Source organism: Paroedura picta, chromosome 7 (genome assembly GCF_049243985.1).
Source record: "Paroedura picta isolate Pp20150507F chromosome 7, Ppicta_v3.0, whole genome shotgun sequence".
Classification (NCBI taxonomy): domain Eukaryota; kingdom Metazoa; phylum Chordata; class Lepidosauria; order Squamata; family Gekkonidae; genus Paroedura; species Paroedura picta.
In genome coordinates, this window is record NC_135375.1 from 19,807,471 (window position 1) to 20,014,806 (window position 207,336).

The 207,336-nt window shown below is 46.2% G+C and overlaps 3 protein-coding genes and 1 long non-coding RNA gene across 8 annotated transcripts; 2 read left to right on the plus strand and 2 right to left on the minus strand.

The window, feature by feature from the left end:
• Positions 1 to 502: 502 nt before the first annotated feature.
• Positions 503 to 17,587, plus strand: DNAJC21 (DnaJ heat shock protein family (Hsp40) member C21). Its single transcript, XM_077346957.1, has 12 exons — positions 503 to 739; positions 3,362 to 3,455; positions 4,346 to 4,469; positions 6,537 to 6,659; positions 7,178 to 7,482; positions 7,898 to 8,052; positions 9,288 to 9,375; positions 11,499 to 11,654; positions 12,966 to 13,005; positions 13,879 to 14,066; positions 14,888 to 14,966; positions 17,038 to 17,587. Exons 1-12 carry the CDS (start codon positions 643 to 645, stop codon positions 17,200 to 17,202), a joined length of 1,614 nt encoding a protein of 537 aa, XP_077203072.1. The 5' UTR covers positions 503 to 642; the 3' UTR covers positions 17,203 to 17,587.
• Positions 17,588 to 18,345: 758 nt separating this feature from the next.
• AGXT2 (alanine--glyoxylate aminotransferase 2) lies at positions 18,346 to 40,904 on the minus strand. The gene is made up of 14 exons (XM_077346958.1): positions 40,764 to 40,904; positions 36,129 to 36,214; positions 35,436 to 35,620; positions 34,449 to 34,572; positions 34,138 to 34,232; positions 31,910 to 32,003; positions 29,702 to 29,795; positions 27,830 to 27,930; positions 25,892 to 25,984; positions 25,132 to 25,264; positions 23,466 to 23,554; positions 22,466 to 22,615; positions 21,274 to 21,372; positions 18,346 to 19,946 (listed from the first exon to the last, which is right to left on the minus strand). The coding sequence occupies exons 1-14, from the start codon at positions 40,819 to 40,821 to the stop codon at positions 19,833 to 19,835; spliced, it is 1,515 nt and encodes a 504-aa protein (XP_077203073.1). The 5' UTR covers positions 40,822 to 40,904; the 3' UTR covers positions 18,346 to 19,832.
• A 2,853-nt stretch (positions 40,905 to 43,757) lies between these two features.
• PRLR (prolactin receptor) lies at positions 43,758 to 159,419 on the minus strand. Of its 4 annotated transcripts, XM_077346960.1 has the most exons (16): positions 159,229 to 159,419; positions 129,470 to 129,678; positions 88,281 to 88,339; positions 79,147 to 79,437; positions 71,594 to 71,720; positions 70,778 to 70,910; positions 70,145 to 70,314; positions 67,642 to 67,808; positions 64,976 to 65,117; positions 62,589 to 62,718; positions 60,058 to 60,227; positions 58,271 to 58,437; positions 56,318 to 56,459; positions 55,002 to 55,101; positions 54,106 to 54,175; positions 43,758 to 51,940 (listed from the first exon to the last, which is right to left on the minus strand). In XM_077346960.1, the coding sequence occupies exons 5-16, from the start codon at positions 71,658 to 71,660 to the stop codon at positions 50,924 to 50,926; spliced, it is 2,475 nt and encodes an 824-aa protein (XP_077203075.1). In that variant the 5' UTR covers positions 71,661 to 71,720; positions 79,147 to 79,437; positions 88,281 to 88,339; positions 129,470 to 129,678; positions 159,229 to 159,419; the 3' UTR covers positions 43,758 to 50,923. The 4 variants fall into 4 exon arrangements, with proteins under 4 accessions (XP_077203075.1, XP_077203074.1, XP_077203077.1 ...); XM_077346959.1 differs by lacking the exon at positions 79,147 to 79,437; XM_077346962.1 differs by lacking the exons at positions 79,147 to 79,437; positions 88,281 to 88,339; positions 129,470 to 129,678; positions 159,229 to 159,419 and adding an exon at positions 73,468 to 74,335.
• A 35-nt stretch (positions 159,420 to 159,454) lies between these two features.
• Positions 159,455 to 176,950, plus strand: LOC143842162 (uncharacterized). Of its 2 annotated transcripts, XR_013233008.1 has the most exons (4): positions 159,455 to 159,639; positions 166,003 to 166,232; positions 174,621 to 174,841; positions 176,680 to 176,950. It is a non-coding gene; the product is annotated as an uncharacterized LOC143842162 (long non-coding RNA). The 2 variants fall into 2 exon arrangements; XR_013233009.1 differs by lacking the exon at positions 174,621 to 174,841.
• Positions 176,951 to 207,336: the final 30,386 nt, after the last annotated feature.

Sequence of the window (207,336 nt, forward strand, 5' to 3'; positions counted from 1 at the left end):
ATCCAAGATGTCTCTGTCCAGCAGCTGCTGAAGGTCTGCCAGTGAGGGGGAGCTCCCCTACCTCCTTAGGCAGCCGATTTCACTGCTGAACTATGACTGAATTCACCCTCCCCCACTCCCAATATCTAGCCTGTACCTTTCTACACCTAGTTGAAACCCGTTCCTGCGGGTCTATTCCTCTGCTGCCAACAGGAACCGCACCCTGCCCTCGTCCAAGCGACCCCCTTTCAGATCCTTCAAGAGAATCTCCCTGTGCCCCCCCCCCCCCCAGCCTCCATGCTCCAGGCTGAACATGCCGCGGTCCCTCCGCCTCCCCTCCCGGGCCTTGGTTCCGAGGCATCCGTGTGGTCATTCCCGTGCGGGCCGGGCTTCGGGGAAGCCCCCTGCTGAGGGCTCCCCGCCCCCTCCGAACGTTCGCGTCCCCGGCGTTCCAGGCCCTCAAAGGCCGCGGCGGCGCTCTGGAACGTCGGCCCCGCCAGCCTTCTATGACGTCGGCGGGATTCCCCGCGGCCCAACGTCCCGCGCCGCCCCTGCCGGGTGGTGGTGGGCGTGGCCTGGGCGCCTGGCCGGCTCCTTCCGGCCTGGCTGGCCGCCTCCTTCCCCTGCGGACCTCCACGCGGGCGCGGGCGGCGGGCTCCGAGGATGCGGTGCCACTACGAAGTGCTGGGCGTGAAACGCGACGCGGGCGACGAAGAGCTGAAGCGAGCCTACCGGAGGCTGGCCCTGCGCTGGCACCCAGGTAGGAGCCCCGCCGCGCCGCACCCAGGAAGAGCTCCTTTGGTCGGGCTCTGCGGGGGCGAGGGTCGCGGTGCCAACCTCCCGGAGGGTGGGGAGCGGGAGATCGCCTGGAATGACCGCTGACTCCCCGGCTAGAGTTAAATGATTGTTCATTTATCTGAAACGTTTGCTCCGCTGCTCCTGGAGAAAATGGCTGCTTTGGAAGGTGGGCCTATGCGAGGCCCCTCTCCTCAAACCTTCAGGTATTTCCAGACCTGGAGTTGGCAACCCTAGGCGTCGAGGGGAGATGGCGTGGAGGGGGGGGATGTCTTTCTTTTCTCTTTCTGGAGTTGTTTTTGAGTCTCTCTTAATCCTTTTCCTCCTTAATTATAGAGCCTCTCATTCCTTTCTATGGACGCTTCTTAATTTGGGACAACAGAGAGAGATCGTTAACAGCCAATTAGAGGTGCCCCCCCACCCCATTAAATCCCTCAAAGTCTGAGGAAGGGGTCACGGGAATGAATTGCTTGACCCCTCGGAAAGGTGGCTTTTCATGCTTTGGGATGTACATTGGCTTCATCCTGTTCTTTCGCAACCCCAAATGCAGCTGTCACTTTGACTTGAGGACCTGTCAGAGAAGGTCATAGAATCATAGAGTTGGAAGGGGCCATACAGGCCATCTAGTCCAACCCCCTGCTCAATGCAGGATCAGCCCTAAGGTCCATATAGTGTATCCCACAAGGTTACACAAAGTGCCACTAAGCCGTCCAGAACTTTTGATTTCTGCTTAGAGGAACGTGGGGAGGGAGGCTTGTTTTGGAAAGCGGGAGGGCCATAGGCTTCGTAGCTGTGGATTCCTTAAAAAGTTATAAACATTTTAAATGGGGCACAGGATGCTGCGTATTGAACACCCATGGCTTCCTCCAGAGTCAGGAAGGGTGTCCACATACCTGGGGAGTGAATTGCTTCAGTCAGTCATAATAGGTGTTGCTGGCAAGCGAGGGATGTATCGAGATTACTTGGAGCAGGTGCACGGTGGTTCTGATGAGCACATTTGACTGCCATCTAAAGGTGTTCATTGTCAGGTCCGACACAGCAGTTGGTTGCAGTCCCCTGTGAAGCTCTGGTGCTGTTTCTCTTCATGCCTGCTGAGATGGTTTTATCCTGCCCTTGCTCCAGGATATTCCAGGCAACGAGCACAGGGCCAGATCCAGCCAGCTCTTCTGCTGGTTAAAAGTGAGAGAAACGACATTTGACCATCAGAAAGGCTGCGCTGGAAATCAGAGGTTCATGAAGAATGGGAATGGGAGTAAGGAGAAGGATTAAGCAAGATGGAGTGGAAAACCTGGCTGGCTATAAGCCCCTTGTTCTGTCTTCTACGATCACAACAACCCAGTGAGGTAGACTGGGCTGAGAGAGTGCCTGTGCCAAGGCGGATTGAGGTGGGTAGCCCTGTTGACAACAAGTAACAAAAAGGGAAACAAAAACCCAACTTGAAATACAGGTCAGAACCAGAAAGGTTATGGATAAGATAAAAAAAATAAACTGTTTATGATAGGAGCGCAAATATTTACTGAAGTGCTGTAAAATAATGTCCATTTGGCACGCATAAAACATGCAAGTGCATACACCAATAATGTCAAATAATTTTTTTGACCTTCACTTAATGCATTTTGATCTATTAAATGTCCGGCAGAAGTCAATTGTACAGATGTACACAAATACAATATAATTTCAACTGGGAGGGGGGTGAAAAAATTAATATGTTCTGGCTAGTTCTGGTCCTGCTAGGTATTAATAGGATCATAGAATCATAGAGTTGGAAGGGGCCATGCAGGCCATCTAGTCCAACCCCCTGCTCAACGCAGGATCAGCCCTAAGCATCCTAAAGCATCCAAGGAAAGTGTGTATCCAACCTTTGCTTGAAGACTGCCAGTGAGGGGGAGCTCACCACCTCCTTAGGCAGCCTATTCCACTGCTGAACTACTCTGACTGTGAATTTTATTTTCCTGATATCTAGCCTATTTCGTTGTACTTGTAGTTTAAACCCTATAATAGCAGAATCCTCAGCCAGCAAATATTTCTTGTTATTCCCTTGGATACTGGAGAATCCCACGGTGTCCTTCTCTGAGGACAGGTCCAAAGTGATGGTCTGAAGCAGCAGGGCAAAGTTTGAGTCCAGGGGCACCTTTAAGACCAACAAAGTTTTATTCCAGGTATATATGCACACTCCTTCAGATACCAGGCCTGGTGAGTTTTGTGACCGACTGGAGTTTTGAACCTGGGTCTCCTAGGCCCTGGCTGGACACATCTTTGGGCTATGCTGGTGGGTATCACCTTCTCCCCCCCTAGTGGTGCCAAGTCACTCGGTGCCATGCTTACCCAACCTGGTCTTGTCCTATCTTGGAAGCTAAACAGGGTCAGCTCTGGCCAGCATTTGGAAGGGCAACCTCCAAGGAATAGCAGGGTCGTGACATGAGGACAGGCAGTGGCAAAGCACCTTCAAACGTCCCTTGCTGGGCAGCCAGCCAATCTTAGGATCCCCTGGCTGTATTACACGCATGCCTCACGAGACGTGGAAGAAATAAATAAACAGTGTTGCACTGAACCCGGGGTGTGTGTTTCTGTTGTTGTGTCTTTGCAGACAAGAACCTAGAGAATGCGGAGGAGGCAGCAGAGCAGTTCAAGCTGATCCAAGCGGCGTACGACGTCCTGAGCGATCCTCAAGAAAGGGCCTGGTAAGCTTCTAGCGGCCTGCTGTTGAACAGGGTCCCTTGGCCTGCCAGTCATTAAGGCAGAAGCCTCCCAAATGAAACGCAAAGACCCTGGGGAAGCTTGTAGGCACAGCTGCAGGCTGAAATCTGGTTTGGTTTTCTGCAAATGGAAGGCATTTCCCCTCATGGAAAAAGAGAGGGCAGGTTTTGACTGCTCACCCCCCACCCCCCAGTGCTGTTTTGGGGGCAGGCGTCTGCTGAATACTTTGTGAGCTATTTTGTGATGTAGTTTTATATGCTGGTAAAGGATTCGGATTTGGCCCTGTTTCACTTCAGAAGGTGAAGTGCACGTGGATCAGGGCCTCCAGCATCGGTCATAACTATCCGGCTCTAATGATGATCCTTTAGGATTGCATTTCTTGGACTGCATTCATTGGACTGCCTTCAAAGGCAGCCCCGCAAAGAGCACATTGCAGGAGTCTAGCTTGAAGGTGCCCCATTCGTAGATAATTAGATGGCCACTGAGAAATGAATACTGCCTTTCGTTTCCTTTCCTCCCCACTCCTTAACACCAAGGAGGGTAAGGCCTGTGATCTCTAACAGATTCAGACTTCTGGCCTTGAATTTTTTTCTTCCAAAATTCATCTTCATGTTTGTTTGCTGTTTACCCTGAAGTAGCCCCATTGACTTGAGTGGGGATGACAGCGTGACAGAGGCCAATTAACGGGACCTGCTGCGCAGTCCTAAACTGAGTGACACCATTCTAAGACTGTTAACTTTAGAAGGGGGCAACTCTGTTTAGGAATGCATTGCTGATATTTGAGGATTCAGAGACAGCTGGCTGTTTTTCTCTGCTTGCTGAAAAGCCCCCAGAATCCCAGGCTGTGTTGTCTTATTTTTCTGTCCCTTCTTAGGTACGACAATCACAGAGAAGCTCTCTTGAAAGGCGGGGTTGATGGGGAATATCAGGATGACAGCTTGGATATCCTGCGCTTCTTCACTGTCACCTGCTACGCCGGCTATGGGGATGACGAAAAGGTAAATCGGAGCCCCCCTCCGAAAGCAAGAAAAAGGAGCCAAAGTCCTGTGGCAGTAGAGTTCACATAGAAGAAGGCTCTCCTCCCCCATCCCAATCGTCAAGAGCTGTGTTGAGAGTAGCTCACCAGGGGTGAATAAAATATGCCTCCAGGTGACTGTCAGAACTGATTGGGGGGACGACCAGCTAGAGGCTTGATGCAGTCAGCTTGTCCCCAGAAGGCTGCATGTATGGGCAGAGGCTAATGGGAAAGTATTGTGGACTAGTAACTTGTAGAGGCTTGTTTGCAAGTTGCTTCTCACACTGGTCCTTTGTGGATCATCCTGTGCGCTCCTGATTTTTGACGCATAGTACAACTATTTATTTATTGAATGGTGTGTGTGGTGTAGCCAGGAAGTGCAAGGACTGTCTGGCAGCCAGGCAAGGGACATTTATTTTATTTATATACCGCCCTCCCCGAAGGCTCAGAGCGGTTCACATGAAAGAGAAACAATACAAATAGCTCAGTTTAACAATAATACAGTGATAACGGGAAGCAACATAGTAGAACAATAGAATAATACGGAGAACATTAAATGAATGCATACCAATAGCCCAGTGGGTTGGGCGGAACTTTAGTGAGTGCCATAGGAGGGAGGCTCAGGGGGAGGGCCCATGGGAAGTGGTGGTTCAGGTCAACCTCAACCAAATGCCTGATGGAGGAGCTCCCTTTTGCAGGCCCCACAGAAGTGGTTGGACATTGCCTAGCTCCACGTAATCACCTACAAATTCCACCCGAATCCTTGGAGGTCTTCCCTGCCTAGCTTCCAAGATAGCCAGTTTGGTGTAGCGGTTAGGAGTGCGGACTTCTAATCTGGCATGCCAGGTTTGGTTCTGCACTCCCCCACATGCAACCAGCTGGGTGACCTTGGGCTCGCCACGGCACTGATAAAACTGTCCTGACCGGGCAGTGATATCAGAGCTCTCTCAGCCTCACCCACCTCACAGGGTGTCTGTTGTAGGGAGAGGAAAGGGAAGGCGATTGGAAGCCGCTTTGAGACTCCTTTGGGTAGAGAAAAGCGGCATATAAGAACCAACTCTTCTTCTTCAGTAATATCAGGGCTCTCTCAGTCTCACCTCCCTCACAGGGTGTCTGTTGTGGGGAGAGGAAAGGGAAGGCGAATGGGAGCCGCTTTGAGACTCCTTTGGGTAGAGAAAAGTGGCATATAAGAACCAACTCTTCTTCTTCTTCAGTAATATCAGGGCTCTCTCAGCCTCACCCACCTCGCAGGGTGTCTGTTGTGGGGAGAGGAAAGGGAAGGCGATTGGAAGCCGCTTTGAGACTCCTTTGGGTAGAGAAAAGTGGCATATAAGAACCAACTCTTCTTCTTCTAATGGGAGTGGGCTTGCCTGGGCTATCGAGGTTGGGATGTATTACAACTGAAGAGCCAGGAGGATTGCAGAGGAATTGACTGCAGGTATTTCAAGCAAACAAGCCACTTTCTATGTGGCATGCCCAGGGAAGCTCTGTGGGGCCTCCAGGTGACTTGGATCTGGAGGAAACCTTGTTCCTGGACTCCCCTTTGCCCTCCCCTTGGCCCAGGCATGAGCAAAACTCAATTGTCATTCCTTCCGTTGAGACCCAAGGCACTTATTACTCAGAACTGGCTACCAATTCTCATCCCTGCCTGTAGAGGAGACCAGAGACTCCCACATAAGCCCTTTGGGGATCTCTTGTGAAAGAAAGGCACGATTTGAATGCAGCAAAGTACAAATTAGTATTTCCCACTGCAGTATCCATAGATGTGCCACGGAGTCACACATTCTGTGCATTGCTGAATAGGAGCCTTTAGTGCAGTGGTTCTCAACCTTGGGGTCGCAACGCCATTTGGGGTCGCTTGGCCCCTTCTCTGGGGTTGCCAGGTTGCCTGCGGCGGCCCAAGATCACCCGGCAAGCTTCCATGGCTGGATATCAACCTGGATCTTCCAGATCCATTTCCGTCCACTGTAACCACTAAACAGCACTCTCCCTCTCCTTGCGTAATCGGCACCATGTTTTCTCTGTAGGTAAACTAACACTTTGGCTTTAGGGTTTCTATGCAGTGTATCGCCACATCTTTGAAACGATCGCCAAAGAAGAGATGGGATCCATGCCTGAGGAAGACGCGGAAGAATTCCCAAGTTTTGGAGATTCTCAGAGTGACTATGACACAGTAAGTCTCAAATGGAGTTTCTGGACATTTTTCAAGGATTGGGGCGTAGTTCAGTTTCCCAGCGGATTCTGCTAAAGATCTCCTTTCTCCCAGCAGGGCTTATTAGAACATACTCATTTATGTATGTCTTTATTATATTTGTCAGCCGCCCCGGTGGCCCTGCTGTGAGGATGGAAAGGCAGATGTCAGTTTTGGAAAGTAAAAACGAAACTGTTTATGTCCTGAATTCACCCATCCAACTAAAATGGTTATACATTTAATGAAAAGGGTCAGACTGGATAGATTGGTGTGGGATATAGCCAGCTCCTTTGCATGTTTGGCTATGATTCTATGACTACTATTCCCATAAGCCCCTGCCAGCATCATGCTGGCAGGGTATCATGGGAATTGTAGTCCATGGACATCTGGAGAACCACAGTTTGGCCCCTTCTGGCCTAGACAGATGCTGTAACCTCTGCATCGTGCCGCCTCCTTTGTATTGGCTTGTTTCTTTTCATGCTTTTCTTCCTTCTGACCAGGTAGTCCACTGCTTCTACGCTTACTGGCAGAGCTTTTGCACGCGGAAGAATTTTTCCTGGAAGGAAGAATACGACACCCGGCAGGCCTCAAACCGCTGGGAGAAGAGGGCGATGGAGAAGGAGAACAAGAAAACCCGTGACAAAGCCAGGAAGGAAAGGAATGAGCTGGTCCGGGAACTGGTGGCCTTCGTCCGGAAGCGGGACAGGCGGGTCCAAGCCCACCGGAAGCTTCTGGAAGAACAGAATGCAGAGAAGGCTAAGAAAGTGGAGGAGCTGCGCAGGCAGCAGAAGCTCAAGCAAGCCAAGTATGAAAAACATGTGGTAGATTCTCTCCCCTCCCCTCCCCAAGGCAAGGCACACAGAAGCCCTGTCCATGCATTGTTTTGAACTCACATTCTCTTGGTCAGGGAAAGCCAACATGTGCTCTCCAGAAATAACTGGAGAACGGATAAATATGGGGCTTAACGTAATGTGAGAAAAACTCAACTAACATGCCAAATAAACCATGCCCTGTACATCGATTGTATGTACCTTCACTGCAGCTTGTATGGAGCTGTTGTGCTGTTCTGCCACATGGTAGGGACTGTGATGGTTGTTTGCGATTTTGTGCATCCTGGCAGCCAATAGTTGAGTGTCACTGTATGTTGCGGTGCTGAAAGGTTGTAATTTTGTGCTAAAAAAAAACAGGATACTCTTTTCTGTTTGCTCTGCTCTTCAAAGGCTGGCGGAGCAATATAAGGAGCAGAGCTGGATCACCATGTCGGATCTCGAGAGAGAGCTGCAGCAGATGGAAGCCCAGTACGAAAAGGAGTTTGGCGATGGGTCGGACAGCGAGGAGGATGGAGACTCTCAAGAGCTGAAAGAAGGACAAGAAGGTACCCCATCTTCAGCTAAATTTATTATTTAATTTGTTGATACCTCACCTTTGTCCCCTGTGGGGACCCGAAGTAGCTTGCATCATTCTTCTCTCCACCATTTTATCCTCACAACATCCCTGCGAGGTTGACAGTTGGTGATTGGCTTGAAATCACCCAGTGAACTTCCACAGCAGAGTGGGGATTAGAACTTGGGTTTTCCGTTTACTAATCTGAAATTGTAGCTATTACTCTACACTGGCTTTCATGGCGTGGCTATTGAAGAGCAACAAACAGCCAAGCCTGTGTGAGTCATAGAAATGTGGTCAGACGTCACCTAGTGATTGCTGTCAGACTTGGCCCCAATGAGTCCTTCCTCAGTGGCCAAAATAGGCCTAGAAAGGGAGTTTACCCCTCATTGCTGCCTTTTACTGACAGAAACCAAGACCTGAAGGCTAACAGTACTGTTGTGGTTGCCTAGTAACATCACTGAGGGCATTAATTTCTTAAAGCTATAGGCACTACTATTATTTCTAGGAGGTTACCCTCCCTAGTGTATTTCCAACTATGTTCCATATTTTTCTGCAAATCTGGGACTTTTGTTAGATTTGCAGATGGCTCTATCTGGTCTGTCCATGGCCCCAGTCTCTGGATTTAAAGTTTCCACAGATTGGGACCCTGTTGAGAATTAGATATATTAATGATACTTTAGCTTCTGGCACAATTATATGTTTATACAAGCAGTACAGTAACTTTAGGATTAATGGGAAGTATTGCATATTTTTCAGTCCCTTCTCTTTTTTTTTTACACTGCAGCATACAGTACTTTGGGCCAATAAAAATTCTTTCTGGGATTAGCTAACCATAGAATTCCAGGCTGATTCTTGTTAATTCATTGTAGTTTACTCATAAGTAACTCCACAGGTGTGCAGGCTAAGTTTGTAGCTTGTGAGTAAGCCCCCTCTAAGTATAAAATGTTCATCCCTCTCTTCTTCTGAGCAGCTCAGAATGGCTTCCCTTTTACATTCACAACAACCCTGTGAGAAAGAGCTGAGAAAGAGTAACTGGCCCAAGGTCACCTGGTGAGAAGCAGTATTAGAACCTGGTTTTGCAGTGTTTTAATCTGACAGTCTCACCCTCACACTGCCCTCTCTGTCATGCATGATGGGACTTCCTTTTGAGTTAACATGAATTCTATTGGATGCCTGAGAACCTTTCCTGGGTTGCATGAGAACCTTTCCTGGGTTGTTTTCCAGACAAGCAAGCTGACGAGGCAGAGGATGCCGAATATTACGATGATCTGTACTGCGCTGCTTGCGACAAATCCTTCAAGACCGAAAAAGCGTGAGTCTCATCCTCCCCTAAAAAAACTGGCCTTATTATCCGATTGCTTTGCTCCCATTTCTGTCCATGCTTGTTGGCCCTTTGCGTAGCGTGAGTGACCCAAAAATCATGCCAAACTGGGAAACCTTTTAATTAAAAAGGAAAAATTTGCTGCAGCAAAAATAGAAGTCACACGGACTTGTATCACGAAAACCTGTGCCTTCAAGCTTGTACTAAAGAGAACTTATTCCTTTACAACTCTCTACCTCTGGCGCCTGTAGCCCGCATTGTTCCATCAAGGATGTAAAGTGAAAGAGACCCAGCATCTTAGCCTAAATATGCCAGGGCTAGCTGCAGGCTGCTTTGAGCATAATTCTTTAGCTTATTTCTATTGCAGCTGTTCGGTATGCCACTGTAGGTCAAAGATTCTATGTTGTTGTTAGGTGCGAAGTCGTGTCCGACCCATCGCAACCCCATGGACAATGATCCTCCAGGCCTTCCTGCCCTCTACCATTCCCCGGAGTCCATTTAAGCTTGCGCTGACTGCTTCAGTGACTCCATCCAGCCACCTCATTCTCTGTCATCCCCTTCTTCTTTTGCCCTCGATCACTCCCAGCTCTTCTCCAGGGAATCCTTCCTTCTCATGAGGTGGCCAAAGTATTTGCATTTCATCTTCAGGATCTGGCCTTCTAAGGAGCAGGCAGGCCCTGATCTCCTCTAGGACTGACGAAAGATTATATAGCAAGCAGCATTTCTTGATACAGGGAAGAAAGAGAGTTCAGATCTTGGTCTGCAGTATGGAACTAAAGTCAATTTCCGATAAGTGTATGAGCAATTGGAACAGCCTTTCTCAACTTTTTTACCATTGAGAAACCCCAGAAGTGGCATGCTCGTGCAGAAAATGGTTGGGAAGCAGAGCTGTGCAAACGCCTACCTGGGGCCCCTCCCCTTCCCACTCCTCTAGGCCCATCAGTGGCCATTTGGGGGCAGGTCAAGATGACTATATATGGTCATATCACCCAAAAAAGGTTTAACACATTTAAAAATTACATTAAAATTAATTAACTCACACCCATTCAGGAAACCCTTCCAAGGCTGTCAAGAAACCCTGGTTGAGAAAGCCTGAATTAGAAGGTTGTAATCATTTCCTTTATCAAACAGAGAAACAGACCTATCCAATGACAATACAATAAATATATTTATAAAAGAAAGAAAAGTGTCCTTTTTTGTAGTTTTCCTTATTTCTTTATTCTGTGGGACTTCTGTCAAAACGGAATCCAGGTAATATCCGTTTTCAGTGAGATTCTTTCCTCAGTGACAAGTCCTGAGCATTAAATAAGAATCATTATTACAATATCAAAAGAAATTATTACAATAAATCCAATAAGTAAAGAGAGCTCCCTACCTCTGAGTCTTCAGTATATTTACCAATTTTATAAGTATTGAGAATTTAAACCTGCAAGTATAATACAAGTAGTATATTAATCATTATTAACCTTAAGTCTAAAACATATTATACTGCTGATTCATATCATACTTTACCTTATATATATAATAATAAAACTAAAAAGAAGGACACTTTTCTTTCTTTTATGAATATATTTATTGTATTGCCATTGGATAGGTCTGTTTCTCTCTGTTTGGTTTAATTATTAGACTGTCCTTCTTATATAAGAGCCTCTTGTGGCGCAGAGTGGTAAGGCAGCCGCCTGAAAGCTTTGCCCATGAGGCTGGGAGTTCAATCCCAGCAGCCGGCTCAAGGTTGACTCGGCCTTCCATCCTTCCGAGGTCGGTAAAATGAGTCTCCAGCTTGCTGGGGGGTAAACGGTAATGACTGGGGAAGGCACTGGCAAACCACCCCATATTGAGTCTGCCATGAAAACGCTAGAGGGTGTCACCCCAAGGGTCAGACATGAATCGGTGCTTGCACAGGGGATACCTTTACCTTTTACCTTCTTATATAATTTCCTTTATCACCAGCCCATCACGCTTGCTTGGTTCTAAGCACCCTTGATTTCCGTGGGGCTTTCTCCAAGGCAGGTCGATGCAAAACTGCAGCCTGCGTTGGCTCAACTGGGGTGGCTATTCCAGCGCTCAGGCCAGCTTGGCCTCATCGAATGTCTTGTCTTGACCACTCTTTGCAGCTTGAAGAACCACGAAAAATCCAAAAAGCACCGGGAGATGGTGGCCTTGTTGCGGCAGCACCTGGAGGAAGAGGAGGAAGAGTTTTCTCTCACTGCGGCTGACGAGAATGGATTAGAAGCAAAAGAAGAAGAGGAGGAAGAAATACCCATGCAGAAGTACGTGTTACAATAGGCAAAGGTCGGTTACAAAAGGACCTGGAATTCCTATGCAATTCATTACAGAAGGGAGGCGGAACTGGTGAGCGGAATCTGGGCACAGTAAATCCAGTCCAAGATACAAAGATACTCCAAGAAGATTTTGGATCCTCAGGTGGGACCTGGGGACTGGCATCCTTACTCTGTAGGCCGGAGGGAGGTGTCCAACTTGGCCTAGCAGAGGGAATAGGATGTAAGACTTCGATTTTCGTGGGCTCAGAGTAGAACATCTCTGCTGAATCAGACGATGTCCTGGCAGAGTGGATGGTGGTCAATAAGAGCTGATAGCTGGGCAGATAAAAATATGTTAATGGTTGTTTCCCAGCAAACTGGAACAGTTTTAGAAAGAGCTGGTGTAAGTCTCCTTCTGCTGGTCTCTTTTTTTAGAGTTCATTGGGTGTGGCCTGAAGGCAATGGGGTGCAACCTTGAGGAGGCTCAGCAGACCTATTTCTGTTGGGAGACCTCTGGGAAACAAATATTTCTCACCTTGAGTCTCATGATTGTTAAGAGTGAGGCTAGGTTTTTAATGAATTGTATGAGAGAGCAGCGAGGTATGTGAGCCACGTAAGGAAGGGGTGGTGTTTATGTGTAAGCACTAGCATGGGGTAGTGAATAATACCCGTGGCCTCTAATTTGGAGAACCAGGTCTGGTTTCCCACTCCTCCTCCACATGCAGCCAGCTGGGTAATCTTGAGATAGTCACTTAGAGCTCTCAGCCCCACCTACCACACAGGATTTCTATGGTGGGGAGAAGAAGGTAGGGTGAATGGCAAGCCCTTTGAGTGTAAAATCAACTCTTCTTCTGTATGATGGTGTTGTCTCTTAACACTGATATTCAGAGGCTGACTGCCTCTGGGTAGGGAGGCTCTTCTTAGTCATCTTGGCTAATGGCCATTGATGGACCGCCTCTTCGTGAATCTGTCCGATTTTCTTGGAAGGCCATGTGTACTAGCTGCCATCACTGGCAGTGGATTCTGTGGTTGAATGACCCATGGTTTATTTGTCCCGAGTCTCTCGCATGTTGGCTTCACTGGTCATCAATAAATAATTCTCCTTGTCCTCTTCCTCCTTGTCCGCTGTATGAAATTATTCCTGCAGTTCTGTTCTGTAAATGGCCTGAAGTGTTAATGTTCTCAAATATTAAAATGAGCAGTATCAATATCTTAATGCCGTTTTCGGCTTTTTCATTGTAAACAGCCTAGAGCCACAATGGAGGGCACTATATAAGTATAATGAATAAATAAATAAAGTCCACTTTCTTTTGTTTACAGGCTGTCAAAGAAACAGAGAAAGAAACAAAAACCCATGACGGTAGGTCATCGTGCTGATTTTCTGCCCTGTCTTCTAACTTCCCGAAGAGGCAGCTGCATTCAAATGAGGCTTACGCATCCCTTTTTAACTCTGACCCGTTTTCTTTCCCCAGTTGGGTCCCCAAGCAGATTTCTAACTACATTTTATATACTTAAAGGGAAAAAAAGCACTCTTACAGTCCATTAATGCAAGGGTAGTCAACCTGTGGTCCTCCAGATGTCCATGGACTGCAATTCCCATGAGCCCCTGCCAGCATTTGGTGGCAGGGGCTCAAGGGAATTGTAGTCCATGAACATCTGGAGGACCACAGGTTGACTACCCCTGCATTAATGGACTTGCTAATGAACTTCACCCGGATACAGGAACACAACTTCCTAGTCCCAGTCTGTCTCCTGGGAGACTCCCAGCTAAGACAGAAATGTGATGTGTTACACATGTCCCAAAATGAATAGAATGCTCAGAAGCTGCTCACACACTCCATACTGTAGAAATGTCAGGGCTAAAAGTACCAGACCACGGACACACTGTCCAGAAAAGCCACAACAACTGGCTGACTCTGGCTGTGAAATCTTTCAACAGTACTTCAGCAGGTGTTATGGCCTCCATATACACTGCTAAGCTGATGGGTAAAAGCCAAAGACAGCCTTCTAAGGACTGTTTTGGTTTTCTGTGAAACTGAGTTGTACCTGAACCTGGATGTACCAGAATCTGATTGGTCCTGCTGGGTGTCCAATAAGGCTTCAGAACCTGTGAATTGCACCTGTAACAGAGCTTTTACACGTTAGAAAGTTGCCAGTAGCCACTTTGGAGCTCGCTCACTGTGTCATTTGTCCTCCTAGGCTTCTTTCATGTACATTGTATTTCTTCAACCAGGCACAGGAGGTCCCCTTCGAGGACCAAAGCACAGGCGATCAAGCCGAGGAGGCGAGCGAGGACAGAAGTGCCAACCAAAATAACACAGCTAAAGAATCAGAGGATGCCACCAAAAGCCATAGCCCAGAAGAAGCAAGCGGTGGGGAAAATGGAGCTCCCACCGAAGAACCGAAAACAGAGACAAAAGTGTAAGTAGATAACTGCAGCTGCAAATAAAACGATATTCAATTGCCTCCTAAAGATCAAGAGAGAGGAGGCCAGGCACACCTCCTTGGGGAGGTTGTTCCATAATCAGGGGGCTGTCATAGAGAAGGCCCTGTTTTGTTTACCCACCGGGCAATCTTCTTTGATTGATGGAACAGTCAAGAGGGCCTCTCCCTGTGATCTTAATTCTCAGGCATGGAGTAGCATTTGAAGAGCAGTGGCCCCTAATCTGGATGAATGGGTTTGATTCTCCACTCCTCCATGGTATCCATCTGGTTGACTTTGGGCGAGTCACGGTTCTCTTAGAACTGTTCTCACCGAGCAGTTCTGCCAGAGCTCTTTAAGCCCCACCAACCTCACAGGTTGTCTGTCGTGGGGAGAGGAAGAGAACGGTGTTTGTAAGCTGCTTTGGGACTCCTTCAAGCAGTGAAAAGCAGGGTATAAAAAGACCAGCGCTTGTTAGGTTTAAAAGTTCTTGCTAAATTTGTATTGTCAGTGGATGGCCTCAGCGTCGTTGCTTCAAGTGTCTTCTGGGACCAAAAGTGATTGACTGGGCGGGGCGGGGGGGGGCGGACACAAGATCGAAGTTGATCAAATCATGTGAAATGTTGAAGATTTGCTTTCAAGCTAAATAAGCCTCGTGAATAATAAAAGAGCAATCAAAGCAACATCTGGCCAATGTGAACTGCTTTGAGGTCCCATAATTTCCCTTGTTTGAATCCCTCCTTTTGAAACAGTGCTTCCTTCTGTGTGCAGCCCAGGAAGGGCAGATTAATAAAAGGCTTTATCCCCCCCTCCCTTTCAGCAATCCAAAAGCTAAAGGGAAGAAAGCAAAAGAGACGAAGAAAACACCTGCAAGGAATTCTTCAGAGCATCAGATCTTGGTAGGTAGAAAGGCTTGAGAAAGCTCTGTGATTGTTCTGGATGACAGGATGCACTTAACACCCACTGGAGTAGCATTCTTTCCCCAAAATAACTGTGTAGCAGATGCTCAGATGTTTCCCAGGGATCTCTGGATTCTAAAAGCAGGTCTGCCATAACCAGTTTGGAAATTGCATCGTGCTCATCAGCAGAGTGTATACACCTGGGTTTATGCAAACTGTGGCCAGGAGGAATGGGTACGAACCTAAACATTCCAGTTTGCGGTGGCCTTCGAACCGAACAAAGCAGGAATTTTCCCGGGCAGCTCAGACACAAGATGTTCCACATAATATATTTCCAGTAAGGGCTTGGAGGAGGACCTGGTCTCATGGCTTGTGCCACTCAGCGCTTCACCCACTCAGGGCGGCTGTCCCGCCCCTGAGTGCTTCCTCCTCCAACCGGCTTGCCTGTCTGTCCAGCAGCCAGCCAATCACCTTCCATCCCCCACCCCTGACCATGCCCTCCTCCTTCCACTTCCCTCTGAGGCTCGGAGGCTGCAGATTCCTGCTGTGTGAGAGCTGCCCCTGCTGGTGAGTTCCCTAACAGCTGCCTACATCCTTTCCAGGTCCTGGGAGGAGGCTGTCCACAGAGTTCTTCCACCCCTCCCCAATCTAGCACCCATTGTATTCCTGAATGCAACAGGCTTGGCCCCTAGTTTAAATATATGTCAAGTTTTTAACTATGTGCTTGTCTCTCCCCACCAACGTTGAACATTTGCCTATTTGGCGTTCAGCTGGGGTTGAGAGCAAGGCCTCCCCTCTCTTGTCTTGCGCTCTCCTCTGCGTGAGGTGTCAGCGGCTTGGGCAAGAGAGGAAGGGGGCCAAGGTTCCCAGAGGGGAGAGCAATCTGTCTGTGAAGAAAGAGGGGGTAAACGAAGCACCCTGCCCCATTGGGGCTGCTTCCCTCTCTTCTTGGTGGCTGCCCTGGAGGTGGGGTTTTTACCGTGGCCAGAGTGGGGTTAGCTGCTGTCATGGTGCCTTTGGGGGGCCTGCCTGGTCGCTATGGCCAACAGACCGGATAAGCAGCTTTTGCCTAAGTGAACCGTGATGCTGGTGAGAGTATTATAATCATCATCTTTATTTTTGGAAAATGCCCTCCTGGGTAGCTCAGGGTGAGTAACAACATAGTGAAACCAGCATATGATTGATAAAACATATTTGTAATTTACAGTAGAATGCAAATAATTTAAGGGGGGGGGGATTGGAATCCTAGATCTTTGAAGGCCATGCCTACTTTCCCTTTCAGCAGTGAAGCCAGCATGTCTTGATTGATCTATTTGGGCCTTAAACAAAGGACTGGTGGAACAGCTCTGTCATACAAAGACATTTTCCCCCTTAGAACTCTATTCCAGGGGTAGTCAACCTGTGGTCCTCCAGATGTCCATGGACTACAATTCCCATAAGCCCCTGCCAGCAAACGTTGGTAGGGGCTCATGGGAGTTGTAGTCCATGAACATCTGGAGGACCACAAGTTGACTACCCCTGTACTAGGGCATCTGATGAAGCTGATGGGCAGTAGGTTCAGGAGGGCTAAAGGAAATGCTACTTTACACAGAGCATGATTAGAATATGGAATTTTTTTGCCAAAGGATGTAGTGAGTGATGGCCGCAGGTATAGGCAGTTTTAAAAGGGGATTAGATAGATTCAAGGAAGATACATGCCGCAATGGCTACTAGGGACACTAATCCTCTGGATATCAGAGCCAGGAAACAACATCTGGGGAAGGCCTAGCCTATGTACCCTATTGTTGGCCCTCCAGAGGAACTGGTTGGCCACTGTGTGAGGCGGGATGCTGGATCAGATGGATTTTTGGCCTGTTCCTATGTTCAGGGCCAACCGTGCTTCTGAGGAGATCAGGCTAGACGCAGCTTTGCCTAGCTTAACTAATTCTGCTGGGCAGCACCTGAGTTTCAACAAGGGGCTGGGTGAGTGGAAAGTCCTTGGACTGCTCCTGCAAATTAACTATCTGCCCCGTGGTGGTTGTGTGCGAATACTGGCGAAACGGCTTTGTTTTGTTTGCTTTTCCGCGGCCAGAACGAAGCTTCTCTCCGGTGCGTCACCTGCCATTGTGAATTCCAGTCGCGGAACAAGCTGTTTGACCACTTGAAGGCCACCGGCCACGCCAAGGCCGTGCAGGCGCCGGCCACGAATGGAGCCGTGAGCAGCCGAAGCAAAAAAGAAAAGCGGAAAAACAGATAGGGCTCCGCAAAGGTGATGGCGGAGAAGCTGATGTGCAGCTCGACAGAGGTACCTCAGTGGTGCAAAAAGAGACAGGATTGGTCGCCTTGGCGATGAAAGAATTCTCTGGCTCTCCTCAGCAACAGGCACGGCGACAAAGGTTTTACCACATGGATTTGGGCCTAGTATTCGTTTTGGTTCCCCCCCCCCCTTTTTCCAAGTTGACCATTGGCTGCGTTGTACCTGGCTCTTTGCTAGTTCTAAACCCCTTTTTCGCCCCCTCCCCAAAGGCCAGGTACTCCTCAAGTGGGTCTTCCTTATATGTATACAGACTTGTAAAGATGTAACATGTACAGGGATGAAGAAATAAATTATTTTAGGGTACGTCGCGGTCTTATCATGAGAATTGTTGGGTGTTAAGTATTTATGTGAGCTTGTTTCTTTGTTTAAACCATTTCTCTACCCCCTTGCAGCCGCTGGGTTTAAGACTCTTCCTGCTTTCTTTCTGGGCTGCTGGTTCCTTCGTCCCCCTACCCCCCCCTTCTGCTTTGTTTATGGTCCAACAACACCAGCCGTAATTAGGCAGAAGAAAAAACTCTCAAGCTGGCGATAGCGAAATGATTTATTCCAATGTTTTATTATTCATTTATTATTTATTATTATATTTATATACCGGGAACAGGAAAAGATGCAGATAACAATTTCAAAACTGATTCCTTAGTCCATTTTCCTAGGTATAGGCCATTTTTCTTACGGGTCACTGCTGAAGAAATTTGGATATTATATGACCATTTTGGGATTGAACCACATAAACCAAGATATTACCAGAGACTAAGTTATTTTCTATAATTTCATCACCCATAAGAATACAATTAGAGAAGATGGAGTTATTAACACTACTGAGAATATCACTGGTGAAAATATCGGAAAGGGACTATTCCTTAGAATCTGTTTTGAAATTGCTTTGAACATCAGAATAAATCATTTCGCCATCGCCAGCTTGAGACTTTTTTCTTCTGCCTTTGTTTATGGCCCAAGCACAGAGAAAACCAGTAGTCTTCCATCACGGATCCTACAAACACACTTGCTTGTCCGGATCAGTCCAATTGTCCAATTCCATAATCATACCTGAGCCTTCTGTAGCTTAAGCACAACAAAAATATGTTAATCATTTAATTTTTATTTCCAGGCTGCCCCTCTCTAGTAATAGTCCTGAGGTGGCTTCCAGCAGTTAAAATTCAACATACAGATTTCAAATGCCAGTATCAAGTACAAATAAAACCATATACATTTGAAAACAGTCCAGTGAAAAGCAAAAGAAGCCAGGCAGCCTACTTCGTCAGTGGGCCTGGGCACAGGTATAGTTTGTTTCTTCCAGGCTTAGGTGGAAAGGAAGGGGGGTGGGGTTGCTTATTGAGCCGCTGCCCAAGGCTGGTATGACATTGAAAAAATTCTCATCTTCCTACTTAGAAAGCATCAGCTAGGGACAAATATTAAGCCTCTTTTTGATGTGGCTGGTCTTGTGGAATGGTTACGTTGGCATTATGGGTTCATAGGCCTGTGATTTCTCTGCCTCGCCTGTCTTAACAAACTTGTCATGAGAATCAAACAAGACAGAAGTTATACTAAATTCAGTGGAAGAACAGGGACTTCTCAATGCCTATAATTGACAGATCACAGGTAAATGCTTTAGGGCGAGTTCTATGAATTTTTCCCATTTCCTTCCTTTTGAGCATGGGAGCCATAGTTTTTTACCTCAGAGAGAGTGCGTTACAATGCGCAGGCCGAGCCTCTGCCTCATTATTCAGACGCTAAACTCAAGTTCTGCCCTTTGGCATTTGAAAAAAATTAAGGCACGGTAAATGTATGATAATGGCTACAGTATAAGGTAGCCTTACTCAACTCTTCCCATTGGGAAACCCCTGAAACAGAATATGGTTGGGAAGCAGAGCTGTGGACACGCCCACCTGGGGCCCCTCCCCTTCCCACCCCCTCCAGGTCCATCGTTGGCCATTTGCGGGGGAGGGTTCTCGACATGACCATATATGGTCATATCACCTGATAAACGTTCAACAAATTTTAAAAATATATTAAAAGTTAATTAAGTCCCACCAATTTGGGAAACCCTTCCAGGGCCGTCACAACACCCTGGTTGAGGAAGCCTGGTAGAAGGCGAGCTGCCAGCACCAAACGTCAGTCCTGCTTTATTTTGTTCTTTTGGGAAAAAAGGTTTTCTCGGAGCCTTGCTTAACATCAGTGTTGAGGAGAAAAAACAATTCTTAATTTTGGACATGATCGCCCCATGTTCTATCTATTTTTTCCCCAATAGAAGAAGATACAGTAGTAGAAGAATTGTTTGAAAATTGGAAACCCACTAATTCCATTGTTGGAGGGGGTTACAGTTTCATTCCCAGCCGCCAGCCAAATCAGTCATTATCAAGATTTGACAGTCCTCTGCTGGCAGCAGAATGGACAATTCCTGCTGGTTGTGGAATATCTGCTTCTGTCTGTACAGGCACATGTCCAGTGAATGCCTTTTCTGCCTGTTTCATGTATCCCCTGGCACCTGGCTGATGTCTTCCTACCACACCCATGAAAAAGTAGCCACAGTGGTCCGAGGGCAACCGGTGCACGTCACGAACGAGGGAACGTTACTTTGTGGCCGCCCTTCTCTCCTTATGTCTGGTTAAAGCTGCGTGGAAAACGTCCACGGCAAAGTCTGCGTCTTCCCTGGTGATGCACATGGGGGGTTTAATTCGGATTGTCTTTGAACAGAGAGATAAAAGAGTAACGTTAGAAGGTGGGTGGGAGAGAAATAGCTGGGGTAGATCAGAGCGCCATAACTTGCGTGCTCCAAACCAAAATGTCTGTTCAAACAGCTGCAGTTTGGCTGCAGTCGCTCCCCCCATATGCTGAAGTGATGATAAAATATATATAAATACAAGAGAACAGAGATGGATAAGCTGTTTTCTGCCCAACTAAGAAAGACATTTCCTGGAGCCACGTTGTGCAGCTTACCAAATGTTATCATATTTATTTTCTGCTCTCTCTCCAAAGACTCAAGACAGATTACTTACAAGAATAAACTACACAGGTAAAATACAAATAGAACTAAATTAAGTTTTAAAACAGTAAAAGTATCAAATTTGTCTAGCTCTTCTATCATATGGGGAGGGAACTGTACAAAATAACCCAATTATGTAGTTAGTTTGTTTTTGATAGGGTTCTTAATACTAAATGAAAGAGAGGGTGCTTGCATAGTTTCCCATCGAAGAACAAGACCCGCTAAAGGAAAATCAGCATGACTTCTGCAGTGGACAGTTCTGACTCACCAGCCTCTTGGAACTCTTTTAGAAGGTTAACAAGCATATATAGGTCTCACAGGTAGCAATTTTGAAGAGCAAACTTCAAACCCGCTGCCCGAAACACCGAGCAACCCGCTGCCCGAAACACCGAGCAAAAACATTTGGCTGCTATTTCCATGTTTCATGCAGTTCTCTGTCCTTTTGCTTTTCACCTGGCATCTGTTGTGTTATTTCCCTTCTTGTCATCTAGGAAGAGCCTTCTCCATTTGCCCTGGTACACTGTGGGGTTGGGTCCCAAATGTAGTCTGCTCTTAAGACTGTTTCCTTGTGTTGCCCTCTGCCTTGTGCACACCTGCTAATCTAAATATCTTACAAGGATAGGAATTGCTCCTCTTTACATTTCCTTTTGAGCCTCTTGTGGCGCAGAGTGGTAAGGCAGCAGACATGCAGTCTGAAACTCTTCCTATGAGGCTGGGAGTTCAATCCCAACAGCCGGCTCAAGGTTGACTCAGCCTTCCATCCTTCCGAGGTCGGTAAAATGAGTACCCAGCTTGCTGAGGGGTAAATGGTAATGACTGGGGAAGGCACTGGCAAACCACCCCTTATTGAGTCTGCCATGAAAACGCTAGAGGGCGTCACCCCAAGGGTCAGACATGACCGGGTGCTTGCACAGGGGATACCTTTACCTTTACCTTTTACATTTCCTTTAAAGCATTTGCAGCAGCAGAACTATGTTTCTTTGCTCTTTTTCTGCAGCTGAATATGTCTCTCCGAAATGTAATCATACCTGAAAATAGATCCCTCCTTTGCCAAAGAGCACCCCCATGTCTTTGCAGTCTTCAAAGATCTCACTTATCTCCTCGGCTGGGAGGGGCTGGCGACTCTCCTGCGAACAGAGATCAGACTTCACTGGGCTTCTTTCCTTTGTGATTCTTTTTATGTTAAATCCAGGAAAGCAGATCACAGCAAAAGAGACACAAGCAAAACCACTAGATCTCAGAACCCTTATCTTAGGCTGGCCAATTGCCTGCAAAAACTGTACAATGTCTTATTTGTTCCTCCCCTACAGTGCAATGGATCTTAGGTATCTGGGCTTTTGCACGGAGGCAATGGAGAAAGGGCTCATTTGATGTTTCCGAACCAGCAAACCCACTGAGCCCTACAATGTCACCGTAGCAGCTCCCCACTCTGGTGCAAAAGTGCCTGGATAGGCAACAACATCGCTGCTAAAATAAGGTTATCTATTCACAGGTTCCTGGGAAATCATTGTTGAGGAGTGTATGCTGCTGTTCATTTATTTATTTTATGTTTCAGTTTCTATGCCGTCACTCCCAAAAATGGCTCGTCGTGGTTAACAACCTCTCAATGTTGGTTGCCACATGGTGGTGCTGATTAGCTGCAATCCAAAGGTCCGGGTTCCCCCCAGTCTGGAAGCTTCCAAAATTACTTATATCACCTAATGGACTGGGCATAGAACAAGTTTCTGTGCCAACACGAACAGCTCCAGGAGTATATAATCCCAACCCTGAGACTCTCTATGCAATTCAGACTTAGGGTGGCTAGGCTGGGCCTGGAAACCAGTGGGAGGTTTGTGGGCAGGGATGTGGAATAGCTGTGCACCATTAAGGAACTTCTTGTGGAAAACTGGAACTAACATAAGGTAGCTCTAGGAATTGCAGGAAACTCTATTATTAAACCATAGAGTTTCCGGTGATTCCTAGAGCTACCTTCCTTGACATTAAAATGTTCATGGCAAGTGATGTAATGGTGCACACAATGCTGCCTTTCTCTCCGCCCCCCCCCCCCTTCAGCTTGGAGCAGGGGTAAGCAAGAGGATCTGGGCACTTCCTGCCATGATCTGGGGACTGACAAGCCTAAAAGCAGCCCTGAGATGCAAGACTGCAAATCCTAAAGCAGGCATATGCAGAGAAGGTGCAACACAGAGAGAGAGAGAGAGTTCTAGGCAGCCCATTCCTGACCTTGTCCTTGACCATCTGGACGCCAATCATTAGCCCTTTGCCACGAACGTCGCCAACGATTTCAAACTCATCCCGGAGTTTGGCAAGCTTCTGCAGCAGGTGAGTCCCAACCACCTTGCAGTTTTTCTGCAAGCCATCTTCCTCTATTGCCTGGCCACACAGAAATTGGTAGGGAAGAAAGCATCAAATGTAGGGAAGGGGTGTTGACCGGTCAACATGGAACACACTTGCAAAGCTCGCAGACAAGACCCGAGCGCTTGTGAGCACTAGCCCATGCAGTACAGAACAGGAGAGACTTGAAGGCCCATTCTGCACACATAGGATAATGCACTTTCAATGTGCTCTGGCAGCTGGATTTTCCTGTGTGGAACAGGAAAATCTACTTCTAAAGTGCATTGAAAGTGCATTATCTATTGTGTGCAGAATAGGCCGAAGTCCCTGCCCAGAAAGCTGAAATTAACAATACAAAATTGGTGGGAAATGGTCTAGGGTGGGAAGGGGGGCTCAAAGTGTGGCTCTCCAGATATCCATAGACTGCAATTCCCATGAGCCTCTGGCAGGGACTCACAGGAATGGACATCTAGAGAGCCACAGTTTGGCAACCCTTGATCTAGGGGCAGTAATGAGAAGGGTGAGCATAGCAAAGCCAATTCGGATGGGTGATGCAGGCGACCTAGGTGGATTAGGGAAGATTCTGCTAAGGCAGCAGGCCTGAAGCCAACTCCTAGGACCAATCCATGAGTCCTCCATGTCTGCCCAGCCCGGTTAGCCAGAGAGCTGAACACATGAAGCTCCTTCTCCCTCCTCCTGGAATTAATTAGGAAACTGATTGGCAGAGAGTCTGCATGTGCCCCCTCTCCAAATCCCAGGGCTTCCAGCAGAACTCTGGACGAGACCAGACATGTTCGCAGCAAAGTCTTTGGCAGCTGAGGGGAGACATGGAATAATATTCATAGCGGCACCGCGGACAAGCTAATCTAACCAATAGGAATTTTCTTACATCCAGAACCGCAGATCCAACCACACAGGCCACAGGGTTTCCTCCAAACGTGTTAAAGGGCACGCCTTGAGCCAAAGAACCTGCAATCTCTTTTTTTTTAATAAAAAGAAAGTATTTTAGTAATGCACTTCTCCAAGGAATTGTAGTTGTGAATTTCCTGCATTCTGCAGGGGGTTGGACTAGATGACCCCGGAGGTCCCTTCCAACTCTATGATGCTATGGATTAAAAGCTGGCGCTGCTCGAAAGAGGAGTCCAGGATGAAGCCCCAAAACATGCTATCATCCCACCTCTGCATTAGAGCTCTGAGGCCAGATCCGAGGATCTACTCACCGCCCTGCCATGGGGACCAGAAGGATGAAATACTAGAGACTGGGTACCCCATTCTAGCCTCCCACAGCATTCAGTGGGGCTCATTCTAAAGTGGGTTGGCTTTCTACATGACTGGGGTTTTGTGTGTGTTTGCACGCTAAGGCCACACTCCTGTGCAGCTCACAGATGTCATCAGGCTTAAGTTTACAATTGTTCAGGGGATTTGTTATGCAAAAAAGACAAATGAAAGCCATGCCCAACTGGACAGAAAGGTTTGTGACTTAAGCATTACATGTTTGACACTGAGCATGCTGTTTTGCTTGCTCAGAACTGTAAAGATCAAGGGGGGAGCAGCTCTCCAGGGCCAATTGCATGAGAGTGAAATGCACACTAGCCCCGCAAACATCATGGGTGCCAGCCATACTTTCATTGTAAAGGGCTGTCAAGTTCCCAATAAGCAAACTCCTGGCTGGCAAGAAGTTTCTTTATTAAGAGAAATGGTGAACAGGAGCAAGAGTTTTCCTTGCTGAAACTGAAGAGCAAGCTTACAGTGTACCTCTATGCTTCCCCTGCGATCTTTCCCCCAGTTTGAATCTTGGCACACCACACAATGTACCAGGCCCTGCAGTCTCCCAAGCCAAGTTCCCCATGCAAAAGCATGCCTAGGCACCACAAACATTCCATGAAAGGTCAAAATAATACAGCGCTCTCAGGAGATAAGAAAGGGAACCCTAGTCTAAAGAAAGAACTACACAATTAAAACAAGGTAAAAATCTTGTCGAGGAAATATCACATGACAACCATGAAGCCAGATCAAAGAAGCATTACATGGCAAGATCAGGGGAACAGTCAACGTGTGAACAGGGTCTTGACATGGGCATGGGCTGTTCCCATTGGACAAAATGGCCAAATTCATAATGAGGCCCAGGATCTCCCAGGATGCTAAGATTAATGAGGACTTGTATCTAGTAGAGACTGAACCCAACCTCAAGAGCACTATTCATCTTGCAATGCTAGATTTAAAACCATGTTTTCAGTAAGAGTAGGAGCCTCTTTTGGTGCAGAGTGGTAAGGCAGCCGTCTGAAAGCTTTGCCCATGAGGCTGGGAGTTCAATCCCAGCAACCGGCTCAAGGCTGACTCAGCCTTCCATCCTTCCGAGATCGGTAAAATGAGTACCCAGCTTGGTGGGGGGTAAAACGGTATAGACTGGGGAAGGCACTGGCAAACCACCCTGTATTGAGTCTGCCAAGAAAACGCTAGAGGGCGTCACCCCAAGGGTCAGACATGACTCGGTGCTTGCACAGGGGATACCTTTACCTTTTACCTTTTTCAGTAAGAACCCCCCTGCCCCGTACCTGCTGTGGTGATGACAGCTGCCATGGGGAAGCCGTTGCCAATTGCTTTGGCCATGGTTACAATGTCCGGCACCACACCGTGTCCTTCGAATCCCCAGAAATGGCTGCCTGTGCGGCCAAACCCTGTCTGGACCTTCAAAGAACAAGTTCAAACCATCTCTTAATATCTTCAAGACAAGTTCACAGAAGACTGCTTTCCTTTCTCAACAGGAAACTGTGTATGCCCAGAGAGAACATCGTGACCTGTGAAGACCGCTTGTGTCTTTATTTTTATCCCACGCAATTGCTGATCACTGATGCATCTTGTCACGTGAAGCTGCCATCTACTCACCTGGAGTTCGGAAACTAGACCCCAAATAGTCTGATGTCACAAGTCCTTACCAGTCAGAATGCTTTTGGAGCACTTTAGTTTCAAAATGATATTTTAAATGTCTTGGCTTTATTGGTTTAACTATTTACATGAACTGGATTCTCTGTGTTGTTAACCGCCCCAAGACTGCTGGCTGAAAGGGCTGGTCTACAAATAAAATTAATCAAATAAATAATAAAACGAGGAGCAATTTGCAGGGTACATGCAGATTCTATTCCACAAGGCAGCTGAGTTCGAATTGGCACCCCTTGTTTGTTATCATGTCGCTTAAAACTTCATGTTGGAATTTGAGGCAGGGCATGAATTTCTGTGAGTCACTGCTGACTTCTCCAGATACCTGAAGCCAGGTGTGCATGCCCCTGGGTAGAGGAATTATGCTCCAATACTTACCTCATCTGCAATACAGACTCCTCCCCTTTCACGCACTAGTTCAAAAGCCTCCTTTAGGAATCCCACAGGATACTGGACTGCACCGTTGACACCCTGTTAAAAGCAGATTAAGAAACCATTGAAGAAGAAGAAGAAGAGTTGGTTCTTATATGCCGCTTTTCTCTACCTGAAGGAGGCTCAAAGCGGCTTACAGTCGCCTTCCCATTCCTCTCCCCACAACAGACACCCTGTGAGGTGGGTGAGGCTGAGAGAGCCCTGATATCACTGCTCGGTCAGAACAGCTTTATCAGTGCTGTGGAGAGCCCAAGGTCACCCAGCTGGTTGCATGTGGGGGAGCGCAGAATCGAACCTGGCATGCCAGATTAGAAGTCCGCACTCCTCACCACTACACCAAACTGGCCAATGGGTGGAGTTATAACATTTTCTTATACAAGAGGAGTCCTCTTGGATCAGACCAGTGGCCTATCTAGGCCAGCATCCCGGCTGGAACAGATATTGGTTTTTAAGAGGTTAAGGAATTGCATTGCCACCATCTGTTTTTCTGTTTTCTATTTGTATTGTTTAGGGAGGTTTAAGGATTTTTATATTGTATTCTTATTAATTTTATAGTGTAAGCTGCCACGAGTTGGCCTGTCATGAGGGTGGTATAGAAATCCAAATATAACCCCTCCCCCCCCAAAAAAAACCTTTTAGAAGTTTAAGTACATCGTGCCTACTGGATGACTCTTCTTTTACACCTGTTGATCCCCAAAAGATATGTGAGGCAGGATTTCTCTTTGTACTCTGTTGAGTTTCCTTCAGAGGGTTTGTACGCCTCTATGTCTCTATGAATTTACCCAGAACAAGTCTTGCGCTTACTGGCTAGTAATTTCCTGAATCCCCTCTAGATCCCTTTTTAAAAATTGCTGTAACATTTGCAACTTCCCAGTCCTCTAGCACTGATTTTAGCAACATCTGGTTAATAGATAACAACTGGTTAATAGATCAGCTGTTTCACATTGGACTTCCTTAAGAACCCTTGGCCTTGGAGACTTATTATACTTCTCGGCTTGCCTAGCAACCCTGGAACTTCATCTGTCATTGCTTCATTTTGATTCTATCCTTCAGACACCCTTCCTGAAGGCAGGAGCCCCAGCATGGACACATGCCCACATTTCAGACAGTGAAAACAGATTGCAAAGAATTCATCTCTGCCATCTTTCCATCTTCCTTTGTTGTTGTTGTTAGGTGCGAAGTCGTGTCCGACCCATCGCGACCCCATGGACAATGATCCTCCAGGCCTTCCTGTCCTCTACCATTCCCCGGAGTCCATTTAAGTTTGCACCTAACTGCTTCAGTGACTCCATCCAGCCACCTCATTCTCTGTCGTACCCTTCTTCTTTTGCCCTCGATCGCTCCCAGCATTAGGCTCTTCTCCAGGGAGTCCTTCCTTCTCATGAGGTGGCCAAAGTATTTGAGTTTCATCTTCCTTTAGCAATCCTTTAATTCTTTTGTCATCCTTCTAGATACTGGGTTGGATCTAGTCACTTTCTCCACTCTATGATTCCCGGTTCTTCTTCTTATACTACACCCTTATCCTACATGGCTTTTGGATCCAACCCCATGCATTTCACCTTCTCAGTAGCTTTTGTTGCTTTGTACTGTGTTTAAACTGGGGTCAGTTGGGGGGCCTTTGAAATCTACTGCGGAACCTTCACCCGAAGGTGCTTTGGCACTCCCACCCGAACAACAGCATGGACACTCTCAAGAAAGTAGCTCTCAGTTTAAAACAAAACGCAACATTTAGCGTTGCTGTCAAGACTTCTCTTGTGAAGAAAATGGAGCAATGTTGGAAGAGCTTTTCAGACCACACACCAAAGCCAATTTTGTTTTGAAGCCAGGTGAGTTACGTGAAAGAGCTCGGATAAGTTTTGTTCCCGGGGCGGGAAAGTCACGTACTTGAATCGGCTCAGCGATAAATCCTGCGATCTTCTTGGGAACGCAGGTGGCAAGCGTGTCTTTGAACTGCTCGATGTAGCAGTCCTTTGCATGACAAGAGCCTGTTTTGGAGAAACAAAAAAGCATCATTTAAGCAGGATAATTACCGACACATGCTTCTAAACATTACTTTTTTGGGAAATACCAGCTGTGCATCTTGTTAACACCTGAAACATCTATACTATGAGTGGGATCCAACCAGCTTTTCCACTGGTAAGAAGGGAGTGGGGAAGGGGGTCTTCTTCGTCCCTAAAAAAGGCTACTCTGGGGATCAGGGCCCAGGCATGGACATAAGCCATGTTGGCCAGGAGCTGTAGTAAGGAGGGGAATTCAACTAGATTGAGAAAAAAAAGAGAGTTGGATCCAACCCTGTATCTTGCCCGGCACAGAATACAAGGTTCTTGACTGCTTAGGTTGGCCACAACATTTGTGACCTAATCCAGCAGAGAAGAACCACATATATGTGAATTTGCACATCAGTGTCAGTTGCTGGATGAAGAACCTCAGATGAAAATCAAATTGGGCTTTTCTTTTTTTGTTAAAACAGGGGAAAGATCCCAAAATTGGGTCTTACTCTTCTGGTTTCTGCCATCACTTTGTCCTCCTACACAGAAGAACCAAACTTCATTTCTTGAGTGGACCCCGCTTACTTATAAAGGGAGCAAACCTCAGCGGATCTACTAGGAAGTTCCACTTTACTCAGTTGAGGCTTACTCCTTGGGGAGCATCCTCAGGGTGGCAGCCAAGCAGAAAGATGGTGTGGCAATCACATTGTTTTCCTTTAAGCAGCTCATGTTATATTATTAATAATAAACGTTTGATATTTCTTCCCTACCATGTATGAGTTTAAAGTAGCTGACATGCATTAAGCCAGCACTCCTTGCAAGATCCCTGTGATGCACTTAGGAATGTTATACTCATCAGATGGGAGGGGATGGTGCGAGGGCTGCCCTCCACATTCCTAGCTGAGGGTTGGACTTTGCGTTGGCAAGGTCTCAAGTTCAATCTCCAGCCTGTCCAGATGAAAAATCACGTACTGACAGGTTGCTGACAGGTTGGACTGTAAGAGATACAGTCCAAAAAAACTTGAAGAAAGAGTTATACTTTGGCCAGTTTGATTTCGCTTTTTGAAAAATCACATACAGCAGACCTGAGGGAGCCCTTGGCTTGGGGTCCTGTCTGGTGGCAGAGCTTAAATATGCAAGGAGATGCGAAACTCCATAATGCTTAAAAGAGTCATTTTATTAAGAAGAGAAACAAACTTTGTACAGAAATTAGGAGAGAGTAGCCTAAGGGTCTTCTTAAGTGTTCTGTTCTGCATTCATTCAGTTTATTTGTTGTGGAGGCAAGCAGAGAGGAAGTGTGCTCAACTGAACAGGAAGTCTCCTATTCAGCCAATCAGGATGCTGGAGGAGATTATTTGAAAAATTTCAAGAAGTTCCTATTCTAACTATGCTAAATACACATCATCTTGGATGATACTCTTTATATTTTAATTTCATCCAGTTGTAATTTCGGGTGAATCTGTAACCTGCCATGAGTCAGACATGAGGGTGGCGGGCAATAAATCCAACAATAATAATAATAATAATAATAATAATAATAATAATAATAATAATAATAATAATCTGCTCCATCATGCAGCTGCACATCTCACATATTCCAGTACTAAGGGGCAGCTACCACACAGAGACTCCTAGGGCAGACCAACCAGTTGTCTGGCTCATTACAGGATTACGTTATATATTGTGACTTAAAGCTCTTTAATATTAACCCTCCCCTGAAACTTTTATTACTTGTGGGGAAGTAATATCTTCCCTGCAGCAAACCAACCTGAAGAACAGCTGCATTTCCGAATTGTTTGCACCGGAGAATCTCGGCACTGGCTTCCACCCCAGGGGCCATTGAAAACATCTGGCAGCATGGTCTGAAAAACACAGAAAGGGGATCCGGAACTTTGGAACTTGTGCCAGTGTAGTCAACCCTGGAAGACTGTTTTACCAACACTGAAAAATGGAAGGACACTGAAGTACAAATGTTAGTGGAGAAAAAATGGTGTGTCTCCCATCGGGACATTCTTAAAAGTGAGCTGACACCTACACACTGCCATATCTCACGGAATATTTGACAACATTTCCCCACGGTCACATAACAAGCACCCTACTGGCTAGTGCCCCAACCGTTCCTTTTGAATTAAACATAAATGAGAGCCAGTTTGGTGTAGTGGTTAGGAGTGCAAACTTCTAATCTGGCATGCCAGGTTCGATTCTGCACTCCCCCATATGCAGCCAGCTGGGTGACCTTGGGCTCGCCACGGCACTGATAAAACTGTTCTGACCGAGCAGTGATATCAGGGCTCTCTCAGCCTCACCCACCTCACAGGGTGTCTGTTGTGGGGAGAGGAAAGGGAAAGGCGACTGTAAGCCGCTTTGAGCCTCCTTCGGGTAGGAAAAAGCGGCATATAAGAACCAACTCTTCTTCTTCTTCTTCTAAATTATACTTTGAAAAAGTCTTCACTACTGAATAAAGACAAGGACACGGGCGGGTAGTCGGGCTGGTTTGAAGCAGCAGAACGAAGTTGGAGTCCAACGGAGGACAGTCATAAAGAAGAATACACCAAAGAGATGCTGCTATTTCTCCAAAAGTGGGGGAATATGCCACTCAAACTAAATACATTCTCTCCAGAAGTTTCTTTAGTTCTGATCAAAATTTTGGCACAGTTTTTTTTTTTTAATTATGTAACATTGTGGCCCAGCTGCCAAGAGACAGTTCAAAGCCCAGCTGGGCAAACTGCTTGAAGTGACCAAAGTGTTCTGATGTTGTTACCCACCCTGAACATTTGGAAGAGATACAAATTAAATTATTATTATTATTATTATTATTATACACCTCCCTCCCCCTCTGTTTCTTTCTTTTTCTTTCTTTTTCTCCCTCTCTCCCTCCCCTCCCTCTCTTCCCTTTTTCTCCCTCTCTCTCCCTCTCCCTCTTTCTCCCTCCCTTCCCCTTTTTCTCCCTCTCTTCCCCTCTCCCCCTCTCTCCCTCCCTCCTTCCCTCCCTTTCCCCTCTCTCCTTCCTTCTCACTTTCCCTCCCCTCTCCTTTTTCTCCCTCTCTTCCCCTCTCTCTCCCTCCTTCCCTCCCTTTCTCCCCCTCTCTCACTCTCTCTTTCTTCCTCTCCCTTCTTTCTTCCCACCTCTCTCTCTCTCTCTCTCTGGTCACTGCTGAAATCTTTGCTTTTTACATATCCATCTCTGGAGTACTGGGCCCTGCACATTTGCTTCCATGTTACTGAGCATTCATTGGAATTCCATGTTTTACAGAAATGCCATCACATCAGAATTTGTACTGCCCTTTGGAAGCTCTTAGTTGAGTTAATAAGTATCTTGAAGTTACGGGGCTGGGTGGGGGAATCAAACCAACATTAATTTTGTATCCTGAAGAGCTCAGGCCGACTCATCCCTTGCACAGCACCAGTTAGAACCTATATTAGCTGGAATCTTTGGTGCCAGAATATGATCCAGTATAGCATGATACATTTTAGAGATATCTCTTAACCAATTCTTCACTTCACTGAGAAGAAGAAGAAGAAGAAGAGTTGGTTCTTATATGCCACTTTTCCCTACCCGAAGGAGTCTCAAAGCGTCTTACAATTGCCTTCCCATTCCTCTCCCCACAACAGACACCCTGTGAGGGAGTTGAGGCTGAGAGAGCCCTGATATTACTGAAGAAGAAGAAGAGTTGGGTCTTATATGCCGCTTTTCCCTACCCGAAGGAGGCTCAAAGCGGCTTACAGTCGCCTTCCCATTCCTCTCCCCACAACAGACACCCTGTGGGGTGGGTGAGGCTGAGAGAGCCCTGATATTCCTGCCCGGTCAGAACAGTTTTATCAGTGCCGTGGCAAGCCCAAGGTCACCCAGCTGGCTGCATGTGGGGGAGTGCAGAATCGAACCTGGCATGCCAGATTAGAAGTCTGCACTCCTAACCACTACAACAAACTGGCTCTCTTAGGTATTCCCCCAAAAAGGAAGTGACAAAATCCTCACCGTTTGGCAGCCAAAGCCATTATGCAGACCATGCTTGTAATTTCCGATGGCTGTCATGCCCATCGTGTAAGGACTGTTCCCATGGTATCCCCCTCTGTGGAAACAGGAAACAGTTCTCTGCCTTTTCAAGTCACCTTCTTTATGACAAATCAGAATCTTAGGAGTAAATGCTAAAATATCGCCGAGAAAGTGAAATGACATCTTAGCTTGAATCAACTAATTCTCAAACCTTAGAAGCTTCTGAGTCCCACAGAAGTCCTCTTCACATTCAAAGCAAAAAGCAAACAAATACATAAATATTCAAGACATAACTAATGGATGCAGAGCCTCTTGTGGCGCAGGGTGGTAAGGCAGCAGAAATGCTGTCTGAAACTCTGCCCATGAGGCTGGGAGTTCAATCCCAGCAGCCGGCTCAGGGTTGTCTCAGCTAGAGGGCGTCACCCCAAGGGTCAGACATGACTCAGTGCTTGCACAGGGGATACCTTTACCTTTAACTAATGGATAATAAACTAGGAAAGGTGGCGTAGTTAACTTTATTCTCCTATAAAAGACTATTACCAGTCTGCTTGTGTAAATACCCTCTAGCCTGAATTATTTTTTCTCTCTCGCTTTGAACGCCAATGTGTGAAGAGTTCTGTGTAACTCAAAAGTTCACATCCAACAGAAGTTGGTCAAACCTATACCTAAAAAAGAGCAGGACCTCTGGTCTGGAACATGTACCCTCAGCAGGGAGACACACAGCAAGAAGTTCTAGAGAGAAAGAACTTTGCTCACAGGTCACCTAGACATTACTTATCCAAGCCAGGTTCAAAATCTGTTCCCAGCAATGTCTCCAAGGCAGACCTCCCAGGACATGTCTGGTCAACAAGGCTGGATGGGTGTCCAGGACATGCAATGTAATCTGAAGGCAGACTCTCCGCAGCTGCCATTTTATAGTCTTACTGCATCCAGTGCTCTTCACCATGCTTTAGGATGCTTTGGGCCGATCCTGCGTTGAGCAGGGGGTTGGACTAGATGGCCTGCATGGCCCCTTCCAACTCTATGATTCTATGATTCTATTATTCTATGATTCTATGACCAGTGTTCTCCCAGCTGCACAGGCTCCAGATTGAGGACTGAATCAGGTTCAAGGTGCTGGTGTTGACCTTTAAGGCCTAAGGGATCTGGGACCTCTGTACCTGCGGGACCGCCTCCTCTCCTATGCCCCTTAGAGGAGCTTACACTTAGTTATGCAAAATCTGCTCAAAGATCCCTCAGCCCCAGACATGTGACACTGGCCTCAACCAAAGCCAGGGTCTCCTCTGCTCTGGCGGAACACTCCTGAGTAAGACTTGGGCTTAACATAGTTCCGCAGGGCCTGTAAAACAGAGCTGTTCCACCAAGCCAATGGCTGAGGCCCACAGAACTCAACAATGACATCCAGATGCCATATAGCTAATTCCACCTCACCAGGTCATTGCCCCTCCCTCCCAGGGAAGGTGATGAGCCCCTGGGTGTTCAGACAGGTCTGTTTCCATCATCATTTCTCATTGCAACGTGCTTTTAACTGCTCCGTCATCTGGATTAATGTTGGAAGCCACCCTGACTCCTCAGGGGAGGGCGGCATAGAAATGAAACAGTGAATAAAAACAAGAATCCTAGCGTAACATTTTTGCGGAAGACCATAACTGTATATGGAACATATTTACTATTATATTTATTATATTTATATACCGCCCTCCCCTGAGGCTCAGGGCGGTTTAGATAGAACATAGATACTGCACATGGAACTTAGTTTTTCATAAAAGCAACAATAATATTAACATTAATCATTATAACAGGAGTGACTGGCTATAACAATGCAAACAGGTCCAGGGGCAGAATGCATTCGTGGCTTTCTGGGGGAGGAGGGAGCAGGGCCCTCTGGATATTGCTGGTTTCCCTCGGTCTCAACCAAATGCCTGGCGGAAGAGCTCCCTTTTGCAGGCCCTGCAGAACTGTTTTAGTATAAACCACTAACAGTGCAAGCCCAGGCAGGATCACTCCAGGGTATTCCCAATGAATCTGGCCGCATGCTGAATCAGACCTGTGTATCCACCAAAACAGACTGGCAGTGGCTCTCTGAGGCCCCATTATTTGATCCTGTTTACCGGGGGTGCTGGGATTGACCCTGGGGCCTTCTTCATGCCATGCAGTTGTTCGATCCCTGAGCCACAGCCCCCCCCCCTCCCTATGCAACATGGACCTACCTGAAACCAATTATGTCAAAGTTGCTTGTATACAGCCTCGCCAGAATCATTGCTAGGTCATTGGCTTCCGAACCGCTATTGGTCAGGTAAATCACCTAGATCAAAAATGGCAACCAGAATGTTGCAAGACACATTAGATGCACTATTACACATTCAACAATGTGCTAGTTTAAAGTTCTAGGGCACCTTCTGAGATTTTCAGTGTATCCCTCAATCTAAAGCTTGCATTGAAAGGAGATCATGTCAGTCCCAGAGCTCAGGTATGTCCCTACCTCCTGTTTCTAAGTTTCTCAGCATTCAAATTGGCATACCTTTAATTGATCTGGAAGCAGCGACGTCAGTTTTTTGGCGTATTCCTGAAAGGCTGGATGCATGTAGACACTGGCTGTGTGCCACAAGCGACCGAGTTGTTTCTGGGCAGCAGCTGTTACTTTCCTGGGAGGATTTGGGGAATCAATAATTAAAGTCAGGGAGTTTTCTTGGATCTGCTGTATCGTAAAAAAAAAAAATCCTCTGAAATCAATGGCTATATCCGTTCTGGGATCTGCAATTACTGATGCCCACGGCACAGAGGAAGAAGCCAGAGAGATAAAGGTTCATTGCATCCACTGTAATTTCTCACATTTGTCAAAACCAACAAGCGAAAATAGTCCAGAGTGTCACGTCCCTTCCTAAACAAATATCACATACAGAAGTGGCAAATGCCTTCAGCTTTTGCGTTTTAAGGGGAAAGCTCCAAATTGTTCCGCTGACTTTGTTCCTCTGAAGTCCACAGTCGAGAGGCAACAAAAATATGGTTTATTTTAATTATTTAAGTTATGCATTGTCTTTAGGTTTCAAATGCTAGTATTTCCCCAAGGCTCTTTTTGCTGACTGGAAAGAGGCCATCAGTGATGTCACAGCAGCTAAGCCAATGGCAGGCAGAGCAGTTGCATCTTCCCCACCGGCCTGCATCCCTGAAGATTCCCCACTCCCTGTCAGATGCAGGGATGCCAGCCTCCAGGTGGGACCTGGGGACCCCCCGGAATTACAGCTCATCTTCAGACAACACAGAACTGATCCCCTGGAGAAAACAGATGGTTTGGAGAGTCAACCCTACGGAGGTCTCTGTCCTCCCCAGGACCCATCCCCAAATCTCCAGGAGTTCCCCAAACAGGACCTGACAACTCTACCTCCCCATTCCTCACCAGTGGCTGGGGGTGGGACCTGGCTACCCTCGCCATATGGCATTTCCTGCAAATGTTCTGTGATCCCACTAAAGTCTACCCATTAGCCAGTGTGCCTAATCACATACTTACGGGTGGCAATGGCCGACACCAACAGTGGCGATCCCAGAAAAGAGATCGAGGTACCGACGACCTTCATGGTCAAACAGCCATTGCATGTGTCCTTGGTGCAGCAACAGTGGTTTCTTGTAATAAGGTACGAGGGATGGGGAAACATACTGTCTGCGGATCTTCAGCATGTCCTCATAGGGATAAGACTGCAGACAGAAAAGCAGATCGGTATAGTCAGTCAGTTTGTGGGCTTTCATTTTTCTCACTTGCTGCTCCTGTCACTTGGGCAGGGGCAATGGTGTCTGTTCTGTTTGTGTTTTGCACCCTCTAGTGGTTGATTTGATTATGTCTGACAGTAATTTACACTTTAAATTTCTAGGGAGCTATGCTGGATGTAAACTGATGTAATATTGAATCAACCACAAGATGGAGCAAATTATCAAAAAGCATCAATTGAGATGCTTTTTCACTGACCAGGGTAAGTCTTGCAAATGACATATTGTCTTTGCTCAGTATGTGGAGCCGCTGGAGGAATTCGTTGCCCCAAACACAGATCCTCACTGAGGACTAGTGGCACAATGTCAAAACAATCTGACACAGTTACGCCTTTCCGTTAAAGTCAATGGACTTAGAAAGGTTTGTTTCGAGCTGCGCTTTAAAGGCCCAAGAACATCTTGTCCATTAAGAGCCGCAATAAATACATCACGCACTTACCTCGTATTTTTCAGGCACAAAGTCACAAGGTGGCATCGTTGAATGCAGGCAAGCAGAGTTTTTACGTTCTGGCTGCCTATGCAATTCTAATAAAAATGCAATGGGTTAGAATTTGTAACATTCATGAGTGCCATCCATGAGATGCAAAGTTTCATGCGGTCGAACAGTTGAAAAGAACAGCTGTCAGTGTGGGGCTTTTACCCAGCAGGGCTTCTGATCAGCCACTGGCAATCTGAATTTTTATATTTCCTTTGTTAGGAGCTGTTACCCAAGCACAAAGCTCTTCCCTGCATGAGTGAAGGTCAGATGTGTGTCTGCGAGGAAATAGCCATTTTGAAAGGCACACCATTAAACTGAGCTTTTGTCTGAAATGTTGAAGAGTTACTCTAAAAGTTATGCAGGACCTCCCAGCCTGACCTTTTGTGGTTGGCTCTACCTTCTACGACAATAACTTCACGGCTGGACCCACAACTCTGTGTCAGCATTCCAAAGGTGCGCACAAGACCCAAGAGGTTGGGGCCCTTGTGACAGACCACTGTTGTGTTTAACACGAGAGATCTCTCTGGGATACAATCATTTTTTAGAAAACCTATTTGTGTCTTGTGGTCAGGCGAGCTAATCTTTATCAGCCTGTGTATGGCGGCTTGACAAGGCTTAGAGCAGTGGTCCCCAACCTTTTTGAGGCTGGGGACCGGCAGGGCAACTGCCCACCTGCGCATGCTGCGCATGCGTGGCCGCAACCGTGCATTGCGCATGCGCAGCCGGGCCGCGCATGTGCCATGCGCGGCCGAAATCGTACATGTGCAAAAGTGCCATACATGCGCACATGCTCAAAAGTGCCATTCATGCGCGATTTCGGCTGCACATGGCGCATGTGCTCATGCGCGGGCCGGCCACGCATGCGTGATGCGCGGGCACAGCTCTGATTCCCTCTCTCCCCCCTCCCACAGTAAGAAGCTTCCCGGGCCTGGGAAGTTTTTTACTGCAGGGGGGGCGGGGAAAGGGAGCCGCAGCCTGGCGCCATGACCTTCGCAGCCCGGGTTGGGGACCACTGGCTTAGAGAATGTGGACCGCACCCGAATGTCCCATCCACCAGCCCTTCTATGCAGTGGCAACCCTTTGGATAACAGGAAGTTGACTCTTCCACACAGAAGCAGCCTTTAAAAACCATCTGTACTTTGAGCTTGGTTCAAATTCCATCACTGGAGCTCTCTCCCCCCCTTTTTGAAAGCCAGCTTGGTATGGTGGTTGGGAGCAGGGGACTCTACACTCGGGAGCTGGGTTTGATTCCCTGCGCCTCCACATGCAGCCAGCTGGGTGACCTTTGGCCAGTCGCAGTTCCCTTAGAGCTGTTGTCACAGAGCAGTTCTCCCAGAGCTCCCTTAGCCCCACCTCCCTCACAGGGTGTCTGTTGTGAGGAAAGGAAGGGAAGGTGATCGTAAGCCGCTCTGAGACTCCTTCAGGTAGTGAAAATCAGGGTATAAAAAACAAGTCTTCTTTAATCAGTTTCACTACACAAGTTTTCTTAGCATCTCTCCTTCTCTGTCAGGGATGAAGGAAGCAAGCTTAACTCAGAGTCTTTATTTCTTTATTTTTAAAAATCTGCTATTATTATAAGAAGCTCAGAGCGGGATATGACAGAGCCGCCAGCATGCTTGAAGAAAATGTATTATCCTTTAAATAGAAGTTTAACGTGCAGAAATGGGCAGTTTAAGCTTTTCATGGCGAGAAGGTAAATAACATCCCATTAAACCTCTGTTAAAGGGCCAGGAGGGTTTTTTTTCCTCCAGACTTGTTGGCAACTCTAGCTATAACCTTGTCTCCCAAATCTTGCACCCCTACCCTAGGCATGTTTACTTGGAATCAGAATCCAGTGAGCCCATTGGGAATTGGGATTTACTCCCAGATAACTGCATACTGCAACTCTTTAACAAAACAACTTAAAGGAAATCAGCAGAATTGCAAATCTTTTTTCCAAAGGTTTCACACTACACCCCCCACCCTCCTCGCTTTAGGATTCTTCTTAACTGACAATTTTAATGCCCCACCCACGACAGGACACAATTTAACTAACTATTCTAGGATTCTCTCCCAGTTAGTTTTGCAAGGCTGAAGAGTGTGGCACTTTGCAAAGAGCTGACTAAGGGAGAACAAGAGAGAGGTTTATAAAATTATGCATGGAGTGGAAACAGTTGACAAGGAGAACTTTTTCACCCTCTCCCGAAATACTGGAACTCTAGGGCATCCAATGAAGCTGGTGGGCAGTAGGATAAAGATGGATAAATGGAAATACTTGGTGTAGCGGTTTGGAGTGCGGATTTCTAATCTGGCGATCCGGGTTCGATTCTGCACTCCCCCACAAGCAGCCAGCTGGGTGATCTTGGGTTCACCATGGCACTGATAAAGCTGTTCCTACCAAGCAGTGATATCAGTGATATCAGGCAGTGATATCAGGACTCTCTCAGCCTCACCTGCCTCACAGGTGTTGTGGGGAGAGGAAAGGGAAGGCGACTTTAAGCCGCTTTGAGCCTCCTTCGGGTAAAGCGGCATATAAGAACCAACTCTTCTTCTTCTTCTTCTTCTTCTTCTTCTTCTTCTTCTTCTTCTTCTTCTTCTTCTTCTTCTTCTTCTTCTTCTTCTTCTTCTTCTTCTTCTTCTTCTTCATTTGGCTACAACGGGCTAACACGGCATCCCCATAAACCTGCTGTTTAGTTAGGCATCCTTAGCACGTTCCTCCACATAACACAGGGAACAGGACCCCTGAAGATAAATAGTGTTCAGATTTCATGGGCCTACTTGGAGAACTGATGGGAGACTGGGCAGAAATGTACTGCCAAACTACTATCTCCATGGACTGGGCATTTTCGTTTCTAATATCCGTTCCACGTACAGAGAATGTAGTGTATGGTGTCGTGGTCAAGTGTCAGACTAGGATCTGGGAAACCCATGTTCGAATCCCCACTTTGCCTTGAAAGCTTGCTAGGTGGCCTTGAATATGTTCCATACTCTTAAGCTAACCTACCTTGCAGGGTTCTTGTGAGGATTTAAAAAAAGGGGGAGGAGAGGTTCCCATTAAGGTGAAAGGCGGGGTCTAAGTAAAATAAAATAAATGCATTTCTTTAAAGCATGCACTGCAACCAGGTTCAGGTAATTATTCTGGATTGTTCAGTACAAAATAAAGAAAATATAATGCACACCTTAGCCAGGATAAAAATAGATATTAGCTATTCTGGCTTCCTGTTTACAAACTGTTCTTATCCACATCCTGCTTTAAAAACCCCTAATCTCATAATCATGCATTTATTGCTCGCAGTTTAAGACTGTTGATTAAGAATATTTTAAAATCCCAGTTTGCAAAACATTATGTTTTCTGGCATGACTCCAGTGATTTTCCTATCCCATCCTAGAGGGCTCACCCTCATCTGTTGTGCCCTTAGTCGCCTAGCAACAGTGGGGAGTTCTTGGTGTCATTTGGGTTTTGGACTCTGAGCGCGTGCAGAGTTCTTACTTGGCTCGCCTGGTTTTGTTGTTGAAGAGCGACTGCTGGAGCGCTCGAGGCTGATCTGCAGAGTCTCTGGAGCAGGGGTAGTCAAACTGCGGCCCTCCAGATGTCCATGGACTACAATTCCCATGAGCCCCTGTCACCTGGCAGGGGCTCATGGGAATTGTAGTCCATGGACATCTGGGGGGCTGCAGTCGCCTAAATACATACAGCTAGTTTCAAGCCTCCTGCTCCGGAGGAACTGCAACCCATCCTCCACCGAAGGAACCAGCCCTGTTTCAAGACGCTTGAGGAGACTTTCCCACGTAAATATTTCCGTTTAGAAACTGAAAGCCACTTTCACCCCCGCCCAGGCGGCAGAAGAAGTGCTGTTTTTTTGCACCCCGCTTTCCACTAGCCGAACTGAAAGCGGCTTACAATCGCCTTCCCTTCCTCTCCTGGCAACAGACACCCTGTGAGGGAGTTGAGGCTGAGAGAGCTCTGACAGCACTGCGCTGTGAAATCAGCCTTAAGAGAACTGTGATTAGCCCCAGGGCATCCAGATGGCTGCATGTGGAGGAGCGGGGAATCCAAACCGGCTCTCCAGATTACCACCCCACGCTGGCTCCAGGGATCAATGACCCTGGAGAAAAGGTTTCCTTTGGATGGCGGACGCTATAGCGTTACGCCCCCGCTAAGGTCTAGGGTTGCCAACCTTCAGGCGGCACCTAGAGACGTCCTGCTAACGCATCTTCAAAAGACAAAGGTCAGTTCCCCCCCCCCCCCCCAGAGAAAACGGCAACTTTGGAAGGTGGGCTCCGTGGCATTATACCCCGCTAAGGTCCCCCTCCTTAGATCTCCAGCTGTTTCCCAGCCTGGAGCTGGCAACCCTACAGGGGTCTCCCCAGATCCCATGCTCTCCCGGCTCCGCCCCCGCATCTCCAGGAGCTTCCCTAAGCATAATTGGCAACCCGGGCCTGATTCCTCAAGAGAGGGTGTCAAGGCAGCCTCTGCACGGAAACCCCATCCTGTCGGGGAGTGGGGGGTGTATGGCCGGGAGTCTTCGGGACAGGCGCTCTGCACATCCTCAGAGGCGCTCCCCGGCTGCGGCTTCCCCCGAGGCGCATGGGAAAGGCGCCCTGGCCCTCGCTTACCTCCCCCGGCCAAGAGGCGGGCCAGGCGGGAGCCCCCCGCCAGCCGAGCCAGGCTCATGTTCCCCGGCGGAGTGGAGCGCAGCGGCTGGGACTTGAGGAGCTGGACTCTGCCTTCCCCGCCTGCCCAATGGCCGGCCGCCCCGAGACGCCGCCGCCCCCTGGAAGAGCCCGCCCGCCCCCCTCGGCCTCCTCCTCCTCCTCCTCCTTGGCACCCTTCGAGCGCGCTTCCCCAAACCCTCCCGGCAGGGAGGCAGACGGGCCCGCTGGGGGCCCACAAGGGACGCTCGGGCACCAGTCGGGTCTGGGGGCCTCTCGTTGCAAAGCCTGGCGTCCGGAGGGTGGACAGACTGGAGCGAATTTGTTAAAAACGAGCAACAACGACAACACCCACGTCTGGTGCAATTCGGGTTTTGCTTCCCGATGCTGGAGGGGACTTCCCTGCTTCAATAGGTCTGTTTAGAAACTGAAACCCAGTTCACCCCCTGTGTGCGCTTTATGGGAACGCTCTGTTTTGGAAAAGGAGTATGGAGATTTAGGCAGATTGTAAGTGGGTGGGCAAAGCCTCTTGTGGCGCAGAGTGGTAAGGCAGCAGACATGCAGTCTGAAAGCTCTGCCCATGAGGCTGGGAGTTCTATCCCAGAAGCCGGCTCAAGGTTGACTCAGCCTTCCATCCTTCCGAGGTCGGTAAAATGAGTACCCAGCTTGCTGGGGGGTAAAACGGTAATGACTGGGGAAGGCACTGGCAAACCACCCCGTATTGAGTCTGCCATGAAAACGCTGGAGGGCGTCACCCCAAGGGTCAGACATGACTAGGTGATTGCACAGGGGATATCTTTACCTTTAAGTGGGTGGGCAGAAGGGATTTGGGGCTTTCTTGCATGCCCAGGGAGGCGAATTTCCTTCAGGCCACACTGGATGGAAATTCTGGGGTGTTTTTTTTTTGGGGGGGGGAGGCATCATCCGGGTATGGAATTGAGGTCACTGTGGGTGGGCAGGTAGTTGTGAATTTCCTGCATTCTGCAGGGGGTTGGACCAGATGACCCTGGAGGTCCCTTCTGATTCTATGGGTCTCTAATTCCTCTGTATCAATGCTGATTCACTGTCTGCTTGCCTCCTCCTCCTCCTCCTCTTTAATTTCTATATCACCCTTCCCCATATGGGCTTGGGGCGGTTCATATCTACCCTAACCACCAATGGTGTCAAATGGCCATTTAGGGTAAACCCTATTCTGAAAAGCAAGACAAAGGGGACCTGTTTCCGGATTGACTACTTCAGCAAGTGATCGCCATGACAACTCTCAGTTTAAGTGTCTCTGCTATTGAAGCTCTGAGAATTGCTACCAACTCAGAGCATTCCTAACCTTCGAAACCCAGAAGAGGAGATTTTCTTCCATTTTTCAGAAAGATCCCCAAAGAGGACCAACATCAAAAAAAGAGAGGACATGTCCTCTAAAAAACAGCACATGTGGAGCACACAGGTTGTGTTCTTACAAATGCCTAGAGGAATATATATGGAATTCCTGAGAGGCTACTGGGAAACATGGCTTGGAAACTTGCACAGTATCCCGTATTCATTTCCTCCTGCCACTTTTTCCTTGGGCCACACCTGGGCCCATTCTGCACACGTTGGATAATGCACTTTCAATGCACTTTAAAAGTAGATTATCCAGTTCTGCACAGGAAAATCCAGCTGCAAAAGCACCTTTAATGTGCATTATCCAATGTGTTCCGAATAGGCCCTGGCCTTCTGTCCGTAGTCTGCAACCTTCCTTCTCTTCTGTCCTGGCAGCGTGTTGAAATCCAGATGGACAAGTGAGGCACGTAACTGATCTACTCTGACTGGCAGCACAGGGCGCCGGTACAGCTAACATGTTCTGGAAATGGATCATGCATTCTTGGGCATGAATATTATTTAATAACATGGCAGCACTGTTGCTTTGGAACATTTTGCACAAACCTGATGTGTGGGCTGAGAAAGCTGGGTCTCTGGGGCCGTCTGGGAAACAGACTCTATTCCTGGCTGCCTCACAGCCTCAGGGGACTTCTATGCACCACGTGGGTTCTCCCCCACTTGTCCGCAGTCTGTGCTGCAGAGTTTGGGATACAACTGCAGCCAATGGGGATAATACTTGGCTGTAAGGAAAAAAGGCAAATGCAGCGGTAAAAAAGGCAAATGCCATTTGGGGCTGTATCAACAAGGGCATCACATCAAAATCACAAGATGTCATAGTCCCATTGTATACGGCACTGGTCAAACCACACCTGGAGTACTGTGTGCAGTTCTGGAGGCCTCACTTAAAAAAGGACATAGATAAAATTGAAAGGGTACAGAGGAGAGCGACGGAGATGATCTGGGGCCAAGGGACCAAGCCCTATGAAGATAGGTTGAGGGACTTGGGAATGTTCAGCCTGGAGAAAAGGAGACTGAGAGGGGACATGATAGCCCTCTTTAAGTATTTGAAAGGTTGTCACTTGGAGGAGGGCAGGATGCTGTTCCCGTTGGCTGCAGAGCAAAGGATGCGCAGTAATGGGTTTAAACTACAAGTACAACGATATAGGCTAGATATCAGGAAAAATATTTTCACAGTCAGAGTAGTTCAGCAGTGGAATAGGCTGCCTAAGGAGGTGGTGAGCTCCCCCTCACTGGCAGTCTTCAAGCAAAGGTTGGATACACACTTTTCTTGGATGCTTTAGGATGCTTTGGGCTGATCCTGCGTTGAGCAAGGGGTTGGACTAGATGGCCTGTATGGCCCCTTCCAACCCTATGATTCTATGACTCCTGCTTTGGCACTCCCACTACAGGAAGTAGCTATAGGAGGTGCTGTGGCTCAGTGATAGAGCATCTGCTTGGCATGCACAAAATCCCAAGTTCAGTCTTTGGCATCTCCAGCTAGAGAGCAGGTGGCCTTGAAAAGCTGCTGCCAGCCTTAGACAATGCTGACTTTGATGGGCCAAAAGGCCTGATTCAGCATGAAGTAGGTTTCTGTGTGTTTGGATGTGCTTTTGTTTCTTAGGCTGATCCTGCACTGAGAAGGGAGTTGGACTAGATGGCCTGGTTGGCCCCTTCCAACTCTAGGATGCAATGATTCCGCCTTCAGGAATTCGCAGAACAGTCCTCTTACTTACCTCTCTGGATTGTATTGGTTGATTTGGTAGGCCAAGAGGGAGCATACCTGCAAACAGATGGAGTCCCTTGGCAACCTTATAGATCTCTTTTTAGCATGAAAAAAAAAACCCAAATCTTATTTCCACATTTGTTCCAGAAAGTTTATTACATTGAATGGCATGTGTGTCATTGTCCCCCCCCCCCACAAACACACACTCAAAAAACAAACCCCCAAAGTGACAAAGGACGGATGCACATGAGAGAAGGGCACACAACAGTAACAGTATTGATCCTGAACATGAAACCCGCAGTAGACATTTGTTAAAATAACAATAACTTAATTAGAAATAACTTTTCCCTGCTAACTGTCATCTAAACATTCTTCCCCTAAACACACTGAACACACAATAAAGGATTCCTGAGCTTTTATTTTATACCAGTGTTCTCCAAAACAATATATTAAAAGCAGATTATGTTTTTTAAAATCTCTGTCCCTATATCTTGTAGCTTATAAAACAATCGGTTCCGGACCATCTATCGCAGGGGTAGTCAAACTGCAGCCCTCCAGACGTCCATGGACTACAATTCCCAGGAGCCCCTGCCAGCATTCGCTGGCAGGGGGCTCCTGGGAATTGTAGTCCATGGACATCTGGAGGGCCGCAGTTTGACTACCCCTGATCTATCGTAAAGGCAAGAAGCATCCATACTTCTGGAATTATTTTTTCGGATTCCTTTGGCAGCAAGGCATAGTTGTGATGCGAAAAGCAGATACTTGATCCGTTTCCATTTTTTAAAAAGCTTCACTTCCGCTCCCCTTTGTAAAACGCCGTAAATTACCGACGAATTGCCCAAATCCTGTTTTGTACTCTGCCTCTTTCTTCAAGTGAAATGCATCATCGAAGTGTGCGTGATTTAGAACATCTAAACGCTTTCACGGACGTGCCTGTCAGAAGGCACCTTGTTAAGAAATAGTCTGTGTTGAATGAAATCTCAAAAACGGCAACCAACGGGTAGATCTTTAGGTTTTACCCATAACACTTATTGTTCATGTTGTCTGGAAGTAGCATAGTATAATACAGCTGCTATTTAAATGCAAGAAGAGGGGGGGTGAGGCACGCGTTCAAAATCCCCGGAGGCGCATTACCAGACCTTTGTTGGCAATCTAGAACATTAAATGGGCTTTGTACGCATGTGGGAGCCACAGAAGTACACATCACGTTCTGCAATGCTGGAGGGGAGAGACGTTTTTTCAAGATGAAGAAAGGAGAATCATTAACCAGAGAGCAACAACAAAGAATCTCAGTCCAACAATAGGTAGCGTCAGAAGGCATGGCTTTCATTTTCCTACTCCATTCATATAAACGTGAATCCAAAGCTACACGGGGAGAAATATACAGAGTGCTGGGCCTCCAGCGCTTTCCCTGCAACCCAAGAACTGGCTCATGAAAGGCGTGTGGTTCTGCAACAACAGTTGAGTGACACTTGCGTTTCTTTGGGGGTGAAAAGACCCTTTGGATCCCTGGTAAGAAGAATGCAGGAGCACAGCCTGGCCCGGCAAGCCAAGCTCCTCTGCCATGTCAAGGCATCCTACGGAACATTCCTGACTTTGCTATGCTACAGATTGCACCTCCCCACCTCCATGCCCTGGGGCAGGGGTAGTCAAACTGCGGTCCTCCAGATGTCCATGGACTACAATTCCCAGGAGCCCCTGCCAGCGAATGCTGGCAGGGGCTCATGGGAATTGTAGTCCATGGACATCTGGAGGGCCGCAGTTTGACTACCCCTGCCCTGGGGTGTCAAGCACCAAACAGGCCAGTTTGTGAACAGTTCCCGGCTCAGTCCCGAGTCTAGAATGATTGTTTTGAGCATTTTAACATCCGCTCGATGTGTCTTGGGCTTCCAGAGGTGACCACAGTCCATGGGGTTAAATGCAGAAATCAAGTATATGTTCTAGCTTATACACTGTGACTCGCCAAGATCAATGGCACCCATCCGTCATACACTGTGGCTTGCAATGTGCTCTATGACAGGGGTAGTCAACCTGTGGCCCTCCAGATGTCCATGGACTACAGTTCCCTGGCAGGGGCTCATGGGAATTGTAGTCCATGGATAACTGGAGGACCACAGGTTGACTACCCCTGCTCTATGACACACACCCGGCTTACTGCTCCAATCTGGCATCAAATTCATTGACATGGACTGTGTTTTAACTCTGTGGATCATGCCTTTTGCACAGATCTGCTCTAAGGGAAAGAGAGTTGGATCCAGCCAGCTTTAAGGGTGGGGAAAACATGAGGAGCGGGTTCCCTTTGGTCAAGGGCTATGCTCCAGATGGTGGGACCTCCACGTGGGATGGGGGCTGTAATAAGGAGAAGGGTTGGGTGAGATGGAGTAAAATAGATGGCTGCATCCAACCTTTTCTTATTCACATCTTAAACCGACTGAAGCATCCCCTGTGAAAACATCCTTTGAGAACTGTCAAATTAGCAGCATGGGACCACAGAGAGTGGAAACATCCCCTCTTTTAGGAATTACACCATAGGATGTGATGGGGTTATTTTCTGCAGGTTTTTTTTTTCTTTTTCCATTTTTGCTTTTGTGCTTTAAGGCTCTTGTTCTAACTGTCCTGTAGTCCTACGAACAGATCAAGCTGCCTCATGCTGAACCAAACCACTGGTCCATCAGTTACTGCTGCCTATTCAGACTGGCAGCGGCTCTCCAGGGTTTTAGGCAGAAGTTTCTCATATCACTGGCTACCTAGCTCTTTTAACTAGGGAGGCTGGGTATGAATGCTAGGACTTTCAGTAGATGCTCTAGTTGTTAAGAGTGGTGGCTTCTAATCTGGAGAGCCGAGTTTGATTCCCCACTCCTCCAGGTGCAGCCAGCTGGGTGACTTTGGGCTAGTCACAGTCCTATGAGAGCTGTTCTCACAGAGCAGTTCTCTTGGAGCTCTCTCACACAAGGTGCCTATTGCAGGGAGATGAAGGGAAGGTGGTTGTAAGCAGCTTTGAGACTCCTTTGGGTAGTGAAAAGCAGGGTGTAAAAACCAACTCTTCTTCTTCTAAGCCACAGCCCCTCTCTTATGTTGCTAATTTTTTTTTTTAGTTTCAAAATTCTGCTGATTTAATTCAGTGGCAATGGAGCTTCCTCGCAGCAGGTTTCCCAGTTTCACTGCTCAGTCTCCCATTGACCATTTCCCCTGCACCAACAGGGCTTCTCCAGTTAACCGCCACCCCAGCAACTGAATATCACTATCTGCTTGGGGAGTGGTATAAATAATTGGTTAAGGGGGGTGGCGTGTCCAGGATACAGAACCCCAAGGGGCCAATCGGAAGGCGCGTGTAGAGGGACCAATCAGAAGGTGCAAAGCGCCTCCTGATTGGTCCATTACCCCAATGCCTGGAGGTTGCTGCGGCCCCGGGGAGTTGGAAGGTAGGTGGCCGGCCAGGGGCCTGCTCCGAGGCTCACTGGGAAGCTGGGGAATCGCCGGGGAGGGGGGGCGGCCAGGGGAGGCTACCCTTCAGCCCTCGGAGCACTATGATTGTTACAGCATTATAACAGTATAACGATATTCAATGGCTAGTTTTTTTTTTTAAAAAACCACTCCTGATGGTGGGGGACTGTCTACTGCAGGGGATAAAAGCAGGGGAAATGGCTGCTGAGTGCCTGGGTCCAGGAAAATCTAGATTTTACCATCCTCACAGCAGGCATCCGGGCGTCGCCGCAATCTTTCCCAATTTTTTTCAGCAAAGCAGGTGTCGGAAATATTAGATTAAAGCTCAGGAACCCCAGGATGTGTTTAAACGTTTCATAATGCTGTGGGGAAGCAGGAGTAAAATCCCACTGACTAATGGTGTTGAACACGAGGCAAACAACGCAAGGCTGACAAAACATGCCCTCTGACTTTCAACTCTGCCAGTCCCCGACTCACAAGTACAATCTGTCTGTAACCCGCTCTGCAGGTTTACTATGCTAATTTCTTTTTACAAATGTTCGACTACCCAGGCATACAGGTCACCATGTATACAAAATACGCCATTGGTGGTAGTGGTGGTGGGGCTTTCTAGCATCTGGCACTCAGCTCTATTACAACTGTAACATTGGGAGTGTTAAATTTGCATCTTTTGAAATAATTGATAATCTCTCCTCCTCTCTCTCTCTCTCTCTCTGCTTTTAGAAGAAGAAGAGTTGGTTCTTATATGCTGCTTTTCTCTACCCAAATGAGTCTTAAAGCGGCTTACAGTCGCCTTCCCTTTCCTCTCCCCACCATAGACACCCTGTGGGGTGGGTGAGGCTGAGAGAGCCCTGATATTACTGCTCAGTCAGAACAGCTTTATCAGTGCTGTGGCGAGCCCAAGGTCACCCAACCGGCTGCACGTGGGGGAATGGGGAATCAACCCGAGTAAAGCAAATATGAGGTAGTATGATATGTCTGGAGAGAGAAAGGCATTATGTCTTTGTGGCAGACATACATCTATATAGCTGGATTAGATTTGCTTTGGTTTTCCTGTACAACATTCATGGGTCAGCTGAAGTCAACGAAACATGACTCACCACCCAGTCTTAGGCTACATTTACTCAGAAGTAAGTCCCGTGGCAAGCGGCCTAAAGGATCAGAGCATGATTCATGTGAACTCCACAGGCACCGAACTTGTCACTGTGTCAAAGCTGCAGGCCAAATTTGAACAAGCAGCAGTTGCCAATAGGCTAAAAGATGAATGACTTTGCCAAGCGATTGCACATGTGTAGGGTGATGTATCTACACAAAAACACATCAGTGTATGTAGACTAAATTTGTTCCTCCAGCATTGGCTGCTGGGATTGTAGACATTATTTTGAATACGAAATTAAAACGAGACTTCAAAAACTCTGTATTTGAATGTCGTGCTATATTAGAATTCCCCAACATGGTATCCTTCCTTCCTTCCTTCCTTCCTTCCTTCCTTCCTTCCTTCCTTCCTTCCTTCCTTCCTTCCTTCCTTCCTTCCTTCCTTCCTTCCTTCCTTCCTTCCTTCCTTCCTTCCTTCCCTTAGGGATATTCTGATTCACTGTACAGATTAAAAGGCATCCTATTACAGTTCTACATGTTGCTCTAAGCCTGCCTCTCTACGTATTTTTCTGTTACATTCTGTGTGAACCGCCCTGAGCCTTACGGGAGGGCGGTCTACAAATACAATAAATAAAATAAAAATAAATTTATCTTGGCAAGCCAAGCTGCAGAACCTTCCAGTGTAATCTTGGAAGGGTCCATCGCAGGGCTATCCCCTTTACCAATGACAAGAATACGCCCTCCAATCTGGCTTCAAAGGTCAAGGACCTTAAACACGCCCTTTGACACAAGTTCAGTATATAGCTGGCGGCAAGGTGGGTGCATTATACACATCACCCCTTCCTCTTTTCTTATCTGTTCTTCTCGCAGAGGTGCTTCTAGTTAAGTAAACAGCTCTGGGGAATTAGAAAATAGATTCCTTTTTTTTATTCATAGAAAAATAGGCTTCAAAAATACATTGGGCTTGTATTAAAGCAGATTTTTGTATTATGTACAATAAGGCCATAGATGTTAATTGAATCCGGCTATGGGGATTCCAATCAATATAGAAATGAGCTAGATCCCCTCTCCTCCGTATGCTGGAATCCTAAAACCACTGACTTCTAAGTAATCCCACTGCTGCCAATGGGATCCATTTGAAATTTGACGGTCAAGGAGCCTCCCCAGCAAGGAGGATGTGCAACGATTTATCACACTATAATCAAAACAGGAAAACGTGTGTCGAAATTTTACTTCCCAGTAAGGAATACTTTCAATATATTAGTCTTTATCTATCTATCTATATATATTCTGTGTGTATATATATATATATATAAAACCTTTCAACATCCATAAAACTAGGCTTTCTTTTAGGGGAAAAAACCCTAGACAAAATAGAAAAAAGCTAAACAAGCTTTTAAAATACGTTTAGAAATTCATGGCAGAACATGAAAGAAATCTGACATTTCTTCCAGCTGCGCCTTGTCGAAGAAACGGGGTGAATAACAACGGGGAAATCGTTCACTTCATTCCCTTTGTGTTTTCCTGCCAACGGTTCCGTCTATGTCGACCCTTACTATGTTTGGCTACTTCTATTCAAGAAGCGACAGAAATGTGTGGTTCATGCACAGCCAGCCAGCGGCAAAGCTACCACCAAGAGACCTGGGCCGGGATCCTGGCGTTGCTGAGCCAAGTAAGGACACCAAGCAGGAGCTCTGCTTCTGCCTGCTACGACCAGCTCAGTGGTTCCCGGTAGCTCCTTTCGTGTGCCGATTCGGTGATGTGCCTGTTGCCGTCCATATTGCAGTGGTCCCTGTGTTCAAGATTTGCACTGTGGCACACTTGCCAAGTGGGACATCACTGAAGCAGCTCCTGAACCTGACTCCACTTTCTAGAGTGTCTTCTAAGGTCCAGTGCCATCTCTTAACTAGCAACACATTACACAGGGTTTCAAAAAGGTAAAGGTATCCCCTGTGCAAGCACCGGGTCATGTCTGACCCTTGGGGTGCTTTGCCAGTGCCTTCCCCAGTCATTACCGTTTACCCCCCAGCAAGCTGGGTACTCATTTTACCGACCTCGGAAGGATGGAAGGCTGAGTCAACCTTGAGCCAGCTGCTGGGATCGAACTCCCAGCCTCATGGGCAGAGCTTTCAGACTGCATGTCTGCTGCCTTACCACTCTGTGCCACAAGAGGCCCTTTACAATGCACAAATCCTTCTTATCAAGGCATCCATTAAAAATGGGCGTGATTTTTTTAAAAAGGAAACTATACCGTGTGCTTTTTGCTGCTGCAAAGTCCTCTTCCTTTCCCTGAAATCCCTCTATGAAATCTCCACGAGAAAAATAACAACAGTTCAATCTGCAATCAGCTATCGGCAAGTCGCGAACTGACTTGAGCAGAAAGGCGTGTAAAGGAGCAACAGGCTACAACGGAGCAAGATTCAGGTGTTTGGGTGATTCTGTGTCAACAAAGCTTTTTATTTGACTTGTAGTGTTGTTACCTGGAGAAGGACACGCCGCCTCATGCCTAATTAAAGGCACTCATAAAATTATTTGGGTCCATGTAGTCCGCCTCAGCAGTCTGTACTTTGCAAGCGTTGGGTGCTGGGAGACGACAGCTCGGGTTTTTCTCTGCCAGACTTGACTGACAGCTCCAGTAGGGCTCCATGGGCGGCTCTGGAAAGGAAGGCGACGCCTCCGCTACAGGATCCGGCATTAACACTAGAATGTGATTGGCTACGACGGTAGAGACCTTGGTGTATTCCTTGGGGTCTCCAGGGGGCGGGTGCTTTTCAGTTTTGTCAACCTTTGCTTTCTGTTTTGGTATTACCGCCAATGCTCCGTTATGATTGACTTTGTGGACTTCCACGTAATCCATTGCTTTGGTGGGCAAGAACGGCAACCTCTCTGCTGGGAGGGGCCACGGTGACCCCAGGTCCCCCTGAACACTTGAAGGTAATCTTTCTCCCTCCTGCAACGTGGCGCTTTCCCCTTCGCTGATGGCCAGAGGACATTCTGAATGACACCGTTCCTCATTCCCCCGCAGAACGGACGGCCTGTTCAGTTGTATGGCGCCAAGGGCTATTCTGCACGCATCCACAATATCGTGATAGGAACGCTTGGGAAACGGAGTGTCGGCCAGCTGCGACCCGGGCCACGGGGACGCCTTAGGGCCTTCACTGCTCAAAACGGGGAGCTGCCCTTTGGGGTCTATGGCTGGAGCTTCCCTGGTGCATTTCCCAGCCGTGCTTTCTTCCCGCTCGTTGGTATCTGGAGATTTCAGATCCAAGAGTGCATTTCCGTCTTCCTTGCACTTCTCCAGCAGCAGAGAAGGGCTCTCGCAGCTTCCTCTCCCCGAGTCATTGTCAATTTCCTTGTGTACCACCTTTGCATATTTATAGGGGTGACTCTTCTCGTGGCTCGGCATCAGTTGCTGGTCTTCGCTGTCTATCACCAGCCATTTCTCCAACTCGTTGCCAGACTCGGACATCAGGGGGAAAACTGGGCAGCTGAGGGTGCTGAGGACGTCATCCGCTTTCCCTGCCTGGCGAAGAGACAGAGCAAACACATAACGTTGGAAAGATGCAGATGTTTACTGTTTGCACTACATCTTTGATGACATTTGAAAGGGCTGAAGGCATGGGAATTTAGACCCGAAGGTAAGCTCACAATAAACATTTAAAATACAAGAAGAGTTGGTTTCTATATGCTGCTTTTCTCTACCTGAAGGAGTCTCAAAGCGGCTTACGATCACCTTCCTTTCCTCTCCCCACAACAGACACCCTGGGAGGGAGGCGAGGCTGAGAAAGCTTCTTACAGAACTGCCTGGTCGGAACAGCACTGTCAGGCCTGTGACTTGCCCAAGGTCACCCGCAGCTGGCTGCACGTGGAAGGGCAGGGAATCAAACCCGGCTTGCCAGATTACAAGCCGCCAATGTGCCACGCTGGCTCTCTCTCTCTCAGAATTAAATGCAACATCAGAGCAGAACAGGTAGCATATTTCAGAGACAGAACACAGAAAAGTGACAATTAAGAGCCTAGCAGTGCAACCCTAGCTAGAGTTACCACCTTCTAAAGCAGGGGTAGTCAAACTGCGGCCCTCCAGATGTCCATGGACTACAATTCCCAGAAGCCCCTGCCAGCATTCGCTGGCAGGGGCTTCTGGGAATTGTGGTCCATGGACATCTGGAGGACCACAGGTTGACTACTCCTGTTCTAAAGCCTGTTATGCAAGAATGTTACCCCCTCGCTTTCTCTGTGCATGTCTGTTGCACTGTTAACCAGACTGGAAATGGCCACTCACAGGTGGCTTTAGGTAGTGGAAGAGCCAATTGAGATGGCTGTCCTTCTCCTCCCAATGAAAGCAGCTGGGAGGGATTCCCTATTACTGAAACAGGATAAGGGCAATTATTAACTCCTCTGTTTGCAGCCCTGTGGCCCTGATTTATAGTGGATACACAGACAGACCCCCCCAGCTGGGTAACTGCTTTTGCTGCTTAATTACACACCCAGGGATCTGTACCCAGATTGTCAGACACATGTTGCCTCCACCTTCCTAAAACTTTGCTAATAGACAGTACTGAGCCAGATGGTTCCTGTGCAAGCACGTACCTAGCAGAACCAAATGATCCTCCATTTTAATTTGAACTTAGGTGTAATTTGCAGTCGTTGAAGTTGCCTGAGGTTAGAAGTGTGTATGAGGTCCTCTGTGTGTGTGTGTGTGTGTGTGTGAAGTGCTGTCAAGTCACAGCTGATGTGGCAACCCCATAGGGCAATCATAGAATCACACAGTTGGGAGGGACCATGCAGGCCGTCGAGTCCAACTCCCAGCTCAGGTCAGGATCAGCCTCAAGCATCCATGAGAAGTAGCTGTCAAGCCGCTGCTTAAAAACTACCACCTCCTTAGGTAGTTAGTTCCACCGCTGAACTACTCTGACATTGAAATCACCCCCGCCCCCGATATCTAGTCAGTAAAGGTAAAGGTGTCCCCTGTGCAAGCACTGAGTCATGTCTGACCCTTGGGGTGATGCCCTCTAGCGTTTTCTTGGCAGACTCAATACGGGGTGGTTTTGCCATTCCCTTCCCCAGTCATTACCATTCACCCCGCAGAAAGCTGGGTACTCATTTTACCGACCTCGGAAGGATGGAAGGCTGAGTCAACCTTGAGCCGGCTGCTGGTATCGAACTACCAGCCTCATGGCAGAGCTTCAGACTGCATGTCTGCTGGCTTACCATTCTTCGCCACAAGAGGCTCTATCTAGTCAGTACATATACTTTAAAGCTATTATTGTATGTTGTATCCTCTGCTGCCAACAGGACAGCAACCAAGTCCCCTGTCAGCCTCCTCTTCTCCAGGCTGAACTTTCCCAGATCCTTCAGCTTTTCCTCATAGGGCTTGGTCCCCAGGCCCCAGATCATCCTCGTCGCTCTCCTCTAAACCCTATGGATTTTGTCCATGTCCTTTTTGAAGTGGGAGAAACAAGGGTGGTTTGCCGTTGCTTTTCCTCTGCATAGCAACCCTGAGCTTTCTTGGTGGCCTCCCAACCAAGTAGTAACCAGGGCTGATCCTGCTTAGCTTAGACTGGGCTAGCAAGGGCCAGCCAGGCGAGTGCTTAACGTTTCTAATCAGATGGTCATTAAAATGGGATGTCCAAAATGGAAGCCAGTGAATTTTCACATTCCGTCCCAGGTGAGCATCAGAATGCTTACCTTTAATAGATGGACATCAAAGCCAGGTATCTTTGGTCCCGGAACTGGTGGGAAGATACAGGCAACCATGCTGGGGAAAAAAAGAAAGAATTGGAAATCATTACAATCATTACAGGTCCGCCAAACCACTGGGCCTCAGTACGAGTTAGTCAGTTTCCCTAGTATTCTACTGTTCTACAATGTTTATTACTATCACTATCTTGTCATTGTTATTGAATGAATGAATGAATGAATGAATGAATGAATGAATGAATGAATGAATGCCGCCGCCCTGCACTTCCCGCACTTCCCGCCAGCTTCCACAGCCCGTCCACGTCCGGGAGCGCCTGCTGCCGCCGCGCCGCAAAAAGAAGCCTGCCGCGACTCATCCTCCACTGCATGCAACGCCCAACCCGCCCACACGCCGCCCGAACCTCGGCCGCCAGCCCCGGGGCACCTGCGCTGAGGCCACTGCCTGCCTCCGAGCCTCCCACGATGCCTCCAGATGGCCCGCGCCGTCTGCCCCCGGATGTCCCTGCCTCCGGTAGGCCACCACCACTCGCGCCATGTTGCCACACACGCCCCACCTGCCCTCTGAGACCTGCCCGCTGTGCCACGACAAGCCCACACCCCGCTAGTGCCCGCTGTCTGCGTTACAGCGGGCTCTATTTCTAGTTTGGTCATATTATGAGAAAACAAGCCATCGGAAAGGACAATAATACTAGGAAAAGACAAAGGCAGCAAGAAAAGAGGAAGGCCCATTTTGAGATGGACTGACATAGTCAAGGAAGCCCCAGCCTTCCCGAGCAAGGCTGTTAATGAGAGGATGTTAGGGTGGTCATTAATTCGTGGGTCACCATAAGTCGGAAGTGACTTGCTGGCCCTTAACATGCACAAATTCAAAATCAGCCACTTACTTAAATCCTTTCAAGGCCATTGTCCAGATCATGATCAAACATACGAGAAACGATAAAAAGGCCACAAAGATCCACACAATTATGTCCTTCGGCTTGAACTCTAGAAAAGAAAGCAGGGCAGAGTCTGAACTTACTTTCTTTATTCCATTGTCAATCCTATTGAATTCAGATCGCTTTGAACTCGGGTCTTCCTCTCCCCCCCCTCCCCATTGAAACAGGAAAGTCTTCTGCACGTGGTTAGGGTAGTTCAGAAGGGTGGAGGGAGCCAAGCCTCTTTATTTCTTTTCTTGAAGGGGGGGGGGAGAGGAGCCAGGCAGGGAGCCTCTTTCTTTTCTTGGAGGGGTGGGGTAGAAGATCGAAAAAGGCAGAGGAGAGAGGAAAAATCCAGGACCGACAGAAGTTGAGAGAAATTAGGGGCTTCTCCTTTAAGGCAAGCTTGTCACATGACCAGGCGTGGCCTATCAGAGGTTCTCGACCACGGAGCTTGGTTTCCGAATCCGGATTTTAAAATATATTGAGCATTTCATGTGAATTAGCTCAGGAGAACATACAGTAGATTTTCTCCCACTGGTCTGTTTGGACGGTGATGAGTGGCAGCTGCTCATCTAGTCAACAGCAGGACTCAAAGGGGGATCTGATGTGAGGCCTTCATTGGGTTGGCTCAAAAGTCAAGCAAAACCATGGTTCATTTTAATGGTGAAATATTCAAACGAAAGATGGGAATTCCGAGAACGAGGAAACGGATCGTTCTAACTTTGGCGGCAGGGAAGGGGGTGGGCCACTGCAGGGATCCGGGGCAGAAACGGTGGTGTCGTGGGAACTGGGAAGACCCAAAGCTTTACATCCCCTCGGATGCTACCGCAGCTTTGCTGCCACCTTTCCCAAAACATTACAGCAAAGTAGGTTTGGGAAGGATTGCATGAAAGACTGAGAAAATGTGAGAGGTGCATAGAAGCACCACAATGCTATGGGGCCCATGGGAAACACCCCCTACCCCCATTTCCTGATAGCAACTAGGTTGGGTCAGATGGCCAGTGTATGTATAAGTGACTCTTGAGCAAACCCAAGCACCCAAAAGCACATGAATGTTCGTTTTCTCCTGCAAAATATTCTGGCCATTCTATCACCTCTGTGCCTTTCTGCTATGTTTTTCTTCACTCATTTCAAATACAGTTAATGACCAAAACTAGAAGTCTTGACCTGAGCCCAATGGGCTCAGATGAAGAGATGAAGCTCCTCAACAGTGGCTGAATTCAAAGCTGTCAGGAGCCTCTTGGCGATGCTAATTCATAAAGAGCTGATCCAGTGCCACTCACCTTTCGGGATCTGGACGTGACTTTCAGAACTCCACAGGCTCCATTTTCCCTGGTCTGAGCGGCAGCGAACCTGCGCAACGTACTTTATGCCTGGATTTAATTTAAACAGCTGGTATTTGGTGCCCAGCCCAACAAATATATTCTGGAAAGGGACCAAGAATAGAAAATGATGAAAACACGAATGCTTTTCAAAACGGTGAAACAACCGCAGCCAATTCGAATGACTTGAGTGATAAAGGAGGCAAAATCAAAGATCTCTTTGGCTCATTCCGCACACATAGGATAATGCACTTTCTATGTGCTTTGGCAGCTGGATTTTCCTGTGCGGAACAGGAAAATCTACTTCTAAAGTGCATTGAAAGTGCATTATCTATTGTGTGCAGAGTAGGCCTTTGTTTCTGGCCCTTACCTCATTCCCAGACAGAGGAAGGTATTTATTTATTGACTTAATTTTTATCCACCTTGGTCCCCAGGTAGGACCTGTAGGAGTGTATGTCATTCTCCTCCCCTTGGTTATACCATTACAACACCCCTGCGAGTTTGGCTGGGCTGAGAATATGGAACTGGCCCAGCAAGCTTCTAAGGCACAGTCAGAAATCCACCCTGGGTTACCCAAAACCCAGTCCCCATCAACCCACACGCTGTTATATCAATTTTAGTACACTGGGCACCATCCCGAGCCTTATAGAGAAGGGTGGTTTATAATCCAACAGCAACAACAACAATATACCACTAGTGCTTCTGCTGTGAACAGAAGAATACCAATACTCATACAGAAGGTCATGCCCATTTCTACCAATCCCCCCCCCCTCGAAGAGAACCCTGAGAAAAAGATGCTGGTGAGTACTATCACCAAAAAAAGCCCTGTACACCCCAGGGTGTTTCTCTCTCATCCTTCCTGGTAGGGGTGGAAAATGCCATCAAGTCACAGAAAACTTATGGAGACCCCAGAAGGTTTTTAAGGAAAGAGACCAAAGCCACCCGAGTAAACTTAGCAGTCATGGGATAAGATGACAGGTTCTCTTATAGATTAAAAAACTGGAAGCACAGTATACGAATCAATGCAGAGTTCTCACAGTGAAGGAAATTAAGTAGTGGGGTCTCACAAGGGTCAGCATTGGAGGCATTCCAATTTAATTGATTTATAAATGATCTGGAACTAGGGGTGAGTAGTGTAGTGGCCAGGTTTGCAGGTGACCCACTATTCAGGACAGTGAAAACCATGGCTGATGTGAAGAGCTCCAAGAGGACCTCCACAAACTGGGTGAGTGGTTGACAAAGTGGAGAATGAAGTTCAGGGTTGGTAAGTCCAGGGGTGCTACATAGAGGTAGGCAATGATAAACCACCCATGAACCTCACTTGCCCTGAAAATCTTACATGGTTGTTGGAAGTTGGTTGTGACTTGACAATGCTTTCTACCACTATGAAATGTTTCTTAAGTGTATCACCAAAACATGTTTTAAGAGTTCCAATATAGCTCCAGATTTAGCTATGTTGACCAATATAAGCAATAAATGTTTGCCACTTAAGTCTAAAAGGGATATTGTTTTGCGATGCACCATGAGTTGCTGTAAGGTCCCTTCTTCAGATTATGAATGCAGGACATAAATGCAACGATTATGATATGAATATTATATTGCTGAAAATAAAATTCTTTCTCCAGGCCTGATGGGATCTGCTTAATGCTACGGAACTGTTGAAGCTAACCAGCTGTCGGGCCCAATCAGAACCCTGCTCAGGAGACAACCGGAAAGTCCACTTAAAATCAGGCTGCAACAGACAAATGCTTTCCAAAAATCAATGATCTCTTATACAAAACAAAGAAAGACTTGGCAAATGTTATTTTCACAATAGCCAAGTTTTGTGATGCAATTTCTGTTGGAAACAGGGATTGCATCACAAAACTTGGAAACAGAGAACACTGGCCTTCCAAAAACTTGTGTTTTTCTTACTTCCCACTTTGGTGCACTTTCTGCCTTTATACGTAGCTCGTACTCAAGCGTCAACCAGCCAGATTTCACGTCTGCCCGTGGTGGTGCAGCCCACTTCAGCTGCAGATAGTTTGTGTAGGCTTGATCCACCCATTCTAGAGTCAGGTTTACTGGAGGGTTCGGCTCAACTGAAAGTAAGGGAAAGATCAGAGATTCACTCGCCAGTACTTCACACAGAAAAGCAGAGAGGTTTGTGAAATCCTTTGGTTGTTACAGCAAGGACCGTGGGCAAAGTGATTCCCCAGTACGATTGCATATGGCTGAACAGTAGCATGCCAAGCCTATTTGGCACTTTTTTGGCAAGCAGGTGAGTAGAGCTTAATGAGGCAGGAGTCAGGACAGAGAAATCCCCCCTTCCCTGGTGTCTGACATCTGTCTGCCTCCATTGAGGGCAGCAGTGGCCAGCCACCTTGGGCTGTGAGTCCTTCAGCTCAGGCCTGCCATTGAGAAAGTGGGATGGTAAACTGGTGGCTGCTGAGGGGATGGTGAACACCAACTTCTGTTTCAGAGGGAAGGCTGCGGCAGTTTGCACTGGGTGACTATGGGGTATTCACACTGTCACAAGCATCCACCATGTCCAGACTCAGGTGCATAGCATTGGGAAGCATAGGCTGGTCGGGGCACACAGTTCCCATTGCCTGTGGGACCTCAATGGTGCCCAGTGTACCCCCTAAATGTATGGTGTCCAGGGCATGAGCCCTGGTTGCCATATCTTATATATGCCATTGTTCTTTGCCTGTTGTCTGTTGCTCTGTACCTGCTTACATGCAACTCTGGCCTTTTCTTTCCTTAGCTTATTTACAGTCATTGATCAGCATCAAAACATAGGTAAAACCACAGTAACCTTATTAAGTTAACAACCAAGTCACTTAACATCAAGCAAGGATTTCCTCACTCTACTGACAATGTAACAGAACTTCGCTACTCTATAAGAAATAGAATTATCTTTATCTGCAAGGAACTAACAGATCATCAATATAGCTAGAGAACTGCAGTGACAAAGGTGAAATCAAACTATTTCTAATAGGGAAAATCACAATGCAGTAGAATATATGTAATCGATTCAATTGCACCAGCAAAAAACCCCAATCTGCAGGCTTCCCCTCTCCCAGCCATCTCTGCCCTACCACAACAGCCACCACTGCCCCAAGAGGAAGGGGGTTATCTTCTGGTGATGTCCTGTCTATGAGGCCTACACAGAGGCCAATCTTTCAACCGTGGCCTCAGTCAAATGCCTGGTGAGAGAGCTCCATCTTGGAGGCCCTGTGGAATGCTGCCAGCTCCATCAGGGCCCTCAGCTCTTCTGGGAGCTCATTCCATGAGGTCGGGGCCAGGACTGAAAAAGCCCTACCCCTGGTCATGGCCAGGCATGCTTCCTGGGGACAATGGACAACCAGCAGATTCCTACCCACAAAGCAAAGAGCCACACAAGGAGCATAAGGAGACAAGCAGTCCCTCAGATATGTGGGACCCAGGCCACCAATGGCCTTGAAGGTAAGAATCAAAACATTAAACCCAATCCGGAAGCCAACTGGTAACCAATGCAGCTGCCTCAGCATAGGCTGTACATGGGTCCTCCAAGATGACCTCATGAGGAAGTTCCGGACAAGCAAAAATCATAAGCATGAGTGTTATGGAACTCCTGGACCACCATAGATGACAACGGCCAGTGGTATGGAAACCTTCCAGAAGACTCTTAGGAATATATTTTATTACTCTGTCCTGGTTTTATTATACGCACCACTTACCTATATAAGCCACATCCACATAGTAGGGTGCGGAAATATTACTGCCCAATGCATTTGTCGCCTTAACAGTCACGTTATATATGCTCCAGAGTGAAGTATGCTTCTGATCAAAATAACAGGAATTGGGCCCTCCTGTTATGTAGTCTGGGCATTCGTGGTAGGATTCCTTTCTGGAAAACAACAACAACAAAAAGATTGTGGGGGAAATATAAAAGAAACCATGTTGTTCCGCTTACTTTGAAATGAGCAAGCTCAAATCAGATCTGGCTGTGCTAATTACAAAGATTCTTCAGAACTATACAAAGACATTTTTGCAAATTTCTGAGCTGGCTTGTAATATTTTGGTGCACATGCATTCTTGCCACGCTGCTTGGGAACTGTGGGATGGAGTCTGCAGGGGGCAGGGTTTTGCCTAAAGGGCTTGGTACCACTTCCGTGATAATGAGGTAGGGATAAGGGTTGGGGGTAGAGGGGAGTTTTCCACCATGTTGTTGGGTTGTTGGTCCACTGTATTTGTATTTTTTGTCCATTTTAATAGGGTTTTAATAGGGGTTTTAACTGGACACCTGAAACCCATTACGAGCCTACTTGGAAGTGATGGGTAATAAATTAAATAATAACAACAACAACAGTGATAATGATGATAATGATAACAACAACAACAATGAGATTGCTGGATTACTGAGAGAACCAGGACACTGTTCTCTAAATTAAATCTATAAACATTGTAAAATAAAGACCTCAAGACAATTTCACTATCCGCAAAATAACATGATTTCTCGTTGAGGTTCCAATCTGATGATAGATTTGACATGCGATGGATCGATACATCAAGGTTCCTCCAACCCAACTCGCAGTCATACATGACGTGAGAGAACTAATGGGCCCAAGGTTACCTGGTCCTGATTTGGCTCAGGGATTGGTGTTGTGTATGTAGGCCTACCTGAGACCTGAGTTTGAGATCCAAGGTAGGATCGTAATCCTGGAACAGCAATTGGCAACATGTGGCTGGATCCCAACTTCCAGATCCAATCAGTTCATAGTGGGAGGAATCTCCTATTGTTCTCACTTGTATATATGTTGGTGTTTTTAGGTGGTTCAGTCTCTGTACCATAGAGCTGGGGGTCAATAAAGGGTCAGTAAATGAACTTGCATTGTCTGTACCTCCTTAACCCATGGACTTCACTGTTGGAATGGAAGGAGGAGGGGATTCAGCCTTCCCAGCCATGCCTTTTTCCCAACCTGAAACAGCCTCAGGGGCCCTGCTTGTCCTACTATAGGAGGATTCCATAGGAACCTTAACCTTGTCATACATACTGCCTGGTTTGGCCCTGAGTAAATACAGAGTTACAGTTTTCCGGTTCTGGCCATGTACAAACAGTGGGTTGGATCCAGTCTGCTTTTTTGGCTCAACTGGGATTCCCAACAAAGGTTCCTTGGAATCTCGGGGTTTCCCTGAGAGATCCCTAGGGGTTCCATGGCCTTTCCTGGAAGTTTGAGTGACTGCTGTCATCACTAGATGTCCCTGGAACCCATATCCCCTGTTGCTCTACAGCAGGGGTAGTCAACCTGTGGTCCTCCAGATGTTCATGGACTACAATTCCCATGAGCCCCTGCCAGCAAATGCTGACTACCACTGCTCTACAGGCCATGCACAAAGCAGACCTAAAGCACCCACTCTTGGTTTATCCCATTGGCCTTTCCTAATGCTAGTCATATCCGTTAGGAGTGTATGGGTGATGTCACTCCCAGGGGCGTGGACAGCTGACATCACTCCTGGAGTTTCCTGAAGCCTGAAAAAATATTTCAGGGGTTCCTCCATGGTCAAAAGGTTGAAAAAGGCTGCTATAGCCATTCCACTCGGCCTTTGCCCCATGTTCTCCAGAACAATCTTTTGTAGTGGTCACAGGGATCCTCTCCTCCTCTTCTCAACAGTGGAAAACAGGACTTTTTGAGACCTGGCGTGAGTTTGAGAGCTGGTGGGAGAATGACCTGTCCTCATTGTGTCAACCGGTGATATTCTAGCATCCAGCCAAAAATTATCTGGTTTAACCAACGAGTTTGACTGAATTTTAGAGCGATGTTGGTGACATGGTGAAATCACTCCCACTCATGCTGGAGGTTAGGTCATTGTGTCGAGATGCCACCAATTACCCCCATTTTTCTCCTGCTGCCCAACTGAGCAACAGTGGGAAGGTCTGGCCAGGGCAGGAGATTCCCCAATCTGAAGTAGAAACCAGACAATTCTAGTAGAAACGCTAGAGGAATCCAATCCATTGTCTGCCTGCCTCGGCCACCCAGTCTGATGAATGTTGATCAAGCATGCACAAAAGGGTGACAGTTGCTTAAATATGTCACATCATTAATTATGGTGAATGGTGTAAGCATTTCGGGTGGTGGAAGGAATATTATGAGCATTGAACACTGGTGCAATAACAAGCCCATAATCCGTGAATGCGGTCAGGATCTGGAAGACTATACTAATGGTATGCTTGTTTATATTATTGTTTATATTATTGATAACTCATTACCTTTCTTTGTTATAGAACAGAGTGTAATTGGTGGGCAGGCCTCCGTCAGAACTGGGCTTCCACCAGCAAGTAAAGGTTTCTTTTTCGGGAGACCGACACTTTATTATCTCTGGCTTCCCCGGAGGTTGGCCTGGACACAAAGAGATAGATAAAACCATTAGAATGCATCCTGCTCTGTTACCTGCTTGGAAGTTGTGTTTGGCAGACCGGGAGGTTCTCTCTTGTTGGCTGCTTGAAGAATAAAATAGTCTTATTTATGAACAGAAGCAAATGTGTATAGAAAGAGAGTGACAGAGACCTAACTTTTTAAACTGGTGTCAACCACAGTCATTCTTCTGTTCAACAGCTGTTCTAGACACCAAGCAGGGAGGAAGTGTGTTCAAAAAGCAGGAAATCTCCAGCTGGGCCAATAAGGATTCTGGAGGAGATAATTTGAAAATCATCTGAAAATTCCTGTCCTATCTATGCTAAATATACATCTCCTCTGATGCCCCCTACAGGACACCCTTTATATTCTACTTAGTTATGCACATTTGCAGATCTTTCATATTCCAACACCCCTTCTGAAGATCCAGTGTGCATAGTCCTTGAGGTTCATCTTTTTCTGTAACGTCTTCTGGGATTCTCCTTAAAAAACCCATCTGCAATCTATTGCTCTCTTGCCTGGAGACAGATCTGTGGATGTCCATGTTTGGCCCTCCATCAGATCTCCAATCTCCTTTTCTTTCCGTACCGTTGCTTCTCTTCAAAATAAAAACTATTTTATTCCTTAAGCAGCCTAGTGTTCCACTCTTCTTGCATGCTGAAACTCCTCCAACACCTCTTCTGTAACTGGGGAGTTGTGGGTAGCCAAGTCCTAAATATGCCAGGTGGTTTACTTTTTGAATACCGGACATGTTGAGAGCGGGTTTAAAATCCAAAGTGAGGTGCTTAGAGTCACAACTCTAGAGCAGGGGTAGCCAGCGTTTGCTGGCAGGGGCTCATGGGAATTGTAGTCCATGAACATCTGGAGGACCACAGGTTGACTACCCCTGCTCTAGAGAACCTAACCCTAACTCTTGCATGCAGAAGGCTTCATGTTCAATGTTCAGTTTGTCCAGCTAAAAAATCATGGGCTGGGCAAGTCCCTTCCAGATACACTCAAAGCAATTTTTTTTTAACAAAAGAATGTGTATATTCCTTTAAGAGAGTACAATTTCCTTCCATACCTGTCATATCATTATACTTTATTATAGGTTCGTCAATGAGCACACCAACAAAGAGACCTCAATAGAAGACATACATCTTATAAAAATTCTCCACAAAACGTCTATGCAGCTCAACAAAATATTTTTATATCTGAAAAAAACAGACGTGACCCAAGGTAACCATATCGTGGCATCATTACTCCGGGTCATGCTTATTTATGCAATTGTGAAGAATTCTTCTAGGATGTATGTCTTCTATTGATGTCCCTCCTGGGTATATTTTTGGCCACTCAGAGGGTGGTGCAGTCTCGTTTGTTGGAAGGTTTTTGGAGGAGATTGACTGAACACATTTAAGGAGTGTGTGATTCTGATTCTTGTTGACTGTGCTGCCACCTTCTTGGACTTATTCGTATTTTTACTAGTTGTGGAATGTATTTCTACTGTAGTTGTCAAGCATCCTGAAAGGTTTTTACTCTAATGGTTCTCTCTTTCAGCTTCCTTTTAATGCTGCCTTTTCTCAGTTTTTTTTTACCATTGAAAAACCCCTGAAACCTTCTTCAGGCCTTGAGAACTTCCAGAAATGGGGTGTTCATGCAGAATATGGTTGGGAAGCAGAGCTGTGTACACACCCACTCAGGGCCTGTCCCCTTCCCACCCCTTCCAGGCCCATCATTGGCCATTTTGGGAGGGGAGGGCAGGTCAACATGAACATATATGGTCATTCCCCCTGATAAATGTTTAACGAATTAAAAAAATATTTAAAAATTAATTAACTCCTACCCATTCGGGATACCCTTCCAGGGCTGTCAAGAAACCCCAGGGTTTCTTGAAACCTTCGTTGAGAAAGCCTGTTTTAATGATAAATATGAGTGGTTGATTACTGAAGATTAAAAAAATGTCCTGTCCCTTTAATGGAGGCTTAATTGGGTGCTATTATTTTATGGCAAAAAGAGCTTCAGATGCTGTCTCTATTAAAGGGACAGGGCATTTTTCTCCAGGCCTGTTGGCAACCATACTGACAAATGGGGAAAGGTTTAACCACTCCCCCCACATCTGCTTCTCCACTGCAGGTCTCCTTTCCTGGAAGCCGCTCTGTCTAGGCCGAAGCCATCGGGTGTTTTATTCCTAAGGTTTTAAGTTCCAGGTCTCCCTGTTGCCCACCTATTTTGAAACGTAAAAATAACACAGGAATTAACTCACCGTTAGGGAGTCGAATGTAAGTCTCCGGGCTCCATTCGCTATTCTCGCTGTATCGTGTTATGCTGCGAACCTGAACTGTGTATTTCACTCCCGGGTGTAACTGAAAGATTTTATATTCCGTTTGTTCTCCAGCAAAATTAATCTGGGAGGCAGTGAAGACAAAGGGGAAGGATTTTAGATGATCTGGGTTTTAAAAGCCGGTCATCACAAGGGCCTATCACAGCAGGAGGACTCTTTAGTGGATACACACCTGAGGATCCACAAAGTGGAATGATGTTTACCAGACATGTATAGGGGTCTATAGTGGGTGACCCTCCCACCCCCACTGGGGGCTACAGAGAAGAAGAGCTGTTTTTTTTGCACCCTGCTTTTCACTCCCCAAAGGAGTCTCCAAGCAGCTCACAATTGCCGTCCCTTCCTCTCCCCACAACAGACACTCTGTGAGGTGGGTGAGGCTGAGAGAGCTCTGAGAGAACTGTAACAGGCTCAAGGTCACCCAGCAGGCTGCAGGTGGAGGAGGAGTGGGGAATCAAGCACAGTTCCTTGACTAGAGGACACTGCTCTCTAACCACTACACTAAGGCATCAGAAACAGAGTGTTACCATGGCTGGTGGGCTGTGTTTGGCTTAAACTCTCGGGTTGTACAGGCCTCACTTAAGAATAGGGATGCCAGTCTCCGGGGTGTTTGTAAGCCACTTTGGAACTAATGTGGATGGTGAAAAGCAGGGTATACAAAAGAGTTTGCCTCCTCTCCCCACAACAGACATCCTGTGAGGTAGGTGGGACTGAGAGAGACCTGACAGAACTGCTATGTGAGAACAGATCTAATAGGACTGTGACTAGCCCAAGGTCACCCAGCTGGCTGCATGTGGAGGAGCAGGGAATTTAGCCTGGCTGTTCAAATTAGAGGCCACCAGTCGTAACCACTTAACCACTAGGCCAAGCTGCCTCTTCTACAGAGTTTGAGTCACTTCTCTGGGCTGGCAGGAGTACCTAATTTATTCTCTTTTATCCTTCTGAGACATGAAATTCTTGCCAAGCCTTCAGCTAGAATCTGCATTTCTAATACAACATAGAGCTTGTGCCAGTCCAAGGCATATCCTCTCCCTTATCAGAGGCGATTTTAAAGCATAAACAGCAAACAAAGGCATTTGAGTCAAAAGTAGGACTCGGATCTCAAGAACAACCTGTGCTGAACCAGGGACAAATCTATTTGCCCCAGAGATTCGATGGTAGCATTTCAAGACCCTTCAAGCCCTACGGCAAATGGATGTGACCTCAGTGCTTTGTCTCAAGAGGATCCTTCAAAGAAGAGTGGATTGTTTTTGTACGTGTTTGATCTTCGCTGTCCTTGAAAGCCCTCCAGCAAATGGATATCATTTTAGAGTATTACATGCCGTTGTTGGAGACTTAAGTGTGCTTTGGCCATTATGGCTCCAGACCAGGGGTGGCCAAACTGTGTCTCTCCAGATGTCCTTGATCTATCCCAGTTTGGCTTCTGACCCGGTCATGGGGTGGAAATGGCTTTGGTGGCCCTGATAGATGACCTCCAATGACAGGTGGATCGGGGCAGGTTGCTGCTGCGTGTGTCACTCGATCACACTGCAGCGTTTGATATGTTAGACTAGCAATCCCCAACATGTGGGCCGCGGACCACATGTGGTCCGTCGACTAATTGGAGGTGGGCCGAGAAGGATGCCTCTCCCCCCCCGTACCTTTACTTCATCCCCCCTGGCCCTTTACAACACACTTCGGGTGTCATTGTCTCCCATTACTCCCAGATGGGACTATCTCGTTGCAGAGAAACAAGCTCAGGGTTCATGAGTTAAAATTTCCATGAAAATAAAATGTTCCTTATGTTCATTGTTGTGGCGTGTCTGTATCTTATTTTGAAGGGATGTTTAAACATGTTGACCATAGCAATCAGAGAGCGTTAGGGCAGTGGTTGAGAGTGGAGGAGTAAACTACCCCCCACGCCGGCCCTCAGTAAAACTGTCAAGTGTTGAGTGGTCCCTGGTGATAAAAAGGTTGGGGACCACTGTGTTAGACCACAAGCTACTTGCTCACCATTTCACCAACGCTGGAATACGGGGGAACAGCCCTACAATGGCTGGTCTCTTTTCTCCAGGACCACGGACAGAGGGTTGCTGTGGTAAAGAATCAACCACGTCACTGCTAGCTCTCAAGTGGAGTTCCACAGGGTGTGGTTCTCTCTTCCACTTTATTTAACATATCAATGTGCTCTCTAGCCCAGCGTGTTCAGGGGTTCAGGCCTGGGTGTCATCAATAGGCATCCCCTTGCTCTAGGCTTCCCCTGCTCTAGACTGCACAAACTTTGCCTTCTCTTTTGGTAATAATTATGATAATAACACCACCTAGCCAATCTCATATTTTAAATAGTCATCGTTAGTGACTATTCAGTGTTAGTCACAATTCTCTTAGAGCTGTTCTCACAGATCAGTTCTCTTAGAGCTCTCTCATCCCTACCTACCTCATAGGGTGTCTGTTGTGGGGAGAGGAAGATAAAAGTGTTTGTAAGCTACTCTGAGACTCCTCTGGGCACTGAAAAGCAGGGTGTAAAAAAAAAACAACAGCTCTAAATTTCTTCTTCTAAAGGGCTTCTTAAGTGAAGAGCATCCATTAGCAAGAAGATGCAGCCCACTCACCTCCCATTCTTCTTCTTTTGCAGACTTGAATCGCAATTCATAATTCAGTCCCCACAAGCTTCCTGCACCGGCAACCAATGGGGGTGGCGACCATTTTGCCCAGACGTACGTGATTCCATATTGCTGTCTGACTTCCAGAGACAGATCTGTGGGAGGATCTGGCTTGCCTGAACAAAATGAAAGTCCATAAGTCACTTAAAAAGAAATCGCTGCTACAGATCCTTCCTCTGATGATTCTGTACGTGAAATAACAGAATCAGACCAAAAAAGACAGCCATGTTATACAATGGGTCATCCAGGGTACATCAAGCTCTGGTTCCTTGATTGCTGAAGATGCCTGGAGCCAATCTTGGGACCTTCCATTTTTTTTATTCTTTAGATTTTTAGACCACCCTTCTGGCAAGCTGACTCCGGGTAGTGTACAAAGTAGTATATAATACAGTGGTTGAAACAACAAAATGTAAGGTTAAGTTAGATTTAAAACAACATGGGTTAAAACAGCAACGATTATTCTGTAAAGCATGTAATTTAATTTGCTAAAAACTCTCCCAAATGTCAGGTTGAATTGGGAGTAAGTGGATAAATAACTGGTTTCACAGGTGGTCATTAATAGGGTAGGGTCATTAATAAATAGGTAGGTAGATGTTAACTTTGGCCCCAACCAAAACACTGGTGGGAGAGCTCCATCTTACAGGCCCTGTGGAATTGTGCCAGCTCCAGCAGGGCCCGGATGTGTTCTGGGAGCTTGTTCCACCAGGTAGGGGCCAGTCCAAAATATGTCCTGGCTCTGGTTGAGGCCAGACATGCTTCCTTTGGGCCAGGGACCACCAACTGGATGGACTTTGAAGAACAAAGTGTTATTTGCAGATAGAGAGGCAGTCTAAGCATGTCTTCCACCACTCAACCGTGGTTTCTCCTCCGGAAACTGTTAGGGCCCATACTGTGAGATGACGGGCAGATGGGCAAGGAATGCTGAGACAGTCGTGGGGACAGAAGAATACACTGGAGTCCTTGTGATGGGGACAGTATGGGGAAAGGATGCCATTCTCCAAATAGAGACCAGCTTTTACAACCTAAAGGGATAACAGGCTAGCACTTTGATCTGTTTTCTTACTTGGAGGGTACATTTTTGAACAGGCTTGAGCCCCAGAGCCTGGCACTAAATTGGCTAAGGCCCCCAGAGTATACATAGAGAAGAGCCTGAAAAGTGGAACAGCTCCTTTGGTTGGATTGGTCTTGTTGGATTATGCAAGATCTGTAGTGTGCATAATTCCCCAACATATATGAAGAATATCCTACAGGGGGCACTGGAGGAGATGTATAGTTTGCATATTTAGATTAGGAACTTCCTGGTATTGTCGAATAATCTTCTCCTGTGCTCTGATTGGCTCAATTGCAGACTTCCTGCTCCTTTGAGTGCACTTCCTCCCTGATTGCCTCCAGAAGAATACGGAATTAGGACACTTTCTCCTCTCTTTAAAATGTTGCTTCGGTTCTCAATAAAGCTATTTATCCTTAAAGCTATTTATCCTTTAAGCTACTGGTGCTCGGTTCCTTTGCATATTTAAACTCTCCCAACAGGTTTCTTGGCTCTCACTCATGCATGCCACGGCCATGAGGGATCAAAGATGCTATAAGATGCTTGCTGGTGCACCTGGGGAGAGGGGACAGCATGTCACCAAAAAAAGACCAAATGTTCCATGGATTGTTAGTATTGTTAGTGACTTTTCTTTGTTTGGTTCTATGTACCTAGTGTTCAACTTGTAGCTACTTGTCATAGAAAAACAAAGTTCTTTAACATAAAGGATCTGCAAATTTCCTTACCCAGCCACCTTGCCACATGGCGCATTAAAGAATACACAGCCTGTGGCGTTGACCTCAGCTGGTGCTACAAGAAAGGGTAGCTGGAGTCTTTTAATGTGGTGTGGTGGCATGCTATCAGAACAGGTGGGTTAAAACCAAGAGCCAGTTCTGGGAGTGGTGAGAAATAAATCAAAATCAAAATCAAAATCAAAATCAAAATCAAAATCAAAATCAAAATCAAAATCAAAATCAAAATCAAAATCAAAATCAAAATCAAAATCAAAATCAAAATCAAAATCAAAATCAAAATCAAAATCAAAATCAAAATCAAAATCAAAATCAAAATCAAAATAAAAATAAAAATAAAAATAAAAATAGCTTTCTGCCCAGCTTCCTGATTGGACGGTGAACTGGCTGGGGAAGCCTGGGGAGAAAGTATCCTCATATTTATGGGGCAATAAAGTCACCCCACCGCAGCCCAATATTGTTCTGAGAAGGCTGTGGATAAGTCCATTGAAAAGAATACCGCAGAATGCATTCCTGAGCTCTTTTCAACATATTTAAAACACAACTCAAGCATTTCAGTGAACCAGAGTGAGAAATGCAAGAGCCAATTGTTGGCCGTTCTAGGTCTGCCCCCTTTTGTACTTCCTGGGGGTCATGAGCTGAGGGACGGCTGGTTGCCTGGGAGGAGACTTACCTACAGAGGCTGAATCTACATAATGGGGGTCAGAGGTATTACTTCCCAGGTCGTTGGTGGCCTTGATTTTGATGTTATAGGATGCTGAGAGATTGAGGAACTTTTGATCAAAGTAGCAGGAATTGGGGCCTCCAGTGACGTTGTCAGGACATTCGTGGGCGTGTTCTTCTCTGAAATGCAATAGTTTAAAATAACAGTTAATAAAGATCTGCCCACATTTAGCAAACCTAATCATCACTTACGGGTTACAAGTTCAGCGTCTTTACAATTCAAGGAGCCATACAGAAAGCAGGATGGATGTTCAATGGAAGACCTTGGTTGTCTAACAGAGGACCTCTTTGATAGTGAATCAACTGGTAACCTTGGTAAAATGTATTATTTATTACTATAAATGTATTATTTATTATTATAAAAAAACAGGCTTTGACATGGTTCCCACAGTTCAATGCAAATGGAGATTATTCCCACAGCTGCAATCTCCACATTCACAGGGGTGCATATGAACAGGTTATATAAAAGCAGTGCTCCTTGCTTCCCATTGTAAACAAGGTGGTGTCCTGTCCTTTTGGATCTGCTTCAGCCCAATCTGTAAAAGGAAACAAAGAAAGGACAAAGGACAGAATATTTTCTTACCCATCTGTCTTGTAGAGCAGAGAATAAACAGTAGGAAGTCCCCCGTCTGAACCAGGCTTCCACAAGCAAGCAAATGTTTCATTTCCTGAAGACTGGCAGCTTATTATCATGGGCTTTCCAGGAGTTGATTTGCCTGAGAATTAGAAAAAAAAAGTTTAATATTTCTGGCAGCGGCCCTTCGGTTGTGCAGTTTAAGGCCTGTAGTGCAGCTCGGGGAGGGTGTTGTGGGTTTGTGTCTGTCCCATTCTGCACATGTTGCATAATGCACTTTCAATGTACTTTAGATGTAGATTTTCCTGTTCCGCACAAGGTGGATATCCTGGTTGAGGCAAGGTGGATATCCTGAATGACCCTCCAAGATGTCATTTTGAGGACCCTGGCAGCTGTAATCTGTGCCAGCTGAACTTTATGGGTCAAAGACAAGGGTAGGCCCACGTAGAGTGATGGATGCTGGTGACAGAGATGCCACCAAGATGATTGAGAAGGATAGAGAGTCCTTGCCTGCCAGACGGGAGGGCCATTATGGGGTTAAAACAGGGAAGGATAAGGCTTGACCTGTCAAGCCAATCAGTTCTTGGGGGAAGACCCACCTTCTCACAGGTGGGACCTACCTCCTCTTCTATATAGAGCTGAGGCTTTATAAATCTCAGAGCCAGGAGGTAACATCAGGGGAAGGTCTCGGTGCCTTGTTGTTGGCTACTTTGTGAGACAGGATGCTGGACTAGAAGGACCAGTGGCCTGTTCCACTAGGGTTCTTACATTTTAATGCTCATCAGGATCTTATTTTCCAAATGGCCAATCAATCTGGGTACTCACCATTAATCAACCAGGCGTTCAGAGAAGACAGCAGTAGAAATAACGAAGACAACTCATCAGACTTCATGTTGCTGTCCTCTACCTCCTTGTTTCCACCTCCAGGAAGGACCAAAAGCTCATAGGCTCACTGGGAAGTAAGGCAACAAGCAGCATTCAGTAAACTTCTGTGACGTGCACATGCCAGGTGCTCATGTTTCCAAAGCCTTTGGTTAAGGAATCCTTTTCACGCACACCAGATGGTGCCATAGGATGTATAATCCCCAGTGTTCGAAACAGAGAAGCTGGTGAAAGCACTGAAGTCTAAGGCAGTGGTTCTCAACCTTCCCAATGCCGCAACCCTTTACTACAGTTCCTCATGTTGTGGTGACCCCCAACCATAACATTATGCAAGTGCTCTTTCACAGAAATTAAACTGAAACTGAGCAATGGTGTGAAGATCCATTGTTGATGATTGTATATAAATTGGGTTTTTTCCCAGGGTTTCTCAGTTCAGTTCTGCCTCTTGTCCCACCATGCCGATCTCGCTCTTTTCTGCTGCTCCAGACAGACGAACGCTCTATCTCGATCTACCCCGCAAGGCTGTTGTGTGGATGGTCCCCCCCCCCCCGGCCAAGTTGCTTGTCCTGCTGTGACCCCAGGTTGAGAACCACTGGTCTCAGGTTAGAGCCTGCACATGGTTACATGTAACTGTAGTGTCTCAGCACACAATGAAACTTATCTGTTAATGTATAACCGCTTCTGCTTTAGGAAGGCAGAAGGAAAAGCAATGCAGCAAAACATGGAATGGCTTAATGTTTAGCCAGGTGTCATTTGCATGAATGGAAATCTGTTTGAGCTGCTGGTATTGAACTGGCATATCCATGTAGCTATATTTAACTTATTGTGAACAGATTAACTATTTGAGTGTAAACTCTATCATCATCTACGTACAGATTCTGTAGCCTCAGTGCTTACAGAATGCCCCAGAGGTCTGAGGAAAGACGACTTAATACCGTCGGATACAAAGACCTAAGAAAAATAATTGCTAAATATGCTTGGATAGCTACAAAGATAAGGCAAAGCTGGGTCAACCCTACACAATAATACGTTTTATGCTGGATCCATATCTAATTGTTTTCTTTTAGTTTTTATCCATTCATAATTGATTTCAGATTTGTAGTTTTATGCCTTCTACTGGATGGTCCATGACTGTAAATAAAATTGATGGATTGACTGATTAACTTCAGGAAGGTTAATTTGCTACAGCACCAAGCCCAGGTGAAAGAGAAGGTCCTCTATAACAGGGGTAGTCAACCTGTGGTCCTCCAGATGTACATGGACTACAATACCCATGAGCCCCTGCCAGCATTTGCTGGCAGGGGCTCATGGGAATTGTAGTCCACGAACATCTGGAGGACCACAGGTTGACTACCCCTGCTTTATAAGATGAAGTAGAAGGCCAGCAAGGGTCAAAGGGACTCAGCATCAAACCTACGGGGTTGGCAATCTGCCAGGTATTCCCTTAGAGTGCCCTCTTAACCCTTTCCCTCCCAGATTCTCTTGCATGTAGAGTTACAATATCCAATAAAAAGTGTTATTGAGAGGACAGCCTCCAATCCCCTGGAATTACATTCCCCCAGAATCAACTTCAGGCTACAGAGGTCAGTTCCCTTGGAGAAAATGGCTGCTAAGGAAAGCAGACTCTATGGCGTTGTATCTCAGTGAGGTCGCTGGCCTCCCCAGACTCCACGTCCTAAATCTCCAGGAGATCCCACCATGGAGCGGGCAAACCTACTCCCCCATCTCCCGCTGGTGGCCTTGGGTGACCCGACAACTCTAGTTACTGATTAAATTGCATGTTTATCTTGCCTCACCCACAAGGGTCCCACGCGCACCTTCTGTCCAAGGGCTGCATCACGCTCCCCGCCCCACTGCAGCCGGAGAAAGGCCGTCTCTGCACATCCCTGCCTGATTTTCTTTCTTCTGAGATGCTAATTAATGGCATGGCTTCTCCCCCCCCTTCCAGCACACTCATTAGCTTTAACAAGGCACAGGAGACTCAATGAAAATACCAGAAGCGTCATTACTCATGGTTCTCAAAGCACTTACAAGATCCTATCAAGCTTTGTGCACTGACGATAGCTTTTTCAAAGAGTCTGAGGACCCTACGGTAGAGGCTAGCATTGGCTACAAACTGCTCACATTGGCTTTGACCAAAAGGCACACCAGGGCAAGCGGGAAAACGAATGTGTGGGGCACGCTCACTAGTAACTCATTTGCCTTCAAGTCACTGAAGAACAGCCATGTGAACACATCCTGAACATGTCAGCAGTTTCTAATCTTGGTGGTCAGGAAGTTGTGAAATGTTCCTGTGAAATGCTGGACCTCTGACGCTCCACAGCATGAAGCTTCAGCGGATTCTCAGATGGAGGGGAAGCTAGATGGAACAATGGTGAATGGATCCCCTGCTATTTAACTTTCCCAAGTCAGCTTGGTGTAGTGGTTAGGTGACCTTGGGCTCACCACAGCACTGACTGAGCAGTAATATCAGGGCTCTCTGCTGTGGGGAGAGGAAAGGGAAGGAGATTGTAAGTTGCTTTGAGACTCCTTTGGGTAGAGAAAAGTGGCATATAAGATCCAACTCTTCTTCTTAAACTGTTTGATTGCTGATTCTCAGGTCCTGCCAATTTGGATGACATGTATTTTTCCCACTCTGGGAAACCTCTGTCATTCTACTCAAGGTTTTATCTTAAACTGGGCAAGACTTTCCAGTTTCTTTATTCTACACACACACAATCATTTGAAGGGCTACAGTGCCCAACCTTAGCCTCAAGATACAAAACTTGCTATTTAAGCTACACACCAGAACCCCTTTCTCAATGTGTGTTTCCTGGTGCCAGTATGCACATCCTTTCATGCTTGTAGGTTTCATCTCTTCCAGAGATGCTGGTAGTTTCTCCTGCGAACGTCTCCACCTTGTGACGGTAGCTATACTTTATACTTTCCTCCTTTTAGTCCCCTATCACACCCCCTCAATCCTGTTTTGTTAATCTTGTGTGTGCTATGCTGATTTTGTGTGCAAGTTTGTTGCTTACTTAAATTGTTGTTGTTTTAATTAAAAACACTTTTCAATCATGTCTGGTTAATCTGGAGAGTTTCTAAGGGAAGACCCTTGGTATACACTGTTGTTACCTCTCTTGCTATGCTAAATTCCCCAACAATATCTTTCAGGAGCATTAAAGAATTGAGTCAGCAGCCCTCCTTGTTGACAAGATATGCTTCTCCCCTTATATCTCCACAAAGAAACAGGTCAGAGATTTACTTTAAAAAATAAAGTTGGAAATTCAAATAACTTGAGATACAGTTGATTATATCATTCTAATGTTGTTGACGAACTAAAAATAAAAAGGCTCTCAAATGGGAAGAATAGGTTTTTAAAGTAAGTTGACAAATGATCAAGAGAAGATGGTACTTTTGTGATATCTACTACCAAATGCCTGAAGCGATGGAAAGAATTCTTTAACCATCTCTACAACCATGATGCACCTCAGGGACCACCACCAGAACTACCACATATTGACTTGCCAGAAAATATATTCAACAGCAGTGAGCAAACTCTCGTTGAACTAAAAAATGCAATAAAATCATTGAAGAATGGAAAGGCACCTGGCGCAGAGCAAGTTACTGCTGAAATGAATAAAACCAGGGGAGACATTCTGCTACAACAGCTTCACACCCTCTTAACACTCATATGGCGCTCAGAATGCATTCCGTCAACGCCTAAGAAAGCCATCATAGTGCCAATTCTGAAGAAACGTGATAACTGAGAATGTAAACATTACCGTGGAATCAGCCTCTTGTCAGTTATTAGCAAAGTCTTCATGAAGATCAAACAATCAAGGATACGGAAACATTGTGAACAGACTAGTAGAGAAGAGTAAGCAGGATTTGGGCCACATTGGGGCTGTATTGATCAGATGTTTACCATCCGTCAACTAGCAGAGGAAAGAATCGGGCGCAGAAAGAGAACTGTCATCGTCTTTATTGACTTCAAAGCCGCTTTTGACTGTGTCCACTGGCCTTCTCTATGGAAGGTATTAAAAACTGAAAATGTTCTTCAAATAGCATATGATGGTTCAACAAGCCAAGAGCGAATCTGAAATGAGCTATCAGAGGAGTTCACAATCCAGTCTGGAGTGCGTCAAGGAGATGTGGCCTCTCCCCTAATTTTTAACATCATAGTTGATACCATTATGAGAACAGTATTCAAAGAATTGGTGTGGAGTTCAATATGGCCAAAACAACTTTGTGATAGATCTGATGTTTGCAGATAAGAGTGCCATATTTGCTGATACAGACGCAGAGGCTACTAACATCCTGTATGACATTGCCTGCATCGCCCAATCTTATGGCTTAAAAATAAATGAGGACAAAACCAGTCATAACCACAGATGGATCACCAATATATGTATATCTTAATGAAGCCCAGATTGAGCAAGTTAAAGAATTTAAATACTTAGGTTCATTGGTGCAAGAAAAGGAAGTATCACCTATCACTGAAGCCCACAATAGGATTGGCCAAGCAACATCAGCATTTGCCATACTCAAATGGTGCCTCTGGAAGAAGATGAACATCTCTCTCAAGACCAAAGTTCCTCTCTTCTGGACACTAATCCTGCCAATCCTCCTACATGGATCACAGACAGGGACTTTACTAAAGCCTGACATATACAAACTCGAGACATTCCAAATGTGATTCCTGCAGCAGATTCTGGGTGTTTCTCTGTGTGATCATAACTGAAATGAGACAATTTGGACAAAATGGAACAACCAACCACAAATTAAAGAACAAATCCAAAAGCACAGACTGCAATGGTTTGGCCATGTCTGCAGAATGAACAACAGCAGACTGATTCATGAACTCCTCTGGTGAGAACAACCAACTGAATGAAAGATCCAATGACTGGCACCAAAGAAAACAGGGCCTAAACAGATTGAGGAAGACCTTAGAAACCAGAGATTGACTCTCCATATGGCCAAAACTACTGCCACCAATTGGCAAGAGTGGGAACATATTATAAATAAGGCAAAAAATCCAGCGGCACCTACAGCAGCGTATTGGCTGAGCGGACAACCTGCTCCACCAATCACCAGCTAAAGGATAAAAAGAAGAAAGAAAAAAATTCTATACCTTAAGGAGATGAAGATGAAACTCAAATACTTTGGCCACCTGATGAGAAGGAAGGACGCCCTGGAGAAGAGCCTAATGCTGGGGGTGATTGAGGGCAAAAGAAGAAGGGGACGACAGAGAATGAGGTGGCTGGATGGAGTCACTGAAGCAGTCGGTGCACACTTAAATGGACTCCAGGGAATGGTAGAGGACAGGAAGGCCTGGAGGATCATTGTCCATGGGGTCACGATGAGTCAGACATGACTTCAACAACAACAACCTTAAGGTGTTTCAAAGCAGCTTACAATCTCCTCCTCTTGATCTCCCTACGACCGTTTACACCAGAGGTAGTCAAACTGCGGCCCTCCAGATGTCCATGGACTACAATTCCCATGAGCCCCTGCCAGCATTTGCTGGCAGGGGCTCATAGGAATTGTAGTCCATGGACATCTGGAGGGCCGCAGTTTGACTACCCCTGGTTTACACACTGGAGGTTTCATGCTGGGCTGCAGACTGGAGTTTTAGTCATGGCGGGTTGCCCCACCTCTTCCTGCAACCATACGGGGGAACATTTGGCCCGGAGCACCTCATCCGCCCCCGATTTGTGCTCCTGCAGTGAAGTTCCCACTGCTTAAATGGTCTACAACAGGTACTTTGTGAGATATGTGAGGCTGGGAGAGTTCTGAGAGAACTGTGACCTGTCCAAGATTGCCCAGCAGGTTTCAAGGGGAATCAAATCTGGTTCTTAAGATCGGAGTCTGCTGCTCTTAACCACTACCCCACACTGGCCCCCATAAATGGCTGTTGCTGAGGCTGGAGCAGGGATAATTGTTGCTGCATGGGTAGGTCTGGGAAAATCCCAAGTTTTCTGCCCACACAACAGCCATCCAGACTTTGCTATGATCTTTCCCAAAATGTCATAGCAAAGCAGGTTTAGGAAAGATCAGGGAAGAAACGGGAACCAATATATCTTGATACTATGGGAAAACAATGAGCCTCTTGTGGCGCAGAGTGGTAAGGCAGCAGACATGCAGTCTGAAAGCTCTGCCCATGAGGCTGCGAGTTCGATCCCAGCAGCCGGCTCAAGGTTGACTCAGCCTTCCATCCTTCCGAGGTTGGTAAAATGAGTACCCAGCTTGCTTGCTGGGGGGTAAACGGTAATGACTGGGGAAGGCACTGGCAAACCACCCCGTATTGAGTCTGCCATGAAAACACTAGAGGGCGTCACTCCAAGGGTCAGACATGACTTGGTGCTTGCACAGGGGATACCTTTACCTTTATAGGGAAGCACGCAATGAAACCTGCTTCCCAACAGCAAGAAAACCGAGACAAACAACTGGCGAAGTAAAATTGGGATGTAGATTTCATGCCTCTAATGCAGGGGTAGTCAAACTGCGGCCCTCCAGATGTCCATGAACTACAATTCCCAGAAGCCCCTGCCAGCATTCGCCCCTGCCAGCATTTGCTGGCAGGGGCTTTTGGGAATTGTAGTTCATGGACATCTGGAGGGCCGCAGTTTGACTACCCCTGCTCTAATGCTTGACCAAGGAAAACACTATTTTAGAGCTAGCAACAAGAAGAGTTCTGGGAGAGCAGTGTCTTTGCATACGTGCAGACCTAAAGCCTACATTTTGCCTCCCAAACCCACAATCAAATTTATGACCTCGAGAACATGAGTTTGATTTCTCAAAAATCAGCCAGCCAGGAGGTGGTGGATTCTTTATCTTTGGTGGATTCTCCATCTTTGGAAATTTAAAACAGAGGCTGGGTAGCCATCTGACGGAGAAGCTGATTCTGTGAAGGCTCAAGGGGGTGGCAGGTGACAGTGGATGAGCGAGAGGGATGTGAGTGTCCTGCATAGTGCAGGGGGTTGGACTAGATGACCCAGGAGGTCCCTTCCAACTCTATGATTCTAGGATTCTAAAACCTCCAAAGTGCTTGTCTAGGCCAAAGAGCTTTGCAGGTTTGCTGGCCCCCTCCCCCATAACAATGAAACCCACTTGAGTTTCTCCCACTGATTATTTTGTGCTCTGTGCTCAATCGCTTACATTTCTGAAAGGACAGAGACCATGCCAGAAAGCTCAATAGAAAATGCAGAGAACGTGTATTGAAATCCTGCACGGTGGCAAACGCTGTTTGTGCCAAATCTAACATCTATAAAAACCCATGCTACTTTCACCCAAGAATATGCGGTGCACAGTTCGTCTTTTCCAAACGATTAAAAAATTCACATTCAAAGCTTTTTGTGCATTTCCAACCCTCTCTGCTTGAGCTGTGTGAAACAAAGGCTGTGCACTTCTCTGTCCCGATGAACAGGCAATATCTCAGTAATGCAAGAGAAATAACAACAAACCACAGCCCGTTGTAGCCGATTACCTAGATAAGGATACATGGGATTGCTTACATTTTCCGGGTCTTGCAAGCCCCAGCTAGCGCTGAATTAGCTGCGCTCAGAGTTGTCCTTCAAAGAGTTGCATGTCCTTTCTTGTAAACCTCGACTGTAGCTTCAGGGTGATGTTGTTCCTTCCTCCTCTGTGACCAGCTAAACTTCCTTCTTTATGATCACAAATTTCTTGACACTCGTGCGCCTTTATATACTGAACAGCATGTTCTCCAAATCTCAGTCCCAGGTGTTTCCCAAATAATTTAAGATTTTGCCATAAAGAAGGGAAGAATATAGGTCTCTGTAGCTGATCTACATTAAACCGACAAAACAACCATCCCATTATATCACAGATTTGTAAGTTATGCGTGTGTTATCCTCATAGTACACCTTTCCATATACCCCACATAGAATTGAGAGGTGGAAGCAGAATTCCTTCCCACAACCTTTTAAAAAATACGCTTCAAATATTGCCCAGACTGGTATCTTCTCTTTGGCTCCTCAATAATACCTGTGGCTTTCAAACTGTGGTTTCCCATTTGTTTGCTTGCATTGTGCTTAATTTAGCCTAATACTGGGCAGAGATTCTTCATACTGTAAAGTGTAGGATGTACAAACTTCGTTTGAAAAAGAGTTTATCATGATCCCAGGATGGATTCACAACACACTTTTCGATTATTTCATTTTAAACATTTCTATCCTGCATCTCAGCTGAAAGTGCGTGAGGCAGCTCATATCTGTTCCACATAATATATTTCGGGTAAGGGCTTGGAGGAGGAGCATGTCTCATGGTTTAAGTGCCACTCAGCGCTTAACAGCCAATCAGGGTGGCTGTCCTGCCCAATTGCCTCCTCCTCCTCCAATCAGGGACCTCAGCCCACCCTCCAAAGCATCGGTTTAATCCAGGCGTACTGATCTTTGCAGTCTGGAGATGAGATGTCCCTCCAGCGGATCCCCAGGCCCAGCCTCAATAAAGGAAGCCATAGCTGTTAGTTTGCAAGACATGAGCAAGGCTATTAGATTAGTACCCCACCTCCGCTTTTGGGTGGCAGTTTACAGCCAGCAAAAGCATAAAGACCCTTCCACTACACCCCCAAATATTAATTTGCAACGTGCTGTCTGGCAGAAATGGATACCAGTTAGATACCAGGCTTCCAGGCCTTCCCTGAGCTCTTGAATTGAGCTTAGTGAGATGGCTAGGGGCTGATTAGCTGCTTGCTTTCTCTCCCCCCCCCCAATCCAAATCGATCTGTATTCAGAAGGATCCACTTCAGAAAAAAAAACAAAGTAAGTGCAGAATCAGTCCAGGTGAGAACCAGGTCTTTGGTAGATGATATAATAATAGCATACCCCCCCCCCCCAACTTTCTGGCACAGGTTCACTTGCAAACAGGTGTCAAGATAAGCACCCGGATCTAGCAAGACCTTTCCAGTACTGTTTTCCCCTTGCCACCCCGCAGCGCCTTGCACCATATTAATCTGGGCAGGAGCCTTTTTCCGCGGCTCATAAAAATGTTATTCGTATTGCAGCACTCACTCTGGCTCCAACAAGTCAACAGAGATGCAGCAACACCGTCCACCTACGCAACAAAGGGAAGGCAAGACTTGCTGTAAGAGAGAGGTAGAGAAGAACTTCTGTTTTGTGGTCAAACGCAAGAGCGGGGAATTGCGCAGCTTTTGACCGATTCAACAATAGCAAGCGAGTGTTTTGGAAACGGCACGTTGATGCTGCCAGGGGAGGAGGGGGAGGGCCACGGGTATTCTTTGAGACTTGGCAGTACCTTTCCTCAGGGGTGGTTTAAGGATTCGGGGGCCTGTAGCACCAATGCCAGTTTAAGGGTCTGCTGGGCCCTAGCAGAGCACAATTGTGGTGGGAGCAGCCGGATTGGGGGGTGGAGGGTTCCCCCACAGTGGAAAGGGGGGTTACTCTGAGTGTCCTTAAAGAGGGAAATGGGGGAGGCTATGGCCCTGATCCATGGGGGGAAGGCACCGTGTGGGGCCCCTGGAAGAGTGGGCCCTGGAGCACGTGCCAAGTGTGCTACATGGATAAACCAGTCCAGCCTTTCTTAACCTGGGCCTTTTCTGCACACAATAGATGATGCACTTTCAATGCACTTTAGAAGTAGATTTTCCTGTTCTGCACACAGAAATCCTCCTGCCAAAGCACATTGAAAGTGCATTATCCTGTGTGTGCGGAATGAGGCCTGGGCTAAGCAGCCTATCAGGGCTTCATGTTTCCTAGCAACCGAGAGGATACTGTCCGCTCTACTGAAATCAAATGTGATCGTCCTGAACTTTCAAGCAACAGTCGCTGACACAAGTGTATAGCTGTGTAGTCACTCTTCCCATAAGGTACATCTATGTCCTGCACTCCGTCTCAAACTCCACTCAGAACCCAGTGTGGTGTAGGGGTTAAGAGTGGTGGCTTCTAAACTGGCAAGCTGGGTTTGATTCCCCGCTGCTCCACTTGCAGCCAGCAAGGGTGACCTTGAGCTAGTCCCAGCACTGATAAAGCTGTTGTGACTGAGCAGTCCTATCAGAGCTCTCTCAGCCTCGCCTATCTCACAGGGTGCCTGTTGTGGGGAGAGGAAAGGGAAGGTGACTGTAGGCCACTTGGAGACTCCTTCAGGCAGTCAAAAGTGGGGTATACAAGCCAGCTCTTCTCCTCCTCTTCCTCTTCCTTTCTCCTCCTCCTCATCCTCCTCCTCTTCCTCCTCTTACTTTTCCTTTTCCTTCTCTTCCTCTTCCTTCTCCTTCTCCTTCTCATTTGTGGCAACAAGAAGCCTCATTCCTATGGTATGACTTGAGCAAATGTTTGTCCTATCACTGTGTAGCCACCCCCTATTTTAGTTGCCCAACATTACATTTGCTATTTTAGTCACCTCCCCCATTTCCCTCTCCATCTTGAGATGTGTCTCATGGTTTTGACCAGGGGAGCAATAGGAACCACCATTTTTTGAAGTGACTCTTAAGACTCGCTATTATTTATTTATCTCTCCATCCGTATCTTATTGGCCTCCATGGTCTCTTTCCTAAGAGGGCAAAATTGTCCACAACATGACCCTTCTTGTCCTGTGTGTAAAGTGCATACGCAGAATTAATCCTATCCCATTATGTTTCTGCATTCCACCAGATGTCTGAATTTAACACCAGTCACAGAATTCATAGGATTGGAAGGGGGCATACAGGTCATCTAGTCCAACCCCCCTGCTCAATTCAGGATCAGCCTCAAGCATCCATGGAAAAAATCCATCCAGCTGCTGGTTAAAGACCACCAGTGAGGGGAAGCTCACCACACCCTTAGGTGGCTGTTTTGATTGCTGAAGTATCTTGTGAATCCCCCCCACCTGGTACTAGCTGATAAGCCCATTACCTTGGGTCCTGTCTTCTGCTGCCAAGAGGAACAACTACCTGACCTCCTCCAAATGACAACCTTTCAAATACAAAGAGAGCAATCATGCCCCCTCTTCTGCAGGATGAACATTCCCAAGTCCCTCAGCCTTTCCTCGCAGAGCTTGGTCCCCAGGCCCCAGATCAGCCTCAACACTCTCCTCTCCAACCTCTCAATTTTCTCCACGTCCTTTTTGAAGCGAGGCCTCCAGAACTACACACAGGACTACCGGTAAGGTCTGACCAATGCGGTATACAATGCGGGACTATGACATTCCAGCTCCCACAACTGGGCATATCTTGTGCTTCGTTTCCTGCTCCATTAATCCTTGCTGCACCCAAGGCTTTTGGTCTTCTCCAATGGCTATCAGTTGCCACCCAACTCTTCTTGTGGAGTTTTAACTTTACACCTTGAACCTTTATCACATCATCCCAAACCGGAGGGTCCCCAGCTCCCATCATCTCCCTCCCCATCTGATAGAGGTATCCTGATATGCGTGCGACCACATTCATCCCCAAATTTACAACAGCATCCGATGTTCCAACCCAAGCAACGCTTCCCAAGGGGCAGCTTTTATTGTGATCCGAGTGCCGGGGGGAAAAGAACGATATCGTCACAACACAAACAGCTCCTTGGCAAAACTTCCCTGCCTTCTGTGTCCAACAAATAAGTAAATTAAGGGTAACAGCTGTGCAGTCATTGCATGGGGGGGGGGGATGACGTTTTGGAAAGGCCCTGGGGAAAGAAAGCCAAGAGATTTGGCAGGGGGTATGTGACTCCCCTATTTCCTCTGCTTCTCCTTCTCTTGCCCTCACTCTCCTTTTAGCAAAGTGGGCCAACATAAATGTTTCTGTTGGCGAAGAAGAGAAGATGCCCAATGGTTGTTGGAACAAGTGCTTGCAAACAACATCTGGAAGATGCAGGAGGAGGACAAAGCAGCTTACTTGGTACGTAGCAATAAGATACAGAATTAAGGTTACATTAATATATTAGCTAACATTGAGATCCATTAATGCTTTTGACCTTCTTTAACAATAAATACATGTTTTTCATATATTTTGGTGGAAGCATCATCTGAGCATGGAACTGAGGTCACTGTGGGTGGGCAGGTAGTTGTGAGTTTCCTGCATTCTGCAGCGGGTCGGACTAGATGACCCTGGAGGTCCCTTCCGATTCTACGATTCTATATTATAATATGTCTAATTCTTCTGAGGTGTAGCAGTGGCAACTTCGAATCTGGCGAGCCAGGTTTCATTCCCTGAGCAACCATAGGCAGCCAGCTGAGTGACCTCAGACTAGTTACAGACCTGTTAGAGACTGTTGCAGAGCTGTTCTCTCAGAGCTCTCTCAGCCCCCATCTACCTCACAGGGTGTCTGATGAGGGGAGAGGAAAGGAAGGTGATTGTAAGCTGTTTTTAGACTCCATGCTTTGAGCAGGGTACAAAAACCGACTCTTCTTAACCTTTTGGTTCCTTGACTCAGGCCTTTTTTGGTTACATATTTCCCCCTCCTTTTTCTGGACAATAAGATCGAGGCCATTGAGATGGGTTTCCCTGAGCACTGTTCCCGCCCCCTGCCCCCCAAGCTATGCCTGTGAGCAGACGCTCACTAACACAGGAAGCCAAGCTCAGAAGCAGTCTGGTGATGTGCAGGATCTTGCATGCCCTTTGCACATTTTAAGTTTACTACAGTCATATTCTGCTCAAGATGTGAACTGCTGTACTCAGTGGGATGAGTGTTCTTTCACAGAAATTAAACCAAAACTGACCAATGGCGTGAAGATCCATTGTTCATGACTGTATATAAATTGGGTGTTTTTTTTTCTGGGGTTTCTCGGTTCAGTTCTGCCTCTTGTCCCACCATGCCGATCTCGCTCTCTTCCGCTGCTCCAGACAGACGAACGCTCTGTCTCAATCTACCCTGCAAGGCTGTTGTGTGGATGGCACCTCCCCCCACCCCCGACCAAGCTGCTTGCCCTGCCATGACCCCTGTGAAAAGGTCGTTCGAACCCAAAGGGGTCCCGACCCCCAGGTTGAGAACCACTGCACTGAGCTGGCACAGCTGTGGGTCCCATGGATCGGACTACGGGTTGCTTTGCACACGTGCATTTCAGCTGTACAAAACCTTCTCTTTTATGTTGAAAGGAAAGAACCCCGAGACTCTGGAAAACTTCTTTTTTCATCTAGGCAGAGAGCTCTCGCTTTCTGATTTCCCCCCTTTTCGTGGCAACCAGGCCGCCCGGAGCATCAAAACGTAATGCAATCATGAGATAAACTGTTTTGCAGGAGGCTGCTCTGAATCGCAAACCTATTAGGCCCCGACCCTACAAACAGCTGCTGCCAGGCAATTACTATTCTTTTAGAAGGCACTTACCATATTCCCTTTCTTTTATTTGAGCACTTACTGCCTTCCACTTGGGCTGGCTAATTATCTCCTTGCCGTCCGATTCGCCGGCATGTTCCTGAGCGTTTTAATAGTTACTCTCCTAATCTCTTTGTAGCTCACCTTTAGCTCTCCCTTTTATACCATTTTTACTGGAAATCGGCGGTGGAAAAACAAGCCCGCTCCTGCAATGCTCTGCAAAGAGTTGCTTTGTGTTTGCCTCCCCCCCATTCTCCCTCCCTCGGGTGCCTTTGCACCTTCCCGTCAAGTCCCTATTCAAAAATCCTCTTGAACAAAAAAACCTTCCCACAGAAGCATCTCTTTCCAAGGGGCTGTGATCCACAATCCGCTGCCAAAGGAAGACAAGGACAATTGGGGGACTTGGTCAGCTGAGCGGCATCTCTTTTGTCACTCAGAAGGGTGTGCGTGTGTGTGTGTGTCACAAAACAGAATCCAAATGAAAGGGTACAATCATGCAGATAGTTTTTTTAATATCCCACTTTTCACTACCTGAAGGAGTCCTAATGTGGCTTATAAACACCTTTCCCTTTCCTCTCTCCACCACAGACACCCTGTGAGGTAGGTGGGGTTGAGAGAGCTCTAAGAGAACTGGTTTGCAAGAACAGCTCTATGTGAACTGTGAGGAGCCCAAGGTCACCCAGTTCTACGGACAGTATGGATGTGCAGTCCTTTTAGAGCTGTTCTCACAGAGCAGTTCTGTCAGGGCTCTCTCGTGGTATCTGTTGTGGGGAGAGGACAAGAAGGCGAAAGGAAGATGCTTTCAGACTCTTTTGGATAGCGAAGAGCAGGCTATAAAAATAGTAACGCTCTCTTCTCTCTAATAATGGCTCCTTGTCAACCAAACTGAGCAAGAGAAAAGGGTCTGAACACAGGTCTCGCTTGCCTCTGTCCTCTCACTCGCATGGCCTCTTTTGTTCCTCTGCTAATATCCTCGCCGGAGATTTACTGTCTTCCACCCCAGGGAGGAGTGGTTAAAAAACTGGAAAGGAAGTGCTTGTGGGAAAGATTGCAAGAAAAGATGCTATTCCCTTTCAGAAAGTCAGGAACTGAATGCATGTCATTCCTTCTTGTCGGTGGATTTTCTACATCGCTTTTCAAAAACTTGATTTGCCCTTTGCTATGGGGCATCTCTCTTGCCAGTGCATGCCCCAAAAGGCACTGCTTTATTTAACCTTCTTGTCACTTTGTGGAGCTCAGTCCTGAAGAAACTTCCAGACTTCAACCTTTGGGGATGCTGTGCTGGAAAGATAAGAGCCCGTGGGCCAAGATCTGTCAGGGATGTTTCCTGCTTAACTGACAAAAAGTCAGGATTGGGAGTTGTGCAAGGAGCCAGCTGGCCCTGGCCTTTCGCAAGAGCTGCTCATTTCAACAGAAAGCAGTCCTGCTGCAGGGCCATATCCTAGACTTAAATGGCTTAACCATCATTCCTTCTTGCCAGACAATATTGGACACTGTCGTGAGTTGCACATGAGTCTGCAGGCAACAGTGTTAGGGAACTAACAGTGAATTCTGAGCAATTCATCAGAAGATAATTCCCAGGATTCTTTGGGGGAAAGCCATGACAGAAAGCTTGCCAATCTCCCGATGGGCCCTGGAGATCTCCTGGAATTATAAGGCTACAGAGTTAAGTCTGATTTGACTTCAGTGAACAGAACCGAAGCAAAATTGCACAATAAGAGTCCAAATTCCAGCAAATACAACACAATAGTATAAACCTTAGTCTGTAATTATTTATCCAATGAACTTTGTGAACCATTTTGTACAATGCTACCCTACTGCTTGCATAGAAAAGCCTTCTGGAATAATTCCATTTTGCATTGTTTGCAGAAAGCCAGGAGGCTGGGGGAACTTCCTGACCTCCTCAGGCAGGCCCTTCCACAGGTTGGGGGCCACAACAGAGAAGTCCCGCATATGGGCAGATGTTGATTTTGCCTGTTAGCAGGTTGGCATCTGCTCAGCATCTCCATGAGAATTGCAAGGGCAAGGTCTCTTGTGGTATAAAACAGCAATCCCCAACCTGTGGGCCTCGTACCACATGTGGTCCCTCAACTAATTGTAGGTGGGCCGCGAAGGACGCCTTCTCCCCCCCCCCCGGCCCTTTACTTCATCCCCCGCAACCCTTTACAACACACTTTGGGTGTCATTGTCTCCCATCACTCCCAGATGGGACTATCTCATTGCAGAGAAACAAGTTCCCATTGATTTGTCATTGTCATGAGTTAAAATTTAAATGAAAATAAAATGTTCCTTATGTTCATTGTTGTGGCGTGTCTGTATCTTATTTTGAAGGGATGTTTAAACATTACCATAGCGATCAGAGAGTGTTAGGGCAGTGGTTGAGAGTAGAGGAGTAAACTACCCCCCTCCCACTGGGCCTCAGTAAAATTGTCAAGCATTGAGTGGTCCCCGGTGATAAAAAGGTTGGGGACCACTGGAAAAGATCCCTGCACCACAAATATATTTATAGTACCATTTTCTTTCAAACCACAACAAGAGCAAAATACCGTATTTGCCAGCGTATAAGACGACTGGGCCCCCCAACATTTCCACTCAAAATATAGAGTTTGTTACATTACATTACAGTACTATGGGCCACTATGGGCAGCTCTGTCTATCCCAACTGAAGTGCACCCGGCGTATAGGACGACCCCCCCACTTGGAGGCATGTTTTTCATGGAGAAAAAGTAGTCTTATACACCAGCAAATACTGCAAGTAAACTGATTGGCAATTAATATAACCAAACTGCAAAAAAAAAAAAAAAGTTAATTACAACAACTCAGATCAGTGACAGTAAATGATGGTTGGAAGGGAGGTGGGAGGAAGCTATTAAAGAATAGCCAAAATCAGCATAAAACTATCAATCAGACCCATAAAATAAAGCAATGCAATGACAGAAAGTCAATAAAACGCAAATGAACAATCAAAATGCTATCATCACGCAACTCTGATTTGATTTATTGGACTGACCACTCCCAGCGAACCAGCCTGTGGCAGGTTACAAGTCAAATCCAGTACGTAAAATCCCAGTAAAAACCCATAAAAAAAACACAAGCAGCACAAACAAACATGGCGGTAAAAATAAACCACACCCTATAGCGGTACGCCTGCCAGAAGGGCATCCATAATGCATCGGCTGGCCGCTGATGGGTGTTGAGTGTCTTCCATGGGGGGAGGGCATCCGATCTATACCCTGCACCAGCCTTATCCATAGACCATGCAGAAGAGCTCTGTCTTACAGGCCCTGCAGAATGCCAAAAGGTCCCACAAAGCCCGCTGCTCTTCTGGGAGCTCATTCCACCAGGTAGGGGCCAGGACCAAAAAGGAATACCCATTATTTTACACATAAGCACGGTCTACCTACCTACAGAATTCGTGCGTAAGATCATGTTCTTCACGGATACTTGTCAATCATATGGTTGCCTAGGGACAAGAAAGAAAAGCTTTATGTTAATTTTACTTTCTTTGGATAAGTGGATCGGAAGAAGGAAAGAAATTGCTCCAGCTTCCAAAGACCAACACTAATGCATTCTGAAAAATGGGGGCCAAATGATGTTACCATGTTAAGCAATCCTCTACATGAAAATTTCCCCCCTCCCCTGATATCTAGCCTATATCATTGTACTTTAAACTACAAGTACAATGATATAAGCTAGATATCAGGGGGGAAAATTTCACAGTCAGAGTAGTTTAGCAGTGGAATAGGCTGCCTAAGGGGGTGGTGAGCTCCCCCTCACTAGCAGTCTTCAAGCAAAGGTTGGATACACACTTTTCTTGGATGCTTTAGGATGCTTAGGGCTGATCCTGCGTTGAGCAGGGGGTTGGACTAGATGACCTGTGTGGCCCCTTCCAACTCTATGATTCTATGATTTCCCCCCAATGGCTATTGTATTCACCAAAGGAATTTGAGAGATTTCTAGAGCATCGCTTGACATGGTGACATCTCTTCCAGGGCTTCACTGGGAAATTATTGATGGCCAACCCCGTATTTCTGCCTCCCAGTCTCCTACACAGACCTCTGATTTCTCCAGATTTTGGCTGAGTTGCAGAAAGGTAACTTGGAACCACGAATAAAGGTTTTAAAAATGAATATTCTTGGGGAAAAGAGAGTTCCCAAAGACATCCCGCAATGCAGACATTTCAGGTGAGCTGGTGCAAAAGTTCAACATCTGTGACCACATTTTACTCTTGTTTCATTCTGAAGCAAAAGGGGGGTGGGGAGATTATTATATTATTATTGTTTACATTTCAAAGCTGAGATACCAACAATAATAATATAAGAAGAAAAATGCATTTATTATCTGCCCTTCTCCAAAGGCTCAGAACAGGTAACTATGTATATGACAACCAAATAACAAGAATTATCACAGTAAAATGTATAATTAATCCTAACAACCAAACTTACAACGCAGAGTGTCTCAGCTGCAAGTGTGTAGGCCAGCATTCTAACAGTGAAGTCAGGATATCTTTGGATCAGGGGTAGTCAAACTGCGGCCCTCCAGATGTCCATGGACTACAATTCCCAGGAGCCCCTGCCAGCATTCGCTGGCAGGGGCTCCTGGGAATTGTAGCCCATGGACATCTGGAGGGCCGCAGTTTGACTACCCCTGCTTTGGATAATTAAATATATCTCATTTTTTCTCACTAATCAGAACCCTGTTCCGTGTTAAAGGGCTCATTCTCCCCAAATGAATTTGAAACTCAATGGACTCTGAATCTACCTGATCCTCTGCACATTCCTTCCCTTGAGCCCCAGTTTGTCCCAAGTCACAATCCCTGACCTTCATCTCTCCTTCCATCTGCAGCTTCGTTATTTTACAGCAAAGAGCTCCCGACTTCAACAGCGAGGTCGCAATTCCAATTACGTAACATTTTCAAACCACGTTTTCGAGAGCGTGGCGTTGAAACTCAGTTTTTCTCGGGAACAAAAATCTGCATAATGTCGTTTTAGAAGATTGACTTGCCGCGAACAGTTCCATAGATGGCCATCTATGACTTTTGGATATGAAAAGTCATTTGTACACAATGGCCTTTTACCACATCCGGTCTACTAAACGCCAAATTAGGGCTCTGAAAATGTTGGAAGGAAAAGGAACACAGCCCGGTCGCAGAGTACTGGAGCCTTATATAAGTGCAAACACATTCAAGTTATTAGAAACAGCCACGAGGCAGAACTAATTACGGTCCAAGAATATTGCTTTTTATTCGAACCTTCCAACCCTTAGGAGGATTTCTGTATAAAAGACTCTCTCTACCGTGCCTCTCTGGTTCCAAGTAAACAGCAAGCACCGGGCTTGCAATTTTGGGAACAAAGTCAGTCGTTAAAAGTGCTGAACTAACCCAAATTGCTTTAAAGATAACATCAAGATGTTAAACTCATTTCTAATTTTTCTACTTTTAGAAAAACCCAACTTCCAAGCGCAGATCTTGAAAGGGCTCCAATAGTTTTCAGTTTCCCCCAAAAGAAGAAGTTCAAGAGTTTGCTTCTCTTAGCGTTTCAGTAGCAGCCGCAGAGCCCACCTGGCAAGAGAAACCCACTTGGTGGGGTTGCCAACCTCCAGCTGGTGGCTGGAGATCTCCCACGGTTACAGTTGAACAGGCAACAGAGATCAATTCCCCTGGAGAAAATGGCTCCAATGTTTGGAGGGAGGACTCTAGGGCATTGCATTATGCTGAAGGCCCTTCCTTCCCCACACTCTGCCCTTCCCAGGCTCCCACCAAATACCCAGGTAACTCCCCACCCACAGCTAGCAACCTACCCAGAGTCAGGGGGAGAAAAAACGGCTGTTGGGCCAATGCAGGTACCCAAGTGTGATTTCAATTCTCTCTAGGAGTTATTGGGGAAGCTATGGGGTTGCAACAGTACTGAGGAATAAACTGAAACTACTTAGGAATCAACCTCTTGTTGAGCCTCTTGTGGCGCAGAGTGGTAAGGCAGCCGTCTGAAAGCTTTGCCCATGAGGCTGGGAGTTCGATCCCAGCAGCCGGCTCAAGGTTGACTCAGCCTTCCATCCTTCCGAGGTCGGTAAAATGAGTACCCAGCTTGCTGGGGGGTAAACGGTCATGACTGGGGAAGGCACTGGCAAACCACCCCGTATTGAGTCTGCCATGAAAACGCTGGAGGGCGTCACCCCAAGGGTCAGACATGACTCGGTGCTTGCACAGGGGATACCTTTACCTTTACCTTTACCTTTAAGTGTGATTTCAGTTCTCTCTAGGAGTTATTGGGAAAGCTATGGGGTTGCAACAGTACTGAGGAATAAACTGAAACTACTTAGGAATCAACCTAGGGATGCCAGCCTCTAGGTGGGACCTGGAGATCCCATGGAATCAGGGCATCTCTGGATTATAGAGATCAGTCCCCCTGCAGAAAAGGGATACTTTGGAAGGTGAGCTCTATGGTATTGTACTCCACTGAGGCTTCTGTCCTCCCCAAGCTCTAACCCCAGATCTCGAAGAGTTTCCCAACCTGGATCTGGACATTTTAACCCCCCCGCCCCGCCCATCCCCTGCTGGGGTCTAGGAGGGACCTGGCAACCCGAATTTAATCACAGGATTCAAACAGAGATGCGCATCAGAGAGCTGGCTTGTTAATGCAGGTTCAAAGGCTTGCCTTCTATCCTGCTGAATGGCTTTTGTGGTACTCAGTGTTCTTGTCTTGTTTCATTTCCTGCCCAGGAATCATTACTGGGGCACTGAACTCATCACACACGACCCAGAGACTAGATTAGATGAACTTTGGTCAAGCCAATGTTCAGCGAAGTTTTGTAAACTTTGCCACAATGACAAGTGAGTCGAAAGGTGAAGGAACCTCATGGGAAGGCTCTCCTGTGGAGTTACCAGTTCAATGAGAACTCACAAATGTAATCAAAGGTCACAATAAAAACACAAAGCCAGTTTAACAGGGCATCCTGACATCAAATATTTACATTGTCAGAGATGTCTACCACATCAGTTTTCTCACTGAAAAGAAAAGAAAAAAGGGGTGTTGAGTTATGTGCAGTTCATCCCTAACCTTTTTAATTTTGCAAAGTACTGCTACAGTAAAAGATGTGTGTCTCACTGTGTATAAGAACATGAGAGCATAAGAAGAGGCCTGCTGGATGAGACCAGTGGCACATCTAGTCTAGCATCCTGTCTCCCACAGTGGCCAACCAGTTCCTCTGGACAGTCAACAACAGGGCAAAGAGGCTGAGGCCTTCCCTTGGAAAGAACATAAGAAAAACCCTGCTGGAGGAGACCAGTGGTTCATCTAGTCCAGCATCCTGTCTCACACAGTGGCCAACCAGTTCCTCTGGTGGGCCAACAACAGGGCATAGAGGCTGAGGCCCCAAAGAAATTTGGTTGGCCTTGATCAGAGCCAGAGCCTTTTGTGGAATGTACTCCCAGAAAACATCAGGGCCCTGGGCCGAGTTCACCAAGTTTTGAAGGGCCTGTAAAATGGAGCTCTTCCATGAAACCTACAGTTGAGGCCAGTAATATGTTAATATCTATTTTTTGCCCCCCTCCCGTATTTTTTTTTTGCCTCCTCTAACCAAAGTTCTAGGGTTCTGGCTTTTAGATCTTTAGAATTTTTAGCAAGGGCTTATGAATAAATTGTAATACAATGTACATGCTATCCAACATCCTAAATCCGCATTTGGCAGAGAGGGTGGTTACAAATTCAAAAAAAAATTAAATTAATAAATCCTTCCTCCTCCATCCCCTGGAGCAGGGGTAGTCAACCTGTGATCCTCCAGATGTTCATGGATTACAATTCCCATGAGCCCCAGCCAGCAAATGCTGGCAGGGGCTCATGGCAGTTGTAGTCCATGAACATCTGGAGGACCACAGGTTGACTACCCCTGCCCTGGAGGACCTGTCAACCTTATCTTGGAGGGGGGGGGAGAGAATTCCTACAAAGGAAATGCAGATCCCCCCCCTTCCCCATCTCATGATCTCTTGAGGTTTTAGAGTGCTTATTTTCAGATCTCGCCACATTATGTTTGGGGCTGGTTTTTGTTCACTAGGCTGTATCAACTTAGCAAGCTGCCCGGTTTTCGTCAGGAGCATAAAGAGCAGAAGGTATTCAAACAATACACTCTTTTAAAACAAATGTCTGTTTCACTGCAGTCTTTCTACTGCAAGATATGGGTCCAGTCTGGGCACAGTTCCAGGCAGGTACAAGAACATGTTGCCATAAAAGGCTGCAGTGCAAAGTCATTAAACTAAAAGTAGAGAGGATACGGCCGAGCAGGCAGACTGGAGGTGTGGATTCAGTTTTTACAGTGAAAATGATAGAAGTGAAAAGGTCAAACATTTATATAAACCATGGTTAAGGGGCCTTCATTCTGTCCTCAGATTGTTCCCCCTTTCATGCCATGTGCTCTTTATTGATTAGTGAAATAATTTTATGGACAAACTAAACTTTTCAGTTTGGATAGAGGGAGATCCTTACATTGCTAGACGAAGAAGAAGAAGAAGAAGAAGAAGAAGAAGAAGAAGAAGAAGAAGAAGAAGAGTTCCTGTCTGCCACGTTTCTCTCCCCAAAGGAGTCTCAAAGCTGCTTACATTCGCCTTTCCTTCCCTCTACCCATAACAGACACCCTGTGAGGGAGGTGAGGCTGAAAGAACCCTGAAATTACTGAAGAAGAAAAACAGTTGGTTCTTATATGCCACTTTTCTCTACCCGAAGGAGTCTCAAAGTGGCTTACAATTGGCTTCCCTTTCCTCTCCCCACAACAGACACCCTGTGAGGTAGATGAGGCTGAGAGAGCCCAGATATTACTGCTCAGTCAGAACAGCTCTATCAGTGCTGTGGTGAACCCAAGGTCATCCAGCTGGTGCGGAATCAAACCCGGCTCGCCAGATTAGAAGTCTGTGCTCCTAACCACTACACCAAACTGGCTCTTAAGAAGAACAGTCTGCGGAGTGGGCGGAACAGCCTCAATGTGGGTGGGGGAATGATCATTGAGGGACAGCAAAAGTGTGTGTGTGGGGAATCCAAGGGAATCTGTCTGTTTTTGAATTAACTCTAGCTCGGAAGCAAAACAAGTGTAAAAAGAAAAGCAGCACAAAAACACTCTCCGAAAACCCGAAAAACAGTGACTGGAAAGCAGACTGAGCTCTGAAGGGAGGGGGAAATCAATGCAGAATGAAAAAGAAAACCCAAATGAGATGCACACCAAAAGCAAGGGAAAACACTGGTGCGTAATAGGCTACTGAAGAAGCAAGCAGTGACTCATAAAAGCTTATACCATGCCAGAAATTTTGTTAGTCCTTTATTGTGCTATGAGACTCTTGCTCTTTTGTACTGCTGCAGACAGACTGACGTGTCTACCTATCTTCATCTGAAGATATAGCTTCCCATTAATGACAATTGACATACTAATCGATACTCCATAGTTTCTGCAGCCCAAATGCTGGTTGTGAGTCCCTTATTATCAAGTGACACCCACAAGCTCTCATGGTGACAGAAGCACCCTGCACCATTGTTTTATTGTACTGGCCTAAATCTCGACATGGTTCACACTTGGATTCCTGGCAACTGTTCACTTCTATCACCTCCTCTTCAATAAAGCTTCCCTAAGGTTGCCAGCTTCCAGTTGTTACAAAAAAGAAAAGGGGAGTGATCAGACAGAAGACAGGATACAGAAAGTAATCAAAGGTAACCCCTGTGCACGAAAGAAATGAATGTGAATCAATAAGTTACAAAACTAAATGTATTTGAAACTAAGCATATATGTACATGTATTTTTTTATCATACATATGAATGAATTACAATATAAACATGAGAAACAATTATGTGCTTATGCAAATGTCAGAAATCTACTAATAGTATAGAATGCACACAATGATAGAAAAAAAATTCTAGCAATGAAGACCAAGGTATAAGCAGGCACCATTCTGCATAAAACACATTTTTTGAAAAGGGGAAGGGAACAAATTCCGAAGTCGACACTCTGAAAAAAACAAGTAAGTCACACTAGCAGTAAAGTCATGCTCCAAAACAATTTTTTCTATTATATCACATAAACATCTCAGTCATATTCTGAGCCAACCATAAATATTCACATGTGTATGAAAGCATAAATATCAAATTCCATGGAGCCCACTTTCTGGGTCAAAACCAAAAGGTTAAGTAGAAATACAAGCCTGCAGTAGTGGTACTAAGAGAAAGCAAAAATCACTCTCCGTTGGTATGCAATTCAGGTGTCGCAAGACAAGATATGTGGGAGTAACACGATCAGTAGAGATGGAAAGCTAGCTATCAATGAATCCCTGTTTAACTCACAAGCTGGAGATCTCCTGCTGCTACAACTGATCTGCAGGCGACAAAGATTCGTTCACTTAGAGAAAATGGCTGCTCTGGAAGGGGAAATTTTATGGCACTGATGCCTCTTCCCTCCTCAAACGCTACATTCCTCAGGCTCCACCCCCAACCTGTCCAGGGCCTAGTCTGCACACAAAGGATAATGCACTTTCAATGTGCTTTGGCAGCTGGATTTTCCAGTGCAGAACAGGAAAATCTACTTCTAAAGTGCATTGAAAGTGCATTATCTACTGTGTGCAGACTAGGCCCAGGTATTTACCAACTCAGAGTTGGCAACCCTCTCTAAGAAGCAACCCTCTCTAAGAAGCCCTCTAGTCCCATAAACAAAATCTTTGCCATTCTGTTCAATACCTCCAATATAACTTACCCTAAATATTTCAGATTCCTAGTATGTTGACTGTCATGCAATTCCTGAGGATTGTCCTCCGTCCCACAGGAGCAGCATTTTAGGGAGATTAATGGGCTGCAGAGGTAGGGGAAAGGCAGGGACGTTCTTATCCACTGACAAATATGCATTGTGTGGGCAGAAAATTTACCCAGAATCAACCCACAGGTTGTAGAACCGTGTACTAGACTCCCAATGGGCTACATGCAGGAAGATCAGAATAGACTGGTATACTTTAGCCTCTAGTACCAGGAAATTAGCTGTAATGCCACTGTAAATTATGAGTTTGAACATTTTAGCTCTTTTTTGTTTGCCTGTTTCCTTGCTGTTCCTGCAACGACTGCTATTCTGCCCAGAGTTTGCCCCATTTCACCGGCCCCTGTAATCCTCTGATTGCAGAAGCTGAATGACTCTGCCCCTGTGGAGTGGCGCGGCCCACAGTCTCTCTCTTTCCATGTTCACCAAATGAAAAGTTACCATAAAATGTATGTACTGAGAAAGGAAAGTTAAGCAATTACACAGCTTGGAGCTAAGCAGGTCAAAAGCTCCATCTCCTCAAAAAAGCTCAACTAATAAGGACCGTTTCCGCAAGAGGAATCTGCCTTTGGACAGCCTCCAGTTGCTGGAGGTTTTAGAGCCCCCTCTGCATGATATTGTCTGCATCCTGAAGCTGTCCAGCGGCTGGCTTGAGTTTTGGCCAGACTTGCCTTGGGATGAGGGAAATCGCCAAAACTGGATTTGCCACCTCCTATTGTGCTTCGCATCAGGGAGCAACCAGGGGCAAGCCCATAGGGAGGGGGAAAGGCGCAATATTCTCAGTAACATTGTCCCACCCCTTCCCTTTCCATTTCCTCTGCCACAACGAGGCAGAGGGAAAACGCAGGAGGGGTCTCCCGTGAAGAGAAATGCAACCGTGCATTTGCAAGCAGGAGATAGTCATTTCCTCTTCCACCAGAAAAAGGATAAACCCTAACATTTTAAAGCTTTATAGAACTGAAAAACAATTTTCTGGAGTTCGCAAGAGCATGTATAGTTTCATCATTCTCCGAGGCTTGATCCGTACCGCTTGCACAATGATTATGAATGTAAATACTGTATTTTTACACCTGTAATTTCTATTCAGGAGCTAATATAATTGCCTCTGCATACTTCAGAGTCTTGGCCTGTTCATATGTTTGACCCATAACAATGCTCTTTGGCTGGAAAGCACGCTCATTTGAATCACTATCATTATGTACAATTAGAATTAATATATAATTATGATAAATATATAATATCATGAATGAATGAACAGCTTTAAAGGGGGATTAGATTTACAGGGGATAAGTCCATGAATGACTACTAGCCATGGTGACTGAGGGGAACCTCCACACTCAAAGGCAGTAAACCTTTGAATCCCAGGGCCAGGAGGCAACATCAGGGGAAGGCCTTTGTGCCCTGCTGTTGGCAATCCAGAGGAACTCGTTTTCTTCAATTTTGAGAGAAGTCTGATGCTGACACCGGAAGGAAGCACAGCAACGGCTTCTCCAAGATGACTTCAGATATTATTGGATGGCCTGGGGGAATGAGCTCCTGGAGGAGCTAAAGGCATTGACAGAACTGGATCAGTTCCGCAAGGCTTGTAAGATGGAGCTCTTCCGCCAGGCATTTGGTTGGACACCAATGAACATCGAGATGACTCTGGTCAAACATTGACTGGGCTCCCTCCACGTGGATGCCCACTTTATCTGAGAAGAGATTTAAAAGCTCTGGAACAAATCAAGTGGTGAAACAACTAATACGATTAATTTAGATACTTTTATGGTTTTATTATTACGAATTATTAATTGGTAATTTTACCAGGCATGTTTATTATTTTACACATTGGAAGCTGGCCCGAGCTGGCATGCTGGAAGGGGCAGGGTATATATTGAAAAATAAAATAAATAAAAATGGGAAGGGGCTACCGAGACCTGGATGGTCCAGGCTAGCCTGACCTTGTCAGCTCTTGGTTGCTAAGCAGGGTCAGCACTGCTGCTTAGAACTTGGAGGGGAGACCACCACGGAGGTTCCAGGTCACTATGAGCAGAGGCAGGCAATGGCCAACCACCTCTGACCAACTCTTGCCTTGAAAACTCCCTGTGTTCATGCTGAGTTGGCTGCAACTTGATAGCATTTTGCTCCCATCACCATGGGAAGGCAACAGGTAGTCACAGTTGCTCCCATTCGACTGGTAATGCTGAAAGAAGGTCATAAAGGTAAAGGTAAAGGTATCCCCTGTGCAAGCACCAAGTCATGTCTGACCCTTGGGGTGACGCCCTCCAGCGTTTTCATGGCAGACTCAATACAGGGTGGTTTGCCATTCCCTTCCCCAGTCATTACCATTTTACCACCCAGTAAGCTGTGTACTCATTTTATCAACCTCGGAAGGATGGAAGGTTGAGTCAACCTTGAGCCAGCTGCTGGGATCAAACTCCCAACCTCATGGTCAGAGCTTCAGACAGCATGTCGGCTGCTTTACCACCCTGAGCCACAAGAGGAGTGGTATAAAGAAGACCGGGTAGAATAGCTTATCTCTGGATTCAACCACAGGAAGGATCCCATCTCTGAAACTCTGCAACCATGGATGAAAGATTCAACAATAAACTTTCCTCCCATTTGCAATGATTTCCATCTTTTTTTTAATAAGCAGCACAATGACGAATTCAACTGCCGATCATATCTTGCATTGTGCTTAAGTCTTACAAAGAAAATAACGTTACGAAATGGCTTATAATCATATAACTACAGGCAAATTTTGTACTTGGCCCAAGACCTTGATTGAATAATCTGTAATCTTGTGTAGGTCCAAAAGGCTGAGATCTGATTTTGAATCTGACGCAACTCTCTGGATTTGATTCCAAATTTCAGCACAGAAGGTTTAAAAACTTCCTGATCAAATCATTCTCATTGTCCAGTACTAAAAGTGTCCAATTAGTTTTAGATATACAGGTAGATAAAAATTTGTGTTTGGTAACCATGGCTGCGTCTTGTGAATTGCTTCTTGGAATTTACTCATCTCTTAAACCTAATTCCAGTCTGTGAACAAGCAATAGAACAAGAATCCAACTGGTTCCACACGCAAGTTGACCTGCTCTGTACTATTATTCTGTGCTATAATGATTCTTGCCTCAGGTTCTAAGTTCAAAAAATGTCCCATTTTCAAACTGGCATACGGATGGCTCCAAATTCAATTCCCTATACCTCCAATTAAAAAGATATCACGTAGCAGAGAAGTTCTCTGTCATACACCTTGAAGATCTGTTTCTAACCACAGTGGTTTGTGTGGGTAGAACGAGCTTTTCCCATAAGAACTGTGCTTTGAGGTGCACTAGTTAAAGAGAATATTTATTGAGGAAGTTATTTTGCTAGTGAGACAAGTTCTAAGCTTAGAGCTACATGGCTGACAGGAGGACAAGAGTGAGGGGAATGAAATCAGCCTGAGAATTACATTCGGAGACAAAGAACCAAGCAGAAAATACACACATCCTCGACTTACTGGCTGTGCTGCCACATGTAGGAGCTGACTTCTTATATAGAATTGACACAATATATTCTACCACATCGTACTAGGCTAGCTGGGCCAGTGCTCTGATTCTGTATAATGGCCAAGCCACAAGATAAATCCTCCCCACAGCTACATGACACCTGGCTTCAGCACAATTCCCCAGGCTCCGTGAGGCCTGATGCAGAGTGGGACTGTAGCACCAGGGGAGGAATGGTGTTAGCATAAAAAAGCTAAAGGTATCCCCTGTGCAAGCACCGAGTCATGTCTGACCCTTGGGGTGACGCCCTCCAGCGTTTTCATGGCAGACTCAATACGGGGTGGTTTGCCAGTGCCTTCCCCAGTCATTACCGTTTACCCCCCCAGCAAGCTGGGTACTCATTTTACCGACCTCGGAAGGATGGAAGGCTGAGTCAACCTTGAGCCGGCTGCTGGGACTGAACTCCCATCCTCATGGGCAGAGCTTTCAGACTGCATTTCTGCTGCCTTACCACTCTGTGCCACAAGAGGCTCTGGTGTTAGCATAGGGATGCCATAATAAGAAGAAAAATAACACCATATTTTTAGCCTACCCTTCCATGTTGCTCAGGGCGGATAACAACAATCGAAACAACAACTGAAATGATAGGCTTGAGAAGTGGGCTAAACTGAATAAAATGAAGTTCAATAGGGAGAAATGTTTCTGCATTTAGGTAGGAAAAACCAAATACACCAATATAAGATGTGGGAGACTTGTCTTGGCAGTAGCATGTGCGAAAAGGATCTAGGAGTCTTAGTAAACCATACATTGAACACGAGTCAGCAGTGTGACTCAGTGGCTAAAAAGGCAAATGGGATTTTGGGCTGTATCAAACAGAGTATCGTGTCCAGAGCATGGGAGGTGATGGTACTGCTTTACTCTGCTCTGGTTTGGTCTCACTTGGAGTCCTGTGTTCAGTTCTGGGAACCCCAGTTGAAGAAGGATGTTGACAAACTGGAGCGTGTCCAGAGGAGGTCAACAAGGATGGCGAGGGGTTTGGAGACCAAGACAATATGAAGAAAGGTTGGGGGAGCTCGGTCTGTTTAGCCTGTATAGGAAACGACTGAGAGGGGATCTGATAACCATCTTCAAGTATATAAAAGGGTGCCATATGGAGGATGGAGCAGAATTGTTCTCTCTGGCCCCAGAGGGACAGACCAGAACGAATGGGATGAAATTAATTCAAAAGAAATTCAGTCTAAACATCCGGAAGACGTTCCTGACAGAGCGGTTCCTCAGTGGAACAGGCTTCCTCGGGAGGTGGTAGGTTCTCCATCTTTGGAAATTTTTAAACAGAGGCTGGATAGCCATTGGATGAAGAGGCTGATTCTGTGAAGGTAAAGGGGTGGCAGATTACAGTCGATGAGCGATTGGGATGTGAGTGTCCTGCATAGTGCAGGGGGTTGGACTAGATGACCCATGAGGTCCCTTCCAACTCTATGATTCTATGATTCTATGAAAACATCAAATAACACCATAAAAACGTTAGAATTTTATTAATTCAACAAACGTCCCCAACCAAAATTCCCAACAGGGTTTTTTTGGTGTCAGGAGCTGATTTTTCCATCTCTCCCCTCCTGCTTGTTGCCCTCCTGCATCCCTTGGACACATGCTGGGTTGTAATCCCATTGCAATCCCTTTGAAGTAATCCCATTGTAAATGTTCTTCAGATTTCCACCTTAGTTTAGAAGCATAAATCAGTGCAGTTGGTTCAGGCATAGATTTGCTGATGTATCCTGTAAACAAGGCAAGCCAGTCTCAGGGGGTGTCTTAAAAGACACAGCAAAGTTCAGCGCAGAACACAAACAGCCTGACTGATTAATGAACTCTCAGGAGCCGTAATTCATATGGACATATGACACCTGCAGGGATCTTCCCAGTGAAGGGTTTTAGCAAGCCAGAACCCAATCATAAGCCTTTTTCGGCAAACCGGGTACTGAGAAGAGTAGGTTTGGTGCCTCTTTGGCTAAACACAAGCCACTAAAAGTCTGAGGCCTGGATTTTACCTAAGGCAGAAATGAAAGAATGGAAAAATTAAGACACGATGTAAGGCATTTTTAACAGGCACGTTTTTTCCCTTCTCCTTACGGACTGAGGAATGAGTATGGACAGTTTCCGTCTTTTCCCTACAACTGCCAGTGGATACACTTCTACAAGTTATACAACACTGTGAAGCTACATTATAGTTATGGAACATTAAGCTCCCGCCGTTCACAGTAAACTGTTCTTAATTCGAGTACTCTTAACTCTTTTCCTGTCTTAAACTCAGTTCTTTTGAAAACCACTGTGACAAGCAGAAATGTCGCTTTTTTAGCTTACATCCTTGCTAGCGTTAAAAAAAGAAACACTTTTGAATGTAAGAGAAGAGGTTAATTTTTTTTTTGAAGATGAGCAAGTTGAAATTATAAAACAAGCAGGTCTGTTTGGATTTCACAATGTCTCCTTGCTTACTCAGATGCAAGGAATTAAACCTCAGGCCAAATTACGGAAGATGCCAAGAGATCTGTGTCAAGAGAGCCTACTATTTATTTATCTTTTTAAAATAAGCCGTTTAGATCAGGACTATCAGAGTCGGGATACATGTGCAGACCAAATGGCTGAATTGGGTACCATATTCAGCCATGAATGTCATTGGTTGAATAAGTGGCTTTTAGGAGAAAAAGACAGAGGACTGGTGTGTAAGGGCCTTTCAAATCACATAATTGTATATAATATTTCTCTCAAGACAATTGAAGAAGAAGAGTTGACTTTTATACCCTCCTTTTCACTACCCGAAGGAGTCTCAGAGTGGCTTACAAACACCTTTCCCTTCCTCTCTCCTCAACAGACACCCTGTGAAGTAGATGGGGCTGAGAGAGCTCTGACAGAACTGCTCAGCGAGAACAGCTCTAACAGGACTGTGACTAACTCAAGGTCACAAAGCTGCCTGCACGTGGAGGAGGAATGGGGAATCAAACCCAGCTCTCCAGATTAGAGGCCACTGCTCTTAACCAGGCTAAAAAAAGTGGTTTCGGGAACTCCTTGGAAAGCATCTGGAGGATTTGGGCTGGTAGCTCCTGATTGGGAAATACATGATATTTTGGGAGTGGAGCCTAAGGAGGGTGTGGTTTGGCAAGGGAGGGAAGTCAGTGGGCTATAATGCCATAGAGTTCACCTTCCATAGAGTTCACCTTCCAGAGCAGCCATTTTCTTCAGGCAAACTGATCTGTGGAGCCTGGAGACAAGTTATAATCCTAGGAGATTTCCAGACACCACCAGGAGATTGGCAAACCTATGGAAAGCACCCTTCTAAAAATCACAACAGATTTTATATTTCACGTGTCAAGTTGCAGCCATGCATCTCCTTCCTTAACACAAAAGTGGTGCTTCAAAACAGGGTTGCCAGCCTCCAGGTGGAGCCCGGAGTTCTCCCAGAATTACAAAGGGACAATACTTCTCAACAGGGGCGAGTCCTTGAAACTCACAGGGTGGGATCCCATATCTCCCCCCCCCTCTTCCGGGCCACAGATGAGCCGTTGTGTCCAGGTCTCATCTTGGGGCCTGGCCTTGGTGGAGGCATTGTCTGGGAGTCATACTGAGGCCCCCAAATATGCCGAAAAATCCGTTTAGCCTCCACATGGCCCCAATCTTTGGATTTAGCTATCCACAGATGGGGGCTACCAGTGGCGAATAGTATATCGATTCCAACAGAGAAAATGGCAGCACTGGACTGTAGCATCTATGACACTGCATCCCTACTGAGCTTCTGGCTTCCCAGGCATTGTCCACAATATCTCCAAGAATTTCCCAACTCGGAGTCAGCAGTTATTCTCTCTTTGTGTTCACTGAATCAAAAGTTGCTGTAAGATTTACATACATGTCACCTGTGGATTTACCCAGCTCGGAACAAAAGAAGTCACAAGCTATTTCGTAGGTATAATTTTGCTCATTTTGCTGAAGGAAATATACTGCAGTCTTCATCACCAGCGTCGCCATTATTATATACAAGATATTTTCTTTACCAAAGGGGCTTTTTTTGGTTTGCTACCTACCAAACTGCTTACTCCAGCATTCTAAACTACCCTGAATAAATGTAAAGCTATACTTTGAATTCCCAATGCATTAAAAAAGGACAAAGTCAAACAAGCTCAAGAGCGATTTGGTTGAAATAATTGCTATTTTCTGGTTAATTCCCTCTAATTGAAGGATTGCCAAAAATCATTCAGTCAAAGTAAACTTAAATTTCCTGGAATACCCTGGGTTTTACGGATGTGAACAAGCTCCAAAGACAGAAAGCAGAGACAAAAGTGAAAAGCAAAAGGGGGGGGGGGGCTGGAGGAGAGTGAGAAGACCACATAAAAAATCTTTCTGTCTAATCTCTTTTGTATATCCTGGAAAGATTAAGCGTATACTATGAAAAAAAATATCTGGACCAGAAATTTTAAACAAATTCAGTATTATTATCCTCCCATGTTTGTACATGTCCATGACAGCAGTGTCCAAAAATCAACCAGCAAGGCCCCCACCCCCATGAAATGTCTGAGTCATTTTTCGTTCCTGGACCCTAACTGGTAGAATGAGCTCCTGTAAGAGCTGGGGGCCCTCTCAGAACTATTGCAGGGCCTGCAAGGCTGAATTCTTCTTTTGTTGAGGCCAGGAAAAGGAAGTTCTATACGGCCCCTCCTTCAAACTTCCAAACATCTAACATGTAAACATCTAACCCCTACTTCTAACATGGAGCAAGGTTAACCCCACTGAGCCAAATCGGGTTATCTGGGGAGTGGGGAGGTAAGTTTTTTAAATTACTTTGTGATTTGTGATTCTATGACCAAGAGCAGTGGTCAACAAGTCCAATGATGAATGAATGAATGAATGAATGAATGAATGAATGAGTAAGTAAGTAAATCAATAAATCAATAACATTGGAAAGTACAATTGAGCGTTCCCAGGTCTGGGTTGGGAAATTCCTGGAGATTTTGGGAGTGGAGCCTGCAGAACATGATGTTTGGGGAAGGGAGGGGAGGGGCCTCAGTAGGCCATAATGCTACACAGTTGGGGTCTGACCAATGTCATATACAGCGGGACGATGACCTCATGTGATTTTGATGTGATGCCTCTATTGATACAGCCCATGACTGCATTTGCCTTCTTTAACACTGCATCAAACTGTCCGCTCATGTTTAGCTTACAGTCCACAAGTACTCCAATATCACATTCACACACACTGCTACCCAGAAGTGCATCTCCCATGCAGTATGCATGCGTCTCATGTCTGTGATCCAGATTTAGAACTCTGTACTTCTCCTTACTGAATAGCATCGTATTCTCATTTGCCTACTTTTCTAGCTTGTTCAGACCTTGTTGAACCCTATCTTCTAGGGCAGGGGTAGTCAACCTGTGATCCTCCAGATGTTCATGGACTACAATTCCCATGAGCCCCTGCCAGCAAATGCAAATGCTGGCAGGGGCTCTTGGGAATTGTAGTCCATGAACATCTGGAGGACCACAGGTTGACTATCCCTGTTCTAGGGTGTTCGCCATTCTTCCCAATTTGGTGTCATGTACAAATTTAACGAGGAGTCTCCCTACCCCCTTGTCCAGGTCACTGATAAAAATGTTGGAAAGAACTGGACCCAGTACTGAGTCCTGTGGCACCCCACTGCTCACCCCCCTCCAATCTGATGAAACACCCTTGACAAGCACTCTTTGGGTACAATTTTCTAGCCAGTTCCCTATCTACACAACCATCCGAAAATCCAGCCTGCTGTCCTCCAGTTTACCCATCATGGGGAACCTTGTCAAAAGCCTTATTGAGCTACAAGGATAACGTTGGTGGTGGTGCCACCATCCCATAGATAGTCCTGTAGGGTCCCTTCACATATTATGCTGTGGCAAATCGACATACATTCAGTATGGAGCTGAAGCCAATCAAAATTCCCCAATAGGTCTATCTGCGAAACACTCATTTTCAAGCACATTTGTTGTATTTTATATGTTTAGGCTCACACATTAAGGCATTATACACCTAAAATATATGAAGTAGCTTTACTGGGCAAAAATGAATGTAGTACATATCAGAAGTGTCTTAGAATATCATGACTGCAGCACACCTCACTGGGCTGAGGTCCTCTCCAGTTCCTGACGTCTCCTCCTCTCCACTGCCGATCGTATGGAGACAGAAATCATTATGCTTTTCGATTCGCTCATCTAGTCCTCTGATCCTGATCACTCAGCTTTTGATTATTCCAGGCCTGAAGCAAAGTCAAGCCTCAAGCTCCTGCCAACAGATGCACTCTTTCGGTACAAGGTATTATAATCCTTTACCTGGAAATGGGAGGGGCCAGTCCTATACAGCTGTGTGCATGGGAAGCAATGGATCTACACGAAGACCTGAAATTACACAACCGACTGGCAACAAGTCAAGGGGCCACCAAGGGCAAAACGAAGCAACCGTTTCGGTTGGGAACCAACTTCCAACAGAGCGTGGACTTTTTTTTGTCATGGATCGCTGCCGCTATCCTAATTGTCATCGCAATCACTAAGCCTAGGAAGGTCACAGAAGTCTTGACAGAGGCCACTGCAGCGGAGTCTAGGACTAAATAAATAACTTTTGATATCAGTTTCTGCTGTCTAAGACTGACTGAGATCAGAAGTTATTTAATCCTATTCTCTGCAACAGTGACTCTCAGTGCACCATGCTTTTTTATTAAGCAAATCCTTAAAGGGAAAAGAATCAAACAAAAGCATTCTTCCTAATAGGGGTCTGGAAACAAGGCTTGATGCTAGAGATGTGAAGAGAAAAGGTGGGGCACACCAAGGAGAAGAAACAAACGGTGCAGAAGGACAAGAATTTTGTATTTCACATGCAACTTCATCAGGGAGGATTTTTTCAGATACTTTTTGGTTTTGTTCTCATCCATATTCTGTTCAAGGCAGCCTTTCTCAAACTTTTTACCATTGAGAAACCCCCAGAAACATTCTTCAGGCTTCGAGATTCCCCGGAAGTTATGCTTGTGGGCCACACCTCCCTGCCACGCCCCCAGAAATGACACATCACCAGAAGTGACGTCACCCAGAAACTTCCAACAGCATCCATTTTCATCTGCACAACAACCCTGTGTGGTAGGCCTCAAATCTACAGAGAGTTGCGTCTTCCCTCCAGCAGCGAGGCCGGCCACAGCAGTGTTTTAAGTGCAAAGGGGCTTTTCTGTTGCCTCCCTGTCAGCCAATTGTTAGGCAGAAAGGGAAAGCTTTCCCCCCTCACGTAAGCACCATTTGGTTTTTCCTCAATGCAAGAGATGCCTAGAACAAGGTATCTTGAAATGGGTATGTGGACAGGATATAATAGACTGGTTAAATTATATGATTTTGTTTCCATTTAGTTATGGTCAAATTGTCCACCTCCTCTATTCCTTTCCACACTCCTGTAAATAACTTGATCTATCGTCCATCTGTTTGTGCTAGATGAATAAAGCAGACCAACACATCTTGTGATCACCAAACTAAATGTTCATTTATGGTGGTCTCTGGGGGGGGGGGAGTAAAACAAAACTCTATCAAGATGAAACTCCTGTAACATCTAACATTTCTATACTAAAAACCCCCAACAAGCAAGCATGAAAACAGGAAACAAAAACATGAGCTGGCCAAGGTTAAATCCAACTGTATGCATGGCTCTGCTAATATGGGATGTTTCCTTCATTCTGTTCCATGGACATGTTTCAGAGCAATAACCTGGACTCCTGATCTACCATATGCTGGTCCAGTTTTCAATGGAGCACTACTATGTCAACACAATTTCTCAGATACACACATCACTCCAGTGGAAATGAGTGTGGTATTTATGACAGATCTATTTTGTTTTCATAGACTATGTTCCAGGGTACACTGAGCAATTGAAGGCGATTACAAAAGGGACATTACAGCTGGGCAAAAGAAGAAGGGGAAGACAGAGAATGAAGTGGCTGGATGGAGTCACTGAAGCAGTTGATGTGAACTTAAATGGACTCCGGGGAATGGTAGAGGTCAGGTAGAGGACAGGAAGGCCTGGAGGATCATTGTCCATGGGGTTGCGATGGGTCGGACATGACTTCGCAGCTAACTACAACAACAACAGCTGCGTATGAATGATGGTAGAGGTCTAATGTGACATAATAGACTGGACATGTTAGGTTTTTTGCCCGCAGGTGTTTTTCAAGAAGTTGGGTTGGCGTCATCTACAAATACCCTCCCTTGAGATACAGGATAGTTTATGTGCGTGCCTTCAGGACAGAATGGATACCGTCCTGCCTTGTTCGCTATGACAGCTACAGGCAGTTCCTCAGTTTAATGATGCAAGAGGGCAGCCAGTTGCCGAAAAGGAAGGTGGGTTGTTTGACTACACAACGCACCACTTGAAGAGCAATCTCCTACCAGATGGTGTTAATAAATTGAGAAGGGTCTTACAAATGCCTAAACACATCCTCTGGAGAGACTGGTCGTCCATCTCACATGCATTAATGTTCCGGGGTTGTGGGGATGATTGTTCCCATTGTGTTGAGACAGCAGACTGGGTTGAAGAAGGAGATTGAGGTACCAGCTCATGGGCAAGTGTAAATGTTGGGTGGAGTATGCCTGCCATTCCATCACGGCACAACAATGTACAATTTGCTCTGACCATGGTTATCTTCCTTAGTGAGTATGTGACCAAGAGGTCATCAGGTTTCCCGTATGCCCTGAGGCACCAGTCCAAAGCCTGTGGAGGATGGGGAGGGTTATTGTTGCTGCTATGGGTGGGTTACTTGGTTTATTTTAAGGGATTTGAAGGAGATTTTATTGTGGGTTTTATCTGGATTGTTACCCGCCATGAGCCACTGTGTGGAAATGGCGGGCTATAGAAGTAATGGAATGGAATGGAATGGAATGGAATGGAATGGAATGGAATGGAATGGAATGGAATGGAATGGAATGGAATGAATGAATAAATGACATACCCCTCTTTTCCCCAGCAATGAGGATGAAACATATCGCCCAGAGAGTTCCTTCCTAATCCACTACTATTTTTCTATAAGCATTTTTGTTTGGTTATTTTATGCTATTAATTAATTAATTACCTTCCCTGGGCAATTAATTACCCAGGGAAACAGAGCCATCTGTCCCGAAGCTAACCTCTCTCCTCTCCCTGTATGTTGGCAAGAGTAGCCAGTTGAGGATTAGGGCTAAAGCCCCCATGGCTATGAGTAGGAAGGATTTCTCAGAAAATGTTGCATCTGTACATAGACAAGATAAGAATTTTTACATTTTATGTGTATATTTATTTTCTTCTGTGATTTTATGACGATGTAATCCACCCACATCTCAGGAGAAGGAGTGGAAAATACATATAAATATAAAGAAATAAAAACTTACAGAACTCATCTGGTCAGAGGCCAGAGTGGGACAGGAAAAAAATCATTGTGTCTCACATGCACCAAAGAGTACACTCTTCCACATTAGCTTCAATCATCTGCAAAACCACCACGTGTACAAAGCAGCAGAGCAAAGGAGGTCAGCGGTATACTTGACATGTGAGATGTTAAAACCTCCTATTGCTTTAGATTTTTAAATATCAAGTCCTCAAGTACATAGGGTCACATCAGGATGGCAGTAAACAACTGAACCGAACAAGGCCGGATTTGCTGACTCTAACGTGCAAAAGGCCCTTCCAAATAAACCATGAAAGCCATTTAAAAGAATCACATGGCAACCTAGATTTAACCATCAAACAAGGATACTTGCGGCACTTGGAAGTAACACAGATAACAACGCTTCATGTTTCCCGTGATGGAAGGGTGGTTTGGTGGATCTTAATAACAGTGTATCAGGACACACTGCACATTGCATCATTGCTATCAGGTTGGCATCAGCAGCCTGCCGTGATTTTATTGTAGGCATCATTTGTATTTCTGCGTTCTCTGCAGGAGGGGGATGGAGTAAGCGTTTGGGAATTTTGCATTTGCTTTGATGAAAGGGGTTGTTGAGTTTTACTTTGATGCCTGTAGCAGCTAGGGGAAACGAGAGGAGAGAAAGTTATCCGCAAACCTCTGTCCTTGTGGACAAAGTCAGACGGTTCAATTTTGCACCTGGGTGGTAATGGGCCCAGGAAAGTGACATGTTAGGTTTTTTGCCTCAAGGTGTTTTTCAAGAAGTTGGGTTGACGTCATCTACAAATCCCCGTCCTTGAGATACAGGTTAGTTTATGTGCATGCCTTCAGGACAGAATGGACTCCGTCCTGCCTTGTTCGCTCTGACGGCTACAGGCAGTTCTTCAGTTTAATGATGGCAGCCAGTAGCCGAAAAGGAAGGTGGGTTGTTTAACTACGCAATGCACCACTTAGGATCATAGAATACTAGAGCTGGAAGGGACCTCCTGGGCCATGGAATGGAATGGAATGGAATGGAATGGAATGGATGAATGAATGAATGAATGAATGAATGAATAAAGTGCCCCTATTTCCCCCAGCAATAAGGATGAAACACATCACCCAGAGAGTTCCTTCCTAATCACCTACTATTTTTCTATAAGCATTTTGTTTGGTTATTTTATGTTATTAATTAATTAACTTCCCTGGGTAATTAATTAATTAATTACCTTCCCTGAGGAGGTTACCTTCAAAAGGAGGGGCGGCATGATGTGATCTGAAGGTGGACCCAGCGGGGAATGTATTGATCTGTATGGGATGGAGCCAACCGCCCTGGTTGAACATGCCAAGCCTGTTCATTGAGAAGTCGTCTGGTAACCTGACAATTGCAAGGTTTCAACTCCAGAGAAGAGAGGGGAAAATAATATTTGGCCCTGCCCAGTTCTTTGATGAAACATGGCCCTATCGTTGGTGGCAAGCTGCTTTTTGCTGACAATGTAAAGGCAATTCAATTGTTAGAAGAAGATCAGAGTAGCCTCCTTCTCCCTGTGCGCTCCTTCCAAAGCTAGAGAGCACCGCCTGGAGAGAAGCCGATTGCAAAGAGGCGCCTGTTCTGCCACCTTAATTAGTAGCTATTCCAATAGCACCTGTACAGGACTACTAAGTTTAAAAACGGCAAGTATGTGTGCAAGGCATTTCAATTACGAGTCAAAGGAGGAGAAAGAAAGAAAGAAAGAAAGAAAGAAAGAAAGAAAGAAAGAAAGAAAGAAGGAAGGAAGGAAGGAAGGAAGGAAGGAAGGAAGGAAGGAAGGAAGGAAGGAAGGAAGGAAGGAAGGAAGGAAGGAAGACAGACAGACAGACAGACAGACAGACAGACAGACAGACAGACATGACAATTGTACTGCAAAAGCCTTCCATCCCATTAGCCAGAAGAATGATTTCAAGACTTTCAAGAATCATTCCTCATTTGGCAAGTACGGATATAGCCGTCTCCTGGATGCACTTGATCATAGAAGCCGTAGCCCAAGCGCCTGCTTTTCATAGTCGTTTGTCATTTGCTGTCTCACAACCAGGTGTGACTGTGTAAGGCCCCTCCCAGCCCTATTCATTTGGCTGACAAAGCGGAAAAACACGGGGGGGGGGGTACAGCCCAAGCTTCCCCAGGCTTCCCTTAGCATCACAGCTGCATCTGTGTCTTTGCGGTGAGGTCAATGAAGACAGTTCTCAATTGTCAAATTAAAGCTGAATGACAACTTGGCAGAAAACCACCAGCCTGATCCAGCATGTTCAGGCACACCGCTAGTGCTCCTAGGTGTCCCACCGTCCCATCACACGGACATATCGAGTTCAACGAAGACAGGACGGATATTACGATTTGTCTTATATCACTTGCATATGCACATTGCTCTTGATGGGTGCCAGGGCATCATTATGGGAGGCAAAGCCATTCTAACCTTGCATCGCAGCCCTACAGTTATATGAAAACTCAGCTTTGCATGGTTCACTTCAATGAGAAAGCGAATTCATTTAAAGGGAAACTTTTGGGCCTACCGCATTTGCTGCAAAGGAAGGTAACCCTGAAATGTAAGATGACCACCTTAAAAACGTCAAACACAAACAATAATTGGTACTTCCATGTGATTGTAAGTTGGCTTCCCCCCCCTCCTTTTGATGGCATATCTAGAGTAAATACGGTAGCAATTCCTGGGGGGTGGGCTGTGTAACTATATTAACTATATTAATTTGTTGCAGCCAAAATAACCAAGAGTCTAACTTTAGGGACTCCCTGAAGACAAAACAAAATTATATTCTAGCTTATATTTTTCTGGTCTGCAGCTCTAGTTTTGCAGACATTAGAGGAAGTTTTACAGAGTTATTAGGTTATAAGGTAAAGGTATCCCCTGTGCAAGCACCGGGTCATGTCTGACCCTTGGGGTGATGCCCTCTAGCGTTTTCATGGCAGACTCAATACGGGGTGGTTTGCCAGTGCCTTCCCCAAATTAGGTTATATTAGGTGTAAATAACCTCCATTTCGACTCCAGTGCCAACTCCAGACTGAGACATTTCTGTAAATTTAGGGGTGATCAGAGTGTGGGGAAGGGAGGGATCTCAGGAGGGATGTAATGCTGTAGAGTTGATCATCCAAAGCAGCTATTTTCTCCAGGGAAACAGATCCTTGTCAGCTGGAGATGAGTTGTAATTCTGCGCGGTTTCTAAGTCCCACCTACAGGTTGGCAAACCTAGGCTGCTTTAGAAGCCACCAACAACTGGATGTTGCTTTCAGTTAGAAGGAAAGAAGAGACGTTGGCCAGGTCCATGTGAAGTAGAACATACTAGGAAGAAGCAGGGATGCCAGTCCCTTGGTGGGACCTGGGGATCCCCTGGAGCTCCTCCCCAGACTAAAAAGATCAGTTCCTCTAGAGGGAATGGCTGCTTTGCAGCATTATACTCCACTGAGGTCCCTCATCACGCCAAATCTCACCCATGCCCAGTTCCACCCCCCAGAGTCTTCAAGTATTTCCCAATCCAGGTAAGGATGACTCCCTCCAAAGGGCCCATTTTTCCTAGTGGGACTTATCTTTGTCTCCAGTGGAATTTATCTCTGTAGTCTGCAGATTGGGTATAATTCCTGGAGACCTCCGGGCCCCATCTGGAGGTTGGCAACCTTACTTTTTGAGAGGGTATACCCAGTCCCTGAATGCTGCGGTGTTCCTTTCAGTAGCTTTTCTAGTGCTATGCTATCCTAATGGTGCCAGCCACATAGCCTGCAGTGTTGTAACAGCTCGTGCTTATCAGATTGGGCTGGGTGGGAAAACTGGTACTATCTTTGCTGAGATGGCAGCATTGGAATCAGGAGGTGCTGATGGGATCATGTGTAACATCATAAGGATGGTGTATCCATCTAAAATTAATAAAATAAATAAAGGGGAAGACGTTCTAATTAAAAAGGTTTGACCTGGATTGTGCTGGGACAATCACTAAGGATGTGGATTGTTCAAAAGGGAAACCCAGATTGGAAGAGATTGTGTTTTTCATTAGTTCACCACCAGGTTACACTGGGCTTTAATGCTGGAATTCTAGTTTTTATTGTGGGGTTTTAGTGTTGTAACCTGCTACAAGACGGCTTGCCAATAGGGGTGGGTAAGAAATGAATGAATGAATGAATGAATGAATGAATGAATGAACACACCTGCCCCCAAAAGAAAAACTGCTGTTGTTTCTACTGTCAAGCTGAACTCATCAGCTTGGCTTCTCCCATAAGCAGATTTGCTAGCAGAAGGATCTTGGGCCAAACTGTATCTCATTATTTAGTAGGATTGATTCACCCGTTGGCACAAGCTGGGCCAACACACCCCATTAAAAAGTTTGATTCAGGCAACAATGAAACAATGCAGAATTAGAATTAAAGGCAGAATAGACATGACTTGATTGAGACTTCCTTTGTTTTGTTCTTGTTTTTCAGGCTAAAAGCAGTCACAGGCTGGAAGGGATTCTGTTAGTAGCCAGAACCCCCCCCCCACACACACACACCCTTGAGGGCAGTTTATAGACAAAACATAAATGCCCTTCCATAACATCTCCAAATAGCACTTTGCAACTCACTGTCTAGCAGAAATAAACTTCGGAATGGATGCTAACTGCATCTATACACAAAAGATATACGGTCTGCTCCCAAGCACCCTGTGCTACTTAGCAGGACATGTGCAGTACCCGGGTGTTCCAGGCCAAAGTCAGAAATGCAGTTTATAGTTGGGCAGGGAGCAGGCAGGAGTGTGGTCAGAGACTCAGCTGAATGTGGAGGCAGGCAAACAGTCCAAAGGTCTGGAAACAGTCCAAAGGTCCAACAGAGGAAGGTCAGAGTTTCAGAGCAGGCAAGGTGCAAAGTTGAACCAGCATTCTCACATATTACAGCCTCACTGTTGTGAACCAGTTATATAGGACACGGCAATCTCCAAGTTCTGATCCTGGAATTACTTCCAGAAGCTGGGTTCCTGCATTCAGCCCTCATCCTGAGAAGCTCTCCTTTTTTCTTCCAGTTCCCTGCAATAGCAAGCCTGTAGATGAGCAATACACCTTCTTTCTTTAAATTCTAGGCCTTGATGCCCGGCTCCTTAGTTCTAATGGCATGCATGCTTCGGGTGAGCTGGTTACTTGTTTTTCTGGCAGTGCTGATGGCTCAGGTGTGGGAGGTTTGGTATCAGGAGTTGAACCTTCCATAGACTCTCTCTCCAGAGACTGTGCTTCAGGCTGTTTGGATCCAAACTGATAGAACCGGATTCCTGAGGAGTCCTGTGCCAAGGGCTGACTCATGACATACCCATCATGGATGCTAGCCAGATACCAAGCTTCCAGGTCTTCCCTGGACTCTAGATTAGTGAAATGGCTAGGGACACATTCACTGCTTGCTTGCTTTCCTCATCCAAAGCCTTACGTGTGGTATGGTGCTATTAATTTCACCAACTTCAGATCTCTGTTTTCCGGTCATGCCCACAAAACTCATTTAGTGACCACTAAAAGCATGATCTATCCTAGCTATTTCCTGTCCTGTGATCCAGTGGTTATCAAGACCATTAACATTTCTAGTTCTACCCTGGCAGAACAATCAGGGTTACTGTTTTGATTCCTGGGAAACGTACAAAATTCCACCCCAGCTTTGTCCTTACTCCTGGCAGATCCATCACCTGCCTTCCAGTTGCTTTGTCAAATACCGAAATCACACCAAGCATTATGTTTTAGGCCAGAACTAGTGGGCCAAACCTTAGCCCATGGTTTTGAGAAACCCTGGGGTATCTTGATGACCCCGGAAGGGTTTCCCAAATGGTGGTGGGGGGGGGGGGGGAGAGTTAAATAATTTTGTTTTTATAATGTGTTAATTTTTTTAAGGGTGATATGACCATATATGGTCATGTCAACTTGCTCTCTCTTCCCTCCCCTGCCTAAAATGGCTGATGGGTCTGGAGGGGGTAAGAAGTGGAGAGGTCCCAGGTGGGCTTGTTTCCCAATCATATTCCACATGATCACACCACTTCTGGGGGTTCTCAAAGCCTGAAGAATGTTTCAGGGGGGTTCTCAATGGTACAGTGAGAAAGGCAGCCTTAGTCCAAGGCTACAGTTTTCCTACTTAAGTAAGGTGACCAGATTTTAACATTGGTAAAGCAGGAAGAGCCTCTTGTGGCGCAGAGTGGCAAGGCAGCAGACACATGAGGCTGGGAGTTCGATCCCAGCAGGGGATACCTTTACCTTTAAAGTGGGACACCACTGACCGGGGGGGGGGGTTCTTAATTAAAAATTTGGTCTATATAGAACTCATAGAATGCAAAAATAGTGTTGTAATATATATTTTTTAATTTCAACATAAGTACAATTTGGCAGGTGCCCCCAGATGTCCCTCCAAAAGTGGGACAATCTGGTCACCTTATATTTAAGCCAAACACCAGCACCCATCTCTGTGTTTGTGTGTTCCTTAAACATCCTGCACACACAGCCTGTTTGTATGTAGGCTACTCCATTCCTTCTCCAAGACGTTGGATATTTCCTTGGATTTGCATCAGGTCATGAGGGTAGCTATAATTTCCCTCTACTCCCTCTCTTCCACTCTGCTTATCTTAGGTTAAATTCTTGTGTGCATGCTTCATCTGTTTTGGTGTGCAAGTTTGTAAGTTATCTCAAGTTTCTTCTTCATAAAACCTACCTTGATTTGTTTTAAGATTTGAGAGTTTCTGAAAAGGCAATACCCTGGTATACAGTGTGGTGGAGATCCTGTTGTCACCCTTTTCTCTTCCCTGTTCTAGTATCTAATTTTGGTAACACAACAGGAAGATTTTTCACTCCCTCCCCCTGTGTTATTTCTTGTTGCAGTTTGTGTGTGCTCCAACACCCCCCTCCACTATTATGTTTAATGGCGGCGGCAGGAGGGGGGTGGGGTTCAAGTTACCTGTATATCCTCCTTTTTATATCCTCCTTTGCAGGACAGAGAGAAAATAACTTGAAGTAAGAAAAATAATTAAATTCCTCCCACAAGTCTTATGATCCTGGTGTGAATTCTACCCCACCCATACACACACACACAGATTTGTTTTAACACTTTTAAGAAACCACAGACAAGCTTCACATCTAATTTCAGCCTAAAGTAATTGCTAACCTGAATAGGAGATCGGAAGGGATTCTGCTTTTCATGCTGAAGCAGCCAGGTTCAATCTCTTCCATCTCCAGTCAAATGAGATAGGTAGTAGGTGGTATGAAAGACCTTTGTGGGAGACCCTGGACAACTAGGTGTAAATTGCACGGAGCTTTTATTCCAATCCCAGGTCGATTCAGTCCCTGCCGTCTACACAGAATGCGATTTCCATTTTGATTTGGGGCGATTTAAATTTTCCTTCTGCAGCAAGAAGGATAGATCCGGAGTGACCCTACCTTTATTGTGCGATATCTTAGAGTGCTTTTAATGCTCAATATTTCAAGATTCGGATTACCTCCGTGGTGGAGACGTTCTGATTGGCTAAAGGTGGCCATGTGACAAGCTTGCCTTAAAGGAGAAGCCCCTAATTTCTCTCAACTTCTGTCGGTCTTGGATTTTTTCTCACTCCTCTGCCTTCTTTGATCCTCTCCCCCCGCCTTCAAGAAGAGAAAGAAAGAGCCTTGGCTCCCCCCCCCTTCTGAACTATACTAACCACGTGCAGAACACTTTCCTGTTTCAATGGGGGGGGGGGGAGAGGAAGACCTGAGTTCCAATCGATCTGGATTCAACAGGATTGACAATGGAATAAACAAAGTAAGTGCAGGCTCTGCCATACTGGCAGGGCCAGATTTACATGAAAAGAGGCCCTAGGCTATTCCACTTATGTGACCCTTTCACCTCCCATTTTTAAGTTTGTAAATTACATGAGAGATAATAAAATACATCATAACTGTGATATATATCAATATGTTAAATGAAACATGTTGTGATTGATACTAACCTTTATAAAAATGTGGAATATAGGCCCCTCTTGATCTTGAGGCCCTAGGCTGAAGCCAAGTTAGCCTTTAGGAAAATCTGGCCCTGGCTGCTGGCTAGTCAACACAGACTGTATGAACTTCGACCAGTTGCAACAAATTCCCCCATCAAAACTAGTTAGCAGCTTCTTTGTATTAAGACAGCATGCAACTTGATCCAGCATATTTACTTCCCTCTGACTTCAATAGATTTTATTCACAGGCACATGGGACTGCATCTTCAGTCTTTTTAAAATTATTAATTATTAACTAATTTTTTATTATTAATTATTCTACCAGCTTTCAAAGTAGAATTATCCCCAATCACCATCCCCGTGTATTAAAAGGAAATATATACCTACATTAAGGTGACCAGATTGTCCCACTTTTGGAGGGACATCTGGGGGCACCTGGCAAATTGTACTTATGTTGAAATTATATATATATATATAATTACAATACTATTTTTGTGTTCTATGCATTCTATGAAAATTTTTGTTGCTCCACATAGACCAAATTTTTAATCAAGACCCGCCTCCCCCAGTCAATGGTGACCTGCTTTACCAATGTTAAAATCTGGTCACCTTAACCTACATGCCATCCTAAGTCTTGCATTATGTGTGTTCCTAATGAATGATACATTGACACAAAACAGTGTATTTTTGATGGTAGTGCCATAAAGGAAAAACAACCTGGAGAAAAACCTACTACTCCAATCTTTAGATGTTTAAAATGTTTTTTTTAATTCAAAAGGTTTATTATAAAGCTGCTGATGTACTATTTCAGACACAATTTCACTGTCTACATTATGGATTTAAAAAAAACCCCACAATTGTTTTGTTTTGTTTCAAGCTGGCTGAAGAAAGGAAAGTGGTATTATGGTGACTACTGAAGCAAATGAGATATTTTCAGAAGAAAATCAGCTACTGCTTCATAGATTAAAGCAAAGCTTTCAACAGTGTGGATCATGAAAAGCTATGGTTAGTTTTAAAAGAAATGGGTATACCATGGCAACTGATTGTTTTGATGCACAACCTGTACTTCAAACAGGAGGCTCCTGCTTGGATAGAATATGGAGATGCAGAAGGGTTTCCAGTTGGAAAGGACGTCAGACAAGGATGTATTTTATCTCCCTACCTATAACCTGAATGCAGAACATATAAGCTGAATTAAATTTACATGAAGGTGGAGTGAAAATTGGTGGAAGGAACATTAACCATTTGAGATATACAGATGACTCCACATCACCTGCATAAATTGGGAAGACCTGAGTTCACTATTGATACATATTACACCAGCAAGTGCCAATGCAGGATTTCTTATGAACATCAAGAAAACAAAAGTCGTGACTACTAGGGAAATACACAACTTTGAAGGCTGGTAATGAAAAATGTTAGGATTAATCAGTACTAAAAGGAAACCAGGCCATCAAAGAACAAGGTGGTTAGATATGATCAAAATGGACACTGGCCAGAGCACTGGACTTTGATTTTGTTTTATTGTGCTGCTTCAGACCAACACTTGAGCATTATTCAACTAAAAGAAGTGATGCAAGATTGAAAAATATGGCAACAGTTGAGCCATAGGATCATCACGAATAGCTAACGTCATAATCAATGAGGAAATTGAAATGGTTTAAGATGTTCTATTCCTTGGTTCCACCATCAATCAAAAGGGAGGCTGCAATCAAAAAATCAGGAGGAGACAGAAAGTAGGGAAACAAAATTTGAGTCCAATGGAACCTTTAAGACCAACAAAGATTTATTCAAGGTGTGAGGAAGCTCACGCCTTGAATAAATCTTTGTTGATGTTAAAATTGCCACTGGACTCAAATTTTGTTGTGTTACTTAGACCAACACGGCTATCCACTTGAGTCTATCTTTATAGACAATAGGAAAGACAGTCATGAAGGACCTAGAAAATATCCTGGAGCACAAGGATGTGTTGCAGGTGATCAAGATAATTCATGCCATAGTTTTCGGGACCCGTCCATCCTGACTCTACAGGAGGGGGCCAGGCCCTTTCTCCTGAGGTCAGGAGAGGTGAGAGAGGCAAGTTGGGGGTCTGTGAGGGTTACCACAGCCACCTAGGATCCACAGAAAGGATCAAGCACTGGAGCCACAGCCCAGGTCAAGCCAGGAGGCCCGGACTCCTCAAGAGGAGACCAGATGGGGGAGTGAGGACCAGCATGCAGGCTTCCAGCCACCCCAACCACAGTTACCCAACTCATGCATGCTACTGAGCACCAGCAACAATGTGAACAACAGGAAGGGAGGAGCAGCCAGTCCCAGCCGAGCAATGGCATGAAAGCACATTAGAGCAACAGTAGAGCTAAGCAGGTTAGCTACACCCATCTCAAAAGAGTTTTAAAGATGTAATGCAGCTGTGCCAGGGGGTGGAGCTTAGGAAGACTTATGACTGCAATTGGGAGGGGCAAAGGAAGAAAGTGGTGGAGTATAAAAGAAGACTCCAAGCCAGAAGGCTGGCAGGCAGTGGACAGAGTGGTAGGGTGGTGAGCTGAAACTATTTGCTTGGCTAAACCCCATTCTGAGGCCTCTGAGAACCAAGGAGGACAAGATGGTGGAAGGCAGCATTTTCCTGGGGGCTGCTGTTGGACCTGACAGTGGTATTCTGCATTGCTACATATTGGTGTGAAAGTAGCATAATGGAAAAACCTGTCCGGAAGAAAGTTGATTTCCTTAAATTGTAGTGCTGAATGAGACATTTACAGGTTCCACGGACCACCAAGAAGACAAAGAAGTGGGTTCTAGATCAAATCAAGGCTGAACTCTGCTAAAAGCCAAGGACCAAACTGCAGCTACCGTACATTGATCACACTACTGGAAGACAAGATTCATTGAAAAAGGGAAAGTTGAAAGCAGCTGGAAAAGAGGAATACCCAACATGAGATAGGTTGACCAGATCAAGGAAACCACACCCTTGGTTTGCAAGACTGAGCAGCTGTTAATTATAGGATGCGTTTTGGAGGTCACAGAGTCATCATAGGTCAGAAGAAACTTGATAGCACTTAAAACGCACATAAGAGAGCCAGACTTCAGCTGGTGGCTGGAGATCTCCTGGAAGTACAATTGGTTTCCAGGTTACAGAGTGCAGTTTCCCAGGAGAAAATGGCTGCTTTGGAAGCTGGACTCTATATTCATTCTTCCCCACTGAGGTTACTCCCATCCTCAAAACCCACAATCCCCTGTCTCCACCCCAAAAATCTCCAGATATTCCTCAATCCAGATACAGCAACTCTACACATGCACTTTTCCCATATCATATATCCAGTTCTGATCCTGGTCCCTGTGCTGATCAAATAACCAGAATATGCACTCAGGTACAGGCCGGGATGGGTGGGTTGTTTGTTTTTACAGATTTGGGGCATCCACTTCCAACTCTATGATTCTATGAATGGCTAACAACATCATCATCAGAGGAACGTCCGTGCTTTAAAACTCTGGAGGCTCCTTGGGCACAACCCGGCAAGTATTGTCCCGTCTTTCTTTAACCTGCCGGTTTGGCCACACCTTGACAACTTTTCGGCATCCAGCTGGGTATGGTGGTTAGGAGCGCGGACTTCTAATCTGGCGAGCCGGGTTTGATTCCCTGTTCCTCTACCACATGCAGCCAGCTGGGCGACCTTGGGCTTGCCACAGCACTGATACAGCTGTTCTGACTGAGCAGTAATATCAGGGCTCTCTCAGCCTCACCTCCCTCACAGGGTGTCTGTTGTGGGGAGAGGAAAGAAAAGGCGAATGTAAGCCGCTTTGAGACTCCTTCGGGTAGTGAAAAGCGGATTATAAGAACCAACTCTTCTTCTTCTTAAAAGTGAGTTTTCAGTTGCCTTTTCTAATGTTCAGGAGGAAAAAGACCCCCAGGACATTCTCCTAACAGGTTCTCGGGATTATTAAAGAAACCAGACTGATAATTTCCCTTATTAGATGAGGACAAGGTTGTTCAGCTTATCCGGAACAGACTCATTATCTCTGATGGCTAGGGCACTGGAAGGAATCACAGCCGTTTTCTATGCCCTGCTTGCTCCCATTTCCCTCAAATTATGTTGGGTTGCAGAGGGTCTGAACCTGTTGGTGATTAAATGAGGCACGATGGTGGAGAGCGTTGCCAATTTTCGTCTGTGAAATACCAGACGATATGGAGCAGAGTTCCGGAAAAGTTATATTGCTTCATAAAATCTGGAGCTGACAAGCTGAATGTTCAGGCAGAGAGGAATGTTCCTGAGTGCCAAGGAGCCGGTAGCTCGTTCAGGACTGATAGATGTTTTCCACTGTTGCAGTTAAATGCTCACCTAACAGAGCCAAAGGGCTAAGAAAACTGTAAAACAACGTCTACAAAGGAGATCAGCTACCGAAACCACAGCCACGAACCACCTTTTCTCTTAAATGGGAGTACGAAACACAGGGGTCTTGTGAAATACAAATGCCTCCTTGTTGATAGACACAAAGATCTCACCTGCAAAGTTGCAGGATTTGGCCAGTTGCTTGCCTAACAAGACAGAGAAATGTGTCTTAACATGATTTTAAAGGTGCTATGAAAGGTGGTAAAACAATTCGCTACATTCCGTGTTAAAAGGAAAAGAATGCCAACTCATTTTTACTATGCACAGCCTTGTTTCTGTAGAGACAGTCTAAGCACAGATGCAGTAGAAAAGAACAAGAGTCCAATAGTACATTAGAAACTAACAATATTTGGGGCAGGATAAGAGCTTTTGTCAGTGACTCATGCAAGCACCTAGGTAAAGGTAAAGGTATCCCCTGTGCAAGCACCGGGTCATGTCTGACCCTTGGGGTGACGCCCTCTAGCGTTTTCATCGCAGACTCAATACGAGGTGGTTTGCCAGTGCCTTCCCCAGTCATTACCGTTTACCCCCCAGCAAGCTGGGTACTCATTTTACCGACCTCGGAAGGATGGAAGGCTGAGTCAACCTTGAGCCGGCTGCTGGGATCGAACTCCCAGCCTCATGGTCAGAGCTTTCAGACTGCATGTCTGCTGCCTTACCACTCTGCACCACAAGAGGCTCTCATGCAAGTGCCTACCCTGCCGCAATTGATGTTAGTATTTAAGGTGCATGGGGAAAAAACATATTCCAGCCCTAATTTATAAATAATTCCATGTGAGGTCCAGGACTGGCTTGCTAATAATAGGTCTGCTCTCTTTATTGTATGGTTGAGGCCTATGAATACCTCCAACAGATAGAAACACAAAGGATAACATCTGCACACCCACTCAACACTTCACAGCAAGAAAAAAAAACTGGTTTTTGTTTATACCCCACTTTTCACTCCCCAAAGGAGTCTCAAAGCAGCTTGCAATTGCCTTCCCTTCCTCTCCCCACAACAGACACCCTGGGAGGTAGGTGGCGCCAAGAGAACTACTCTGTGAGAACTACTCTAGCAGGACTGTGACTAGCCCACGGTCCCCCAGCTGGCTGCATGTGTAGGAGAGGGGAATCAAACCTGGCTCCCCAAATGATTTTAACCACTACACCAAGCTGGCTCTCCCTCTTTCCCTTCCTCCTTCACAGTGAGCTCTCCTCCCTCCTTGCTCATTGGAGGGAAGGCAGCGGACTCTAATTGGGTTCAAATGTAAACCTGATTATTTTAAAAGGTTTTAATCATCGTTTTCTTATGTAGTATGTTGTAAGCAACCATGAGCCCTCAGGGAAGGGCAGCCTAGAAATCTGAAAATAAATATAAATCAAATACATACATTGACACATTGGAGTAGCCAGTGCAGTGAAATGGCCACCAACCTTTGCACGTTGTTCCCTGACTGACAGAATGAAGGAGAACGTTTGTCTTGGGGCCGGTCCTTTTCTTCTCCCCCTCCTGACCCCCAGGCCTTGAATGGCTGAACCAGCTGCTCTTCTTCCCCTTTGCAAGGCACCTCAGAGCAAATTTCACGGAAGCCTATGCCCCTGTTTCCAAGCCACCCGGCTTCTGCTTCCTCTTTCGCCATCATAGCTGCCTACAGAAAAACCTGCTCTACAGAGTTTTTAGCAGACAGGGCCTTGCGCGCCTGCTTTGAGCATGATGCACTTGTCAGGCTGTTGCTATAGCGATGGGGACAGCAAGCCACCGCTACAGCCAGGCCAGTCAGGAGATGGATTCAAAAGGTAATAATTAAACTGCAGGAGAATTGCAGCTAGCAGCCTCTGACTTGAGAATTTTGTGGCGGTAGAGGGCATTGTTATTTTTAAGCTACGAGAAAGGGGCTAAAGGAGTATCCCAGGCTTTCTCAACCGGGGTTTCTTGATGGCCCGGGAAGGGTTTCTTGAATGGGTGGGCGATGAATACGTTTTCAATATATTTTTTAAATGTGGTAAATATTTATTGGGTGATATGGCCATATATTGACAGGTCGAGCTGCCCGCCTCCCCCCCTTCCAAAATGGCCAATGATGGGCCTGGAGGGGGTGGGAAGGGGAGGGGCCCTGAGTGGGTGTGTACATAGCTATGCTTCCCAACCATATTCTGCACAATTGTGTCGCTTCTGGGGTGACTTGAAGCCTGGAGAATGCTTTGGGGTTTTCCTCAATGGTAAAAAAGCCAAGAAAGGTTGGAGTAACCTTATGCAGAGCTACTCCTTCTGTCCTTTAACCATCAAATGACAGCTGATGTAAGGTAAAGGTAAAGGTATCCCCTGTGCAAGCACCGAATCATGTCTGACCCTTGGGGTGACGCCCTCTAGCGTTTTCATGGCAGACTCAATACGGGGTGGTTTGCCAGTGCCTTCCCCAGTCATTACCGTTTACCCCCCAGCAGCAAGCTGGGTACTCATTTTACCGACCTCGGGAGGATGGAAGGCTGAGTCAACCTTGAGCCGGCTGCTGGGATTGAACTCCCAGCCTCATGGGCAGAGCTTTCAGACTTCATTTCTGCTGCCTGACCACTCTGCACCACAAGAGGCTCGGCTGATGTAAAGCAAGAGGCTATTTCCACACACATCAGTTAATGCACTTTCAATGCATTTAGAAGCAGATTTCCCTGTCTCAGCTGCAAAAACACATTGAAAGTGCATTATCCAATGAGTGCGGAATGAGCCAAAAAGAATTGGGTTGCCACTGCCTATTTCAGCAAAAACCCTCTTTCTACATAGAGCTATGGCTTGGTTCCTTCCTCTAGCAAGGTCAGGAATCCTCTATCACATCTCTTGGATCCCAGCCTGACTCCTCCCTGTTTGTGAGCCTCAGCCTAGTGGCCAGCTGGTTAGTCAGCTGTTTGCTCCTTTAACACCAAAGCCACTACCCAGTAAAACAAGTGCCAGTTTTACTATGAACTCTTGAAGAGATTAGTTGGGCAAACACTGTGAAAGGTGGGGAAAGCATAAACACACGCTTCATAGAATAGAATCAAAGGTGGGGAGGGGCCATACAGGCCTAGTCCAACCCCCTGCTCAATGCAGGGTCAGCCTAAAGCATCCAGGATAAGGATCTGTCCAGCTGCTGCTTAGAATCATAGAGTTGGAAGGGGCCATACAGGCCTAGTCCAACCCCCTGCTCAATGCAGGGTCAGCCTAAAGCATCCAGGATAAGTCTCTGTCCAGCTGCTGCTTATAGAATCCTAGAGTTGGAAGGGTCCATGCAGGCCATCTAGTCCAACCCCCTGCTCAGTGCAGGATCAGCCTAAAGCATCCAGGATAAGTCTCTGTCCAGCTGCTGCTGAAAGGCTGCCAGTCAGTGCATGGCAACGCTAGGCATATGGCAGCTACTGTTGACCTAAGTAACCCAGCATGCTGAACCTGAGTTGGGAAGAAGGGGCATCTACAGCCCTGTAACTGGGCAAGAAGCGCTTCAGTTTGAACCTTTCCTTCCTCAGTGCAGCAGTTTTGATCCAAACCAGTCCCAGAGGCACTGGGGGAAAGAAGTTCCCTGTAATTGCTGTGCAGCTCCAGGGAAAGCAAATGAAGTCAGGAGAACTTCGACCCAATGCATGGCCAAAGGTCTCATGTAGTTTGGCCCCAAACTGTTCAGCCATGTCTTTATCTCTTCTGCCAAAAAAGTGCAACCAGGATGCCTTTTGCCCCAGAGATTTTGCTAAATGGTTAAAAACGAAAAGTGACGCTCCCACATGATGAGCAGGGCGGAGGTGAGGTGAAGTTTCAGTTGATTGCCACAATAAGCAAACACTGTTTATTAAGACAGTTCTTTTATTGGAAATTAGTGAGCTGCTTCTACAATTTTTTTTGCCAAGGCTAAGGAAAAGACGGGTACAAGGCTGTTTTAACCCCCAATGCCCACTAGCCCCACTTGGTACCGGTTCAGGTGAGTAATGTCCAGCCTGTAGATCAAAGACATAGTATAGAAGAAGAAGAAGAAGAAGAAGAAGAAGAAGAAGAAGAAGAAGAAGGAGGAGGAGGAGGAGGAGGAGGAGGAGGAGGAGGAGGAGGAGGAGGAGGAGGAGGAGGAGGAGGAGGAGGAGCTGGTTCTTATATGCCGCTTTTCCCTACCTGAAGGAGGCTCAAAGCAGCTTACAGTTGCCTTCCCATTCCTCTCCCCACAACAGACACCCTGTGGGGTGGGTGAGGCTGAGAGAGCCCTGATATCACTGCCCGGTCAGAACAGTTTTTATTTGTGTTGTGGCAAGCCCAAGGTCACCCAGCTGGCTGCATGTGGGGGAGCGCAGAATCGAACCTGGCATGCCAGATTAGAAGTCCGCACTCCTAACCACTACACCAGACTGGCTACTGGGGAACAAGGGTGATAAGACAGTGTTGCATAGTGTCGAAACCAGAGGCAAATGGCAAGCACTATATTCCATACCCCACAGCACCCCTAGCCCGAGCTATAGCAAACAAAATCGGCAATAAACATGGCGGAAAACAGAACCACTCAAAATGTTTAAGAAAATATAATGGCAAGACAAGCAGGTATTGGCAGGTGAGAATAAGGCAGATTATGGATCAACACTTCATTTAGTCGGTAAAAAGACTGGATAAATGCATTGAGAGCACCCGGGGGGGGATTTATTTATTTATTTATTTATAATTGGATTTATATACTGCCGTTCGCCAAAGGGCTCACAGCAGTTCACAATAAAATATAAAATTAAAGTAAAATCACATAAAATCCCATAAATACCCCATTATTACAATAAAAGATGGCATTCTATTCTATAACTCTCCCCCACTTTCCCCGCTTGTTCAGAGAGAGGTCGGGTGTTAATCCTGTAAGAGAGAGAGGAGAGGAAGACTGGCCGATGGATTAGCGATCTTGGATGGAACCCGGGCTCTGCCCCTGGCCTCAACCATACGCCTGGCGGAAGAGCTCCGTCTTGCAGGCCCTGCGGAAAGATGGTAGTTCCGACAGGGCCCTTAGCTTCTCCGGGAGCTCATTCTACCAGGTGGAAAAGGCCCTGGCCCTGGTCGAGGCCAGGCGAACGTCCCGGGGGCCCGGGACAGTCAGTAGATTCATACCCGCAGAGCGGAGAGCCCTGCGGGGGGCATAAGCAACCAAACGGTCCCGCAGGTAAGTAGTACCCAAGCCACGTATGGCCTGATCTCAAGATGTGTGTGTGGGGAGGAGAGCCCGATGAATCCTGTTTTGCACATCAGGTTGAAAGCACTCTCGGTGAGACAGGAGTTGGGAAAACATCATTACCTCATGGTTTGAAAGCCATGTTGACACTCTCCGTATTAGCAGCTGGTTATTAGGATTGCTAATTCCTTTGGTCAGATCTGCCGATCGGTGGTGCAACCCTAAACCATTTGCTCAAAGGCGGTCCCACTGAAGTTATTATTAGAATTCAGATACCAGTAATCAAGTTTCAGCCAGGTTGTAATTAGGGCGCCGTGACCAAGAACTAACTCATTTACTCAAATGCTTACATCCTACAGTTCCCTATGGTTCGAACAGGCATACAAATGAAAATATAAAACAAACCCCGCAAATAACTGCATTGCCAGTTCCTCTTTCTGTGCTGTCAAGTCGCGGCAGACTTATGGTCACCCCAAACGCTGGCAGGGGCTCATGGGAATTGTATTCCATGGACTTCTGGAGGACCACAGGTTGACTACCCCTGACCTAAACAACTGGAGACAGAAGAAGAAGAAGAGTTGGTTCTTATATGCCGCTTTTCCCTACCCGAAGGAGGCTCAAAGCGGCTTACAGTCGCCTTCCCTTCCTCTCCCCACAACAGACACCCTGTGAGGTGGGTGAAGCTGAGAGAGCCCTGATATCACTGCTTGGTCAGAACAGCTTTATTAGTGCCGTGGCGAGCCCAAGGTCACCCAGCTTGGCTGCACATGGGGGAGTGCAGAATCGAACCTGGCATGCCAGATTAGAAGTCCACGCGCCTAACCACTACACCAAACTGGCTCTCATCACCTCCCAAGGAAACCTTTTCCACAGGACAGAGCTGTGATTAAAAGTCCAGGCACTGATTGATGACAGGTGGACCACCTGAAGTGAAATAGCAGCTAGCAGGTGGCCACTTGGCTCACAGGTGCATAAGGAAAGGTATAATGTAATAATAATATGTGGGTCAGTATCTGATATAATGCTACGTGGGTCGAAGGCTATGAATGGCTTTATAGCTCATAATGAGCACCTTGGAGTTGGAAACAAATTAGCAGCCAGTACCTGTGCAGGGGTTTGAACCCGTGTACCCTGCCACAAATTTCAATAGCCTTTAAGTTGCTACTGAACTCTTGATCTTTTCTGCTGTTACAGATAGATTAACATAAGCCTTCAGGGAAGGGCGGGATATAAATACAATTTTAGTTTTTATTATTATATTATTTTTATGCCTACCCTTTATTTTTTTTAAGGGTGATTCAGGTCTCTATTAGAGCATTTGGCCCGGAAAACAAAGGACATGGCGTGGCTAAAGATATCTGATTAGGCATTTTTGGTAAGACTTTAAAAAAAATAAAATTTATTTTGCGGTACCAGTTGAAATACGCCAAAGCAATATGGATCAGGTCCTTCCACAGTAAGCGGGAACGGCTGAAATGTCAGCGTAGGCGCATCATAATCCATAATCACAGAATAATGGGGGTGGTAGCAGGAGGAACCAGATACAAGATGCCCATCCCAATCACTTTAACCAAACCAGGGTGTAAACTGCACGGAGCTTTTATTCCAACCCCAGGTCGATTCAGTCCCTGCCCTCTACACAGAATGCGATTTCCGTTTGGATTTGGGGCGATTTAAAATTTCCTTCTGCAGCAAGAAGGATTGATCCGGAGTGACCCTACCTTTATTGTGCGATATCTTGGAGTGCTTTTAACCTTCAATATTTAAAGGCTGTTTTGAATCTGGGCTCTCCTCCATGGTAGAGGACCCGTGATTGGCCACAGGTGGTCATGTGACAAACTTGCCTTAAAGGAGGAGCCCCTAATTTCTCTCAGTTTCTGTTGGTCCTGGAGTTTTTCTCCCTCCTCTGCCTTTTTCGATCCTCTCCCCCCCCCTTCAAGAAAAGAAAGAGGCTTGGCTCCCCCCCCTTCTGAACTACCCTAACCACGTGCAGAACACTTTCCTGTTTCAATGGGGAGAGGTGGGGAAGAGGAAGATCCGAGTTCAAAGCAATCTGAATTCAACAGGATTGACAATGGAATAAACAAAGAAAGTGCAGACTCTGCCCAGGAGACACCACACCTCAATCATTACAGATTTTATCAAGATGTTTTCCACCTGCAACTTAACCATCATGGCCTGAAATAAAAGAAAAACCATACAGTGCAGCAAAGCAAAGCAATCTTGATCCCTCCAAGAGCTAAGGTACGTAGTAACTAACAGGTTCCCTCTTTCAGGACTCATATCACTTTCAAGGCCAAAGTATAGAATGGGCCAATTATCTCTAGGTGAGAACTTGTGAGCTGCAGGATGAGAGGGGGAGAGTCAGGAGTGATGAGGTAATCTCCTAGAGCAGGGGTAGTCAACCTGTGGTCCTCCAGATGTTCATGGACTACAATTGCCATGAGATTCCTAAACATATTGTAGTCCATGAACATCTGGAATTGTAGTCCATGAACATCTGGAGGACCACAGGTTGACTGCCTCTGTCCTAGAGGGTTCTATCTCCCACCCACTTCCTCTTTCTCCAGATCAGTGTGTGCATACGCAAGGAGTAGGTCCTCCATTAAGGTTCTCTGTTGATGTATGGCATGTAGTCTGTCTGCAGACTAGCCACAAGAAGCTTGCAATGTACTACTTTTGTAATTACACTTTACATTTTTGTACTCTGTAAGGAGACTGAAGCAGATGAATATGTTATATTTCTGTAGATAATCTTTCCTAGTAAAGATCCTCTCTTTTAAACCTCGACGCGTTGTGAGTCTGGATCTGTGCCTCATCCACAAAGGTGACTAATAACTGCATTCTTTCAAATGCTCTGTTAGTCTGCAGCTCTGTTTCTCTGGAGGGACGCGGGACCCAGCCAAGACCAAAGGTACAACATATACTTTGTCCTTCCCCAGAGACTCATGGTGGCTTATGCCATGACTAATACCTGCTGATAGACCTATCCTTTATGAATCCAACTAACCCTATTCAGTGTCTTAAAGACATACAAGAAAGAGGATTCCACAACCTTTGTTGGCCACCTCTGACTGCTATATCCACCAGGGGATACCAAACTCTTTCCAATATCTGACAATAATGTGTAGCTGGTACTTGAAAGCCAATGCTGTTACTGTGATCCTGGAGCCCTGGAAACACTTAATTGGGATCTCTCTGCACCTCCTCACCTGCTTCAAATATCCTGCTTCAAAATCATGTCCCTATCTAACCGTATAACCACTTCTCTGGATCCCGCCCTCTAAGTCAAGTCAAAAATTATTTAAAAGACAACATTTAGGGGGGAAAAACCCTATTTCGTGACATAATTTACTATATCATACAGCACGAATAACATAAAGTACTTTAAGTAAAATGTACTATTATAATTCGAAATGACTCGCATATAAACAAATGCTTTCACTCCACAATTGATGCTGTACACATTATGGAACAAGTCTTACCTTTCAGGTAGGCCACTGAATCCTTCCTGTAACCCTGGCTAGTTCTTGATAGCCTGGGACTGCAGTCCTAGATGGATTGTTGACCTTTGTTAGCAGGGGTCACCCAGATCAGTTTTCGAGTCTGGTGGTGGCAGTGGTTGGAGCCTTGTCTCTGCTCTCCATGTGTATGAGGGCTGGACCACAGCACTCCCAGTGGTTGGGAATAGTCACTACAGGAAAGGGAAACCGACATATCGTTAGGCGGCCATTATTCCCGTGTATTTTACCTTAATAAACCTAATATGACAACTGCAAAAATGTGTGGCAGCTGCACCACTGAAGCTTGCAGTACAAATGATAAGCCTAGCTTGCAGTCCAAATGATAAGTTATTGGGTAAAACTTTGTTCCTCTCTATTGTATCTTAATATAGAGAACAAGGGGCCAAGCCCGTTGCATTCAGGAATACAACGGGCGCTAGATTAGGGGAATGGCGTGGAAGAGTGGCTTCCTCAACCCCCCAGGAGCTGGAAAGGCTGCGGGCAGCAGTTAGGGAATTCACCGGCAGGGCAGCTCTCACGCAGCAGGGATATGCAGCCTCCGAGCCTCAGAGGGAAGTGGAAGGAGGGTGGTGGTGGTCAGGGGTGGATGCGAGACCACCAAGGAAGGCTTTGCAGATTAAGGTGACAGCAAACTACCTTCTGCTTCTTGCCTGCCTTGAAAGCCCCTTGCTTTCGGTTATGACTTAACAGTGCGTTAGTATCCGTTTTGGGTTAACAGTTTGGGAAACTCTCACTGCAATCGCAGGCAGATTGACTGCAGTCTAATTGCAGTGATTTCAGTAGCTTTCTTGGAGTAACTCTGCTGCACAGGACTGCACTGCATGTTCCTTCGCCCTAAATGGAAGCCCTCCCACTTATCCTGCTGAAGACGTGACAGCCGCAAAGCGCCTGTCAAAAAGCTCAAGATCGAGCAATTTATCCCTAGGCCACTATATAAACAAGGCCCCTTCATGGTATTTTGCTTGCTCTTGATAATCCTCAGAAGACACAATCACAGCCAATTAAGGATTAACAGAACTATGTTAGCAACCATGAACATGCCCTTGTGAAAAGCTTAGTCAGATAAACACAGGGTCATTTGAAATAATCCCCATTAAATGAATGCGAACTTCAGAGGGGTTTGTAATCCAACAATCTGGTTTTTAAAGCACAAAGGGGTGCCAATTCAGTGTCACCCGAATCTCAGCCTTGGTTTAAGAGAGTGACAAGATACGCATCTTTGGGTGTTCCGCAAGCATTATAGATTTACTGCAGAGTAGGAATTGTAGGTATGCTGTGAGGCTTAAAGATTTAGACTGCAGTCTGTTGAGAAACCCCCTGAAACATTCTTCAAGCTTCAAGAAACCTCAGAAGTGACGCAGTCATGCAGAATATGGTTGGGAAGCAGAGCTGTGGACACGCCCCCCCAGGCCCCCCTCCCTACCCCTTCCAGGCCCGCAGCCATTTTGCAAGGGGAGGGCCGGTTGACATGACCATATACGATCATGTTGTTGTTAGTTGCGAAGTCGTGTCCGACCCCTCGCGACCCCATGGACAATGATCCTCCAGGCCTTCCTGTCCTCTCCCATTCCCCGGAGTCCATTTAAGTTCACACGCACTGCTTCAGTGACTCCATCCAGCCACCTCATTCTCTGTCGCCCCCTTCTTCTTTTGCCCTCAATCGCTCCCAGCATGAGGCTCTTCTCCAGGGAGACCTTCCTTCTCGAGAGGTGGCCAAAGTATTTGAGTTTCAAATATGATCATATGATCATTTCACCCGATAAATGTTTAAAATGTTTAAAATTTAAAAAATATATTAAAAATTAATTCCAGGGCTTCACAAAACCCTGCTTGAGAAAACCTGACCTAAGAAGACTTAAGCCAAGGGTCAAAGTAAGGAAAGTATGTTGTAAAATTAAATATTAATATTTATTCAAATTAAAAAAAAACAAGCCTTAAAATATAACCTCATAAAAATCCAAATATACATTCATGCTAATAACACCACTGACCATTCACATTTTGGCATCCCTGCCTTTATCAATGATCAGGCATAAATAAATAAAGCAGCAGAAATAAAATAGAAGAACAGGCTATGTTAAATATACAGTTGGCTCCTTTACAGTGATTTAATATGTTAACTATGTAGGACACTAAGGACCTTAATTGATTCTATGGATGAGAAGGCCAGATAACATTCTTGGAGGCCTCTTATGTTTCTAAAGCAGGCCCTGCTCCAGATGAGCACTCCCAGTGTCCAGTGAGTATCCGATAGGAGCCAGCCTTTCTCCAAAGTACGCTGAGGTCCTTAAGAAGATCTTTAGCAGTGTCACTCTCATTTGTTACCATGGACTTTTCTTTGGCAGGGATGTCCATGTGGGCTATCCCTGATGGCCACCAGTACCCCATCCCACCTTCCCAATGTTGGGGACGAGCCATGGTTTTGTGGCTCAACACAGCCAGGCCCCCCACTATCACCCCTTGGTGGGGGCTGCAGGATATCAGGCACCAGGGAGGAGGGGCAGTTTACAGATGAGAGACAGTTTGGTGTAGTGGTTAGGAGTGCGGACTTCTAATCTGGCATGCCGGGTTCGATTCTGCACTCCCCCACATGCAGCCAGCTGGGTGACCTTGGCCTCGCCATGGCTCTGATAAAGCTGTTCTGATCGAGCAGTGATATCAGGGCTCTCTCAGCCTCACCCACCTCACAGGGTGTCTGTTGTGGGGAGAGGAAGGGGAAGGCGACTGCAAGTCGCTTTGAGCCTCCATCGGGTAGAGAAATGTGACATATAAGAACCAACTCTTCTTCTTCTTCATGAGAATTTCTCTGCAAAGGCCTTGCCCCAGTCCCTACATCACCAAGCTTCACCCACCTATTTGCTCCAGGCACAAAATGGGGAAGTTTCGTACCTGTCTGAGGGTCACAGTGAACTGTGCTCATTTGTACAAAGTTTGAGACCAGTGGCTTCTTTTTAAGGTCAACTCGCATGTGCATGAGCACAGAAGCTTATATCCAGAATTAAATTTTGCTTGTCTTAAAGCTGCCACTGGACTCTAGCTTTGTTGGATGGCTTCAGACCAACACGGCTACCCACCTCAAGGTATGCACATTGTTAAGTGATTCTGGCTCCGTTTGTTAGTCTCTTAGGGAGATCATAAGAAAGCCTTTTTTGGTTAACCATTCTTAAGGGAAAACGCAATAGCTACAGATGGTGTGCCTCCAGGGCAGGAATTTTTATTCGGGTAGATTGGACTTCGAACATGCTGTACCTTTTCCGCACCTGGGCACTGCCTTGCTTGATGCTGTTTATTCATTTACTATTCTGTCACGGGACTCACCTGTGGTTGAGATTGCGCCATCTTTTAAGTACACAGTCCTTGGTTACTGATAGCTGCAAGATAACTTATGTTTCAACCGTGACTTGAATTGTGAATTTTGATCAATCCTGAGGACAGTTGATGGATATATTTGCAAATATCTCACTTCAGCTGATGGATATATTTGTAAATGTCCTGACCCTCTTCTATTGAGAAACCCCTGAAACATTCTTCAGGCTTCAAGAATCCTCAGAAGTGGAGTGATTGTGTAGAATAGGGTTGGGAAGCAGAGCTGTGGACACACCCATCTGGGGCCCCTCCCCTTCCCACCCCCTCCAGACCCATCATTGGCCATTTTGGGTGGTTTGACATGACCATATACAGTCATATCACCCAATAAACATCTAACAAATTTAACACACACACATACACATACTCAATGAGAACAAAGTTTGAGTCCAATAAAGATACTGAGGAAGTGTGTGCATACATGAAAGCTTATACCTGGAATAAAACTTTTGTGGTCTTAAAGGTACAACTGGACTTAAACTTGCTTGTATTGCTTCAGACCAACACGGCTCCCCCTTGAATCAACACTCTGTGTACCGCGTGCTCAGAACAAATGTTTGGCTTGAGAATTAGCTGTAACAATGAAGATGTAATATCCATGCCCAGATGCAACAGATGCTACGAATAACGACCAGGGAATGGTGATCGCTATGTCCTGCCAGAGACCATAGCAGGAAGCAGAACTGTGAGAGAAGACCAGCATTCATCTGAAATTATAGTGGGAGAGAAGTGATATCACTGTAGGAAATTGTGGAGCTTGGATGGGGTCACCCTCTTTGAGTGCCCCTAGAATTGTACCCCCATGTCCAATCTTTTTGCAACTGGGGGGGGGGCTTTTAAGAAGAGACTCCTATAGCCACATTGTAAGTTTGGAGCCTCTATCTCAACATTCCTCCCACCCCAAGCCCGTGAGAGTGTCTTTTCTGGACTCTGGGGGGTGGGGATTTGAGATAGAGGTACCAAGCTTGCAGCATGGCTGCAGGAAACTCTCCTCAAAAGGACCTCCTAGTGGCAAAAAGATTGGACCAGGGGCTTATACCCCCCCAAAATCTTTTTTGTCTCTATGGTGCTACTGGACTCAGGTCTAGCCATTCTACTGAAAATGGACCCAGTTATCCTCTGAAACTGGTTTCAGGACAGAAAGATTCAGGAGGGGTAACCACATTGGTCTGAAGCAGGAGAACAAAGTCTCAGTCCGGTGACTCCTTTAACCTGCGTTGAGCAGGGGGTTGGACTAGATGGTCTGTATGGCCCCTTCCAACTCTATGATTCTAGGATTCTAGGATTCCAACCCCAACCAAGTTTTATTCTAGGTATAAGCTTTTGTGTGCATATACACTTCTTCAGAAACAAAGAAATAAACTTGCACACAAAAACTTATATCTCGAATTAAACTTTGACAAAGTTTTGACAAAGTTTGACAAAGTCTTAAAGGAGCCACTGGACTCAAACTTTGTTCTGTTTTCAAGAGAGTAAGTCTATGTTCCAACCACCTTCACCTACTTTAATACAGCATATCAGTCTTGCCCCTGATTCTGATCCAGCCTGGCAGTTCTGCTGTTCAGATATTCCTTGGCAATTTAAGATAACCAGAGAATAAGATTTCTCAAGGCAGCACTTGTTCCATCATGAAACTACATATAATTTTGATACTTGTCTTCTGGCATCGAAGGCTGGAAACAAACAACATGTTTTAACAGAGCTGAAAGCATGTCAAGAGTCACTGCTTCCCTTCGCAGAGGTACACAAATATTTCTTTTGACCCGCTATCGTTTCAAGCAGGTTGTGCAGGTTTCTGATATGATATAAAGCCCTGCAAAACCTGTTTGCCAGGACAAATGCAAGAAGAGTGTACACAGTGCAAGTAGTAACCCCTACTTTCAACCCTTTGAAAGAGGAAACTGTTTCTAACCTTTTTCTTCAAGTAATTTGAAAGATACACTTCTAGGCCTAGTCTGCACACAATAGATAATGCACTTTCAATGCACTTTAGAAGTAGATTTTCCTGTTCTGCACAGGAGAATCCAGCTGCCAAAGCACATTGAAAGTGCATTATCCTATGTGTGCAGACTAGGCCCTAGTCTATGACAAATAAGCCTTATCCACACTTTGGGGGGGAAGCAATCCTAAGCAGGTCTTCTGCTAGGATTGTAACCTTGGTTTCCTTGCATAACTGAACAATGAAGAAGAAGAAGAAGAAGAAGAAGAAGAAGAAGAAGAAGAAGAAAACTTGGTTATTATATGCCACTTTTCTCTACCCGAAGGAGGGTCAAAGCGGCTTATAATCGCCTTCCCTTTCCTCTCCCCACCACAGACACCCTGTGAGGGAGGGGAGGCTTATATTACTGCTTGGTCAGAACAGCTTTATCTGTGCTGCGGTGAGCCCAAGGTCACCCAGCTGGTTGCATGTGAGGGAGCGTGGATTCAAACCCGGCTTGCCAGATTAGAAGTCCGCACTCCTAACCACTACACCAAGCTCAGTACAATACTGAGTGAACATGTCTCCAATGGCATTTATGATCTTTGCACTCTGTGCTCTGTTTAAAGATATCCACGTGCCAAGCGGCAATATTTACAATGTATTTGTGAGAACAAGGTATCTTATTTAACGAGGCATATTAAAATAATCTGTGGAGGTGTGGAGGTTTCCAAGGCATAGTTACAGCCAGCTACTGCAGATGAGAAAACACGGCCATGCATGTGGGTAATGGTAGGATGATAATGAAGCCAGTTCCAAAAAAAGTTCTTAGTTCTTTTCAAAGCCGGAGACAGTTCCTAAAGCCGATCACTCTCTCTTGTCCTCTCTTGTCTTTGCTATCAAGTGTCACTCAATGTTAACAGCTAATTTTTAAACATTGCACATCACGGAAGCTTATTGCTTATTGCTGCGGCTATTTACAGAATTTGCAGGCCAGCGGTGCCATCTGCAGAAGCTGTGGCATGGCCTTCCAAGAGAGCTATGTAAGCATGTTCTCAGGCTCTTTCAATCAAGACTTGTCCCAACTCGAAGTCTGACTCCCAAGCGGTGTTATTGCCAATCACAGATGTTTGTGGTTCTGGGAATCCCGCCGTCCGAACGTTCTCCCAGGTAATTGATGAAATATGTTTAGGATTCTCCTACCGCTCCCTTCAACATCTGTTTGCAGCAAAAAACTTTTCACACATGGAAAGTGGGTAGGGTAGGAATCCAGGTGAGATTTGGTGCCAAAGCTGTTTCGATCTGTGAACAGGCTCCCGTTGCTCGGCCCCGCCCCCTTTCCAAACTGGCAAATTAATAATACTACGACTGCTTGTTGGAAGTGAAGACCTTTACGCTGTCTCTTAGCCTCAGACTTCAGAGGAGGACTATAGAGAGCCAGAGAGCTAGATGGGCCAGGACACAGAACACCCTTCCCTTCTACTGCTCCAACACCAGTCCTTTGAGGCGTAGATTGCCTCCTCCTTCTGAATTTGACTCCTTCTCCATCTTGGCACCCCGAAGGCAGGCCATGTCTCCTGCATATCTATCCATTCAGTTACCTAGACTAGATGAGAATCCTGTCTCGACTCTTCCCCATCTAGAATGGAGTTCCTTACAGTAAAGGACTCATAAAGCTGCAGAACTTCATAGTTCTGGCAACTCAGATTCCCGTTGCTCAGCTGCCATGGTATTAAAAAAATAACAACACTGATTAATTCTGGCCAATGCTCTAATCTCTAATCTCCTGTCCAAACAGCATTAATGTTCAGTGGTTGAATATGTCACATTGTCACATTGGTACGTTGCTGCGATGTCACCCTAACTTGCCTCTTACTCTTAGTAACTCTGTAACCCAGGGGTAGTCAACCTGTGGTCCTTCAGATGTCCATGGACTACAGTTCCCATGAGCCCCTGCCAGCAAATGCTGGCAGGGGCTCATGGGAATTGTAGTCCATGGACATCTGGAGGACCACAGGTTGACTACCCCTGCTCTAACCAACTTAGCATCTGGCTGGTTGGCAATCTTCGTGAAAACTTGAGTAATTCTTTCCCAAAGGAAAACATTGTATGATTTGACGTTGCTTAAAAAGGTGTCAGTAAGTCACACACTATGTCCAAAGGGACTGGATGTGGCTAGGGGCAGAGCATCAGCTCAGCATGCAGAAGGTCATAGGTTCAATCCCCAGCATTGGATAGTAGCAGAAGTGAAAGCCCTTTCCTTTGAGACCATGGAGAGCTATTTTAATTCTGATCAGGGAATGCTGACTCAATGGACCAGTGATCTGGTTTGGTACAAGGCATCTTCACACCTTCTTGTTCTCTTTGATGTTTAATCTGGATTCCTGTCCAGACTGCAGTTAGTAATATACAAAAAAGGATACACGGAATTATTGTGTTACAGCCAGTAATACACAGATTGCAGTTAGGACAGGTACCTTTTCATACCACCGTAGCTTTTGCTGTTAAGGGCTGTTTTACTATGTGTAGGGATATAATTTTTTAAAGATGGGAGAGCATGTGAAATTGTGATCCTCCAAGTATTTTGAAGTGTGTGGGGCACCTGAAGAACTTGGGGATTCCTGGGAACTTTAGGAATTGTAGCCCATCATAGAATCATAGGGTTGGAAGGGATCTCCAGGGTCATCTAGTCCAACCCCCTGCACAATGGAGGAACTCACAACTACCTGCCCACCCACAGTGACCCCAGTTTCATGCCCCAGTGATCCCCCCCCCCACACCAAAAATCTCCGGAATCCAGCCTGGCTTGGAGAAAATTCACCCACCATCCCACTGTAGCAATCTGCAATTCCCTGGGTATGCAAGGGTGGGCCACAAGAGACAAACACTGGCACATCCCTTCCTGCCCACCCACTCACAATCTGCCTAAGTTCATGAAATCAGCATTTATGTCAGATGACTACCTAGCGTCTGCTTAAAAACTTCCAAAGAAGGAGAACCCACCACTACTCGAGGAAGCCTGTCCCACTCAGGGACTGCTCTGTCAGGAACTTCTTCCAGATGTTTGCCCAAAAATTCTTTTGAATTAATTTCAACCCATTGGTTCTGGTCCAACCCTCTGGGGCAACAGAAAACAGCTCTGCTCCATCTTCTCTATGACAGCCCTTCAAGTATTTGAAGATGGTTATATCACTTCTCAGTCAGTGTAAACTGAGTCAGGAAAAAGGGGCTTCTGGTTTGTCTCTGGTTGTTTGTTATGTATCCTAGCCCACAGCAGCTACACGGCCTATCTGATAGCCACAAATCTCATATGACTGCTCAGAAGTTTGAATAGATTCCTGCAGCTGGCCATTCGTCTGACGAATCATCATTGCAAACCAAACACCTCTTCCCACCTGAGGGGAGTAACATGTCAAACAGGTGCAAAATAGCAAGGTGGTAACAGAAAACGGAAGGACTGATGCAACATATTTTCTCAGACTTCTGTTTTGCTAATCTAAACATGCCCATCTCTTCAGCATTTTTTTAAATGTCAAATGTTACAAGCGCTCTGAGCCATTCCACACATATTAGATCAGCCTTTCTCAACCTTTTTACTGTCAAGAAACCCCTGAAACATTCTTCAGGCTTTGATAAGCCCCAGAAGTGGAGCAATTGTGCAGAATATGGTTGGGAAGCAGAGTTGTATCCACACCCACCTGGGCCCCCTCCCCTTTCCATCCCTCCAGGCCCCTCACTGGCCATTTGGTAGGGGGCAGGTCAACATGACCACACAAGGCCATATCACCCAATAAATATTTAACAGATTTAAAAAATATATTAAAAATTAATTAATTCTCACCCATTTGGGAAACCCTTCCAGGACCATCAAGAAATCCCAGCATTTCATGAAACCCTGGTTGAGAAAGCCAGATCATGCACTTGCAAAGCACTTTAGAAGCAGATTTTCCTGTTCCACTCAGGAGAATCCAGCTGCAAAAGTATGTTGAAAGCCCATCATCCAATGCATGCAGAATGAGCCCCACAGATTTGAATGGAAGAGGAATGGAGGTTGATCTGCAGGAGGACAGCTAGACTTGAGTCCAGCAGTGCCTTAGGGACCAAAGGAATTTGGGGGCTATTCATTTTTGAGAGACAAAGTTTTTAGTCATTCTCAACGGGGATCATATGGTCCCCTGGGGGACTGTGACACATTTGAAGGGGAGGCATAGGCAGAAATATGTCTGCTTCTCTGGCATTTCCTTCCCAAGGGAGCCTCCCCAGTCCCTCTACACATACAAAGCTGTACCAACTTGAGTTGAACAAGTCACTTAAGAGCCACATTGATACAGTGGTTAAGGGGAACTGGCCCATATTCTGGAGCAGGGGTAGTCAAACTGCGGCCCTCCAGATGTCCATGGACTACAATTCCCAGGAGCCCCTGCCAGCGAATGCTGGCAGGGGCTTCTGGGAATTGTAGTCCATGGACATCTGGAGGGCCGCAGTTTGACTACCCCTGTTCTGGAGAGCTGGGTTTGATTCTCCGCTCTTCCACATGAAGCCAGCTGGGTGATCTTGGGCCTGTCACAGTCCTTTTAGAGCTGTTCTCACAGAGTACTTCTGTCAAAGCACTCTTATCCCCACCTACCTCACAGGGTGTCAGTTGTGGGGAGAGGAGGGGAAGGTGCTTATAAGCTGCTTTGAGACTCCATTGGGTAGTGAAAAGTGGGGTATAAAAAAACCAACTCATCTTCTTCATCTGGGCATGTGGACTCCTACATCAGAGTCAGTGAGGTTTTGGGGGGTTTTGTGTGTTTAATTGTTTTAATACTTAGAACACGATTCTACGTATATATATAGACAGTATACAGGTTTTCCTGAAAGGCTCCCCTTTTTTCTCACATTTTTATAGAAAGTTAACAAGGCTAAACATGTACTGGGATATCAGCAGAAAGGCAAGCACTGTTCCTGCATATTTGGCTCACTGACTGATTGACGACATTCGGGCCTTGGGGTCCTCCAATAAATTTTGAGATGACATATAAATGGGTGGCTCTAAACTTATTTGATTCTAAACATAGACAAGAACAAGATATTCCTAACTTCATGGAGCTGTTCCACCAGGCATTTCATTAAGGCCGGGCTGCCAGGAACATCTAAGAACCCCACCTCCCTTGAAACACTCTCCCGTATCATCTAGTTCTGGGAACTAATGGGGGGAGGGGGAGCAATGCAGGTTGGCTGGGCCAAGAGGGGTGGTCCTATAAATCCAATTAAAAAAAAAAAATCACGAATTCCAGCTGGCACCATGCAAGCCTGCATTTATACTACTTTCTGTTGGAAAACAGCTCTCTGTGCCATGTCTCCTGACTCCTGAGAGCCAGTTTGGTGTAGTGGTTAGGAGTGCGGACTTCTAATCTGGCATGCCGGGTTCGATTCTGCACTCCCCCACATGCAACCAACTGGGTGACCTTGGGCTCGCCACGGCGCTGATAAAACTGTTCTGACCAAGCAGTGATATCAGGGCTCTCTCAGCCTCACCCACCCCACAGGGCGTCTGTTGTGGGGAGAGGAATGGGAAGGCAACTGTAAGCCGCTTTGAGCCTCCTTCGGGTAGGGAAAAGCGGGATATAAGAACCAACTACTACTACTACTACTACTACTACTACTACTACTACTACTACTTCTTCTTCTTCTTCTTCTTCTTCTTCTTCTTCTTCTTCTTCTTCTTCTTCTTCTTCTTGTTGTGGGGTGTAAGCAGGAACTCTCTTGCCATAGAGTTAGATAGATAGAACACTGACCACTCTCACCTTTGATCTCACTGACCTGTCCCTAGAGGGTAATTTCCTGTTTCCACAGTCCCCATTCCCTTTCTCCTCCATCTCTCCATGAAGCAGCATGATGGCAGGGAGATGCCTCAAGCATCTCTCTCCATCCAGCTATTTAGAATAGAATAGGAACCTTATCTTTACCTCTAAGTATGTAGTATTAAGTTCTTTATTAAACAGTTGTTATAATAGTTAAGTACCACGTTTGTGAACGTGTGTTTCTTTGTTTGTTATTTTCACTCCACATGCACTCTGCCAGCCACTGCGTTATATGCTTTACTAATGCACTCTGCTAACTTTAAGGATATTAAGACTTTTTGTTGTTGTTGTTAGGTGTGAAGTCGTGTCAGACCCATCGCGACCCCATGGACAATGATCCTCCAGGCCTTCTTGTCCTCTACCATTCCCCGGAGTCCATTTAAGTTTGCACCGACTGCTTCAGTGACTCCATCCAGCCACCTCATTCTCTGTCGTCCCCTTCTTCTTTTGCCCTCAATCGCTCCCAGCATTAGGCTCTTCTCCAGGGAGTCCTTCCTTCTCATGAGGTGGCCAAAGTATTTGAGTTTCATCTTCAGGATCTGGCCTTTTAAGGAGCAGGCAGGGCTGATCTCCTCTAGGACTGACCGGTTTGTTCGCCTTGCAGTCCAAGGGACTCGCAAGAGTCTTCTCCAGCACCAGAGTTCAAAAGCCTCAATTCTTTGACGCTCGGCCTTCCTTATGGTCCAACTTTCGCAGCCATACATTGCAACTGGGAAGACCATAGCCTTGACTAGACGCACTTTCGTTGGCAGGGTGATGTCTCTGCTTTTTAGGATGCTGTCTAGATTAAGACTTTACCAATTCTTAATATCCAACACTCTCAAACGACTGTATGCTCATATGTTAAAAACTGTTCTCTGGTCTTTTCCACAAAGCTGGTTGATAATATTCAAACAAAATGTTCAAACTCACCAAAAAGGAAAGGCATTAACTATTCCACTGAACAGCTTTCTCTCTCTCCCAGCTTCAAAGGACTCAGCATGTTTTTGAACCAATATTCTATGCTTCAATACCTATTACCAAAATCATGGGAAACGCCATCGGATGTATTTTTATTCACTGTAAGCAACAGGAAGCTAAAGTTCTGATTCACAGGTCTGATTATCCTCACAGAGAGCCAGACTTAATTATCAGCTGTGTGTCATACTTTCGGAAGTACACACTTTGTCAAGGTGAATTTTACCCTTTATAAATTGGTCTTATAAATTGGACTTCACTTTAGAGCCCTATCAGAGTGCCTGGAAGCTTTCACTACTCAATTCTATTCTGGATCAAACTGAAAAGTACCATACAGTAAAATCTATTGTAAACTTCCCTGCTCTTTGAAGGCATATCATAACTGGCCCAAGACCGGGCTCCATGTACATTCAGAAATTAGCCCATTAACTTCAATAGCTCTAGAAGAATGTAGCTCAGTACAGGATACAAGCTCTTTTGTGAAATTTCACTGTGAGCACTCTATTAATAATAATCCTGAAGTCTTTTTTGAAAGACGAGAATTCTAAACATTCTGCAGGCACCTTAATTAACACAGTTTTTAAAAGTGGATATGCTCAGGATTTTATTACTCAGCAAAACCAGCAAAGGAAAAAGCACAGATATGATGCCACCATTCTGTCTGACCTCCTTCCATTAGTAATTCTACACTACTGTCAGCAATAAGGTTTGAACATCATTTAGACAGTGATGCTGTCCACCATTCAAATGAAATTTTAAAATTCCCAATGGTACCTTCACAATAAAAATTTGTCCTGTGGTTTGAGTTCTTCTGTCTTCAGCTGCCAGGCTCCTATTACAGCCTATGCTCAACAAATCATCATCGATATATATAATTATCAATGTGGTTCCACCTGTGGATACTTAAATTCAGAGACTGGAGCCCTGAGCAGATGAGAAAGCTCTTTTTAGAAACCTGAGAAAAGCTCCATGTTTGCAGGGGAAAAAAAATCTAAAACAAAAACAATTTCTCCCCAAAAAACACCCCCAAATGACATATACCTTTAAGATCAAATGACTTCTATTGTGACAGTTCAGGGACATCATTAGGTAATGATAACAATATTGCCAGCAGGTGGTCGAAAAAAATAGTGTCAAAAATCAGGTGGAAAATCACAGCCATTCCTTTACTGGTCAGTGTTTTCAGATAATACACAAACTGACAGGGCAGTAAGTAATGAAGAAGGCCAGTCAAAGTCAGAGTAATCTGGTTATAATGGGTCAGCTGGATTCATTCCAACCAAACCCCTCTAATACGGGCAAAATTTAGTGATCTGCAAACAAGGAACAAAAGTTGCCCTGATAAAAAATGAGGACTTGGAAAGAATAAAAGTTCCGTTAAATAAACAGCAGGCCAAGAGATTAAATGGATGGTATTTTAGTCTGAAAGCTGTTATTTTAAGTTACTTCTTTTGTATAGTCTATGTTTATATTCTATTGCTGGTTTTTTAATGCTAGATTTTAATTCATAACATTGTAACATTTTGGGATTTTTAAAATGTTTATTTTGGAAGACACTTCCAGCAGACTCCTTAAAGAATTGGCATAAATTTCTTCTAAGTAAATAAATCCTGATGGGCACTTTTAATCAAGAATGCAAACATATATCTTGCTAAACAATCAAAAGAATAGGGAAATGTGGATCATTAGGAGGGTACCTGCAAAATCAAGGTATTGCCCGTAGAGTGTCAAATATTTTAACTTTTCGACAAATAAACATACGAAATAATCTGCAAAGAAAAGTCTTGAACTGACAATCATGTACAAATCTCACCAAGAAGATAGAATAGAAAATGTCTCTTTCAGGATGGCGTTTGCTGGCAGGGGCTCATGGGAATTGTAGTCCATGGACATCCGGTGGGCTGCATTTTGACTACCTCTGCATAGCATATTGGCTTAATTTCTAGTAATTTGGTGGGGGAGGACATACTAAGAGCATGCTTATTAACTGATAAGCAACTATGAGGGAAGCATATCAGGTTAAAATTTATCCTTTTAAAATTGATTCCTGGAAACCTTCTCTACGTTAACGGAAGGACAACTGTTTAAACATCTCTTTGTCGATTTCTGATTGTGGAACTACACAATAGCTGGGTATCTGCCTCCGGATCATTTCGGCAGAAACCTTATCTGCTGGATTATATGTTTCTTGCCTTCTCGGAGTTCATCTGACCTTAACATTTTTACTCCCCTGATGTTTTTGTGAACAGCAACGGAACCCAAAGATGAACTCAGTTTGTTATTCTAGCAAGGCATTATTTGTTCTCCATTATGTTGCATATCTGTTGAATATCTTCATGGTGCTGCTGACTCATTTACTGCTCATTTACCCTCTCCTTACTTGGATTATCCCTTTTTAATATCCGAAGAAGTACGCAAGCTCACGAAAGCTCACACCCTGCATAAAGGTGACACGGGACTCATATTTTCTTCTGTAATTTAATAGGTTAGAAAAGAAGAAGAAGAAGAAGAAGAGTTGGTTCTTATATGCTGCTTCTCTCTCCCTGAAGGAGTCTCAAAGCAGCTTACAGTCGCCTTCCCTTTCCTCTCCCCACAACAGACACCCTGTGAGGTGGGTGAGGCTGAGAGAGCCCTGATATCACTGCTCGGTCAGAACAGCTTTATCAGCGCCGCAGCGAGTCCAAGGTCACCCAGCTGGCTGCATGTGGAGGAGTGCAGAATTGAACCCGGCTCGCCATACTAGAAGTCCACACTCTTAAACTGGCACTAAACCTAAATGGCTTTGTAGGCCTTTGAAATCAAACAAATATGCAGATACTTCCACTGCAGCCAGACCTCCCATGGTTGTATATCAGCCTTTTGTTATTGGTCACACAGAACGATCCTTTCATCACTTAAAATCCTTGTCTGATAACAAGGCAGAATCTCCTGATCTGGTAAGCCAGTAGCTGAGCAAACAGGGCACTTTAAAAGTACACAGGAGAAAAAGCTACTGGGGAGAGGGAGGAGGGCCCCCTAACAGTACAACACTGTGGCACTCCTAGAATTGCAGGGACCAGAGCACATGCTACATGTGCTATTAGGATAAACCACTTCAGTCTCAAACCCCCACCCTCCCCAGACTCCAACCTCCAAACCTCCAGGCCCCGTTCTGCCCACATTGGATGAAGCACTTCCAATGCACGTTAGAAGTAGATTTTCCTGTTCCGCACAGGAAAATCCATCTGTAAAAGCATATTGAAAGTGCATTATTCAACCCAGTCTACGGAATGGGTCCAGGGTCTTATCTGCATTGGCCTTTTTATCCTGTCAGATTTAAAGGAGCAATCTGCACTTGATCTGATTGCCAGACTGAAGTCAATCGAGTTTATTATTCCATCTGCAACTTCTTGGCTCCAGTCTAGAGTGACACCCCCTTTTCCCCGGGATATCTGAGAGTGGATATCTTCCTCGTGCAGACGTTTGGCCTTTTGGATTGTCTTGCCCCTCCTCCTCCTAGCCTGGCCGCATCTCCATTGTTGTCTCTGAGGCTGCCGCCTCCATTTGCCCCCCCCCCCTCCACACACCCTCTGGCGTCAGAGCCAGTCAGGAAAACAAAAATCAACAAGCCGCCTCCTGCTCCTCCTTCAGCACTCTGGCTTCTCTCTCCCATCCCACTCTAGAAACAGGCCTTTCTCTTCCAGAAGGGCTGCTGAATTACAGCTGCACAAATAATTGGACATTAAATACTATCATGATCAAAATCACCAATGCATTTTCAAGTACTTTAATGATCACTGGGGAATCCCCCCCCCCCCATTATTTTGCATTACCAACTTCAGTTAGTGTATGTGCGGGGGTTATTTTTTTTAGAAGGGGGATCCAATGAACCAGCCTAGGTGCAACCCCCCCCCCCTCACCATACTTCTTCCCTTCCAGGGAAACTGACAGATAAAAGTCTTGTCCGTTTTACAGAAACCAAGTAGCTAATTTGAAAAGATTTTCTTCCCATCAGTGTAACCATGAGAGAAACGGCTAGGGGTACAAGTGAAAACGGTCTCAGGTGAGCGTAGGTTGCATAGTGCCATACAGGTATGTATTTCTTTTGCAGTGTGGGAGTGATTTCAAAACACCGGTGGTGATTTCAACATGCGGAACAGCACTAGTCATTAAGCATATTCCCACTTCATAATCATAATGAAGCATAAGGGGGGGGGGGGAAACCACGTTACCTTTTACGTGCTAATGCAGAGGTCGCCGATGGGGTTGACCCTTGCGCGCGTATTCAGAATTTTGAGAAAAGGCAGCGGACACATCAGAATTGCTGCTATTAGGGAGGACGGATCACAAAACGGCTGCCGTGCAGGATAAGGCCAATCGCCCAAACCAGACTCCCCCAATTAATTCACAATACGCTATACATGTTGTAAGAACTAGTTTGCAACATCAGGCCTGCGAATCTGCCTCCTGCTCTCTGTTGCCAGCACAGAAGCACAAGAAAAATGTATGAAGGAAGGGAGCAGCAGCTGGGGAAAAGGGCCATGCAGGCAAATGGGAGTAAACTCTGCTTCTGTTCCCCAATCAGCCAAAGCGAGCTGCCAGCCAAGGATTTTCCTTTGAGCAGAGATGCTAATGATTGCATGCAGCGTCTCCATTTCACCAAGTCAGGCATATTACATGTGGAAAGTACCGCTCTCGGTTCTGTTAGAGCTGTCATCAGAGAGCAGTTCTGTCAGAGCTCTCTCAGCCCCACTTACCTCACAGGGTGTCTGTTGTGAAGGGAGGAAGGGAAGGTGATTGTAAGCCACTTTGAGATTCCTTTGGGTAGTGAAAAGTGGGGCATAAAAAACAACTCTTCTTCTTTACCCGCTAGTAGGGTTACCAGCTCTAGGCTGGGACACACCTGGTGACTTTGAGGGTGGGGCTTGTTGTGGGTGGGATTCTGGGCAGGGACACCTCAGTGGAGTATAATGCAATGGAGTCCACCCTCCAAAGCAGTCATTTTCTCCAAGGGAACTGATCTCTTTAGACTGAATATGAGCTATAAATCCAGGGGGATCCTGCATTCTGCAGGGGGTTGGACTAGATGACCCTGGTGGTCCCTTCCAACTCTATGATCCTGTGACTGGCATCCCTACCTGCTAGGCCAGGCTGCCATGTCAGAATATCATGCTTGCAAAATCAACCCAGACATTTACATCCCTACGTTACGCTCAAATGACCAAACAGACCTGTTATCTTATATTTCCTAGCTCCTCATCCTGTAAAGCCACCTGCAGCTTTTAATCCAATCAAAGCGTCCGCCTTCCCTGGCTCTCCTTGTGCTCCGGGATCTGGAAGGCAAGGGCTGCAGCTAATCCTCATATGAACTAGTTTTACAGAGGGTGTGTTCCCTCACTGCTGGGACGCCCCATGGCGCAATGAGGTATCGGTGTGATCAGGCACCACGGCCAAGAGCAAAGGCACTCGCACGAACATACGCATGCCAGACATTGCTCACTGCTGAGACATGCTTGTGTCACATAGCAGTCCACTCATTGGTCCCGGGGCAAGGGCGGGTCTCAGCTTCCTGGGGTACTAGATGTCCCATCTCTTTAACTAACGCAGGCAGAAGCTCGTGGCATTCTGGAAGCGGGAGGCCTGTGTGCTGGGTGAAGAAAAGGAAACGATGGCGCTTCCTATGGGAACAGGTACGGGAGGGAAAAAATAAAGGGCTGGACCGTTCCCTTATCTGCACAGCATCTCGTGCCAGCGTGTGAAGTGCGGCAAGGCGAGGCAGAGGCTGAAATGCAAACCAGGAAAGCCCCAGATCAGATCTTTTCTCAATCACCGACTCATGAGCAGGGCCTCTTAAATATAGCAACACCCTTCTGAACCCAATAGAGGTTACATCCAATGCAATTCTTAAATGGACGCCATTATTATTATTATTATTATTATTATTATTATTATTATTATTATTATTATTGTTGTTGTTGTTGTTGTTGTTGTTGTTGTTGTTGTTGTTGTTGTTGTTGTTGTTGTTATTGTTGTTATTGTTGTTATTGTTATTGTTGTTATTATTATTATTATTCCCCGCCACTCCCGAAGCCGGCTTGTGACAACAATCCATCGTAAAACCCAGATAAAACCCCATTAAAAACAGGACATCCATTAATAAACAAAACACTGCAGATGGCAAAGCCTAACCCGACCCTCTTGCCAATGTCTAATCACATGGGCTAGGAGGGGGCCATCGATGTTCCCTAACTCAGTGCTAGGAACAGTAGCACTAGCACTTAAAAGGGTACCCAAAGGACACCCAACCGGGGGCAGGGGGCGGGGACTGATCTTCCTCACTGCCCTGGCCTCAACCATAGACCCGGCAGAAGAGCTCCATCTTGCAGGCCCTGCGGAACGCAGAAAGTTCCCGCAGGGCCCTTCAAAGCTCAGCCGGGAGCTCATTCCACCAGGTTGGGGCCAGGACCGAAAAAGCCCTGGCCCTGGTTGAGGCCAAGCGTGCTTCTCTAGGGCTGGGAATCACCAACAAGTCAGTACCCACAGAGTGCAAACCATTAACATCAATGGAGGCCATTTCTAATGCAATCTTTAAGCAGATACCCTTCTAGTTTCGTTGAAGTCAGGGGAGGTGACTTCCAGTTCAGTCCTTGAGCCAGGCGTTCCCAACCAGGGATTTATGAAACCCTAGAGTTCTTGACAGTCTCGGAAGGCTTTCCTGAATAGGTGGGAGTTATTTTAAAAATATATTTATTAAAATGTGTTAAACATTTATTGGGTGATGACCATATATGGTCATGTTGACTGAAGGGGGCCCCCTCTGATGTCCACTGATGGGTCAGGAGGGGGCGGGAAGGGAAGGGGCCCGGGGTGGGCATGTATGCTGCTATGCTTCCCAACCATATTCTGCATGATCTTGCCACTTCTGTGGTTTCTCAAAGCCTGTGGAATGCTTCAGGGGTCTCTCAATGGTAAAAAAGTTGAGAAAGGCTGCCTTAAGCAGACACTCTTCTACACCCATTGATGTCAATGGAGACTATTTCTGATGCAGTCCTTAAGCAGACACCCTTCTACATCCATTGAAGTCAATGGAGACAATTCCTGATGCAGCCCTTAAGCAGATACCCTTCTACACCCGTTGAAGTCAATGGAGACAATTCCTGATGCAGTCCTTAAGCAGACACTCTTCTACATCCATTGAAGTCAATGGAGACAATTCCTGATGCAGCCCTTAAGCAGATACCCTTCTACACCCGTTGAAGTCAATGGAGACAATTCCTGATGCAGTCCTTAAGCACTCTTCTACATCCATTGAAGTCAATGGAGACAATTCCTGATGCAGCCCTTAAGCAGATACCCTTCTACACCCGTTGAAGTCAATGGAGACAATTCCTGATGCAGTCCTTAAGCACTCTTCTACATCCATTGAAGTCAATGGAGACAATTCCTGATGCAGTCCTTAAGCAGACACCCTTGTACCTCCATTGAAGTCAATGGAGACAATTCCTGATGCATTCCTTAAGCACTCTTCTACATCCATTGAAGTCAATGGAGACAATTCCTGATGCAGTCCTTAAGCAGACACCCTTGTACCTCCATTGAAGTTAATGGGCTTAGAAGGGGGGTACCTCTGCTTAGGGCTGCATCATGAGAGCTGCCGCTCTCTCCTAGCCTCATCCACCAACCACAGTTCTACAAAACTGACAGCAATATTGACCTTCTAACAAATTATTGTGGGGACTGCTGTGCTTAATGAGTGTGCAATGTCAAGAACTCTCTAAATCAATACAAATCCTAATTATCACTGTTAATGTCTCACCTCTCCATGTTCTGCAGAATGAGAGTCGATTCCCTAAGGGGGGCAGAGGGAGAGGCAAGAGTTCTTCTCGAGGGGTGTTTGACGCATTCTATCCGTTTTTAATCCCACCTTGTTATTTTCTAAGAACGAAGATGCAAAAGTGTCATGTTCACAGGTGTAAAGAAACACTCAGGCTGTATTCAGCTGTCACATTCCGATTCAACTTCAGTTTTGTGCAACATCTAACCCTGGCTGCTCAGCTCCTCCTGCCTAGTTCAAAAGAATCCAAACTGGGATTTGGATCATGAGATATAACCTATCTTGTGATTTGGTTTGTCAAAGTTCTGATTAGTAGCTACACTTCAATGCAGGAGAGTTAAGGCAGAACTCTCAGCTCGTTTGGCTGAAGGCCCCAGGGTACTGAAACACCACTGCAGAACAACAAAATAATTTCACTGCTGCTACAGAAAATTCCCAGGACTGAACATCCAATCAGCTCAGCAATCTTTGCAACAACTGTTAAACAGGGACTTTCAAGCAAACCGTGGTTAGTGCCAGTCATTTGCTGAACTGTGGTTAGTTTCAATAACCCATCATTTCAAACTCATGTTGACTATTCCGTACACGTAGGATAAGGCACTTTCAGTGCACTTTTGTAGGGGAATTCTCCTGGGGCATATGAGAACCAACTCTTTTCCTTCCTCATTTCCTCCCCAGTCATTCTCTCATTTGAAAGAACCATCCCTGAGTTGCTTTTCCCTCCATGGTGTAGGGGGGGGGGTGGCAAGTATGAGAAAGTTCTCCACAGCAGGAATGAAAACTGCTTGGAAATGGCTTTCATAGGATCATAGAGTTCAAAGGGACCTCCAAAAACATCTAGTCCAGCCCCCTGCAGAATGCCTTTTCCCACAAGAAAACAAGAGAAGTTCCCCTCTCCCCACACTGATTTCCTTCTTGGCCAACCAATCCTGGAAAACACTTTATTTACTTGATTTATACCCCACCTTTCTCCCCACTGGGGATCTAAAGTGGCTTCATCATTCTACTCTCCTCAACCAAAACAACCCTGTCAGGCGAGCTAACTTGGGAGTTTGTGTCCTGCTCAAGGCCATCTAGTAAGCTCCAAGGACAGAGTGGGGATTTCGAACCTGCGTCCCCCCATATCCCAGGCCAGCCACTGTACTATGCTGGCTTTCAATTCACTTGCAAGTTAAAAAATAAATCTGTCGTTCAAAATAAAAATGGGAGGGTGAGTAGCATGCAGTTGAGACCTCAGTATCATTATCAACAGGCCTGGAGGAAAATGATCTTTTAATGGAGGCTTAATGGAATGTTATTTGTTGGGTTAATGAAGGGTTACTCAACCAGGATTCTGTGAAATCTGGGGGTTTCTTGACAGCCAGGGAAGGGTTTCTTGAATGGGTGGGAGCTAACTGTTTATATATATGTGTGTGTGTATATATATATATACACACACACATATATATAGAGCCTCTTGTGGCGCAGAGTGGTAAGGCAGCCGACTGAAAGCTTTGCCCATAAGGCTGGGAGTTCAATCCCAGCAGCCGGCTCAAGGTTGACTCAGCCTTCCATCCTTCCGAGGTCGGTAAAATGAGTACCCAGCTTGCTGGGGGGTAAATGGTCATGACTGGGGAAGGCACTGGCAAACCACCCTGTATTGAGTCTGCCAAGAAAACGCTGGAGGGTGTCACCCCAAGGGTCAGACATGACTCGGTGCTTGCACAGGGGATACCTTTACCTTTACCTATATATATATATATTTATATATATAATTTGTTAAATTTTATCAGGCGATATAACATTATATGGTCATGTCAACCTACCCACCCTCCCAAAATGGCCCAGCCCTGGAGAGGGTGGGAAGGGGAGGGGCCCTGAGTGGGCTTGCACTCAGCTCTGCTTCCCAATATTGTGCCACTTCTGGGGTTTCTCAAAGCTTGAATAAATGTTTCAGGGGTTTCCCAATAATTAAAAAAATGAGAAAGGCTGGGTTAATGAAAAGCTTCCCTTGCCCATTTACACACTATAAATCTATGTTAAATTACTTTCCAAACTGGTGGGCACTCCAATTCCTGTTCCATCCAACTCAGTACAATCTACTCTGATTGGCGACAGGTTGTTTCCCAGAGCGGAAAAAGACCTTTTTTAGTAGACCATACATTGAACATAAGTCAGCAGTGTGACTCAGTGGCTAAAAAGGCAAATGGGATTTTGGGCTGTATCAAATGGAGTATCGTGTCCAGATCACAGGAGGTGATGGTACCGCTTTACTCTGCTCTGGTTCGGCCTCACTTGGAGTCCTGTGTTCAGTTTTGGGCACCCCAATTGAAGAGGGATGTAGACTAACTGGAGCATGTCCAGAGGAGGGCAACAAAGATGGTGAGGGGTTTGGAGACCAAGACATATGAAGAAAGGTTGGGGGAGTTTGGTCTGTTTAGCCTAAAGAAGAGACGACTGAGAGGGGATCTGATCACCATCTTCAAGTATTTAAAAGGGTGCCCTAAGGAGGATGGAGCAGAATTGTTCTCTCTTGCCCGAGGGCCAGACCAGAATGAATGGGATGAAATTAACTGAAAAGAAATTCCATCTAAACATCCGGAAGAAGTTCCTGACAGAGCCGTTTCTCAGTGGAACAGGCTTCCTCGGGAGGTGGTCGGTTCTCCATCTTTGGAAATTTTTAAACAGAGGCTGGATAGCCATCTGATGGAGAAGCTGATTCTGTGGAGGCTCAAGGGGGTGGCAGGTTACAGTGGATGAGTGATAGGGTGGTGAGTGACCTGCATAGTGCAGGGGGTTGGACTAGATGACCCATGAGATACCTTCCAACTCTATTATTCTATGATTCTATGATTCAACAACCTCCCTGTCTTCAGCTACAGAAGATTTTCCTTCCAATCATGTCACCCACCACTCATAGAGCAACTGAAGGAATCGAGCTAATTGCATTGGAAATGTTGTATTCTACACCCTCTTTCTGGTGCAACTCATTACATGCAATTAACTTTCAAATTCACAAGTCGAACCGGATTTGGGTGCCAACATCTGACTGGTGGGTATCCTGTGGCTACAGGATCAAAACTCGTGTGACAGTAGCCCTGCAAGAGAGGCTACTGCGAGGACAAGTTTTAAGAAAATAAATTCCTGTGCAGAATTTCCTATTACAGGTCAGCCCACACGTGAAGAGCGAATGTTTCTTCTGCCTCTGGAACAGTGCAGCAAAGACAGCAAACAAGAATCTTGCTGCACAGACCCCACGTCCCTTAGGGAAGTGGTTCTCAGCCTGGGGATCCCTTTGGAGGTCAAATGACCCTTTCACAAGGGGCGCGGCAGGGCGAGCAGCTTGGTGGGGGGGAGGCACTGCCACTGTTGCTGCTCCTCCAGAAGCCACCCACCAATTTATATACAGTTTATAATTTATAACCAATCATGAACCATAGATCTTCACGCCATTGGTCAGTTTCAGTTTAATTTCTGTGAAGGAACACTTGCATAATTTTATGGTTGGGGGTCACCACAACATGAGGAGCTGTATTAAAGGGTCGCGGCCTTAGGAAGGTTGAGAACCACTGCCCTAGGGGCTTCCCAGTCATCCTTCAGAGAGCAGCAAGGCACCACCCCAGGTAGAACCTCCATAGCTTGTGGATTATGGTGGTCCAATATGTTAACCCAGGAATTCCCAACCCAGGTTCTGTGGACTCCCAGGCGTCCGCAGCCTTTCCCCTCCCGCCTGAATGGACTCCGCCACAAGCTAGGGAACCAGCTGCTTCCTTTGCTCCTCCTCCTCAGTAAGTTCTTTCCTGGTTTCTTTCCCTGGGAGGGGGTGGAGCCTGAATGTCTCCTCCCACTTTGAACAGCCACCTGTCTGCCCCCCCCCCAGGCCTCTAAGAGCCTGGCTGGTGATGTCACTTTCAGAGACGTGCCACTTCCAGGGGGCATGACACACCACATCTAATCCACATTTGAAGAGTCTCAAATCCACACCTGCCACTGAGAAGTGTGTGTCACGGAGCTGCATGCAATCCCAGCTCTGTGTCAAATACAACTGCAGGAAACACGTCTTTTCAAGCACCCGTTTTGCTAGGGCAAGAAGAAGAAGAAGAAGAAGAAGAAGAAGAAGAAGAAGAAGAAGAAGAAGAAGAAGAAGAAGAAGAAGGTGATTTAACTTTCCTGCACCATTCACCCTCACCACTGTTGCTCTCAGACAGGGGTAGTCAACCTGTGGTCCTTCAGATGTTCATGGACTACAATTCCCATGAGCCTCTGCCATTTGCTGGCAGGGACTCATGGGAATTGTAGTACATGAACATCTGGAGGACCACAGGTTGACTACCCCTGCTCTCAGGGAGGCTACCAGCTGGCAACTCTGATGGGAATGAGAGAAGTGATTTGTTATGCCTTCCTGATATATTTTTGCCAGCGCATTTTCAGGCAGGTGAGGCTTAAATTGCTTTGTGTGCATATCGGTCTCTAATTTAATTACGAGGCCTACCTAGCCTAGGGCATGCGTCTGGTTTTTATTTATTTATTTTCGGCCTATGACACTGCACCCAGCCCGTACAGCCCCCAGACATGGCAGAGAATACGACGAGAACAAACCGAATGCCCTTTCTAATCTGGGATAAAAGTGCTCTCAGCAGGCTATGTTGCTACTAAATTCCACTGTCGGAATCAGAAGCGCAGGTTTGATATCGACACCCCCCCCCGGCATTACGAACACAGAGAGAGAGAGAGAGAGAGAGAGAGAGAGAGAGAGAGAGAGAGAGAGAGAGAGAGAGAGAGAGTCACGCTTGTTTAATGGTCCTACAGAATAATACATTTTTATTATTGCATTTGTTTTATTAGTAGTAACCAACAATGGCTAAAGAATACAACAATCAAAGTTATAATTAGGATTGAAAAAGTCACAGGTTAGAGCTTGTTTTTCGGCCCAATGCCTCCTTCAAAGAATCATTTGGGGAAACCAAAACTAGCCAGAGCTCCCACGGGCTGCAATGGCTCAAAGCTGGCGCCAAGATATAACAAGGCGACCAAATTTAGGCAGCTATTAAACACGACTGCTTTCTTGCACCTTCTGCTCATAGACCTGCTGGGCTGTTTGACTCGACATTATCTGTGTACTGTGGCTCTTTTGTCCTCTGTTTTATTACTGGCAGCCAGCGACCAGAAAAGGATACAAGGGCACAATTTAATTTGGCTTAGAATGTTCTAAACAAAGGGAAAGCATCCTAAATAACAGAGGGTTTTATCTGGGAGATTGTCCCTGGGTGTCCATTTCCGAGCAGGAATGTCACACCTTTCACCTGGTATGCGCTGCTGTGATTTAAAAAAAAATTCTTCCCAACATCTCGGGCAGGCATTCTCAGCCAGGGTTTTATGAAACCCTGGAGTTTCTTTCTGGAAGGGTTTCCCGAATGGGTGAGAGTAAATAATTTTTTAATATATTTTTAATTAGTTATACATTTATCAGATGATACGACCATATGTAGCCATGTCAACCTGCCCTCCCTCCCAAATGGCTAATGCTGGGCCTGGAGGGGGTGGGAAGGGGAGGGCTCCTGGGTGGGCATGGACCCAGCTCTGCTTCCCAACCATATTCTGCATCATTGCAACACTTCTGGGGGTTCTTGAAGTCTGAAGAATGTTTCAGGGGGTTCTCAATGGTAAAAAGGTTGAGAAAGGCTGGTCTCTAGGGAGTCTCCTCTGTTAGGGATACAAGGGCTATCCCACCCCCAGGAAGAGGGCATTTAATGGAGGCCCCCTCCCCCTGTCACGCTTTTAAATCTCCTGCAGTAGCAGCTTGTGAATTTTGGAACTGGTGGGACTGTATACGTGGGTCGAAGGATGCAAGGGCTCTTTAAGTGTGCGTTACTCACATGCAGGTGGCAGAAGGCCACATCAGCACACTGAAGGCACAGAGAACCAGGCGTCACCGTGCACAGGGGGAAAAAAAGAAAGGTTATTTTCAGCAAGAATCCTACCTAGAATCATAGAATCATAGAGTAGGAAGGGACCTCCTGGGTCATCTAGTCCAACCCCCTGCACTATGCAGGACACTCACAACCCTATCGCTCATCCACTGTAACCTGCCACCCCCTTGAACCTTCACAGAATCAGCCTCTCTGTCAGATGGCTACCTGTTAAGAAACTCCCTGCAAAAAGCATGCTGGAATATACTTCCGTGTTCAACTTTTCCCATACAATTCCATTTAAATGTCACATTTCTATTTTCCAAACTTCCCCTGGATTCCAATCTAAATGGAAGGGTTTTGGGAGAATCGCTGCTTGAATGTCAGGTGTCCAGTTTGCATCCATTGAGTGTTCAGCAGTTAGGACTGAACACACCACTCCTGCTTAAGAATTACCCTGCCAAGGAAACACAGGAAAACTTCAACCACAGAATCGCCCACCTGAACTCTGGAAGCAAAAGAGGGGTTTGGCAGTAAATTTTGAAATCTGAACTACAAGCCAATGAAGTCTGAAGACTTCACATACAACACAATGTGGCACAGGCCCTTTATTTGAGCAACGCATTACTTATCTTTCCTGTGAACAATGTGTCCACAAAATGCTTTAGAAGAAACCCCGGCTACGGCTGGAATGCGGCACCAGAGTCGGCAAAACATAACAAAAGACCTCGGTGCCAACTAATGCCCTTCCAGAGGAAATATATGCGTGAAAACAAACAAGCAAGCCAAATATACAGATCCTGTAGAAGAAAAAAGTCTCAAGCTGGCAGCGGCAAAGTGATTTACTGTTCAAACCAAATTGACACTATTCTAAATAATTTCAAAACGGATTCCCAGGAATATGTCCGTTTTCGATTTCTTCATCAGTGAATTCTAAATCTCAATATTGTAATAACTCAATCCTCTAATGATATTTTTTGATTGTTGAACATAACTTAGTCTCTATAATATCTTGGGTGTCTAATTCAATCCCAAACTGGTCTCATAAAATCAAGTTTGTAGGGGTCTACTCATATTAACTTCACTACATGTAATTCCTCTATAGCAGGGGTAGTCAACCTGTGGTCCTCCAGATATTCATGGACTATAATTTCCATGAGCTCCTGCCAGCAAACACTGGCAGGGGCTCATGGGAATTGTAGTCCATGGACATCTGGAGGACTACGGGCTGACTACCCCTGCTCTATAGCATGACTCACCTTCACCGAGGAGGATCGAAATATACAGATCCTGGCAAAGTTTGGCTGCAGAGAGCCATGCACACCCATGCAAGTAAAAGCAACTTTAACACCGAATGATCTGCGAGATGTAAAAGATCTGCTTAGAACTGTCATCCGTATCGACAGTCTCTTGAAGCCAAATTCCAAACAAACAAGGTTCTTCCTTGACCAAAACATCTTTGAATGCAGAAGGTTTGAGGAATGAGGACCTAATGCTGTGAAAAGCTATGCTGGGGTGCTGTCAAGCAGTTGTGGGTGCAAATTCAGATCAGGCAGGGCGAGTGCCAATTCGGATCGGGGATGTGACACACAGGGAGAAGGGGTACACAAGCAATAGAAGAAGTACACAAGCAATAGAAGATCAGATTTTTATACCCTGATTTCACTGCCCAAATGAGTCCCAAAGTGGCTTACAATTGTCTTCCCTTCCATTCCCCACAACAGACTCCCTGTGAGGTGGGTGAGGCTGAGAGAGCTCTGATATTCCTGCTCGGTCAGAGAACAGCACTATTAGTGCTGTGATGAGCCCAAAGTCGCCCAGCTGGCTGCATGTGGGCGAGCGGGGAATCAAACCCGGCCTGCCAGATTAGAAGTCACCGCTCTTAATCACCACCCTACGTTTAAGAGACTCCTTGGGCATGTTTTAGGTCAGGAAAATGATGCCAGAGAGGAGAGGACCTGCAAGTCCTCTTCTGAATTGGACCCCCCTGCTCACCAGAGAACCATTGACAGACACCTGCCTAATGAGCTGGGTGGACCTGTGAGCCAGGCGTCATGAACATCACAGCAAGCTCCTCCATACTCCCAATATTCACTCTCCTTTGCCTTCCCTTATTTCCTTCTCTTTATTTCCGCATCTTCTACATTCGTTTGCTCCGTTAATACCCTGCCTTTCTCCCGATTGGGGACCCAAAGCTGCTTTTATCGTTCCCCTCGCCTCCAGTTCATCCTCACAACTACCCTGCAAAGTAGGTTAAACGGACGGCATGTGCCCGGCTCCAAATCACCCAGTATGATTCGAAAGCAGATTGTGGATTCGAACCTGGGTCTCCCACTGGGTCTAACCGTTACACCACGCCAGCTCTGCCGAAGAATGTTCCGAAGACTGCAATTTTCAATCACGGTCCCAATACATCATTTCCACTGTGAAGTATGAAACAGGCCATATGCCCGTGTGCTTTTGGGCACCTGTTGTCACCTGCGAGTTCCGCAGGGCCTGCAAGACAGAGCTCTTTCGCCAAACTTTTGGTTGAGGACGATGACTTAACAACATCTATAGCTGTCCCCTACAACAATACCCCCATAGAGAGAGATCTTGTCTGGGGACTTACAGGCAGTGGACATCTGGAAGCTGCTATCACCTGTATGCTGCTAAATGGCTTCTTACGCTTTCATTAGGTTTATTCTGTTAATGTTGATGTTTATTGTGTGGCGTTTGATTTACAGTTCATTTTTAACCGATTACGTACACCGCCCTGAGCCGTTTGGGAGGGCGGGAAAGAAATGTAATATAATAGTAGTAGTAGTAGTAGTAGTAGTAGTAGTAGTAATAATAATAATAATAATAATAATAATAATAATAATAATAATAAACACATGAGTCTGCCTCATACTGAATCAGGCCGTCGGTCCACCAAGGTGAGCGCTGTCCCTCAGACAGGTAGTAGTTCTCCAGGGACTCAGGTAGAAAAACGTCTTCCCCATGACCTACTACCCGATCCTTTAAAACAGGGGTAGTCATAGAATCACAGAAAATAGAGTTGGAAGGGGCCACATAGGCCATCTAGTCCAACCTCCTGCTCAATGCAGGATCAGCCCAAAGCATCCTAAAGCATCCAACCTTTGCTTGGAGACTGCCAGTGAGGGGGAGCTCACCACCTCCTTAGGCAGCCTATTCCACTGCTGAACGACTCTGACTGTGAAATTTTTCTTCCTGATATCTAGCCTATATCGTTGTCCTTGTAGTTTAAACCCATTACTGCATGTCCTCTCCTCTGCAGCCAGTGGGAACAGCATCCTGCCCTCCTCCATCTGCTGGCAGGGGCTCATGGGAATTGTAGTCCATGAACAACTGGAGGGCCACAGGTTGACTACCCCTGCTTTAAAATGGAGATGCCAGAGATGGAATGAGTAACCTTTGGCTTGCCAAGGGGATGCTCCTCCTGTTGACCCACAGCTCCTCAGACACCTCTCTGTCTGAAAGTAAGAAACCGCCGATTGCTTCTCACCTGGCTCTCCCCAGGTGTGCCTTGCTAACACCTACGTTTACCTTCGGAAGAGGATTTTCCCCCACACACCCAGCTCCTTTGCGTCACACAATCAGGTCTGATGCCGACAACACGGCTCTAGCAACCGCGGCCAACTTTGACACTTCGCTTTTCTGAAAAGTGTCTTCTCACCTATCTCTGCAAGTCCTCACAAATATCTCCGGGAACAATACGAGCGACAGGGCTTGGCTTGGGATATTTTTAGCACCCGACCGGAGAGCAACTCCACGAGCAATTGTGTGCTCCTTTGGATGAACATCACAGAGATTTTGGCTCGGCCAGTGAAACAAAATCCCACTCGACGCTACCTTACAGGTATATATTTCACGTCAAGACCACTCAGACCCAAACAGCTGTAAGAATAAGGTGGAACCCCAGCACTCACTTTTCTGGAGTAAGGCAGTCTGGCTGGATCCATGTCAGCTCGGTTCAGCTTCCTGGACAAGGAGAGGAAAATCTAGAGCCGGCAAGGTGGTTCTTAATGAATCCTGTAAATCCAGAGGGGGGTACGGGTCCCCCGGGAAACGAACACAGCCACAAGCTGCACTTTCTGGAGCTCGGCGTCTCAGACGTACAGCTTCTCGGCTGTGTGGGAATCGAGCTCTGTGTATGTCTTCTTGCTGGAGGAGGAGCCAGGATTGCAACACTGGAGTTCCTTGCTCCAGGCACAACAGTGATTTTTCTCTGCCGTGCAAAATGTCCAGAGACTGACAGCTTTACAAGGTTACCAAAGGTACAGATTACATGAAGGGAGCCGTGAAGATGTGTTTTTAAGCCTCAGATTTACATTCTTAAGGTGTGTATGTATACAGTCCGGGGGATAAGAGGGTTGGGTGCGCACTTTTAAAGTCAAACACATTGTACTTTTGTTACAAAAGGATCGCCTTTCAGACCTCCCTTTGCACGCTTAATGTCAAATATATTTTGTTTCAAAGCAGGCTGAAGCGGCATGGATTTTTAAAGCAGAAAAGGGGGACAAGCAGCTTCATCTCCTGTTCGACTCGTGCAAAAAAAAAAGGAAATTTTCCCTGATTTTCCGGGGGCCTGGGGATCAAGCCATATGAGGAGAAACTGAGGGGCTTGGGAATGTTCAGCCTGGAGAAGAGGAGGTTGAGGGGGGACATGATGGCTCTCTAAGTATTTGAAAGGTTGTCACTTAGAGGAGGGCAGGAAAAGATTCCTGTTAGCAGCAGAGTATAAGAACCGCAGTAATGGCTTTAAACTACATGGAGAACAATATCGGCTAGATGTCGGGGGGGGGGGGATTCACAGAGTAGTTCAGCGGTGGAATCGACTGCTTAAGGAAGTGGTGAGTTCTGCCCTCACTGACAGTCTTTAAGCAGCGGGGGGACAGATCCTTATCCTAGATGCTTTAGGTTGATCCTGCATTGGATGGCCCCTTCCAACTCTGTGATTCTATGATTTTAGATAAACGAAAACCTCTCTGCCAGTCAGAATGGCCACAACTGTTGATAACAGGTGCTGAGACTTCCTGGAACAATAATTTGAATCAGCCAATCCAGATCGTATCGCATCTATATGCGCGCCAAAGGTGTTGCTTGTGCTTGGGACACATGCAAACTTGATCTCGATCGGGCACATTGGGAAAAGAGGCTCCGCCCATGCTGTATTGCTTGACCTGAAAGGTCACCGGTCAGCTGCTCTTGGCCCACTGGGGCAACTGACCCATAGCCAATCAGTGATTATGGGAAGTGACGTCAAGTCACAGCTGAGTGATGGCGACACTGCAGAGTTCTCAAGGCAAGAAACAAAACAGAGGTGGATTGAGTTGGCAGAGTTTGAATATGCAGGGAGAGTGGGGCACCAGGATGATTCAAGAACAGAATAGTTTTTGTTCAGAAGAGAGACAACTATGTACAGAAAGAGGAGGGGAGAGACCTAACTAACTCGCTAGCTGCGGTCATTTTTCTGCTGTTCAACTGCTGTCCTGAAGGCAAGCAGGGAGGAAGTATGCTCACAAAGCAGGAAGTGTCCTGTTGAGCCAATCAGGACACTGGAGGAGATCATTTGAAAATCACCAGGATGTCCCTATCCTATCTGTGCTAAATCTACATGTCCTCCGATGCCCCCTGCAGGACACCCTTTATATTCTGCTCAGCTATGCACACTGCAGATCTTGAACATTCCAACAGTTTGCCATTCCCTGCCTCTCCATAACAACCCCCATCTTCTATGGTCGTCTCCCATCCAAGTACTAATCAGGCTGACCCTGCTCAGCTTTCAAGAGCAGAAGAGGTCAGACTAACCTGGGCTACCCAAATCAGTGCAGCCCATCTGCTCCTGGGAAATCTTTCCAGCTGGAAATAAGCAAGTAGCGTTTAGTTTTAGTTTGGTTTATTTTTGATTTATATACTGCCATTCATGTCAATTGGTGTCCCATGGCAGTTTACGATATAAAACAGTACAAAAATCAAAATAAACCCCCAATAACAATTACCAAACAATAAAGAGAACCGCAAATAGTGGTATAAACTGCAAAAAGAATCTCTCAGTCGCAGCTCTACTATTCCAAACTGGGAGTCTGGGCATCACCTAGATAATATAAGCCTGGAGGGTTGATCTCAATGCATAGCCAGGTGGAGTAAGGCCTCATTCCTTCTCCCTGTGCATCAAGGCTGTGGTCTGAATCAGGCCTGCCTGTGCCTGGGAATTAAGTCCCTGCTCTACAGAACAGGAGCAGAGATGGGAAGGCCAGAGGTGGTAGATGAGGACAAAGCAATGTACAGTTAAGCCCCTGAGCCAGTTGCAGGAGTCAAACAAGTCCTATGACCATGCCGACAAAAGCAGAGGTCAATGTGCACCGGAGTTCAAAGAACAATAAAATTGAAGTCAGCAGGAGTGCATTTTCTCCCAGTGTTGTTGTTGTTGTTCTGAATTTATTTTTCCCGAAGGCTCAGGGCGGCTAACAAGGTTTAAAACTACGTAAAATTGTTAAAATCATCAAAATCATTAAATTGCATGGCTACATAAACCTATGCATAGCTGTGCACAAGCCCTTTTCAACCTTTTGACCACAGAGGAACTCCTGAAACATTTTTCAGACTTCAAGGAATCCTGGATATGGTGACCTGCCCCTTCAGAGAAGTGGGCATGGAGGTAAGATGTGGGAGCCAACCAACCAGCAAACTAACCAGCCAACCAGCCAGCCATCCAGCCAACCAACCAACCAACCAGCCAACCAACCAACCAACCAACCAGCCAACCAGCCAGCCATCCAGCCATCCAGCCAACCAACCAACCAACCAACCAGCCAGCCAACCAGCCATCCATCCATCCATCCATCCAACCAACCAGCCAGCCAACCAACCAGCCAACCAGCCAGCCAATCATTTACCACTTCACTTATGGAGAAGCTGGGGTAGAGATGCCAGATCCATTGTGAGGAATGTCTGGAGATTTGAGGGCAGTGTCCGGTGAGGGAGGATATGTCCTAGAGCAGGGGTAGTGAACCTATGGTCCTCCAGATGTCCATGGACTACAATTCCCATGAGCCCCTGCCACAGTTTTCTGGCAGAGGCTCATGGGAATTGTAGTCCATGGACATCTGGAGGACCACAGGTTGACTACCCCTGTTCTAGAGGATAAATCCAATTACTAGCTATGGTGGCTAAGGGGAGCCTCCACATTCAGAATTACTAAACCTCTGAATCCCAAAGCCAGGAAGAAACATAAGGGGAAAGTCTTGCTTTCTCTATGCTCTGTTGTTGATCCTCCAGAGGAACTAACTGGACACTGTGTGAGACAGGATGTTGGACTAGATGGATTGCTGATTTGATCCAGCAGGGCTTGTCTCATGTTCTTCTGAAGGTCTTAGCCCCCATGCCTTGTTGTTGGCCCTCCAGAGGTAATGGTTGGTCACCGTGTAAGACAGGATCCTGGACTAGATGGACCATCGGTCTGATCCAGCAGGGCTCTTTCTTAGGTTCCTCTCAGAACATGTTCCTTTGTGCCCTGTAGTTGGCTATTCAGAGGAATTGGTTTCTCACTAGGTGAGACAGGATGCTAGACTAGATGGACTATTGGTCCGATCCAGCAGGGCTCTTATGTTCTTATGAGGGCAAAGTTTGGAGAAAGGAGGGATTTCATCAAGGATGTAATGCCACTCTTGGACCTCCAGTTCTGTGGTATACCATAAACTTTCCTCACTGAAGCTTCTGCTACCTCAAGGGGAACTGATCTCTAGTTTCAGGAGAACCCCAGGCCACACCTTAAGGCTGGCAACCCTAGGATAGGATCTGGACAGGTCTTCAGTAACTATAACACTTCCTGGAGAAATGTAAAGGAGAAAAAGGCAGCGCACTAAGGCGAAGGTCAGGGGAACTGGTAAGGGAGCAATAGCTGGTACAGTGGGAACTCCAGTTTCAGCTGCCTCCTACCCACTTCCTGGTCACATAAAACAGACTCAGAAGCCAGTCAGTCTCTCAGCAGGCTTTTCTCATGAATAGACCTCACGCTTGTTCTGCTATGACAGGTGGTTCTTGGGGTTTCTATGATGGTGAAATGGCTGAAGTTGCTACATTCAAAGTTTCTGTCGTCAAGAACAGGCTGATGGATTGGGTGACCTTCAACTGAGCCAACAGGGCGATTGCTATGTTCTTATGAGCAGATCATCTCAGCCACCCGATCCTAATTCTCATGTGCTTCACCTATTTTTCCGTCCCCCTTGTTACTTTACTGCATGGTTGGCTGATGATGAAGGTGCTATTTCGTGCTCCCTTAGGCTTAGAACCACCCCCAATGTACCTCTGTATTCAGCGCTCTACCCTTGGTCTTGGTCTGACCCCTGTGGCTCAAGCTAGGCCAATCTGATGGGATCTCTGAAGCTAAGTAGCATTCATAGAATCATAGAATCATAGAATCATAGAGTTGGAAGGGGCCATCTAGTCCAACCCCCTGCTGTACGCAGGATCAGCCCAAAGCATCCTAAAGCATCCAAGAAAATTGTGCATCCAACCTTTGCTTGAAGACTGCCAATGAGGGGGAACTCACCACCTCCTTAGGCAGCCTATTCCACTGCTGAACTACTCTGACTGTGAATTTTTTTTTCCTGATTGGCCCTGATTAGTACATGGATGGAAGACCACCAAAGAAGTCCATGGCTGCTCTGCAAAGGCAGGCAAGAGCCAACCACCTACGTTCATCTCTTGCCTTGAAAAGCCTTTGGGGTCGCCATAAAACAGCTGTAACCCAATAGTCCTTTCCAACACCATTCTGGATTTCTCGAGACACGTTTGCCGAACAAAAATTTCGCTGCCCTGCTGGCTACACTGTTAATCCAGAAAAGTATATGGAAATGTTAAAGAGAAGGTTAAAGAGCTTGGGATCTGAAGGGAAACACTCTAATCAGGGCATTCGGTTTTCAAGCTTGTTAAAAAAGATGTTAATACCTCTGCAAGTGGTCAGATGGTGGATGCAAACCGGGACTGGCCGTGAGCAAATAGGATCTTCCAAAGGAAGAGAAAGACAAAACAGTCACAAAACTGTCTCTAAATGCTCTGGAGGGATACATGGGGGTTCTGTTTTGTTTTTCCTGCATTTAGAAGCCTGTCCTCAGCTGGCAAATATGATCTCAGAAGCGCTGTGAAAATATGTCTTGATCACGGCAGAGATCTCTGCCAAACGGTAAGAAGAGTAGATACAGCAGGCAGCAATATTCAGCTTCGGAGGAACCTCTTGAGAGTTACATTCACAGGGCTCTGACAAACAGAGGTAGCCAACTGAAAAATCCCTTCCTTCAAGCAGCACTTCCCAGAAAACAGCAGCGGACATGGGGAAGTAAGGGAGGGAAATCTAGGGAGCATTGCTGCACGGTGCATCAGAGCCCAGCTGAGATGCTGCTTCCCTTCCTCTTTGCCAACCTGAGCACAGGTGTGGCCAGAAGAAAGAACCAAAGGGCTCCTTTGTGGACAGCCTTGAGTGAGATGGTCCAGCTGAGCCAGGATCAGCTGCTTGGTTGCCAACAGGCCTGAAGAAAAATGTCCTGTCCCTTTCAGAAGAAGAAGAGTTGGTTCTTCTATGCCACCCAAAGCAACCATTTCCTCCAGGGGATCTGATCTCTGCTGTCTGGAGATCCGTTGTAATTCTAGGACCTCCAGACCCCACCTAGAGGTTGGCCATCCTACCTGGGAGCCATGTCAGATGAGAAAACTGGTGCAAAGGCCAAATCCTCTTCGACTTCCTTGCCATTGACCGACATACTTAGGAATTAAGTTCCTACCTGGGAAATCCAGAACATGTCCATTCTTCAGACAGATCAGATTTCTTCAGGCTCTACCAGATGGTGTTCAGGTCTTCACTCTCTATAACCTTGTCCTTCGGGTTGGTGGATCTGCCAAGGGCCTTAGCTTGAAGACTTCGAGGCAGGGCGGTAATACTGTGCCAATGATTGGCTCGCATCTGACTGGTCTCTTCACGGGAGCCAACGGATTCAAAAGTCCTAGCCGCACCACGATTGGGCAGCATGCAGCCAGATCCTCTAGGGATCTAATCAGTTTAAATCATTCTGGACCCAATCGGCTGCAACCGCTGGAAGTTACTATTGTTCTGCCATGTATATTGGGGGGGGGGAGGTATGCAGGGGTTTTCTCGTATGGCTTGTACCATGAGCTGAACTCACAATAAAGAGCTGAATGATTCCAGTGCCTTCATGTTCTTTGACCCATGGATCTAACAGGTACCACTTTTGTAACTGAACTTGGCTATCTTGGGTTGCTATGAACCTCTTGTGGCGCAGAGTGGTAAGGCAGCAAACATGCAGTCTGAAAGCTCTGCCCATGAGGTTGGGAGTTCGATCCCAGCAGCCGGCTCAAGGTTGACTCAGCCTTCCATCCTTCCGAGGTTGGTAAAATGAGTACCCAGCTTGCTTGCTGGGGGGTAAATGGTAATGACTGGGGAAGGCACTGGCAAACCACCCCGTATTGAGTCTGCCATGAAAACGCTGGAGGGCGTCACCCCAAGGGTCAGACATGACTCGGTGCTTGCACAGGGGATACCTTTACCTTTATCTTGGGTTGCTTGGCCATCAGCCAAGCAAGCCTTAAAACTTTCCACATGCCCAGATAGGCATTCCTTCTCCAGTATATCTATATATGTATGCTGAACAAACCTCACTTGCCCAGCACCTTCCATCTGTTTCCAGACAGCAACACCGACTAACAAGACTTGCAATGGGGTCTGTGCAAAAGGATGGCGAACTGTGGTTGCCATAGAAGGAACATCACACTGGACGGAAATATCAGCTCACCCTGATACATGTTCCTGTCAGGAAGAGAAGAACAGCTGGGCTTTTGTATCCCACTTTGAATTACCTGAAGGAGTCTCAGATCTGCTGACTATGGCCTTCCCTTCCTGCAATGGATACCCTGTAAGGTAGGTGAGGCTGAGAGAGTTCTGAAAGAATTGTGGCTGGCCCAAGAGCACCCAGTTAGCTGCATGTAGAGGAGTGGGGAATCAAACCCAGTTCTCCAGGTTAGATGCCACTAGACCAGTGGTTCTCAACCTTCCTAATGATGTGACCCTTTAATACAGTTCATCATGTAGAGGTGACCCCCAGCCATAAAATTATGCAAGGGTTCTTTCCCCAAAATTAAACCGAAATGGACCAATGCTATAAACATCCATGGTTCATGATTGTATATCAATTGGGTTTTTTTTCCGGGGATTCTCAGATCATCTCTGCCTCTTGTCCCACCGTGCCGATCTCGTTCTTTTCCACTGTTCCAGGCAGACGAACACTCTATCTCGATCTACCCTGCAAGGCTGTTCTGTGGTTTAAACGCATTAAACCGTTTTTTTTAACAACAGGGGTTTTTTTTTGGGGGGGGGGGATTTGTTTCTGAACACATAATTCTAATTAGTCACATATCATTTTACAGTACAATCCCCAGCAGCGTTACACTTACTAAATTCAGTGGGCTTAGAACAATTACCTCTTGTGCATGATTGCACTGTTGGAGTCAGATATTAAAACACCTCCAAGGAGACAAACAGCAAAAACAGGCGGGGAGAAAAACACCCCCTTTGTTGTCTCTAGTGATAAATAATCTGCCATATTTTGCTCGAGTGAGACCCATCTCCTGTATATTCTCTCCTGGAGCAAACCCCATGCTGGTAGTGTTACCGCTGACCAGAGTATCAAAGTGGCAGATGTGGATACACCTGTATTGTCGCTGCTCCCACTGCTGAATCAGTTCTAAACCTAAATTTGAGAGAAGTCTCCAAGCCAAAAGGGAGAGAGAGAGAACCAGCTGGAGGGTTGCCAGACTCCCGGTTGCAAACAAAGATATCATAAGACAGCAATTACTGTGTAAGCATGTACTGATTTGCCATGACAAAAATTAAGTCTTTTCCCCCTTTTTTCCTCAAACAACCCTAATTAGTCAATACAAAATACAACTGCTTCTGTCCTACAACCAAAATGGCTAGAAAATACACAGAATTTAGCCATTCATTTTTTAAAAGACACTGGTTCTAGCAATTATTCAGCTGCAGCCTTCTTCAGACATTCCTTTACAGAAATCCAGCAGGTTGATGCTCCAAACAGCAGCCAAGGCACTCTGCTTGCCCTAGAAGCAACAGAATGCACTAATAGCCAGATTCGGTTGCCTTATTAAGTTTGGGGGCCAGTCAAGAACCCTGTGAGGTAGGTGGGGCTGAGAGAACTCTGAGAGAACAGCACTATCAGGACTGTGACTAGCTCAAGGCCACCCAGCTAACTGCATGTGGAGGAGTGGGGAATCAAGCTCAGCTCGCCAGATTAGAAACCATCGCTTTTAACCACTACACCAAGCTGGCTCTCCTGGACATATGAGGGTCAGTCTGAAAGTGCTTGCCACACCCTGCCATGGCCTTTGTTAGGCCAAGAAGCTGGTCCAGAATTCAATGAATTACAGAATGTGACCTCGAAAGCTGAGGGGAGTTTGGGGGAAATCCCAATCTCCCTGGAGTAGGACACGGCAGATCTGGCTATCCCTAGTTCTCTCTGTCTTTGTTTTGTTTTTCGAGTTATACGCCGCCCTTCCTGGCACGTCGGCCCTTCTGCGTGAGAAGTATCGAGAATACATTTCTCAGTGACAAAATCTTCATGGTCTCGGCTTTGTACTTACAGCACTATTCTGCTTTCTGCTGTTTACATATTTTCCATGGCACTACAGATCCTTTTGCAAATAGATGTCATGAAGAAAACAAGTTGTATAATCAGATGGGTATTCCCAGAGGGCTTCCCATAATGACAAAAGCCCCATCTGTTTTGCTTTGTTTTCATTTATTATAAATATAATCGCAAAGAGAGACTGGTTGCTTTATTGGCCCTTTTCCCAGTGTACAAAAAAGCATTTTTGCTTCCCAAATGGAAGAGTTGGTTTTTATACCTCACTTTTCATTGCCCGAAGGAGGCTCAAAGTGTCTTGTAATCGCCTTCCTTTCCCCAAAACAGACACCTTGAGAGGTAGGTGGGGCTGAGAGAGCTCTGACAGGACTGCTCCGTCAGAACAGCTCTATCAGGGCTGTGACTGGCCCAAGGACACTCACCTGGCTGTGTGTGGAGGAATGGGAAATCAAATTTGGCTCACCAGATTAAAAGCTGCTGCTCTCAGTCACTATACCAAGCAGTCTGAACTCTACAAAGACTCTTGGAGACCAGGCCAGCCCTGCCTAGAGCAGTTAATCTAGCACCCCTTTTCCTTTCCTCCAAAATAGAGTACTGCTTCTTAAGTCATTGCTCTCTGACTCAGGAAGCAAGGGTGGGAGCCATCTGCTGCCAGGGGCTGGGGGCTTGTGCCTGTTTGTGGTTAAGGTTCTGAGCTGGTCTCACCAACAGTTCTGGTGCTTCAGAGGCTGTTGTCAGTGCTTGAAGCTCAGGGGCTGGTCCTCTTCTTCAGAGTGAGGCAGGGTCGCCGCTGGCTAGGGCATGACACCTTTTACTATAAACATGTGTGCCCCAAGGCTTCATCCAGGAATGGAGGAGAGACAAGAATGACTGTCCCACCATAAAAGACTGGCCATAAACATGCATGAGAGGCAGCAAGGCAAACAGAAGATTCGGTTTCTGAGGCAAGGCACTCCCTGCTGTGACATTAATTTGCCCGTTCCTGACAAAAGGTAGATCTGGAAAGGACAGAAAGGAACCCAATCCAATTTGTGTAAAGAAGCCAAAGCCTGTTTAAGTATGTATTTTATTCTAAGAGTTTTTGAAACAAACTCTACTCTTGCATTTTGTGGTCCTCCAAGACAGTAGTCCCCAACCTTTTCGTGGCTGGGGACCAGCAGGGCGATGGCCACGCCTGCGCACCGCGCATGCGCACATGCATGCTGTGCAGCCGAAATTGTGCATGTGCGGCACTTTCGTGTATGCATGCACGAAAGTGCCACGCGTGTGCGATTTCGGCCGCGCAGCGCACATGCGCGGCACGGCCCTTATTCCCTCTCCCCCCCCTCCCACAGTAAGAAGCTTCCCGGGCCGCAGGCTTGCGGGGAGAGGGAACCGCGGCCTGGCACCCTGGCCTTCGCGGCCCGCCATCGGGCCGCTGACCGCAGGTTGGAGACCACTGCTCCAAGACATGCCAATCACATGACAAAGACTACGGACTCGCAACCAGGATCCGTAATTTAGGGCTTGTGGTAGGAGTGGGTTGCTTCCTCTCCCTGCCAGATGTGACAACTACTGGATCAGGGCCAGTGTGTTTCCTGCCTATTCCGCCTTCGATAGAAGCTGAAGTTGTATGTGCTACCGTGAATCTCTTGGGTATGGATTGCCACCGATATTTCAGCGGCCGTGAATGACTCATGGTTTCATATAGCTGTGATGTGAAGGACAACGTAAAGTCTTAAAATGAAGGGTTTGTGCATTGGAATTTAAGAAGCCACTCTAACTGTCAGGGACTTCTGGATATGGGGGCGGAATTTCTTTTGGATAAATTTCATTCCATTCGTTCTGGTCCGTCTCTCTGGGGCAAGAGAGAACAACTCTACTCCATTCACTTGAAGATGGCTATCAGATCCCCTCTGAGTCGTCTCCTCTCCAGGCTAAACAGATGAAGCTCCCCCAACTTTTCCTCATACATCTTGGTCTTCAAACCCTTCACCATCTTTGTTGCCCTCCTCTGGACACGCCCCAGTTTGTCTATATCCCTCTTCAAATGGGGTGCCCCAAATTGAACACAGGACACCAAGTGAGGCCAAATTGGAGCAACGTAAACTTTCTATATAAAGCTTAATAAAACTATTTTATTTTTTTAAACAACTTGGGGCTCTGCTCTCTTTGCATAGTGAAACTCTGCCAACAATAAATTGAACTGTGCTTCAACCACATGGGCCAGAGGCAATATCAGGGAAGGCCCATGGCCTAGCCTACCCTGCATGGTTGTTGTGAGGATAAAATGGAGGTAAGAAGAACAATGTGTACTATTTTGGAGAGAAAGGTAGAGTTTAAATAAAATAAAACGAATGAGTAAATGAATAAATGATTGGCCCTCCAGGGCAAATGGTTGGCAGCTGCATGATATAGGACAAGATGAACAACTGCACTGACCTAGAAAGCTCTTACATCAATGGCCCGTGCCAATGCAAATGATGGCATCCTGTGTGAGCTCTTTGCACCATACAAAATTTGACCTGACACTTAAGAGCTATTATTAGCTTCCACTGGAGGGGGAAACGGTGGTAAGTACACCAGTCTTCCCTCCACTCCAGCGGATGCTTACATAAGTATATGAAGTTGGGGAGCCAATGAAAAATGGGTTGCTTAGAATATTGCCAAAGACGACTGAACGGTAATGGGAAGAAAACCCAGTTGAAATGTGTCTCTAGCCCAGCATCCCATTGAGCCAAAACACAACCACTCTGCAAAATAATTCACATAGATCTACGCAGGTTTTAGGGACTACCACATCCTACAGAGCTGTTAAATCATGACACTTCCTGGAGCACTCAGCAGATGTGCTTTAACCCCTTTCCATGTTATAATGTACTTTCAATATTATAATTTAATGAAACGGACACTGCAGTGCAAGAGCATAGCGCTTCCACTAATATATACACACCTAAAACTTTGCATGTCATGTTGTTTTCCACCGTTGATGACAGTGGGCCTTTTCGCACGGGGATCTTTGTTGCAAATTGTTTGCGGAATGAAAAATCGCCATTTAAAATAGTGGAATTCGTCGTTTTGCACACCTGGCTTTGTAGTGGAATCAGTTGCGTTTTTTAGCGTTTCCCACAGGCTTCCGGTCTCGGCAGAAATCGCTAGAAAGGAAGCGCTATTGCCAAGCTCGTCCCGCCCCTGGCCGTCAAGCAGCCAATGGGCAGCCGTTAGCATGCTCCCAAACAGCCCCTTTCCCTTTAAGAAAGGTTTTTTAAAAAAAAAACCAGACCCATAGCAACGAATCTAGGTAGATTCGTTGCTACGGAGAGACCCATCCAGCTGCCTAATGTGAGCTGTCGTTTGATTGTATGATCGTTTGCACGCTGCCTCGAGTGATAAAAAAAAAATTCCCCCCCCCCCTTCTCACGGGCTCGATTTTCGGCTGAATTTATGTGTAAAAAATAAAAGGACTTTATTTCAGCAAACGGGCTTTTCAGTGGTTTGTGCTTAGTGACTAAAGGTGAAGGACTGAAGCCAGGGAAGCCTCTAAACAGAAAGAGGCTCGCCGGTGCGTTTATCCCCGCTCGCTCGGAGAAAAAAAAATGGCGATCGCTTCGCCGGAAGTTTGGAGGAGAGAGCCAGGGGGAGGGACTTTGAAGAACCAGCAACAATGGTAACGCACAGGTCTTTAGCGCTAGTGTTGCAGATTGGTTGCAGGAGTGTATCGCTATCCGGAGGGTGAATCCACTTTTCTGGATTCCCCTGAAAGCGCCACAACGAAGCGCTTTTGGCGGGTCGGTTTCAGGATTGTTGCAGATTGTCTACGACGTCGTGGGTTATGGCAAATTAGTAGCGTTTCCAATTAGCAACCATTGTGCTATTTTGAAGCCGTGCGAAATGGCCCAGTCTATTGCACAATGATTTGTGGATGCGATACACAGAGTTGTCATGCGCTGGGGGGATGGCTGGAAATCTCCTCCTATTACAGGTGACAGAGATCAGTTCCCCTGGAGAAAATGGCCACCTTGTGATGTGTCAGTTACCTTTCAGCCCAAGCACCTTTTTGGGTGATCCTTGTCTTTTTTGTCAGACGTCGTTTTGTTTGTCATCCTTTCCCTGTTCTCTCGTGCTTGGTTTTGTAGGCTGGGAATCGCAAGCACACTGTGTCAGGCCGTTTTGCTGTGCCTGCAGTAATAACAACTTGCAATCTATCCATCAATGTGACATATCTGGGTGATCTATGGACAGCAGTGGAGTTGCGCCTTTCTTTTTAAAGGGAAAGGGTGACATTTGATTCCCATTCTGCTTAGAAGAAAAGGGCTTGGGGTGTTCATTAGAGTAGCAAAGCTTTTAATTGACCCACTAAACCAGGGCTAGTCAAATTGCGGCCCTCCAGATGTCCATGGACTACAATTCCCAGGAGCCCCTGCCAGCAAATGCTGGCCGGGGCTCCTGGGAATTGTAGTCCATGGAATGCTGGCAGGGGCTCCTGGGAATTGTAGTCCATGGAATGCTGGCAGGGGCTCCTGGGAATTGTAGTCCATGGAATGCTGGCAGGGGCTCCTGGGAATTGTAGTTCATGGACATCTGGAGGGCCACAGTTTGACTACCCCTGCACTAGACCTTTCCCATCTGTTCAAATTATAAGTAGAGCTACTGAAAAAGGGGTTGGCAGACATAATTTTCTTGATTCTCTCCCAGCCAGCGCACCTGAGCCTCCATTTCGTAATGAACACATTTTCAGACGACAGTTGTTTTTGATTAATCTAGCCTCTTTGATTTTCCATGAAACGGTTGCTAAAAAAAAAAAAGCGGAAAGAAAAGAAGCAATAAAGATAAAAACATTTCAGAGGAAGATTTAGTTCCTAAGCAGTTTTTTTCCCCCTTAAACAATTGAGCTTCTGCATCTGCATCAGGTGAACACTGGGATCCAGCACAGTTCCCCCCCCCCCAAAAAAAAGCACTAGAAAAGGGAGATAAAATGACTTGTTGTATCAGTTTTAATGTACAGCAGTGTTGGCAAAAGTGCATTTTGCCTCCACCGTTATTTTTGAACATGCCATTTATTATTCCCTGTCACTTTGTACAGTTTCAGTGACATAATGTCTCTGCGTTGCCATCTCTTCACAACAATCTAACGCACTGCCACATAGTAATTCAGTTACAGATAGAAATTATATACTTTCAACTGAATGTCTACATTACCGTCATATTCTTATTCCCCCGTCTAGCAAAGGAGATTTATGGACAAGCAGGTTTCCATGTTTGGAGCACCTGGCTGGATCGGTAGGCCAAACTCAGGTGTCAGGTGCTCATGCAATCACCATTCAAAATGTATGGCTCTGAATCCTATATACCAGTGGTTCTCAACGTGGGGGTCAGGACCCCTTTGGGGGTCGAATGACCCGTTCGCAGGGGTCATGGCAGGGCAAGCAGCTTGGCCGGGGGGGGGGGCACCATCCACACAACAGCCTTGCAGGGTAGATCGAGATAGAGCGTTCGTTTGTCTGGAGCAGTGGAAAAGAGCGAGATCGGCAGGATGGGACAAGAGGCAGAGCTGAACTGAGCAACCCCGGGGGAAAAAAGCAACTTATATACAATCATGAACAATGGATCTTCACGCCATTAGTTAGTTTCGATTTAATTTCTGTGAAAGAACCCTTGCATAATTTTATGGTTGGGAGTCACCACAACATGAATTACTGTATTAAAGGGTCACGGCATTAGGAAGGTTGAGAACCACGGCTACAAACTGTGAGTGGAGGGATTCATGGAAGTGGATCTTTCTGTAGCCCCCAAATGCATCTGAAAAACCAGTGCTGGGGGCCAAAGTAGCCTCATGCTACTCTTGCCTTCGTTTTAACATCAGCAAGGGCAATGTCCATCATTAGAAGAAATTCCCTGGTTGCCCAGTATCCTAGGTGAGGACCAGGTGAGTAGGTGACCATTTTGGTTCCCAGGATCTTTAAGAGGGCATGGCCCCTCTAGAAATTCTAGTGATTCCTAGAGAGGTGTGACATCTCTTGACAGTTGAATAGCACTTCTACATTCACCAGTCAATACTTTTAAAGGTCCTTCATGCTATGCTTGCATGCATTCCTATGCCTGTACTTTCCCCAAGGTTTTATGTTCTCAGACAGGGGTAGTCAAACTGCAGCCCTCCAGATGTCCGTGGACTACAATTCCCAGGAGCCCCTGCCAGCATTCGCTGGCAGGGGCTCCTGGGAATTATAGTCCACGGACATCTGGAGGGCCGCAGTTTGACTACCCCTGGTTTATGTTCTCAGAGGTTTACTCCAGAAAGCAAAACAGAATACTTCCATTCCCCAAAGTACATCATAACTGTACGTCATACCCCTAACAAACAACAGCTCATGTGAGCGAGGTCATCATGTGATATGACACACGTTACAGAAAAACACTGCCTTGATACGCTGATAAAGGTGCGTGGGGCTGTATCTTTTGTGGTTATTTGCTCCGGTCTGGTTTTTCAAAACGATTTTGCAAACCCCTCCGTTTGCCTGGGAAACTAAATGTAAAAACTGTCCCTGTCTTGAGGTCGTAATAATCACTTATTCTTTTGGGGTTATGGTCAGGTTCACCCAATGTACTGCAATTAGTATAGCTTCATTCGGTGTTCCAAAATTAAACTCCCCTGAATCTATGTATTTGCCTAGCAAGCGGAACTCAGGCAAGTTCATGCCTGTGCAGATGAATAACGGTGGCAGAAGGGGTCAAGCCAAAGGGCCAAAGCTGGAATAAGAACAAACTTCAAGGTTGCAAATTCCCACTCCACTGCAAGACTACCATCCTAAGCCAATTGAACCCAACGGCATCAATGGGCTTAGAACGCTCAAATTCTGCCTTGGATGGAACAGTCAGTTCCTATATTAGCAAGGTAAGCAGTAAAAGCAAACAAAATGTAAATACTGATTTTTAAAAACTTCCCTTGCTTTCTCAGGCTCCCCCCAGAATGAAATTAGGATATAAAGGAGGCCAGTAAGACTGACATTGTGGGGTCTGCATCAGGGAGGGAAAAGAACCCAAATCACGGTTCTTTATCTTCCCTTCGTCAATGTATTCAGAATGCTTCTAAGTAGGGTTGCTAGCTCTGGGTTGGGGGATACCTGGAGCCTTTGGGGGTGGGACGGGGAGTGGGTGGGATTTGAGGAGGGCAGGGAGCTCAGTGCAGTATAAAGCTATTGTCTCTCTCCCCCCCCCCCCAAAGCAGCCATTTTCTCTGGGGAACTGATCTCTGTCACCTGGAGATGAGCTGTAAAGCCAGGGGATCTCCAGGTCCCACCTGGGGACTGGCATCCCTGTTTATAAACAACAGCAGGCCTTGTTTGTTAAAAAGACTGTAAAAGCCTTTGAGGTTGCCAATGTGTATTATGAAAGGAGTCATAATTAAAAGTTATTTTCCACTATGGGTATGCCAAGAAAGCTAGCATGTAGCTAGCTCCTAAAAGAAGAATTCCGTGCCCTCTAGGTTGGGGGGGGGGGAAATACCTTAATTAAGCATCACCAATAGAGACCAGGGAGGAAAATTGCACTTAAGCAGCACTAATGACTGCTGGTTTTAAAAGGAATAGATTTGTCAACACCCAAAAGGAGTAGATCTGTCAATAGTTGTTAGCTAAGACAGCTGAATGGAACTGCCTTCAACAGAGATAATAAACTTCTGGATACCAGTGCTGATTCTGCACTTACATTGTTTTTTCCGTTGTGGATCCTGCTGAATTCAGATCAATTTGAACTCGGGTCTTCCTCTATCCCCTCCAACTGAAACAGAAAGTGTTCTGCACTTGATTGGGGGAAGAATGGGGAGGGGGGAGCCAAGTACAGCAGGAGCCTCTTTCTTTCTTTTATTGAACGGGGGGGGGGGGGAGGATTGTAGACAGCAGAGGAGAGGGAAATAACAAGAGGCAAATCTCTGCTGAGAGAAGTTAGGGCTTCTGGAGTGCAGTCACTTTAAGACAAGTCTTTCAATCAGGAAATCTTTGAACTGACACCCTGGCCAATCAGGGAAGACTTTTTGCTGTGAGGCACAGAGAAGGGAGTTAATTAGAAAAAAGCAAATATCCTAACATTTCCTGATGCCAGGTTTTCAAATATCAAGGGTTATATCCACTTCTGGATATTGCAGGGGAAATCGAATTCAGTGTAGACGGGAGGGATTCATTCTAACTGGGACTGGGTAAAAAGCCCTGTGCAGACTACGCACAGGTCCAAGTGATAACCAACAAGGGATGGGCATCACAGAAGATAGAGAAGAGAGAAAGACAAGAGAGAGAAAGACATATCTATTCATCTTCCCTAATCTTAAACTTGGATGTGGCGTGGCTAACTCCCTCCCCCATAATAATTCACAATACAAGCTGCGAGTACTGAAAACTTCACACATCAGAAAGATGTAGCCTGGGAAAAACACCTCTAGGTTTTGAAGAAGTAAACTGTTACAATAATTTCTAAACCATTTTCATTCCCTGCTCTAACAGTTGAATATGTGACAACAATTGCGCCCATCTCCGTGATTTAAATTATGCACAAAAAAACTTCAGATGAGACAAGAGCAAAAGATGCCATTCCATTGTGCAACACAATGCAAGCTTTCCTTTTCTTTAAGGTCTACGAAGACTTCTTGGTATTTGTTAAACAGAATAGAAAAAGGGCCTTGCGGAAAATTGTCATGGAAAATAATAATCACGTTTCAGTCGTGATTTTTTTTTCTTTCAGTTTGGCGGTTTAGGCACAGTGGCAAATCAAATGGCAAAAGTTCTTCTGCACTTTCCACTATTGTGCTGTACGGGTGATGAAGAACACCAATTAACGATGTTTGGAAAACAACAGTCAAGCAACATACCTTCAGTAATTATGCACACACAGCTCTGGAGCCTCTGAAAAAGGTGCGGCTGTGTGTTCAGGGCCCAAAACAACGAGAATTGCTTCAATCTTTTTTAAACAGCTCGTTTAAAAAATGCTGTTTATTTAAAATTATAATGACCCGCTGGAGTAGTGGGGGTGTATGTGTCTCTGTCATTCTATCTTTCTACCTACCTACCACACATATATAATTTACCCAGAGTAATATACACATGTGGGGGGAGAGGAGCAATGCCAATTTATTTAAATAGGTTTTCATGCACAACAGGAAACTGGACATGGTGCATATGTGTAAGCACATGAATGCCAGGAGATCACAATATAAGGATTTATACCAGAAAGCAGGCACATTGGATCACCTGCCCATGTTCTCCATCATTCCCATTTTCTCATCCATATGCAAGAGTAATTCTATGTTCTAATAGCGAACTCGGGATATCTTTGAATATTTAAATCTGGTGACTAGAGCAGTGAATGAGTGAGATGGGTATTTTGACAAATCTGAAAAGAGCCCTAGGTTTGAAGGAAAATGTGGCATCTAAAAAAAATACAATGGGCAGCTTTACAAAGTCAAAAATGATACAAGGGCTGAATCTCCACAGAGCTTTTATTCCAATCCCAGGTTGATTCAATCCCTGCCGTCTACACTGAATGCAATTTCCATTTTGATTTTGGCCGATTTAAATCTTCCCTCTGCAAGAAGCAGGATTGATCTACTCGAAGGAGGCTCAAAGCGGCTTACAGTCTCCTTCCCTTTCCTCTCCCCACAACAGACACCCTGTGGGGTGGGTGAGGCTGAGAGAGCCCTGATATCACTGCCTGGTCAGAACAGTTTTATCAGTGCTGTGGCAAGCCCAAGGTCACCCAGCTGGCTGCATGTGGGGGAGTGCAGAATCGAACTCGGCTCGCCAGATTAGAAGTCCGCGCTCCTAACCACTACACCAAACAATGTCGGAAAAGGGAAAAAGTAATTTTCATGAAGTGTGTGTCCTCATTCAAAGAGTCCTTTATGATTCACGGCAGATGCAGACACCAACCTGGCCACATTCACTCATTTACCTGTACGCTGTATTTCCAAGCATGGTGCTCAGATACGGCAATCTTTAGAACCAATTTTGGACGACCTTTTTGAGTGGCAACTACAAATGCTAATACTATGACAGAGCAACCCTGTGCAGAGCTATGAGCCTGCTGGTTTCAGAATCAAAGTCTTTCTGAATATGATAGGCCCGTAAATCATGAGCTGGCAGTCTCCTAATAGCTCAGTTTCCACCATACTATTCATAATCACATTCTCCATCAAAATGAAAGACCGGAATCTAATTCTTGGTCGATTACCCAGCCCACAGAAGAGAAGGTAATGGACAGTGTCTTCTATCGGGGCTCGTCCAGACACAAAACCACTAATGACTTGGGATCTTTAACAAACAAGCATCAATCCTTCATTTTTGCAGATGATATTATTTGGCAAAGCAGCCTTATGAAAGCTTTCCTAAGAAAGCCCCTTGCAGTTTCCATCCTGTTTAAAACGAGCAATGCCCAATGAAGGACATGTTGTCCCTGCCCCCTTCCATGTCAAAACTGCTTGGGGGGGGATACAACCCCCAAAGTAAAACCCCAAATAGTCTGCTTTTGAGATCAAATAACATATTTAGGGTGTAGTGTCATAATATGTCACAAATGGGGCATTTCTTTTTTGCAAGAAGATGGGATTGCATAGTAACACAATCCCATCTTCCTGCAAATAAACCCCCACACACAGTCCCCCCCCCCACCTCTAAGGCAGAACCTTTCTGCCCCAGTTGCATCCATCAGGAAGCACAAATCTGAGGCAGACCGGATCCATCATGGTAAAAGGACCCCCTGGGGACACAGGAAGCAGCAGAACATGCTTCTCCGCCTTGATGCACCAGCGGCAGCCCGGAACAGCACAGCTGGTGCGGAATCAGGCTTTGCATTCATTTACAAAATGCTATAGTAGATATATACCTTTGTGTCTCCTTTTGTCCTGCTGAAAAGAGGAAAGGAGGGGCCATTGTACATCACGTTTCCTGGGTATCTGGCTTCTAAAGCGCTCAGGCTCCATTGTCTCTTTCAGCACAATAAAATCAGAGTCCAGTAGCACCTTTAAGACCAACAAAGATTTATTCAGGATGTGAGCTTTCGAGGGCAAGCACTCTTCCTCAGACTCACGGCTACCCATTTGAATCTGTCTCTTTCAGCAGATGAACTGTTTTGTTGACACACGGTCCTTTCATATTCTCTAGAAACTCTACTCTCTGTTGCACTTAGAAAAGGGAATAACCGTGCATCCCCATCTCTGTCAGATGCTAATGGTCCATTAACCATCCTTGAATAAGCTGTGGGTTTTAAAAAAAATAGGCAATGCATTTGTTTTCCAAAAGTCACTCCTGCAAATCAGGAGAAGTTCTGTTTCCCTCCTGAATGAATCCTGTCAAATGATAAGGGGAACATCTGAGCACACAATGCCACCTAGTTACTGGATTGGGGCATCTGTTTGTCTCACCCGCTTTGGCCTTCTTAGACTGGCAGCCATTCAGCCTAGCCTTGAGCTGGATTGTCTGCTGGTTTTGCTCTCAAAGCCCAAGCAGATGTAGCCAGAGAAATAAACAGGTGGCCTTGGCTTACTTTCGATGGACTGAGAACAGGGACTGTCATCGTGTCTGTATGTGTCTTTTAAACACACAGGAATAAATTTGGGAACATCTGAATACAAGACATGTGCTCTAATGGAGCGAATACAATTATTATCTAGCTAAAGTCATGTTTCTACTTTAAGGATGTCTTGTGTCGACATGCCTTTCATTTTTAAAGTGTTTTTCTTCCCATCTCCTCTTTTCCCTTTCCAGTTTCTCATACCAAATCATAGAATTTGTTTTCTGTCATTCACGGATGACCTTCTCCTGGAATTAACTCCATGGGTTCGAAGGAAGCCAGGAGCACTGGGAGTTTAACCAGCTCTTTATTGTGATCTCAGCTTGATGTTGCCAGAGGCAAAACTGAACTAAGAAACCTTTGGAAAACGGCAACTTTTATAAAATTGCAACCAATGAATCTTCCCGCCAGGGCACGCTATTGGTCAGTTTTGGTTTAAATTGACTGGATCCTGCAGACGGGATCTAGCCATGCATTGGTCAATTACATTGCTTTGATCCTGCCTCGGACCTTAAGCCCGGTCACTGGCAGAACCACAAACACAACCCCCTCCACCCCACCAGGGCTGTCTTAACTGCATTATAGGTCTCTGGGCAAAGCAGTGTCCACAGGCCCTCCCTACACAACCACTCACAGGAATTAAAATGCAATTGTCAATAAAATTAAACTTATCGTTATTGGTACTTCCAACACAATCAGTATTTCAACATTAAAAAGCATGCAAAGATTCACTTAAAAAAAAAGGCTAACATATTTAGCAGGCAGGTTTTGGGTTATAATAATTTCTGGCACAATACTTTTTATCTTGAGAGGCTGGGAACACAGAGAAAAAATGCACTATGTTCATGGTGTCAAGAGGGTGCTTTTGGCTTTTTGTTCTTCACCACAGGTGACAAATTGCCTGGTACGGTTTCGTGTTTGCAAGCAGAGGCTTTTGTTACAGAGACAATGTCTGCATTAAGACACTGCAATTAAACAGAGATTGGGCCTGAAATGAGCTGGTTACCACGTTTGCATTCTACTTTCTCCTCCTGTATTTTTTCCTTTTAGGTGCACATGCAATTTGATTCCAAAGTTGCCCAATTTGATAAAGCTCCAGTTTGCCTTGATGCCCAAACACAGGTCCCTCAGTTAGCTGAAGTTTGCTTCTGACAAACCAGGACTTTGAACTTCAGGTTAATCCCGATTTTGAATCTCACTCTAACCACAAAGGGAAGCAGATGAAACTCATCAGCAGAGTCACAAGGTGTATTCAAGCCTGATCTCAATTTAACTCCTACATACCTACAATCCTATGAGTTATGAAAGAGAACACACCCAGTAAAGGGTTTCTGATTTTTGATAAACTGATCCACCTCTCTTTTTTTGTCAAATCCTTTTTAAAAGGCCATCCAAGACCCTCAGTTGTTCTTATGCCAGCTGGAAAACCCGGAAAAGCTTCTGACCACGTGGCCAAACAAACCTGCTCCAGGCTGCAGGCCCTGTTCCACCCTGCCCTCCAAGGTAGGAATTGGGAGGGCCAGGTCTCCCAGCATCCCTTCCAAGTTCTGAAGTCTTGCCTCTGTGTCTCCCACTGCCGAGAGCCTGGTCACCATGGGGACAGTTTACTGTCTTGTGAGCCCCTGGAGGAATAGCACTTACCATCTGGCTGCCTTCCCCTGGCATTCCATTAAAAATAGTGTGTCCATGACAGTAGGGGTCTATGTGGTGCAGAGAACAACTACCAGCATCAACAGTTAAAAAGACTGCAAGGGATTTAAAAGAAAACGGCAAAATGCAATTCCTCTGTTCCTTCCTCTACACATGCCCTATATGGAGGCCTCCTCCAGTTAAGAGTTTTGCCTGTTCTGATGGGCTCTGTGCCCCCCCTGCAAGCTTGCTCTTTGCTTCCAGGAATTATTTCTTCTCTGTATTCCGTACCCACTGTCAATATCAACCCATGTTAAAGAAGCTTTTCCTAGAGTCTTCAGATAATTCTTCCTGGAGTCTTTCTAGTCTAAGGTCCTCCAAATCTATATTCCCTGCTTTGTTTGTAGGGGGGTGGGGGGAGACTGGACCCTCCTATTGTCTCTAGATAGATCTATTAACATTTCTTAAAACGTAACTGAGTTAAGACTGGCTTCGGCTGGAAAGCCATTGAACTGACTTCCCTTCTCTTGCCTCTTCTCTGCCCAGAGAGAAAATTTTGTAATACTTCCCAGTAAAGGTTTTTCTTGAGTCAGACTACTACTCCAAAAATGCATTTCTTCATTGCTCAGAGAAGCTGCTGTTCAGCAGTGATGCCATTGACTGCCCTATTAAATTTACAGACTACCCTTCTCTGCAAACAGGCTTGGAGTGGTTTACAATGTATTAAAATTCAATTTAAAATACAATAAATGCAATAAAACAATAAATATCCCATACTCCAATTTCCTGTTTCTTCTCCATGCATTCACTGGGGGGGACGTTCTGGTGAGGGAAGGAGAGTTGGTTTCATCATTGTCAATCATGTGATCATAGCCACCCATATGGATGGAAGACTAATTTTCTCTGATTGGTGAGGAGGTAATGCTAGAGCTGCTGCAACCACTCAGACAAGAAAATGCTTAGAAGGTGGCCATTACCACAAATTTGTTCTAGAGGCTTTGTGGAGGATAGGTCTGGCGATAGTTCAACAAGGGCTACTTCCTGAAGAACATACTGCTTTAGGGGCTAGGATACCCAGTCTATGCAGGTTTCCCATTGTTTTATATTTCATATCCATTTCTCTCTCCTTCCTTTTTAAAAAAAGCCAAGTTATCATTAACATATACAAAACACAGCCCATTAAGTTTCCTCAATGACCTACTTGACTGCCCAGTACACTGTAGGGTTTTGTTGATCCTGTGACCGACCAAAAAGGGAGCAAAACAAAATCATGCTGTCATGAACCAGACAGAGTTCAGCTAGAAGAGACCTCTCAAAGCAAGCATCTGAGATCTCCAGGTGAAATCCAAAGAAAAGCTTTATTGAAAAGGCAATGCAAAACTAAAGGCAGCCAAGAAGCATAGAGCAAACTTCTTGGCAGAGACAATTTACACAGGCACATTGTTTGCATATATAGGACCTATATGGTAGGGGAGGGGGGACATGGGAATTATGGCGGGAGAGCAGGATTGAGAAAGGGTGCGATGATTCTCAGGCTGAGCCAGATGGCCTAGCTTTGATCTAAATTGTAACAACTCCGTTTCGTCTCCACCTCCACATTCTACAAGGATGCTTGGGGCAGAAGAGATAAGAATGCCCCGCTGAGAACATCAGGGGGATGCAAAGGGGAGGCTGGGCACCAGACAGGAGACAGGAGAAGCATGAAGGTTTTATGGTGACAGGTTCAGAATCCATGTAAAAAATGTTACAGCCCGGGTTCAAAAGGACATTAGAAATGCCAGAATGCCTGGCAATTGGGGGGCATGAATCGAGGTTCATGACACATGCCTTCAAACTCAAGGCTCATACAAAGGGCAAGACAACCAGATCTCACCCAAGTCCAAGTCAAGGAATAAGGAATTTTCCTGTCTCTATTTTGGTGGAAGGATGAAAAAGTAGAGAGTGTGTTTTTTTTAAAGAACCTTATATTAGGTGAGGACAGCAGTGAAGTCTTCACAGCAGCTAGAGAGAAGCTCAAATGGAACACTATCGTAGGCCCCAAGCTTGTATGTTAAAACTTCCAAGAGGGTAGGAATCATCAGGCACCCAAAGCCTTGTTCAGAATGATTCACGGGGAAACAGCTGGGGAAACCTCTAGGCAGGTTCACATCCACTAATTTGTGTGACCAGAGGGCAACAAAACATTGTTGATTTTTATTTATTTTTACAGTTTGTATCCCGACCCTCCCCACGGACTGGCTTGGGGCAGTTTGAGAACCAGTTTGGTGTAGCGGTGAGTGCGGACTTCTAATCTGGCATGCTGGGTTTGATTCCCTGCTCCCCCACATGCAGCCAGCTGGGTGACCTTGGGCTCGCCACGGCACTGATAAAGCTGTTCTGACCAAGCGGGAATATCAGGGCTCTCTCAGCCTCACCCACCTCACAGGGTGTCTGTTGTGGGGGAGAGGAAAGAGAAAGTGAACGTAAGCCGCTTTGAGACTCCTTCAGGTAGAGAAAAGAGGCATATAAGAACCAACTCTTCTTCTTCTTCACAACATAAAACCAACAGCAATAAGCACCATTATCATTCAATAAAACCATGATAAAAGCATAACAACAACAACAACAACAACAGTAACTACTCTGTCCACAACTCTGTCAATATCTCTGTACCATCAGAATGGCCGTTCATTGGTGGGTTCCCAAGGAGGGGGAAAGAGCCTTGTATGAAAACTTAGAAAGGGAAGGGAGGAGGGAAAGGAAAAAGGAAAGGGAAGGTTAAACTGGGGGCCATTTCCCACGGCTTAAAAATAGCACAATGGTTGCTAATTGAAAACGCTACTAATTTGGCATTACCCACGACGTCGTAGACAATCTGCAACACTCCTGAAACCGATCAGCAATAAGCGCTTCGTTTTAGCGCTTTCAGGGGAATCCAGAAAAGTGGATTCACCCTCCGGATAGCGATACACTCCTGCAACCAATCTGCAACACTAGCGCTAAAGACCTGTGCGTTACCATTGTTGCTGGTTCTTCAAAGCCCCTCCCCCTGACTCTCTCCTCCAAACTTCCGGCGAAGCGATCGCCATTTTTTTTTCTCGGAGCGAGCGGGGATAAACGCACCGGCGAGCCTCTTTCTATTTAGAGGCTTCCCTGGCTTCAGTCCTTCACCTTTAGTCACTAAGCACAAACCACTTAAAAGCCCGTTTGCTGAAATAAAGTCCCTTTATTTTTTACACATAAATTCAGCCGAAAATCGAGCCCGTGAGAAGGGGGGGGGGAATTTTTTTTATCACTCGAGGCAGCGTGCAAACGATCATACAATCAAACGACAGCTCACATTAGGCAGCTGGATGGGTCTCTCCATAGCAACGAATCTACACAGATTCGTTGCTATGGGTCTGTTTTTTTTTTAAAAACCTTTCTTAAAGGGAGAGGGGCTGTTTGGGAGCATGCTAACGGCTGCCCATTGGCTGCTTGACGGTCAGGGGCGGGACGAGCTTGGCAATAGCGCTTCCTTTCTAGCGATTTCTGCCGAGACCGGAAGCCTGTGGGAAACGCTAAAAAACGCAACTGATTCCACTACAAAGCCAGGTGTGCAAAACGACGAATTCCACTATTTTAAATGGCGATTTTTCATTCCGCAAACAATTTGCAACAAAGATCCCCGTGGGAAATGGCCCTGGATTTTAGCCCACCATGGTCTCAACTATAGGTCTGGTGGAAGAGTGCCATTTTACAGGTCCTGTGGAACTTTGATAGTTCCACCTGGGCCCAGATCATGGCTAGCAAATCAGGCTGGCCAGGGCTCAAAAGGCTGTGGCTCTGGTCAAGACCACTCAGTTCTCTCCAAGGCAAGAGATCACCTGCATGTTGCTATTCACTGAGTCTAAAGCTCTCTAGGTAACATAAAAGAACTCCAGATTCAAGCCTTGCTTTTAAGTCAGGACCATCAGCTGCTTAAGGAGGTGGTGAGCCCCCCCCCCCCGGCAGTCTTCAAGCAGCAGTTGAACAGAGACTTATCCTGGATGCTTGAGGCTGATCCTGCATTGAGCAGGGGGTTGGACTAGATGGCCTGTCTGGCTCCTTCCAACTCTATGATTCTATGATTCTAAGCAGCAGCTGGACAGATCCTTATCCTGGATGGTTGAGGCCAACCCTGCATTGAACAGGGGGTTGGATTAGGTGGCCTGTCTGGCCCTTTCCAACTCTGGGCTTCCATGACTCTGCTCATGCATCTGTTCTGCACACACAATCCATCCTGCTTCTGATAGATCACTCTGCAGCTATCCTGACTCGGGAAGTCGAGTCTTGTACAGACATGGGCTACAAAACTCTTCACTCAGACCCTCAAGGGAAGAACATAACCTTAAGGCTGGTTAACAGATAACAAGTTCCTAACTGGATGTTTGCAATACCAAATTATGTTTTGCAAGGGTGAAAAGGTCAAATACGGCCAATGGAGCTCACCTATCATTTTGAATCCCGCTGCTTTACATATTCAGCAATGAGTCATGAAGCATTGGGGAACAAAACAAACTGTGAAGCACATGCGCCCCACTGCTGTGACGGCAGCTGAGGAGGCCTATGGGAAAAACAACCCCTTCAAGACTTGTAAACCGTGAGTCAGAGAACCAGGGCACCAAACAAATCACAGCCAGCAGTGCTGATGTATAAATATATCATGAATCATTCCTTCTGTTCACAAAGCAGGTGTTTATTCCCTGGGACAACTGGGCTCTCCACTGCAGTGTTCCTGTGAGCCTGATGAACAATGGAGGAGGAGAAGAAGAAGAAGAAGAGTTGGTTCTTATATGCCGCTTTTCCCTACCCAAAGGAGGCTCAAAGCGGCTTACAGTCGCCTTCCCATTCCTCTCCCCACAACAGACACCCTATGGGGTGGGTGAGGCTGAGAGAGCGCTGATATCACTGCCCGTTTTATCAGCGCCGTGGCGAGCCCAAGGTCACCCAGCTGGCTGCATGTGGGGGAGCGCAGAATCGAACCCGGCATGACAGATTAGAAGTCCGCACTCCTAACCACTACACCAAACTGGCTCTCAGAACCGTGTTGTGTGATCTAGCCACCTACACAATCCCTATATCGGTGAAATCTGTTTTTGCAACTAAAGGTAAAGGGATCCCCTGTAACCACTACACCAAACTGGCTCTCTTAGAACTGTCAAACGAACTATTCACAATGCATAAAGGTAAAGGTATCCCCTGTTCAAGCATCGAGTCATGTTTGACCCTTGGGGTGACGCCCTCCAGCGTTTTCATTGCAGACTCAATACGGGGTGGTTTGCCAGTGCCTTCCCCAGTCATTACCGTTTACCCCCCAGCAAGCTGGGTACTCATTTTACCGACCTCGGAAGGATGGTAGGCTGAGTCAACCTTAAGCCGGCTGCTGGGATCCAACTCCCAGCATCATGGTCAGAGCTTCAGACTGCATGTCGGCTGCCTTTGCAACTAGGACTCTTGAAAGTGAGATTGCAAACTTGGAAACGAACTGTTTTTGCACTGGGCAGAATCGAGAATTACATCAAGTTGCATTTTGGGTGTCAAGGGGTAAGCAGGAGCCCCAAGGATGAAGCATCCCTGCCTGTGTCTTGTTCCTGCAGCAGTTTCTCTCTTTGGTGGTTATGTCCCCTGCCTGATTGCTTTTATGGAATCCAACAGGTGCTAGATTGGAGGGGTGGGTGGAAGAACTCTATGGATGGCCTCTCCCTGCCACCAGGACCTGGGAAGGTTGCAGGCTGGAGGCGCCCAAGAAGGGAATTCACCAGCAGGGGGCAGCTCTCACGCAGCAGGGATATGCAGCCTCCAAGCCTCAGAGGGTAGTGGAAGGAGGAGGGAGGAGGCGGGTCAGGGGTGTGGGATGGAAGGTGATTGGCTGGCCGCTGGACAGACAGGCAAGCAGGTTGAAGGAAGCATTCAGGGGCAGGACAGCCATCCTGAGTGGGTGTTAAGCGCTGAGTGGCACATAAACCATGAGACCAGCTCCTCCTCCAAGGCCTTACCAGAAATATATTATGTGGAACAGATGTGTGTGTTACATGCCATGAAGTTGCTTCTGATTTATGGCCATCCAACAAATTTGTGATCATGACTTCCAAGCGTCCTATTGTTAACAGACTAGCTCCGGTCTTGCAAACTGTGGAAGGAGATGAACCACTGCTTCCGTCAGCCCTTCAGGGAACTCTCCTGATGTCAGAGAGAGGTTGACAATCTCCTTCAAAGGGCCTCCTATTCATCAGTCGCCCCATTTGAGCAGCCATGATGGGCAAGGATCCAGATAGCAATTGTTCAGTCCTCTATTTCATTTAATGACAACTGCCGTTGACTTTTTTTAAAAGAATGCTTAACACCTACAGCCTGACTCGAAGAGACAGCATCAGATGATGCAAATGCCTATTTTTAAAAAGTCATGGTTAGGAAGGGGAAAAAAATTAAAACACTAAATATAATATATGTAATCAGGTATAACATAAATGACTGGAAATTTTTGTTTTATTTTGTTTCCTGAAAGTATTTATAAATGTTAGTTCCTTTAATTGCCGTGGGGAGGAGGGATGGACTTCCACTTTCTATTAAGAAACCTTCAAAGGGCATTTTAAAAGATCGTAATTTCCTTATTGGGCACCCTACATAATTTTCGTTGAAATGGAAGTGTCAAGCAGGCCAAGTTAATTATGGACCTTCCACAAATGTAGCAAAGCAATGATGCAGAAAAGAAATGATGGTAACAAGCATATATTATTTAGCCAGTGTATGCAATTACATGTTCTTTTGCTTCAAGAAAAGCTCTTGGGATGTAATTGGGCATATATTGTTAATGAAAAGTAGTACCAGGGACTTTATCAACCTAGCTTCCAAAGGTTTCTCCTCAACATGAATGTTCTCTTGAAGTATTTACAAATTCCCTCTTGTGGTTTAGAATAATGAGGGGTTTTTTTAGATTTCACTGTGAAGAGTAATATCTTTACAACCCAATCCAGCAGCTAAAGTAAAGGGTAGACTCAGATCATGTATGATGGATGGCATTGATGGTTCCTTACCTTGTGAGATGGGAGAGTAGACCACTGTCATGATCCTTCACCTATATCTGAACAGTTAGTGGCTTGTAGACCTCAAGGAAACTTCTATTCCACAATAGAGAAAAACAGACTCTCGTTCCTGTCAAGAGGCAGAGCTCTATCTGAGATCAAATATGATCCTGGTACAGAGAAAGGGATGTGCACACCCTAAAGCAGGGATTCTCAACCAGGGGTCAGTGGACCCCTGGGGGGCGGTCTGTGGGAGCACCAGAGGGGGTCGACAGCCTTTCCCCTCCTGCCTTAACAGACTTGGCCACAAGCTAGGGAACTGGCCACCTGTCAGAGTGGCAGCAGGAAATAGGAGGTGGGTATGAGGAATCCGCTCCCCAAACAGAAACCTGTAAAATGTAGTCTGAGTGGTAAAGGATTAACTATGGAGCTTTATGGCTGATGCTAATAATTACATCAGTGGTTCAGCAGTGGAATTGGCTGCCTGAGGAGGTGGAGCGGTCCCTCTCACTGGCAGTCTTTAAGCAGCTGCTGGATGGATGGATACTTTAGGCTGATCCTGCCTTGAGCCTATATAGCCCCTTCCAACTCTAGGGGGATTTCCGCACCCGTTAAATGTAGCGCTATGCCAGTCAAATGTAGGCATTATATTCTGGCCCCTTCACATGATATCACCCACATCCAGCATCTGGCCAGCTGACAGCTCGCTACATTCTCCATTTTAAAATGCTTCTTTGGGAATCGCATAAAGTGGATTCACCACCCTGAAAAGCACTAGTGGCTGGAGAGCAACCAGCAGGCAACCAGCAGAAGGAATGTATGGAGGCTCAAATGTGTAAGAGTTGTCTGTATCGTCCCGCCCTTGCACCCGCCTCCCTCTCCCAGGGATGGGAATTTCTTTTTAAAAATGGCAATGTGCCTGGAGCAACGAATAAGTGGACATGTGTGTAGGCGATGCCAGAAATTAAAGACCTTGAATGGAGGCAGATGTGGCAAGGGGAGATAAGGCGGGGGGAGTGGGGGATCGGAAGCAGTGAATGAAAACAAATAAAGATTTATTTGTGGCATAGAGCGTGGCTCTCAAAAGTGGCGTTCAAAAGCACTATGGATCTATGATTCCATGCATAGGCATTGCAACGGGTAAATTTGAATTTAAAAAATTTAGTGGGCATTGCGAGACCTTTAAACTGCTTCAAATATGGAGGAAGGGGACTGGTTGCCTGGATTGATTGACAGGCGAAAACGTGACGCATTTAAGGCACGTTGCTCTCTTCTGCCTTTTTCAGGAGCAGATGTGGAGGGTAAGATGCTTGAGAAGATGGCAAAGGTGAGGCAAGAAAAAAGGCGAGGAGGGCCTGGGAGGTGCGATATTATTTCGCGCTTTATCATTCCACGGGCATGATGCTATTTTAGGGAAATTCCCTAGGATTCTATGAATTGCCATGGGAGGATAGAAATGTAGCTTTCACTCCAAGAAGCAGGGAACTGATGATGCATGTGTCACTTGCACTGTCCATCTTTTTCAAATATTGTAGCCACCGATCCCTTTCCCCCACCATTAAATCACTTGAACTGACCGGTTCAGTCCAGCTCCAGAAAAATGCCGTGGCAACTCCAGATCTAGCAAAGCACCGTATGTGGGAAAAACAAACACAAAGGCTCCTTGTAAGATTTTTAATCCGGGATGGCAGTATAGCCAAGAACAAACATAATTAGATGTGGATCCTCACTCCAAGTATGACTCACCGGCTACCCAACAGGTAATTAAAAAGTATATGATTTTCTATAAGGCCCTTCCAAAGTAATCTTCAAGAGACTCAGGGGTGCAATGAGGCAATAAGGAAAAATGCATGCTGGGAAATGAAAGGAACGGGGAATTATTTGAAATGAAAGGAATTGACTATCGTGGCAGGTGGGAATAGAAGTTGATTTAGGTAGCAATCACATTACGCCCAAGTTGGGGGTGTGGAGGGTAGATGAAAATGATTAGATTGAAGAATTAGATGAGGTAGAGAAACATTTCCTCTTTCAGGGTTCTTGAACTTGTGGGGACCCTATCACGTAGGTCTGTAGGAATGATGGAAGTCTTTCCTTCATGCAATAGTCGATAGAGAGCCAGTTTGGTGTAGTGGTTAGGAGTGCGGATTTCTAATCTGGCATGCTGGGTTCGATTCTACACTCCCCCACATGCCGCCAGCGGGGTGACCTTGGGCTCGCCACAGCACTGATGAAGCTGTTCTGACCGAGCAGGAATATCAGGGCTCTCTCAGCCTCACCCACCCCACAGGGTGTCTGTTGTGGGGAAAGGGAAGGGAAGGCGATTGCAAGCTGCTTTGAGATTCCTTCGGGTAGAGAAAAGTGACATATAAGAAACAACTCTTCTTCTTCAGTAATATGAGGGCTCTCTCAGCCTCACCTCCCTCACAGGGTGTCTGTTGTGGGGAGAGGAAAGGGAAGGTGATTGTAAGCCACTTAGAGATTCCTTCGGGTAGAGAAAAGTGGCATATAAGAACCAACTCTTCTTCTTCAGTAATATGAGGGCTCTCTTAGCCTCACCTCCCTCACAGGGTGTTTGTTGTGGGGAGAGGAAAGGGAAGGTGATTGAGATTCCTTCGGGTAGAGAAAAGTGGCATATAAGAACCAACTCTTCTTCTTCAGTAATATGAGGGCTCTCTCAGCCTCACCTCCCTCACAGGGTGTTTGTTGTGGGGAGAGGAAAGGGAAGGTGATTGAGATTCCTTCGGGTAGAGAAAAGTGGCTTTTAAGAAACAACTCTTCTTCTTCAGTAATATGAAGGCTCTCTCAGCCTCACCTCCCTCACAGGGTGTCTGTTGTGGGGAGAGGAAAGGGAAGGTGATTGTAATCCACTTTGTGATTCCTTCGGGTAGAGAAAAGTGGCATATAAGAACCAACTCTTTTCTTCTTCTCAATGCAAAAATCAACCTAGCTTAAAAAAAGCTTAAGGACAGATATTTCAGCAATTGTTAGCTATAGCAGGGGTGCCCAAAATATGGCTCTCCAGATGTCCATGGACTACAATTCCCATTATACCTTGCCATCTGATGGCAGGGGCTCATGGGAATTGTAGTCCATAGACATCTGGAGAGCCACAGTTCAGCCACCCCTGAGCTATAGACTAGCGATCCCCAACCTGTGGGCCGTGGTCCCTCAACTAATTGTAGGTGGGCCGCAAAGGACGCCTTCTCCCCCCCCCCGGCCTTTTACTTCATCCCTTCCCCCCGGCCCTTTACAACACACTTCGGGTGTCATTGTCTCCCATCACTCCCAGATGGGACTATCTCGTTGCAGAGAAACAAGCTCAGGGTTCCCAATGATTTGTCATTGTCATGAGTTAAAATTTCCATGAAAATAAAATGTTCCTTATGTTCATTGTTGTGGCTTGTCTGTATCTTATTTTGAAGGGATGTTTAAACATTGCCATAGCGATCAGAGAGCGTTAGAGCAGTGGTTGAGAGTAGAGGAGTAAACTATCCCCCCCCCCACCGGGTCTCGTAAAATTGTCAAGCGTTGAGTGGTCCCCGGTGATAAAAAGGTTGGGGACCACTGGGCTAGACATTCCATGTCCAGAAGCAGTAGAATTCTTATCAGCGTTGTTGAGATGGGCAACTAAAGGCGAAGGGCAAGCTTTGCCTGTCCTACTATGGAGGCATCATTTTGATTGCTGTTGAAAACCAAGGAGAGTACTTGACTCAGTGGCTACTGTCGCCAGTCACCAGGTGGGGCCTGGAGATCTCTTGGAATTACAACAGATCTCGATATGACAGAGATCTAAAAAGAATAATAGCCACCATCATAATATAAAGGCACCTTCATGCAAATGCTGGAGCTGATGGGCTTTCCATCCCAAACAACAAGGCAATCCTGATGTTAATGGAACCCACTTCCAACCACCGCTCCATGTTTGCTTGCCTGCTTGTAGCCCATCGGATTACCCCCAGGGAGAGATTTCCATTGAAAATGAAATCCCAAAGGCAGGAAAAAAAATAAAGCAAAATAAAACACCAGCCTTTCCATTACCGGCACCTGGGTGGTAGCGAAAGCTGTGACTTACCTAAGAGGAAGGGTGGCGGTCCTTTCCAAAGCTTCAAAGTAGGGTAGGGGAGATCAGTCTCAGAACAAGCCGTGCAGGGCCATAATTTATGAAGATAACAGGCCAGAGCAGAGTGAGAATTATGTGTACTGGAGGACACTGGCAGTTTTCAAGCAAAGGTTGGATACACACTTTTCTTGGATGCTTTAGGATGCTTAGGGCTGATCCTGCGTTGAGCAGGGGGTTGGGCTAGATGGCCTGTATGGCCCCTTCCAACTCTAGGATTCTATGAGGAGCCGTAGCAAGGCCAGGTAATCAAGAGTGGGTGGGCCAATGTGGGGTGAGGCGGAGGGAGCAGCAGGTCGGGACGGCTTGGGGAGCACCATTGCTCAATGCCATCCGTAGCCACACGTGCTGCTGAACAGTCAGTAAGATGAAACATGCTTGTCTGGAAAATGTACAGCTCCCATCGAGAGCAGCTGCCACCGAGCCATATGCAAACCAGCCCAGCCTTCCTGCTTCTCCAGCAGCAGACACTGGATGGAGAATCCCGAAGCTAATCGTTAACCCTCCCCCACTCACAGATCAGGCACCAAAAAGGCCCAGACTCCGTGTCAAGCTTGTTGTGCCGCCTCTGGTTGCCCTCATCATAGAGAGGTGAAAGGTTGACTGGAAAGACAGTCTGCTTTATTCCCGATAGGCTTCAAATGGAGGCCTCTCTATCTCAAAGGAACTAACCTTAAGGCAGCAGAAACTCACAGCCTCCCCTAGCCCCAAGGCTTCTTTGGTTGGCCTGCTTTGGAAATAAAAGCCAAAAGGAAAAAGTCTCAAGCAATTCAATTGGTTGGAGTTGTGTCCAGTTGTGTCAATTCCTATGTATAAAATGGACATATGTTATTTGTATCCTGTTAGGCAGTATTTGTATAGCTACATTATTGAAAAAGGAAAAGATTTGAAAAAAATTGACACAGTTACCATTTATTCAGGAATTTGATGTATTACTACTACTATACTTGATGTTGTATACAGAATAATGCATAATTATGATGTATTAATTGTTACATAGTGTCACTGAAAAAGACTGTGAAAATTGGACTATACACAGGAACTTGTTTTGGAAACAAAAGCAGCAGAAACCAAAGCAGGACAGCCAATTCAGTGCAGTGATTAGGAGTGCGGATTTCTAATCTGGCGAGCTGGATTTGTTTCCCCACTCCTTCACATGTAACCAGCTAGGTGACCTTGGGCTCACCACAGCACTGACAGAGCTGTTCTGACCGAGCATTAATATCAGGGCTCTCTCAGCCTCACTTCCCTCACAGGGTGTCTGTCGTGGGGAGAGGAAAGGGAAGGCGACTGTAAGCCGCTTTGAGACTCCTTCGGGTAGAGAAAAGTGGCATAGAAGAAGAAGAAGAAGAAGAAGAAGAAGAAGAAGAAGAAGAAGAAGAAGAAGAAGAAGAGTTGGTTCTTATATGTCACTTTTCCCTACCTGGAGGCTCAAAGCGGCTTACAGTCGCCTTCCCATTCCTCTCAGACATCACTAAGGAACAATTCAATACATCAAGATGTTTCCCTGCCAGCTCCACTAAAATTAGGTGGGTGTAACAGGCATCTCAGACAAAGGACTCTGACAAGCGGACACAGGCTTATTAGAAGTACTGGGAGCCCGCCTGCTCTCTGCAGCATTTAGGCACTATCAAGAAGAGGAGGAGGTTTCACGGTACCAGGAAGTGATGTCAGCAGTCCACGCGCCCCTGCCATGCGTCCAGAACTGGGAGGAGCCTTGGGAGGCAAAGGTTTAAATCGCCAGGCCCCTCCTCTTCCCACCCCCTCCATGCCTGTCATTGGCCACTTTGGAAGGTCAACCTGCCCAAAATAGGGTCGAATATTTTTTAAATTTAAAAACTTTTTTCTTTCACAGGGAAGACTCTCCCCAGCTGCCCTTTTGAAATTCCCCACACCCCAATACCATTTGTGGTACTTTATGGGACCTCAGTACCGTGGCTGCGAAACCCTGGCCTAGCCCCACCTTGCAGCTGGAAGGCAGCACAGACTGCCTGAAAACCCCAAGCCCTCTGCCGTAGCCCAGCCCTTAATTTTATCTCTTCAAGTGTCCTCCGTGGCTTGTGCTCTTTTGTTCCCTTCACCACTGCCACAGTCTTCCCCCTTCTTCCCAGGACTGGTGTTACCACCTGGGCGTTGTCAGCTATGCCCGTTCTCCTCCCTGATAGGTGTGGGTTTGTTTTATTTATCACTTGTTTGCTGTGTATTTTTAAAATATTGTATATGTCCTTTTAATGGGGGTTTTTAATGGGATTTTTCTTGAGGACCATGTGACCTGCCACAAGCCATTGTATGGGAGTGGCAGGATATAAATCACATAAAGAAATAAATAAAGTCAAGCAACCTTCGCTGTCTAGAGACAAGGATCAAGGCTGCTTTTTAAAAAAATGTACAGAATGCTGTCAATATTTGTTTCATTGCTTTGTCATGTTGGGCTGCGTAAGGTGATGTTCCCTGGTGATTTTCATCGATAGAGGGAGTCTGCTTCGAATGCTATACTCTTACAGTCTTTAAAAGAACTTTGGCGAAAGCAGCATGGTAACTGAATCACCTGCTCGGGACTTTTGAGCTGAGATCAGGTAGCTGAAAAGGCCATAGAAACCGAAGAAAAGCCAGCAAACGAGAGCATATTGGAACACGGAGAAGGCAGAGGTTACAGATTTTTAAAAAATAACTAGAACGCATTGAACCATATATTTGGGACTAGAGGCAGATTCGTCAACCGTGCCTTTGAATCTAGGCCAGGGAGGTCAACAGGCAGCTGTCTCCGGCCAAGAGAGAATTAATCTCCTCCAGTAGGCGGGTCTTGTTTTTCTTTTCAGCTCACAAATCAGATCTGTGTGGCTAAAGTGTTGGTTAGCAAAAATGTTGATGGGCTGCCGCTCTGGTTTATTTTTATTTTATTTGCTTCATTTATAGCCTGTCTCTTATTTTCCCCCAATGGGGACCGAAAGTGGCGTATGTTGTCATTTGTAGAGCTGAGCAAGGCGATCATGCCCCAGACAAAATTTCTCACTTCCCCCTGGGGAGTAATATATCTCAACCCTATCGATTTCAGGATGTTATACTGCTTGCTGCCTGGGGAACTTGTGGCTGAGATGCAGTATCTGCATTTTCTCAAGAGTCCTTTAAAACAGCTGTCCTCAACCCCAGTCCGGTGAGCAGTACCGGTCCGTCGATCAGTCAGTATCGGGCAGTGGCTCCTCCTCATCCTCCTCCCAGGCTGCTGCCTCGGGGGCTGCCCTGCCACTCTGCCACCAGCTCACCTTTGGTGCTCTCCGGTGGCCGCCATGGCTGGGGCTCCCCCTCAGCATGGCACTCTGCAGCTGCTGCTGGCAGTGCCCCCCAGTGGGTGGCAGGAAATCAGGGGCGCTGGCGGGAAAGCAAGCGGAGCAGGGGCTCAGGCGGCAGCAGCAGGATACATCCAGGATAAGTGTCTGTCCAGCTGCTGCTTGAAGTGGAGGGGGAGGCCAGTGGAGGCTCACCACCTCCTTAGGCACCCCATTCCACTGCTGAACTACTGTGACTGTGAAATCCCCCCTGCACCCGATATCTAGCTGATCCTGTTCCACACATAGTTTAATTTGGAATAGTTTGCCTAAGGAGGTGGTGAGCTCCCCCTCACAGGCAGTCTTCAAGCAAAGGTTGGATACACACTTTTCTTGGATGCTTTAGGACAGTGGGGACCGGCAGGGCATTGGGGCGCGGCCCGCGGCCCGCATGCGGGCCACGCCCACGCATCGGCCGCGTCTGCGGGCCGTGCCTGCGAGCCGCGCCCGCACATCGGGCCGTGCCCCTGCATCGGCCCGCGCCCGCGAGCCACGGGCACGGCCCCGATTCCTTCTCCCCGCCCTCCCGCAGTAAGAAGCTTCCCGGGCCGCAAGCTTGCGGCCTGGGAAGTTTTTTACTGCGGGGGGGGGCGGGGAGAGGGAGCCGCGGCCCAGCGCCATGGCCTTCGCGGCCCGGCCCCGGGCCGTGGCCCGCAGGTTGGGGACCACTGCTTTAGGATGCCTTGGGCTGATCCTGCGTTGAGCAGGGGGTTGGACTAGATGGACTGTATGGCCCCTTCCAAATCTATGATTCTATACAATTAGTTCAAACTGCCTCTAATTTCCCAGTGGGGGAGGTCTCGATGTCAGGTGTGGTGAAGACTTGGCTGATGTTTTGGGCAGGGAGGCCAGAATTTCAGTGTCGTTTCTGGCCTCAACCGTAGGCCTGCTGGAACAGCTCCATTTTACAGGCCCTGCAGACCTGTCAGAAGTCCCACAGGGCCCTGTTCTTTCCAGGTAGTGTTCCACCAAGCCAGGACCAGTTTGACATAGAAAACTTTTCCTTTTAATATGATGATCATAAATGCTTATTTTCCTCCCCATTTAACTTCTGGTGATTTGCATGAAATATGGTTCAATTTTGATATTTATCTGGAGTATCCAAGAAACAATGATCTTGCGGTTCCCCAATTACTGGCCGGTTTAATGCCCATTTAGGAGCTAGTGATAAGCAATTGTTTTAAATGAATAATACTTATAGACTATTACATCAAGGCCAGGGGTTTCCTGGCACATGTATCTCAAAAGATGATACAGTCAATGTGGCTGGCATAACAGAAAATGGTCAGTTACTCATGGGCTGGTTTTAGTCGATGGTAATCATATAGTGGGTGGCCCTGCTGATTTTACATTTGTTTCTAAAAGTGGTGATAGATTTAGTGTTGGTTTCACTAGGTTTATTTGTTAAGAAACCATTTTAAAGTACATGAATCGATTGTTAATTACCATGATTCTGAGTTGCCATTTTCTCTGATCACATGACAATGGGATGCTAAGGGCAGGGAGGAAGTGGCTCAGTTATTTTTTCTCAAGAATAATTCGCTACTAATCTACTTTCACCTTTTATCTGTACTCTTGTGATCCCTGTTCCATTTTCTGAGGAAGTGTGCATGCACATGAAAGCTCATGCCTTGAATCAATCTTTCTTGGTCTTCAAGGTGCCATTGGACTCAAACTTTTGCTGTGCTCCTTCAGACCAACACGACTATCCACTTGAATCTATCTTTATTCTGAAGAAATACTTGTAAATAAGAACAAACGGATAGATTCTACCTCTGTCCAAGAGAGTTTAAGAGAATTTCAGGAGGTGCCAGACCAAATTAAACCTTCATTGGTGAGGAGGAGTGGTAATAACTGTGCGTGTGATCATTTTATTAGAAAGGTAGGGCAGAAAAGTAGATAAATGAAGGAAGGAAGGAAACTGCAGGACACATTCCTGACATTATTCTAGTTAATATGTATTAAGCTTTCCAAAAAGCAACAAAACTCAGGAGGAGAAGAAATAAGTTTTGAAACCTTGCTTTTCACTGCCCAAAGGAGTCTCGAAGTGGCATACAACTGCCTTCCCTTCCTTTCCCCACAACAGACTCCCTGTGAGGTAGGTGAGTCTGAGAGAGACTACTCTGGAGAACAGAGCTGTTAGAAGCTATTAGTGCAAGGGCATGCTTTATTTCAGATTTAATGGGAGAGTAACAAGCAGGAGAGGGGAGGAAGCACTATGGCTACCGTCTTGCCAATTACTCTCCCTTCATATTCAGTGGGGTTTGCCTTTCTTGTTGAAATCAATAGGATCAAACTGCTTACTAACTCTGGCTAGATCATGGCCAGTGTGTTCACAGCACAATTGATGTGATTTTATTGGCTCCCAAACCAGTTTTTAATAGCCCCGCAATATGAAGCAGAGGCACCAAGAGGAAGAATTATCAAGAGTAATAGTAGAGCTGCCCAATCTAGGCTTCACTTTGCTTGCAAATACCTTGCTGCCATCTTCAGATGTAAATATGTTCAAATTTTGGGGGCCATTTCGCACGGCGATCTTTGTTGCAAATTGTTTGCGGAATGAAAAATCGCCATTTAAAATAGTGGAATTCGTCGTTTTGCACACCTGGCTTTGTAGTGGAATCAGTTGCGTTTTTTAGCGTTTCCCACAGGCTTCCGGTCTCGGCAGAAATCGCTAGAAAGGAAGCGCTATTGCCAAGCTCGTCCCGCCCCTGGCCGTCAAGCAGCCAATGGGCAGCCGTTAGCATGCTCCCAAACAGCCGCTTTCCCTTTAAGGAAGGTTTTTTTAAAAAAAAAACAGACCCATAGCAACGAATCTGTGTAGATTCGTTGCTACGGAGAGACCCATCCAGCTGCCTAATGTGAGCTATCGTTTGATTGTATGATCGTTTGCACGCTGCCTCGAGTGATAAAAAAAAAATCCCCCCCCCCTTCTCACGGGCTCGATTTTCGGCTGAAGTTATGTGTAAAAAATAAAGGGACTTTATTTCAGCAAACGGGCTTTTAAGTGGTTTGTGCTTAGTGACTAAAGGTGAAGGACTGAAGCCAGGGAAGCCTCTAAACAGAAAGAGGCTCGCCGGTGCGTTTATCCCCGCTCGCTCCGAGAAAAAAAAATGGCGATCGCTTCGCCGGAAGTTTGGAGGAGAGAGCCAGGGGGAGGGACTTTGAAGAACCAGCTACAATGGTAACGCACAGGTCTTTAGCGCTACTGTTGCAGATTGGTTGCAGGAGTGTATCGCTATCCGGAGGGTGAATCCACTTTTCTGGATTCCCCTGAAAGCGCCACAACGAAGCGCTTTTGGCGGGTCGGTTTCAGGATTGTTGCAGATTGTTGACGACGTCGTGCGTTATGGCAAATTAGTAGCGTTTTCAATCGGCAACCATTGTGCTATTTTTAAGCCATGGGAAATGCCCCTATGTATACTGGGGGAAAGTGGTCCTTTGAAAAGTTACGGCTCTCTCGAACCCTAAGCAGAGTTAAACACTTTTAGATCCACTGAAGAAATATTCTACAAACCTGTTCTGGATCGCGGTGTAAGAATCTTCGACTACCTAGGGCACACTATTAATTCAATTGCTCCACAAACCTCATTAGCACATACTGCAAAGATATTGTTGTTTTTTATTGTTCATCTGTATTTTATATTATTGGGGTAAGATTTGGGGATTTTATTCCTGTAAGATTTTTATGTAATTATATTTATATATATATGTGGTAGACCACCGCAAGCCAATCCGCTGGGAGCGGCAGTCTACAAATCAAATTATAAATAAACTAGCCTGAAAACCCATTGCATCCAGGGTCCACCAGCGCCGACCTATAGTTTCAGTTTGCGGTGGGGCCGTCAGCTTGGTGGGCGGATGGAGGGCGCTCGGCGGTTGAGCGGGCCGTTGCGCCCTCTGGCTGGGGCAACAGCCCCACAGCTGGTCAGGCAGGTGTGCGGTAAGTGAGCCAGTAGCCCCGCTGCCGGTTGGGGCGATAACTGCACTGCCGGTTGGCCCGCCATGGCTGCTGGTGGCCAGGTCGATTGGCGGCAAAGGCACGATGCCGCGGGAGTGCCCTACTCATCAGCCAGGCAGCATCTGGTCGCGAGGCTGGCTGAGCACCTCATAGCCAGCTTCTGGAGGCGGCCGCTCCAGGGGCTGGCTGAATCTGGGTGTGCCCAGCTTTTCTGGGCACTCCCAGATTGGCTCATGCAGGCAGAGATGCAGGCCGGACACCCAGAGGTGTCCCAGACAGTGCTCCACCCGTAGTGGCTTTTCAGAAATATTAGAGCCACCAATGGTAAAGATAAATATGAATACGGTTGGATGAAAATATTGAGAACTTGTCTAAACACAAAAGGAAAGTGGAAGCACTTTGTACAACTGGTCTCCTATTCCCACAGCTCAGAAAGATGTACATTTCTCTTCTGCGTGTATTAGAGTTTAGTTTAAGGTGACCAGATTTTAACATTGGTAACGTGGGACACCATTGACCGGGGAGGGGGGGGGGAGGTTCTTGATTTAAAATTTGGTCTATATGGAGCAACAAAAAGTTTCATAGAATGCACAGAATGCAAAAATAGTACTGTAATATATATTTTTTAATTTCAACCTAAGTACAATTTGCCAGTGGGACAATCTGATCACCTTAGTTTAGCCACTACGCTTCGTACTCCTCCACCCTGCAAGATTATTCAGCCTCGTGATGAACTTGTCGAAGCCTATCGTACAAGATAAGTCTCTCGTTCAAATTCAAGACCAAACTCCTGCATCACAGGAAAACCAGGGCCAACCTACTCCTTTGCACTCCCGTCCTCTTAATACTTGTCTCTGTTCTTCGCACGACACCTCAGCGAGATTGAGTGAGGTCACACGAGATCCCAAAGGTGGCCAAATTTCATCGCGACATCTGTTTTACCAAGCTGTTAAAAGCGTATGTGGTTTTACTTGTCCATTAAAAAAACACAGCCATCAATACTTTCTCCAAATATTTTTTCAGTCACTGTCGGTGACACAGTTTAATGAAAACACGCGCCTTTAATTTTCTCCACAAAGAACCGGCTGTTCGTAGCACCGCTTTACTTACCGAAAGTGTGCTCTTTACTGGGTCAGGAAAAGCAGTCTGTTGCGCGAATAATCCCCCTCCAACATTTTCGTCCAATTCGCAACGCAAGGGTGCTTGCCCAGCCTGCCCGTATCTTCCTTCTTGTAGAGGAGATACCTGCCCAGGAGAGACCACAAAGACCATGTTGCTCTCTGATAAGGTCACCGAGGCTTAGCTAGACTCTAGCAATAGTCAATCCTCATTGGTGTCGTCAACGGAGCACAAGGCTGTTTCCTTGACAACACGGTTGCAGTTGCTACAGCATCCTCGGCCACCTGTGATGTCAAGGTTTGATGTCAAGGAACAAATCCCGGACTCTGGCCGTTGATTTCCCACAGATTATTTCCAACTCTTGGAGTTGGCACGAGCAACACATTGCAAGGACACACACACAACAAAGTTGTTCCTGTCCACTGGTACACTCCATTGCTCAGACAGGATTACTTATTTCTGAAGAGCAAATAAATCTGCCTAGGAATGCAAACAGGGAATACGGACTGAGGGCCAAACCAGGACAGTATGCAAAGGGTTCTGTTGAAAATGGCAGCCATATGCCTGGTCTGCCCATCTACCTGTGTAATACCTCGTCTGGGGCAGCCAAACATGCTGGCGAGGGCCCATGGGAATTGTAGTCCATGGACATCTATAGAGCCATAGTTGGGCCAGCCCTGGACTAGTCAAACTGGCCTTATGATATGATGTCACAGCATTTATTTATTTATGCATGTATTTATCTATTTATTTATTTGACCTCTATCCCGCCACTCCCGCAAGGCTCGTGGCGGGTCACATTCAATAAAACCCCCATAAAATCCCCAATACAATACAATCCCACCTAAAAACCAACCTAACCTAACTGCTACGAACCAATTTAAGCATCTCTCTACCGAGTTACTGAAAGCAAGCAATTGCAGGGGGAACACTGAATGCCAAGACATTACAACATGCAGTAAGACCTAGGATGGTGTAGTGATTAAGAGCAACAGCTTCTAATCTGGAGAGCCGGGTTTGATTCCCAGTTCCTCCACATGCAGCCAGCTTGGCGACCTTGGAGCATACACATTTCTGTCAGAGCTCTCTCAGCCTCATAGGGTGTCAGTTGTGGGGAGAGGAGAGGAAGGTGATTGTCAGCCACTGTCACGGCCTAGCCAGACTTAGCTGAGGACTCACCAGGTACAGAGTCAGAGCCGGGAGTATTTGCAGGACCGAACCTTGAACCTGAGGCTGCATCTGTAGGATCAGAACCCAAGCCTCCCAGAATCCCTGCAGGACCAATCTCAGGGGCTCAGGAGGTCCATGCAAACTTGGACCCAGAGCCACAACCAAGCACAAGGTGCTGAGGTCCTCCAGTCTCCTGGCATCAGGCCAGTCAGAGGAGACCCATCACCAGATGACTCACCCCCCTAACCTCCTGACCCTTGGGAGCAGGGAAGGAGATGGCTGCATGGCAGCTTGCAGGACTGGAGATGCAGCAGTGAGCTGGCAGCTCAGGTTCAGGCCAGCCTTACTGCTAATGACTTGCAGGAGCCCAGCTGCTCTGGCGGGCAGGGCCTCTGGCTTGAAAAGATGGAAGACACAGAGCTGTCTTTTGGCAGCAGTGTTGTAGTATTACTCTACAGGCTTTCTCAACCAGGGTTTCATGAAACCCTGGTGTTCCATGAAACCTCTGGAAGGGTTTTCCAAATGGGTGGGAAGTAATTAATTTTTTTAAATAGAGTTTTAAAACATGTTAAGCATTTATGGGATGATTTGACCGTATGTGGTCATGTCAGCCTGCCTCCTCCCTCCCAAATGGCTAATGCTGGGCTTGGAAGGGGTGGGAAGGGGCTGGGCCCTGGCTGGGGGTGTCCACAGCTCTGCTTCCCAACCATATTCTGCACGATCCCACCACTCGTGGGCGGTTTTCAAAGCTGAAAAATGTTTTGGGTGTTTCTCAATGATTAAAAAGTTGTACTTAGGCTTGCCAAGTCCAGGTTTAGAAATAGCTGGAGATTTGAGGGTGGAGCCTGAGAAAGAGGGATTTTGAAAGGACAAGGAACTCAGTGGGGTATGGTGCCATACAGTCCAAAGCAAGCATATTCTCCAAGAGAATTGGAGTGCCTGTTTTAAACAAGCAAACAAATAAGTAAGTGAGCAAGCAATCTACGTAGCCTGGATATCAAACAGTAATTCTGGGGGACCTCCAGCCCCCGCCAGGAGGTTGGCATCTCTAGTTCTCCCTGTCATTAGCGGCTAGGCGGAATCTGTGAGTTTCTGATCTCGTCTAGTTTAGATTATCTGGTATTGAGTGGAGTTACCCGCTCATTCTGAGATCAAGGAAAACAGATTGGATGCCAAACAAACACTGGCGAATAACATAAGCACTCTACAACTGAAATTCGCTCATGCTATTTAAGCATTACATTTCTCTCCTGCGTTACTGCTCAGAAATAATTATAATGATGTCTAATGAATGCAAAATCCATGATATATTCAGCAACTGAGTCCAAAAAAGGCTGGAGAACAAAAGGCTGATCAAAATGACAGAAGCAAGGAATGCATAGCCCATTTCCACAGGGAGCATTTTTTAAATCAAATATTCCATTAAGCCCAACATAACTTTTACAAAGAGGCTCTTGTGGCGCAGAGTGGTAAGGCAGCCGTCTGAAAGCTTTGCCCATGAGGCTGGGAGTTCAATCCCAGCAGCCGGCTCAAGGTCGACTCAACCTTCCATCCTTCCGAGGTCGGTAAAATGAGTACCCAGCTTGCTGGGGGGCAAACGGTAATGACTGGGGAAGGCACTGGCAAACCACCCCTTATTGAGTCTGCCAAGAAAACGCTAGAGGGCGTCACCCCAAGGGTCAGACATGACTCGGTGCTTGCACAGGGGATACCTTTACCTTTAACTTTTACAAAATTGTGGAGAAAGGCAATTTTTTTGTTTCTTTCCTCTCTCACAACACTTAAATGTGGGCAAATGTATTTCCATACAACACATAATTAATGTGATAGACACAATTAATGTCCACATTTTTTGTCTCTTGTTTGGGGGACCTGTCTCTGGTTACGAGGGCAGCGACTGACTTAGAGGATTAGAAAAATGCAAAGAGGTCTGTATTGAACAGTAGCTATGACTCTTAATAGAGCCGCCAACTCCAGGCTGGGAAATTTCTGGAGATTTGAGGTCAGAGCCTGGGGATCGTGGGCTCTTCTACAGTGATTTTAAAATGTATAGTTTACAGAAAGCTGGGAGGGCGGGAACCTTCCTGCCCTCAGGTAGTCTAGCTCAGTGTAGTGGTTAAGAGCGGCAGCCTCTAATCTGGAGAACTGAGGTTGATTCCCCACTCCTCATCCCCATGCAGCCAGCTGGGTGACCTTGGGTCATACACAGTTCTCTCGAAACTCTCTCAGCCTCACTTACGTCACAGGGTGTCATGGCGAGAGGAAGAGTAGGCAATTATAAGCCACTTTGAGACTCTTTTCTCTTCTCTTCTTTTCCCACAAGGACCGTTTATGCACTGAGAACTTCACTGCCCCAGCTCCCATGCTGGAGCACAAATCGGGGGCAGATGAGATGCACCGGGCCAAATGCTCCCCCATGTGGGTGCAGGAAGAGGTGGAGCAACCTGCCACAACTAAAATTCCAGCCTGCATCTCGATATGAAAGCTCCAGTGCATAAACGGTCAAGGTGAGAGCCACAGGATTTGGTGATCTTTCACATCATCCACTACCTTCTTGTTTTAACTTGGAGAGGCTGGGATTAAAACTGAGACCTGCAAGTGAAGCAGATGCGCTGCCACTGAACCAATGATGGTCTGTACCACAGGGAAGGAGGTCCTGTTCTTCCTGCAAAAAAGTAAGTGGGGACACCTGTTTGGGGATGCCACTTAGGACTCCCAACTTCTACCTAGGATATACTGGGAGATTTGAGTGGCAGAGTCTAGGGAAGTCAGGGTTTAGAGAGTGTAGGGACCTCAACAGGATATAAAGCCATAGACTTCAGCCTCCAAACTAGCCATTTTCTCCAGGAAAATCCATCTCTGTCATCTGGAGATCAGCTGCAATCTCTTAAACCCCCACCTGCAGTTTGGCAACCTTACCATTAGGGGCCATTGTGGGAGCAGCTAAACACTCAACAATACTGTCAACCTTCAAGCCTGGGTTTCTGTTGATAGAAGTGAGGGGGCAGGGCTCCTTCTAAGGCCGTTTAAGACTCTTGGGCCACCTCTGCTCCCCTCCCTTCTGTCTCAGAGACAAAACACATCAGGGCGAGGGCCAACAGCAACCACCATGCAATTTGCTACCATGTGCTCTGCACAACTAACCAAGGCACGACAGTGGCTACAACTTGATGCCACAACTTGCCAGAATTTTCCCAGGCTGAGGCTGATGGAATTATGATCCATTCTGGGGTGTTAGCAGAGTATACAAGGCTTATAATGAAGTAGAGGTCATCTGGTGTGCTTATGTAAGCAAAAATCAAAATAAGGAAAACAGACTCTAACTTTGCAAACTAATAAGAGTCCTTTTTTATAGGGAACACCATTCTAGATAGAATAGTGTAGAGCAGGCTTTCTCACCCAGGGTTTCCCCATAGGAAAATCCAGCTCCAAACGCACACTGAAAGTGTATTACCCATAAGTGCAGAATGGAAGTTTGCAACTGTGACATCAGTGGCCATGGGGGGCGGGGCCTGCTGCCAAGCAACCACCACAATATTGTCTACTGCAGGGGTAGTCAAACTGCAGCCCTCCAGATGTCCATCGACTACAATTCCCAGAAGCCCCTGCCAGCATTCGCTGGCAGGGGCTTCTGGGAATTGGAGTCCATGGACATCTGGAGGGCCACAGTTTGACTACCCCTTGTCTACTGCAATAGTGGCAGATCATCAGGTGCCCGCAGATTGGTGAAGTGGATTCAGGAGGAAATTAAGTGAACTCCCAAAACCCTAGCAGATGCCCTGCTAGTTTTCTTGGGGTTTCCAGAATGCAACATCTACCTGTTTCCCTCAGTTTTGCACTCTTTAATATGCTTCAGTTAAAAACCTGGCCGTGATCAACTAAGCTAAAGAACCTAAAAAGCTATTCAGTATTTTTAAACCAAGGACATACCCCCCAAAAATCCTCAATGGAGAATGTCCTCTCCTCTTCTTTCACGGACAGGAATCCTTTGTCTAAGATGGTACCTACTGAGAAACGTTTATCATCTAAAACAAATTCCTCCAGGGCTACCGTTGTGTTCCTAATCGGATTAACTCTCTTCAAACATGATTAGTCAATGAAAGATTTCTTTAATTGAGCAAGGGGCCATAGTTTTCACCATGCCTGCCTCCTTACGTTTTTTGTGTGGGTAAGCCTTGCCCGGGGCTGAGTGAATGTCTCCCTCTTTGATAAACAACATTTCTTAATTAGTTTCTCACAGAGAGCGGTACACCGATTTATCTGCATCAGCACTGGAATGCAGCATGACTGCTCACACAACCCCTCCCCCACGCTTCCAATCCAAATACTGAAATATTTAGGAACAATCCAGTACCGGTTTTCTGCCCTGTAGACAGCAGGGCTTCATACTAGACTGTTCCTAAAGGAGATGGAGTGGAAGATATAGGGGCTGCTAGGATGAAGACTTCCATTTCCCACGTGTGTTTTGGGAAAGAAGAAGAAGAGTTGGTTTTATATGCCGCTTTTCTCTACCCAAAGGAGGCTCAGAGTGGCTTACATTCGCCTTCCCTTTCCTCTCCCCACAATAGACACTGTGTGGGGTAGGTGAGGCTGAAAGAACCCTGATATTACTGCTTGGCCAGAACAGCTTTATTAGTGCTGTGGCGAGCTCAAAGTCACCTAGCTGGTTGCATGTGGGGGAGCAGGGAGCCAAACCCAGCTTGTCAGATTAGAAGTCCACACTCCTAACCATTACACCAAACTGACAAATTCTACTGTCCTCATAAACTACAGTACTGGGTAGATATCAGGAAAAACAGATTCACAGGGTAGTTCAGCAGTGGAATCAGCTGCCTAAGGAGGTAGTGAGCTCTCCTCACTGGTGGTGTTTAAGACGTAGGTGGGCCAAGACTTACCATGGATGCTTGAGGCTGATCCTGCATTGAGCAGGGGGTTGGACTAGATGGCCTGCATGGCCCCTTCCCACTCTAGGATTCTAAGAAAAGAGGAAACAGAACAGAGAATTCTTCCTACACACAGGAAAGCAGCCATGTGAAAGACTGACACCAGGGGGATGAAATATTTATTCTTCCAAACGCTTTGATGATAGGTTTCTGTCTTTCATACTTAAAGAATAAAAAGAAAAAATCAAGAAAATCTAGCAGGGGCAGAGAATCTGTGAAGCGGGGTGGGATTCCCTGGGATCCATGAGATACCTGGGTATACATTATTTAAATATGCAACCACTGTATTATTGAAGGGAAGGATGTAGAGCTGAGGAAGAAACACTGTCTGATCTGCAGTGTCAAAAGTACCCAGGGGCTCTGCTTGTTGCAAAAGCTGAAACTATCAAAAGGGAGAATGACCTGTCAGTTAGACAAGCGCAAGGACTCGGTGAGTCAACAGGCAGGCAACACTTTCCCCCTAAATCAGAGGTAGTCAACCCGTGGCCCTCCAGATGTTCATGGACTACAATTCCCATGAGCCCCTGCCAGCGCTTGCTGGCAGGGG

Coding starts and splice junctions, on each gene's coding strand:
- DNAJC21 (XM_077346957.1), top strand. CDS start 643: ATGCGGTGCCACTACGAAGTGCTGGGCGTGAAACGCGACGCGGGCGAC. Junction 7,483..7,897: donor CAGAAGCTCAAGCAAGCCAA/GTATGAAAAACA, acceptor TGCTCTTCAAAG/GCTGGCGGAGCAATATAAGG. Junction 11,655..12,965: donor GAAGAAATACCCATGCAGAA/GTACGTGTTACA, acceptor TTTTGTTTACAG/GCTGTCAAAGAAACAGAGAA.
- PRLR (XM_077346959.1), bottom strand. CDS start 71,660: ATGAAGTCTGATGAGTTGTCTTCGTTATTTCTACTGCTGTCTTCTCTG. Junction 67,809..70,144: donor TGTAGATTCAGCCTCTGTAG/GTAAGTCTCCTC, acceptor CATTTTGTTCAG/GCAAGCCAGATCCTCCCACA. Junction 62,719..64,975: donor TTACATTCGACTCCCTAACG/GTGAGTTAATTC, acceptor CTTTGTGTCCAG/GCCAACCTCCGGGGAAGCCA.
- AGXT2 (XM_077346958.1), bottom strand. CDS start 40,821: ATGAGCCTGGCTCGGCTGGCGGGGGGCTCCCGCCTGGCCCGCCTCTTG. Junction 32,004..34,137: donor TTTGACATAATTGGTTTCAG/GTAGGTCCATGT, acceptor CTGTTTCCACAG/AGGGGGATACCATGGGAACA. Junction 23,555..25,131: donor AGCTGTCATCACCACAGCAG/GTACGGGGCAGG, acceptor TTAAAAAAAAAG/AGATTGCAGGTTCTTTGGCT.